The 288,358-nt window shown below is 43.0% G+C and overlaps 4 protein-coding genes and 1 long non-coding RNA gene across 6 annotated transcripts; 4 read left to right on the top strand and 1 right to left on the bottom strand.

The window, feature by feature from the left end:
• The first annotated feature begins 90,770 nt into the window (after positions 1-90,770).
• Positions 90,771-165,544, top strand: dab1a (DAB adaptor protein 1a). The gene is made up of 16 exons (XM_053430651.1): positions 90,771-91,046; positions 120,202-120,456; positions 136,603-136,742; positions 139,361-139,459; positions 144,087-144,218; positions 146,859-146,978; positions 147,847-147,885; positions 148,366-148,428; positions 149,844-149,897; positions 153,877-154,020; positions 155,784-155,846; positions 155,971-156,067; positions 156,821-157,227; positions 157,724-157,919; positions 158,016-158,164; positions 163,465-165,544. The coding sequence occupies exons 2-16, from the start codon at positions 120,387-120,389 to the stop codon at positions 163,510-163,512; spliced, it is 1,821 nt and encodes a 606-aa protein (XP_053286626.1). The 5' UTR covers positions 90,771-91,046; positions 120,202-120,386; the 3' UTR covers positions 163,513-165,544.
• A 3,636-nt stretch (positions 165,545-169,180) lies between these two features.
• On the top strand, positions 169,181-181,144 carry LOC128447861 (FYN-binding protein 1). Its single transcript, XM_053430241.1, has 23 exons — positions 169,181-169,467; positions 169,902-171,004; positions 171,113-171,282; positions 172,251-172,448; positions 172,533-172,788; positions 172,876-173,000; positions 173,474-173,502; positions 173,613-173,647; positions 173,836-174,004; positions 174,860-175,019; positions 175,300-175,429; positions 175,553-175,587; positions 175,673-175,757; positions 175,863-175,897; positions 176,617-176,686; positions 176,772-176,843; positions 176,978-176,997; positions 178,249-178,318; positions 178,405-178,476; positions 178,577-178,596; positions 178,944-178,977; positions 179,336-179,441; positions 179,526-181,144. Exons 1-22 carry the CDS (start codon positions 169,459-169,461, stop codon positions 179,427-179,429), a joined length of 2,991 nt encoding a protein of 996 aa, XP_053286216.1. The 5' UTR covers positions 169,181-169,458; the 3' UTR covers positions 179,430-179,441; positions 179,526-181,144.
• prkaa2 (protein kinase, AMP-activated, alpha 2 catalytic subunit) lies at positions 181,081-194,085 on the bottom strand. Its single transcript, XM_053430243.1, has 10 exons — positions 193,947-194,085; positions 192,536-192,677; positions 191,059-191,152; positions 190,438-190,582; positions 189,442-189,529; positions 188,145-188,369; positions 187,263-187,425; positions 186,180-186,518; positions 185,966-186,092; positions 181,081-185,029 (listed from the first exon to the last, which is right to left on the bottom strand). Exons 1-10 carry the CDS (start codon positions 194,044-194,046, stop codon positions 184,779-184,781), a joined length of 1,674 nt encoding a protein of 557 aa, XP_053286218.1. The 5' UTR covers positions 194,047-194,085; the 3' UTR covers positions 181,081-184,778.
• A 1,165-nt stretch (positions 194,086-195,250) lies between these two features.
• Positions 195,251-226,207, top strand: plpp3 (phospholipid phosphatase 3). Of its 2 annotated transcripts, none has more exons than XM_053430359.1 (7): positions 195,251-195,887; positions 209,906-210,060; positions 213,047-213,139; positions 213,537-213,724; positions 213,819-213,876; positions 217,965-218,141; positions 223,917-226,207. In XM_053430359.1, the coding sequence occupies exons 1-7, from the start codon at positions 195,749-195,751 to the stop codon at positions 224,043-224,045; spliced, it is 939 nt and encodes a 312-aa protein (XP_053286334.1). In that variant the 5' UTR covers positions 195,251-195,748; the 3' UTR covers positions 224,046-226,207. The 2 variants fall into 2 exon arrangements, with proteins under 2 accessions (XP_053286334.1, XP_053286331.1); XM_053430356.1 differs by lacking the exon at positions 209,906-210,060 and adding an exon at positions 210,493-210,650 and having other exon boundaries at positions 195,253-195,887.
• Positions 226,208-266,800: 40,593 nt separating this feature from the next.
• Positions 266,801-283,579, top strand: LOC128448383 (uncharacterized). The gene is made up of 3 exons (XR_008339736.1): positions 266,801-266,882; positions 280,395-280,493; positions 283,409-283,579. It is a non-coding gene; the product is annotated as an uncharacterized LOC128448383 (long non-coding RNA).
• The last annotated feature ends 4,779 nt before the right edge of the window (positions 283,580-288,358 follow it).

Genomic DNA, 288,358 nt, shown 5'->3' with positions numbered 1-288,358 from the left:
AGTTTTAATTTGCCACTGGCCACCCTTAGCAAAATGTATGCACTTGTGATGAATGGTGGGATCGTTGAACAGATTCCACAGAATTGGTGGGGAGTGGAGTAGTGGGAAGGGGCAACGGATGAGAAGAGAGGTGAGATAGTAATAATAAGATTGGATAAGAGAAGGGAGGGGAGAGATGGAGGGCAGCATGGGAGGAAAGAGGTTGTTCAGGGTTGAGCAGTGAAGCAGAGAGGCTGTTGCACATCGAGGCTTGGCATTGTGACGGTGTGTGTGTGTCCCGAGTGTGTGTGTCCCTGAGTGTGGTTGTGAGTAAGCGTCTGAGAGAGATGATGAGTTTTCAACTCTACAACTCAAGGAGCCAAGTGTCCTCTCACCGTCTCAAAGTCACTTTCCCTCTACCCATCTCCCCATCAGCCCAAAGTCACTCGCTCTCCTCCACTCCTCTGTGCCACACTCTCCCTCTCTTCTGGGGGTCCAGTCCACTTTGTCATTAGGATTCACCCCACAACTCCCACCCACTGAACAGAGGAGTGACAAGATCTTTCTTCTCTTCATCCTCAACACAGCTCTGTGCTCAGAGTATCCTCCCTCAGATCACTGTAAAACCGTGCTGAAATCCCTCATTTGTGTTTGTTGTATTACACCCGATGCAGCATTTCACGTGTCAGGAGTATGTTGAGACTGGTGGTGTCTGTGTGTGTGTGCATGTGATCAGACACACGTATGTTGTCTCTACTTTTCTCTTTTCTGGGCCGGCCTTGGGATTGCACCTCATTTCTAAATTTATCCTCAAAGTGTGCCACCTCTCCTGTGAGCTGCTGGATTCTGTAGTTTGAGAGGGGGGGGGGGGGGGGCGACAGAGGTGGAAGAGGGGTGTAGGAATTGGTGAGGGGGGGTAATCTTGGAGGAGAGGAGCAGTGAACGATAGAGGGGGTGTGTGCTGTATGTATGAATGTGGGACACAGCAGCTCGCATCCTTTTCTGTGCTTTCTTCCTCTTTTTCTTATCTCTTCTGCCATCACACCATCTCCGTCCCCAGGCTGCCGGGTTTATTTGGGAGGGGGGGATTATCATTTTGACTGTTTGCATTTGTGTGTGTGTGTGTGTGTGTTGAGTGTGTGTGTAGCATTTGCACTCAAGGTACTGCTCATATTTTCCTGTTTTCTTTTTGTGTCATAACGTACATGTCGTACTGAACAGATGCTGTTTTATGTTTTATAGGTGTGTGCATGTGCGTGTGTGTTAAGGCAGATGAAGCCGGCGGTCATAACTCACATGTTCATAAAGACAGGACCCTGGAGGTGCACAGCATTATGCAGTCCCTATACACCCTGTGTGTGTCTGTACTTCTATCATGATGAAGACCTCACAGAGTGAGGACAATTTGGCCTGCCTTCACGTTCTGAAACCGTTTTGCAGCGATTTAATATCTTGTAGATGTAGATAGAAATATGTATGTCCTATGCAGTATTAATAACTGGGCACAACAAATCCAAGAATTCTCACCTTGTACAATGTTACTAGTAGAATCTACAGTTCACGTCACGTCTTCATCGTTAAACAAAGGCTGTAAAAATAATTTGTGTGTGTGTGTGGATGTGTCTGTTTTGTACAATAGCTGCCACGTGTGTTAATCTCTCTCTGACAAGCTGAGCTGCCAGCTCTCAGGCCCACAGGCCTGGAGTAAAGCCTGGGGAGCGGGGTTGGAAGTCACCCAGCTAGGACTCTCGGGACTGGGCTGGACTGCCTCCAACTCTCCCTGTGTGGGGACTTTTGAGAGGGTTGCAAGGACACTGGTACTCTGCGAAGAGGACACCAAGACAGGAGACAGCGGGATAGGAAAGAACTGGAAGGACGGGGGAGCAGATGGAAATGAATAGGAAGTGCAGGCAATGAGCGGGAAAGAGGAAAGGCTGACATGTGGTTATGGCTTCGGAGAGCAGTGTTCCCTGTGGAGAAAATAAAAAAATCACCTTATGTTCGACTCTTTAGCAGAACTTTGTCAGACGTCCCCACAGTGAGCTTTGTTCAGAGGACTCATCGGACCTCGTATGTTGGGTTACGCCTGCTACTTATTGAAATGACTTGATTGATTGATTGAATGACTTATTCTAATAACTTGAAATTAGAAAAACTTTTGCTCCTGCAGTTTGTCTGTCCCAGAATGATTTCCTACAAGCAATACTATACTATACTTGCCACGGTAGTGCAAAGGTGTGTAAATTCAATAGCAACAAAACCTAATTTGTAAACGTATTCACCCAGTTTCAAATGGGCTTAATTGCCTCAATTAAATAACCCTCTTGACACCAACTGTAAAGATACAGATGGTGCAATTTCAGTGAGTTCCTTTTCTCTAATTTCCCTACTGACACAGTAATCTTAGAAAGAAAGAACACATTCAAAGTTCACCATCTGTATCTTTACGCACAGCGGTGAGAGAGTGATCATTTATATTTCTCTGAAACCTCAGAGACTGTGCTCTAATCCATTTAAAATGGATCACATTCAATTCATGTTCCCTGAAATTATAGAATTGAGTCCGTGCTTCTGTCTGAACTTCCAATAGACACTAATGAGAAAGAACTTATCTTTGCAAGCAGGAAGTACAGATTTAGAAACATTTTAATAGAAAACAGAGTCGTCATCATCTTATGTGTAATGGAGACGTGATGCCATTGACACGACACTATACAGACACTCTAACTGATTTGAATGTTGTCATGCACCTGGTTATCTGAATGTAACATGCTTGTTTTGTTACCCCTGTAAGTAAATAGTAAATAACTCAAAAATGCATTAATGGATGTGAGTGAATATTATTTGGCAGTTTGTCTCTAACGAATTAACTGTGGAAATTGATAGTTTAAAAGTCAAGGTGCAATCAATGCATGCAGCATTTCTTCAATGCTCTCATTGTAAACTGTAATTTATTCTTGGTGGTTTATTGTCAGTTTGGTCTGAAGATCAAACCAGTGTTCCTAGTTTAAAATTGAGTGTAATCTCCTCTCATTTTGTGTAGAGATGTATAAACTGCTTGATTAAAGACTTCTTCACTTCTCTACTGTTTTTGTTGCCCCTCTTTTTTTTGGGGGGGGGGGGGGGGGGCAGTTTACAGAACAGGATTAGATCCTTCCAGTTTTGAGGGACCAAGTTCAGACTAAATACTGCATGAGGCAAAAGATGTAGGTGAATTCACAGTCTGCGAGTGTGTGTCTCGTTTTCATATAAATAAACGAGGAGCCAAATCTAGTCTGACTGCACCCGACTCCACGCACTTTAAAGCATAGCTCCACCCAATCAGAGGTCTAATCAACCACACTGACTGAAAACACATTCTCACAATGTGCCATTTGCCGCATCTGCCCCATAAACCAACACTGTGTTACACAGAATTCCTTTTAACTTGATGTCATTTGATGAAGTCTACTTACCAAATCTTTTCAGTATTGAGGGCATGTTGGCTCTCCCCAGACAGATTGTTACAAATAAACAACACAACATGTTTATTTTTACCGTTGTAAAAAGAAAATAAAACTTGTTTCTGTTTTACAAAGCAGCGTTGTTGGATCTGAACATACACGCACACACTGCAGAGAGAGGATCCTTGTGAGAAATGTATTTCCAATACGACCAGGAGCTTAGTGTATTCTGCGTTAAGAGGAGAGCAAAATGAGCAGTTTTTCTCCAAGGAAATATCTAGAAAGAGATTGGACAGCAGCTACAGCAGTATTACAGATAGTATGTGGTAAATGAGCTTACACCCTGTTCGTCAACAGGGAGATAACTCTCTCTCTCTATCGCTCTCTCTCTCTCATGCTCGCTCTCTCTCTTCACTTTTTTTCTCAGCTCTCATTCATTCCATCTTTCAATATATTCACTGCTGTTACGAATCTATTTTGTCATTATTTCTTCTTTAGAGAACTGTGTGTGTGAGAGAGAGAGAGAGAGACAGGGAGATGCAGTATTCCTGTGTAGTTAAGCTGTGAGAGCATGTGTGTGGATCAGTGTGTGTTTGTGTCTGCCACGTTTATGCATGCCTTCCTCCGAGGCTGGGTATAAATCATCATTAGAGGTGGCAGGTGTGTGTGTGATTGTGTGCGTATGTCTACAATCAGACTGACTGCAACAACTGTAGCCATCCATGCTCAACAGGCTGTCTTATTGTTTCAGTCCGTTTCAGAGACCAGGGACTGCTGTAAAACACACACACACACACACACACACACACACACACACACACACACACACACACACACACACACACACACACACACACACACACACACACACACACACACACACACTGCACTGCACTGTCATTGAGAATGGGTGACCTTGCACAGTGATGAGAGACGGGTTGATAAACTCTGCTGAGTGTGTGTACACCACCAACATTAAATGGTTCTCACAAGACTCACAGGGAAGTCGGTGTAGTGGTGGATCTGAGCTTGTGGCCGCTGCAGAGCAGCCATTTTACCATCTGACAGCACAGGAGGCAGAAGCAATAATTCACACTGACTCTGTGCCTTCAAGCCTACATAGAAAAACATGGGTTAGGCCATAACTATATTTCACATTGTAGTCATGTCAGAGTTTCCTATGGTCACAGTTCTCTGCTAGCTTGGGGGAGCAATGTTCCTTTTGGGTTGAATACATTTTGTGCCATACACATTATTATTACACCATTGGAATCCATTGTAACCTTGTGAGTCCAACCTGATCATAACCTTATAGCCCCAGTCCTTTTAATTATTCAATTGCACATGAGATGCAGTGTGTGTTCTACTTTACTTACAAGACAGGTTTTGGGGAGGTCCAGAAACAATTCAGAATACAGACGTAAATGTAACGTATGGCTCAGTTCTTGCGTAGGTACCAGTTGCTCAGGCATTTCATGGTAACGGACGGCTACATGTGTCATTGAAATATTATCCAAGCATTTCATTAACTAACAACCACACCAGCATCATACACTATAGCAGGGGTGTCCAAACTACGGCCCGCGGGCCATCTGCGGCCCGCCATCCATTTTAAATTGGCCCGCCTCAAAAAAAATAAAATAAAAAAAATAAAAATAAATAATTTTTTTTTTTTTTTTTTTAAACTAACAATTTAGTAGCACTGAAATGGCAGTTACTTATAGCACTATGTAGTTTTGCTCTATTTTTGAAGAAATTGTACTTTCTTGATTCTTGTTGTTCTGGGTTTGTACCCTCGAGTAGGGGAGAGTGGTAGCCTGGATGCCAGACGAATTTAGCCCCGCCCACAACAATTTGGTCGGGCAGTTCGGTCTGGAGTCGCTCCATTGGGAAAAAATTATGGCCCGACCGGGCCAACCAGATTGTCAGGGCGGGCTTTATACGATGATTGACAGATGATCAACGGTAACGTAATCAACCACGTCATCAAAGTGCCCCTGGTTTGAATTCGTTTTCAACAAACATGCCTGCCGCTGGCGAGCTGAGATGTGTAGATGCTGCCATTGAGTCTGTTTTAGAAGACATCGACAGCGCATTCAGTTTGAAAGAGGAACACAGAACGTGGAGGCGACGCCAGAGCACCGCGCTAATCCCTATCGCCCCGGCGCTTGGCTGTTCACAACGGACACTGAAGCGACGCTGAACCGCCGGGCAGCGCTAATAATATCACCCGTTGATCCAGTAGATCGCTGCACGGCTTTGTGCCAGTCACACCGGAGGCTGAAGCACCGCGCTGCGCCAAGGCTGCCTCGCGGTGCTTCAGCCTCCGGTGTGACCGGCACAAAGTTTTAACATGGGAGTGGATGGGAGCCAGCTGTTATTTAAGGCTTGGCGCTGCGCTGAAGCGTCCGGTGTGAACCCAGTAAATAACTCACAATGCGTTGCTTAGCATACGTCACATACTACGTTGCTCTGATTGGTTGTAGGTCTATCCAATTGAGCGAAGAGGAATTTTACTTCCTGGTCAGTTGAAACACGCCCCATAATTTTTTCCCAATGGAGCGACTCCAGACCGAACTGCCCGACCAAAATGTTGTGGGCGGGGCTAAGTTCGTCTGGCATCCAGGCTAGGAGAGTGGGGTAATTTGGGACATTTTTTACATTTGCTCCCCTCTAGGCGAGCTAAAATCATATATCAGTAAAATGTACACATTTCCTATTAATTCAGGATGTTTCCTAGCAATGGAAATGATCAGGATGTCTGAAGGGAAAAGTGCAGTGAAAATATGATTGTTTGTAAAAAAGTGGTCTTGTGTCTCACTTTACCCCAGCTTAGGGGTAAAGTGAGACAGACCAGAGAAATCAAGGTGGTAAAGTGATCCACTATCATTTCCACTTTAAAACTACCATAACAACACATGTTGTAATAGGTCAATTAAGCACATTTATGATTATTATGATTCATTTAATCTCTTAAACAGCCTAGCTTACCTGAACATTGTTTCTATGTCCCATTGGCAGGGACAGGGATATTGATTTTCTCTGCGTATTCAAATGCCAGTTCACAGCACTTAACTGGAACAAGGCCATGGAACTGGTCAGCTAGTTGTTTCAAGTGTTTGGCAAGCTCCTCCTCCATCTCATCTGTGAATATTCTCTTTGCCTCAGCTACTCCCCCCCAGGCTACTGATTTTACTTCCCCGTCCTCTTTTTTCTTTATGAATCTTTTGAGGGTTGTCTTATCAATATTTCTATCCCTTCCAGCTTTTCTTAAGGACTTCTTTCCTTGCATGACCTCAGCGGCTGCACTCTCCATCTCTGCGAGGGGTGTTTGGCCCCAGGTTGTCTTCCTGGTGTAGTTTCTTTGCATGATGGCTTTTCTACAATGTTTAAGGCATTAAAAATAAAACATATGTGATGTAATATTACACTAAAATATGGTTAAGACGAAACTTAAATTGTGCTACATGTCTCACTTTACCCCACAGCCAACATTTTAGAAAAAACAACATCTCTTAGCAATTCAGGCTAATCTTCAGCTAGCATCAATCACATGGTTTTATATGTTGGAAGTTCACCAACATGTATGATATAAGTTTTTCTACCTGAATCAATTTGTTTTGACACAACAGTTGATGCAAGAAAATTTACTTTTACATGCAAAAATATTTTTTTTGTAAAAAAACATTCTAACCACAGCATCAGCACCAACTTCTCCTTCATGGCAAGGGTGGAATGGGAGGGGCTTGAAAACATAATAATCACATGACCACAAATGTGTTCCGTTGCCCAGATACAGTGGGTGTCTCACATTACCCCACTCTCCCCTTCCCTTGAATGCACTGATTGCAAATCGCTTTGGATAAAAGCGTCAGATAAATTAATTGTAATGTAATGGACTATGGCCCACTGTGTTGTACTACTCAGATTTGACACTAGGTGGCGCCGCGCCCCCCGCCCTAAGCTACGCGATTGAGGCACACTGTCAACAGTCCGCTCCAGGGCGGGGGGCGTGGCGGCGTGAGTGGCCCAGACCTTCAAATTATTTTCTGTATGTGGCCCTCAGGATAAAAAGTTTAGACACCCCTGCCCTATAGCTATCATAAAGCTTGTTATGCCCTAATTTGCTTTGTCTGACCTTAGTTTACCAGCACAAGGCCCAATCTGTTGTGGAGAGTTTTAAATTAAGAGGCTGACGGACTTAGAAAATGATTTATACTATAGTAAATGGAAATGCATATATCAAATGAAACAGCCTTTTAAATACATGCTTAAATCTTTATTCACGGGTCTTTCTTATATGAATCCAAATGATTATTTTCCTTGTTATTATTTAGTTGTGAATTATTCTATACGTTTTAAATAATCTACTTATTGATTGTTTTATTTGTGGAGCTCCCTCTTTAATTTGAGGTATCAATTGTTGGTTTCTTAATATTTTTATTTATTTATTTGTTTATTCATAGATTCATAGATTTACTTGTTAACAAACGCAATACTTTGTTACTATTGACATTTCCAGGGTATTGGTGGTCATTTGTGTTTCCTGATGCTTTCTTGCAATATGAAATTATGTGAAAATACCTGCCGGTGATTCGCAAGGCATTCTGGGTACCCCTAGGTTTGAATAATCTCCGTTTGGAGGGCTAAGCACTACCCCTCCATCCAATTGGGTATTGGGACAGCTTACCCCTACACGTGAACGCGCAAAAAGAAGGGGAAGGGCCAAGAGGTGAAATTGGATTGGGCCCCAGTGATAGATGATGCTGGAGACACAGCAGAAGAGGAGACATATGGTTAAGAGTTAGCGGGACATTATTAATGATAATTTCCTGCTGCCCTCTGGATACGGCAACAAGCTTTATTCTTCAGGAAGCTCACAGAGTGAGGGAGAGACGCAGGAACTGTCTCTGTCCTCCCAGTCTCTTTTCTTTTCATCCGATTTGTTTGTCAGTCAGTGTCAGCTGCTCCCCACTTGTCCTCTCAGATTTCTGGCTTAATATTAATCTGCGATCTGTATCAGATGGATATTTCACTGTATCAAGCACGCTGACAATCCCTTCGCTTCTGGCTTCATTCACCTGGCAGGCTTCCAAAACTTTGACAGTTTGCTTGTGTGCCTCTGCCAGTCCCTGTGGTGAGGGAAGTTTCACAACCGACACTTTTGGTGTGTGTGTTTTGAGTTTTAGTGAAGACCAGTATGAATTATGGACCTGATTGAGAACTGTGTCCTGGTTAAGGCTTTGTTCTGAGATTCAGATTAGAATTTTAGGGTTCAATTTTAGGGTTCAATTTTTTTCAGGGTTACGGTATTGGGAATCTAATTGTGATGGTCAAGGTAAGGGTAAGGGGCTAGAGAAGACATTATGGTAATGAGTGTTCTCACTAACTACTATTATATGAGTGTAAAGAGTCCTCAGTTTGATCCAGAGACCCACTATCATCTGCCTACCGTGTGTGTGTGTGTGTGTGTGCGTGTGCGTGTGCGTGTTGGACACCAGGCAAAAGAAAATCAATGGTATTAATTTGCGGAGGCAGTGGTGTGAGCTGAGGCAATCTGCTGCATACTGGGTGCCACGCTTTGCTCTGATTTACCATACACACACTGACACACACACAACCTCTCCAAATGGCACCTTTCCTCTTCTCTTCTCCACTTTGGTTTGCATTCAGAGACAGTATCAGTTTACAGCTTATGAGGCACACTGGAATGTCACGCTTCACCCGCTACCTGCCTCTCACTTTCAAACAAACACATACACATATACGTCTGTCTTTGTGAGTACCGGTTTGAGGTATAGATCTTACAGTTTTAACTCATTTTGGCCAGTCCTTACTTTCTGACCCACTTTCAAAGGGTTGTTTGAGGTTTAACACTTTGGTTTATGGTTAAGAGGTTGGTTTAGGTTATAGGAAGGAAAGGTAGTTTTTTTATATCTATGAAAAGTAGTGGTGATACATTCAAAATGAGAAAAATACTATATTTAAAATGATTATAAAAAGACAAGGTAACGGTTAAAGAAAGTGTTTAACGCAAGGGATTAAGGTAAAGGGGCTGGGAATGCATTATGTTGAGTGTCCTCACAAAGATAGAAGTGGAAATTCACACACACACACACACACACACACACACACACACATACGCTTCCTCTCTTTATCGTGGTTCAGGTAATTAAATGGCAGGTTGCTCCTCCATGGTGACTGGAGGGAGGAGAGCACTGGAGGGAAGGGCAGGGGAGAGTCACCACCACACACAAGCCACACACTCTGGCATCACACACACACACCATACACCCCCTTCATTACAATAGAAAACATGGGCCACATTGTGACAGATGGAGAGGGTTTAGTGGCTTTGCAGTACTGGTGGTAATAGACTAATCTGCACTAACTGGTCTGCAATTAGCAAAACCTTCCTTTTTTTTCTTTCAAAGTTACAGTTAAATAATGGCTTATAAAGGCTTTTTTTTTACGTCACAATAAATAAACGTTAGTAGATTTACCAGAATATCATTCCTTAATGAGAAAATGACTCAGACTTGACTAAATATACTTAGATACTATGATAACTGCACACAGTTGGGTAAAGAAGCATTGCAGCACACACTTGAGGTTGCAGATTTTATCTACACATTTCTGCATTCTGTTTGAGTTTAAAAGTCAAATGATATAAACAAAATTATAATCAGGGTTCACACGCATGCTGGAAACTCTTCCAGTTATGAAACACCCTAGATATGTATTAGAATGTCAATATATGTCCTGGAAATAATCTCACATTATTAATCTTAAATTTGAACCCCTGGCTTAGATCACATGTGTTAACATCAGTCTACATTTTGTTTGACATTTAACTCAGTGTTGGTAAAAAGCTGTGTTATATGACAGGTATGCCCTCCCCTGTAACTCCTGTAACTGTAGGTGCCTTTAACAATTACAATGTTATCATTTAGCTTTGACAGTAACTCACAGTTTACAGTGTACCTTATAGTTTGATGTCCTTTATTTCCAAACAATCATAAAGTAAACTCGAGGGCCATGTAAGCCAGTGTGTAGAGTAAACTGGCACATTTCAAGTACGTGTTCAAGTAATTCAAGTAACAGAACCATGTTTATGACTAACAGGAAGAGGTCATGGTCAAGAGGTTATTGTTCAGTGAGAAGTGATGGATGTAGGCATCACCAGTAATTGAGACACTTAACCATGAACCCTGCATCATTAAAAGAGGAGACATAAAAGATGGGGTTAAATGTGTGAATACGAGGCCTACCATAAAATGATATGACTATTTCTGACCGATTGCTGTCCAGAATTTTCCGGAAATGATCCCTGAAAAGTGTATCTGAGAAATAGTGGGAATACTGATACTGTTGTTGAAATGAACAATATGTTAAAATTGTAATAAATGTACATACATAAAGACGGCTGAAGTACATGTCTATGCTAGTTTTCTATAGTAACACATATAAACTCATTATAATGGGTTCAGCCTGTCAAAAGTTGAAGCTGTTTTGTCCTGTCTGTGTCAGGACTTATTACAATCTGTATTTAACACCGTCTCCCTCTCTGAGCTAATATTCAGACAGCCACCTCCCGTCAACTCCAAACTGAGTCAGTTATCATGTTTTATGAGTTATTAAAACCGCCATTGTGCACACATTTTTTTTGTTGCGACAACTAAAACTGCGTTTGATGAACTCAACAGGACATTTTTCATCTTTTTTATGATGGTTGATGATCTCAATGTTGTTTCCGATGAATATGTTTCTCATTTAACATGGGGGTACACATTAGGACAGCGATGGGCCTACATTACTTACAGCTATTTATTATGGCAGCTAGGATGCATTGCCATCATAGTGGGGAATATTTGGTACATTTACTAACTAAATGAGCTGCCAATCTCCATTACAGCATCAGTATTTATCCTGGGATTTCATTCACGCACACTGGCCGTGATAAAACCGCCTTTGTCGCCGTTACACGATTAAAGTCACACGCGTACGTACTGTTGTGAGATTTCAGTACACACACAAAGCGCATTGCTCTCCCATTCGCTCTCCTTGTGTCCGGCAGCACAACAGACATGACTAATCCACTGTAGAGTGTCTTAATCCAATCAAACCTGATGTCTGCTGAACCGAGGCGCACAGGGCCACTGCTCTGATATTGTTAAACATCTGCCTACAACATACACACATTTTCACACAGTACATAGTCTTGCATTGCTTCATGTGATCTTTAAAGAACTGATAATATTTTGTGCTCTAGAAATCTGCCATCAGCTCTTCGGTTATTTTAGTAATTCTCGACTCACCATGTCATTTTTTAGTAACTTGCTGTTGAATGGAGCAAAACACATGATCAAGTGAGTTATGATCAGCTAATGTTTTATCAGCCATAGGTTGATTGGGATTGGAACATTTTAATTTCCATAATTTTATAGATGAATAAACTGGACCATTGCAATTATTACATATCGAATATTGGGAATTTAATATTTTTTTTAATATTGTGATAAAATGATCAGCCATAATAGCCAATTCTGTCAACTTTTATCATGGTAGCTGGTAGCCTACTGCTGATCATGACTGACATGCATGGTTGCACACAGTTTAATTGACTTTGCTTCAATTTTAAATAGTATTAACACTGCAGAGCTGCCAGGTGGTGGTTGTGTGGTTGAATGATTGCACTCTACCATTTCTAAGTGTTCACACTCTTTAATTTTGTTCCTCTATAATCCTATACACTCTCAAATAGGGGCACAAAGCACAGTTCAAATCCCAGTGGGCTTTTCTGTGTGGGGTTTGCATGTTCTCCTCATGTCTGTATGGGTTTTCTCAGGATACTCCAACTTCCTCCCACAGTCCAAACACATTGGGGTTGAGGTTAGTTGACTCTAAATTGTCCGTAGGTGATTGTGTGTTTCTGTTTGTTGGCCCTGTGATCTGCTGTCAGCCTGTCCATGTTGTCTCCCGCCCCTCTCCCAATATCAACTGGGATCGGCTCCAGCATCCTCCCGTGGCCCTCAAAGGATAAGTGGTATAGATAATGGATAGATGGAAGGACTGATGGATAAATAGATACAATACCATTTTCCCCTTGACAATACAGATTCTGACACCTCGACTTCGTATTGGCAGAATCAGAGTACTGATTGGATAGCAGTTTCAGTTGTTAATTTTTGTTCTTAACTAATTGTTGTCTATTTGCTGTTGTTAGCGGTTATAGAGATTACAGAGGAAATGTTGTGTCAGTCCTTATGTCTGTCATCTCAGCTGGGGAGAAAAATAATCTTTAATCTCAGAGACCTTAGACTTCGCCTGTTATTGAATAGCTCAGGAGTCATTTTCTAGTCCTTGTGTCGGGAGGAAGAAACTCACACAAGACAAATGGTCCAATTCTACTTTAACAGGCCCATTCATATTGTAATAGAGGGCTGGAGCAGAGAAAGAGAGCCAGGACATTAGGAATGTCACAGTCAGCCTTACTCACAGAAATCGGAAAAAAAAACATAAGGAGAGAGAGAGCGAGAGACAGAGAGAGAGAGAGAGAGAGAGAGAGAGAAGAGAGAGAGAGAGAGAGAGAGAGAGAGAGAGAGAGAGAGAGAGAGAGAGAGAGAGAGAGAGAGAGAATTTTCGCTTTAATTTTCTCTGTTGTAGATGTACTACCTCAGGGATATTCTGCCATCTGATCCACTTTAGTACTGTGGCAAACAGCCAGGGCATCTTTTCAATTACAGAGAAATGGATAGTGTGTGTGTGTCTCTGTGTGTGTGTGTGTGTGTGTGTGTGTGTGTGTGTGTGTGTGTGTGTGTGTGTGTGTGTGTGTGTGTGTGTGTGTGTGTGTGTGTGTGTGTGTGTGTGTGTGTGTGTGCGTGCGCGCGCACATGGAAGGACAAAGACATGGAAAGGCAGAGGGGGAAAACAGTAATAAAGAGATTCTGAGGGAAAGCATAGTGCAAAACATCAGAGGTGTAAACCAAGAGGGGCCTGTATTTGTCCATTGCTGGCTCAGGACTTGTCAAGAAGGAAGAGACCAAGAGCCAGATGAGTAAAAAAGTGTGATGGAAGAGTGTGGGAGAATAAGAGGGATTTGCTAGGGGGAGAAAATACTGCTCCCCCTCTGTCTTTAAGCCGAGCAATAATTTAAAGCCTCGGCCCTCTGAAGCCTTGGATCCACATTGACTGGTCATCTTAAATCAAATCAGGGCACTGGGCTGCCTGAGTGTGTGTGTGTGCGAGCATGTTTGTGTGTTGGTTCATACACACATGCTCAGAGAGCCCCTGGTCTACTCTGAATTATTGACGGTGGAGAATAATTGATTGGTTCACCTTCAGGCCTATCAGCCCTCCGTCTGAGTGCACCACCTCATATCAGCATGCCTCCTCCTCTTTTACTCTCACTCCCTCACACACTGCCTTTGCCTTTTCATTCCCCTCTTTCTCCACCTACCTCTTTTTTTCTAAAGGCATTGAACCAGTCAAGATAGTTTTGGTTGTATAGGATTTGAAATACCTGAAACGGACAAAATTAAACTTCAGAACTCTGTTGCCCCAGTACAATGCATATTAAATCAGTTTGGGGTGCTCATTAAACCATCAATACAGCAGTGTGCATTTCCCCAAAATGTCCATATCACTTACGATATTCTGCAGACTGCACCGTCAACCCTGTTGAGCATACACACTATCATTTACTCTAAATGATAAAAATATAGGAGAGGTCTTATAGGTGAATATCTTATATCCTCAATACATCAACTGAAATAATCTGCATGGGTTAATCCCATTAATCAAATGTGTGTGTGTGTGGGGGATTTTGATGACGATGCCTCAGATTCGCAAACCATCTCTTACAGCTGCTTCTTTTCCCCTCATTTCTCATCACTTCCTCTGTCTGTCCTTGAAGGTGCCTTGACAGCCCTAGCCATGACACGCTGTGCAGTGTGTGATCAGTCATGACTAGCTATAGTGCACTGGGACATGCATCCAATCAATAACATGATTCTGCAAGCAGGAGACTGCCATGACATACAGCTGCTGCACTGACGTAAAGGCAAATACACAAATACCACACACACAAGCCGAGGTGCATCCGCATGCTGGGCTGACGTACAGCCCTGCTGCTTTGACAGGCTGGAGATGAGGTGGGGACGGATGGATAGATGGATGAATGGATGGATAGGGGAATTGAACAAAGGTAATGAAAAGAGGTGAATGGTGCAGATGCTGTTACTGAATCACTGTCTCTGACGATGGAGTCTTACACACACTCTCCTGCTGAGAGCTGTACTGTTTATGATAAGTCTCAGGGTATGGATTTTTACCAGCTCCATAACTCTGATGGCTATAGGACGGGGGGGGCACCTGGCGGGTCGCACAATTTAAAACCCAACAAAATATAGAGCCCAATTACCAGCTTACTGTACAAATCTTCCAGTCACAGACTGCTCATTGCATTTCTTGGGTTGTTTGGAGTCCTTTATCATTTCACCATCCCTTTCCCGCTTCTACAGCCAACATAGAAAACAATAGCTTCTTTCGGACATGCACAAACTCTGGATAACCTCCAGAGAGGCTATATGGGAGAACTCAAATGTCCACGTCAGAGACCCCGGACATTCTCCCGAGTTTCTTTTGCCAGCACCTTAGGTAAAAACAAAAATAATACAAATATCTCAGGATGAAAAAGCAGGGCCACACACGTAGTTGACACCACCGAGGATGTCATGCGGGCTTTCGGTGACGAGGCCGAACGCCATTGTCGATTATGTTGGAAACGGAAACGCATAATCCTTGGAGCAGAATTCATACATTACGTCCTGCCTCTGCCTGCTCACCTCAAAGTTTCGTATATTTCTTTTTGCATGTTTAGCAAAGAATACCTGCTGCATTGTTCGTATGTGAAAGGCAAAGCCCATAGAATGTTGTTCAGACTTTAACCGGAGTTTGTGTCTGAAACAACAGTCACTATTGAGAGTATGATTTCACGTAACACAGTATGTATTTTATATATATATATATATATATTATAATAATAACTTGTACAGCACTTATCTAAACAAGGTAACAAAGTGCTTCACAAAAAAATCCATGGCAAAAAGAAAAATGAATTGTTATTCAGTATTCAATTCAAATATATACAGAATGTATCAACAACTGCAAAGAATTTCTTACAAAAGATAATACAATAATCTTCTCATAGTCGGAGCATAATTCAAATACTATTTATGTTTATTGCGTTGGACCCTGTTCTCTTTATAGTTCCATTTCAAAATGCTGGAACTCCCTAAGCACACTGGTGATAGTATAACAGAGCGCAAACTGCACACTCTGATTCAGCATTATTTTAGCTACAGTGGCGGTGCTGCAAATCCCCCACTGGCAATTCTCAATTCTTTTATGTTTTCGTAAACAGTCTGCACCAACCGCTTGTCGTATCCATATCAGTGTTGTGCTGGTGGGAAGCATGCAGTACCTCAGGTGTGTTATGCAAATACATGAACCTGGATTAGACAAATGGGAGAGTTAGGATAATGTAATCCTCTCTCCTGTACACTTCATTATAACATTCACACCACAGCTGCAGAGGCCTTGTCCTGTCCATTAATCCCTCTGACTCCACCCATCTCCAAGAGGGAGACAGTGGGAGACAGAAGCATCCTTCTAGTGTCTCCTCACCCACTGCTTTCGCCTCTGAATGTGCTGACTCCACCGGAATACCTCACTGCAATAAGACAAGTCAATTAACCTGCATGCATCTCTGCTCGCTCCCTCGTGTGTAGGTGTGGGCCTATCCGTGAGTTTGTGTGCATCCCAGCCGGGTGATATGTGTGCGTGCATTTAAATGACAGACAGGCCCTCGCTAATCTTCCCGCCTTAGGTTGCCCCCACAGTGTGCTCACACAAATGCGGCACACACAGTGACAGACACACAAAGTCCATCCTGTCTTAGCCAAGATAATTAATCATTAAAATGTATTTCTACAGAGTGTTTGTTTTATGGGCCTCTGTCACACTGAGTCCCGCTGCATGCATGCTTCTTTTTTACTATCACACACTGGCAGAGGAACACGACTCCTCCACGAGACAGCATGATTAGATGGTCCTCAGGCTCAGCTGGGTGTCTGTCTTAACGGTGACAATATTGAGAGGAAGAGAGGGAGAAAGAGAATGGGTAATTGAGACCGACAGAGTGAGAGAGAGAGAGAGCGACTACAGTACATGCCACCAGAGGTAATTAGCAGAGCAGCTGTGTGAGAGGGGGAAACTATGGTGTGACACTGCAGGAAGGAGCTGGGGGAATAATTAAACGGTAACACCCGTCATGCTTTCACAAAGTGGAGATGTGTTATTCTACTTGTGCTCTCCACTGACGAACCATGCATGGTCCAACACCTACTGACTTACTCAAATCCTCATAGAGTAGTTAGATGGGAGAGGCGGTCACGTGACGAGCGGGTGCATCATGTATCCGCACGACTGGTCAAATTCACGGCATGTACATTAGGTATTGATTCTCATTCTGTCAGTGATGATGTCGAATTTCAGGTCTGTTGGTCTACTACGTGCTCTGTATGGATCTCTCTTCACAGTCACGTTAGAGTAGTTTTCCTGCAGAAAATAATACATTAATATTTTGTTAGGGAAGGTTATCTTTAGTTTGAGGTTAGGGGTTCAAAATCACTCATTATGTACTCAACCGTATGTCGATGGGTGGGTGGGTGAAGTGTTTGAGTCCACGAAACACTTGTGGAGTCTCAGGGGTCAACTGTGTTAGAGCAAAATCCAATAAACAACAGCAAAAACCATAACATGCCTCCATACTGCTCATGTGGTGTCATCCAAGTGTCCGGAAGCCCCGGCGTTCATGTTCGACTAGAAACAACGTCATTTACACCAATTTTTTTGTTTAAATGTTTGCTGATATATTCCGACGAGGTGTATTCAGGGACTCTTGAACTGTTAACCTCTGCTAGCTTAGCCTTTTCCTTTGGACTTTTAGATTTAAAACTTGTTGTGAAAGACCTTGTTTAGTGTCAAATTTGAATGTCGGGTCTTGGATGACTCCACATGAGCAGTATGGAGGCATTTTGTGTTTTTTTTCTGTTGTTTTATTACGTCTGAAGACAGGTCACCAATCAGCTACACTGTTTACCCCTGAAACTCCGAAAGTGGATTATAGGGGTGGCATAGGGGTGAGTAGATAATGAGTGAATTTTCCTTTCTGGGTGAACTATCTCATTAAGGTTAGAGTTACTCTCCATGAAATGCATCCACGTCAAAGTCATGTCCCCATCTGTCATTGTAATATATTCAATCAAACCTTCTCAGCTGAACACTCCTGTTCTCTCTTTGCCTCAATACACTCCAGCATAACCAGGCTACAATATACATTTTGAATACAACAAAGTAATAGGACTCAGGCTGTGACATTTTTCAATGATTTTCTCAACTTGTCTATTCACCCAGTAACTAAACACGACAGTATTGGTGTTGGAGCAGCAACGGAAAGAAAATTAGATTTATTAAAAAAATGTAAACATATATTTATATATATGTGATTTTATAGATATTAATGCTATGTATTTGATATGCATTCAGTGAAGCTAACAACATGTTTAGGAGCAGATCACTAACATATTGTAATTGTATGAAACAGATGGAATCGTTTTATAGCTGGTTCTGTCATTGTCACTACCATTGCTCAATATGTCATGGTCACACACCAGGCTACTCTGCATTCTTCCCCTTTTTGAAAATGAGATTGTTTAAATTAAATTCATCCATTTATATTTAGCATATATCATGACTTTTGTACAGTTTAATAACAGCGTATCTAGTGTATATATTGTAGTCCTCTGTGTGCAGCTGGATTGATGTTCTTTTACAGTCACTCTGCAGTTCAGGGTGTCATCCATGAAGACTCGACGGCACAGCAGCAAACAGGGTTACAGTAGCCATTGTCATCCGTCTCCATATATCCACTATTGTAGCAGTAACCCGGTTATGGTGCACCTAACCACAGCCATGTCATATCCCCAGTGTCACATCGCCTGGCTCGCAGGCACTCACTGTCTCTTCAGAAAACACTTTAGATCGCTCTTTTTCAGGAGCAACATCGGAGCAACTCGAATGATCAGATTAAGTCCTCCTTCACGGTGAATGAGGGAGAGGGATATTGGTAAATGCAGACTTTCAAATATAAAATGATAAGAACAACACTTCTGACTATCTGATATTGGATTGCTCTCTTTCTTACAAAATATGATGCCTATATTATTGTGTGTTTTTCTGGCAATTTTTAAAGTCTTTTCCAAAGACTCACACGCTGGTGTCAGCATGCTCTCAACTTTATTTCCGCTCAGACGTTTGAAGGGAAGTTTGAAGGGACACTGTAGTTGGGTGGGATAAATTCCCAAAGACTGTTTACTTGAACACAGATATTCTTGAATTAACCAGATTAAGCAAAGAGTCTGGATAAGACACTGCCTTGTAAACCGCAATTTGGGATTAGCTTTACCCGAAGAAAAGATAACTATATTAAGACGTGTCGATTCCGACCTTCATCGCATTTTGTAGACATGTATACGTCTTTATCCTGTTATAACATTCTGTTGGAGTTTTCACAGCAGTTCTTGACAGCGATGCAGGCCCTGGGTTTAAAAAAGATAGAAAAATAATAAAAGAGTTGAAGCTTTAACAAAGTATAATAAAACACCCAAAGATGCTATACAGTACATTTACTTAACAAGGTCAATAGTCTGAATATTGCTGTCCATGTAAGCACAGTCAATGATATATCTGTACATTTACACCTGTCCATTTAGTTCCTCCTAACTAAAGGTTGACAGTATACACAAAACAACAATTAAAACTGTCTGTTAAATGCCACTAAATTCTGTGCATCTGCCATGTTCTTTTAATGATACTCCAGTGGAGGAGGACAAACACAGGAACATGTCCCAGAGGGCACACACATAAGAATCACAAATAAACAGTCACATTTGTCAATAGCTGGTGTATTTAATTGCTCTGCTCCACGTATAACTTTTAAAAACTTGTGCCGTGGGCTGTGCACACTATGGCGAGTTATGTCAAACATGTTGCTTCCTCCTTGTAGAAAATCTCCTCTTTTGCCCGTGTGATTTTTCCAAATTCAGTTTCCTGCACAGTGCACTGTCACTGCGAAGATCCAAGTTCTGTCATAGCCCATCCACCCCCCTCCTCCTCCCCCTGCTCCGACTCCTTCCCCGTCTGCATCTCGGATACATTGGCCTCTTCTTTTCAGTGTCCTGTGCAATCATGAATAGACTCCATGGTGTGTTGACTCTGCAAGAAAGCCTGTCAAGTTAGTGTCCACTGCGAGTCCCTTTCTACTGCGCTGAAGCATTTAGCAGCTGCTCTCTTTGTCCCCTCGCACTCCTTGGTAGCGGGGCGAGGTTGTGTGCGTGTTTCCTGCGCCCTAAGCACTCTCTACCTAAAGATTACCCTTCATTTCGCAGTGAGCCACTGGAGCTGCTGACACAGCCATTTCCTTCAGAGAAACTTTGCATATGTATTGACTCTGTGTGTGTGGGGGGGGTGCGAGCGCCCATGTACGTGTGTCCCCATGTCTCTTTCCTGTTCCCTCCACAGTATAGTGCACACCACTGTAGGCTATATTGTAGATCATCCTTTGATACTGTCCCACCTTTTCATCTTATTCACTACTCTTCACATTCAGAAGAGGGATTTGTGGTTACTTTGCGTTTTACCTCATGGCTTTATCTGATCTGCTAATGTTGTTCACAAGTCCTTCAAAGCCCTGCTCTCCCATCGGTGTGTGTGTGTGAGACAGTGGACATAAGTGTGCGTGTGATTGTGTATGGATGATGCTATGGGACTGGTTTTATTCCCAGCGCTCTGAGACAGCAGTCAAATGGGTCATAAATATACAGGAGCATCTGTTTGAGGTTCACGCACACACACACGGACCGCCCTGGCAACCGGAAGGGTGTTGAATTCTTTCTCCCCTGACAAAGCTGACACCTCCTAGTGGGAGCCTGCATCATTATGGCAACAGGGACAGTTGGATTTGCATATTCATGAATACTAATGAATGTGCTGGAATGGAAATTGAATGTTGAAACTTTTTTATTCCTAAGGCCATATGGTGGACAGTGCTCAGGGAGGGACTCGAGTTCACTTGGAATTTGTTTATGCATGTTATTATAGAAAGGATGAAGGGGAGTGTTTCTAACAAGATTTGAGAAGCATCTGAAGTTTGAAACACTGTTACTGTTACTGAGAACATGGGTCTTTATTTTGGTACCATCCATCCAAACCAATTCAGTCCACCGGAGTGTACATCTATCCATCCACCCTAATACCACTTATCCTTTGAGGGCCGTAGGGGGGAGCTGGAGCCGATCCCAGCGGACATTGGGCAGTTGGGCTGGGGGCTGTTAAAATGTCTTTTGTAAAAATCAAAGGCCCTTAAAATTCTTAAAATGTCTCTACCTTACTGAAGAAGAAGAATTATTAGTTCTGGTATTGCTGGGTCTTTAGTGTGTCTCAGGCTTATGTTATTCCTTCAAACTAAGTGATTAAGGCCAGTACCTGGAAGGGCTTATGAAGCAGACTATACTGTGTGTCAAAAGTCTTTCAAACTTGAGACAATGGGGATCAAGGCGAAGGAGTCTAACGGCCTCAAACGTCCAAAATTTAGCTTGGCTATAGTCGTGCACACCATGCACTGGGCAACAAGTGGGCCGCACCCTGGACATGTCGCCAGCATATGGCATGGCCAATAAACCGACAACCAACCACACTCACATTCACAGTGTAATAACAATAGTTATTGTATGTGTTGTGCTCACTTTATCTGAGTCATTTCCGAACTGCTGATATATCTGCTGTTTTTGAAAAGCTTCAAACACAACTCTCACATTAAGAAAGAAGTCTGCAGGATGAGTCAGAGCAAATAGATGCTGCTGTCTGGCAAGTCTTACCCTCAAGATAAACTGTAATAAGGTGAAGAGGTCAAACATTTTAATAGGAAGCAAAGACTTGACTTTGGGAAGCTGCATAAATGAGCAGAAAAAAAAGAAAAGAAAAGCAATTTGATGCATTAAGAAATTCCTCCTCTCTGCCTCTTTGAATCTATTTTCAGCCCTTCTTGTATTTTATCACACTAACACTGAACTGTGCCAACAACAAACAACAGTGTCTCCGTCTTCCTGACTCTCTCGTCTCGCTGTCGCGTCTCCCCTCCCTCATTCCTCCCAGCATCCACCGATGCTTGTGCCCAACCGACATGACAAGCTCATCAGTGTCCCGGGGCCTGCTTTTAAGAATCCCACTGACTTTAGTTCACACAGTCGCTGAATAATTGCAAAATGTTGTCACCTCCACTAAAATTATAATTGCCACCTCTCCGAATTGAACAGAGTAGATGAAAGTGCTCCTACAAGCTTTCAGTGCCTTTAGTGCACAACACAGGCGTGCGCACATGCACACACATGCACACACATGCACACACATGCACACACAAAGAGAAGAGAGAGGATTCCCTGGAGATTGCTGCTCCTCAAACAGGAGACATTTACAAGTGTTCCATCGCAGCAGCCCCCCTCTCTCTCAGCTCTGCACCATCCTCCATAGAGGGAGGAATACAGGTTAAGTTGTGTGAAATCACCGTGACAGCACATGCAAATTCACCACAGCCCTCCCACAATGCAACCTGTCAATCTGGAAGACTCTCTCTCACTCTGTACCGGCGAGCCGACGTACTGTATGTCCCTAATCAAATTGAACCTTTTTTTCTTGATGCTATCAGGATGCTGAAGTGGCACTGCTCTAGGCGGTTTGCCTCCAGTCCAGCCAATCGTAGCCCCTGGGCCTTTTTGCTTGTTCATTTTGTCAGTTGTGTGACCGCATGAGTATGTATGAGTTGTGATTTGCATGTTTATGCAAACCCTCTTCTTTTGAACAACAACATATACATCCCCAAGAGCAGTTCTCACAACACAGTTTTACTCCTCACAACAAAGTATATGCTCTCTCTCTCTCTCTCTCTCTCTCTCTCTCTCTCTCTCTCTTGCTCTCTCTCTCTCTCTCATACTTACAGTTTCTGCTGGATTACTTGGACTCTCAAAGCTTTTCCTGAGAATTCTTTTTGGCATTTGGCAGGGAATACATGTTGTGTTCTCTGACTGTTTATGTTTTACCGCCCCCTGTTCTAATCACTGCTCAGTATAATTGTCTAATCAGATGTATTTACAGATGCACACATGGCTTTCTCCCTCATCATTATCATGTAATCATCTCCTTGTGTTCTACCACTTCTGACTAGGACTCCTCATTTACATGTAGTCCAGTTGCTTCACTTTTCTGGAATGGGTTCAAATATGGGTCTGTTCATGAAGTATAATTCATATGCAGTTTTTAATGTTAATATTTATAAACCATACATTGTATTTTGTGCACATACGCAAATTAATGTTGATGGTTATCTTATCGTTTGACAGCTGATGCTGTCAATGCTTTATGGTGGCCTGTTGGCGCATCGAATGAAGACGTACAACTCAGAGTTAACTTGTTTCTTTATCCAACTTGTACGATGAAAATTGATCAAGAAAATCCAGAAACAGCCAACCTTCAAAGTAATATGAGGAAGACCAGTGTTGTAGAAAAGGAGCTGCTGGGATTAATGCTTTTCCCTACAGAGAGGAAGTGTCAGATACAGCAGTGGAAGTTCGGACTCAAGTAGAGTGTGATGTTACACCTATTATCACATAGTGTCCCACAGCACAGCACAGTGAGTCACAGTGCGTCTCTGTACACAGGGATATACTGATTATACACATGAGCACACACTTTCTCACAAAAGAGGCAAACATGTGTGTGCACAAGGACATCCTGTGCCTTAGAGTGTGTGTGTGTGTGTGTGTGTGTGTGTGTGTGCGTGTGCGTGTGTGTGTATTATGGTATGACCAAGTCCCCAGCCTCTTTATTTGCCTGTTTGGTGTTTGTTGTCACAAGCACAATTTGCATGTTGATATCATCTCATTATGATCTTAAACTGAGTTAATGAATGCAGATTATGCATCTTGGTCCTCAGCTAGTTGCTGGAGTGCGTGCACATGTACATACACATGTTCATGCACACATATGCATGCAACACACACACACACACACACACTGGGGTCTTCTATGAATATGTATGTTCTGCAGAGTGACAGAGAATAAAGAGAGAACAGTCTTGTCTTACACACTGTTCCCCCGCTCTTCAGTCAATACAGAAAGGTAAGGGAGAGACAGATTGCAGAGAAGGACATGAGGAGGGTTATCTGTTCTGTGTTTTTGTTCTGCTTTTTACTTCCTCACCTCCTCTCAGTGGGACATGCTTCTCTCTTTTCATTTCTTTCCTCTCCTGTATCTCAGAAGGGATAATGAGCTAATGTGATGAAACCAAATGGAGCGGATGGCAGAAGAGACAAGGATGTCAGTATTTTTAAAAGTGGAATGACCAGGAGAGACAAAGATAAAAGCCTCCCACTATTTACAACAAACTTGTTGCAGTGTCTTTTCCTTTTAATGGCCCTTAGTAATTAGTGTTGAACCCACTTTCCACTTTCTGTTCCCTCTACCCCTCACTCTCCTTGCCCATCTTTTAATCACTGCGTGAGATGAAGTGATAAAAAGCTGAGCCGGTCTGAGCAGACTGAGCAGGGCAGACGAGGGGGAGAGAGGATGAGCAAGTGATGTCTGGATTTACACGGTGTTTTTAGGCCACTGTGCTCTGTTACCAAGCAACAAACAGAAAAAGTCCTGAGTCACCGGGTTTCCGTGGTGAAAGTGGCCGACCTCAACGTGGTCGAGGTGAAAGGTCAACACAGCCCTCTTTCCAAGAAAATATTGACTCAGAACTAGCTGCAGGAGAAAGTCGGGAAACAGAGAAGGGGAAGGGTCTGATGTCATCTTCTGTTCTCAATCGGGAAAGGATTGGAGGTTGTGTGTGTTTGTGTTTGCATTATTTTATACATGTACTTTATGGAGTATGTGCCTATGATTATGTATGTCTGTCATGGCCATAGTGGACCCAACTTGAATGCACATTTTTGTGTGTGTGTATATTTCTAGTGACCGAGTTAACCCGGTGGTGTGGGAATCTGAATAATTCATGTTGTGAAAGCCCATGAGACCCTCTCTCGTCAGTGTTACAAATGACTACCTTCCTACCTGCATGCGAACACTGACTTCATGTTTCAATATCTGGACGGCGACAGTAGTGGTTTCATGTTTATTTTATGTTTTTACATGTGTAAAAACTGCAAAAGTGACAGGAATTATGCACTGGGATATAAATTATAGATTTACTGTTGAAGTGACAACTTCTCCAGTACAATGGACAAAAAAGAGACTAAAGGCCAGAAAGTAGCAGATGATGGTTGAAATTGGATTGGGATCCAGCATGTTATTTAGAATGTATGAACTCAGGGACTAGCATCATTATTGCATGGATGTAAAGGATTGAAATCCTGCAGAAGTGAAACAATGACAAGGCTCTACAGCAATGTTCGATGCTCTTGGTCACATCAGTGCTTTGTCCTAAATGGTAACGTCAAGTGTAGTTTGTATGAGGCACACACACACACACACACACACACACACAAACAAAAAAAACTTTGATCACAAGTTGAGTGGCAGGCGCTCTCTCTTTCCCTCTATGTGCCATGTTAAATTTGGGCAATACCCGTCAATGATTACGTGGCCCTGAGGACTGAGTTAATGGTTGCAGGAAAAACTTATACACATGTACAGGTATGCCCAGAAACAAAAGTGTATATAAGTCGCAGCATATATTCCAACACAAGTATAAATGCCTGTACTCGTATGAACTGAAATACAAATGGCTGCCACTCGGCTCCTGTTCAGCAGTGGGAGTGAGGATGACTGCCAGGAACTGTGTATCAAAGGAGAAAAATGGGGAGAGCAATGGAAGAGAGGCAGTGAAAGATGGGACTGTAATGTGCTGTCTCTATCCAAACAGTAATTGTTTCGTGTCACAAGCTGGCATGTGCCTTGTTTAGTCTGTACTGTTCCAATAAACTGTTTGTGTTTATGTGTAAGGAGGACATTCAGCAGAGATAAGTGGGTCAGAGACCAGTCCCTTGTTTACATACAGCTGCCTCTAATCATCATGTCAGGACTGAGATCGGGATGGTAGAGAACAAGAGACCGACTGAGACTGTCGAACACAAAGCTGATCTGACCTCTGGACACAATTTCAGCAAAATTCGATTGAGTCCAGCAGTTTGAGCGTTTTCATGCCGTCAGAAACTGTTTCTGTGATGTCACAAACAGGTAATAATTCACATCAAAAGGAACTTGATAAGATATAAATTCCTGCATCTACTATAGGCTACAGCTTGGGACCTGATCCACATAAAGACGGCGCTGTGTAGATTCCATCACTGTGGTAAGATGAAGGCTTTGTCTCAACACACATGCAGATGTTATATTAAACTTCATTCATCAAATCAGGGCGATTGTAGTTTTGAGTTTTTCTAATTCATGTGGCTGATAAGCTTGTGCGTGTGTGTGTGTGTGTGTGTGTGTGTGTGTGTGTGTGTGTGTGTGTGTGTGCGCTCTAAATGAATGGACACAACTCTCGTAGCTCGGACATGGATATCAGGCTTGTAATCCAATCACAGGGCTGGTAAATTAAATTATAGAGTATCTAAGAGATGGGTGTGTCCATACAGATATAGAGATGGGCTCTTTGCCTAGAAACACTGTTATAAAGAGATGTCAATCAGCTTTTGTGTCCTTTTTTTTGTCAGTAATACCACATTTATAGTACATACGCAGGACATTTTTCTATATTTGCATAGTCGCAGGATACGTTACAATTAGTGATGACAGGAAAAAGAAACCGCTTCAGGTTTTTCAGTTGGGGTTTGGTAGAAGAAAATAAATGAACAAGTGGTAATACTGCATCTCAGAGGAGAACAAGAACGTTCTGATGAAAATGTCTACGAATTAATCAGGGGAAAACGACTCCCCCTCTGCTTCCTCACGTTTGATTCGCTTCTCTATGTAGACCAATGTACAGGTGTCACATGAAGGCTCCGTGTCTGCTGGTTTCTAACTATTTGTTACACCACACAAATGGCTGTGGGCAGCGTGTATAGGTTTGTAAGGATGAAATGGGCAATGATAGAGTAAAAAAGAGAGACAGGGGGGTTAGAGTAGCTTCTTGAGTTGAATTGAAAAAGCAATCATTTTGGTGTGATGCCAAATCATCTCAAGAGTAAAACATTTTTAGTGCGGAGGCACAGAGTGAAAAGGACTGAAAAGATAAGGGGTATGAAAAAGAAGGGACGCAAAATCAGGGGAAATTATTTAATGGTTGAAATCTAATATAGGGAGCTCATAAACTGCTTAAGGCACTTGAGTGTTATCACATTCTCTTATGTTTGTTGTATTGTTTGTCACTTTTCTTTCTTTCCATCTGAAACAAACAGGTGCAGACTCAGGAAGTGTTGCAGCTCTGTATGAGGCTTTGGAAATGGAAAACTGATCTCACTTGAGCAGGAAAAAAAAACATTGTCATAACATTGTCATCTAAAAAGCCCCTAAGTACAATTAGCTGCTATGCATGACTGCATAAAGAGTGTTATGAGATGCGAATTTCATTTTGAATAAGGTTAGCTGCTGCAGTGTTGCTGAATAAGGTTAGCGCCACTCTTATATGCCTAAATGTGCTTTGGTAATCATGACGTTTGTTCTCTGCTGAATGCTAACGTCGATGCTAACCCAGTTTCATCAGCGCTAACGCTGTGTTCCAAATTGAATTAATTCGCAGGAGGATGTCAACAATAACCCCCAGAGTGCGTATGAGAGGGAACAGCTGAATCCAGCTCGTCTTTGACTCTGATGCCTCGCCCCGCTTCGCAGTGTAGACGCTATTTAAATGTCTTTATAATGTATATCAGACGCAAATTCACTCCACCTGCTGCACAGATTTAAACTGATTTTAATCACTCATATGCATCAGAGATAATGTAGGGAGGAAGCAGATAGACCTATAAAAGTTGGTGTGTGTTCGCGCAGTAGAGTTAATGTTATACATTAGATAAATGTATTTTCCCATCACAAGAGACTTGGCTGTATAATCCAAGCCTGTGAGAAGTGCTGGTGTGTGCCTCTATGATGTGTCTGTCTACACAGTACATGCATGCACACTAACGCTCTAGTGTGTTCATGCACGTGCATGTGTACGCACACACTTGCCCAAATGGATTATTTGCTGTGTGCAAAAGATCCAACAGCCCCGGCCAATTCTAATGAACCAATTATACCAAAGTCTTTTCCTCCTCTTCTCTTCCATTTGATAGCGAGAGTCATACTGTGGACTAAGCAGCTTTACTTTATTGCATCTCATTAACTTAACCAAAACAATGTTTGAAGTCCAAAGCAGCTGTTTAAAAAGGACACGGTATCAAAATGAGGCCCAGACACAAAGTTAACCAAATAAACGTTGGTATTAGAATCGTCCTCTGATCGATAAACCAAAAAGATGCTTTGTAGCAAATTAAGCTTTGGGCTCATTTCCATTTGTCCACCCTTAACAGAAGATTTGGTACAGTTGTCTTTGGTTCAGATTGTTTTCACCAAATCAAAATAGCTACAAGCATCTTTTTCTGCAGTAACAGTATCAGAGCATTAGACATAGTGGTCATACAGAGTGGGATAGCTCATGAAAGTCTTATATCAGTCAAACTGGTGGATCTATCTGTTCACCTTACCTCGCATGTGATGCGGGGATTCATGCGATAGCTCTACTAGCAATTGATACTGGCTCTCATTCAGTCTGTCGGTCAATTAGTATAACAATTTAGACGAACATTTATTGGACTCTTGTCCTTACTTTCATAACACTAAGAGCACAAAATGGCTCTAGGAATTGACATGTCTTACAATATTGACTACTTTTTTGCATTGTTCCGACTTCCATTGCTATAATTTGATTGGATGCCTTGAGTGAGCATTGAAAACGTCCAAAAGACTCTCAGAGCTATGGTTGGTTATAAGCTCATAAGCAGGGTACACTTTGAAAATATGCAACCGATACATCCCACTCCTTCCCACTGGCCCTCTTGTCAAAGCTACATCCCCAAAACACGTGAACGCTCACCGCCTGGCAACTGCTAGAAGCCGCTGACTGTGGCTTCTGCCTCAGCAGTGTATGAATGACAGGGTCTACACAGGCAGGCCAGTCTGTTAGTGATACCGGACCTACCTAGATAGTAAGAGGTACTTGATAATAAATGAGTGTGTTCACTGTAGTCCTGTGAGGGCCACAGACACTGGCGTATTTTCTATTTCGTTCATTCCACTTTATTTAGTGATGGCTATGAGAACGTGCACAGACTTCAACAAAAATTTTGAAATGTGTATCAGATACAACATAAATTAATTTTCACATCTTCTTACAGCATGAGTCTTCTTTGCACTTGCTGTACCAAAGCTGTAATAGAAAGCTATGACAACAGTAATGTAGAATGACAGAAGCATTGGGACAGAGAGGATGATGAATTGCAGAAGATGTGATTTGTGTTAACATCAAATCTTTCATTTGTTGAGTACAAGTATTTTTTTTGGTTTCATAATATGGCTGCTGGCCTGTGCTCCTTGTTGCTATAGGAACCACAAAGGTCAATAGAATCTTTTGTGTGAGAATGTGAAGGCTCCGCATCGTAGAGCAATTTACTGAGCAGCAGAGACTCTATTGCTTCACCTCCTTTATCTTTTACATCTCTGCTCTCCATGTTTCTCTACTTCCTTCCCAATAATCTCCTCCCCCTCTCCCCCCATCCTTCTTCTCATCACTGGTTTATAGACACATCTCATCTCCTCACTTTCACCACAAATTGTACTTCTAGAGAGGTGCTCTCATCGACACTGACAGCTATCTAATTGCCCTTGCATCCTTATGAATAGATGTCGAGCCTGTTTGTTCACTTGTGTGTGTGGGGTGGTTGCTCCTGCCCCCCCAAGCTATTACCAGAGCTGTTTCCCTGCTACATTGTAGGGTATTGTGTGTCGTTCATTGTGCACTGGCTGTTGCGAGTAGAGCCTCATCAACTTACCGCTCAATAAAGTAGTTGAGAACGGAGAGTGTCCATCACTGATGGGAGGTGAGAGGAGGAGGAGGAGGGAGGACAATGAGCAGAGAGAACAGAGTGTGCCTCCTCTTATATATGTCCTGTATGGTTTCACTCATTTTAGCGTTTTTGTGTGTGCTGGCATGTTAGAGCATAAATACCTGGGTTACTCACTCTAACCCTAACCTTAACCTTTGACCCCAAAATCAGCTCACTGTTTTTAGCCTTCATCCACATTAATACATTCTTGTTTTAAAACGCATCACTTTCGCCTCGTTTACACCTGGTGTCCACACTACTCTGGAGTTTTTGTTAATGCTGCTGGGCTCATTTTAGTTTGAAAACACCAGGATTGGGTTTTAGTCTGGACGGTTGGAAATGGAGACTTGGAAACTAGTTTGTTGTCACGGACATTCACTTCCTGATTAGGTCTTATCAGTCATCATGACTCCACTAGCAGCAGTGAATGCAACATGGATAACAAATTACTAGGTTGGTAAAACTTACTTCAAATTACACTTCCACCTCCTCGTTCAGAGCAGAAGGAAATCCCTTTGTATCACTGATGCTCCTTGTTCATATCATTTTCTGCAATCAAGTTACCAACTGAGGAGTAGATAATGTGCACATGGCTTTTTTGTGAATGATCATGTGATTTGCATTTTCAGCTGTGTTATTAAGATTGGAGTTGGTCAAAATATATTAGTGTGGGTTTAGCTGTAGTCTGGAATTTGTCCCAAAGGTGGCCTATGACAGACTGAGAGACACACACACACTTTTGTGTTGCTCAGAAAAGAGTGTTTGCATTAATATGCAGTTTTTTATTAAAAAGTGGCATTAGTAAAACATTTCACTGAGCAATGAAACAAAACAAATTAAACAACAGTCTGCATGTGAACAAACACACACAGAAAGGAGCACATACTTGTATGTGTTCACACACACGCGTAGAGAGCTTGATGAGACAGATGGCAAACGGCTGGTGTATGAACCAAACTGTCCATGTTATCTTTATGTGTAATGGTGCGGTTAATGATTCTGCTGTGCTTGAACGCTATAAAATATTACATAAATTACAACGTATGCATTATCAGTTAGTGTGAGGGACAGAAGAGTTTATCTTAGTTTGAGTAGCTGTTCATTAGCTCTCTCTCTCTCTCTCTCTCTCTCTCTCTCTCTCTCTCTCTCTCTCTCTCTCTCTCTCTCTCTCTCTCTCTCCCTCTCCATCTCTCTCTCCCAGGTGTCGAGCAGCAATATTAGCATCTAAATCAGCCTCACAAGGCATCAAAGTCTTGCCCTGAGTCTTGCTCTGTTTTTAGCCTGACCCGCCTGGATTAGCTGGTTATTAGGATGCAGCGCTGAGCTTCAAGGCTACAGCATGTTTTATAACGTCCAAACCTCATAGTGGATGGATTCAGCTACATGTCCTTGGAGAGGGAGACGTTGAGAGAGGCAGAGAGACGTGTGTGTCTGTGTGTATGCTAGCATATGTGTGTTGTGTATCGTGTTGTACTTTGTGTCTGTTTGAGAAGGATCGGAACGACAAACCTCCTGAGTGTATTGATTCTGTACTCTCCTAGCTGACTCTAGGGACAATACCACACTACATCACTACTTTCTAGACCTTTGTGTATTTTTCTGTCTGTGTTTGTGTGTGTATTTGTTATAAGCCTACGTGAGCACTATCAGGGGATATCTTGTGTTGTTTGTTGCTACATCTGTGTGATCCCCTTGAGAATACAAAAGGCACTGGGATTATCTCAGCCAGTCTCACATCAGCTGAACCTAGTCATCAGTCACTTCTGTCTATGTGTGTGTGTCTGTGTGTATCGAAGCACATATAATATATGTCCTCCCTCTGTTGTGTCATAGGATTTGTGAACATGGCAAGACAATGCGTCTGTGGATGAATGCATGAATATTGCATGTATATTATTTACATGTGTGTCTATGGCCATCTGTGTCTGTGAAATGTATATTTTCATTTTTCTCTGTTCCTGTGGGAATATGTTTTTGTTGAGCTGCTTACATGCAGTATAGAAAACTTTGTGGATCACTTAAACATAGACGAGACCAATCTTGAAACAATGTCATTATTATTTTTAATATAGTCTTTTGAACTCTTGAGGATGAAACAAACCAAACCACCACATTGTTATTGAAGGTAAATCTCCGAAGACTTTAGTGGTCAACCTTGAATAAATGATCAAAATATTTTCAGAAGATAATTGCTTTTATGAGGTAATCTTGCAAAGAAACTCCCTGTAGTCCACGATTGAAACCCCCTTTTCAGACTTTGAAAACATATTTTTCTTACTTTTGTTTGTTCACATTTATATTATTTAAGCTCTCTCGCTATTTGCAGGTCTGCTTGTCATTTAAAAAAAGCTGTAAACAATGCAACAGCATATTACCCAGACTTCTTGTACTTTATTTTGCTGACTGCAGCGAATGCGTATATTTTCAGGAAGATAGTTTTGAAGACGACACCACAAAATATGGATGATAGAATTAAGTACAGAAAAGAAATAAGCCCATTATTTCTGGTGTAGGTACAGATCTGGAATAGTGTGAGAGAGCAGGAGCGTGCAATGTACCTTTAAACCGTTAGGGTACTCCAGGGGGGTTGGGTCTTTTTATGTCTGCATAATACAGCGAGTCAGGTCTGAGGTCAGAGGGCAGGGGTCAGGGCTGCAGTGACAGCACCAGACACTCAGACCTCCTCGGGCAGGTCTCATCTGAATGCTGCAGTGGGGTCAGGTCTGTGATTGTCGTGGTCTACCTGAGCTGATTTGTGATCAGACAGACAATACTGATATATTGAGGTCGGCTGAAGGGTTAAAAGGTGAGGTAATTGCTTGTAAACTGGGGATTTGAGGTTATAAGATCAATGAATTTAGGTTTTCCCAAAGGTTTTTTCTGCCCAACCGTAAATGCAGCCCAATATCACAGTAACTCAGTGATTAAACATTAGAAAAGACAAATTCATGTTTTAGAGAAGGACAATCCAACCTCTAAACATTGGTAGGGCCTATTTTTAATAGGCTTACTAAACAGAGTTTACTGAATAAATTAGGATCTCAATTTTGGTGCCCATAAAAGTTCAAGTCCAATTTGTTTTCATCCATAGGACTAAATTAAGAAGACCAAAATAGAAATCCTAGCCCTGGCAAATTTGTTGTATTTTTTGGGATCACTGCTTCATTATATATCTCATTTTCCCTGCAAATTGCCCAAAAGGATATATTTGTGTTATCAGGCTTCAGGCTGTGATTTGCACTGATACATTTGAAGGTCAGGCCTCATAGAGGAAATGGAAATAAAGAGTATAATTTAATCTCAAGTGCATTGTAATAAAAGTAGACACACAATCGTACGGTCTACGTTTTAAAAAGCTGTTCCACTAATTGTGTTTCAACAAGGAGCACTTTGAAACAAGGGATCACTTCCAGAGACACATAATGAAATAACAACTGAATGGATGGGGGGGAATGTGGCGGTGTGGTGGTGCTTTTTGTTTGTGTGCAGCAGAGAGACACACTCCCATGGTAATTCATTCATATGTGTGGACTAGAGATGTAATAGTATATGGATGTATGGGCCTTTCAGTTCGGCTTTGTGCCACTGGCAACTAGTGATACACTTTATTGGGTGGGGGGGGGAAGAAACTGGGGAAGCAGTAAAAGACCTGACTTAAACCACATCCAGTTAGCCAACTGTGTGTCTAATAACAAGGGCAGGAGAAGCCCTGGTTGTGAGCTCGTCCCCGATCACTTGCCGGCTGGTGAATCTGTAAATCAGGTTTTTCCGGACCAGTCTCCTTTATCCTCTTCTTTTCTTGTGAAAGGGTCAGCTGCGTCCGTGGCAAATAGACAACAACCAATTAAAGAGCAGCCTTAGGTCCCATGGTTGCCAAAGGTTTAAAGAGATGGTCGAAATGAAAATGCACTCATTATCTACTCACCACTATGCCAATAGAGGGGTGGGTGAAGTAGTTGAGTCCACAGAACCCTTTTAGCGTTTCAGGGGTAAAGAGCGTTGCAATCAAATCAATTCTGATTCTTCAAACCTAAAAAAAAATCGCTGTATTAAGAACATACCACAAACTCAAAACTGAGATACATACTAAACCTAGTCCGGACCCATGTCTGCTCTGTGTTTTGCCCAAGTGATGTGTGTGTGCTTTGAACTGTCCTCATATTCCCTCTGTACAACCAGAGTGATAATGACAAGAACTCTCTCAGGCTCACGTTGTCTCCCACACAGGCTAATAATCGCTAATGTGTTAGATGTTCTGCTGCTGTTTTCACAGAATGTGCCAGACTCTGAGAGGAAAAGTAACGCCGCTTCAATTTGCACCTTGTCTTGAGAAATGTGTGAGCAGCAGCCCAGACAGTGCGTGTGTGTTAACCAAACCCTGGGGGAATGGTCTTTAAACATGACTTGTATGAAGCAAGTAAAAAAATAAATAATGTGTGAGAGAAAAGACAGATAAGGGCATCATTAAAGAAAAAAATGCCTGATTCTCAGAAGGGCAATATACAATGTGCTGATGGTCTGCTCTTACTTTCAGTATTTTCGCCCTGCAGATGCAGCGCAGATTAAAATATGACAATGATTCATGTGTGCTTGAGCTGCAGGGACAGATGTGTGAAACAAATAGCTGAAGACAATTTGGTTCCTAATGTGGAGGATTGGGCCTGTGCGGCAGTCTCCATAAAGAGACTTAACGTCCCCCTCAGCGCCTCCCCTGTCCCTAAGCTCCACCGCCACCTCTTCATACATATACATGGCCACTAAAGAGATGGTTCATGTATACTATCACAGAATCACAGACCCAGTCGCTGATAGTATTGTCTGGGCTTCTACGTGAGCATGTTGGAGAATGAGTTTTTTTTTTTTTCAGTCTCCTTTTAAATGATTACTGGCTGTATGTGTTCAGCTGTTTTGCATGATCATCTCCACTCGCCTTGTCACCTGTGAGGAGGCTTTGTGTTTATCAGCCTCAGCACTTGTGTGTTTTTATAACCATCGCTGCCCGTAGAGGTACCTAACATCACACTGAGCTTTACTGGTAATACTTCCTCCCTAGTGAGGATGTGTGCTTAGGAAAGGCTTTGCAGGGTTAACCCTTTTGTGTGTGTGTGTTTGTGTGTGTTTGTGTACACGTGTGTGAAGGTTTTTTAATCTTTCTGTGCGTCCATGTGGGTGAAATCTTTTAATGCAACTGTTTATCAGAAGAAAAAGCCTGAGGGCAACAACCTCTTTCTCTGTCTCCGTTACGCACACACATGCCCTTTGATGAAATGTTAGCTGCCGTGGAGGTTTGTAGTAGCTTTGTGTTGTGTCTCGGGTGTGAGTCTGTACTAGAAGTGACTTCCTATTGTGTACATTCGGGGGGGGGAGAATTTGTTGTGTTATACTGCAGCTGCCAGCCTCCCCTTCATTACTCAGTGCTGTAACTGAGCCTGAGCTCTAGTCTCTCTCTCTTTCTCTGTGTGTGTTTGTGTGTGTGTGTTTTTTTGTGTGTGCAAGAGAGAGAGAGAGAGCTTGTGCGCACCTGTAGCAGCTGTCATGAGCAAGCTTGCTAATCATCTGATGTGTCACTCTTCACGGGGGAACAGACGGCGTATTCTGGTCGCAGTCACTCTACCTAATATTCAACACCTTTGTGTGTAGTCAATTAACACTTTAACTGCTCTCCATTGTGATTGTGTGTATGTTTGGGACACTGTACTTACACGTGAACAGTATGTTAGCCGGATATACGTTTACACTTGATTCCATCTTCACCTTTTTACACCGATCATCAACCCAGACAATAAAGGTAGCATCAACTGCTAAAAATGCTCATGCAATAAAACCCATGGGCTCCTCCGACAGCCAACAGTAAGTACCCGGCTTGCCTTTGCTTTAACTGCAGTAACTGAGAGAGGATTTTTGACAATGTGTCTTATTTTCTTTCCTCTTGAGTCCATCTCACAGAGAGAGGAAAAAAAGCAGATTGGCAGCTTTTCGTGTCAAAGAGTCGGAGCAGCATTTTTCAGATCACATTTAAGCTGCCTTTAGACGGACCTGTCAACGCAGCACTCCTCAGCATGTGAGAGGAGATCTTCAAACAACCAGCTTCCACATTTCCATTCTGCATAGTGTAGAATTACAACGATCAAAAACTGTCATAAATCATTGTAACATGTTGTTGTGGTCCGCATGTGTCAAATGTTTTCATGTGCTGACACAGTATCTGACACTGTAACGTTTATACATTTAACATCTACCAAACAAATTCAGAGGTCCGTCTGTCGGCCTGTCTGCAGAACACATATCTTGATTTTTATCTTGTCAGCTTTACACTTGGCATGTGCATGGTTAAGGGCCCAGGGAAGTGCATGGTTGATACATAAAAACTTATTCTCCAGTTTGGCTCTGTGTCGTCGAACTGCACCAAACAGGTGAACAGCTCTTTGTGCAGCAGCAGCGGTGGCGCAGCTTCAGGAATCTGTGGACTGTGTTCCATAGCTGGGTTTTTATCTGCAACTCAATACTGCAGCTCACTTTCACAGTTTCAGAAAGAAAGATCCAACCAGCATCATCTGCATTAGTGCACTCGTTCATACGAATAAAAATATTTCTATTCTTCATTTTTCCTGCCTCTTTATCCTAAATCTTAAAATAACTTTACTGCAAGACATATAACATCTACTGCTGTATTGACTATTGATTTAGATATCCAGCCGATTAGCGTTTAGAATATTGGTATGGTTAAAGGATGCCCGTTTAAATCGCAGCACGATGTGTCCAAATAAAATCTTTATGACTAAACTCATACGAGTTTGATTAATTGCCCTCTCGCTGGAGAAAGACATAGATAACGGCAGTGCCTGGATTCCTCGTGGGCCACCACTGTGACTGGAGCAGTGAGCTGGTTGGCAGGGTGTGACGACAGAGCTTCCTCAAACGCTGTCTAAAGTATATGACTCCAGGTGATGCACGGCGCTAATTAAAATTGATTACGGAGCACTGCCGGATCTGTGCCCCCCCGTTGCTCTCGTTCAGTCTTTCTTTCCATTTGAACAGCTTTTCCTGTTCCTCTTGGCCCTCCTCTTCTTTTTCTTTTAAGTTCTTCACTCCTCCCTTTGTGCCATGCCAGTTGTCCGTGCCTTTGACAAAGATGGCAAGAATATTGATGTTGATCAGTGTGATACATGATGCATGCACAATCACACATACACACACACAGGAACGCCCTCTTTCTCACACATACACACACACACACACACACACAGTCACAAGGGTCTCTCAGCATGACCTCAATAAAAGAGTCATCATCGTTTGGAGGAAAAGAATGAATTTGCGTGGAGAAAATGACACGGCTGCTAATGAGGACATTGCAGTGAATTCCTCTATGAGCATTAGAGGAGATGGGAAATGAGAGGCAGGCTAAAAGAACAACCAGAAAAGGGAGTACAGGTGGAATTGATTTGGTCACATAGTGAGACGAGGCAGCGGAGCCACAGAGATGCCCACTGTGATGCAGACGTTTCCAGACCCTGGCAATGAGAAACCGACCACACGCGTCCATACATCAGCTCCTCGTTCTCTTCTGCCACCTCGTTTTCTCTGTCAACGTCTCGACCGATAGATTGATGCGGGGAACATTTTCCCTCCAAACATTTCCCTTTATCTTTTCTCCGATTTATTTTTTCCCCTTCTAAGCCCTTCTTCCTCCGGCGGTTCAGTTTCCGTCTTCTCCTCGCTTTGCACGATCCAACGTGTTCACACAGTTCACAGGTTTATGTTCCGTTTTGATTTGTGTATCTGTATATGTGTATGCAAGCAGGTGATAGCATGTGTGTGTGCGTGTGCGTACGCTGCATGTGTGTGTCTCTCTACCTGCCCAGGCTTGGGATTAAATGTCAGTCTCATAGATTGATGCTCTGTCTGATAGAACGCCACAGCAGGAACGAATCCGTTGCAGCTTCCAGATGGGAATAGAAAGACACACTTAAAAAGAAACATATCAAATTTTCTGTATGCAAGTGAGTTGAAGCCACACACACACACACACACTCAAACACGGCCATTTTTATAGACACTGCCATATTCCTTCAGCAATTCCTTCCCAAGCAAAATAGAATGTTAACTGTTGATACTCCATATTCAACATAGGATGAGTCTCTTTGAGAGGGCACCAGCAGAAAATGGCAGGAGGTTAAATACTTCCGTTTTCAGCACATGCAGGGGTCACACACGGGTAATGTGCTGTGAGTGGCTGGCAGAGCGCCATGCCGAAAGGGCACACTTCTACATTTTCAGCGGAGTGGAGAAGCGGGGGAGGGCCTGTGGGGGTGTGTGTGTGTGTGTGGGTGTGTGTGCATGTGTGTGCATTTCTAAGTATATGAACTTGAGTGTGTGAGAAGATAGAAAGAGAGACTCTTGATGATATACCTCTGCTGCAGTTTTGGCGCTCATCCATGTTGGAGCACATTTTTATCAGACTCCATATCGATGACCTCACTAATGGACGTGGGTTAATGAGAGTGTCCGGTTTTACGCCACATGGGTGGAGGATAATAGTCAGTTGAAGGAAACTTAGCAATTTTGATGACTTATAAACATTTTAAGACTTTTAATCAAAAAGTCCAACACATTTGTTAATTATTAAGAGAAGTGTGGCTGCTTTTCTCTCAATCATCCATCCACCCATTATTCATATTGCTTATTCTTTTGAGTGTTTTTTGTCACTGAATATATTTCCCCCTCCCTGCCTGGAATAGTTTAGTACCGTCTTATCACTATTCAATCACCACATGTGCTCTTTTAGGTTGTGACTGATGCTAAACAGGCTCTGTTTATGTGGTGGAAGAGAGTCTGGAGAACTATTATCTGGCCTCTTCCGACCCTTTTTTCACTCGTATAAATTATGGTGAAAATCCAGAATGGCTCTCAATCCTTCTTGTAGGATTTTACGGTAGCAGACAATGGTGATAGTTTGTTTTCACTACACCCACAAGGGTCCCAAAGTAATACTAGATTTCTCATTTCTGGTCGGAAAAAGACCTGCACGCTACATTTACAGGCATTAAGTCAGAGCTAGTCATGCTGGAAAGTGTAATTCATTTCACAAAGTCCCCCATTGTCCGGCCTCTCGAGTTTATACGTGAGCCTTCCTGGCCTCTACAAATCCTCTAAAAGTGGAAACATTCTCAGCGAGCAGCCGCGGCGGCGGAGGAGCTTTCCTTGGTGCTGAACTCACAGGAGCTTTAAGAGCTGGAATTTAGTGTCTCTGCCTTTTCTGAAGTTATTTTTCTTTCTAGCTCATATATACCATCTCTTACAGTCTGTGTTCTGATCTTGTCACGGGGAATCCTTGCCAGTTCCGAATTTTTCGAAAACAATCATGGTTCACGATGATTTCAATGTTTGATTATTGCCTTATGTTCTCACACTAGGGAGATGTCTATCAAACACAAAGGCTGCATAAAATAAATATTAGGGCACATTTGGTCTGGTGCCGTTATGAATACTTAGGCAAAGCTACGGATCCAAGCTGGTGAGGATCGTTGGTTGATCTAACGCCAGCCGTGGATGTGTGGAAATCTGATTGATTTGGCTCAGTCCACAGGACGGCTGTGAATGTAGCAGCATTGCATCATGGAGCTCCTGTCAGACAGAAAGCTCATACCGTCAGGGCTGATGTTTTATCGTCTCTGACTGGAATTGAATTGTGCTTTTTGTGAGCGCTCTTGTTTTTTCATCACCAAAGGGCCCACAGGGACCTATTACAAATCCTTTGTGTAGTTTCAAAATGCCCAGGCATCAATTTTGTATATCTGACTAGATGTTACTGAGTTCCGCACAAAAACACACATTTCAACAGAGAAAGTCTTGAAATTGACAGCAGCAGCAGGTGTGAGTACTGTATGGGTGTGTGTGTGTGTGTGTGTGTGTGTGTGTGTGTGTGTGTGTGTGAGAGAGAATGTAAACAGGTGGAGAGGATATGGCAGAAGGCTCAGGACTGTCTTCAATTCCAGCTCGTCTCACTCCATGTACCAGAATGTTAGCTCACATCACACTGAGACTTGCCTCAAGCAACAACCTTCCTGCTGCTGTGCATTCTTCAGCACCGTCAAAGATACTGTTCACACACACGAACACACACACACACACACACACACACACACACACACACACACACACAAACACTTTCTCCTCACATTACATAAAATGTTAGATGTGTACCATATCTTTACCTTATATTGTTGTCTATCTACTATATCTTATTTTCCTTGGACATGCGTGTGTATGTATGTGCGCGTCCACGTGCAAATGTTTGTGTGCGGGTGCGCTTGTGCATTTTTCTCTGTTGTTATAGACACAATCCTAAAGCACACTAATTAACAGCCTTGTTAGGACTCGAGCATCTCTCCTGCTGTGAGTGTGGAACAGGCAGTCTGACACACATACACACACACACACACACACACACACACACATGGAAATAAGCATATACAGTACATAAGGAAGCATATGTGGAAGGAGAAACACAGAAACAATGACTTGCATGCATGCACTAAAAAGAGAGGACATAAATACAACTATTCATATTGATGCAAACAGACTAATACAAACACACTCTGGGTCCTAACACACACTTGCAAACAACAATGCTGAATTCACAGTTATAGTAATAAACGGAGTCATCTGTGACTACAGTCTGTACCTCTCACAGTCACATGGTACAGTGTCTGATTACCTACAAAAACATTCACATGGGAAACACAGCAGCCTGTGCAGTCCCCCCCCCCCCCCCCCCCCACCCAACCACACACACAGTCTTCCCACACACACGTTTTTTCAGCACTTACCTTTGTGGGTCAATATGCAAATTTGTTGCGAAAACGAAAAAGATAGTCAAAGCTTTTGTCTCACATTTTGTCTAAATAGTGTTTACTGGTATTAAAGTAATTTATTTTGAACTCACCACTCAGGTTTACCAATTTTTTGGTTTCAGGTATATACTCACTGCACCATGTAAGCTTCCACGGTGGCTCCTGTGTTGATGTGTTTGCAATGCTAATGTGATTCAGAATGACTTGTACTGGTTACTAGGTGTGAATGCTTGTACAATCTACAGGACATGTTTGCTTTATATGTCTCTTACTATGTCTAAATGCATCCTCCTTTGTATACATGATCGTAAAGGCTATGACAGAATGATTCATTTTAAATGGCTGACAGAGGTAATACTGCGGCTCTATATTCCGCCTGCAGATGTACATGAAATGTCATTGAAACACACACACAATGGTGCAAAGGCCATTTTAGTAACTGAAGCTTTCTATCTTCACGATGCCGCTCTCATCAGGCGACTTACAGATCCCACGATTTAGCCCTCGTCTGGCTGGTTGCTTTCTAAGAGAGTGTGTGTGTTTGTGTGTGGGTCTGACGGAGCCATTGCTGTGACTGTGGTGCAGGCACCAGTAAATCTGCACATTGTGTTTACCACCACCTTCATTCGCTCTATTGTCTGAGTCTTAAAAGCGTTTGGCATTTGCAGTCACTCTCTGCTACTTTGGCTAATTGCTGCATTTCATTGTGTAGGCGGTGCGCTGAAAAGAGAAAGTGCAGGCAGCATATTATAAAATGTAGGATGGTTTGTCAATCATCCAAAGTTAGTCACAGTTGAAATGGGAGAGTTTGAGTTCGGTAATTATTGATGCAGGAGAAAGTGGAGGTGGACGTTTAGAGGAGGTGGAGGTTTAGAGGAGGTGGGCTGTCTGGCCTTGAGCACACCCACGTCTACAGACGCCAGTAGCTGAGAACTGAGGTGGGATCAATGCTGCAGGTCTTATTTAGATTCCAATTACAGCCATTTCTGATCAATTGGCTCCTCTCCTCACCAGCAAACTGGGGCTCTGCGTTTGATCAATGGCCACACAAACACATACACACACACACACGGTCCCACACACTCCATAAATACAATCTCTCTCTTTCTCTCTGTCTGTTTGCTGCTTTCACGCATGCAGACACACACACACACTCGCTCACACATGCACGAGCACAGATGCAAAACCATCCAAATGTGTTTGATCAATGCTCACTCGGCCCGAGAGCAGGATCTGCATTATTTCATGCTCTGTAGTTTTAATTGATCGAGGGATAAAATGGTTAGTGAAGGAATCTTTCATGTGGTCGTTATTTTCCTTTTCCTTCTCACTGAGCCGCCTGGAATTCATTTGCAGCAGCGTTTGTCCTTGGATGTGTTTCTGTGATCTTCGTTTTGATCCTGAAAATCGAAACAGGTACATGTTGAAGGAGCCGATTCCTGCTGCATGTTACATTATCGTGCTTTGTGACTTGTTGCATCTCATCTAAATTCTTTTTCTAACTACGTCCTTGTGCTCTAGAGGCGTGTTCAACACCTTCATCACTGTGATAACACTGTGTTTTATTTTCTTCCAATGCTCATTTGTGCTCACAATACCCTTAACCATAGCTTATATTCTTGTAGCAAGTTAAAAAGTAAAACAGCATTAATATATCAACCTATCATCCGCTGCCTTTATACACGGTTCTTAGTAAAAAGAGTATCTGAACCAGACGGGGACAGTGTGAAAGGGACAGGAGAGGAAACCTTTGTTTTACGAGAAGAGGGCAACCTCCGTTGGCTCACTTTTATTTTTTTTATTTTTTTTTACTTTTTATTGAAGAGAAACACAAACATTCCTTGACAACATCACAAATTATATATCACAGCGCTAAAGAAAAAAACCCTTGGGGCCCAGAAAGTTGAGTAATACTGATTAGTGAAAAATAATAAATAAAAAAATAAATAAATGGACAGTTAAGACATTCCATCGTACCACAGGATTCCCCTCAGATAGAGAGGTATCCTGCAATAGGCAGCCACCTCCTCACAAAAACATCAGACCTTAATTGTAATTGAGCAGTTAAAGCCTCCATTCCATACACCTCCCTCAGCTTCTGTTTCCACTGTGCCACTGTAGGTGGCTGTGGATTCAACCATTTTATTTTCACCATTTTCCTAGCAGTCATCAAGAATATATGTCGTTGGCTCACTTTTAAACGCAGAGCATCTACAGTATTATGCTATAGAGAGCAGCTTGACTCACATTGTTCTCTCTGAGCCCATCCAAGTCAACTGAAAACAAAACTAGCCCGTTCCGAACTTGACTCGAGCTTAATGCCGTTAATATAAACTGCACTGAGTTTGTGATGCTCTGACAAGCCTTGTTATTGCTTGTTTTCCCTGATTATAGACATGTGCAGAGTAATAAATCCAGTAAATCCAGCCAACGCGACAGAGCCCGACCCAAACCTGACTATAATTTCAAAATTAATATCGGATCCTTGCTGTGATCTACCAATTAAAAACTTAATGTTTGCAAATATCTGGTGGCAGCCCACATCCGGGCCAGAAGCAGTGTGTGGACAAGAAGGAGCACATCCCAAAACCAGCCCAGTGTCACTCCAGGCTTTGTTTACTGCTGCTGCACCAGACAAGACTCGAAAGAGATGGAAAGAGATGGAAAGACCGGCAAGGCTTGTCCTCTCAGAACTTAAGAATAAAGTCACACTGTGAACCATCACCTTCCCAAAAGTGAAAAATACTGTGATGTTCATTTTAGGTCATTTCGCCAACATATATTATATATATTTTCTTTTTATATATAAAAATGAAACTATCTCTCGATGACCTCAACTGAATGCAGATGGCTTCACACACACGCCCATGTACACAGACGCACACACACACACACACACACTCACACACAGGGTCTCCCTCTCACACGGACGCAGTAGCCCAGACTCCTCCACTCTCCTCCAGCATCTGTGTCAATATGTTTGCTTTGTTTGGATGCGTCAATTCATTTTGTTGACTTATTTTCTGCATCAGAAACAATCGCTGTGGAGATTGCGACGGGGATTAATTTTATGCAAATTAATGCAAATAGCGGTGACACAGAACCCCATCCGCATCGGTTCTATGCAAATGATGTTTGCGAAACAGCCGTGTTGGAAGGGCCCCGTTCCCCAACCCCCTCACATCCCACCCACCCCTCAGCCCTCATCCCAATCCAACCACCTCGCCCTCCCCAGCCCCCAGAGCATCGCCCCCCCATGCCTCTCTATTTTTTCTTTTCCCCCCTAATCCCCACTCTGCACAGGCCTCTCTCTCTCTCTCTCTCTCGCTCTCTCTCTCTCTCTCTCTCTCTCTCTCTCTCTCCATTCTCACCCAGTACTCTCCCCTTACTCCTTTCTTTCTTTCTCTCTCCCGTCTCCTCTATAATCCTCCTCCTGATTCTCCCCCTCTCATCCCTCCGTGCGCTGCATGGCTGTTAGTGGTGTGAGGAGGCACTAATGGGGCTTGAGGAAAACATTGTCGTAGTGGATGGTAAAGGGCAGAGCCGGAAGCCATGCGGGAGGCAGGCGGGAAAACCTGACATTCGACTTGCTAATGGAAGGTTAACAGAACACAAAGACGAGATGGAGAAGGAAAACAAAACGACCGGAGAAGATAGAGAGGACAATGAGACTCCAGCGGCTGCATGAGGGTTGGGCAAAGAGCAGGAGAGATAGAAGGAGGCAGCGTGACACAGAAAAACAAGGGAGGGAGACAGACAGAGGCGCTTCCAGGGGAGATGGCAAACCGTTTCATCCTCTGTTGGCCCATCCTGCCAGCACTTGGGGGGGGAGAGAGAAAGAGGAGGGGTGTTTCTTTCCTCTGTCCATGCTCCAATCCTCTTTTCTGGTTTCCCGTTTCAGGAGCAGATTGTGGGATCATGCACGATGCTTCTCTTCAGACCAAGGGAAACTGTGCATATGTGTTTGAATGTAAGAGTGTTAATAAGAAAAACACCCGTCCGACCACCCGACTCCCCAGACAGTCCCTGACACACACCACTGTCTTCACAGCAGGAGAGAAATTCTTCGACAACTTTCCCATCCGTGGTTTTGTTCTCTTTTTTAATCGCACCAAGAAAAAGTGCCAGAGCTCAAAAAGAGTAGGCTTACAGAACTCACCCTTTTAAAGAGTTTGTCTCGCTGTGACAGAAGTGCCAAAACAGCTCCGTGGTGACTTGTGTGGCGACTGCAGTGTGCTGCACTGAAGCAGTTGGTCACACTTACGTGGACTGAGAGGGAAGCTATTTCCACCCAGTCTGTGAGGAGCAGCCAGTCACAGTCTCACACCCAAATAGCATTTGTGAGTAATATGCTTCCCTCTGCTGCAAGTGCAAGCAGTGCAATACAGCTAAGTAATATCTCTCTGCAGAGCAATACTGGCTGTCAGCATTATGTGGATGATTTGATGTCTGGGATGTGTGTGTGTGTGTGTGTGTGTGTGTGTGTGTGTGTGTGTGTGTGTGTTTGTGTGTGTATACGTGTCTGTGTGTGTCAGATCCATTTAGATTGCAGGTATAGCAGTTAGAATGAACTGTTTTGAGAGAAAGAGGCAGAGTGTCCTGTGTTAGCTCTGCGTCATTAACATTTGTGAGCAGTCGCGTGTTTGTCTGCGTCTCAGCCATCAGGGAGGGAAGAGTGGAATGAGAGAGGCAGAAAGTAAAAGACAGAATCACAAAGAACAATGGGTGCACTGTAATCTGTCTGAGTGCCCTTTCTAAATAAACATATTATTAACCTCCATACTAAAGTACAATCCCATTGTTTTACAACTAGAATCTTGTTTTTGCAGTTTCATGCTCAAACTCTACAAGTTAGTTCACCTTTGTACTCACTAATGCAACAATGCAACTTGGTTACAACAAAGTATGAAACATGCTCAGGCAGGTAACCTTTGTTTGGAGCCAGAATTGAAATGTCAGAAACTGTCGTATCAAGAATTTGTCTGTAAGCTGTGATGTGATGTTTACAACCAAGGTATGAATTGAATCTTTTGCTATGTTTAATATACCTCCGGCAAAGATGTTTTTGTTTTTGCCAACATTTCTTATTTCTTTTTCCGTTTGTCGGAGGAGGATTATAAACCTCAGAATGGATTTCTAGAAAATTGAACATGGACCAACCAACACAAACTTTTGGTGTGGATCTAGACAAAGGGTCTGGTTCAGGAATTTCACTTTCTTTAACCCCAATGAAAACAACCCCCTAAAACAGGGGGGTTTTCTTAGATGGTGACAATGTTCACAAAAACTTGCCTGTGAAGCAGAGGGCGATATAACCTTCTAAAAAATTGACAGCTAAATATTTCAATTTAGAGGTCATTTTAAGATGTTGTCTTTTCCCTAAACTGTGAAAAACATTAAAGCCGGAAAAGCAAGATCCATTCATCCTCCTCAAACACGCCTCTCACCGACTGAGCCTCGGTGTGGTTCCCCTTCGTTGTTATTTTCATTGTTGTTGTGTTTCATTGTTGAAAACAACAATTACATATAATCTGCTCCGATATCACTGGAGCAGCCTGTGGGAAGTGCTACTTTAAAAACTTGTTTGCAGGCACTAACAAACTAACATTTCCCATAATTCATTTCACATTACCTATTAGTATTTCAGTGAATCACGATGTATTTCATCAGTCTCATGTTCTAAATGACATTGAAGATAAGAGGCATCAGGCTCTAAAGAAAGACGCACAAAAATATTGTCCCTGGTCTTTAAGAAGTACACGTATAATATACGTGTTGCATTAGGTCTAAATGTGTACATATTGTGACAATATTTATTCAACATTTTCACAAATTTCCCAGAGAACAATTCATGGATTTCTTTGAACAAATCAGGCATGTTTCAGGGACTGATGTGATTGTTGCAGTTTTATTGAAGAGGACTGGTCGATGGAACCATGCGCTCTATGAAGGGCCGTTCTTGTTCAGAGATGTATTTACATTCCCTGCTCTCGTCATTCAACTTGGTTTAGTTATCTGAGCTCAGCAGGAGAGAGACACAAAACCATGAAAACAAGAACAACGTCGTAACAAAGTGGAATTATCCTTTGAGTCTCAGTGACAAAAAAATGTCAGTGAACAGGGACAGTGGAGGGCTTGTTAAACAGACAGAGCAAAAGAGAGAGACTGACAGGAAGGGACGCACACGGAGGGAACCACACAATACAGATTTATGTGGCAATACAATGGCATGGCAGTTGGTGACAGCCATTGCGGTGACATCCAGACTCCAGCAGGCCTGCGGCTCTGTTCCTTGTGTCTGTATGTACACACTCCAGTGTCTCAAGCAGCTCTCATCTGTCATGGCTACAGACGGCTGCTGTGCCACCACGAGACGCTGCTCTTTGGTTATGACAGACATTTTGCGGTGGATATGTGTTTGCTCATTGCTGTTTGTGTAGCTGATACGACAAGCCGGCTAAATGACTGAGCTGTATGCTCCTGCAGCTAACAGCCCAAACGAATACCAGTTAACTGTCAACAAAGATACACACCCGCGCACAGTTGTGACATGCACATGAGAACTGATATCCATTTTAGCTGTTTAGATGTTGTGATCCCATAAGGCCGGCGGTGTTGTTCTGTCACTCTCGATACTCTACAGCAAAGTTGTTTGAGTCACCGCGACTTTGCTGCTCCTGTTGCCTGCTTTCTAATTCACGCTCCGTCTTCATGCCGAGGCAGAGCAGAAGGTAACGAAGTGAGCGGAGATGGATGGGGGGGCTGGAGAGCGTGCTATGGCGACGCGGGGAGAGAGACAGGGAGTGAGAGCGAGGGAAGGATGATGGAGTGAGACGGTGCAGGGAGTTTGATTCCTCCAGTTGTCAGAGGCGCTGCATTATTGATGCGCCGAGGATCCCACTCTGTCGCCGAGATTCTCAGTCTGTCACGTCATGTCCTGTGTGCGTGTGGATGCCTGTGTGTGTGTGTGTGTGTGTGTTTGTAGGTGTGTGTGCAAGTGCCATAGTAGCTTGTTGTGGTCGCGTAAGTCCTGAAGGAGGGCTACCTGTCAACACCTCCATATTACAGGGAGCTTTGTCAGTGACAATACTGTCTCTGTTGTGCTGCTGACAACATGGGAAGGGCATTAACACACACACACACACACACACACACACAGACACAGTATTTCCTCACTGAATGTGTGTGTGACAGCCTTTGTGTTACACTGAGGATCCTCCTGAGTCTCTGATAGTCTCTAAGTTTCTACTCACTGCATCACTGTGATTTAGCATTGTCAGTCTCCATAATGAAGTTAGAAGTAAGCAAAAGTAGCTGTGTGTGTGTGTGTGTGTGTGCGTGTCTGTGTGTGTCTGTGTGTCTGTGTGTGTGTTAGGAGGAGGAATCTCTGACATTGAGGGATGGCCCTTCTGCTCTGAGCTTTGTCTCATGAATTCTTTAGAACGTCTCCTCAGCCGACAGAATACTTCTCCATTAGATACAAACACAGAAGTACATGATCCATATATTCATGTCACACTGCATATCCACTAGTGCCTTAACGGGACGGCAGCTATGCAACCTGGTCATCTCTTTTCAACAAGTCGGTGAAAGCTCCATAAAATGTCTAGATAAAAATACCCATCAGCTTTATTTATTTATTGTTGTAAATCATACTCTTATAATTTGATTGTGTCATTATATAAAGTGCTTCTTTCTGTTTTTAATCCATGTAAAGTTTCTCTGAGCACTGTTGATAGCAATACAAATTAAATGTATTATTAGTATTTCTATTATTAATAACTCAAGATGAAATCTTTAATGATGCATGTATAAAATATAAAACAGAGAAACTGATAAAGATTAAATATTTCCTTGATAGATGTCTTAAGCGATTATGTGATTAAAATCCTCGCTTTTTGTGTTCACTCGTTAATAATTTATTTATTTGAAACTGTTCCTTTGATCTGTTGGAGCTATTTTCCAGAAAGCTAAGCCTGTTCTCTAATCTCGTAATGTCATCTGGCTGACCTCTGTGAAAACGTGTTTTTGTTTAAACCACGTGCTGTACTTTAGTTTGAAATCTTTCTAATGTATTTGATTTGTGCTGATGCTAAAGGTGCAGTGCAAAGATGCAGATGCTGTGCTGTGCTGTAGCTATTATTGAATCAGTGTGTATCACTTTCAAGACTCGTTTATTGAACACCATCTTGTCTTTCCCGGTAAATAATAATATACTTATTTACTTTACCTAAATACTTTAGAGAGTGAAAAAACACCAAAAGCATGTCGTCTTTTTTCACTCCACAAAATGTAAGTATTCATTATGTACCAATCCAGTGCAGTGTTCTTATTTATTGCTGAATGGCTTGTTTCCAGTCCACTATATACTGCCGTTCTTTTCCCTCTGTCTATAATCCCAGAAGCACATTAAACGCAGAGAGATGTACTGTTGTTGAGATCCCCATGCTTAGCAAGTCCAATTAAATGCCAGTGGTAAGTTACAGCAAGTGAGGTAATAAATGTGTTTGACTCAAATCATATTTCATCAGTGCTTCTTTGGCTTTTATTGGCGTGACCTTAAAGCGTGTATAATCAGTCGCATGTGGGATCTGGGTGAACGCCACCATCACGATGACACACACCCTCACTCTGCAACTTGAAAAACTCCCTCTCGTATTTCGCCTTTATCACACGCCATGAATAGGACGCTCTGGATTCCATTTCACAGCGACTGTATTGTGGGAACTTATAACTTTTTATGGCGTCTGGTTCATTGTTGAAGGACTTCACTTCAAGAATTATCTCCAGTGAAAAGCAATTATCTGAAAACATAATAGAAATCAAATGACAGATGTACAGATATAAAAAAAAGGGGAAGAAAATAGAAAGGAATAGATTGATGGAGAGATAGAGCTTTGTGCTGGCCATCTTCCCAGAAGGTGGTGGTGGGGGGGGGATCGATCAGCCAAACGAAAGCGTCTCACTATTTTCTCTGTCGGTAGAATGAGCCGGGCTAATAATGGAAAGCACTCATCATCTCCCCTTCTTCTTCTCTTTCTTTGCCTTCGTTACATTTTTTTCTTTTTTTTCCGGGAAAACAATCATAGTCTAGTCAGAGGGCCGCCTCACTCTCCCACCACATCTGACATTTGAAAAGCAAACGCGTTTATACGGAGATGTGGGCGTTAAACAGCAATGAGTCTTTTGAAACACTGACTCGTGACACCCGAGGGAAGCCGACACACACACACACACACACACACACACACACACACACAAACACACACACCCACACATACAGACACACACTTAAGTGGTATGTCAAAATCCCTCCGTGTATCAGAACAATAGGGGAATCAAGACGGTTGGAACTCAATGGTCCAATCACAGCTGCCGTATCCTAACCGCCGCTACTTTCTAGTCATAACAAGCCAAACAACCTTTTCCACCGCACTTCTTTCTGCCACTCAAAGCCTGTCGGTCACTTAGCTCCTAAACACAATTACTGCCATTTAGGAAAAGAATGGCCAAATGTCGCCACTTGTCATTTATGCAAGTATTTTCTTTCGTGTGTTGTTTTTTTGCGTAGCATTGCTGTAACAGGCCAAACACTGCCATCTACTTCCAAAAGTGTGTCGCCTGTGGCTCTGATCAATGCACAACTCCCCTCTGATTGATGTTGATGTTAAAGTCCAAATACAAAATACCAATGAGCAGAAGTGAAGATTGTGTGAACTTTTTACTAACTTCTCCGCATCCTGTCATTTATATAAATAAATGTTTGTTTCTCTGTGATAAGCTTCAAAGATGATCTTTATCACTGTTGGAAGTTGCTGTGGTAAAAACATCTTACCAAGCATTCACATTCACAATGTTTGCAGAAATCTGGCCACAGCTGGCTGCAAATCTTATGTCCAATATTTACTGTACCTTTTTGTCCTGCTATCATCTCCACCAATTTCCAATTACAATATCTGGCTCTTTTCACCATGTAGTTGCTAACTTTGTCCATTTTCCATTTGCTGCAGGATCAGTTGCGTATAATAGATTCATCAATGTTTTCATTGTTGGTCGAGGTGGTGCTGCCGGGATCGTATATTTCTAAGTACACACAAGAGCCATCCATGTGTAACATTAGCCTCAAAGCGTGCACATACAACAACTCAGCGAGCATCTAAACAAGTAGTAGAGACTCATTCCATTAATTTGCTTATTTTTCTACCGCTTTTATTGCGAGTTAGTTTGGGATGCCCGCGGAACTTTAACTGGTAGAAACGCACAATTAAAGCATTTAAAGCACAGGAACATAAACACTGCTATAAAAACACAGGGGGAAAGTGTAAGGATTTTTTTTTTCACAGTCAAATCTTAACTATTTTGAACTATATTGAATCTAGCCCCCAGAAAAGTGCAGTTAAAGTGGGAAGAGCAAACATCTGACTGCCTCATTTAGCTTTCATCAATGACAACAGCAAATAGCCAACAATATGCAAAACCCAACCAAGATACTACGACGCACAATCGTGATCTACTGTCGACATCAACAACAATATTGTGAAAGTAAAAAGGGCAACCGGTGCACACAGGATTTCAGCTGCTGGACCTAAGGTGTTCTTTTTATTGAGTAGTGCTGAAGTGTGAAGCCCTTAGTAACCTTGTTAAGATAAGTGCCATACAAATAAAGTTATTATTATTTTTTATTGAGGATTGCTGCTTTAACTGGTACAGTTTTAACAAAAGGATGTTCCTCTTTGGGATCAGCAATCGTTAGATCCTGCTCTTGTTGTGGCACTGTTACTCAGCACTGTAGTGATGAAGGAACAACCTTGAGTTCCTTGTTGTGGAAGTTAAAGCCATTGAAGGGGGGGGCTCTCAGAATGAAAAAGGTCCATGATACCACTGCCATGAGCTCTATGTTGCACAAAGGCTGCACTGTGCTCAAACATAAGTGTGTGCGTGTTTATATTTATATGTGTGTTTGTGTGCGTGTGTGTGTTTGTGCATGTGTAAGTGCCTGTGTGTGTGTGCGTGCATCCTGCTGATGTGAAAGAGAACAAGCTGTCATTCAGACAATAAGATCACAGCGGGGATGTGGCATCTGAGTGTGACACATGTCAGCGTGACAGTAGCAACTGTGTCTGCTGTCTGACATCCTGGAAGCTAGAGAGACAGACGGAGAGCTGGTACCCGAGGACAGAAATACTGTAGGCTGAATAAACAGACAGATAGAAGGAGACTGGTCCTTTTAACCTGCCACCCTCTTCTTCCTCTCCTCCATCTGAAGTCTCCTCCGTGTAGCTCTCCTCATCCTGCTCAGTCGTCTCTCTTCAGATGGTTACAGCCACGTCATCCTTCCTCTTTTTCATCCCAACGGCAAAAATACTAACAGCCGCTCCAACTCTTCTCTTCTCTTAGCATTTATGTTTTTCCATTTCCTCTCTTTCTGCTCCTCTTTCGCTTTCTTATCCAATTTACTCATCTCCCTTTCCTCTCCTTTCCATTAACTTTGTACTTCTCGCCTCCTCCTGTATCTATGTTCACAACTAGATTGCTATCTGGAGCACAGCGAGGGGCCATTAAAATTCAATAACCTTGCACAATAACTTTAAAGGCTGCTTTTTAATAAAACACTAATGAGGAGAAGTTCCTCTGCTCAATAATCTGTTTGTTTCTCCTTCACTCGATTTCCAGAGGAACAGAAGGAAAGTTGGTAGAATTCAGTAGCTCCATATGTGGGATTTAAAATGGAATGCTCTTTACTTCTGAGACAACGGTATTTTCAGTGAATAACTGCAAACTAAAAGGCAACCAAATGAAATCAACTTACACTCACCTACTTGTATCACACAAGCGGGACATTCTCCGGAGTTTCTCCTGCCAGCTGCCTGGTAAAAACACTGCACAATGTCTGAAGGAGCCCATGTGAGAATACAGCAGGATATTATTCGGATGATCCACTGCGAGCGAGTGGACGTGTTGATGACGCTGCTAACATGTGACACAAAAAACAAAAAGGATAAGAAGGTGAAGAAGAGGGGCCATACACAAGATGCCAATGAAGATGTCAACTTTTGAAGCTGCCCAAGCCGGTTGTGATGTGCAGGAAATGAAAAGGTGTGATCTCTGGCGCCTCATGTCCTAACATCCACATTGTCACAGAAGGTTCAGAATTTACAGTTTCCCTTTGACATTCAAGATCACTGGCTTGTTATACCATGGTGCATGTTTTCTTGTGTTTATGCTTAGGTGTGACTTTGCTGTCGTTTATTCTCTAAGTGGTGTGAGCAGCGGATCAGGAGGGTCAGTGGTTTTACTAGAGCAGCAGCGCTCTCAGAGCACCACAGACCTCAGCTCACTGACTAATTCACTACACACTCTTTATCTGTTAGGCAAATAATCTTTTTTAATGCTCGGACTGGCCTCGTAAAAGCCTGATTAATGGTTTCAAATGCCGCTGCTTGTGTATTAATTACCACAGTGGAAACAAAATGTGGTAAATGGACACAGACAGAGCTTGCAGTTTATGGGCCCTACTTGTCAGCATTCTGTATAATATCCATCTGTTTTGCAGGTTCATGTGCTCACTCAGCACATACGTATGTTTGCAGCTATTGATTTAAGACTTACGTAGATGTAAAGAACATGTGGTTGTTTTGTACTGCTTTATTTGCAGAGCATCTCATTTGACAAAGTCCTGGTTAATTCCCCTCACCAGTTTCTCAAGTCTGTGATGTGCACCATACATTCTTCGGCTAGTTTGAAGCACCTCTTTGATCGTGGTGGCAGAGCTGCACAGTCGCCACAGAGTGGAAACAATATGTCCATCTCTGCTACATCTGATGGTTCCTCACCACCTGCAGTCAAACAGCATGGAGCAGTGTGTGCACTTGCATGTGTGCGTTTGTGTTAGCGAGTGTGTCATTATGGTAAGGTATGACATACTGCTGACAGTGTGGTTTTAACTTCAGTTGATATGGACTCGCTGCCTGGTCTAGACGTTTACTCCCACACCTCCCTCCTGGGTGTAGGACGGAGACTTTGATGTTGTCGACATTAAAGTCGACGGGAAGAGGCCGAGAGAAAGACGAGATGATCCACTCAACAGGGACTGAAAGGATTTTTCTTTGGAGATGCTTCAGGGCTGCCGTGGCAGGGAAGAGGAATTGGATGGATATGCAAACATTACAAACATGCATATGCATACATGCAGACTCGCAGCAAGCATGGGCGGATTGAACAGTGCAAATTGTCTAACAGGCTGCTAATCTGACGTGCGCCTGTGTGTGTGTGTGTGTATTTGTGTGTGTGGGTGCATGTTTGAGTATCCATGTGCAAGACAGTGTGTTGCTGCCGGGTTTTTGTGAGAACGGCGGGTTTGGGAATCACTTAACTTCTGTCACAAGCTGTTATGTCTCTCCCAGCTGGAGGGACAGAGGAGGAGATGAAGAACGACAGAGTAAGAGACTGAGATAAAAGCAGAGATGCAACCAGGGAGCAGCACAGGTTTTACCCAAACTGACGGGAATGATGTCAAATCTTATTTAAAGTTGTTTTTCATTTTTCATCATTTTACCTGTAATTTAATTAAAGGCTGAGCAGGGGATAGGTATTTCTCAGCTCTGCCTCTGGGACATTGCAGCCATGTCTTAATTTGAACGAACTGTAGCCTTTCACAAACATATTCATACAGTTCCTCGATACATGATGGTGTGTCGAGAAACACGTGCACAGACATATACATACAAAGGCCTCTGTCTTTCTCCTGTGCTTGTGTCACCCAGCCACCCCCACAGCAGTCCCGTCTCTACATCCTCCTCCTCTCATCCTTAAAGGTCAGGGCTCATCACCATGTCAGATGGAGTTTATTCATCCCTGCTCTACCACCAGCGTCATTCTCACAATGTCGGCTGTCAGTGTGGGTGAATGTCCTGCACTTGTCAAAATTGCATCTCCAGGATCTGTTTGCCTCTCCTGGTTCCTGAGCGCGGAGACTCTCCCGTGTCTCGCCCTGGATGCGTTTCACATGGATCCGTCTTTGTTAATCTGCCGCCTTGTGTTTCTGATTTGCTCGCAGGTGAGGAGAAGAAAGCATGTGATGAGATTTTCCTTGAATCCCGCCATTATCACGAAGCAGAGCTCATCCTTAAGGCTCCCCTGCATATTATCTGATTGCACATAGACATTTTCTTGATGTTGCCTGTGGAAATTGGTTTGCCAGACGCCATACTCAGAAAGGAGAAAAAAAAGGCGAGGGAGAGGAATCGGTGGCAATTAACATCACCTCTTTACACAGACCACTTAAAATCCTTTCACTCTCAGCATCAAACCACGCTCTCCTTTCTCCATCTCCCTCTCCTGGGTTCCCCACTGCATTTTATGTGCTCACCAAAATATGAGTCTTTGAACCCTCCTGTTGGAGGACAGAAGTGAGAACGGCCTGTTGGAGACATGCTGGTGTCGAGATGCATTAAACAGGTCAGACTGAGAGCAGCGTGATGTAGGCTAATTCAAAGCATTACAAAAAATGAACATTAATGTTTTTGCCAAATAGCCCAAAGCCATAGTCAAGACGGATTAGAGGTGGGGGCTGAGATCTTAAACTGAAACTCACTGTCAGACATGTGGCACTAAAAGCAGAAACATTGCACTCCAGAAGATGCAGCTTGCCGTGCTTGGCCCTTAATTGCTCGTCTTGTAAGAACCTGGTTTGAAATTAAAGGTTTGTGGTCGCTGGCGTCCATAATGGCTGTCATTAATTCTTGTCTGCTTTGCTGTTGTGGTCCTTCAGCTATACTGTTGTCCTTAAAGCTGAGGCTAGTGTGAGAGTTGGGTATTGGGCTTTGAGTCCCGCTCTGCACCCAATTAGAGCTAGAGCAGCTTGCCGCGGTGGTCCAGTGGAGCATGTCTCTGGTTCTGTCCAAACCGTGACCCCGCTGCTTCACCTTCACCTCTAGCTGAAAACCGTAGATCCATTGCGACCACTCTGTGCTTTACAAGGAGTCCACATCTGTGGGTGACTGTGTGAGGAGTGAGGAGTCCTCGGGGGGGCCCTCCTCGATGACCCACCACGCAGAAGATTTGTTCTGAGCTTTCGAAGGGAGCTGAACGGAGCGGCTGCAGTGTGTGTGAGTCCGTTGGGGGACATGCAGGGCACAACACGACTTTTCCATCCGTCGGACAGAGTGTGTCACCCAAAGTCAACAGAAGCTGCAAGGGGGGGGGTTATAAATCCCCTCGCTTTTAGAAAGGGAGCGGAGAGCGGCAAAGAAAGAAAGTGAGAGAATGATGGGTTTTTAAAACGCTACAATACCCATCATCCTTGTCGGCAAAGGAAACATGGCACAGGAAGAGAGGCGGCTGTAAAAGAGTTTTGAAATATCCACCGCAAAGTGAGCAAATGGTAAACTGAAGTACATTTAAGTCTGGTTTATTGATGCGGTGGATTTGAGGCGCTGGCAGATGTGAATTCCCTTTGAACCTGCAGCACTGCCGGATCACAGGCTCAGACTCCCCGGGGAGCTACACTTTTCCAAACACACCACCCAGCTATGGATCGAAATAGAAAATGAGGGATTTTTTTTTTAAATCCCATAACAAAACAGCTTTTTGAAATAAATGTCTCTGTGTGTGTGTCTCTCTTGTTGTATAGGTCAGCTCCTCCAGAGAAAGAAGTCCATGTTACTCCCGCTGTCAAATGCACCTTACATCAGACCGCCAGTCATTGCCTCAGCATTCATCCTGAATTATACATTATAGTTTGGAACAAAATGTACAAGTCTGAGTTCCAAACCGCACGTTTACCTTCTCTTAATCCTAAAGTCTTCAACCTGTGCATCTCATCTACTTGAAGCTGATAGGAGTACAGGAGGCCAGTCTGTAGGTGCACATGAGGATTTTTTACGGCTCTGTGCAAACGGTCGGCGCTGTGCTCCAGCTGTCAGGGAAAATAGGGAATCCATGAGGGAAGCTCACACCCACCCTCAATTACAGGCTCCCACTGACAAGCAGCCTCTCTGCTCATCAGCCAGCCCAGAGTCTCTGACTCCTACTCAAGACTTCCCCTACCGGCCCTGCGCTCTCACCAGCTCCTCCACAGTCTCCAGCTAACCTTTCTATCTGAAACAAGACTTCTTTTCTTTCTTGCTTCTTCCTTTCCTCTTTCTTTCTTGCTCCCTGTCTTTCTTGCTCTTTGCTTTGTTGCCTGCTCGCTTTCTCGCTAGTGTCCCTCCCTCCTTGACAAGAGATTCATCAAAATGAGTTTGACTTTTTGTAAAAAACTCTTCTTGTGATCTGTTTGTTGTTAAAGGTGTATACAACTTCATCCAAGCAACAGCTGAGTGTGACTTAACATTTGAATACTAAAATTACCTTAACATGTATCGTGTATAGCAAAGATCTACAATTTGAGTTAGTAGAACTTGCTTTTCCATTTTTGGACTCTTTTCATAGATCGATAGTCCCACAGTATAGTACAGCGTCTATCGACTGTAGAGAGATCAAGATCCTTTCAACTGAGTTGTGGATAAGTGGCATGTTTTATCAAAATGTTTTTATATTTGAATTGACATCTAATTTCATGAAAGACCTTAAGTTGAGTGCTTTATTGATAAAGACGTTGTTAGAAGGAAGCCTCAGTACATTGTTTGGCCTTGTGACCTGCACGTTCCACATACTTTTCAGTAATTACTTACTGCTGACACATTTTTCTGAGTGTTTGAAAAATGTAAATATTATTCATCTTTCAGATTACGATAAAAACTTCTACCAAAAAAACCTCCGGACTCAACTCACCATGAATCCACAGCAAACCACTGCCCTTTCAAGACCTTCCTTTCTCAGTGGAGCATGTACATCAACCGACCTCACTAATTTGTTTACTTTACATTTCCTGACAAAGATCCGAACAGTGTAAATGATTAACATCCATTAACAACAGAGTCAGCATTGAATCTTTAGAAGGACCTGGTTCATACAGTCATAACTCCAGACATTCTATGGGAGCAGCTTCCCACTGACTCTACCTGTGAACACAGCGCACGTATGTTAGTGAAAATATGATCAGGTTGAAATATTAACACCATTGCTGTTTTTAGAAAGTCTTGTAAGCTGAGTCACAACCTCTGTAAGATTTCATAAGCAGTATTCAGACCTGACCTACGAGTGAAATCGGGACAATTAGCTCTGGAGTTCACCGGTACTTTGCCTTTCACACACTCACAACGCAGCTGGAGGTTCTCTGCACAGACACGTTCACCACTCCATCAAATCCTCTGCATTATTCAGGTGAGAGGTGGAGCAGCCCGGGGCAGCCGACAGAGGCAGGAAGTGACTCTGCTGCGGAGATCACATGATCATGTTTACAGCACCGTCGTCAGCTCTTATCACCACAAACGTTCACAACCTCTTTGTCCGTGTCTTCTACGTGTGTGTCACAGCTTTTTCATTGGGATATATTTGTCTGTCTAGTTTTTTTAATTTTTTGTGTAAGAAATCAACCCCCTCAGTCGCTCGCCCGTGTCCACACGTCGACTTCTCCTGGATTTCTACGGACTATCTAGGTGATCAGGTGGATCAAATCTAGAGTCCAGTGCATGTCTGAAAGCAGCTTTACATACTGCACATAAAAAAGTGATCAATACCCCGGTCACCAAGAAGAAAGATCGACTGGCTCTCACTGTTTATAGATTGTCACATATTCTCTTCAAATATTTCTCATGAGAACTTGTCAGCCTGAAACAACAACCAAGTAGAATAGCCATATTACTTCATACTACTTAATATTTATTTAATAATTCTATAAATCTCTGTTTTTCTATATCTGGCTGACATATTCTGAGAGACGTTCATCTAATCATCTACCTTCTCCATCTAGTCCCATGTTGTTTGAGAGCATTTGCTTAACTTTCTTCGCTGTCCTTCGTCAATTGCTGTTAATTTAAACATTTGTCCTTCTGCACAGATTTTTGATAAACTTGGCTTGAATCCCATCACTTCCAGCTTAGAGTTCATTATGTTGCTTTCAAATTACTTTCTTGGTTTCACGTTCTCCCTGTTTTACCTTCCTCAGATTAATTATCGTTGAATTCCATCTGTACATATTTCATTATATCATCTAGTTATTTTGTTGTTTCCATCAATGATCAGTTGAATACATTTAACCAACTGGGAGAGTGCACTGGATATGTTTATGCCCTCTGCAGCCATCCCTGCTTTAGTCTTATACCTAATCATGTGTTACGATTAAAGACATGAAACTGTGATATATAGCAACTTCATTAATGTGTTTTTTTTATTGACGAAAAACATTCATTAACAGCAGTTTTTGATAATAACTGTATTATTCAAGTTATGTTTTGTGTACAAATGTCTGTTTAAGGTACTTTGCTGAGTAATAAGCTGTAAAACAGGCTGAACAGCTGTGTGACACTATTAATTTTTTTAATCTTTTATCAGGTGAAGGACGCCTCTTTTTGCGGCCTTTAAATGAGCAAACTCATGGGGATAACATATGGTATTGAATGATCAGGGTGCACAGCCTCACATACAGCTTTGTCCTCTACTTCTCCAATATGATTTATGAATTAAAGTGGCTTTTCAGCACCAATCGATTGGACAGCAACCTCTAAAGACGGTTTTATTGTCATTTAGTCACTGCTCTGTTGTGTGAAAGACAAAATGTGTCCCACAAACCCAGTGGGAGAAACAAATTCATGGCCAGGCTTTGATTTAACTTGACAACAACCTCACAACAGTCTGAGTCTTCTGTCAACAACATTTAGGACTATCTGCACTACAGCGTAAACACAGTCAGTGATGAATCATTTTTAAAACATTAAGTTGGAACAATGTCGGCCTTGTAGCTGCAGTTCCAACTATCTGATGCACTGACATCATGAATGCAACGGAACAGCCGTGTGAAGCATAACTACTATGACATGGGCTGCCCACGGTGGTGAAATCCTGTAATGTTGAAGGAGTTTAATCCGTCTCAGAACCTACTCACGTAAGAACACGTGCATTAGAGAGTCAATGAAATGTAAAAATGTACTAACCGGACTAGCTGGACCGCACTGTGACACGAGACATCGTGCTGGTCGTGATCAAACAGCCAGTTACTGTTCCTGCCCTAAATTTCTTAAAGCTTAAAAAGCGAGCACATGTTGAGCAGATGTGAGTCTGTAGGGAACCTCGAGCTGCTGTCTCTCATCACAGCTCCTTTCTCACGGGACATCAAGGAGCAGAAACACTCTCTGGAGAGGAAACCTTTCTGCTTGCTTGCTTTTTTTCTGCTCGTATTGTGAACAGGTGTGTGGATATATGAATCTAATATTTTCACCAAACAAGGAGCTACCTAAAATTGTTTATACTGAAAGACCTCAGGATTATGAAGCATTCCTGGCCATCACTCCCTGCAATGACTGGATATGCGCCTTTACTAATGCTATGAGCATGAATGCTATCTGCAGTAGTGTCCTCCTCCTCTCTGACCCAGCTGCAGGGTTTTTTGTTGAAACATCTGATATCCAAAAACCATTACATTTAGTCTAGTCCGAAACAATTTTCAGGGACTTGTTCAGAGCGAGGGTCAGGCCTGACTCAGAGAGGGTCCGGACCCACATGCCCATCCTTGCCATGAGGTGTGTGGTCCTACTCCAACTGCCATTCCTATTAGCAGATGCGTTTGTTCTTTACAGGTTTATTATTTCCTGAGTTGCATCCTCAAAACGAAGACTAATTAAATGGTAAACCTAATTTAGCAAAGATTACTCTAAAAACCCACCAGCAGTGATGATCCAGATCCAAGATATGCAGCATAAATAACACACCTGTTAACAAGTTAACTTCCCCTTCTGTCACACCTCTGTCTGACTTCTCTTCCTGTTGCAGTTATCTTGGCCCTAAAGAGAAGGTATATATTATATACAAATATAGAATCCCGCTGTGCCTATTTATACTTGGATCTTTGAAATATTTGAAATATGATTATTTTTCCCCTCTGATACTGCCTCTCATTCTCCTGCTCCTCTTTATTCTTTTATTTCTCTCTCTCTCTCTCTCTCTCTCTCTCTCTCTCTCTCTCCCTGTCACCGTGCTCTCTGTCTTCTGGTTCCCTGAAGTCCTAATCAAGGCTCTGGGAGGAGGCTCACACAGACAGGAGGAAGAGAGCAGAGGCTCCCACTATGTTCACTAATAGGGCAGGGGTTGGAGTCTGTCAGTTGTGGCCATAAAGACTTTAGTGCTGTGGCTCTGACAGCACGTGGCTTCCTCTGAGTAACCAGGAGACCCCAGTGTTAATGCAGACAGCGCTGCACGGTCACAGGCTAACTGCCGGCTGCAACGCTGTTTGGACACGTCAAGGGCCCCGAGATGAAGACCCTGAAACAAAAACACATAAATGGAAGCCCACTCTTCTCTCTGCTTTCTCTTTTTGCTGCAACTTTTCCTCCTATCACTTCCTTCATCTCCTCCCCCTCTTAGTGTAGGTGAAGCTCTGGTAATTTGAATATGTAGATGTGAAACATGAATGATTAATTAGGGTAATGTAGGGGGATTCAGAGTGCTACACCTCTTCCACGTGGACATGACTGAGCTCATTTGCATAGATCTTGAACTAAGTCCCTGTAGTGTAAAGTGAACCGCACGGTGCAATGTCCACTTTGACTAAAAGCTGATCCTAAAATAGGAATCTAAGAGAAAAAAATCATCAATAACAGGCGGACTTTTAATATGCTACTACATTACACAGGGTCAGGGTCGTCGTTCCCATTCTGCCAAACTATCTGTCTGCAGCCCAAATGTTCACAGTGGGATTGTTGGGAGGATGTCTAGGTCAACAAATGTGTTCGCTGATGTATTAGCCCAGCTTACAGGCTGACAAGTTGCATATATGTTACACACATGGGGTCAGCGTGATCGATCATTTTCCAAGCCCTGGCCAGTTTGATTTTCTTTCTCCTTTAATAGGACACAAGGGACACGAGCCGGGGAAAGAGCCTAAGATATAATCATGCTGCCCTTTTGCTCGGCAGCAAAACATACATCATACTCCTGTAACAAGTAATTATGAAAGTCTAAGAAATCTAGGACTGCTCAGTGTTTTTCTGCGATCTAGAAAGTATTAAAGAGACTGCAAGAGAAAATAATATTTTCAACTTTTACCGCTATTATATAATAATTTATGTCGGTAATAATTAAAAAGCGCCATGATCATTTGAACCATTTTAATAGTAATGTTATGTTTAATTGGTCTGTGTGCCACTGGATAATTATCCTTTATAGTCAATACTAACCCTGTGTTAGAGATCTAATCTAAGACCACTGGACGGAACCCCCTCCCCCTTCTATTTCAGTGGAGCTGGTGGAAATTGCAGGGAGGCTGTAATTGAAACAGATGAAGTCAGAATTTTTTTTCTTTCTGTTAAGTTGAATTTGATAGCCTCCAAACTGTGAACACATTTGCATATTTTTAATTAAATGTCTGGGCTTGTTTGTTTTTGCCTTTTCTTTTGGAGAATAAACTTGTCACTCTCTATATTGTGGCATCAACAAATGTTTGCTCCGACTTGTCAGTATAGTTTCGACTGTCGACTCATCAATCAGGTTACACTGATTTTGAACATGAAATCTCCAGAGTATTGCTGCACTGTGTGTGTGTGTGTGTGTGTGTGTCTGTGTGTGCGCGTGTGCGTGTGTGTGTAGTGAATTTACATACCTCCTCTCAGCAAATATTTCACTACACGTCCTTCCCTTGACCAATTACACCTTTGCAGAATGGTTGCCATGACAGCCTTATAGCCTTACCTCTGCAGGGTTGTGTCGGTTGTGTATGTATTTGTGTTACATATACACATTACCGGAGAAAGGAAGTCTCCTAAGCAGTGATAAGAGTTCAGTCTTGTCGGTGCTGGTGTTCATGTGTGTGTTGGGTAACAGCAGAATATTCATCCCACCAGCTCAGTCAATAGCTCACTGGTGAAGAAGCAGCAATAAGTTAACATTAGTCTCTGATCATTCTCAATCATTATCTCTTTTTGATTAGCTTAAATCAATATCGAGCTTTGTTCAGGTCTTATTGCCAGGGTAACCGGCCCTGCTGTTAACTGCTGATAGACATAATGAGCTTTGTGCACTTGCTTGGCTTGTGGTTACATGTTTACCTGTGTGCGTGTGTGTGTTTGAATTATGTGTATCTGAGTGCCAGAGGCTCAGTGTGAGACACATTATCTCTCATTCAGTTTATTTTTCTTACTGGGCCTCATAAATGTCAAGCATGGATTGAGGAAATTATGCCTGTTTTGATTATTTAGATTCATCCCATATTAATTCCCAGGGACCTGCGGTTTTCCCTGTTCCAATTTGCTTCCCAAATGGACGCACCAGGAGCTATGACTTCTGAGCACACACACACACACACACACACACACACACCAACCCTGATACAGGCTCACCCAAAGTCATACCCATAATGGATGTCAAAACGAATTGTTTGGTTTTCTCCCGAGGCCGGGAGGCAGGACAGCTGAGAGACGAATACTTAATCACACGGATACAAGCGGCGGAAAACACACCGACACGATGTACCGCTACCCACATGCACACGCACACGCACTTGTACAAACACACACACATACCCACAGACACACAGAAGATTAAGGGTAGGAGGGAATGAGAAGAATTCACAATGGCTTGCAGGTCCAGTGAGTGCTGCAGAGGGAAGGAAGAGCCCTGAAGTACCGGGGGAGGTGTGGGCGCAGGGGCAGTGTGGGGTCAATTAGTATTCATAAAAGACAAATGAATCCATAGCTGTGGCCTAATACCAATTACTTTTGATCACCTAATCAATTAGAGTTGGTTAGGGTTACTGTAGCTAAATAGAAAATTAACTCCGACATTCACCATTGGCATCGAGATGGCTTTTCATCAGCCACCACATCGGACATGTTAATTTCCTCATCAAGGTGGAGAATGGAGGGATAGTCACCCGCCTGGTTGGAAATGCACACTCCTGCACACTTGCATGCAGCCACACACAATTATTACAGGCCCTTTATTAAATATCCCTGTGGCCCCTTAATAGACAAATAGCATCTGATTCTATCAAGTGAAAGGGAGAGAGAGGGAGGGGAGCAAATTAACGGAGTCCTCGGTGGCAGGGAGAGAGTATGCGGCACTGAGAGACAGAGTAAATGAGTAATTCAGAACTGATTGATTGTACAAGAGAGATGGAGAAATGAAGAATGAGAGAGTGCAAAACTGGGAGAGAGATAGAGAGGGAGCGACAGATAAAAAAGGAACATAGATTGCAGAAGAACGGAAGTAAATGGAAGATAGACATGTGATAGATGGAAGGTGAGAGAGAGAAGGGGGATTCAGGGCGACAGAGGGGTAGTCACTCCCCCAACCTTTCCTGGGAGGTTATGAAGCTAACATTGTCGATGTGCCGCTTGTGTGGTGTTAACGCACCTTTTTCCTTTCCCACCCATAACCTAGTTTAACTTCAGCCATCGCCTCGGGCTTGTGGAAGAGGAGTGGCAGCAATACCAGGTCAAGCCCAGGGAGGGGACAAGCCCAGTGTTTAGTATTCCCTGAGTGTCGGACGCAGAGAGACAGTACGGAGATGGAGGAGAGAGAGAGTGTCTGGTGGAGGCAGGGCGGGGGTGTCTGGAGGATGAGACTTAAACCTAGGTAAAGCTGACGCTGGGCTCAACCCTGTATTCTAGAAAATATCTTTGTATGGCATAAACTATATAAAGATGGACAACTTGTCCTCCCTTCCTTCTACTTTATATATAAATTCTTCCACCGCTGTGTGTTTTATATTTTGTCTCTAATATCTTTCTGGTGTGGTATTTATTTCAGCCTTTACTGGTTTCTACCACAACCCACATGTTCATTTTCATTTCATTTGTGTATTTTTTACTTATGTTGTGTGAATGAAACTAAACAAGCACTATTCAAAAACGAAGCCAATTGCTGTAGTAGCCAGCCCCTAATGATACACTATCACGAGTCCGTGTCAGCAATTAATTACAAAGATGTTGTTTTAATTATTGTTTTTAAGGTACAAATCTTTCTAGGTTACGTAGCTGATATGCAAATTTGAGAAAGCATCACCAAGCTCAAATTTCTCACTAATATTTCAATGACAAACACCCAAAACTACAGATAACTATCAGAGGAAAAGGTGGAATAAAACATACAGGGCTCTAGGGATTGAATAAGTGAGTAGCAAAGTTTGAATCTCCTTTGGAGATGATCTATAGTCAGATGAAATGTCTGAGAATCAGCAAGTCGAATCAAAGGCACAACAGCCTCTTTGTGAATTACCAATTAAAAATTAAAATACTTGCGTAATACTTGCGTGCGCTCAGGGAGATAAAGGTCTGATGGAGGAGAGCTCCATGAGTTAGTGACGTGCTGAGGGATTTTCTTGGCTTTAGATTCCTGTTCTTTCTTTTTTGTCATTGCACCATTGCAGGAGCCTTTATTGAGTTCACATCTGACGGCTCCGAGAGTTCATCTTGGCCAATCGGAGAGATTGCATGACCACATTTCCGGGGTGTTCTTGTCTGTGACTCAGAGTCTTTGTCCTCTTTGTTGTTAGTGAACTTTCAATCTGCTTTCATGCTGAATTGCCTAGTGACCCACAGCTCTTAAGTTGCAAAAAGGGTTCACACTAAGATTAGAAGTTGGTGCCAACTGCTCTCTCTGGGTGACTTGCTCCTGCAGGTCAGTTAGGAGGGTGAGGAGGTGATGTTTATTCAATGTGTGCTAGTGGCCCACAATGGGAAGCAACCTGGACATTCAAGGCCGTTGGCTCCTGACTGCAAAGAAGCTTAAAGACTCGAAGGTGATAGGATCAATATTCTGGTTCAGTGGCCATGCAGAATACGAGCAGTCTGTTGACTTGCTGCCCGCTGGGTTTTAGAAAACTGTTGTGGAGAACTGGTTGGGTGCAAAGTTGTGTTGTTAGTCAGAACTCATGGTAGGGTTTGGGGAAAGTGTTGGTTCTGCTGGATTGTCTTTCCTCAAAACTTCCAGGGGCCTTCACCTGCAAAGTTGCTGTAGGGAAAGTAAATGTAATACATTGAATATTGCAATCTGACACTGTTCACTGTCTTGCTTCTTGCTTTTCACTTTTTACTTCAATTTTTATATCTTATATCTATTACATATATTTTATTTAGATATGTTTATGTCTATATAAATGTTACTTTGTATAAATATTAGAAAAGGGAGTAAATAAGAAGTAAATAGTGAGTAAATATATATTGTTTCTTTTTATTGCTTTTCTTATGTGTGTTGTATTTATTTTGTTTTATGTTTTTATTTTTCTATGTTCATTGTATGCACCGATAACCGGAGCAAATTCCTTGTAGGTGTAAACCTACTTGGCAATAAATACTTTCTGATTCTGATTCTGATTCTGAACAGTGGGCATTTTGCAGATCTGTTCAGAATGGCCATCTGCACTAGAAAAGGGATACTCTGCACAGTAGGCAGTTATACCTTTAGCGGTTTGTTAATGCTGTCTTTGCTCCTGTATATGGACCTATTTCTTTTAAGCTGCTTTTAGACATACTCTGAACTCCGGATATTCTCCTGAAGTTCTCCACAAGGACTTTATATGAGAACGTCAATGTCCAAGTCAGTTCCTTCGAACATCCTCTGCAGTTTCTCCTGCCAGCCCTCTATTAAAAACCTCAGATCATGTCTGAGTGAGCTCATATTAGATTAGATAGATTAGATTCAACTTTATTGTCATTGCACAGTACAAGCACATATACAACGAAATGCAGTTCAGCATCTAACCAGAAGTGCAAAAAAAGGCAGTAAAAGTGCAGAGTATTGTGCATAGTGAAATATGTAAATAAATAGGAAGTACAGTTAGAAATATAAATGGAATATGTATTAAGAGGTAAGGTATGATATAAGAGGGATGAATACACTATGAGCAAGATAAATATATAAATATGTGAATACACTATAGGTGGGATAGGTGGGATAATACAGTAGTAGACAAAATAACTCTAGTGCAAATGTACAAATGTTAAAATGTACAAATGTACAAATGTTCAAATGTGCAAATGTGCAAATGTGCAAATGTGAGGATTCAGCCGGAGATTATCCGCCACGATTCTCCGCGAGCGAGTGGCCGTGTTGCTGACACCTCAAACGCACGATGGATAGAAAAACTGCACTGACGTCAGTTTGGAAACACAATGACATTTGAGAGCTTTTGGCGATTAGGGCCGACGTCTTTGTTGATGTGATGTAAACAATAGGACATGATCTCCACAGTGGATATATGTAAGTCCTGCCTCCTGCCTCCTGCCTCCTGCCTCCTGCCTCCTGTGCCGCCACTTGTCTGAAGGCTACAGAGATTTCTGTGTTTGGTTTGAGTAGAGAATCTCTGACTGGGTTGTTCATACGTGGAAGTCAAACCCCAGAGTCCATGTCTGAAAAAGGCTGTTGTGACGTGTCCACCTGTCTACCAAATATCTGAGGGTTCTCCCACAACTCTGCATGTGTGTCAATGTGCACGTTTCTGAATTCCATTGCAGCGATGTGTGAACACATACTGTGTGTGAGTACAGCTGGTGGGTTGTGTGCAAAGAGGTGACATCTACGCTCACTCCAGGTGGCTGCTCAACATTTCCTTACACTGTGATATGTAGATTTTCTTATCTCCACTCGTACCACACATGTCACATCACACCCAGACAAGCGTTGGTGTGAATTCCTCTTCATTCACGTTCACTTTCTCTCTGCTCCTCCGTGTCTTGCCCTCTCTCTAATTTGTGTCTCTCCTCCTTTTCCTCTCCTCGGCCCCCTCCTCCCTCCGTGTCTCTGAGGCCAATGGCCAAGACAGGCCTGCAAGATGCGGTATTGATGTGGATGGATAGTTAGCTCTTCCTCCACATATAGTCCTTCCTGTCTAATTAGTGTTGAATGAGAAGAGCCTGTGTGTGTGTGTGTGTGTGTGTGTGTGTGTGTGTGTGTGTGTGTGTGTGTGTGTGTGTGTGTGTGTGTGTGTGTGTGTCCTAGCCTCTGCACTCTTATCTCAGAGCTCTCATTAACCAGGCTTTGTTTTCCTTAGCTTCATTAGCATTCCCATGACAGCGCCCGTTACCTTGGTTCTAGGCTAAATGCTCGGCTAAATAGTCAACATAGGAAGTCAGTCTGCCCCTTTTCATTAACATCAGCCTGTTTACATTGTCAAAGTGTTTGTTAGTGCTGTGACACAGATTCCCCTAATAGCTCTTTGGGTCTACATATCAAGTATTTGCTTTAGGTCTTCTCCTTTTAAATAGTGGGAGACAAATCCTCTCTCCTGCAGAATATGTTAGTCATGCTTCCACCTTTGGGTGTATCTGCTTGTCTGTGCCCACAAGGAGTCGAGGCTACTCTATTAACATGAAGGCAGCATCCTCACAGACATTGTTTCCTCCAGGTGCAGTTTCTAATATCACTCCCTGGCAAGAATGCAGAGAGAAAGCGCAGGAACGGAACAAACGGGGGAAAGCACCAGGAGGCTTGCTGATCCACAGACAGACGTGGGGGAGGTGGAGGCAGTAGAAGCGGAAAAATGGAAAATATATGAGTCCAGCAAGAGGGGGTGGAGAAGGTGGTTTTCTGGGGTCCCGGTATATGTTCCTCATTAAGATGAGGTCTTGACATGGGGAGAGTGTGGTGAATCAGGGGGGAATTATGTAAAGGAGACCCTGCTGTGACAGGCGAACACCTGCGCTAACATGTCACATAAGCAAGTCGGGCAACTATACCATCCATTTGTAATGATCGCCATGGAGACCATATAGCCAGGAGATGGGGAGAGTATATTCAGGAGTCCCAGAGGAGGGGTTCAAAGGCCACCCACTCTGCATATACCCCATCCATCCTCTCCTTCCCTCCGGCTCCCAGTGTAACACACCATCCACCACCACCACAAACAGCACTAATACACACAACACTGCTCCATGGTGGTGCTTCTGCCTATTTCTCAACAATGACTGTTTGTGCTCTTTTCTGCATAATGAAGCCCATCCTTTCACACAGCCAGACATTCATTCATTTACTCATTCAAGTATTTTCCAGTGTGGTATGAAAGTCACCTTATAGCTGCCATGGTGTAATTTGTTTTGAGATGTGGAATCAATGATAGTGAATGTTGAGTCAGTTTATCTACAGTCTGAAGTTGTGCCAGTGTCTCATGTTATACATTTGTGAACGAAGACAAGTTTTCTCTGTGGCCTTGTTCAGACCTGCTATTAACATCCGTCCTGAGAGATCCGATCACAAGTGGACAGCTGTTGGTTTGTTTGTTCACACCTGACATTACAATGCATCCTGAATGAGTCTCCTGTCATCAGATCTCATCTCCCCACTTTTTATGCAATAGTCACGTTTGGCATTTGTGTTTGTGACGAGCAAATTAAGTTTTTACCAAGTTTTTCAGGCTTTATCCACAGTACTACGTTATTGTTTTAAAATGCATCAACTCAGCTACGGCAACACCTGCCGTCCAAACTACTCAGTAGTTTCAGAGGCTTTAAAACTTACATGTTTGAAACACCTTTGGCCCCATTTCAGTTTGAAATCACCCTGTGTGCTCTAAATCTTGACAGAAACTGCGAAAGATGTCATAGACACAACCTCTTGCTAATTTGCTCTTTACTGTCACAATGTAGCCGTCGCTGATTCGTCTCCTATCACATGACCTTCTGCTGGCAGAAAACAAGCCTCAACTACCAGTGTATAATCAATTACAAGCATTGCTGTTCAATTCTGTATTTTACAATGATACAACTACTTAAATGTGTAGGAGACGCAATAAGTTATTATTCGAGTAATCTGCAGCTAACAACCAAATGGTCCCTGTGCACACCGCCACACGCAGCCAAAGCAACTCCTGTGAACAGAGACTGTTTTAGTTTAAAAACTTTTTTTTTTAAATAATGCGTATGTAGACTGAGTATACAAATGTTTCCGATGACAGTGTTTGTTAGTGTTGGTGAGTGGGCGTAAGTGAGAGAGAAAGAACAAGTGGAGTCAAGAGAAGCTGAATGAATAATGAGCTGCATGCAGATCTACAAGAAGAATGAATATTTTACCCTTATGAAAAGAGTATTAATCATAATGTGTTGGTAAGTGTTGATATTGTGGCGATGGTCACAAACAAATCATCGTATGGACACTGAGGAGTGTAATAAAGTACGGGTCAGAGGAGGTGGCTGAGTAGGTGAGCTTTGATATTCTGCATTGTCCCAGAACATCTCCCATTGAGATCTGACTGATCAGATCTCAGGATTGGTTGAGGATGCATTTGGGTGCAAGCAGACCTGAATCAGTCTCCATAAGTGATGGGATCAGTCAGGATCCACCAGGTCTGAACAGGGTCTGTTTCTCTGAATTTGTCTGAGAGGATGATACTTTATTTCACTTCCTCTCACTCAAGTGATGGAGTTGGAACCTTCTGTTGTTGGAAAGAAAGTCTCGAAATACCAAATAATTAGGAAAGCACAATCAGGAGGAGAAGAAAATGTCATTTTAAAACAGAGACATTTTAGTGTTCTCTGATCAAGATGGTCATTTTAACCTGACCAAAGTTACATGATTTCTTTAAACTCTTCAACAAATACACTGCCGATGTTTCAGTGATTTGTTTCTTGTACTTTTCTGGAAGTTTTACAGCGGAAGGTGCAGCTATGTTTAAAAAAAAAAACATTTGATCAATGTTGAACCCAAATTCCTGCCACACTGGAGCATTAACCCTCATCAAAGCTTTTGGTTTTCACTTTGCTAACACATCATTCACATTGTTATCAACATGCAGGCTATATTTGATTGATAGGTTGCTATTGTCGACCCAGCTGCATCGCTGCAACAAAGCTAAAGGAGCAAAAGGAGAGAAACTTTGGACAATCTGAAACCCTCTCCCAGGTCAGCATTACTGCATGTGTGCACATCAGAATCAAAGAGTGAAGCCTTCTCTATAGACTCACATTTTGTACCGGTGATTTTGTAACAGTGAGAAATCTGTCGTAGAAGAGACGGAGAACGTTCAGCAGACAGTGGACTCAATCATCCGCGATGTAATGCAGCCACAAGACATGTATTTTGAGTAAAGGCTTCTCCTATCTCTCTGTCTGCCCTGTCAGATGGATAATTCTCAAGGATTGAGAGCAGTGAGAAAGATGTGAGTAATTATGAAGAAAGCTGTCATACCTTCTTTCCATCCTTCCTCATCCTCCTCTTCCTCCATCCACCCCCTCTCCCCTCTCTCTCTTCATCACTCTTCACTCCCCTCTCTGTAAACCACCCACTAAACCCTGTCTGTCAGCAGCCGGCTGCTTATATCCTTGCCGAAGCTGAAGTGGTCATTATTCACAGCTTAGGCGATGGCTGTTTGCTGTGAAATGGCTCACAGTGTGCTAACATGCGTTCAGAAATGCAGTCGGCATAGTGATTAGCATAGCTATTTCACATGTTAACCCGTCGCCACCTCTCTCAGGACCCCTACAGTCAGACCCGACAATATACCCATAATGAAAAGATGCAAATTTCCATGTACTCATTTCACTCTGCGGCAGAAATCAGGCAAAGGGAATAGTGTGACTCAGATTGATTTCAGAAAATGAACTGGAAGGACTTTCACTTTTGCTTTTCTTTTCCCTTGTGTCCATCCCCCCCCCCTCTTCCGTCTGACCATCGTGTTTTCTTTATCTCAATATCACTTTGGCCTTTAGTCCACAAAACATCCCCAAGGATCAATTCAGTAAATGGACGAGCCCTCTTACACACACACAGAGATCACAAAGTGGTGTCATAGTAATGTTATTTCAACAGCATGGCCAGTGACCCCTCTAAAGATGATCCCGACAGTGGCTGTATACACATAACCTTAATAATTCACACGCACACACGCACACACACACACACACTGCACTCAAACACACATACAAACACAGACACACCAAGAGAACGTCTAAATAATTTACGGAGAGAGAGACGTCTAGCCCCCAGCATGAATAAGTAAGCGGCAGCCCACTGGCCAATTGCGCCCCTCTGTCTGCGTACACAGTTTAATCAACTCATAAATATTGCATCGCTTGCTTACTTGATAGTCTCACCAATTCTCTATTCAATTTTGTTTCCACTTAACGATTCGACAAATTGTGGTGTTAAGAGTCAGAGCAGAGTTGCCTCATCACATGCGATTAATCAATGGAGAAATCTTGATGTTTATTTTCATTGTTGTGTCATTTAACTCCATTATATCTGGCTCTGATCTGCTGATTAGTTTAGACCTTTAAGAGTAAAAAATGCTTGGTCCTTTCCCACCTACCTTGTTATTATGGCTTTAAAAAATCTTCAGAACTCTAACCAGTCCCAGTTTGACTGTTCTATTTCTAATATTCAGTCCCACACTATATTACACACACACTCGCTAGGGTTGTTATTGAATTTGTTTGATTGTTTTCCTTTTTCATTTGTGTGTGTGATTAAACTTGTAAATATCCACCTTTGGTTTCATTACAGTCTCACACGCATTATAGTAACTAATACAATTACCACAGTTACTTATTAACGATATCATTTTATTATATGGACAAAAATGGCCCGATTTTAACATCACCCTCTTTAAAAAATGATCACCATTAGTTTAATATAGAGAATACATGAATAAAATGTGTTCAAGCAGGAACAAGAAGTGAATACAGTTAATTTGATCTACAATTATTTCTCATTAATCTACAACCAAACATAATTGTGGTGGGATGCAGGAGGAAAGAGGACAGCACAATGCGGGTTCCACATCAAAGTGCATGATAATAAAAAGAATAGTGGCCTAATGATGATTAGATGAGTAATTGTAGGAGTGGGTGCTGAGCAGGATCAGGGGGGCAGTAGAAATGGTCCCGGTCACAGATCCACTCTCAGAAACACCTGCAGTAAGCGACAGGAGGAGAGAGGTGAGAAAACACAAATGGACAGGAGAGAAGAAGAAGAAGTCAAGTTAGTCACGTGCATTAATGGGATATAAATGTGTACAGATTAGTTTCCAGGTATTGATTTCCTCCAGGCATAGTGTTGGCTATTTAATTAGACTGTACATTTCCCAAATTAAATCTTTATTCGAAAGTGCTTCAGTACACACTGGAGACATTCTCCGCTCACACAACACATAAAACACCTACTTTCAATTGGAAAACAATTACAATAGCTATCGTGTAACTGCAGGATCCTGGGGTTACAGCAGGTCTGACTTGTGGAAAATACAGTGTCTCACAGAGAAACGGGTGTAGTGGCCGTCTGAAGAAGAAGCTGGCAGAGTGATGTAGACGTTTTCTGGGCTTCTGAGCTGTTTAATGTGGAATCGGAAGCTAATAGATTTGATTCTGCTTGTGAATTGTTTTTTAATCTCCTCGGTCATAAATGTTTCTAGCTTTTTTCTTCCAGTAGATGCTGTGTGTCTGAGCCCTGTGATGCAGTTCCTTTGTAAGGGAGGAGTTTTATTGTCTGGTGTCAGGGGTTGAGGGAAACAGTTTCCTTTTGCTGGGGTTTTTGGCTGATGTGTTTGTCTACCAGAAAATAAAATCCCCAACTGTAGCTCGGCTCCTGTGGTGCTCCAAGTCTGGGAGCATTGACTTCCTGTTACGGGGATGCCTCACATACCTTTGTTATTTTCTTCAGAGTGCAATATAAGTTTATTTTTAAAGAAAATATTCCGAGTCTACCTGGAGTTTGGAGAGGAGCTGTCACCTTGAGTTTGGTGAGACAAATAAAAAGCTTTAAAGTTTTCCTCACTAGTGTTAAATCAAGCCCCTTTTTCAGTGATCAAAATACCACTAACAGTCACTAACATCTGGCTGAAATGGGAATGGACACAATCCTCCATTACTCCAGGGTCAAATGACTCTGCTGTCGACGTGGGTTCTTATCTTTTTATCCGGTTACAATCTGCTCTGACGGAAACATAACACCCAAGTGATGGGGTAATTTCTTCTTCATTATTTGGACACACTTTTTAAAATGCTGATAAATGTTTGTGTAGTTTTACATCTTGGGAACGATGTGCAACAGTATTGTGCAAAATGCAACACTGGCAAGACAGCAAAGGTAGAGAGCTCCTAAATGTCTGGCTGGATCGAGATGCCGAATACGACGCCCTGAACCGAAAGGCAAACTCCTTTATTGACAATAAGAGAGACGTTAACTGCATGTTTTAGCGAGTTTACCTATGATTTAAAAAAAAATTGTACAACTGTGTATACCTGCTTATTTTGGTGTAAAAGAGGTGTAAGTGATCAAATAACTGAGCAAACAAGAAACGCTATCTTCATCACTTTGGGAGAAACAACTGTAAAGTTAAATTCATTTGTCTTTGGTATCGGATGAAACTATCTCTTCTCCCACCTGCTTGTTCCCTCACTCTGACTTGGCGGCCTCTGTTGTCAGAGCCCCTCATTTGTCTGACATCTTGGTGGCTTAATTGTCAGGGGGTCATGTTTGCTACGGCAGCACAGATCATGACAATTAGTACAGCCCGAGGAGAGAGGAGGAGGGAGAAGAGTGGCAGAATCAGTGGAGAATCGATACAGAGCAAGATTTCTGACTTACACACTCAAACACGCACACACACAAACACACACACAGTCAGGCACACACACACAGCGCGCGTGCACAAACACACACACACACACGTCTTCCTCTGGAACTTCATCTCTCTCAGCAGGAGGTTCTTCTGTCCTCCTGCAGTTATCTCCCTGGCTGAGAGGGTGTCATTTTGTTGGTAATTAAACTATCCATTAGATCAGTTCTGCAGGCGTTAAAGGAGCCGGACTCCTCACTTCATCCTCGGCTCCTTTTACAGCAGCTAAAAGGAAATGCTCCTAATTCTGACTGCAGGAAGGTTCTGCAGAGGAATCTCTGTTGTAAGAGTGTGCATGGTGCGTAAAGCAAGAGAAGTATTGAGAGAGATCGCTGCAAAATGGGATGAGGAGAGAGGAGTAGTCTGGATGAAGCAAAGAGATGTAATGCAACAGAGGAGAATAGAAAGAGAGAGAGAGAGAGAGAGAGAGGTAAAAGGAGACAGAAAGCGAAATGGCGTAAAACGCTGAGTGCAGGGTGCGCTGCATGTCGGCGGGTATCAGGGGGAGTATTTGGTGGCCGGGAGCCAGTATGAGTGAGATGAGGGGAGGCGAGTGTGCAGAGCCAATAAATTACAGACCTTCAAGCCCCACTTTACATTAATGGAATGTGCAGCGCTGCTCTCTCCAGTCGGCCGCTGAGATTAAAGAGTGCGGAAATGGCTGTGGACAGGCTCTCCCTGGCCTTGGCTCTCTGTGTGCTACGGGCCTTTAGAAACCCACAGAGTGGCCCTGTGGTGCATGGGCCCATGAAGCAGCGATGACTGTGCACGCAGATCCAGACTGAGCATTTTACTTATAATATCTGTCCCAGCAAAGCCCACGGGATGTGTTTGCTTTGTAATCGTGAGCAGTGAGCTCTGGCGCTGCAGAGCAAGAGGAGGTGGTTTTCAGAGCATCAGCAATAATGGTAGAAAATCCTCGCTTGGGTTGTTTATGTGAAATACTGTATTAAAGATCCGTTTCTTTGAGAGTGGATACACCGCGGTACACAGAAGATTTCTTACAGATTATGTGGGATAAAGTGAGCCTGTATGAGAGAATGGCTGAAGCATATCCACCTAAACCCCGCTGCCTTTCACAGCCTCTAAACCCATTACCCCAGCATTCATCTCTCAATTGAACTGTGCCACCGCTGTGTCTCCGCCTGTCTCCTGGTGGTTTTACACTTGTTTGATGGAATCAGATGCATCTGGGAAGATTCAATTAAATTGCTGTTGCCTCTCTTAACTACTTCTCATTGGCCGCATGTCTCCTGCCAGTCTTTTAAAGTGATTACACACAATTATTTCAATTAGATGTCAGGAAGTAGTGCCATGTTGATCAGACAGTTATCAGGTTGTGGTGGAGCAGTGGGAGACAGAAAGCGACAGTTCCTCTCGTTCTCTTTCATTAAAGATGGAAGAAAACAGCGCTGAGGGTCTTTCGCTTCGTTTTTGATTGTCCTCCTATTCTCACCACGTGGCTCACTTTTAGAAGTGCAGCATGAGACACGTTCGCACCCCCGTCAAGCTGTTCTCATCTCTGCTAATGAATGAAATCCATTTCTGGATCTCTTTCTGAAAGATGGGTGAAGATGAGGCATGGCGGGAGACTCAAAGGAAGACAATAGGCCTCCTGTTGTCTCCTGGACGGAGTCGAATAGATCAGCGAGAGAGACGGAGAGATTATGCAAACGACCTTCTGGCTATACTTTACAGTAGTGAGCAGTTATAATAACACGTGATTGGCTTCCTCTTTTTCCTCTTTTCATATGTCATTCCAATTAAGACATAGATATTTATATCAAATATCACTTCCCTGCTCCTTTTTGTTTTTGTAACTTTTGCTACCCCCACCCCTAAAATCCACCCATCTATTAGCTGTGTTCTTTGGGGGTTCACAGAGGCTGTTGGAGCCAATCCCAGCTGAGAGTGGGTGGGTTTATGGAATGGTTACACCCCCGACAGGTCACCAGTTGAACACAGGCTGACGTGACCCGTTTTCAGACATGAACTCCAGACTTTAGGTATGCAGCAGAAGATTCTCCGTGTCAGACATGTTCACGACAACGGGAACATATCTGGGACACCTAGGGGAGGGGTGGTGACTGGGTATATATGCAGGGGGCAGGACATGACATATATATTAAATCCCCCCCCCCCCCCCCCTGTTTTGCATCTCACTCTCTCTCGCTCACAGTGAATTCTCTACGCATTCTCTTTCTTTCTTTTTTATTCTTCCTACCTTTTGTCCACGAACAGCAGTGTACATACAAAGGAAAAAAAAAATAACAAAGACTTCTTTCTGCTTGCTTCTCTATGTTCTCCCATGTAGTTGAGCAGGAGATCATGAGGTGAGCTGGTCGGGATTGGTTACTGTGGTCTATGTTTCAAGGCCCTCGTGTGTATGTTGTCCTTGAGGAGCTGAATATCTCAAAGCAGCTCCCGTGGGACCCAGGTATGGTTACAGAGTGGGGCACTGTGTTGTGATAACAGAGGCTTTGCAGGAGGAGACACACACGGCATAATGAACAACCCACTGCCCACTGCAGCACGCGTGGGGCACACATACACGACTGTGGGTGTGTGTGTGTGTGTGTGTGTGCACATACATACAAACCCATATGCAAACACACACGCTTTCACATAAATTTGCTGTTTCTCCTCTAATCCCTTCTTTCCCGTATAGTATTATTTTCACACGTCATGGGGGAAAATACATGCAAACATGAAAGTGTGAACACACTATTCTGATGCAGCCCAGCACCCTGCAGCACATGCTTGGTTGCTTAGCTGAGGCCGCGCTGACTGCATGTCTTACAGCAGCATCAGTATGCTAGGGGCATGGTCCTGTGTCTGCACCACTCTACCCCCCCCCCCCCCCCCCCTTCGTCCACCTCTCCTTCATGCCTCCCTCTCCGTTCTGTCTTACCCCATCACTCTCTCACTCGCCTGATCTCTCTCCCTCCACTCCTGATCCCTCCCTCTGTCATCACACAGATTTGGTGCACACAGCCAGATTTGGGCTACTTAAGCTCCTGCGTATTCATCCCTTTGACTGTTTCTATCCTCCTTATCTAATCTTTGAATTGTCTGTGTTTTCCTGTAGTCCCTCTCCATTCCACTCCCCCCTCCACTTCATCACTCCCTGCGCTCCATCCTTCAGTGCGTCTTTGCGTCACTGCTGGCTGTGCTTTTGGGTTTCGGGTCCAACTGGGAGCTGCATGCTAGGCTAATTATACCATTATGATCCAGGCCTATTAGCTTATGTTGTTTTTCTGCCTCTTCTCTCTGTTGTATTGTAATCAGGGGAAGGGTCCATTAATTGCTCTGCTGATGGCTGTCATCATCCACTTTCCTGTATGTGTGACACAGAGGGGTGGTGTGTGTGTGTGTGTGTGTGTGTGTGTGTGTGTGTGTGTGTGTGTGTGTGTGTGTGTGTGTGTGTGTGTGTGTGTGTGCAGGTCTCAGCGGGTGTCTGATGGGAGGGTGCTCAAGTGTGGAGGACTCATCATGGGTTATTAGGAGAATGCAGGGGGGCCATCAAGCATGCGAGATGGAGAGATAGTGGCAGCAGAGAGAGAGAGCGAGAAGAGAGAGAGATGGGCAGGAGAGTTTCTGAAGAGTATTCTTAAGGCAAACTAGAGTTTGTTCTAAAGTGTGGCTTCAGGAGATGCTCCCCCTCTGCCTGCTCCTGTCCTCTTCTTTAGCGTCCCAATATAAATTCAGACTGATGAAGACAAATCTTCCCAGATGTCTGATGAATGATTGCTGGATTTCACAGTTGTGAATAAAAGGGTGAACTTGATGAGCCTGAGTTGTCTTAATTATATGAGTTTATAACAACATAGTTCTGTCGACTGAGCAGATTCTTGGAGAATGTCCGATGCCAATATGAGACGACAACAGCAATGTTTCTAACATGCAACACACAACACTTAAAATATATAAATATCTCAGGATGAAAAAGAGGAGCCATACATGTAGAAGACGAAGACGAAGCCCTGTGTTGATGTGTTGTGCACAAAAACATGTGATCAACCCCCGGGGACTTGATTGTTTAAATCCCCCCCCCCCTCACCTAAATGATCAGTAGATTTTTCTGTTGCTTTGAACTCGTTGGACTCGTACAGTCTCCTGCTGTGGTGTTCACCATTCAGCATGGTCATTCTCTCAGCCAATAGAAAGCTCAGTTTCTTTACACAATGGTTTTCACCTTTTCAGATAAACCCAGTCATGACCATTAAATTGACTGTGATATTATTTTTTTGTAATAGCAGAGTGCTCCTTTAAGTAAATGCTTTTCTGTCATAGAAATGTTTGTAGGTTGAATGAGTGGTGTTATATGGTATTTATAAGAGGCTTCAAATGGTCCGACCATTACACTTAATCACATTAAACTCATGCTGGCCTCTATGTCAATGGTCATTGCTCATTTCCTGCACAGCATCATCACAGCACATGACGGCAGATGAGGCTAAAGTACAAGATTCTAGACATCCTCATCGGCCTTGATTAATTCATTTCATATTCTGCTTGCCTAGAATGAATGTGCCGTTAATATTTAATATTCCTCCACTTTTTCACCAGATTGCAACATGACTTTAAGAGGGAACACGTAGTGGGGGTGCGTGTTTGGGAGGTGAGAGCGAGGGCAAGCGAGGAAGGCAGTGTGAAGGAGAGACGGTAAAATCACATGTTTTGTAAATTGCATTGTTAATACTGTTTGTGCTTACCAGTAATGCTGATGTGATGCTTAAGTAATAGAAATAGAAGAAAAGAAAATTAGATTTGAAAGAGTTGGGGAGAAAACAGGAGATGAGTCGAGTCCGGGAGGATTAGGAGGGAGGGAGGGAGGGAGGGAGGGAGGCAGCCTCTGTATTACCATATGTAGTTCAGTGGGGGGGGGGTGAAATGTGTGCTGACACAGTGTATTGTTGTGCATCTGAGCAGCACAAGAATAAACACAGAGGAACACCTCCAGCTTTATTTTCATGCCGTACGAAATGAGAATTCACCGTTTTCATTCATGCCCAGAGACTCCGTGGTGTTTGGAATACATCTTACACGTTAAACTCTCCAGATTTCATATCACTTAATACAATCATAGAAAAGTTATTATCATTCCTAATTGTAGCCTTTATTAAGTCTGCAGGAAGGTTGTGGGGTATTTATGGTGTGTATTACAATAATTTACCAGATTCACTGAGACACCATGATACATTACACTAAACCCCCCACACCAACACACACATTCTACCATCTCCCTTCGAGAGCTTATATATCCTAATAACACTTCTGTAAATACACAGAAGTGTCTGCAGATTTAAGTCTATGAAGAAGGTGCACGTGTGAACTCAAATGTCAGAGTGAGAGCCTTTGCAGTTTCTGCAACTTTCACCGCCTGGCCTCCTAGTATAAAGGACCGGATTCACCACAAGCGAGTGAGGGTGCTGATGACACTTCTAACACAAGTGTGTGGAACATTTGAGTTGGACGTTTGCATTGTCACAATCTCTGGATAACTTCAGGAGAAAGTCCGGAGTTCAGCGCTTGTCTGAGGGCAGCAAATGGTGGATCAATCAATACACCTTAAATTTCAATATCACAACTTTGTTTTTACTTTCTGCCTCACGTGATATGTGCTTTGTGATCATTGGATCTTCATGCACTTAAAAAAATGTACAGGCATTTCCCTGGGCTTATGTGAACTGTAAATCTTCTATCTTCTCACTTGGAGGAACAATGGGACTGAGCCCGGCTCTGTGTGCTCCAGCTGCACTACCCCTACAGTTGTTGCAGTAGTTGTATTGTGAAGGTGCATAATATGACGTCGGAGCCAAAAGGGCAGATGGAGAAGTTAATTAGAGTCCAGGTCAGCCATCCCCACCTTCTGACCCATTTCCACCCGCTCCCATCATCCCCCTCTCCTCATCTGTCATTCACGGTCCCACCACTGCTAACGAGCTTATTCTGAGCCATACATTATGTCTGCGGCTGTACCTTATTCTCCATACAGTGCGGCCACCCCCCCCCTTTTTTCCTTTAGCAGAAAGAGGGCGATGGCTATTCGTTCCCCCCCTGTCTCCAATTAGATGCCTCTGTGTTCATCCTCCTGTCAATCCTCCCTCTTCTCTCTGTCCTCATTTCTCTCGTCTGCCAGTGTTGGAAGCAGGTTGTAAAACAGGCCGCCTTACTCAAATGGAGACAAGCCCTGCGGTCACCGTAGTTTTGTCCCATTAGCTTCTTGATCAGCCTGTGTGTGGGTGTGCTTGTGTGTGTGAGACATTAGCCTCCAAGTCACAGGTAATGATCTCATCTCTCCGCTGGTGGCTGGAGCCCCCACCCCACACACACACTTGGAGTTGGACACACTGTCTTTGTGAGGACACTCATTGACAATATGCATCCCTGGTTCCTTGCCCTAACCTTTACACTACTCGTAACCTAAACCTTATTGGAATTGAGAGGTATGGTTGGTGAGAATTCGGTTCCCTAAAGGATGACCCGACCTCAAGAGTTTTCATCTGCATTTTTTTATTTTATATTTATATACAAAATATATTTCATATTTTTAAAACTACTCAACCAGTTTCCATGAAATTCTTGGGAGGGCTGGGACATGACCAAAGGAAGAATCCATTAAAGATGTATGGATCTTGATGAAAACGATCAGGCTTGTTTATGGGAATGATATTAAAGAGTATGTGCAATTTGGTGCAGACCCAAATACAAATCTGTATCTAGTAAATTTGAATGTAGAATCTTAAGGGGACTGTTGGTGGAGGTATGGGCTCTACCACGTCTTTTTTTAGTTGTTAATACTCTGCTGCCTCTTCTTTCCTCCAGGTCCATTTTCCTTCTTTGAGGAGAAGTGATATGGAAACCAGGTGTGGTGGCGTTCAGGTATGTTTAATATTTTGATAGCACACTGTCTTATGTTTCTCTGCTATTTGTTTTGTTAGTTGTGTTATCTTTTGTTCAAATGCTATAAACCTAAATATGGCTGTGTTTGAACTCACTATATGGTGCAATAATACCCTCTTACATATTATTAAAGTTGCAAATTGTGCCCTCTACGATTTCCATGATGTAATTGATAGTGTTATCCTCGACATGTACAATTTGGACGGAGGATAAATCAGTTCGCATTGCAAATGGCTGCAGAGTGAAAAGAAAAGTCAAATCTACATCGGTCCTGAACGCAAATGGAGAGAAAATAGAACCGAAACTCGCATTGAAGAGTGTTCTCCACAAATCACATAAATCACACAAAAACCTCGCTGAAACAACAGAGAAACAATGTCAAAACAAACCAGGGGGCACTGAGGCAATAACACACAGCAGCTAGAGAAGAGCGCTGCAAACAGCAGTGAAAAACAGAAGCACGGAGAAACAATTTGTTAAAACCAGCTGACTTTGAATCAGCCCTTGCTGTTAGAAATCAATTCTGCGTTGTGAGACTAAATGACATCTTCAAAGTTTTCATTTGGTGTTGTTTCATTTAGAGTTCAACAGCGTGTGATAGCACATTTGCTTAGCTTTGAATCATGCAGCTCATCCACCTGCGATCAGATCTGATGTTTTGTAGCTGTGAGCAGCCTCTCCAGCCCTCAGACACCTGACTGTGATGCTTTTATATTCCTGGCTCTCTATTTTTCTATTTATACCCACTGAGATGAGCAATGAGCCCCAGGCAGCCCTCACTCACCAGCCACGTAGACACAGGCGACACGGAAACACACTCCCACCAAACACACACACACACACACACACACACACACACACACACACACACACACACACACCACGAGTTAAGGCTGAGGTGGAGGTAAGAGTGTTTCATCAACAGTGTGTCTGACCATGTGAACCAAAGTAATACAGCGAGCTGAGTTGTCAAGCCTCAGAAAGCACATTGACGACAGGAGTTCCCGCTGCGTCCTTGCTGACAGCTGCATGGCGTCATAGGAAAAGTACATTTGCTGTGGCCGAGATCTTGCTCATTCTGTGTTTGCAAACATGGAAATGTGATAAAACAGGAGACTCGAGCGTCATGGCAGAGTCAACGTGAGACGCATAATGTGGCAGCACTGTGACAGTAATTGGGGTGATTTAATGAGGCTATGGCATTTTCCGTTGGTAGCTCTGATCAAAGCAACAACGTTAAATATTTTTTAACGTGACAACTCAAGTTTAATCTGAATTTGAAAGCTCATTTGACTTTTTCCCTAGTTCATTACCACAGAAGTAGCAGGAGAGAGTGAGTGTGCAGGTCAGACCTGACGCCGCATGAGAAATCTGTTTGGCATCGGATTTGTTTTAAAGCTGTAATTTACTCCAGCAATCAGAAAACAATTAGCAGTGAGCAATTAATCTGCATGGTTTTTGAGTTTTTTTTTACATTAAAAACATGCCTGCACTTGTATACTTGCACATACCGACACATACAGACCAGCAAGCACAGACAGACAAGAAATGGAGCTGGAGTACTACTGTGTAACTGAACCAGTTAAAAATGAATGAAGAAAACATCCACCAGAAACAGCCAATCCTGCATTATTTACAATGTTGAGAAAACACTGAAACTGTGTCAGTTTGACTGGTTCCACCTCCTTTGCCCTCTTTTGCTCATTCTCCGCCTCCCAGTACTAGCAACATCCCTCTCTTTTCCCGCCCAACACACACACACACACATAAGCGCATGCACACATACACGTATGTAAACAAACCTTGCCTGACCTCGACTCGAGTGATGCAGAGTTAAACAGAGGTCGAGCAGGGTCACCATACTAACTCCTCAGTCCATTGGAGCAGGAGTTATCCAGGAGGAGTATAATGTATTTGGTTTTACGTGTCATAATCATATATTTTTCACATCCATGAGATAAGGATGAATCAATGACTCATACATTGTCTATTTCAGTACTGTGGATATTTTCTTTACAGGTCTTTTCTCCTCTGTTTTAAAAAACAAAATCTCTGTCCACACAACCTTTGTCTTACAAAAGAACACAAAATGACTAGAAATGCTGATTCAATGAGGTAATATCTGCGTTTCTTCATCCATTCTTGCGTCCTCTGATGTGCCCCACAGGATATCTAACACCTTAAATAGAAACTGAAAGAACGGAGCACAGAGGAAGCTCAATGACCTAGATGTCTCGTAATTTTCTCTGTGGTGGATAGCAGCTTGGATTTAGAGAGAATGGCATTCAAGCTTCATCAAGGGAACAATACTTCCTGCCCCAACAAGACTACTGTCTAAAGTAGAGAAACTACTGAATCCACTGGGGGAAACTTATCTTAATTGATCTCACAACATCGTGTGCAGCCCATCTCGACCACAGAGATAGTGTCTGTGGTTGTGTTTGACAGGTTCTCTTTGAGGCAAGGGTCAACTTGATGTAGGAAAATGCCTCACTCTGTGAACATCAGACTAAAGTTAAGTCTTTACCACATGTTTTTGGGATAATTCTATGCTTATGATGTATGTGGAAGTCAGTTTGCAGTTTAGAAAGATGCTGAAACGCCACCAGCTTCAGAGAGAATACTCTGTTGCTGCTCTGTAATCGACATTTGGAAGGACAGAAAAGAAGAAAGCATATACTCTCACTTTATTTTTACATTGATGTATTGTGTTCTGACCACATGTCTCACGGAGTGTCTAATCCAAGTTTATGTTTTCACACCAGAGTAAGCGTATAAATAAAAGGCAACAAAGGGTAGGAGCAACACACTTCCTCATTCTATGGTTTTGTCATTTAAATGTATATTATGTGAAAGTGCAGATTGTAAATAGCGGATTTTGCAGAAGGAGTCTTATCATTTGGAACTGGTAGGTGGCCAGAGGGACCTACAGACAACTCGAAACGGTTCATCATTTTATCCTATTTTCTAAGAAACAGACCTTTAAAATGTTTCACTAAGTAATTTCCATTCCCTTCACTGTTTTAGATCTATTTTCCTCTTGTAGCTCTCATTTTGAGATGTAAATTAGTTTCAGTTAAAACTATTTTCTTGGAAAAGAAAATCAAGTTACTAATGTAGCTGCCACTGTCGTCACCACCTCGTGTTAATCTTTTCCCTGCTAATAACCTCATTTAATTACTTCTCACACACGCACAGTATATGTCTATTATGGTACATGCACACATTCAGAAAATACAAATTATGTTTATGATTAATGTATTTGTGTTTGTTTTGTCTAATCTTTTAAACCCACAACCATAATTGTCTTTCTAAACCCACTGGAGCCATATAGAGCCTGCTATAGGTACAGCTGGTGGCAAATGGCTGCTTTGTGTATGTTAAACCACTAAATCTACACAGCATCACATTACTATCAAGTTATCAGAATTAATCTTTTAAACACTTGGTGCAATACTGCTGCAGCTGCACCCTTTAACTCCCCTCCGTTCAAAAGGAAACTGATGTATGCACGTTCACATGTCCCACGTCTCTCGCATGTTCCCACACGTATGAAACGTGTTAATGAAATGTGAGGGATTCTCCCAGAGGCAAAAGCCCTCAGAGTTACACACACTGATAAAAACATAAACATGTGTGACGTTTCAACTGAGCACATCTTCACATCTAATCCCCTAGCGGTTTAACACACACAAACAAACACAAACTCACACACTAGCTCCGCTTCCCTTAAACCAACTGCGCACAAGTCAACCTGTCACCTAGATGTAAGTCCAGATCATCCTAAGTCATCTCTGCGACTCTGTCTTTTTCAGTTTAATCACATGAGAATGCAGGAGGAATGATCTGTGGCTTTGTCAAAACTCCATTCACAACTCCATCTGTTTGTGTGTTTTCAGATTCACTGTATTTTCTCTCACCTACATCATCTCCCCCCATGCTCTTTTACACTCCACACATCTGTCACACACCTAATATCCTGATGCATCTGAGTTATTGAAGAGCAGCATAGTAGCATTGATATATATGGTCCTGCTGTGATATTTCATGGGGGGGGGGGGGGGGGGCTGTTCCATCTGCCTCATGCCTTCACTTTCACTCACTCACTCACAAACGAAGCCCTAGTGTTTGCGGCTAAATAAGCAGTGTGGGATATAAGTAGGTGAGACGGGTCACTGTGCACTTGTCTGTGCATGTGGGTCAAAGTTAATCTCATTATGGTCTAGATGTATCACTCAAATTCACCTCCAGACATATTGATGCTTTTACAAAGGAGACTGTTCTTTACATACTGTCGTTAACAGGCGTCAACTCAGTTGGATCACAGCGTAGTGGGACTGTAGCGAGCCATACAACAGCTGAAGTTTGAAATGATGTACATTGTGAGCCATTGCCACAATTCTAAAAATACATCAAAACATAATTGAATAGAAAACAAAGTAATTTACTCACTTGATCAATACATGTCAATCATACACAGTATATAAAGATAGATGTCATTACAGCTCCTTAAAATTGAAGGCAAAGCATCTTGATTGCCACCTGGTGGCTGGCTGCACTATAGGTCAGAAATCCTGCCTCCTCCATGTCAGCAGATGGGACATGGAGCAAACCAAAATTAAAATGTCAAATCCATTTTTCATAAAGATGTTTACATCATTTTAGGTTGTTCTTATGGATGTATGTCCAAGTGTTCATTAGACGCGTAAATTTGTTTTGAATTATTGATTTGATGATAGAAAAAGGTTTGCTAATCTTAAGAGGAGCCGAGTCAATGAGATGCCAAGTAACTGGATATACATGCTGCAAATTAATAAATCATACGGACTGAATATAAAGGGGTGTGCACGCGCGCATGTGTGTGTGTGTGTGTGTGTGTGTGTGTGTGTGTGTGTGTGTGTGTGTGTGTGTGTGTGTGTGTGTGTGTGTGTGTGTGTGTGTGTCCGTATACAATTGGTTAGATGAAAGGCCAACACCCAAAACATATCAATCCTATCAGATGCTGCACAGACAATTGCAATGTCTTTCCTGCTTCAGAGGAGCTGCAGTTTGTTAAATCTTACAATTTCTGCACCTCATCAAAATCTTCAAATAGCGCTCCTGGTCTTATCCCTTAGTATCCAGTATTTTTTAACCTTTATTTATCCAGGATAGTTTACGGATAAGGCTTATTGTCCACTTTGTAGAGGGAAGGATTCGAGCTTTGGATTCTCTGGTGTTCATATTTGACCTTCTATCCTAATATGTTTGTTCTGTTTAAAGCATGGGTCATATTAAGTCATTAAACACATGTATAGCACTACCCTTGATGCAATGGTTGGAACGGCTTCTCTTTTGGGGGGAGGCGTCTGATGTCAGATGGTAGTGATGATGGTATAGCTGGTTTTCCAGGTTTTGGTCTCTCAGTTTTTAGTGGCATAGTCATCTTTAAAGACAGCTGCTTACTGGGACTCCCCTGCATGTCTCTGGACCTAGATGCAGTTTATAGAGCTGGAGCAGAGGCAGGTTGCAGCCTCTTGTTGCTTTACAGCTCAGTGATTTCCTGATTCAGGTTGTCAGGCACATCAGATGCTTCCACATTAAACAGCTTAAAAAAGATATTCAGTTCCTTTTGTTTACTTTTCATGTCCCGGAACCTCTCGCCAAATGCCTGAAGGAAAGCAAACTCACCAATGTATTCAGATGTCATACAAGGCTTTTGTTCTCTTGGAGTTGGAAAATGCACAAACAAAATCAAACAATCCTCACTTTTGATAGTGTCATGCATATCTTACAGGGACAGTTATTCACAGCGTATATTTAACTTGGCAGTGATCCCACGAACAAACTTATGTTTTTTGTCTTATCACAGGCCAGAGACAAAAACTAGAAAATTCTTGTGTTGTCCTTCAGTGATTTTTCAAAATGTTGCAACATATCAGTGAAACACTCTGAAATGTTTTTGCAAGACAAACTGGGACTTTTGGGTCATTTTTCACCTCGGCAGTATCAACAAAACTCCTTCACAAATTCTTCTTCTGAATGAGTTTTCAGCTTATTTGGTCTTTAGCTACCTCACCAGAAAAACTCGCCTGTGCTACAGTGTCTCCGTCCGAATGTGTGTTTCCATCTGTAATGGAGCTCGAGATTGGCCCTTTTCATCACTTCCTCACAGGTACACAGGTTTAGATATAACAGCAATGTATGGGTCTTGGTTTGCTGGCAGCCATGCAGCCAGAGGGGATCATCCTGAAGGACATATTATTAGATCCTTAAATATGCCAAGGAGGATTACTTTCAGGATTATGAAAATACTACTAGATGCATCATTACGAAAGTTGATGTGGTATGGGTCACAGGACAACCAATTACAATTTGGTGTGGATCCTGATCAGTAGGCAGATCCAGGATTTATTTTTTCACTTTCTTTTAACATTGCGAGTTTGTTTTTTCAACATTTCAGTTGATTTGTCTGAGAATGATTCATGGATTTTGATGAAAAAAAGTTGGTATATTGAGGGGATTGATATTTATGAGAGAATGCAATTTAGTGCATATCCAAATACAAATCACAACGCCATTCTAGTTATTTTATTTATTTCACTGCAGAAAAATAATTGCTGTCTTGATTTTTTTCTATTCCCGGAGCCGGAGGTTCCCCAGCCTTGCTTTAGAGATTGATGCTCGAAATGTTTCATGCTATGTGGCTTTAGGTTTTAACTAGGCCCACTTTATGTCAAATGATGATCGCACTGTCATATACTAGCCCACTGTACTGCCCCTACAGTAGCTCAGCAGTGCAGAGCTGTGCTCAGGCAATTAGAGTGCTGCCTTTGTTGCCTTTAACGAGTTTGACCCGTTTTGCTGATAATTTGCAGAAAATTCCATTCTGTCTCCTCTTGCCTGTTTTTCTCTATCTGTGTCTTGTCTCTCTGTCTGTCCCGTTCCTTTGCTTTTTTTTATCGTCTAGCTTCTCTCTGTCCCTTTCTCTGCATATGTGTGAATTAGAGGAATCCTAATCCTGTGAAACAATGTTCTCTGTGGTTAGTACGATGGGGCTGACCTTCACGTTCTCACTGGAGATAAGTTCCATCCGGACGTTCTCATGGATTACCCAAAAGAGCCATGTATTTGTATGTGTCTGTAAAATGAAAAAAAGTGCAGTATCAATGCGACTCATTCAGGTGTGTCTCTCTGTAACTGGCATGTTTGTGTGTGTGTGTGTGGCAGTTTGTGAGACGAAAGAGAGAGGGAGAGCTTCTGACGTGCAGACATGAGCATCCAGGAATTATCTGTTCAGCCAAGCTGAGACAGGCAGACAGAGAGCGTGTGAGAGGAGGAAGGTGAGTGAGAGAGAGATACCGAGAGAGGGAGATAGACAGGAGGCCTGTGCACAGATAGAGAGGGTAAACTACAGATACACAGGTCGGAAAACAGAGCAAGGTAGGAGAAGATGATGGGAAGAGAGGCTGGTGGGAGACTTGGGAGGAAGGACAGTGACCCTGCTGGGTTTGTCAGAGTGATGGAGGTGGTGTGATGGAGAAAGAAAAGAGGAACAAGGAGTTTATTGAGAAATTGAAAGTAGATCAGATAAGACATGAAAAGATGAACTTCATTAATTTGATTGGGGGAAAATGTTCATCCTTACAGCAGAAGCAGAACATAAAAAGTACGAGATGTAATATATTGTTGTGTACTTTTACTTTGAATTTAAATAAATAGGTTTCAGAGTACTTGCAGAACATATAAATAATATGTATGTGTTTCTTACAACTTTGAGGAAAGCAAACCAGAACATTTGTGCTTACAGCAAGAAGATTTTAACAGAATAAAGTCAGTTAACATCAACTTGTCACTGTTGCTCATAACTTAAGTGTTTCCTATAGCTCTGTGGATAACAAATCAAACCAGTGATGGAGACAAACTGAGTCAATAGACGTTCAGACTGTTGGTGGGGGCATATTGCTTGAGCTATAAGAGAGACATTGATCCACAAAGCCTGATAATTCATCTACTGGTTTCTATGCTGATCCGTTGCTTTAACACTTAAGTTATTACAACATCCATCTTTTTATTCTCAGCCTCAGTGATAGCCGTAAATATCCACTCACATTACAAAGTAATCTGCTTTGCATGTGAACTTTGTATTTGATTGGCCAATGCAGTGCCTTGTCAAAGCAGGACCAGCTCTTTAGTGGGATTAGTTATTTTCCTTTTTAACTTGTCGACTGGTGATTTTTTTCCAGGCAAATACTTTGACTGATCTGTCTCGAGAGCTGTTTATCTCAACTCTTTCACGCCTGGCATGTGCATTGGAATAGGTTCCAAGGAAGTGCACTTTCAAAGTGTGTGTGATTTGGGAACGTGATACATTCAATATTAATATACTTCTGAATAGACAGGCGATCAGTGCTCTGCAGCAGCGGCGGGTGGGGCTCATTAGCAGTGAAAAACCCTCACTTGACCCTTACCCTCATGACAGCAGTGCATTAATGACAACGGACACGATCATGACAACGGCAACAAATGAATCCCAGATCAGCGTTTCTGTGGATTAAGTCCCATACCCACTCTCTACCCCCTGCAGCTCAATTACTGCAGCTCACTTTCACAGTTTCAAAAAGAAAGCTGAAAGCAGCATCACCACAGGCAAAGCAAACAGCCCATTTAAAACAAGCAGCTTTAGAAAGTGGCCGTTCTGTATCATCCGATTCACCTGCCTCCTCGACAAACACTCCTGAATCTTGCATCTGGACCAACTTGGAATCTAAACCTACACCCCTGTTGGAACGTGGAAGAAGAGGAGTTGGAGTTAGATGACTGTTGTGTTTCTTCCAGTCTTTGCAGAGATCAGAAGAATTGTGTCCACACTGAGGATCCTTAAACCCCCCCCGACAGTAACACTCCGCATCCGGAGAAGAGGAAGATCTGAGGCGAGGAAGTGCAGGAAGAGGTGCACGGAGGGAAAAATGAAAGGAGGAAATGTGGATTGAAAGGGGGTTAGAAGAGGTTAAGGCATAAGGGGGAATGCGGGAAGTGCGTGAAACACAAAATTGTCATGATTCAGTCTCAAATCCAAATGTTATTTTTTCAGTTGTAGGTATGTAAAGCCTTTGAGAGTTGTTCCTGGTATTTTTTAAATATTGTTTCATAGTTGTGGAAAGTTCCGTCTGTTCCCACTCGCAGATCAAGCCGGTCAGACACCGTGGTGAGTTCCCCAAGTCTATGACTCACACATTGATGTGTAGGGGCTGCCCGACTTAACTGCAGGTGGTTAACCAATCGATAGTGTTAGCTGAATGACTTGGTGAAGGCTGCAGCATGACTACTGCTTATGTGCATTCATGACTCAGAGAGAGAGTGTGTCAGCATGACGGTGCAAGTGTGTTGATGCTGTCCAGCTGTGGACAGCACAGTCATCCTTTAACAGCCTTTAAACTACAACTTCCACACTCTCTGATTCAGACGTCTCCTCTACAACTTTGTTTTTCAAACTTAAATCCCTCCATCCATCCATCCACCCCTCCTTCTTCCACTCTCTCCTTCTTTCATCTCTTCTGGCTCATTATGGTTTTGTTAACATAGGCTACATCCTCTGTCTCCCTCCTCACCCCCCCACCCCCCTTGCACTCCCACTCCTTGAAAGCTGGAAATCAGGACAGTTCAGCGGAGGAGGGGTTAAGAGGAACCCGGGCTCGTGATTGGCTGCCGGCCGGCGGTCTGAGCCAGCCTACAGAAAAGAGGTAACCAGGCAACCTCAGAGAGGGAGAGAGAGAGGGTGAGGAAAGGAGTGGGGGCAGAGGAGGAGAGAGGAGGGGAGAGAGAAAAACGCGCTGAAAGAAGCCTGGCATAGTTTTGTGGGGACTGTGGAAGAAGATGTAACGGAGCTCAGAAGCGCTCTCCCCGGGATGGAAACCTGGATTAGTGTCCCTGCTGAGACCCACTGTGGATGTGCGAGCGAACCGGCAGGAGATGCGGGGCAACGGGTGGATTCTAAAGCCTTGTCACAAAATGGGAACTAACTGCTCGTTTTCGCTGTAGTGCAAAGGTGAGTGAACGGCCTGGGACGGATTGAGTCCCGTGCGCGCGGCGTGCACTTTGAGACGGGTGTGCGATAGTTGGAGCAGGTCGGTCTGAGCTGAGAGGAGCCTGTGGATTCACTGGCTGGTCACTGCAATGAATTATCCAGCGCTGCTGCTGCTGGTGCATCGGGATTTCTACTGTGTGTGAGCGCGCGTGTGTGGGGCGGTTGTGGGGGGAGTGACCCCCGCAATGAAGTGGTGGTCGGGGCTCTACGTGTGTGTGTGTGTGTGTGTGTGTGTGTGTGTGTGTGTGTGTGTGTGTGTGTGTGTGTGTGAGTGAGTGAGTGAGGGAGAGATGTTAGGCGGGAGGAAAGACAGTGGTTTGGTGCATTCTGCATCTGTCTCCTCAGTGCGTGTGCGTCTCAGGGCGTCCTTCCGCCGGAGAGCCACATGTATTCACGTCATGTCAGGAGAACCACGTCAAGTCTTTTTACCATTTTGCGTTTTCACAAGCAGTTCAGTGTACTTCCCTTGCCACTTGGTTGGTTGTGTGTGTGTGTGTGTGTGTGTGTGTGTGTGTGTGTTTGCCTGCCTGCCTGCCCCATCCTTTCCCTTTCTCTCCCGAGTAAACTGGATCTTTTCACACACACTTGTCAAAATGGCTTATTCTATTACAGCATTTTTTACAACCGTGCCACCTGACCCCTTTGGAAACTGTATTTCACGCGTCTTTACGCATGGAGCCGCATTGGTTTAGTCTAATGTCCCCGGTGTGTGTGGGGTTCAGTCCACTTCCGAGGTTCGGCTCTCAATGGGAAAGAGGTGAAGTGAAGTGCAACTCGCTACAGTGGAGGCTGTGAGGGCGCTGATGAAGTGTGAGTGGTGGAGTGTAGTCAATGGTGTGTGTAGGCTATAGCAGGTTCTCCGTCACTGGGTTTGGGTTGATGGAGAATGTGATTGTGTGTGTGTGAGAGAGAGAGAGAGAGGGACAGTTGAATGGTCGAACCGGTCAGTTTGCTTTGGGGGGCTCAGGCTTCTCTGCAGCTAAAAGCCGCATTAATCATGAGGCTGTGGTGCTCTGCAGACCCTCACTCTCTCCTCTCTCCTCTCTCCTCTCTCTCGCTCTGGCTGTCATGCACACAACCTGCATCAGTTCAGTTCATATGGCGTACGTGCTGTGTGCTTGTGGATGTGAATATGCATGTGTGCGTGTTCAAAATGTGCGGAAAATCCCCTATTCCTGATTCAGGTTTTTATCACCAATGCAAAATCTGTGCATCACTCACAAGCATGACAGGTGTAAACCAACCACCAGCATGTGTGTGTCTCAGTATCCTTACTCAGCAGCTGTTACTCTGAGGAAGGCTACTGTCAATAACTGGATATTCCTCACACTTTAGAGCTATTTCTTACTCCATGTCAAAGGGAGACATTGCTCTTCTTACGCCACCATATGTTAGATCTGTCAGTTGGCCACACAGAAGATTCAGAATGTACACATCAAAGAAATATTTACATCATGGAAATGCAACAATATGAGTATATTTCAGACTTTTTACAGCTTTACTATCTTCTTGTACAGTTCTTACTGTATTAATACATTTATTTTCAATTACTTGCAGTACATTTTACAACCGCTACTTATTTACATCCAGCTGTAGAAGTAGAAGTCGGGTGCAGGCTAATTTATTTGTAGTTGCTTTAATCTAGGAGAAGGATTTGAATAGTTTTTCCACTGCTGCCAAACAGACCTCTTACTTGTGCCTGTATGGGCCCAGCAGGCGACTGCAGGTCGTCATAGAAACCCACACAGTATTGTGTGGAAACTCTCAAAGAAAAAAGGCTCTTTCAATCCTCATCTCCGTCTGCTCCGTCCTCAGTCTCCTCTTTGCTTTTTTGCCTCCTCTGTCACTTTGCACGACCCGGCCCGCCTCTTGGAATTTATGTTTATCCAGCGGATCCGGTTTCTACTGTATAGCTGCAGACAATGCTCCTGAATGAACGTTGGACTAAGTCTTGAAACAGAAAAGATCTCTGTCAGGCTGCTTAGTTTTGACATCAAGAAATCCCTGCAAGCTGGAGTTCCCCGTTCATTCCTCCTTCGCCTTGTAACTCTGAATCTGTATCTCAGTTGGAGACATGTTGGACATCTGTAAGCAAGAAAGCCTTTCACACAAAGTAGTTTTATGCTCTGCAGAAACTCATCTGACGCCATGTAAATGTCTGCATAAAAATGACAAGCTGTAAAGAAGCCTTTTCTTGAGCTGTCAGCTGTGCACAAGTTGGACTAATGGCACGCCTACTTTAAAAGTAAGGGTGGCCATTGAGCATGTGTAGGTTTAGTGGGCTTTGGTTAAACGTGTCCCATTGAAAACCAGAGGATGAGATCACATCTAGGTTTTGGTTCAGGTTCTTGTGTGTGTAGACCAGAGGTTCTCATTTTTGTCTCAGCCACAAGCCCCCCTACAAGACAGAAGACATCCCATTATTTATTTGTACACTTCTATATGCGAGAGAACAATACGAATGAAATGTCTTGTATTAAAAGATATTTTCACCCTGTCAAAACAGAATACCCAGATTCATTTTAGTGGACTAATCTGTGAACGTTGTACGGACCCCCAGGCAGTGTGCCATGGATGCCCAGGGGTAATCAGACCCCCTTTGAGAACCGATGGCGTAGACCACAGGCTGTCATTGGGCCCAGCAGGACAGAGAGACACTGAACACTGTATTTTTAATCATCCAGCATGAATGTAAGAAATCACTGACGTAAAGCACGGTGGCCACCATCAAGTTTAAACAGCATATAATGGTCAGGTTTCTTCTCGTAACTGATTTCCACATTTGTTTTACTGAAGCCTGATCAGACATGTAGCTGCCGACTTTACTGTGGCACCCCGGTGACACTTGTTGCTATGGATACAATTCAACGCCACAGTAGATTGACAGCCTGTTGGAGTTACCTGCTCGGCTCGATGCTGGCTGCGTCTCACTGGCATGTCTTTAAATTAGCTGGGTACAAAACATTGAGCTGGCAGCTGCAGCCAAATACACGTGTGCCTGAAGATAACTAATATTCACCAAGTCCGCTGCCTTCCTACTGTCTCCTCCTGTTTGAACCATGATTCACCCGATCTGGAGTCGAGTTTTGTTCTGGTTCGTGTTTTAATGAAGAGTTTCTCAAGTTAGACCAGGCAATGGTTTCAGTCGGTTCCTTGGTGAACGTCCCAAATGCAGATTCCACTAAAATGGCATATTTGAATCAGAGATCAATTGTTGTATAAAATAAATTGATGTTAGACTTTCTCCTTCAGCAGTGTGCTCTTTTACAGTGGGCTCTACACACCTGTCCCTCCCATTAGCAGGGAAATTGTGTCCAAAATGAAAACATGCAGTCAGTGTTGTTTTCCTTCATCTGTAATTATAAGACTTCCTCTTCCTCAGGCCTCATTTGTGCTACCTTTTTCTCCCCTCTTATCTTTCACTCTGTTGTACTGGGGGTGTCTCCACACAGCTCTGATTCATGATTGGACCAGGGCCGACTTCTCATCACCTTGAGCCAAAGAAGCTGCAAAAGCCCTCGTCTTTACTGTAACCTCCTCTTTAATCTTCTTTAATGTGCGTCATCGTCAGAGATAGATCTATTTCAGAGAAGAGGAAATCACAGGGAAATCTATAACCATCTTGCGAGGTATTTTAAACATTTTCAAACATGTTAAATATCAGTATTTTTTCCTTGGGGGTGCCACCGTTACAGAAAGAGAGGAGAGAGGAGGAATTGACTGGCTCTTGGCTGGCTGCCCTTCCCATTGATCCATGTTCCTTGTGTGTGTGACATTCTCTCAGATATAATTGGCACTGAGAATATCTTTACAGTTCATTGGGTGGGTGGGTGTGTGTGTGTTTCGGTGTGTGTGTGTGTGTGTGTGTGTGTGTGTGTGTAGCCAAACTATATGTACCATATTTCTTGGCCTTTATTTATCCGCTGTGAGGGAAATGGGATGTGTCTTTGTGATACCGGCCAAATCAATATTCACACCTTAAGACATCGGATGTGTACAGGACTGTCATTACCCCCTCTCATGATTACCCCTTGAATAAAAACAAGCATACACACACACACACACACACACACACACACACATTTGCATACATGCACACACAGGGCAGTGCCTCTGCAGCCTATAATCTGGAATATTCTTAAAACACTCACAATCTGTCCACACCCCTGGCATTAGCATCTGCAGACACAACCACAACACAGCCCCAACATTTCACCACAGAAACACTGCTGTGTGTTCTGCTTTTGCACTTCATAAATACTCCTCTAAACAACACTGTGACTCTTACTTGGGACTTATACTTCTTTTACATCCAAATTAGTGGGTACACACTGTTTTAAAATGCGATAAACCTGCTAAGAAAACCCAGATGGACTCTTTTCCCTTTTCCAGGAGAGGAGCTCTCTCAGCTCGACGTCTTACGCTAAGATGTATAAATAAACAACAATTTGTGGCCATTGATGCGCTAATGCCTGGAACTCTATAAGCCCACATCATAAAGTCATGTTTAAATCATTGCAGATCGGAGCGGGAGCCGATACAAACCACTGCAGAGTCATTTGACCTGGGAGTGAATGCCCATTCTATCCATTCCCATTGCAGACAAAAGCCAGATGTGAGTTGGTGTTAGTAGGTTTTTTGGACCAGTGTAAAAGAGACTTGAGTTTAGCCATTGCAGAGGATATATTAATTATCAGGTAGGTAGTGTATCACTATCCATCACCAAGTAAGAGTGGGACATTTATGTGAGTACACTCATGCGTGTGAAGAAACAACAAAGACAAGAAATTACCACAATGGACAACTTCACCGAATTCACGAGTCATTTCTTAGTTACAGTCGGCCACAGAGTAACTGCTACATTTACCTCTGTAGTTTGAGGCCGAACCATAGTGATTTCTTTATTTTTGTAACTTCAAGCCTTTTTCTAGCTTAAATTTATTGTATTTTATCACCGTTCCATATCTATATCTATTTCCCAGCCTCTGTCTTTGGTTGTCCATCTCTGCCCAGTTTCTACAGCCTCTCCGTTTCTCTCTCTCTCTCTCTTTGCCCTTCTCTTCCTTCATCTCTCTCTGTCTAGTAGCTTCGGGGATCCTCTTGTTTCAAGAGAGATGTTGATTATGGAACCGAGACCCTTGAGTTCCTTTTTTTTCTTCTTCTCACATTCTCACTACGGTTGTTATTTCGCACCATCATTATTTTCTTCATCTTCTTTCTCTTTCCTCCTAAACATGTCTGGTCCTCCTGCTCTTTCCTTTCTCCTGTGAGCATCACTTTGGGCTGAAATCACAAAGGTGTTCACTTTGCTAATGAGTTTTCACAGCAAACAAAAGCACTTTAAAGCAGGCCTTTGCACACACACGCACACACGCATGCACACACATGCACACACGCATGCACAGACAAACGCTGGAGTCACAGCATAATAACACTTCAATTAATTTCACGCATTACATTCTCATTTCCCCAGAAGTCAAGATCCCTGACCACCCACCTCCCTAAAACCACACACACACACACACACACACTAACACACCCGAGCCACAACAGACCCCAGCAGTATTACGTGGTGCAAGTAACATTTGAGAGAAACCGAGAAACAAAGCTCCATAAACTACATTTTAATTTGTGTTAACTGCCTTTTATCTAGCCACGACAGGATATGTCTGGTTGTGTACAATTGTCTTTATTCAAGGGATACAATATATGAATGCATGTACAGCACACGTGGAGAGGGGGAGAGGGCTCTCAGTTTTGCTCGGGGGTTTGTTAGTTACACTTCCCTGTGGATCGGCTCCACTGACTTCCACACTCGCTGTGAGACTGCAACAAAGTAAGGGGAAGAAAAAGATGGAGACAGGAAAGGAAAGATGTTTTCCTTAGAGGATTTGCTCTTTATATTTCTCTTTCTATCTCTCCTTTTTTCTTTTGCTTTCTCTCCATCTGTGCTTTTCTGTAGCTGCTCGCTAATGAATTTTTAACCATCCCATGATTATCCTCTTTGTTCCTCCGTTCCTCTCTGCGTTTGTAAAGATTAGCTACTGTCTTCCCTGCACCTGCCCCACAGTGATGTTTCACAGTATGGTAACTTCTAACAGGGCCCGGGCAGTGCAGTAGTTTACTCAGTCATGTGGAAGTGACATAGCCTGTCTTACCCTTCTTGTTTCGAGAGACAAGGTGATGGTAACCTAATTCATTTGCGTGTAGCTGCTGGTAGTGCTGCCTTGTGTGCCAAACATCTGTTAACACAGATGACACAGGGAGGGAGAGGGGCTGAGTCTGGCAGCTGCGTCCAGCACAGAGGAGATGTCCATGGCCACATCATCACAAGCTGCCGCCCTGCAGCACCTGATGCTCACCTCGTACAGTGCTTGCTGAGCGGGTGGGTGCCCACATGCACCTGCACTCACGCCCCCTGACCTACCCTGTGACACTTACATACGCTCACACACACATCTAGGGGGGGGGTTACTCATTTATAAACACAATCGGATCACAGCCCTTTTCATCTAGCACTTTTGTGATCACTGAATGGAATTTTATGTGATTTCATGGGTCATGAAATCTGCTCATCCCATAAACCAAGTTAATTTTTAATTAAGGTAGAAACATAAAAATGAAATGAATGGGATCCATTTTTTTTTTTTCCTTCATCAGACAAAAAAAACCTGAGGATTTGGTTTTAGTGTTTTTTTGTGTGTTTTTTTCTTAGCCGTAACTTACATCTTTCCGGGTTGACCATTTTTGATATCATATTATTGAAAACCTTAATCCAGAATCAATCAAAATCAAATTATTTTTCTTTAGAAACAGACAAATGTTTATTTACAAAAAAGAAAATGAACTGAGGCATAAGAGAAAAGGAGCTCGATGCAGGTTAAGGCTGAGGTGAGCTTCTCAGTATCTGTGGTGAGTTGTGATTGGTAATTTCAGTTCACAGCCTTGGACATTACTACCATTATGGCTATTATGCTATTATCATTGGTCATCACGCAACCTCCCACTGTGGACATTAACGCCCACACTCTGTTCATTCCCACTCTTGTGTGCTTTTAGGGAAGGGAGGAGAGCAGACTGCAGGCAGCCTGTTTCCAGTCAGTGTCTCAATTGACCAGTCAATTTCCATTGATCATTGATGGAGATATGGAGTCATAACCAGGGATACACTAATGGACTTATCCTGATAGCTCAACATATCGTCTTTAGGAGAGCATTGATCATATATATTTAAATATTGTTATAACACATTACTCTTCTGGTGCTGTTGAATGAAAAAAATGTATCAGCTAAAAACAATAAGCTGTGGCACATCGGACTGGACCTTCATTTACAACAAGACCAGACAGAGAAACACATTTTTCTTAATGCATTTATTTATAATGTTAATGCCTTCCTACCCAAACACACATGACCCATGATTCATCCCTCTTCGGGGATTTTTTGTAGTTTTTTTTTTACTAAAAATGTTACTGGCCGACATATAAGAGGATTTGCCACACAGACATAAATACACATCAGGAATAAAGATAAACCAAATCAGTCCTCCCTCCACTGCTGGGAATTTGCAGCTTATATCATCCCAGTGGTAGTTATCATGGCTTTGTGCTTTAGATTGAGCTGTAAAGTGGAGCTTGAGCGCTGGTAAGCATGTGTTTATTAGATCAGTATTACTGGAAACAAAATAAAGCTGTACCATTCATTTTTATAAAAGCCTAAAGTAGCTCAAAGCTGTTTTATGCTATTTCTATCCACTAGTAGACTCCGAGGCTCTAAAATATCCCCAGAGTACATGATTCTTTGATACTTTATCATTTTATCATGTCCTTATGGCTAATCCTGCAGCTGTTGGCAAACAAATCCTGAATAATCCACATAAACATCCTATGAAAGTCTTACACCTGTTCAAGTTGCATATTTACTGCTGTTTCTTTACCTTCTCCACGGAGGTCATGTTCTAATTTACATTTGTCTGATTGTTAGCAGATTTACACAAAAAATAGTGAACTGATTTGATTGGAACTTGGTGGGGGGGTTGGGGTATGGGCCAAGAAAGAATCCTTTCAATTTTGGAGTGGATTTTTAGTTAAGGGGGCGAGTCTTTAAATGCTTTTTTCTTTCTTTTCATTTTTATGAATTCAAGGAGACTGTTGGACCTTGGTGGAGGTACGCGCTCTACTGAGTGTCATTCTAGTTCTTAATGTGACCCAACAACAAATAATCGATTTTCTTTGACTTACTATAGGTTTGAATCTGCAGCTAGTTCTGTCAGCACCCTTCCACTTCACACTAATCACATAATGAAAAGCTAGGGCCTGTGGTTTTATTTGAAGTGTCACCGTTTTATCATGTCAAACCAGCAAGTCAAACCAGTGAGGTGAAAGTGGCTGAAAGCTCTGTGGAGCTGCAGGGATCCTCTCATCCAGCAGGGAGTCGCACTGCAGTGTCAACATAAACAATACCGTTTAAAGTGCATAAGCAGGCACTGGACCTGATTAATGTAAAATGTAGCAGACAGTTAAATATAGATAGAAAGCATGTGACAGATTCAACAATCGTGAGTGTGTGTGTGTGTGTGTGTGTGTGTGTGTGTGTGTGTGTGTGTGTTTGTGTGCCTGTGTGTGTGGTCAGCCTCAGTCAGGGGTCTTCTTTATGGATGAATGAAGGATTCAATCACCTGCCATTTGTGCTTCTTGATTGAGTTCCACTGAGCATCTACTGGACTGACTCACTGCTCCTACTGGACTGACTCACTGCTCACTCACTCACACACACACACACACACACACACACACACACACACACACACACACACACACACACACACACACACACACGCACACACACGCACGCACACGCACGCACACCCACAGGCAAATGCACAGTTAAAAGATGAGAGGACATATAACTGACTGAAATTTCTCACGATAATAGTGCTTTAGATGGTTCCCTTACACATAGGTTATGACACACCCTATGGCTCTCTCTCTCTCTCTCTCTCTCTCTCTCTCTCTCTCTCTCTCTCTCTCTCTCTCTCTCTCTCACACACACACACACACACACCCTCTTACCCATTCTATTTTCGAGCATTAAGATAGGCAGCCTTCAATTAGCTGGATATGCCCCTAGATAATGACTCCTCTATCCATAGCACTATATGAGGGCTGATGAGTTTGATAAGTAATTTTTGGAGGCAGTGGTGTTAAAAGACCACCCATTTAGCTATGGGGCATTGCTCACTCAGTGTGTGTGTATGTGCGCGTAATTGTCTGTGTTTGTGTGTGTGTGTGCACATAAAGCTGGATTAATGGAATAGGCAAGATCCAAGAAGTGCAAGATTAAATGACTGTGAACTGATTTAATGGTTTCAATCACGCACACCCCCAATAGCCATCGCTGGAGCCGACAGAAGTATTTGATAATATGATGTGGATGACTGGACCACCATATTTGGTGTGTGTGAATGTGTGTTTCATCTAGGTTGGGTTTATGTTAAGGTTAGGTTAAACACATGACTGTAAACTAAACAGCCTGGAAGGTCTGGATCTGATACTTGGCTGTCTTTTCAAACTGCTTGCTCTGAAGATGTCAGTTTCATAACTCTGACTGATCTCATTGTATGAAACTATTAGTCTCTTCACTTCATCATGGAGAGCCTCGTATTTGCTCCTCTCAGCCTGCAGCTGCACCACCAACCTCTGCTGGCTGATAAGCTGAGCTTCCTGCGGCTCTGTGAAACATCTGTGGAGGTCGTCCTCCTGGTGCTGCTCTATGGTCAGAGTGATGATCTCTGTGGTGCCGAAAGTCTCAGGGTCGTTGTCCTCCTCCCAACTCTCAGGATGCACGTTTCTTCGTCGCTTTCGCTTTCTTCTGGGGCTTCCAGTTGGGCCAACGTTTCTTTGGTCTCATCCAGTTCTTGGCAAAGCTGGAGTTTCCTCTCTTGTTGGTGATAACAGGATCTCTCCCTGCCCAACTGATCTTTAAGATCCCTGACTTCTTGTCAAAGTGTCTGGCACTCCGTCAAGTTGTCCTGATCTCTGGCCTGTCCAATGGCCCTTCTGTTATAGGTTGTGGTGATCAGTTTGAATCAGGAGCAGTCTCTCTGTTTGACTGGTTGTTGCCGACTTTTCCTTCGTACAGTGGTGTGCCACGAGGTGATCAGTAATAAATGATGTGAGGAAGGAACTGCAGTGTGTGTAGAATGCATGTGTGAGTGTAATTTAAAAAAGCACACATGCTTTCTTTTGCACTTTGCCGCTTCACATCGAGTCACTCATCTATGGCAGCTGGTAATAGCAGCTGTACTGTCAAATAGATTGTGCTGGAGAGTGTTCTTCATTTATCTTCCCTTCCCATATTTTCCGGTGGGTGTTATGGATGTTTCCATGGGGAGCGTGTGCTTTAAGAAATCTGTTTATGCCTTGAAGTGCTACAGCAGCCATTACTACAGGTGCAAAACAAAGTTAATTTAGACAAAAAAGGTATGTGTTCAAAATGGAGAACTCAGAGAAAAACTACTTCACAGTGCCAGAAAGGCAGAGGAGGGAAGAAGGTGACAGAGGGAGGAATAAGGAAGGAAGTGAGCTGCAGAGAGAGAAATGGTTGTGTGCCTCAGTGAGTTCTGCTGTGTTGTTAGTCATACTACCTGCTGCTGTGAACTGCCCAGCTCAGCTCAACCTGCCACTTGCGTGTGCATGGGCCCTCGTGCGTGTGTAGGTGTCTAATGGGTCCTAGAAGCTGGCGATGAGTCCACTGTCTCACTCTCCTCTCTGGAGACTCGCTTACTCGCCTGGAGAAAACCCACTCTTACCTCGGCCTTTGCTGTAAATCGCCCCTCAAATGAGTTCTTGCTGTGATCCCGTTGTGCTGCCTCGGACCAGAGCTCTCATGAGAGAACGACTTAATGATTCCCCCGTCTGATAAACAGAGGCCCGAGGAATGGAAATCTGTGCTGACGGGAATATTTAAAGCCTACATTGTCCGTCGGGTGGCCTTCCCCGAGAGTGGACCTCTTCACCAGAGTGGATTGACCTCTGCAATTTATTACCGCTGACATCCGTCACATCTCAGCCCTCAGGGACACACACAGTAATCATATCACAGCAGCCGCATACAACAGACCATATGACCGTCTGGGCGCAGCTGGGGCTGCCTGTAAGGTTTATTAAATGACTGACATGTTAGTGCTATGGCTAGCCTTATTGTTTCTCTACAACATGCCACCTCATACTGTGACTAAAGGTGTTTGATTCATAATATGATTGGGTACCTGGTTCTGGTTGGTTTGGTGTATAAGTGAGAAAATACGGCTCGATGGCCATACCTCAGTACCCCCATCTTCATCAGCAGCCTAATGGATTTTTCAATGCTCTCTCCCACAACCACTTTCATTCAGTCTTCCCTTTCAGTGTTTATCCAGGGTGTTAGAAGTCTCTCTCAGAAATGTATTTCACCATGTTAATCTTGTGGTCATTTTGGCTACAGCAGCACATGTTAGGGCAGGGCAGCACGGAGCACAAGCAGTTTATTTAAAGAGACTATGATCAATATTTAACAGCAAAGACATTTCCTTCGTGGTTTAAGGAAGTTGCATAAAATGAAAATGTGTATAAACCTACTTCACTGCCCATTGTAAATATTCTAGCAGTAGGGGCTGATTGCTTGGCCTATTTTAATTCAGCTTGCCCTCTTTTTTTGAGCATCATCAAAAGAACTTCACACACAAATAACCCATTACACAAACATACCAATTGAACAGTGGTGCAGATCCCCTTTGAGGATAGTAAGGGTTGGGAAAATTGAGGTATAACTGTGTAGGCTCTGTGCTTGGAAATCTGTGTGTATGGTTTTTAAGCCCTTTAATTTTTTAATGCACATAACATTCATACAAACAACTTGAAGGTAGAACAAGACACGAAGAGAGCAGACCCTGGCATGTGTGTAATGTAAATTGGGTGGATGCTGCCCTGCCCCCATATACATTTGCATTATGTTTTTTCACATTAGCAGTAACATATATGAAGCTTTCTTGGGAACTATTTATTGAAAATGAAATGAGCTGTTGAGAATATACAAATACAGACCATTTGAAGTTCCTTCAGTTATAGTCAGATGAATAGGCCTGTACCTGTACTGTACATAACAAATCCCACTTTTTGATGCAACCTGTTCATGGCATTCTCTGACTCTGACATTTGAGCAGGTTGTCCAGTCACCCGAGGTTCGCTGGTTCAATACCTGGCTCCTCCAGTCAGCATGCCGAAGTGTCCTTGAGCAAGACATTGAACCCAAAATTGTCCCTGACGGCTGCTCTGCCAGTGTGTGAGTGGTGTTTGACAGATAAAACCCTGCGTAGAAGCACTGTGTGTGTGTGTGTGTGTGTGTGTGTGTGTGTGTGTGAATAAGTGGAGCCTTGTGTGTGCACAGATGCAGAGGGAGAGGGGAGAGATGTGCAGAGAGTGTGAGAGAGGAAAGATGCAAACACTGCCATGGCTTTATGGAAGAAATATTATGTAATGCAACATCAAACTATACCGATATAAATGGCATTGTCTCAACCTGCATGGCATTTGAAATGATATCAATAAAAGTCGATATACTGTCCGGCCCCAAGACAAAGGTAATTAAACAAGAAATACTGTGGATGAGCTAATTTTGGTTTTGAGAAGAGATTCTTTGCATTGCAGAAAAATCAGGGAACAAGTTACTATTTGCAAACCACAATAATCGTAAGGTGATGTCTTATTAACTTTGCTGATCTGGGTATGAATTGTAATTTTTTTTACATACAACATGTTAGGACAAATTCAGAGCCACAACCTGTCGGGTGCTGGCCTGCTGTAAGGGTGGGCTATATATCGAAAATAATATGTATCGTGGCTTGTTCCACATGCGATGTACAAAATGACTACATCGTGACCATCGAGTACAAATTGTCACTTGAATGTTTTAAGCCGTCACGCTGCTCACTTCCCCGCCCTATCCAGAAAAGTCTCCAGCCTGCATTTGTATTTTAGTAGTAGTAAGAGACTCAGAGAGCAGGTAGAGAGCGAAAGAAAGTGAACAATCCTAGCGACTTGACGAGAGTTCAGAGACGGTTATTGATAGTTTGCTCCAATTCTTTTTGAACGCTGAACCGAACAAATCAGTTTACAAATGATAAACTTAAACGTAAGTGGTGTTCACTCCAGTGAGAGTAGAAACTTGTGTGTGTGTGTGTGTGTGTGTGTGTGTGTGTGTGTGTGTGTGTGTGTGTGTGTGTGTGTGTGTGTGTGTGTGCTGGGAGCGAGTTGAAGTTTACACACACAGGCTCAGGCCACACTCACTTAGCTACACAGTGAGATCAGAGCTTGTTCACGTGAAGCAGCCGGTCAGTGGCTTTGTTGAAGATCAGTGGAAACATCAGTTTTCTCTATGATCCACACGTGCTCAATGATCAGAAGGAATGCCCCGACATTTATATTCGACTCGAAGCGAGATCATTCAAATCGTGTTTTAAGCCTAAATGTCCACTGATATCTTCCGATGAGGTGCTTGGACGGACCATTGGAAATGCTAACTTGTGCAAGCTTAGCCTCTTCCTGTAGACTTTTATACATTTTAATGTTTGTACAGAGATTTCAAAATATCAAGATATATATTGTGTATCGTGATATAGCCAAAATCTATCGCGATTAGTTGTTTTAGGCCATATCGCCCAGCTCTAGTCTGCTGGTTAAATCTGCACAAGGGATGCAGCTTAAAAAAGACGGGCAACCTCTAATTTTCACTTTAACTATTATTTTATAATTCATTTCATTTTACCCAGTTTCAAAAGGGCATGGGAATAAGAAACAACAAAAACGTGAGCTTTGTGTTTTGGACTCCCTGTTTTGTGGATACCTTACATATTTGATGCTCACTAAGATATATTTTAAAAAAGAACAGGGAACTCTATTTTTGTTATTTGTATTGATATGACACCACATACAGCATATATTTGAATATAACCATTACAGCAATTTACATCATGGGGACTTGTGTCTGAAAGCCCAAAAGCCTTTACACGACTAACAGATGGACCAGGCAATGTTCCAGACCCCGCGCCTGAAAATGGCTCCAGAGTAAGGTGTGGCTCACTAAGAGTGTGAAAGTGTGTGTGCGTGTGTGTAGCCATCCTGTGGAGTGTGTTGTGACTGGGCCAGGGGAGTTCTCAGGGGTGCAGCTATAAATTAAGATAAAAGCAGAAAAGGGAGGGATGGAGGATAGGAGGAACACTTCCAGGTGTTGCAGAGCATTTAATCACTCACCTGTGAGACGGATGAGAGGAGCCTGCAGACTGCGCTCACACACACGCACACAAACACACACACAAACACACACACACACACACACACACACACACACACACACATCTACTCAGACTGGTGGGACTAATTACCCAAACTCCACCAAGATGAACGCTCCACCTCAGCACGGCTGGTAAAAGTCTCACACACAAACCTCTGCCTCCCTAACTTATTACACCACTCATCACCTGTTCTTCTCATTCTGTCGCCATCTGAAGGAGACGCAGAGGAGGAGCAGGAGGAGCAGAGAGCAGGGTAGTAGCTTGTAGGTCAGGAGGCACATCGAGGCAGCTACCCTCCATGCAGGCTGTGGCTGCAGGCAGCGCTACAGGTAACAAACACATCACTCACCTACACAGCGCACCTGTTAGTGCACAGATGGCGAGCCCTGCGAGGGAGGCAGGCCGAGCAATGAAGAGAGATGAGCTATCAGACGGTGAGGGAAACGCAGAGGAGGAGAGACAAAGGGAAGGCAGGAAGGATATTTTTCATGGCCAGCCTGTTAAGGGAGACCGAGGAAGGGGAGACTGGGAGGACGGCAGTGTGGAGTCGGGGGGGCTGCACCTGTTTGTGTTCCACTGAGGAAGCAGAGGAAGAGGAGCTGAGGGGGGCAAGAGGAGAAGGATTTCCTCACCCTCTGCCCGGAGCACACCAAGGCCTGTGTAATCTAGTGAGTCTGTCTCTAGGCTTCCTGCATATTATTATACTACACACACACCTCACACACTGTTCTTACCACCTCATTTTTTTTTTTTTTTATCTTTCTCTCTTGTTCGTCCTCACATAAGAAATAATCCTCTTCATACCTGTGTCCTCATCAAAGAAACCAAAGCGCTCTCTGCTCGCGAAATCTACCATTATCATTTTATTCCCTATAAAAGGTTTTATTCTGTGTGTGTGTGTGTGAGGGCGTGCATATGAATGTGTGTGCACATCTGGCTGTGCCCCCAGCTACGTATCTTAATCTCCTGTCTATTAGTACATTCAGAATTCTCCTTAAGCTGGTGGAGGCATCTGATAGGCTAATTTCACAGCCCCGCTGGCCTTCATCCTGCTCCGGGAAGTGGAGAAGACGATGTCGTTGGAATAAGATAAGAGGAAAAAAGAGAAGCACTTCAGCCTTTTCAGGCTCAGTCACTCTCTGAACAGCTCGAGCTGAATTTCAAACGGGCGAATGGTATTCTGGAAACTACAAATTTGAATACAGAAAGATGAATGTGGCTAAATTAAACCTGGTAGCATTTAATTTCTCTTATTCCAGTAAAGGTTAATATTAATCACAGGGTTTGTGTGTTCTTGTTAAATTTACCCTTTGTATTGTCATCAAACTCCATGTTTTTGGCCCATAAAGAACCCTTTAAATATTCTGTACAGCTACATAATCATATAGTTTTATAGAGAACATTTGTTTTGCTTTGAGAAGCAAACTGCCATCAATCACTGCGATTTTATCCCAGTTTTTTCATGTATCACCGAATGAAAGGGGGTCATTGAGTGATTTTAATTCCCTCAAAGACTGACGTAACCTAGTTTTTGCGAACATTTAACATGACATTTCATTAGATGTTTATAAACATATTCAAAATTTGTTTTTGTTTTAGTCAGTGAGACATTAAAATAGCCGAATTTAGCAACAGAGTAAATGTTACGAATTGTTTCCATAAAGGCATAAAGAGAAGATATAGAACCATCTTGGAGGCACACACTGGTCTTATTCCTGAGAAATTAAGAGGTCATGTCAAACAAGGAGCATCCACTGGCCTTTAATATTAATCCACACCGATGCAATGGAGCTCGTACATTGGGCAGTGTGGAGTGTTTGTTTCTGTGTGTGCATGGGAGTAGAAAGGAGGGGGGGGGACTGGGAGATTCCGATTCCCTATTCCAGTCACACAGATCCTCTTTTCACTTCTGTGACAGCACATTTCCTTCCCTCTTCATGCTTGTTGCCTGCTCTCCTCCAGCTCTCTCTCCTGCCCCCCCCCTCCCCCTCCCTCTCAAATGGAAATTCAAATTCCATTTGCCTTAATTGGAATGACAAGGATTAACAAGTTGTATGTTACAAAACATAACATACAACAGTAAACATTAAAGTTCTTGTTGTTCTTTTAGTCCCAGCTGCCCCTCTCACTTTCCCCCCTGCTCTCTCAGGACAGTGTAAGAATCTCACTCGCGTTTGTGACAAAATATAGATAGCAAACTGCGTAAATAACTAAATTAAGCACAAGCAAATTCTACGTTTTATCTAATCTTATTCAAATAACACTCAGAACACAATGCAGATTCAAAAATATGTGTCAGTGCAGCGGGCTCTCTAGACTAACTTTTTTTTAATACTTATTCTGCCAAAAGTGACTGAGTATACTTTTTGGGTCTTCAGAATTAAAATGTAGTAATTTATGATCAAGTTGTTTTTCAATATATTTACTATTTAAAATGCTACAATCTTATTTCATTGTAGAGTTTAGCTTGTGTACGATTTAAATAGTCTTAGGTTTAGATAACACATAAAATGATGACTTTTTTGTACTCAGTTCCTGAATGTACCCTGTCGGAAGTTATAAACTGACATTTAGGCTAAAATCACGTTGGAAAAGACTAGTGGTGGGGACAAAATCGATTCTGTTCAGTATCGCGATATTTTGCGCATGAAATTATATCGATACAGTAGCACAAAGTTTTTTTTAATTCTTTATTTACAATTTTTGCAATATTTAATTATATATGTAACAGCCCCTGGCTGGCAAAGCATGACAAGGAGAGTTTCTGAGTTTAAAAGATACCTGAGCATTCCAGGCAATAGTGTGTCTGCTGAAAGGGTGTTCTCCACTGCAGGAGATATAGTAACGGCCTAGAGGAGCACTTTAACATCTGAGCATGTGGACCAACTCCTTTTTCTGAACAAAAATTCCAATATTCCTAAATGAATTTATCATTTTGGTTCATGACCTTGCAGCCAACTGGACTGGACTCTAGCTCTACTTTTCTCAATTTGATTGAAGCTCTAAGTTACTCTTATTTATATGATTATTCTCAGGTTTATGTTACTCTATTATTTTTGCTTTATGTTACTTTATTGTATTTAAATAATTTTAAGTTATGTGCCGTGAGCTCAGGGTTCATGTGAGAGGTATACTATTCAGAAAATAATTACAAAGGTCCTGTGTCCTGAATGTTCACGGACAAAGTTTTTCGCACCACCCTTTCTTAGTTTTACACTTAAGTTAATGTGTAGAAGACAATATTGTTCACAGAATTAGATGTGACATTTGAAGTGAGTTGAGCAGTCTTATTTTCCTCATTTTTTGTAATGCCTTTGAATAGTATTGGGGACATGAATCGCAATATATCGCAGAATTTCATGTTTTATTAGGTTCTATGCTTTGGTCACAATTTTATCAATTGTATTGGATTTGGCTGCAACACTGTTTACCCCTGAGACTCCTAAAGTGTTTTGAGGACTCAAACACTCAACCCACCCTTCCATTGGCATAGTGATGAGTAGACGATGAGTAATTTTCATTCCCAGGTGAACTATCCCTTAAAGACAAAAAAGAAAGCATCAAGCCCTTTATCATCAGCTCTGGGTGCCTCTCTCCTCCTCTCTGTCTGTCGCTCTGCCTGTTTACCCACTCCTCTGTCCAGCTTCCCCCCATGCTGTTGTATGTATTGGTATCATTAGCAGCTGCACAATGATGGATGATACTGAGAATCTGGGCCCTGACGGGGTGGGACTTAAGCACAGTATCATTACCTGCACTACATACACGCACTGTACATGTAGAGATACACTTGCATGCACACACGTACACGCACACAAAGACTGAGGCTGTGTGTGTACTTGTGTGTCCGCACCAAGTGACGTCATTCAGATGCCTTTGTATAGCTGGAAAAACATCACCTCTTTTCTGTCTCTCTCTCTCTCTCTCTCTCTCTCTCTCTCTCTCTCTCTCTCACAAACACAAATACAAAGCCACAAAGGCTTTTCTGAGTTTTAATAGGTTTGTATTGACTTGGAGTCCCACAGGGAGCTGAATGCCAATAGCCCCTCTACTCTCAGTGAGAGTTCACACAGTCCAACAGTCCAATAGACCATAGGGTGCTAAAAGGGTCTATTTCGAGCACTGGCAGAAAGTTTCACCTTCAGGGAATTGCACAGACTGCATATGCAGTTTTTAAACATTTTTACACATTCATGTGTTTGTGTGTGTGTGTGTTAGAGGGAGTGATTTGTGCTGGAAATGTTTGTGCAAAGTTCAAAGAGTTTGGAATTCACAAATGATAATTATGCAAATACTGTCCCTGAGTCTGACAATCACGCGTTGATTCACTCTGGGTCTGTTGATCAGAGGCTGCAATCTTTGTTGTGCTTGGTGTGTGTATGCTTGTGTGCATGTCTGCCTTTCTCAAAGAAAGATGGTTGGACAGCTGAATCAGTCAGACAACAAACAAAGTACAGTGTGAGATAAGAGTCGTAGTGTATGTGTGTGTGTGTGTTTGTGTGTGTATTAATATACTCAATTTTGTTACCTCTTTTGGACCATTTGCGGCATAAACACCGACCTAGTCAGGACCTGTAGACCTCATGAGGATCAAAGCCCATTTCTAATGAAGCAAAACGTCATTCCTGAACTCCTCGTGTGTGTCTGTGTGTGTGTGTGTGTGTGTGTGTATTTGTGTGTGTGGCCTGATCATGTTGCCAGATTGTCAGAGTCCATAAGAAACAACAGGGCCTTATTAAACACGGACACTCAGTAAAGATTGATTTTGTTTGGCTGTCTGTGTTTTAACTGGATGGGCAGGCGACTGTGACAGTGTGCTCGGGCCAATTAGACACACGGGCAGGAGGCAGGAACTGTGACTGACTGATGGCCACTAGTGGCAGGAGGCTGCTCAGGCTTAGGACTGGGGAGAAGTTGTACTCGTACCCCCTTGGGGATTTATTCCCAAAGGTTGAAGAGGGTAGGTTGAACCTAGACGTTCCCTCTGAACTCTGACTGGGCTCAGAGGACAGAAGTGGAGAACATGTTCCTCCCCCTGCAGCACAGATCGACACGCTGACAGAGCAAGAACACCATTGATTAAACTCACCCGTTGGCTTCTCCAAATGTGTGTTGTGGAACAAGTTGCTGGCAGCGAGCTGCTCATCTCGCCAGCGGCTTGCAAGTGAGGAGGTTTGGGGCTGTTTTTGTTGAAGGTTTAGCCTAAAGCATCCTTCCCTTCTTTTAGTCACTGCCTACTCCTCTTTTCTGCTATCCAGTTCTTCCTCTGCTCTGTGTCTGTGTCATGCTGTTCCTTGCTGAAATGTGTTCAGACTGGGAAAAACTGTGGTATTTTACTGTGCTGTTCCTAGAAGAAAGCAAACATTACCATGAGCCTCTCCAAATGAGCCCTGTGTGCTTATGCTCAGGTGTATGTTTGGATTCACACTTTCATGAGTGCGCAGATTTCAGAGAATTTTTTTTTTTTGTTGAGTCTAGAAACACTTTCTCGCCTGATATCTTTTCTGATACCTCATCTCAGGGTATCTACCAAAGCTGATACAGTTAATCTTGTTTTTTTCTCACTTGTATGAAAGGTAATAGGAGTCAGCTAGTTTTCTGGGGCCCAGCTATGAATAAATTGATTAAACTGATGAAGGGAACTGAATTGTACATAATGTTTTTGACAAAGAAACTTTATTTAATCTGGATTTGTCATATCATGGCTGACATGATTTGTTTTTAATTGACCTGGTTCAATTCAAAGCTCAGGGCTGGAGTGTTGGATATCTTTAATTCTGACAATGAGTAGAAATGTGATATATTGATTATCAGTGATTCCTCACAGCTCCAGTTCAAAGGTTTGAATCCACAGGCTGGCAGTGATCGTCCTGTGGGGGGGGGGGGGTTGTCCTAGTTGCCTGTTTCCATATCTGTGAATCAGACACAGAGCTAAAGGCATTTGGATCAGTTGGACAGACACCTCATAACTTTGTTGGCAGGATTGAGTATGTTACTCCTACATAGCTACATCTATTAAAATAGAAACTGTTAAATAGCAACACGCTTAATTAAGAGCATCTGATTATCATGAAAAACATAAGCAGCTCCCCTGAACCACAGCTTCCATGTTGAATAAAAATCATGTCAGTCGCTAATGATTGGTGAATAGGAATTAATTAACCGCACCTCTCCGCATTAAAAGGGTCAACAAGAACACAAGACCAGTGTAAATAGATAAAACAGGACAACTGCTCAGGCATAGGTTGTTGTCATGCGTTGTTTTCCCTTGGGTTAGGGTAAAGGGAAAGTCAGACTTCACTCTCCACTGGCACAGCACAGTTTAAGCAAATACAAATTCTTCTGATGACTGTGTCCGTGTGTTTCTCCTTCAGTGCGTATATCTGTGAGCCTTGATTATTCAATGTTCATTGCATCAGAATGAAATGATACAGACACAGTGAAGCAACAGTATACTCTCTGTATCTTTATTTCCCATTTCGTCCATCTGTCTGTATCTGTGTGGGTCTGCTTTTAAAGCACAGGTTGAAAAGTGGATTGTGTGTGTGTGTGTGTGTGTGTGTGTGTGTGTGTGTGTGTGTGTGTGTGTGTGTGTGTGTGTGTGTGTATCCAGTGTGCACATGTGTTTGGGCAACAGCATCGTGCAACACTATGATTAAGTGTTTTGAATAATTGATGATTTCACCGCTCATTAAGTCTCAGTCTTCTGCTCCGACAGGCTCAGGCTCTATTTCCCTGCTCCAGAATCCTCGTCTCTTCGGTTCCACTCCGCAGATGTAGCAGATCTATCACTCACTTTGGGCCCAGCTGATGGGGTCCAGAGGGCCTGCGGGGGATCTAAATCATTTTGAGTGGACACTTTTAACAGGCCAGCAGCACAATGAACTGTAGCCCAGTGATGATGGGTTTTCCAGTGCAAAGAGCAACCCCTGGCTTCAGAGCTGCTGGGGACACACCGGTTGCAACAGGTCAAATTGTAAAACAACTTGTGAAGCTGTAAAAAAATGTTTAACGTCTTTTATCAAAACCGCCAATCCCCCCCTGTACACAATGTATTCATTCACCAACTGGTGATGCATAGAATTAAAGATGCCATGAAAATAAATGGTATATGGTATCCGAAGAGCCGAGAGGTCTGTTGTGTGTTAGCGCCATACTCGGTTGATCATGAAAATGCTTTACCATATTGCTGACATTAGCAAACATAAATCACCAAGTCATTCTTGGGGAGGATGGAGCTTCTCCCACCTGCACACGAGTGCCGGGAATGAGGAAGAACATGCAGCAGGTCTGGATGTGCAAAGACATGAAGTTTTACATATTTAGAGATGAAAAGGAGAAAACGTGCAGTAAATGAATAAAAGCATGGATCTCACTTTAAATGCAATGCCTGAGCTGAGCAAAAGGAAGCGTGTCTCACATGTGTTAGACTGCTGTAGTGGAATAGTAGAGTGGGGTTGAAGCAGACAGCGAGGAGATCAGACTGACAGACAGACAGACAGACCGAAAAATGGAATCAGAGTGGCGGTTTGTTAATAAAGGTATAGTCTGTCAGCAAATAAGCCGCTTCCTCTCTGAATGAAGAAGACCGCCTTGCACACATTGTTGAGCAGGAGAAATTTACATTTTAGCACATTAACAGAGCAGAAGATACACACACACACACACACACACACACACACACACACACACACACACACACACACACACACACACACGGCGGAGGTGCAGGGAGAACGAGATTCATTTTCATCTACTTCCCCTTAAAACATGTGAAAGGAGGAATTCCCCAAAGAGAGTGCTGTGCTTTGATATCTACAGCCCTGTGTCTGTAAATAGGTAATGTGAAGATAATCTGAGGAGTAAGTGTGTGTTTGCGCGTGCACACGTTTTTTTGTGTTAATTTGCGATCTGCACGTGCGCGTGACTCTGTCATCTTGTGGGGTGTCCTATTTCTGGTGGGAGATTGTGGGTGGAAAAATCGAGTGTGTGTCTGTGTGCGATTGTGAGTGTGTTTACCTTTTCCTGATGAGGCCTCTGCTGAATGTTCCTTGTAGTCAGTCAGGCAGGCAGGGAGCCGTGTGGAGAACCTACAGCGGCTCAGAGCCCTGTGTTTCCATGTTTCCCTCCTGCAGCGTGCTGTTGTGCTGGCTGGTGGCCTGGCTTACTGCCTGCTGAATTAGCTGCACTGCTGTTCTTATAGGCCTCCAGGCCTGGTGCAATGGCGGGTGCTTTATCCACCCGACAGCTGCAGTAACAATCTCGAGTCGTTGTTTATATGTGGAACAGATATAACCACTGTTGAAATCCCAATTTTTGTTTTTCTTGCTTCAATCTCAAGAGGCTAATGTGGTGTTGGGGAATGCAATCTCTATTTAGATCAGTTTCAAATCCGTTCTTTATACCACGGGCCTTGTATATCATGCCTTAGCTGTACCATGGTGTGTCGAGCTGTGATCATATGTATTTCAAGAGATGCCCCTCAGCAGGTGATTACTGCATTGACCCAAATTGCTGCTGCTCTCCTGTCTCCATTCCCATTTTTATAATATACCCTTTCAAAAGTGATCCAACCTTTTTTACTTCAAGGAGTACTAGTGGCCAACGACTGTCAAGTAAATACCCAGTGAGGCTTCAGTCAGCTGTCAGGACATCGGATGGGTTATGTTAAGTTAAATTCTTTTCTGCAAATAGCTGGTGTCAGTTGCTTTCACAAAGCTTTTGGGTGTTTCAGGTGAAGCAGTCGTTTAATGTTCACTTAAAAGAGCTTTTATTGATTAATCAGTCGGTGATCTTTGACATGGTGGTCATTCGATTAAGGAAAATAACTTTCAGTTCCCTTTACAAATCAGCACCCATATCACACACAGCCCTGGATGGTTGCAGCAAATTTAAAGTGATACTACACTTAGATGTAATTGACATGACTGTTCTCTGGTGAAATACATAAAGGCCGTTTTTTATATACCACTTATAAAAATGTTTTTTTTAAATCAACCTTGCAGGACCAATGCTTACATAGCTTCAACCATTTGGGATATCTATATGTCATTACATTTATATACTGTATATTTGAAAAGATGGGATGCTCGTGAATTTGCACTCATTTTGTCACCTTTCAGGGATGATCCCCAACCTCGGCTGCCCGTCAGCTGTCTCGCGTGTGTGCATATGTGCCTCCCAGCACTGCATTGTCAATCATAATTACCATGTATAATATCTATCAGTAAATATTGAATGTTAATCTCTTGCTAAGTTTGAGATTTGGAAAGATGACACAACCCTTCAGTTATTGTTGGCTGAGTGTTGGACAAAGTGCAGCAGTATGAGGCAGTCATAAAGGTGTGATACTGAACTTTAACCCCAAGCGCGCTCTCTCTCTCTCTCTCTCCCTCTCTCTCTCTCTCTCTCTCTCTCTCTCTCTCTCTCTCACACAAACACGGACATACACAGTCTGCCAAGTCATCCACCCATAGTGGTGCGTCTGGTGCTCTGTTAGTTAATCTTATACTACTTTGTCACTTCTTTTCTGGCTCATTCTTCGTTGGTCACTGCTCTTGTTGAGTTGCTTCGGCTGCCAGAGTTGAGTGGACACTGTATTTGACCTACTGCACATGGTAAGCCGGTGGGTCTCAGTATTTCATCTGCATATTCATATTCCTAGTTTCTGCTGTTGGCGTAAACCTTTGTTTTTTCCAGATGAAATAGATGTTGATTGACATTTCTCTCATTTGCACTCATGTCTGTTGATGGTCTATTTAACACATATAGCTCCCTAAAACCACATTTCAATGTGTCTGATTGTGATTTTTTTTTAATTTACTCTTTAAACATTTGAACCAGGTCATAAAGTAACATGGAATAACCTTTGGTACATGCAGTCATGGTTATTTAACAACAAATCTGATAAGGTGTCAGGATTCAAAGGTGGGCACAGGAGAAGCGGGGAGGAGGCCGAAGACGGACGGAGCACAGGTAGCGAGAAAAGCAGCGTACAGGTGGACTGTATGATTATTCATTATTGAGATGGCAGGAGAGCTGAATGAGTGCAGCCGCTAATCTAACTCTGAGCCTGATGGACAGAACACAATTACCCTGAGAGAGCGGGAAGTGGGCGCGAGAGAGAGAGCACCCGGGGAGAGGGATAGAAAGCCAGCACCCACCCTTCTCCCTCCTGTTCTCGTTCCTTTCTTTCTTTCTTTCTTTTTCCATTTGCCTGGCAGACTCCACTGCAGATGATTTCTGGGCATTAAGCTCCTGTTGCCAGGATCCTGTTTTTTGGGTTTGTATATATAGAGTGAACACGAAAACACACACACATGCGCACACACACACACACACACACACATGTACATCCTCACATCACCCACCCGTGCCTGTTGGCAGCGCCCCATTTACGGACATCCAATTTGCTGCTCGTGCCCTTCTCCCAGACGGTCTCTCCTCTGGTGCGGCTTCAGATTTATGTCTAAATCCAGACACACTAAGCCATGTTCACATCGTACTCCGCTGCTACTTTTAGCTTACTTACTGATTCCAGGTCTGAACGCCACTACAGTGTTCACGATGGCGTCTCACGCTTCTTCCCTTCACATTATCTGTGTGTCTGTGTGTGTGTGTGTGTGTGTGTGGGAATATGAAGCAGGGAATTTATACAGCTAGACATGGACAGCTTTTTGGAGAAATTAGCCTGTTCTTCCCCCCCAGGGACTGTAGCTTAGATGTAGAACTTTTCCTGGAGTCTCCGGAGTACCAACCATATGTCTGGAGCGTTGGAGCCGTCTGGAGAGTGGTGCTGTAGCACATTTTTCATTTTCAGCCTCAGTTTCAGTTTATCTTTTGCTCCTTTTCACTGGTGAAGTGGTGGCTTTTCGTTTTTTGCCATGGCTGGCTGGGTTGGCTTCTACAACTATGTGAGTAGTGCTCGCAGAGCATGGAATCTAACCTCTGGAATAATTTCACAGTTTTTTCTTGCTATATTTTTGATTATCAACTCCACAGAAGTGAAATCTTTGAATCTGTGTTCTTGTAAGAAAGAAAAGCAGTTATTTTCTAGGTTAAGACGGGGAGGGGGGTTTCTCGCCTGCCTCTTCAAGGATTAACAGTCTGCCTTTCTTAAACACTCCAGATGCTGCCTGAAAGACGCTGCAGCTAGGAGGAGAAGAACAAATTCAGAGAACAAAGAGGACGGGGATAGAGGGGGACATGTTCAGGGTTACAGCTGAAGCAGCTCAAACTCCATCCTTTTTGTTCTGTTTTTACTTCCGTGGGCTTTTTTCCCTTTCCCCTTTTACCCCTTTCTCATTATTTTACCCACCCGCTCTATGTTCCCTCACCCCTCACTTTCTCTCCACCCTGTCCATTTCTCTTCCACCTAACCCCTCTCTCCTCACACTCACTCTCTCTCCATCCATTTGGTGGAACAGTGCTGCTGATAATGCCTGTAATTGGAGTGACTCACACTTTTCCAGTGTGTTTGGACCAGATAAAGAATATTGTCAGCATTTTGCCGACATGGCCTCTGCTGGCAGAATTAAATGGACTCTGTTCTTTTCTGTCTGCAGCAAATTAAAAGCCTCTCAATTCATCTGTTCTCGCCCGAGGCTTACAGGGGCCTCCTATTCACACAGAAACACCGTGTAGAGGGGGAGTAAGAGAAAAAGAGAGATTTCCCTCTTTCCCAAGAAGCACCAGTCTTTGGTTTTTGCTCGAGCCTTCACTCAGCCACGTTTAGATGAGGACGGAGAGGGAAAGAGGGGTCAGGACGAACAGTGGAAGGAGAGGTGAAGAGCAGCTCAGAAGCTAGTTGAATTCATTATGCAGCATGTCAACTTGCAGCTGTCTCCTGCTGTCTTTGTACTTCAGCAACTTGGAGTAAGAAAAGAGCTTGTCTGCACTTGTGTGTGCATGTTAATGTGTGTGTGTGTGTGTGTGTGTGTGTGTGTGTGTGTTCTCATGCATTTATGTGACAGGGTTAGAGAGCAGAACTGAGTGTTTGGCTGCAAGGTTATGGAAGTAACTGCCAGGCAACACTTCAGAATAAAGTAGCAGCAGATGGGCAAAGAAAGGACAGACTGCTGGGGCCAGAGGGGCCCATCAGGCCCTGGACAGGGGCCGGGAGGGGCAACAAGTGTGGCCAACCCCGTAGTGTTGAAGAGAAATCATAGTTAGTTATAACCTGGTTTTATAGAGCTGAGTCAATGAATCCACAGATTATTTAAAAAGTAAGATTGTAAGATTACTGGTGTTTATAACAGTTGTGGGGACAAAGTGCAGCAATATGAGGCAGGAATAAAGGTGTGATACTGAACTTTAACCCGAAGTGCGCTCTCTCTCTCTCTCTCTCTCTCTCTCTCTCTCTCTCTCTCTCTCACACACACAGACATACACAGTCTGCTAAGTCATCCACCCATAGTGGTGCATCTTGTGCTCTTATATCAGTTGTGGCGACTGCAGCCGCATGATTCAAAAACTAGTGTCAGACATTTCATACCCAAACCATGTCCATGAGCCAGCAGTAGATGTTCTTTAAAGGTGCAATGTGTAGAATTTAGTGATATCTAGTGGTTATGTTGGACGATGCAGCTGAATACCCCTCACCTCCCCCTCCCCTTCCACACATGAAAGAGAACCTGTGGCAGCCTCCGTAGAGAGGACCTGCTCCCGATGCACATATAAAGTATTCAAATATAAAGGGTGTGTTTCAGGGTAAAGAAAACAATAATTCGTACAATTTCGATGATTATACACTATTGAAAACATCACAGATTTTCTCAGATTGATTTCATTTAAAAATTTTGCACACTGAACCTTTGAGGTACAAGCTCCTTGATTTGACTGGTCTGATTCTTTCTCTTGTTTGGAATGACCTCGTCCTGTATCATGACCATAAAGCTTTCTCTCTCATCAACATTGTTCAACAATCTTCGTCATAATCGGATTCTACTATTGTCACCCAAGTGTTATGGCAGACAAATGCGGGAGACGCAGACATAAAACTACAGCCGGGAAAATGTAAATTAATATTTATTTACTATTGATCCTACTGTCGTGCCACGAGGGGACATAAAGAAGAGACTGAAACTACCACTTGTGAATTTGAATTTATTTATTGAATTTACATGTCAGTGCACACCCACACAAATTTGACACATTAATCAAGAAACAAGACAAATATTGTTTTAACATTGGTCTATTGCTGATCTTTCCATTGTCGCTCACAAAGCTCAATGTCTGTCAGTACGTAATTGTCAAACTATATATCATGTTATCACACATCCCAAGGCTCAGATTAGTTTTATTTTTTCTACTGGTAATAATAATGGAGCCACTAAGTTAATTGCTGAGTCGGGGGACAGGGATTCTTACTGCAGCCAAGATGGTCACACATGCAACCATTGTTTGAGAGTGGGAAAGTTACAATTTAACGTGGCTGAACGTATGAAAGTCGTCCGTTTTCTTCTTTACTGGTTCACTTGGTCTCAACCTGAACTCCCCCTGCATTAAATTACAGTGGATGAGTGCAAAGTGGTGTGTGTAGTTACAGTTTGGTGTTGCAGAATATAGACAGTCTGTCCATTAGAAGACCTGCTCCCTGCACTGTGTGCATGTGTGTGTTGAAAGAGAGAGAGAGAGAGTTGTGACAGAAAGAGAAAGTGAACGAGTATAGTCACAGCTGAGCCTAATGCTTTTTCACTTTTTGACTCCTGCTTGAACTTGTGATATTTTCTTGTAACCTCACCCAAACCTGCTGACCTGCAGGCTGACCTGCAGGATCCATAGGTTGTGGGTCTTTCCACATATCACCAGCTGACTAGCTTATTATTTTGAAAAACAAAATGAAGCTGGTGGAGAGGGAGAGAGCCAACAAGAGGTCTGGACTCAGACTCAACTGAGGATGAGAGTGCAGGTGCAGGGAGAGACAGACTGACCTGGTGAAAACAAAAACTACTTTCAGTCTAACACACTAATGCAGTACTTGTGTTGACAATACAAGGGGAATGCTATGCCTTATTTGTAGGTGTAAACCTACTTGGCAATAAAATACTTCTGATTCTGATTCTGATTGAATGCCATGTGGTCTTTCCATTGCAATTTTGTGCAGCAGTGAAACCATTAATAACACAAAATCTAAACAAAAGCAATGGCAATTAAATACGGCATGTCCACATTAATAGTTCTCTAATAGTAATCTAGTTTTGTATTTTGTAATAATTTTTCTTTTAAAATAGTATTAGTTTGAGAATAAAGTCTTAATATTATGAGACTTAAGTTTTGATTTAATGAAAAAAATCTTAATTTAATGAGAAACAATTCATAACATTCCAAGAATAGAGTCATTTGAATAGAGCACCACTACCAAGTATTTCCTCTCCCACAAATGAGGCACCTTCCTCCAAGACTTAGTGGTTCTTCCTTCAGAGTTGATAGTCCCTTGCACAACCTTTAATTAATGGTTTCACATAATCAGACTAAACATTTAGTGTGAAGTTGCTCAGTATCAGTGTTTTTAAACCTGTTTGAATATAGCCGTTTATTGAAGTAAACTGTAGTCTGGAGAAGTCAGGTTGTTCCTCAGGCTGTGTTCCTGTTGAAACAAATCACTGACAGGAAGTGCAGTGCAGGTCCCCCTCGTCTGTTACCACGGGCAACATCCACTCAAGGCTGCTGATCAGAAACCAGCTCATTTTCATGCCTGCTGAGAACTCCTGCTCGGTTTCGCCTGCCAACAGTAAACACAACCTAACTAAAGCAAACCCCTCTCTTCCTCTCTCTCTCTCTCTCCAGCTCACTGTGGGTGTGTGTGGGATGTTGTGTCAGGGCTAAAGCCCATCCCTCTCCCATGAGCCTGTGGGCCTCCACACACACACCCGGCGCCCACTCACACACAGCCGGCACTGACGCTGTGAACTGGACCCTCTGAGCCCAACGGATCCCAGCGGAGCGGTGTCTAGCCCAGTTGGAGCCTGAGGATGTCAACAGAGACAGAGCTACAGCCAGCGGTCAGGCCCAGCAGTGTCAGACGGGACTCCAAAAGGAAAGGTAAGAGCACAGCTACCTCTTATCCAGCAGGCCAGTTCAGAAGCTGTCTGAACATTATGTAGTTCTTACTCCATATAAGTGGAAATATAGTATTCAGGTCTTTATTGTTGTTTCATCACTTGAAACTATAGGAATCATTGAGTTAGCATAGAGTCGGGAGTCTACTTTGTTGGACCTTCAGGTTTCTGCTACAGCCCACGACAGATATTGGCTCCAGAAATTGTCATTTGCATTTTTGTGGTACCTAAAGGCCACCGTAGGTGTTTTACATGATTGGAAGGGGAGGGAGGGGAGGGGAGGATGAGGATGAGGAGAGGTGTCATCTGTTGGTTACAATCTACAACCTCACCCGTAAATAGGATGAACACAGTGAACACAAGTTGTACAGTTTGAAACATTTAAAGAGAAAAGTATCATGTTTTCATTACTTTGTATCACTTAAGATTTTCACAGCAGACTGTCTTATAGTGGAAAAGCACAGGTGTTCCTGTAAGCCGTGACACTGAAACTACAAAGTGGAATTCAGCCATCATTGATTTTATTATTACATCTCTGCTTTTCCTACTGTGACAGGTCAGAATGTCCTCAATGAAACAGCCTTATTAGTACCAGGTTCTTACCTGTCATTGGTATTCTGTTGAGTACTGTGAATTGATTCCCCATAAAACACAGGCAGCATTTTCAGTTTAAGTCTCGTTCACACTAGGGCTTCACCTATCGATTATGATTTTATCGATTAATCAAACAATTATTCTTTCGATGAATTGATCAATTAATTTAATGTATCCTTAAATCAATCAATTTAAGGATACATTTTTTTATTTAATCCAACGATTAATTCTTATTACTAATTACATACATCCTAAAGTCGGACATGCATTATGATACAGTGCCATATATTTTGAAGTAGCCTGGTAGTAGTTGTATGATACATGTATATAACATAGTGGCCGGGGTTTCTCCTGGTGAAAGATCATATTCTTCGGGACCACCTGTCTTCAGTCAGTCTTGTAGTGTGAGCTCACAACGAGTCAGGACTTTGAAAGTGGTATAGTCCGAGCTTGGCCTTAGAATTTTCTGTTCCATTATTCTATTTAGATTGTAATTGAAAGGCTGCAATCAAGTCAGTATAGGTAATGTTTTTATTAAAAAACAAAATGTAGTTTCCCTGTGGAGAGTACTGTCAATATTTCACTCTTGACTCATGTTGTACCCTGGTTAGATATGGTTCTTCACACACACAGCTCCATCAGCTGCCCTCCTCTCTTTGTTAAGTGTATCTCGATTGGCTGTTGATGATGGATTTAGGTTCAACGACAGAATGCAGGGCTGGTGTTGTTCGTAGCTAATTAACGGGTGTGGGGGTACTACGGTGCAGTGGGCTGCTACCAAACAGGTGCGGGGATGTTGCGGTTGGTGAGAAGCAAACAGATCCAGGTGTGAAAAGCTCCAGAGGCATATAGCTAGCAGGTGTATGAGAACAGGTCTGGGTGGTCTCAGAGCAGAGGTGCTGCCAGGGGCCAGGCTGGCAGCCATTACCCAGCTGCTCGGTGCCACCTGCCCAATAACAAGAGCGACGCCCAGCATTCACTGAATAAGCATCTGATTGATGTAGCAAAACCTCGGGACACCGGTGGGAGCGACACGTAAACGGATACACACAGTCACACTCTCAGTATCACCTGCAGCAGATGCCTCGATGCACACAGTGTCGTGCGACCCCTGCAAACAAGCGCTGGCTCACACAGACACACACACACACACACAGTGTCTAAGGCTTGAATGCCGCTCTCATGTCCTATTTAGAAACATTATTGTCTCTGCTGCAATGGAGATCATGTTCGTCATTCAGACTGCTCTCCCTATTTGGGTAGATGCAGACACACACGCACACACACACACACACGCATACACACACACACGCATACACACACACACACACACACACACACACACACACACACACACACACACACAGACTGGGATGAAAGCCCAGAAGAGCATATGAGAGGAAAGATGAATGGTCTGCCTTCAGCATTCAGACTTGAGGGTTTTGAGTTTCACTCCCCCCCTTTCCCCATCTTTCTCTCTCTCTCCATCCCTCCATCCCTCTCTCTTTTCTGTCTCTGACGCTCTTGAACACACACTCACTCACACACACACACCTCGTACCTATCTGCAACTCCTTTTTAAGAAATAATATCATGTAGAATTTGGAAAACCACAGACTCGTCAAGCTCTACTCACACACAGTAGTCATGTCTCTTCTGATCTGGGTCATTTCACACGCAGACACACACACGGACACACACACACAGCAGGGTGATGAAAGTCTAATGCAATCATACACCAAACACAAGCAATGACTGTGCTCTGAGAACAGAAAAACTTTGATAAGGCTCTTGTTTAGTGTTTCATGTGTTTGACCCGAAACCTTCATGTATGTACGGTACATGCACACGTTATCGTTTCTTTCCAACCCCCCCCCCCCCCCCCCGCTTTCGGTCTCTTTGGAGTTGCTGCATTTAAATAAAATAAAAAGATCCACCTAATAGCTTAACGTCATTGCTGATGTGAGAATCTCAGCAGGATAGTCTCTCATTCTTCCTCATCCTCTTCCTCCTCCCACTGCTTTGACTCCTACGACCTTGGCCCAGATGAATGGGACGCAGAGGAGAGACTGATCACGATGAGAGAGAGAGAGGGAATAAGAGAGACTAATGAGTCAATGTGAAGGAGAGCTGTTTAATCTCAGGCCTTTGTTTTGCTCCTCTGTGAAGAAGACTGTAATAAAAAGGGTGTGGGACTGCCGTGTGTCACGCATTAATCACACATGCAGTGTTCCTGGATCCATGCATCATGTTGTTGCTGCAGGTCTCAGTGCAGAGGGCAGGTATTTCTTCTTGTCCGTACAATTATGATTCGTCTGTGAGCTCAGAGGTCATTTTTTAAGAGCACCTTTTTTCTCTAACACAAGGTTTTTATTGAATTACCATGACAAGGTAGAGATAACCTTTGACTTTTAGCATTTAAATGACCTCAGCTGAATAACTGCGGCTTCCTGCTTCCTCTGGCAATAAATTAGCCATTCCGCTTTGGTCAGGCTCAATTCTTGAAGTATAGTGGTCTTTATTAATCCTCAATAAAGCCACAAAGATTACCTCTCCTCACCTCTCTATCCCTCTCTCATTCGCTCTCTCACCACCCTCCCTCCTTCTCCAGCCACATCCTCTACTCGTGTACCTGCAAATCATAATTTTCCATTAGGTTACAGTGCCTACAATGTTAATGTAGGTGGTTCAACCCAGGATTTGATCCATTTTGACCAGTTTTCATGTTCTGATTTTGAAATGCTCTCACTTTAGACCCTGCACTCACACTGAAATTCACCCTGTGCTTATATGTCCTGCGCCGCAGCTTCAGCTCCTCTCCTCGCGCTCACGTCGATTTGTGACCGTCTGACCTATCTGCTTCTTCAGTCCAAATTCCCCAACCAATAGAATTCTAGGTGTCGTGATGATGAATGAAGTCTGAGAGCTGACCTTTGTTGTGCACACAGACGCAGCGTGAGCGTGACGACAAGCGCTGAAGCTGGAGTGCAGGTAATCCAAACAGGATTTTGAGTTAGAGCATTTGAAAAACTGAGCATGAAATCAATAAATCCTGCTCTCATACTGAAAGACCACACTCTTGAATACATGTAGGAAAAAACCCATAGTTGAGCATTTATTAAAACTAGGGATGCACCGATTTATCGGCCGAACATCGGTAGCGGCCGATATTCGCCTCGTTTACTGATATCGGCTTATCGGTAATAAACTTGACTTTCACCGATATCATTGGCCGATGTTCATATTTGTGGTAAAACCGCTGGGCACGTGCCGCGGCTGGGGGAGCAGTCGCTCCGTCGCCCTCCTCTCCTCGTGGCCGGGGGGAACCCTCCGGCTGGCGCCTAGCAGCTGACTTAGAACTGGTGCGGACCAGGGGAATCCGACTGTTTAATTAAAACAAGCATCGCGAAGGGCCACGGTGGGTGTTGACGCGATGTGATTTCTGCCCGACACTAAAAACAGGTCAAACTGAGGAGGGCTTGTTAAGTTATCTTGACTCACGCAGTGTAACTTGGTGTAAAAAGTATGAGCGTAGCGTCTGTACTTATTTAAATACTTTATTCTCATGTGCATCGGCTCTATTCATCCTTCTCATTCACAGGTAACAAGGGAATTGACAACATACGTCATACACACAGAAGCCGTAACACATCTAATAAACGGGCAACACTGCTACCGTAAAAGAATGAGAAGAGCGTTCTCTATAATGATACTTTAACAGGGCTGTTTTAGACAGGGTAAAAAGGTGCTGTTTTAAATAATCCTTGTGGTATTTTTACCAAAATATGTTACAGTCATTTCATTAAGATCCCAAGGAACCATTTCAACTTGCGGTAAAATGGGCATAATATGTCTCTGTTAAATAAAGTTTAGTTAAATCAAAGATAGTTTCATAAATCTGATTCAATTTGTGCTCATTAAAAGATAAGAGTGATGAAGGGCTGAACATTTTTTAAATAGTGCTTTTTAAATAATGATTTAATTATTTTTCTGGCACAAAAGGGTGAATGAATAACAACAAAAAGAAAATAAACAAATATCGGTATCGGCCAGATCGTTATTTTAAATATCGGTATCGGTATCGGCCAAGAATTTCCATATCGGTGCATCCCTAATTAAAACCCTTGAGAGATCCCGCTCCCCAGGTTGGGAACCATCTATTTAGATTTTTTTTGGGGCTGTTGATTCCAGAAAGATGTCCTGAGTGCACATTTGTTAACTTGTTTTTTTAAAAGAAAGCACAATTGGATAATCTTTGTCATCAATAAAGCATGGGGATGACACTCTGCCAGTACAAACACTTTACTGTGGATGTCAAATTACAACATTGAGCCAATCTAACATTTGTGAAGAGCCCAGCGGCTGCAGACAGTTTTGTCTCCACCTAAAAACTTTTTCATCTCAACGCCTACCTTCCTAATGAAGTATGATGAACCGTGGATACCCGACTCTGGGGAATCTTAGAATCGCATCTCCGCTTTCGCTGTGCAAGAAAATCCGTCTGACGGTCCAATGTAAAGTAGTGCATGTAATGTAATTACAGCATGCTTTGTGAACATATGCTCTGCTGTTGCCTCCCTACAGAGGGTCTATAGTTTACGTGTCAAACTGGGCAGGTGGATTGTTCTGCTCTCTCAGGCTGAGAGACAGTGGATTTACATTCTAGTCTTTAATTTAGATCAGTTGTGTAACAGAACAAACTGATTGTTTACCGTGTTTATTCTCAGATGATGCAGTGAGACGTTCAGCCTCTACATCCTGACATAAGCTCAACAAAAAGCAGTTCATAATACTTAAATCCCACTTGGTGAATAGACTGTGCTGACTTTAGCATATCTCTGTGGATCTGGCGCTGTGCCTGCATTGTTACAGTTTGTATGGACAAAATCAGGGTTCTGAATACGTATATGAGGCTAAAAATGTCGCTAAAGTGCGACTGTGATTTAAAGCTTGTACTTGGCAGTTAACCAGTGATCATGCAGATCATTTGGATGATCCTCGCTTCTGAAACCCTACTCGTAAACAGCTTTTGTGGTCTAGAATTCGTCGTTTCCTCAGACAAACTGAAATGGCTTTATTTTTCTTTTCTATTTGCAGTATTGTATGCGCAACCTCATTAAATGCTCAAATCAACCGTTCACGGATGGCTGTCTGTCGCTCGTGATGTGACACCAAATATTATTACAAGTTCCAATAACTTCTGCTGCTGTCAACACACTCAGACAACTGTCATCACAACTCTGAAAAATGACGACTCTCCCTCAATGGGGCTTGGCGGAGGATGTGTGGGAGGGTGTTTCTACAGTGGAGCTGGCAGCCAGCGGCATGAAAAGAGTGGTTAAGGGTTATAGCTGTGCAGCTGTTAGCCTTTGTGTGTGTGTGTGTGTGTGTGTGTGTGTGTGTGTGTGTGTGTGTGTGTGTGTGTGTGTGTGTGTGTGTGTGTGTGTGAGAGAGAGAGAAAGTGTGTGAGGGTTTGTGTGCGTGTTGATATGGGTGGATACGTGTGGGTATGTGTTTCCTCGTCTCTGGTGTGTGATTAGCAAACACATTATCTTCTTCGTGTGGATATTATGCACACATCCAGTCTATCTGGCACAATCACAGCAGCCATTTACTCTGATATCTTTCCCTGGGGGATTTTAGAGCACAAACAACAGTATTGTGTGTGTGTGTGTGTGTGTGTGTGTGTGTGTGTGTGTGTGTTTGTGTATGTGTGTGTGTGTGTGTGTGTGTGTGCTGTCTATGAGAGGTAATCAGATCTGTTCCCTCCAATCAGACAGAGATTGAATTGAATTGGCTGTCTGTTGTTGTGGCTGTCAGTGAAAGCCAATAGTGGATTGGGGAGCAGAAGACAAAAATGACACTGAGAAGCAGATAGTGACACACACTTTCCAAACAGGGCCTTTCAGTCAGCATTAAAACTATATTTAGAGATAACTGCCTTCTCTCTGTCCATTCTGCTCTCTGTTGCCCTTCGCTCCCATCACTTTATTTCTGTAAAATTAGTGACATCCATCATTGCTGTCTTGCCTTTCAACAGTCTCTGCTACTTTTGTACCTACCTATTTATCCATCCACTTTTTGCCGCACTATAAGGTAAGGGTGGCGAGCGGTGATCAGTCCCATCCCCACATATCTCATTCCTTGGTGCAAACCCACATCCCACACACTCCTCAGTGTGGTTTCAAATATGACCACACTGAATTAGCATTCAAAACGCACTGACTCAGAGAGGAAAATACATATCTGTGAAAGCCTTTCTTTTATTTGCTTGTGTGTGTGGCAGCTGCAGTAGCCAGTGTACTGTGTGATCCTCTCAGTATGTTCAGCTTAGTCCTCTCCTCCACACTAGTTGGTGTGGCTTTGCCCACCGCATCACTAACTACAGTCTCCATAGCAACAGTTTGCTCCCTGCTTGTAATTTGCACAAAAGCCAAATGTCCCAATGTCACCTACAGGCTGTAGTAGAGGCCGATACTCTCACCCTGCAGGGCTGGTTGAAGGACTGTGCATTGAAGCGGCAGCTCTTATTTGTTAGATGTTGACAGGCTGCTGTTTTTCTATTTCAGTTTCCTCACAAAACTGACCTGTCTACACAGAGTTTTTCTGAGACACATCAGCACTACAACTGTTGATGACAATAATAAACAAAACAAGTCAAGCTATATTTTTCTTTGAAAGATAAACTGAAGCTCAATCGTTCTCTTGTAATGACCCCCATGCTAAGCAATAGGGGGCGATTGTACTGTAATCAGTAGCAGTCTGTCACAGCAATAAATCTGGCTATTTGAATCCTATCTAATAATTCAATCTAGTTTGGATTAAACTCTGCTTGTTGGTTGGGCGTAGAGTCAGTACCTGCATTATCTATTCTTTATTTCAAATTTGTCAAAGGTCAAGGTTACAGCATTGGAGGAGAGATTTATCAAAATGCTAATATACAGGCAATGTATGAAAGCACCAACACATACCTATATACTGTTAAAATGGTCTTCTGTTTAGTTACAGACTCTATTATTACATTTGAAAGAGTTTTGGTGACTTTTTTGCTTGTCTCATTCACTTCCCCTTCACTCCATCCCACTGATCCACAGGTGGTGGTAATGCACAAAGATATGTAGCCATGCAGATAAGGGTGTAATATGATAATGTGGGTTGTGTCTGTGGCTTTTTCTTTTTCCGTCAGTCATTTTCACTGTGGTACTATGACAGCTCTATGCAAATACAGCCTTAAATTGTATTATTTGATTGGCTTTATGCAAAATATGATGCACCAGTATTCTGGCATATTGGGTACTGTCATAACACATATTATCTGTGGGGCACCTGTTGATTAAGACCCATAGCGTATGTCTGCAGTTTCCTCCACTTAAAGCTGTGAATACTTTCTTTAGAGAGCAAATCCCTCCCTCCCATGTTTCCTTTCTGTGCTGTAACTTTATAAAGTTTTAGGCTAAACAGTGTTAAATATAATATAAAAGTGTAAACTACAAGACGTTTCATTTATTAAACCGAGACGTGTGTGCTGCCAACAGAGAGAAATCAGTGATTTGATTTCAGTTGGACTGTGGATGTGGAAGTGATGATGGTATGTACACAGTGAGGAGATAAGAGAGCCTTAGAGACAAATAGAGACTCTGGCAGATGGCAGAGTTTCCCTTTCATTTCCATGCTGTATGATGTCTTCAGTCTTCCATCCCTCTCTTCCAGGACCCTAGCTGAGTGAAACAAGGGAGAGGGTTCATTACGCAAGATGACACGCAGAGGGATAGAGGGGGGGGGGGGGACAACAACTTCAAGTGGCTCCATATTTTAGCAGAGATGAAGGCTTTGTTCATGAAGGCATGAAAGGTGGACCGCTGTGTTTTGAGGAGCTACCTGTGCTTCCTTATGCTTGTAAAGATGGGCCTTTTGTGTTTGACTGTCACATATTTGCATGGACGTGCAAACATCAGCACACACCAGTACTCCTCCTGTTCACACAGACTGCAGGATTTAGGAAACAAATACCTTTGACACTTTTCGGTCAGACGTGTCTTTGAGGGTTTGAAAAGGCACACTATAATGTGGGCTCGTGTACAGCTATCTTTGTGAGGACCAGTTTGAGCCTACAACCTATGGAGTGAGGACATTGTGGGAGAGTGAGGACCTTTTGGCTGGCCCTCATTTTAAGACTTGGGTTAGGGTTAGATTTAGGTTTGGGTTAGGTTAAGGGTTATGGTTAGGCATTTATTTGTGGTAGTTAAGGTTAAGGAATGCATTTTGCCAATGAGTGTCCTAATAAGATACACAATAAGTGTGTGTGTGTGTGAGAGTGACAGTCCTTGAGGGGAACTACTTAAGTGTAGTATGACAGGATTCTAGTGACTTGTTTACACAGCCCACTCTCTGATGTCCTGTCAGAGCCCAGAAAACACATAGTTGCACACACACACTTAAAACATTCCCCTTGTTAGTGAGACCAATTACCATGTAATTAAAGGCAGGGCGACAAATGAGCTTTACCACAATGAGTCCTGGATAGACAGAGGCATGCTGAAGAGGACTAAGAGAGAGAAGAATGGAGAGAGTCAACAGGATTGAGGACAGGAGAACCGCCTAATGCTAGCTGAGCTATTAAATAAGGAGAAGAAAAAAAATGAGATGATCTGAAAGAGTCGAGGAGATGATAAAAGCATCTTATTTCCCAACATGTGCTGTGTGTGTGTGTGTGTGTGTGTGATAGATGAGATTCATATCCACACATGTGATCAGGACCACCGATGTCCACCTCATCACAGTTCCATTAAGACTTTACTCTTGACCATCACGGCGTTGTACAAACAGCACATGTCACTTTGCTCGTAGCAGCTGGGTGCTTTTTGGTAATAAAAAGAATAAACCCAGGACTCGCTGTGATAACAACATTACAACTGTTAATGCAACAATGCTGACAAGTAACAGGCACAGAGCAGAGCAGTTGTGTTGTTTGCACTTTGCATTCACAAGCATCCCCTCAAGTTCAAATTCCACTTAGTGCACATGAAGATCACCAGTGGGTTTGTGGGTAAATGCAAAGATCAACGCACTGAAAAAATAACAAGCACACAACCCATCCAGGCCCCTCGGCAATGGCTCTGTTACAATACACACAAAATGGTCTGGTAGAGATTAGAGATGTAGTTAGAAAATAACAACTGACAATTTTCAAGCTTGACAAAAGGACATTTTATAAAGGCCTTCATATTTATTAGATTTTACCATTGAAATAGGAGGTCTTTTTCTATTTATTTTCATTTAACACATGTATGTTTTTTTCAAATCTTCATTCAAGAGCGTGGTCTTTCAGTTTGAGAGCAGGACTTTAACATTCACTTCAGTTCTTCTTGCGTTCACGCCGTTTTTGTGCAAATGAGAAACATCCTTTCCTGTGCTCTTTGATTCTTTCTGCTGCGCTCCAATATTTTGTGCCTCCGTCAAAATTTGCCAACCGATAGGATGCCAGGTATTATTTTGATGTTTCAAGCGAGTGCATTACAAAATCTGAAGGTGAAATTAATAACTCCTGCTCTCAAACTGAAAGACCACGGTGTTGAATACAGATTGGGACTGGATATTTATTTCATCAAAACGTCTACTGGACTGTAGTTCAGTGTGAGACCACTATTTTGCATATTCTGGTTCATAACTTATATTTGTGTTATTCCTTGAAAAGCTTTACATGCTGTAATGTTCAGGAAACACTTTGCTTTCCTCATGTTGTCGGTTTATGCGGCTCCTCTTTTCACCCTCTGTCTGAAATACTTGGCTTTGCTCCTCTCTCCCGATAAAGCCCTGGTCTGGTTGGCTAGCTGGCCTACTCTGTTGTGATTGGTCAACAGCTTCCACTGCGTGTAGGAAATGTCAGTCTCTGCTACTGCGTCTCATCCCAGACAAGCTACTCGGCGTACATTATGCAAATGTGGGGCATCATGAAGGCACACGACGTGACACTGGCCGGACTACTGACGAGAGCTTCAGCAGCAGTGTTTTCTGTGGGGGAGAGGAGCTCCCTTTACTGCTGACTGTGGGCTGTTACACTTTGCAGAACTTTTACATTCACAAAAAACATATACCCTTTAACATTGCGCCTCAGAGGTGTCCTCAGAGGTGTGTGTCTTCTCCAACTGTCACCATCTAGGTCAAATATTTTCTGTCTGCTTTTCCAAAGGGACCTTGTCAAAGAGTGTGGATGTTTCCACACACACACACACTCACACGCACACTTTAAAGCATACACAGCTGTGACTGTCATCCAGGTCATTGGGTGGTGGAACTGGGGAAAGGGGAGAATGTAATTGAGATCCAGACAAAGGCCAGAGGAAGAAAATAACAGCACTCAAGCTACTTCAGATTGGCCCAATGTCTCAATTCACTTAGTTCAACTCTAAAGCCTTGTTTCAAGACATTGAGTCACACAGCTTTTTTCTCGCATAGATGCCAAATAAGTCTTAATGATTAAGCTGAAAAATGGTATCAAAACCTACAGGCACAGTGTCATTTTTCCGTGTAATTTTAGAATAATTTAGTGGCAGACTTAGAGCTCAGGAGAAAGATCTTGGTTTCATGGACACAAGAGCAGTCATGTTGCAAATAAAACAGAAAAAACACACATCAGCAGAGGCCCAGCACTCATTTGTTTGATGAGTGGCAACGGTACTTTATCATCTCATTTGACACCCGGCGATTCCCTTCAGCAACGATGCTGATGCATTTGTAGCATGTGCGCATCCTCAGTCAAGTGAAAGCTCTTGTGTGCCAAATCAATCTGCCAAAATTAAACACAGAGCTGAAGGGAAAACTTGTTGTTTTGTTGGCACATGCTGTTTGTGGGTTTAAAAGAGTCTGTGAGAGCGTGAGTATGAGTGAGTGCCTCATCTGAACGTGTCTCTGATAGGTGCAGAAAACACAGAAGCAACCCGACACGTTCCCATTCACGAATAAACATTCGGCAGCGCGGTTTAGTAGCAGGATTAATTGGAGAGTAACTGGCGGGTTCCCTCATGTGCTGTTGAGTGTTTGCTGGGAACCATCCCAGCTGTAGTTAAGAGCCTCTGGGTGCTGCTTCATCTGGAGCACAGTGAAACAAGCTCCACACTTTATACCAGCCCCTGCACACACAGCACAGGTCTGCTGGATCTAAACAGATGAGTGAACACAGAGGTGCTGCTGTTTAGAGTCGCATCAGCGGTTGATCCACTAACATAATTTCTGAGCCATACACATATCAGGTCTACAACTTCCTGTCACGAATCAGAAATGAAACCAAAGCCACGATTCCACTTTTATTCTATTAAGTCTAATGAAATAAATGAACTAGACGTTATTAACTTACAAACGTCAAACCCCCTGCACCTGACTTCAATCTACAGCCTGGATGATGAACATGTGCTTGAATGCATCATTGATGATCACCTGGAAACTTCAGCAGCTCATTCATTTTGTGTAAGGACATATTATAACCTAAATCCATCAAAAAGCAGCACAAGTTAAATATGTTATACGATAACTGCATGAGTTAATCAATCTACTAATTCCAGACATCTTTATCTGTCTGTCGCGGTAATAATTTAAGATAAATTCTAATCCCGGAGACATTTATAAAATGGGTGGCAAAACGTTATTCTTCAGAACCCTTGAGAGGCAAGAAGACAGACAAAGCAACTGGATTGATCTATGATTAAAATAAAAATCCATCTTCATAGAACCTGGGTGTTATTTTTGTCGTTAGGACTTTTCCTACCTATCAGGTCCTATCTAATCTAGTTATTTGCTGTGACACCCTTATGAAAGCACATTTACCTTCAGTACATCAAAACAATCGAGATCTATATCCATGATTTATTCTCTGAAAATATATATATATATATATATCGCACTGTTAAAGAAAGATTAATAAATCCTGGATCTTATGTAGATTGTAATTATAATTCCGTCATTTGTCATCCAGTAGTTTTTAAATAATCCTGCTAACAAACCGACCAACAAACAGACGGGTGGAATCTTAACCTCCTTGGCTAAGAGGTGATAAAGTAAACTGGAACTTTCCTTGACAGCCAGTGTCCCACACGTTTGTAAGAGAAAAAAGGAGAAAGGGAAAAGGTGAGGTAGAAAGTAATTCCTATGTATGTGATCTAAGCCAGAATCATGCAGAGGTAAAGAAGCACTGGTGATATCGTGGAGGAGACGAGGTTATAGGGGGAATCAGCTGGTAGAGAGAGAGTGATGGAGGGGGGGCACGTGGGAGGCAGAAGGTTACATTTGCCCGGGGCGATGCCTAGGGCTTCCCTGAAGGGTTATACACACTGTACCAGCAGTCACCGGCCATCTATCACCTGTGGATGTGTGTGTGTACGAGTAGGACTCCAGTTTTCTGCCTGTCATAATGTTCTAATCCTGAGTGACATCTATCCAATGGAGACCTCGCTCATTCATCCATCCATCACATTCTATTCCTCCTTTCTATCCTGCGCTCTTCGCTTTATGTCCTTCCCTCCCTCTCTGCTTGTTGCTTCAGACAGACAGTCGAACCCCCCCCTGCATACCAAGTACTGTCACACACACATATACACACAACACACACACATAAACGAGTTGTAAGGTAGTATCTGCTTAACGGTATAGAAAGCAGAATTCAAGCTTTACAACTCTTTGTGTTGTGGGTTTGTACACATTAGTTTGTGCAGAATCTAAATAAGAATATGTGTAAAAAAAGAGATTGTTTGTGTTTGTTGTGTGTTCACATGAGAGGCAACCATGAAAGATGCACCAGAAGGTTCTTTCATTAGTGTTGGTAGGTGGGACATGCGTGAACATGTGTGTGTGGATAGTTGTTTCTCTGAAAGCGTAATAAAGGAACTCCTGAAGCTTGTGTGTATGTGTGTGCGCGTTTGTGCGTGTGTGTGCATGCTTGCGTGCGCGCCAGCAGTCACGACAGATGAAATGGGGGATTCTTTCATTAGTTGTGTTTGAGGCTCAGTGGGGTCACAGCAATAGCAGACATTTAATTACAGCGCACTGAATGCTTCCCCTGCTGACACACACACACACACACACACACACACACACACACACACACACACACACACACACACACACTTACACACACACAGGGAGGTATTTCATGGAACATGTCCCCAAAAGGTAGTAATATAAACCACTCAGGAGGAGAAGTAACTCCGGACCCCTCCACCTTTCCCTCCCTTTCGTCTCCTCTTGGCCTCTCTCGACTTCCCCTGCTCTCTGTGTTCTCCTCCTCGCTGTGCTAAGTATAGCAGCAGTAATGGTGATGGATGCAGATGGAGGGAGCAGGTCTTAAATGTCAGACTCAAATGAAAACCACTGTGCCAGTGAGCCAAAAGCAGTAGGACACCTTCAGCGTTATTTAACACTCACACATTAACATAAAGTACTGCAGACTATATAACATTTATGAAGGAATGAATGTGTACAAAGTCAGAATAAATAAAAAAGTTTATATTTTTGTCAAGTTGAACCCCTCAAACATTGAATCCATGTTTGTGCTGCACAGTTTAATCAAACATAACTGTTTAATTTGTCCCTGGACATGGGGATCGTAGCAGATTGTTGGAATAATAGGTTGCCCACATCCTGCCACCTGTTCCGTCCATCAGCAGATAATCGTAGCTATAAACAATTCATAGCTTAAAATAGAAAAACTTCACTTTGCTCAACAAACCTTGGTCTACAAGAGAACTCTTGAATGTTTGTCGTCGGCTTCACATGAAAGTGTCTTCATGGAGTTTACTGTATGACATTAAAGTCTCCTGCTTGACTTTCCACGGGCAGTCAAAGAGATTTACAGACACTGGGTTTCCTGACAGACAGCTGTTGTTTGCATGTGAATGAAATATGAATATGATCCTTTATACACAGCAGCCGTGGCACACTTCATGTTATTGAAGCAGTGGGAAAAGATTTGTGTGTGGGGGGGGGGTCTTTATAGCTGTTGACTGTTGCATGGTGCACGCTTGTTTCAAGTTTAATGAAGGCAATATTTAAATGTCTTTAAATCTCGACTGCTCATTGAACAGAACAGTCCTCTGGTGGTTTGATCACTTCGCTCTCATCTCATCCAAAATGAGACGTGACACAATAGAGAGAAAGAGCTGCACCACCGCTCTCTCTCTCTCACTCTCTCCGAAATAAAGACAGATGTTCCTCAGCTGGTTTGTCTCTGAAGACTCTGACGTCTACATGTCGTTGGTTTACTCAAAGCGGCGACACTGAGTGTGTGTGCGTTGACTCAAAGGAACAAGCTCATCCGCACCATATTGGTGTGCGTGTGTGTGAGGATTTCACAATGTGTGGCATGATACACAGTTAACTCTCTGATAATGAGGTGTTTTTTTTGTTGCCTTAAATACCCTTAAACATTGACCAACTGTTCCGGTGTAAAATGGACTTCATTCAGGTGATGCAAATGCATATTTACAAATGGGAATGTTTGTGTGGGCCAGCAGACAAAGCAGAGGGAGGTGGGAGATTAGTGTTGGACAGAGAGATGATTCAATAGCCTCATATAAAACGAGGCTCTCGCCTGTGGTTAAAGAGCTCATTTCTACTACACTGCAGTGCTGTGGGGACTCTGTGAATGGAGGGAGTGTGAAAGAACGAGCAGAGGAGGAGTGGGACCATTCCATCACTCAGACTATGACCTTCCAAGAGTCACGCTGTTATAGAGTACAGAACTAATGCCTCAATATATTATCTGAATATGCTGCATTATCATTACGCTTCTCCCTCTCACTATCGCTCTTGCAGTTTTTCGCTCGTGCACACACACTGAGAAACAAAGTGCAGAGACACACACGGGTGCATGGATGTTCCCTCTATACAATATTTGACGATGAAATGTTTGCGCACTGCAGGTCAGGGGAAGAGACAGAATGAGAGAACGATGGAGAGAGCACGGTGAAGAGAGAGTGAGTCTAACCTCACAAGTGGCCATCCTCTTCCTCTGCGTTGTGTCGTCTGTGAAGATGAGTGTTGTAGTCACATCAGGAGATAACATTGAGACTTCCTGGACAAGAGCAAGGTCAACATGCGCACACCGGCGCTCTCGAATGCATGAGCACAATACCAACAATCCACCACACAATGAAGGGTGAGGAGGGAGGGGGAGGACTGTGGGAGACGGGGGAGATAAGAGCAAAATGCTATTATTTTGCAGAAGAAAGGAGTCGGAGAGCAGCTGCAGCTCTAGTCCTTCCAAACTTCATTGATTTAAGCATCTGGATATATTGACCGGTGTCGTCCGTATGACACCCCAGTTCACCGCTCCAATCCGACTTGGTTGCACAATAATATGTTGCCAACATCAGAAGCCGTGACCTGTGGTACGGTTGTATTTTTTTGTCAGATTACTGTAGGGCTGTTCTGTGGTCTGTGTGATTGATGATCCTGAGGTAATAGCCTAAGTCTGAGGTGGATGGAGGTCCTTGACTGGAAGATGGACTGTACTCTACAGAGTGTGTGTCTCTGTGTGTGTCTGCAGGGCAGGATCGCAGTGAGGTGGCTCTCATCAGACGCTTTAAGGGCGATGGCGTCCGCTACAAGGCCAAGCTCATCGGCCTGGACGAAGTCACTGCGGCCCGTGGAGACAAACTCTGCCAGGACTCAATGATGAAGCTCAAGGTAAGGAAAAACGTCTCCTCTTCTCTTCTGTCTCTGTTGCTGGGTCTTCAATTAAGAACCGACTCCTAACTCACACCTAGGGTTCGATTCTGAAATCTGGTGTTAATCAGGCACCGCTTCCTACAGGGCCGGCACCGATCAGACCGACTCATGATGCAGATTTCGATGCCTCATTACGTTGCCTGTGCTCTGTACCGAAATGGTTACCCTGCTTACAGGCAACATTAACATCACAGCACGTGCCTAGTTAATATTACACTTAAGATTAAGATTATGATACATTTATTTGTCCCAAACACATGCACAGACATGCACAGGCACACTCATGCAGGTAGTGAAATTTAGCCTCTGCTTTGAACCCATCTGGTGCAGGACACACAGAGCAGTGAGCGACCATGTACGGCCCACGGGGAGCAGATGTTGGGGGAGTAAGGTGCCTTGCTCAGGGGCACTAGACAGGGTAGGGAGAATCCTCTTGGATTTTTGGACAGATCAATCCAGGTTCGTCTTTTTGTTGTTTCTCCATGGAGTCGAACCAGAGACCAACCAGAGACCTTTTCTGCCCCTAGTCCAAGTTTCTGCCACTAGTCCACCGCCTAACTGGTGGCAGCCCACTCTAACTGGCTCTGGCGGTGCGTAACGTTAGCCTACAGTTAGCTAGTAACCACTTCCAACTCAAGTCGACACAACAACAAAATGCCTAAAGGTAAATGGTTGAAAGTGTGGTTGTATTCCATGTGAAAGGATTCAGACACAGGGACATGCAGCAGATGTTTGAAAACAACTTTGTGTACAACTCTGTACTGTACCCCCAAACAATACCCAACCCTACTGACATGCGTCTGTGCATGTTCGTAGTGAGCCGTGACTGAATCTGGAGGATTAATAATTGAACATGACCCACAAAAGCCCCATCAACAGCCAACACAGCGTTCCACAAGTAGTTCAACAACATGCATATTTAAGTTCAAGCTTTAAATATGCATGTGTCGTACATCACAGCACAACTGTGTTTTTGTGTATTTGCGCGTGCATGTACAGTTAGTTGCAGTTTTACTATGCAAATTGCCAGAGTAGAGGTGTAAAATAAAAATGATAGTTAACATAAAAATAAGGACGTTGTATTTTATAGGGAAGACGACGATGATCGGCACGGGGGGGAAGTACGGAGGTTAGCCATATGGATGAGAGGGGTTCGGGGTAAATGTCTCATTTGCAAGGACAAAAAGAATTAGAGGGAGAGGTAGACAGATGGGGCAGTTAGCAGAGGAGAGAAGGTACATAGGCAGGGAATAATTTGGATGATAGGTGAGAGAGATGGGGGGGGATAAAGGTGAGGACAAACAGGACATTTTAAAATTAATTCATCAATAAAATCCCTAATGCGCAAGCTGGTTTTGTGAAATATTTTACTGCAGTATGTAAATAAAAAAACAGATGGGTAAATCATTTTAAAGTCAAAACTTTACACAGAGCCTAGATTTGCTTTATTTTCCAAAAATGTTTCCCTTCTTATTCATTATTAATTGACATGTAACACATGAGGTCCAAATACAGCCAGATACATTTATAATTTATGTCGGAATATATTTGAATCGAGGAAATCACATTTATGTTTTGTTTATGTGTAGTGAAAACTCCATGCAGCCGAGGCCTGGAAGGGTATGGAGAGGATAGACGGCTCATTGATCAAACAGCTCCCCTCCTCCTCATTTATTCAGACAGGAAATCCATCAACTCCTTTTCTCTGATCTCTCCACCTCCTCTCTCGTACTGCTCCTCCCTCTCATAGCCCGACTGCCTCCATTCTCTGAAACCTCGCTGCTCTCTTTTCTTCTTTTGTGCCCCACGCATAATGCACGTTACGGGAAAACTCCACCCTTAGACACACTTACTTAAAATCAGTATGTCATGATGCCTTCTGTGAATTCAAATGAGGTGCTCATGAGGAGTTGTGATTTCACTTTTTTACTGAACACTCCTTGTCTGCTTTTGTAGTTATGGATTCCCAACATTTCCCATAATGCCTTTCAACAGTTTAAGATATATATATAAAGCTTTTGCATTTGACTGATCAAAGCAAAGGTAGCTTGATACGCATTATATATTATTTAATGATATATTAAACAAACAATTGTTTTTCCGCCTTAAATATAGCTTTTTCTCAAATACTGGTGTTAATTTCAAACTAGTGATCTGGCTATAACTGTTCGGTTGTTCCTTTACCAGTAATCAAATACATTCTTAAGTGTAAGGCTGTTTTGTTATTTTGTTTATCAGATATTGTCTTTGAATAATGTAACATCTTCCAAATCTTCACTCTGTTTTGTCCAAGTCATTTTTGTAAATACCCATCTTGTGCAGTGGCTTTATCTCTGCGTGACTGATGGAAATTGACGCCACTGTGATGTTTATTACTGATGTTGTTGAGAGATTATTATTATTTTTATTGACATTTACTGACGACTGAAAGATAATCCAAGAGGAAAATTGTCTATTAGATCGAGAGACAGCCCAAAGGGAAGTTCTTTATGGAGTCATCCTCTTATTACACACTACATAAGTTTCAGTCCTGCTTCTAACATGGTTATTTGCTCCGTGTGTGTTTTTGTCCTCAGGGTATAGCTGCTGCAGCACGGTCCAAAGGAGATCACAAACAGAAGGTGTTTCTGACTGTTTCCTTTGGAGGGATCAAGATCTTTGATGAGAAGTCAGGGGTAAGTGTGTGTGTGGCTGCGTGCGTGTGGGAGTGTGCGCCTGAATGCAGCATTTCAGGCCTGTGTGTGTGTTTCCTCTGTTAATGAGGCATCTCCATGAGAGGGAGGGGCCCCCTGGGGAAATCAGGAGGCCCTAATTGAAACCCTGAGAACAAGACCTCAGTAGATGAGAGAACATGGCTATCCCATTGTTTGCCTCTTTGCAAACAGGGACAGCTCGGGTTTCATACTAGGCTCCAGATTATGCATATTCCATTTTACATGGCTGATTTTCTGTCTGCCCAAGTGTTGATCTATTCAGGCTCTGCTTTCCGACTGCTATCATTCCTCTTTCTTCATTTTTGCCGGGTAACTCTCAGTTTGTTAGCCATTTTCCCACTGTCCAATGAGATTTCAGAATTGCCAAAACCCCACCAGAGGAATCAAAGATTGTACTGGAGTTTGTCTTAATTTAGCTGACGATGACAACTCAAACATTTACGACTGCAGGACCACGAGAAACCCTATGGACAGACGAACAGTGAATTCAGTCATTAAATCCTGTTGCAGAATGAATGTGCCTGCAGCTCAAAGGAAAGTGACCAGTAGAGCACAGTGATTTCTTTTTTAATTTCTTACTCAAGGATTCTGTGACAGGTGTTATCGAGGCTCAGTCCCCCAACTGACCAAATCTGACACTGTTTCCTTGAACAAGAGATATGCTGCCTGCCGAGACTCCCCAGGATACTTGGTGCTCTGGATGGATGACAACCTCACTGAACAATTTGGCTTTCTTTTACTGTTAATGTCCAATGAATGCCTCATTTAATCCCAGAACCTTTTAAAGAAATCCAATTGAATGGGCCTGACACTGTAGCTTTCTAAATTTCCCTCTGCATGTTCGCTTTCTTTTATTTATATTAGCAGCTGGAGGAAAACAGCCTGGTTTTATAAGCATAATGCAGAATAAACATCTGCTGTTAGTGTCATCATGTAGAGCTGTCTGTTTCCCTCTGTTTCTTCTGGCTGTCAGTCGACTGATGTGAATGTAATCTGGTCCAGATTCAATGTGAAGCTCGCTGCTCTATACCTGGTGTTAGTGGCCGACATGCAAAGCCTGAGATTTACACCTCAGCAGGAGCTAGTTGTCAGCGACTCTGCGTGCGTGTGTGTGTGTGTGTGTGTGTGTGTGTGTGTGTGTGTGTGTGTGTGTGTGTGTGTGTGTGTGTGTGTGTGTGTGTGTCAGTGTGTAGCCGCTACACAGCAGTATAACTCAAAAGTCTGGGGTATTAGGCAGGACCCGTCGGCCTCCCACATGGCAGCCATATTGCTTACGGGGCCAAACTCATCCCTCACAGGTCCAGTCCTTCATCCCTCATTTTATAACCCTCATTTCTCTGTCTCATTCTCCGTCTCGCTGCCTGAAACTCTACGTACCAGAAGACAGAGAGGGATAAAGAGGGAAATAGAGATAGATACATAAAGGCATAGTAGAGAAGCAGTGGAAGAGAAGAAACAGAAACAAAGATAAGAGAGGGAGAAGGTGAAAAGTAACAACGATGTGTAAAAGACAGGAGGAGGATGAAAGCTATGGATGGAGACGGAGAGTTAAAGGAAAAGGTGCAGAATCAGTGAGCATATGTCAAGGTAAAGCTCTCCACAGGGAGACCTTGTCCTCTGTCTCTGCACATTAATATTAACTATAAAGATATGCCGTCCTTACTATCAGTCCTTCAACCACTCCTAAGGGCGAGGGAGGGAGGGAGGGAGGGAGAGAGAGAAAGAAAGAGAGAGAGAGAGACAGGCTGCTGAAGTTCAGGGATCTTGACAGTCTCATTCCCCTCCTGTGCATCAGTCAGCCAGATGGGTGGATGGATGTATGGGTGAACAAATGGATGGATGGCCTCTCTCTTGGAGGAGGGAAGGTCGTGCAGAGTGGATGGAGGTGGTGCTTGAGATGGAGGAGAAGAAGATGGGTGACATTAATCTAGCAGAGGGCAGGCCAGACTCTCTCTCTCCCTCTCTCTCTCTATCTCTCTCTCTCTCTCTCTCTCTATACACGCATGCATGCACGCATACACACACATATGCACACCCACCTTCCTCAACCCTTTTTGTCAGTCTTGTCAGGGCCGCCGCACCACGTCAGGTCAAGAACACACACGAGTGAAGGGCTGTGCCCTGCTGCTCCCTCAGAGAATCAAATCAGAAAGATTAAATTAGTCCTGTTCAGCCAAAAGAAAATACTTTATCAACCAAGTACACATGGAGAGAATCAGGTGCAACTGGAACTGGTACCGATGCCGGACTGTTCCATACATTGGAGTCTCATCTCATATATATTGATGTTGACTAACAGAGACCCGCCCACTTACAGTAGAGGGTCAAGCCTTAGGGCACAGATTGTACCATGTCCAATGGGAAGTTCAGCCTCAAAGCTAACTGTTAATGTCAGTCCTGACCTACTGACTGGAGACCGGACAGCCTCTGCGGGTCGTGATGATGTCTTCCCCCTGGAAAGAGATGTGAAACGCAGGGAGGAGAGAGACACGGTCTCCTGCTGCTTCTCCCTCCTCACTCCCAGCATAACGGGGGATATCTTGGTTCAGTGGCCAGCAACTGCTGAAGGGCATGCTGCCCACAGTCCCTCAGAGACACTGTGTGTGTGTGTGTGTGTGTGTGTGTGTGTGTGTGTGTGTGTGTGTGTGTGTGTGTGTGTGTGTGTGTGTGTGTGTGTGTGTGTGTGTGTGTGTGTGTGTGTGTGTGTGTGTGTGTGTGTGTGTGTGTGTGTGTGTGTGTGCGTGCGTGTGTGTGTGTGGTAGTGTGTGTGTGAGACAGACCGACCAGTAGTGCATATCAACAGTGCTGCAGAGAAGAGACGAGAGAGTACACAGTCAGTATCGACTTTCTGATACACCCACCTGTTTTTGCAAACACTTTGCCAGAGAGTGCATCTTTTTAAGCAAATTTGGACTCCATCTGAAAGGTGATGCTGCCAGATATGTCGCTCAGGCGATGAACAGACTCCTGAGGTTTAATCTTTCCGTTCATTCCAAACTTTACCAAGAATGATGCAACACGTTTAGATTTAGGTTGCAGTCTCGTTGACAGAAATGTCACATAGAGATATGAGAATAATAACATTTATCAAATCACAGTTCAGAACACCTGGTGTTTACAGCCCGTAAATGAAGGGAATACTTTAACAAAGCTTTATATCAGTTTATCCCACCTTATTTGTGATCATCAAAACCAAACAGTTGAAGGGTCCTAAATCGTGCCTGCTGAGAAATGTATGGATGTTTTAACAGGCCAATCTTCGTTTGAAAAACGTGGCACAACTTATACTTATACTTAAATGGTGACATCAGAAAATGACTGCTTGTATGTAAATTGTTTATACTCTCTGAGCTGGAGTTGCTTCCAAGACGAGACAGAACAATTGAATTTATGCAGTCATCTCATTCTCTGCTCTCTTTGAATCAGAGTCGGTCTTTGTCACCTCACCACCCACCCACAGATAATTCCACAACCTCTGCAAATGAGCTGTGTGTGTGTGTGTGTGTGTGTGTGTGTGTGTGTGTGTGTGTGTGTGTGTGTGTGTGTGTGTGTGTGTGTGTGTGTGTGTGTGCATGTGTATGTACTGGCTTAGCTGTCATTTCAGGTCAATCAGTGGTGATAATAATAATCATTCCTCTAATTATTAAATTTAGAAGACATGACTCATACAATAATTATCTATCTCTGCTGGGGCTCTCAGTGTGTGTTTGTGTATTTGCACATTTGTGTGTGCAAGCCAGTGCCCCTGTGTTAAATTGGTTTCACTATACTCTGCCATGTGTTACTTCTGGACTAGCTTCAGAGCCAGCAGATGTGTGAGTTTAGCCTCTGATGCATAGCGCTCCAACCCCTAGCATGCATTCAAAAGCTACAGGGTCAGTATGCTGACTGTGTGTCTCTGCTCCCAGCATGCAGCTGGCATACACAGTAACAACAAAGCAGACATTTAGTGTGACTTAACAGAGGGCCGTTGCATATTAAGTTGTGTGTGTGTTTGTGTGAATGGGTTTTGAGAGAGAGGGCACAGATGAAGTGATCAAGTCGACAGCTTGCCGAGCTGTGATTGTCACTGATCCCCCCCCCTCTGTCCTCAGGAAAAACAGTGCCATCTGCCACGGGCAATGCCAGCTTGGCACTCCCCACCCAGGCTAAACTAGAGAGGGCAGGGGAGCGAGGATACAAGGTCTCGGTGTGAGACGGTTTGTTTCCGCCTGTACCCTTGAGGGAGTTTGTGTCAGATTTATCTTTCAGCTTCCAACAGGTTTTTTTTGTGCAGGAATTTGGGGAATTCATCAGTCTGTTTGCGTGACAGAGTGTGTTCATACCTTGAACTTTTTGATACCAACTACCAATCTGTATCTACTTTAATCTTCTTTATTCATGAAGTGGCACATGCCAAACAACTTTTTCATTGAGTGCTTTACAGGGTGCAGAGAGAAGAAAATATACATAAAGCGCATTAAATTTGAAAAGGTCCTTTTAAAATCCTTATTTAATTTTCAACGAGTTTTTTATTTATTTTCTTATGTGAGACAAGGCCTGACTTTCTCTGTGTGAGTTATTAAACGGGCTGTGTCCCCTCCTTCAGGTCCTCCATCACCACCATGCGGTCCACGAGATCTCCTACATTGCCAAGGACATCACGGACCACCGAGCCTTCGGCTACGTCTGCGGGAAGGAAGGGAACCACCGCTTCATGGCCATCAAGACGTCACAGTCGGTCAGTGCCCGTGTGTGTGCTTGTTTGAGTAACGAGTGTGTTTGCGCACGTTTCGCCTTGTACCCTTTGTGTGCAGGTTAATGTGTGATTCATCAGGGTCTTTGCTCAATAGCAGGAACCTCTTGACATTTAGATAAGGACCCTCGAACACCAGCTCATGTCCCCTCTGCGCTGTTCATCAAACAAACAGTGCACTCTGTAGAGCTCTATAGGTTTGGTGTGTGTTTCTGAGTGTGTGTGTGGACAGATTCATGTTCAGTCCTGCAGCTACATTGTGTATATTATCTTGAGTCGCCTTTTGCACCTGATATGATTGTTGCTGCTTTTGTTAGGTGTATGTGTCTGGCTTGTTTAGTCTGGATCCAGCTGGCTCACTCTGTAGCCGTATTGATTCCCCATAGTGAGTCGATGAGGATTTGAGTGTGTGTCACCAGCTCTAATGGCATATCCATCCTCCTAGGGCCATGAAACGCTGCTCTTTGACTTAGACAGATAGGTACACAGACACACAGACACACACAACCACACACACACACACACACACACACACTCTGAGGGACTATGGGCAGAATCAGGCTTCAACATCACTACAACAGGCCGCACACAGAATAATGTTGCTCACCAACATAACCCTGCTGCCCCACAGTGTAACACAAGGCTAAATTCTCATCAGTCTTTTACCTGATGTGTGCCAGAGGAAAGGTCACAATTATATGTTTCTCCCATTTTCAGCATTTGAACCGTGCAGCCATCACCAGCACACAGTGATAGCTGTGGAGCAACGAGAGGGTGGGGGCAGAGAGTTTATGGCAGCGGCTGTAATTGGAAAGTAACCACTTTGATGTGAATTAACGGAGCATCTCTGTTCTGTCATGAAGACTGAGATTTAAAGTTGTTCCGAAAAGGCCAATTTGGGGGTAAACTTTAAAGTAATTGGCTTACCACTAAACTCTAAAAGTGTCAGCACAAGAGAGACATGTTTTATTTAGCAGTGGAAGTCCACTAATTATGTACAGGGAAGGATTTCATAGACACGTCGTTGTTGTAACCTTTGAGAAAAGCTACAGTTATAATTATTATAAATGGGTCTCTTTGTTAGAAAAGCAACCTTGGATCCCTTTTTTAGGGAGTATTTAGTGTCAAATATCTTTAAAGAAGTTATCACTGTTTTACTTATTGTATCTCTTATTGTGATATCTTTGAAACAAATCACTGTGGGCAAATCATTACAACAACACATTGAAAATAAATGAAGTCAAAGATTAAGGAGAGGTAAATTATTGCTTTCCTAGTCGACTGCTCAAAACTCGTTACACTTATACAGCACTTATATATTTATATATACATAATGCACTTATATATATCATATATTTCTTGACTTTTCTGTCACAAACCTTCTGATTAGGGGACGACCTGCTCTCCTATGGTAAAGTGCCTCAGCCGTCACTGGTCAGTCCATCTAAAATATCAGTGCTGTCAATCAAAGGTGTCAAACCCTCAGAGTTGAGGAGCAAAGACTTAATTATATATTTGGCTCCAGGGTTCAACTACTCCAAATTAAGGAGGAGAAGATATGAGATATCTATTTTCCCCTTGTACAGTACAATCAGGCACTTTCTCTGGAGGGTGTAGAAAATCACTAACGGATTTTGGCTGAAGAGGACCCGAGTTGAGGAAAATTCACTTTACCAAGAAATGAATTCAGGAACATCCTGTAACCCACCAATAACCAATGCTAGAATTAAATCTGGGTAAAGAAATTCTGATCAGTGTAGATTTAAATAGAACAGTGTGTCTTTCCACAGTAAAATTCTTTATCACTACCACTTATTATAAAATTACTCTTCGCTAAAGGCATAGGCTGCGGATCAGTCATCTAATTCAAGAGTGCTAAACTGAGGGTATCTCATCTCAGTGGTCCTATGAGCTGCTCTCCTCCTCTAGATCATCTTTAAAGTGTTCTACGTTTACAGCTGTAACATCCGCTGCCTGTCTCAGCTTTCCACGTCTCATGTTACCTAGAAGTTCTGATCGAGCAGCAGCAGAAAAGAAGAAAGATGCAGAGAACAGACAGAGATTAATATGTAGTGTCAAATTCACAGAGGGTCTCAGACTGACAGAGTGACTGCTTTACTGTTGGCTCAGCAGGAGCCACCGTTTACCCCAGAGTGCCTCTTATGAGCAGGAAGACAACACTGAAATACAAAGACTTTATTCAAGGCAGCGTTCATTCTGTGAACTCAAGGTGCACTCCACGTCGCTCCAGTCAATAATTAATTGGGTCTGAAACACCGTTGTAATATAGGACTCTCTGCTGTCGTGATGTGACAGTTGTTATAAGTTGTGAGTTGGGTGTGTTGTCGGCATGTTTGCTCCCCTGACAAAAGAAGCTTGTATCTGCTCTTGTCACTGTCTGATCCAGGCCGAGAGGAGGAGCAGAGTTGGCTGTGATTGTGCAGATGTGTGAGTGGAGAGTGAATGAGGACATGATGTTTTTTATGTCATGAGGCACGGCAGGTTCTGTCATCTTTATTAGGCCCGTTACTGGAATAACAAGGCATGGGTTCAGTACATGAGTTCTGATTAATGAGTGTGTGTATAGTGTCTGTGTGGGTGGATAATGTAGCCTTGTGGTCCTAGGCTGAGCCTGTGATTCTGGACCTGCGGGACTTGTTCCAGCTCATCTATGAGATCAAGCAGAGAGAAGAGATGGAGAAGAAGGCCCAGAAAGACAAGCAGTGTGAACAGGCCGTCTACCAGGTACACGTATATTTCCATCTTACCATATTTCTGTCCTCTTACCTTAACAATCTGCCCTAAGTGTGATGAACGTCATCCAAGAGACGAGTCAAGTTGGACTTAACCCATGAATAAACCTTAATATTTGCAAAAACTTGTATGTCCTCGGTCACAGATAGACATTGATCTTCATGACATCATCTTCTTCCTCCACCTCAAACACACCTCTATCTAACTGAGCCTTGGTTAGCCGGAACATTTTCTGGGTCTGAATTTTCATCAGTGTTATTTTCATTGTTGTTTTGGACAATCAAACTGTAATCTGTTTGGGTACCGCTCACCTTTAGATCGTCAACCATTGTCTGAAACGCTACTTTTTTCTATGGCTATACACTAATAACCAAACAAACTACATCTAATCACAATTTATTTCATTTGTCACATTGAAAATGAGATTGTGATTGAGACGCACAGGTCTGGAGAAGCAGTACCCAGTCTTAAAGGTACATACAAGGATATACAACTGGTCTAAATGGGATGAGAAAGAAGAGATCTACCTGAATGAGGAGCACCCACGGATAGGTGTCGTCAGGGGCATCATCTGCCCATGGTGCTCATTTCACCTCCCTCCGTCCTGACTTCTGCCCAGCTGCTGTTGAGTTTCTCTTTATCTCTCTGGCTGTGTCCCTTTCTCTGATGATTGCTCAAATGAATATGTGAATGCCAGGAAGCTGCTCCGTCTCGTCTGTGCTTACCGCCTACACTTTCTACTCCGCCAGCCTAACTCCCCGCCTCTTCCCTCTCCTGTGTCTTCTCCCCTCTGCTCCTCTCATCTCCTCCCTGTATGATCTCTCTCTCCCCCCTCCTTTCTGCCGCCGCTCACCTGCAGACAATACTGGAGGAGGATCTGGAGGACCCGGTGTACCAGGTAACTTTTCTGACCAATCACATTGCTTCTGTCAACTTGCTTCATTTCTTGTCCGTCAGCTTGCTCCTCTCTGTGTGCACTGTGGGGAGACAGCCCCTGTGTGGTTACAGTGTGGGGACAGCACAACAGGGGCAGATTGGCGGGTCAGACGTCCACAGATGTGTGTATGGAGTCACCGGGAGGATGGGATGGGACTGTAGCCGTGCGTCTGTGTGCATGTCTGCCAGTAGGGGGTGCATGATCAGCTGAAAGATGTGTTACTTCTCTCAGCCACTGTTGGAAGTTTTTTGCTGCTTAAATTTCCCTCCTTGTGTCACCAGGATCTAGTCTCCAGCTGCTTGTTAATGAGAACTTCTTCACACTGCTGTCTGATTAATGACCTTTTTACGATTACAACACTTTTCTCTTAATTTTCTCTATCTTCCAATCTCTCTCCTGCTTCTCGTTTTTCCTCTCATCCCTCCGCTGCTGACGTTGTAGTACATTGTGTTTGAGGCGGGACACGAGCCCATCCGTGACCAATCGGAAGAGGGCATTTATCAGGTATTCACAGGCTTGTCTCGTCTGCTTGTGTCTGAGTTGTGTCGTCCTCATCTTGTAGTCAGCGTTGGACTGCGGCTACTGACAGGAGCTCCTCTGAGCAGATTCAATCTTTCACCTGCTGATCAATAGATACCAGATACATCCGTCCTTAATGGGACAAACATATATACTGTGGCCTGCTCTCAAATATAATAGCGTCAGCTTTCACATGTAGAAAATAAGTACAAGAAATTAAAGACAGACAGAATGAGAGCTAACCAGCCAACACTCTCTGGAGGGAAACTAGAGCTATATGCCCCAGAGAGAAGAGCCTTTCTCTGGGTGCACTCCTCAGAGACGTGGGTATAGACCTCTGAGGGATGAAGAGGGGGAGGGTGCAAGTGGAGGGGATGTGGAGGTTATTCCCGTCCTGTTTGGAAGGCGGACCCCTCCTCTTTTTCTCGCCTCCCCTCCCTCTTTTCTCTCCCGAGGAGATGAAAGAAAGCAGGGGGGAAAGAAAGATTAATCACCAGCCTCTCGTTTGATCTTTAAATAAAATGGATTGAAAATAGAAAAAGAGGGCTGGCGCGTGCACAAACATACACAGAGAGATGCACACACCCACACACACACACATACAAACATCCCCCCCTACCACACACACATATCAGAAAGTAAGAAACGTGAGTCTCAGCCAGCCCCCAGCCACTGAGGAGCTAACGTATGAATAAAGATGGAGGCCTCTAGAAATAAACATGTGAAAGAAGTAAACAAGTCACTGAGAGGAGAGGAGGAGGAAGAATGGGACCGACTGTGCTCGGCAGATACCCACATTCTTCACCGGTGCCCTTTTTCATTTACCACACACTCTGATTAGGGCAATCCATCTAGGAGAGAATAAAACTTTATCTCACACATTGTGTCACTTAAGGAGAAACAAAACCTTGGGAGTCCCATGATTCATATTTATCAGCGTCCTGCCTTCGCTTCTCGCTGCCTCTTCTCATTGCACACACTGTCAAAATCTATCTGGCTGCGTGACATAGATATTACATGTCTCCGTGTGTGTGACTATCTGAGTTATTACATGTCTGTGGGTGTGATAAGCAGCCTTATCCATTCTTTATTAGGCAGAAAGCGAGGAAGAGGGACCATCTCTGCAGGCTGGTAGTTTACTGATCTGTCATGTAGATGAGTCTTTACTTTACAGATTTAATTCAGATTATTCCTTGCACACACACACACACACACACACACACACACACACACGCACACGCACAATCAGCCACACTCTGCTCATGATGGATTTGATTCCTGAAGAGCCCTGTTCCAGAGCCGCATCCAGTCTGTCACAGTGCCGTGCGTCTCACTGCTTGATTAATCCAGAGGTAACAGGCTTTTCTCGGCTGCCCTGACGTTATTGGACGATTGTTTAGGTTCCCACCAGTCAGCAGAAGGAAGGGGTCTATGACGTCCCAAAGCGACACCCAGTGAGTGACCGTGTGTTTGCCCGTGTGTCCCGACGTCCTCCTCAGCCTGCCTCCCCCTCTCAGATAAACCTCTCAGCTGCCCCACTCGAGTCTAAAGCATTCTCCCTTTCGGTGCCCTCTCTCCTCTTGAGAGCTGCGAGAAGCTCTAATTTTGCGGCGATTCCACTTCCTGTTAACGGATCTCCCACACAGTGATCCAGTGTGTTTGTAATGTTCCCCTGAGAGGTTTGCTGGGACCCAGTGCTCTTTGTGCAGTGTGCTGTGCTACTCCTCTGCTTGTGCTGTAGCTGTGGTGGCTGGTGCCTTTCTCCTCATGCTCCGTGGTGCCTGCTCCTTGCATAAAGTTAACTGGGATACTGTACGTGTGTTTGGACTTGTGTGTGTCGTGTCTGTTTACGCAGTGAAGCATGCCAGGCTGTGGTTTGCCCATGTCGAATCCAGTAAAAACCTGCATGACATTATCCCAGACTGCGTTAAGACACATTTTTTCACTGTCATATCTTCCTTTTAATGGATGTAAGTTATACGACTGACTATAAATGTGCATGGCCTCATGTTTTTGAATTTATACCTCCGGACGTTTAACAGGTTTTCACCCACGTTCATGCATATTTGTGAGTCTTTGCAGGGGAACTCTATGTGTGTTTGGTCCTTGTGCGTGTGTGTAGTTGTGTAGGGTCGTGTGTGTGTGTTTGTGTGTGTGTGTATCCTTAAGCTCCTGTTATTGGCTTGCACTGCCAGTGGTTATAATGAAAGATGACCTTGACCACTGTCAGGCTGCACTATAACTCAGCTGCTCTTTATCCGCCTATAAAGATGCTATTTATATTGCTGCCTGATTTAATCTGCTAAAATCTTCACACTCACAATACCCAGGCTGCCGTCGCGTGTTTCTGTGTCAACACTTCACCTCATGTTGCTGCTCTGTGGCTCTTCTCTCGGTCCAACCAGAGCCTGCCACCTCTGTGTGTGTTCAGCCAAAACCAGTATCCCCCCTTGTCTCCACTGGTAGTCAGAATCCTGCTCTATACAATTTGGTAGACTGAGAATCGGTCACACAGTTTCCTGGCTGTATATTATCCCCATCTTTGGTAAGAAGCTTACAGGCACCATAGTATTTTCTGTTCTCTCCTCACCCAGCCCACAACACATGCTGCTATTTGAATTGCTTTTGTGTTGGCCGGTGTCTGAACGTGAACAAATCCAATTTTTCTCTCTTGTTGTGCAACCAATTGGACCAGTCATCCATTCTGGTTTGAATACAGCCGATTCAAGTCTTTTCAGCCTCCCAGTCACTCAGTCAGAGGGAGTAAATATAACCCTGGATCAGAGAAACATAAATGGATAATAGACAGTGGCGATTATTTTTGTGTGTTGGATCAGCCTTTGTTGTAATTTGAAGATAATTTAATGTACTTTCAAGATAAATCCAGACTCACAGAGGACAGGAAGCTGCTGCTGTGCTGCTCTCTATGGGCTGAATCACGTCACACCAGCTCAAATGTCAAAATACTGCATCCACAGTAAATTGGAAATTTAAGTAGCCTCCTGATGTTCACATCAGCCTCAAGGAGAAACGGGGGAATTTATGATAACTGTAATATCTTCCATTTAGTGAAAACAACTACAGCACGGTGTTTCTGTTGCTGGCAATATACTTTTAAATAAACTCCAATAATATCTATTATTTTACTTTAATGATAAATGAGTCATGGAACTATATAATGAGTAGAATTAATATGATCCATTTCACAAATCTAAAGTCTGATATTACTGTATATTTAAAGTGACTGCAGGTTTCGCATTTGCATTCACTACCTTAAAATAATCTGAGAACACTTTGCAGTCTGTGGTTTCCTCATTCTTCCTATTCTGCCTACACAGTTTGGAGGCTGCAGGTGCACCTGCTCTGACCACAAGCTGCTTAGCTTTTCCTGCAATTGTTATTAGGTTGGATTTACTGTTTATTGCATTGGCAGGAGAGGTTAATTGTCCTGTCAGCAGAGGGATTGACAGTGGACAGTAGCTCAGATGAGATCACTGCTGCAAGCACAAACACACACACACACACACACACACACACATTATACCTCAGATGAAATGATACCACTGGCAAAACCTGACCTCCTGTCAGCAGCAATTTCTTCTCCTACTCTGTCACCTTCTTAAATGATGACAAATCTATAAAATAAACACACACACACACACAATTTCAATCTACTGCGTTCTTGACTCAGTAAGAACTGAGAGATTGTGTTGAATCAACAGACGCCCTCGCTTCCTTTACTCATGTAAAGGTCAGCATATTAGTAGCAGCCAGACAAACACATAGACTCTGCTCAAACACTGGTTTAGATATGATATGATGTGATGTCCAAATGTGTGTAAATTGGCCGAGCTTCTAGTATAAATAATGGTTGTGTAAAAACAGCCTTCTAAGAGTGTGTGTGTGGTTTTTCGTGTCTGAGTGGGTGAGAGAATGCAAGAGATTGACTGACATGTCACACAGTGTTGTGTCTTGTTCTGAGCTGCGAGTTTGTGTGTGTGTGTTTGCTTGTGACAGGTGGGCTTGGTGTGTTTTTGGCGTGTGCCTGCCTGATCAGTCACACGGCAGGAGGTCAGCGGGGTGGCGTTAATTAAAGGGGCTGCGTTAATTGTATGCAGAACACATGTGCACAGGTAATTACCGTTTCCCTGGAGATGGCTAATTGATAGGTGGCGGCGGCGCTGATAAAGATGAAGGGTCGGCCCGAAGAGATGGCGAGAGCATTTAATGGGCACACAGGGATAATTGGCAGGGCAAGAGAGAAAGGGGTGGACGGAGCGGTTGAGTGAAGGAAGGAAACCAGAGGAATGGGCTGCAGCAGAGTGGGGCCGTGAGCTGGTGGAAGTGTCGTGTGCTTCAATCCAACTGTCAGATAGATTTAAATACTCCAGAAATAATATCCAGATTGAAATAAACCATTATGAGTTCATATTTCCAGCAGAAGAACAACTCATCCTGTAGAAAAATGGCCAGTATGTCCAGAACTGATTAGTACTGGGCGAACTGTTATTGTTCTTCACTTTCCCCTAATGACGGCCATACGTCAGGCTTTCATCCTAAGAAAAGAATGTACTCAGCAATATTGCAGTGCACCAAACGCTCTTGCTTTGCCAGACCAACTTGCACATTATGTTTCCAGTGACACCACAGGAGAAAGCTCTGCCACAAACCATCATCATTCTGCTGTAGCTGAAAGAAGTTTTCTTTTCTCATACAGCTGATGAAGATTTATGCACACGTGTCAGGAATGGGTGAAAAATATGCCAGCATATTCAATTGAAATAATTGAATGGCACAAAGGCGTACGAAAACACATACTTTTGCTCGACTGACAATACTTGTTAGTAAGTTGAATTGTCTTTTTTTTATTTCAGAGATTCATTGGTAATAATAAAACTTATCAAGTCATTATTTAGTGTTAAAAGGATCAGGATCAAGCTTGTGAGGACTGACGATGGAGAACTTTTTCCTATATTACATATTCGTTACCTTCACTCCAACACTGGGTTAGATAATGCAGCTCTGCTTTCTGTATCTGCCTCTCCATTTGTCTCACACTGTGCTTCCTGACACAAGGGGAACAGGCTTTACAGAAACACAAAGGGGGTTTAAACCCCAGCTCAGTGCTGTAGTTTACGCTAAAGGTAGGGATGAGCTTTAAACCTATTTAAATCTTCACTTGGTCTCTTAGTCTGGAGACAAGAACCTTGCTCTGTGTCGGAGCGTGTGTGTCTGTGTGTGTCTGTGTGTGTGTGTGTGTGAGTGTCCTGACTTAGATCACCTGCAAACCTCTTCAATTAGCCTCACGTCATCTCACTCCCTTCTGCCGCCTCATTCCTCCTCTTGAGTGTGTGCAAACTGACTAACCTGTTTGTGTGTGTGTGAGCGCATTCTCATCCCACCTGCCATCTAACACTGGGGTTGCGATTGCAGAACGGACATCAAAACACCCCCCACCATCACCATCATCATCAGCACCATCATGTCCATGATCAGCCCCTCCAACAAGAACAAACTGAGCAGCAGCAGCAGCAGCAGGAGGCAGTGGAAGATCTGATAGACTTAGGCCTGGGGAAGGTAAGGAGCCATATACAGCAGAGCACTCTTCTATCTTTGTTTTCCTGTTTTTAGTGTTTTTTAATGAGGAACATATTGTCGTCAACGTTACCCATCAGCCCTCATAAGCTGGTCTATCCTCAGATGAGTGCCTGTCTCACGTCCTGGTCTGTCCCTGCACCACTTTTTTTGGTTCTTCTCTAGTTGTAAGTCATCCCCGAATCTTGACCCATAGCATTTATGAATAAAACATGCAACCTTGCTGTTGTCATGGTAACCAGGTTGAGCTAGGAGTTGAGTGTGGCCCTGTATGTGCGTGTCCACACCTGCCTGTGCGTGTGTTAGGTTGTACAATCGCGAGGGAGAAAAACAGTCCGCTAGCTCAGAGCGTAGGTCCTTTTAAAGTCAGACACAAAGGTCAGAGCGGCTGTCAGAGAAGTGTGGCGGTGGCTGGGGAGCAGACGGTGGTGGTCCTCTCACCTGCAGACCCGCTCGCTGAGGCCTTCCACGCACACAGCACATTAATAAAGCATTCATAACACTCTGGTAATCACAGCAACCTGACCCCCTCACCCCGCTACCACCCACGTGAAGAATATTGAGTCAAGTGAACAGAAAGTGGACAGAAAGTCTATAATCGTCCAGCTTCCTGTGCCGCTCGGACACGCGCTCCGGCGGCATTTGTCCTGTGCCGGGGATTTCTGTTTGAAGAACATAAGCAATGCCTCTGTGGAAGTGAGTCTTCAGTAACATTCAGTAACAATCTAGAGGGAATTCACTATGTGTTTGAGGTCAAGAAGAGTGTTTGTTAGAATGTGTTTCATGAATTCACTCCCATGGACTTCCTGTTATCAGTCCCTGTGGATGCACCGTTTTGCGTATCTTTAGTATCACGCTTATCGTCTTGTTGAGTTGATCTTATCTGTTACGCTAGACTCTGCAGCAGCAACAGTCCACATCACAGCCTCCTTCCCGTCCTCGCCCCCTCCTCTCTTAGCCCAGAATACCCATCCAGATCCATGATGGTAAAACACCATGCCCACTGATCCATTTTCTGATATATACAGAAAGTATTTTGTGGTCTATGTGTGACCTACGTGAGCGAACAAGAGGGACGATATTCGAAGAACATTCATTATCTCTAAAGAAATTATTCGCATCTGTGATTTATGCAAATCTCGGACCATGTATTCAAGGCTTAAATTCCTTTATCGACTAAAAATAGTTCCCTTCTCTTGCCCCTGGCCTAAAGATATTATTAATGTGTAAAAAGGGAGTGACACAAAGAGGAGGATCATGGAGAGACTGTGTAAGAAGGGGCAAAGAACGATACAGAACAAATTCAGATCAAATAGAATGGCTGCCGTCTTTGATAGCTATTCCCTCTGAGGCACAGCACACGTCTTCTACAAGAGGGAAACATTAATGACTTGTCCAGAAGAAGACAGCCCTACAGTAATGATGCGGGGGGGTATTTAGATGAGCTGCTGGAAAGCACCTTCATCTGGAGTAGATGACAAAGGCTGTGATAACTCTCGGTAGGTATGTCATCATTGTCAATCATTTCATCTCATTATTCCATCTCTCCTCACCCCCTCTGTAACCTCCCCTGTGTTGCTGCCACAGTGCTCAGGTAGGTGCCACAAACTTTACGAGCCTTTACGTGTTGCATGCAGTGTGTGATGCATGTTGCACTGGACTGGGATCTGCTTCAGATAATGTCTATACTCTCGCAGCATTGTCCCTGTACCTGACTGCTATTCTGTGCTTTCTCTGATTCTCAGAATATCAACCAGTTAGAGATTTTCGGAGACATGTCCACGCCTCCTGACATCACCTCTCCGTCGGTGAGCAGCTGTCACACACGCACACAGTTTGTGATTTACATCCCAGAAAAGCCCAACAGCATTTCCACTGAGCCGCCTCTGTTGTTTTTCCCTTAACCCCGACGTCCAATCACAACCCACACAGACTCCCGCCTCTCCAGCCAACACCCTTGACCATTCGCTGGGTCTGCAGCCTCCCACGGAACTGTTTTCTCCCTTCAATCCTGCATCTGTGCCCTCAGGTAAGATCTTGTTCACTTAATGCCATAATACACCACTGGTACCAGCAAAGAGAAACAAACACAGCGTGAAAGAGAGGAGAGGAGAGAAGAGGGGGATGAGATAAATAGAAGGAAATAGAGTAGAATTGAAATGCAGATGAGGGGAGGTGATAGAGGAGAAAAGGTGGTGTTGGTTCTGTGTTGAATATGAAATGCTTCATTAGCCGTCTCGGATGCTGCTGACTTACCGGTCGCTGCTGACGTGACATTGGTGGTCAGAAGGAAGTAAAACACAAGCTGAGACTATTAGAGTGAAGACTCCTTGGTATGCACATGGGATTCATCTGGTGTGTACTTTATACTTCTTACCACTATCTCCTCCGGTCCCTGCGTATGTCAGTGTAACAGGGAAGCTGACGTTGAATGTCCACTTCCTCTGCTGTAGGTAACAAGTGGAGACCAGAAACGGGAGAACAGCAAGTGTGTAATAGCATAAGCTTCTCCTGACGGTATTGGGTGATTTTAATGAGTGTGTGTTAAGCTCTGCCTTTTCCTAATAACTCTTCCTCATTCTGGAGGTGATTATGAAAGTTCACCATGACTATTAAGAGCCTCCCCAGTAGCTGCAGGCAGAAGTAGGGCAGCACTCTCTGGTGATGCATGATTATCTGTGTGTGCGTGTTTATGTGCTGAAGAAAAGCAGTGGTGAACATATGCACTGAGGGTGATTTAATCACTTCCTCTTCGTTCTGATCTCTAACCATTCACCATCAGGTTATGTGACGATGGGAGCGGTACCCCCCGGCCACTGGTCCCAGCAGGCATTCGCTGCCCAGACGCCGCTGGCCTTCGGGGTCCAGTCTCCGCTAGGCCCAATGGCCCAGGTCCTGCCAGGCGGCCAGCCTCTCATCTGGGGCCAGGCCAACATCTTCCCTGCCACCCAGCAGCAGTGGGCAGCCATGGCAGCCGGAGCCTTCTCCCCTACAGCCTACCTCCCTGGCCAGCCTGTGGGCACCCTGCCCGCCGCCATGTTCCAGACTCTCACCCCCGTCACGACTCTGACTCCAGCCGGCGAGTGCCATTCAGGAGCTGGAGCGAGCGCCTCAGCTGCTTCCCCTTCAGCGTCGTCGAGTCCGCAGCATGGAGAGAGGGGGAAGAAGATGGGCAAGGAAATGTTCAAGGTGGGGGGAGATGATGGATGAAGAACTCTGATGAGAGCAGATTTATGATGTCTACTGAGGATTTTACACCTTTATGATGCAAAAACATGCAAATTAGTAGCAAAATTGCAAATTGTAACATCAATCAGGGAAAATAGGTGCTGGGTTTAGCTTGTCTTTTTGTTACTTTGAACATTATATGCCTTTATTAGTCGGCCAACAGTAGAGAATGAGGGGAGATAGATGGGAAACCATATGTAGCACAGGTCCTCAAACGGTTGTGAACTGGTAACCTAGACGTGGTCAACACCTGAACTCTGCTGTCTTACTGGTTGGTTTACTTACTGATACTGTTGACACACACTGAGATAGAAAATATTGAGAAGTGATAAAGACAAGATGCACTTCAGTCCAGATTTTAATGATGATCATTTGATCACATATGTACCTGTGGGATCTAATAATTATAGCAGTGAGTGAAACAGTTGACCTGACCAACCTCTGCCTCTTCCTCCAGGACTTTCAGCTGGCGAAGCCTCCGGCCATGCCCTCAAAGAGGGGTGAACAGCCCAGCTTAGCAGGGACCACAGATGCATTCAGCAGTTACTTCAGCCGTGTGGGCACTGCCACGGACACGGACGACTGTGACGACTTTGACATTTCCCACATGAATCTGACACCAGTCACCTCCACAACACCATCCACCAACTCGCGTAAGCAAATCATGTCATGTCTGTCTTCAGTTCGTGTTCTCACAAATCACCATGCTCCGCGTTTCTACGTGTGACTCAACTTCTCCTCCCACACAGCGCCCACCCCAGCTCCCAGGCAGAGCCCTCCCTCCAAGTCCTCCGCCTCCCATGTCAGTGACCCCCCCACAGACGCCACGGACCCCCCCACAGACGACTCATTTGGGGAAGCAGAGGGCAGCCCTATTCGCAGTGGAGAGGAGGATGCTGTAAGTGTGTGTGTGCGTATGCGTGGAGAGTTAGTCAAGTGTGTGTCCCTTTAATAACTCACTCCTTATGCTGCTATAACCTGCAGAGCAAGTTGAGATTTCCTGATAAATAGCCTTTGTCGCGGTGTTGGCGGGCCAGGTAATCACTCTGGCTGATTAGGGGGCCGATGCCGCTGTATCCCTATGTGTGTGTGTGTGGTAGTGCATGTAGGAGTGTGCACAAGTGTGTTGTTGTGTGAACATATGAAGTTGAGTGCTAGCGGGAGTATGTGGTTGGGTGTGTTTTGTGTGCATGCATGGTCAACACAGCGTTAAATGAACTGGTGGAGTTGTCAGAGACATCATTAAGCTGTTATTAATACCAGCCAGGTAGGTTCCATACATCACTACTTCTATATGGACACACTCATCTCTGGTGAGATAAAGGAGGTCTGCCGCCCCCAATTCTTCTTCCAGCAGCGATTAATATTTATTTTACAAGCAGCAGCGTCTCAACCTGGGAGAAGGGATGAAAAATTAAGGAGAGATGAGGAGATTAAGAGAGATCTTTAGGCGTGGGAGGAGAAATTCCCGTTGCCTTTGACCAAAGTCCTTGTAGGATGGTTGACCTTCAACGAAACCAGACTTCTCCTACTTTTCCTTCCATCGTTCTTTCTGTCTCTCTCGCTCTCTCTTTTGTGTGTTCTTTTCATGCTTGTCTCTCTCTTCTCTTCTGCTCTCAGGCGTGAAACATTAGCTTTATGCCTCCAATCTCGCTGTTATTGAAAAAACAGAGAACTTTCACACTGCTGAAAATGTCACCAGGCCCGAATAACACACGGAGGCTTTACACAACCCAGAGTAATGTGCAGTGATGGCGGCGGAGTGTGTGTATGAGTGAGTGAGGCGAAAAGGTTGCAAAGAATGACAGAGAGACAGAGCGTGGGCAGCAAAAAGGCTTCCTGCTCTCTGCGGGACGAGCTGTAAAAAGCAAAAGGGTTTTAAGAAAAAGCAGCAGATCAATAGGACGAACTCCACTGGGACATTCATAATAGGACACTGTAAAGGACTGCATGCATATGTGTGAGTGTGTACCTTAGAGTATGCTTTTGTGTATCTGCAAATGTGTTTCTGAGAGGAGACGGGTTGGGTGTGGGATGTGGTCTGAAAACGTCCTTATTTCTCCTTCAGTGTATTGACTCTTTCCTGCTTCCTGCTCTTGTAGTCTTAACTGATCCTGCAATCCTTCTTTTAGATTTATTCTTCTCTTTTCTACTTTCTGCACCCTCCTTCCTTCCTTCTTTCTCTTACACTCCATCAACCTTCCCCTCCACCCTCTCCCTCTCCTCCTCCTCCTTCCTCCCCTCTCTAGGCATGTGGTTCTGGGTCGCCCTGCCCCAGTGAAACAGCAGATCCCAGCCAAGACCAGGCCAGTCCAGAGGCTGGGAGCTAGATAGAGGAAGGGCAGGGTAGGTATCAATGCTTCCTCCCCACTAACATCTCCTCCGTCACTTCCCTGCCTTTATCTGTTCTTCTAGTTGACTCCCACTTGTATCAACCTTGTCTGAAATCTCTGCATATTTGTTCATCTTTTCCGTCGTCTGCTGGTTTATCTGTTGCATCTCTGATCATATTTCACAGTTTCCAATTTCCCTCAGCTGTCACGTTTGCTCAAAGGTCAGCATGTTTTTTGCTGGCTTCAAATGGTTTGTCGAGTATGATCATGCATGTATGAGTATTTCATTCTGTGTGTTGGTAGTTTGTGTCACAGCATCACTTGGAGTTGTGTAAGTACCTATTTACTTTAAAGTGGCATTGCATTGTTGCTTCCTCTTTTTTTTACCCATAGTGCTCTGTGCCCTCATTGTGTCCCATCTTTGTGACATGTACCTAAATCACGCCCAGCTCCCCGAATAGCGCACATCTCACCAGGAACGCCAACAGAGTGTGACAGCCAATCAGAAGCTGTGTGCTTCAGTGAACAGGACATCTTCTGGGATTTGCCGGTGATGAGCGCAATATGCTGATCTCGAATGTGTAGCTTAATATAAAGAATGATGGGTGCTGTCATGTTATGCATTATGTATATTTCGTGATGTAATGTCACTTACAATGTGGCCATTATTGTAAGAGGATTGAACTGGTGGAGACAGGCGGCAGCTATCAGAACTGATGATGTGTGCGTTTTCACACTTTTGCCACATCGTCCGACAGGAAAACTTCCACACGACTTGCACTGGCTTTTAGAGACGTGTTAACAGTAATGCGGTTTTGCAGTTTGTCTTCTCGAGGAGACAGAAGGACTCACACACATGCACACACCAAAGAGGAGAGCCATTTTGATCCCTGCCTCCCCACCCGGCGTCCTCACCCACACAACTCCTGACTGTGGCTCCTTAATGATAGCCGCTGGCACTCACACAGGGAAAGATTCAACGGTTTTGTTTTCATCAGCTAATACTGAGGTGCCAAGATTAATGACTGCCCCGCCATAATTGGCATTAATTAAAGCCCAAGAAGCCTTCCCCACTCCAGGAGAGGAGGAGGGCTGGCTGAGCAGCCTCTCTCCCCTGTTGGCCGGCGTCCTCATATTCAGACTGTGTGAAAGCTGCGGGGCAGCAGGTGGATGCGGCCCTTAAGTGGGAGGATGGATTGTGGAGAAGTGAGCGGTGAATCTGGCTGCAGACTGACGGCGCCATGGCCAGAAGCAGAGTTTTCTCTCTGGAGTAGGTGGACTGCTTTGGTCCTGGTCCAATGAAGCTGCTCCCATATGGTGTTTACTTGCTCAATCACATCGGCTTTAGATATCTTCCCAAACACACACACACACACACTCATAAACACACACACACACACACACACACACACACACACACACACACACACACACACACACACACACACACACACACACACAAACACACACACACACACATACACACACACACACACACACACACACACACACACACACACATACACACACACACATACACACACACACACACACACACACACACACACACACACACACCCATACCCATACCCACACCTGTGCAATAGCTCCAGTTATTTCCCAAAAAAGCACACCTGTGATCGATAGTGTCACCACCTGTGCTCATATTGGAGCCAGAATGTGTGTGTTTCTTAATGTGTGTGTGTGTGTGTGTGTTTGTTGCTGGCCATGACTACCTGTCCTGTCCTCCTCCTCCTCCTCCTCCTCCCACTGTGCTGGTCCGACAGACATGTGTTCAGGCTACTGGGAGAGTAAGTGTTTTTTCTTGGGTGATCTCATCATGTCCAGCGAATGCTCCCGAGTCTCAGGCGTGAAATGGCCTCCTTCCACAGTTCACTGAGCAATCTCACACCGCTCCCCCTGCCCAGGGCGGACCACCACTCACACACACGGACATAAAAGTCCACGTGTACCCGCCAAGCCAGATATTTTGGCCTTTGGGCTGGTGCTGCACCAGCTCATCAGTCATACCTCCACCCATTTCCTCCCCTCTCCCCCAGCCGGGGTTGATGGAATCAAAGTGACCCTGTTTGGCAGCGCTGGTTAGCTGATGCAGGGTGAAACAGCCGAGCCGAGGGTCTGAGCAGTGTGTGGTTACTGTCACCGCTTGTCTCAGCCTCTCTGTCACCTTTTCTCTGGGCTGCTGGCAGCTACATTCTGCTGACTGTTTGGCCTTGACAAGCCCTACAGCTACGGCTCTGTATCCTGTGGCCCAAAGCCCCAGCAAGCATCTATCCCAACTTGAACCCCAGCTCTCTGCTCAGAAGAGACCAGGAGCAGATGATAGAGTGTAACAGCTGTGTATGAAAGTAGTTTTGTCTTATTTTTCATCCAAGATATGATTCTATCCCAGGAGAGAGTAGCACACAACATATGTTTACTTAATTGGTGCAAGAAAATGGAACTGCAGCTCTGCATTACTGTCTTAATTGCTAAATATCTTCCTCTGCTTATTTTTTCAATAAATCAATAAATCATTTTACCCATAAACTAGTAGAAAATTGTGAAAAATGCCTTTTACGATTTCCCAGAGAGGACCCAAAACATATTCATCATATAGAAGCTGGAACTACAGAATCTAAAGTGTTTTCTCTTGTCAATGATAAACTATTATCGCAATTGGTTTGTGTAATCTTCTGTTAAATGGCTAATTATTCATAGACAAACAATTGACATTTTTCTTAGCTCCAACCAACACGTTTTGATGTAACAGGACTGATACTTGGATGGTTTGTTTTCCTCACCTGTTCCTCTTAACTCCACCACAAGGCATTTTCATTTTCCTGCTGTATTCTCACATGGGCCCGCTGTCACCGGGCATTTTACGAGGGGGTTGGCAGGAAAAACTCCGGAGCAACTGACGCTGACATTTGCGTTCTCACACATCCGTTCAGCTGCAGATGCAATGATGTTCCCTTGAAATCTCCACTCATGTCATATATCTTAAGTGTGAAGTGTCACTCCGTGGCAGCAGGAATGAAGTGTGACATCACGTGACAGAATGTGACCTTGAGAGATTGTAGCATCTTTTCTCACCTCGGCAAAAATGTCTCACCATTATGTGAATAGTGGTCACGCATCCTCATGTGGAAGCTACTGGTTTACCCCAAACTCTGAACACACACCTCTGTGGATCAGCGAGCGAGAGAAGTCTTCCAGAATATAACGGCCCAGCCAGAAGCCTCCAATCGAGTTGTCTGCATGGCAGATTGAATGTCTGGCCGTAATTATGTGTACGATAATAACGGGGCCCATTGTGAGCGAGTGCAACAGCCTTGATTCTCTGACTGCAGGCTGCTCCATCATCCACTGCTGGTTTCCAGCGCCGTTGGAGAGAAGCGCAGACAATGATGACTCATAACTGGTCTTTCGAGATGCTAGATTATACTTCTGATTCATACTGGTCCAGGAGGGAGCCTGGAGTGGGAGAGGACATGCACGTGCTATCACACTTACACACTCAGAAACAATAACTCACACATGCACACAGAAAAGGTTTCCAGAGTGAGAGCTCTGAACGGGCTGAGAGGAGAAACGATAGGACTCCTCCAAAGCAGTGTGCTACTGCCACCCGGTGGTCATGTTAGGGACCGATACTGGCGTACGTTTGCAGATCTGGATCTTTGCTTGTCAGGGCTTGCAGAGTGGCGTTGCTCGCAGTTGAGTCAGTTGAGAGAATGAATCAGAGACTCCGATCCTCCCTTGTGGTTGTGTAACCCTGGGTTAGGAGCAGAGGCCATGTGGAGCTGATATAGACAGGATTCAACACAGGGACATGACGGTTGTTTTTCTCTCTCTTGCACAGGTGGGGAAGGACCCTCTCTACGCCCAGATCAACAAAGGGAAGAAATAATGAGACACACAGGAAGACGGACCTGACTAGCACTGAGAGAAAAGGAGGAGATCTATGTGTGCGGGTGTGTGTGTCTGTTTGTATGTATGTGTGTGTGAGTGTGAGTGTGTGTCCTTCTCCTCTGGCTATCAACCTCCCAGGAGGAGCCTCCACACTCCTCCTGTCCCCCTTCTCGTCGTCGTCGTCCTCCTCCTCCTCCTCCTCCTCCTCCTCCTCCTCTGTGCAGTCCTCTCTCCTCCTGAGAGGAAGGAGCCCTCTTCGTCACTCCAAGCAGGAGGGATGTCAATCAATCCACCTCTCCCTCCACGCTGTGTTGTCTTCTCCTCTTCTCTCCTCCTCCTCCCTGGGGCGAGTCACACCCAGCCTTACAGACATAACCTGATCCTCCCTTCTCTCTCTCTCTCTCTCTCTCTTCCCCACCTCTTCCTGTCTGTTCACCCTCACACTCCTCCCTCTGCCTCCTGTGTCTGGCCAGAGTCTGTGCTGCCAAGGAGGGACTGAATCAAGCAGTGCCTCTCTATCTCCGACCCCCACACACACAAGCACCCTCATTGGGATAAGAGTGATAAACTTTCCTCTCCAGTCTCCCTCTGTAGCAAGGACATCCCACAGGAGGAGGCAGACTCTTAACGGGCCTATCAGGGACGGCCCGTTCCTGGGATCACTGCTTCTGATTGGTTGGTTGGTGGCTGGTTCGGGCGTATTCTCCGCATTCTTGTGAGTGTCTGCTTGATCTCTATGCAGAAACGGACTCTCTGAGAGCAACTCACGCGCCAATACAGCTCACACAGCAATCGGCCTTCAACAGACACACACACACACACACACACACACACACACACGGTCATCCCTCACTCTCTAACATGCATACACGCAGTGATTTGCCAAACGTCTCAGCTCGCAGACAGACTCGTTCAGATGCCAGAGGACCAGACAAACCGAGGAAGGGACCCTGAGAGGAAAAGTGTCAAATGGATTCTGTGATCGAACTGTTCATTCTCTATAGCTTTTGTACAATACTGATTTAAAAAAATGAAAAAATGACTAATTGAAAAATTGAATTTTTATTTTATAAGTCAATCAAGCCGCTGGAGTCAGCTCTATAGGAGTTGTAGAGTCAACCTGGCTTTAAGGCATCTGATCTTTGGTTTGCCAAAACTCATTTTGTAAATAATGATAACAACAACAACAACAACCATTTGGTCCACCGGACGTCTGTGCCATAAAATAGGAAGGCTTCAGTTATGCAATCTCTTGACGTTAACCCAAGCAATACCAACATATGTTTTTCTTTTGGTTTGATTCCCCCTCAAATACTGTTTCTGTTCTCGTGCATGGATGTCGTAGGTCTTTCTCTTAGCCTCACTTACTAATCCACCTCTAAACCTTGTACCATGCCCGTTTGTCCCAAGTCCCATGGCCACAAGTTATTGTTGTGTCTCTATGGTTTACGTTAGCCGAACACGATGTACCACAATCCTATGTTGCAGGTGCCGGACATGGTCTCGCTCTCTGCAGCCCACACTGCTCCTGCCCGCCATCCCTTTCCCCCGGAACAGTCTTTACACAGCCCTGCTCTGCCCATTTGTCTGTCTGGTGTTCAGGTGCCAAAACCGCTGCTGTCCGAGCATCTGTTTCGATGTGTGTGTGTGTGTGTGTGTGGGCTGCAGCGTCCTCTGCTACAGCTACATCGACTATGATGCCAATGACTCCCTATTTTATGGCCAGAGTCCCCATGTCACTGGAGAACTCTTTTTGGACTATGACGTTGATTAACTTAAAAATGTGACAACTAGAAGACAAAGCGAAGACGCTGAATAAAAAGGGAAACGTTGCTGTTTGAGTACATAACATTTCTAGACCTATTTTAACTTTACCTCAGCTAACAGTTTCTTAATGTAAATTGACACATTATTTTTATCTTTATGAATATGACATTCTACAGTGAGTTTTTAGATGATTTTTTGGGTTCCTCTCTTGATTTACGTATTCCACCATGTATTACTGTTACAAATAAACACATCCCAAATGACTGATGTGTCTGCTTACGTGCCTTGGTTGTAATCTGTGTGTGTGTGTGTGTAAGAAGGAGTAGACCTAATGGTGTGTGTCTGGCAGAGGTGACCCCCAGTGTGTATTTAGTTAGTGTAGAGCTAGTGTCACAGTATTTAGTTGTAATTTAACACAGCTTTAATGGCCTGTCACATTCTGCTACACTAGCAGACTCTAATTCAAGCTGTCATAGACTTTATTAGAATGCGACCAAGAAACAAGAACTTCAGCCTTCTCCTGCTCCATGTGTTTCTCCTTCCTGCCTGTGGAAAAAACAAGGATTAAAAACGAGTCGAACACTTTTTAGATTTCATAAAAGTATTGATTTAAAGGATAATTTCACCTAAATTAAAAGAAAACACTTTATCCATTACCCATAGTGGTATTTGGCCGTGGAGACGATCAGATCTCTCAGGCATGACACATAATTTGTGTAATTTGTGATGTTAAATAGAAATAGAATGACTTGGTGTTCAGTGTCATGAATTATAATTACAATATAAATTGTGAGCCTCAGTTGTGCTGCTGATTCGGATTTAACTCATTAGTAGCTAACTTACGTAATTCATTGGTTCTTTGACACTGAGTAAAAAAAATCAGTCAGGAACACTTTGTCATGATTTACCCATTTATTGCACAAATTTAAATACAGTAATGCTTGGAACGGATGGCTCGATTCTTTGGATGTTCCCTGGGTTAGCCAAGCAGCATGCTAAGATAAAACAGGGAACATGTGTATCAGGAAAGATACATGTGTTCAACATGAATACCGTTGACCACAACCATGTTTGGACTCATTGATAAAAGGTGGAGGCTGGATAGGGGGAAGAAAGTTAGAGGCAGCAGGCCGTGAGTGGCAGCTGAGCTGAGCTGGGGTCAGTGAGGAGGAGGTCGTATTTGAAGGGACCGCTTTGGTAGAGGGCTGTGATTGGTGAGTGACTGACGAGCACCCATCAGGAGCTGACAGCTTATGACACCTGAGCACATGACTCTCTGTCTTGCATGAACGAGCGCGAGGCTTAATTTCCTGGATCTTGATAAAAGAAGCACACATTTGCGGGACTGGGGGGGGGGGGGGGGGGGGGTATGAGCTGCATTGTATTCAGTGAATTCACGATTTTTAATCCAGATTTTTGTCACGATTTCATTAAAGAAATTTTAGATGGAAATCTGGCATTCTGTGGTTCTCAACCGATAAATAATAATAAATATATCAACACCAGAGTTGACGATGCTTATTGGACATCATCTTCTTAACTATTCTTAACCAAGGTGTAGTCGGGAGAGATGTGTCCTTAACCTGATGTCAACAGGGAGCTCGTAGCATCGTTTGGGAGCCAGGACAGCAAACAAGGGAGAGAATGTGTCAGTGCACATTCTTCCTAAGAACGAGAACGTCACTATTCCAGACCAGCGGTTCAGCTTCATGTTTTCAGATGTGTCGGAGCATTTCAGTAAGAATGTGCTGGTGTGTCTTCAACTCATCTTAACAGTTACTGATCATCTTTATATACAGTCACTGATGGTCTCTATATACAGTCATTGATCATCTGATTGATCCACACAGTCAGACAGTTTTTGGATGTTTCTTAGCTGATAAATACAAACAAACAGAAACCGACAAGAAATAAATAATGTGTGTGTGTGCGCGCGAGTGAGTGAGAGAAACCACTGTTCCAGTTACTGAATAATCCACAAACCTCACTGTCAGCAGTTTCCTTCGGGACTATTCCCTGTGTGAAGACTGTCAACAGTGAGGTCTGTGGATTTTCCAGGACAAACAGCTAATTCTTTTTGGAAAGAGAAGCTGCGGTGGCATTTTTCTAAATGTGAAATCCAGTTCACCTCTCAGTGTATTGTCGCAGTGACGGAACATTTTAGACTGAAACTTCAGCAGGTAAAATGTAAAGTGTTTGAGTTGCTGGATCAAACCACTATGGAAAGTGTCAGGATTTCAATATTTTAGCTATAGTCTCTGTCTGACTCAACTCTAAATGAATAAAGATAGAAGCAGTTTGAGCCAGATAAGGCCTTCACGCAAATTATTAATAATAACCTTTTCCTTCCAAGTGTTTAATCTTGAAAATTAGATTGTGTCTGCGTCACAATTTTGTTTCGTTGTTTTGGTTAAATTGTTTTGAATGTCTGTAGAAACAGAACATTGTTTTGATATAGCAAGAACACAATAATCTTTTCTCCAATTATCAACACCATTGGCCCACATGCCATCCGCTGTTACAAGGCCTTGGGAGTGGCTCCTTGTCACTTCCATATTCCAATACCAAGAGGATGGCCTACGCCTGCAAAATTTCGAGGAGGAAGAACCAAGATCTACTGTTATAAAATAGACAGGCGCCGGCTGTTTGATGCGTTCTGATGGGTCTCGTGTTCTGATACGACTTGTTGGATGCCCATTGCTTTGCTGATTGTTACCTTTCATTGCTTTCTAAATAAATACTTGATTGAACAAACCGAGTTCGGCTCATCTTCTCATATTTAGGATAAACCAACACGCCTGACAAAAGCAATGTCTAATTGAATTTGGATTAGATGACCCTTTAATCTGAGTGTAGAGTTTACCTATACACTCAGACCTATGGCTATATGTTTAAGGTAAGATGAGAGCATTTACTTGTAGATAGAAAATGTCCAGTGCAAAACTATATAGTGTTAACAGTCCTGCAAATATCATTAATAATCAATCAATCAATGATGTAATATATCAAAGCTCCATTCAGTGGAGGTATATGTAATAAAGTACATTTTCCGTGTGTCTGTTATTTAATTTTGGGTACTTAACACTTTTATTCCACCCCATTTATCAGTGCATATCTCACAATTACAAATACCCTTTCAAATAATTGATATAACAATAGATTTTGTGTTTTCAGTCGCATCATCTGCTGCATTTTTTAATGATATGACACAGTCTGTAATAGTAAAAGTATTTACACATTGTGGAAGAGCTTACATTCTGCAAGTGGGTACATTTAAAAGTAAGTATTTCTTGCTTTTACAAAGGTACAAAGTTATGTGGTACTCTAATTTGAGTACATTTGTTTGTACTCCTACGTAAGACAAAGGTATTTCCGCCACCACCGGTTAGAATCCTGGATGGATGCCACCTGACCATGTGGCAGAGAAACCGAGGCCTGTAAAACGAGCAGCCCTCTCGGTGTGTGAGGCCTCAGCTCCTGACACACCTGATGTGTTGACAGCCACACAGAACAAATCCCTCAAATGAAGTGTGTACCTGCAGCTTGTGGTGAATTTGTGTCATATTGTAAAGAAAAGAGCTTAAAAAACGCTTTCAGTATTCTGCGTGTATACACCCGGAATGTTGACTGGGCTCTTTTTGTTTCCTCTCCTCGTTGTCTACTCAGATGTTTAAGTTCCTGATAATGAATCCAAACAGGAAATGATCGCTTCATCTCACTGTAGAAACAAACAGGTGAAAGAAAAACACGCTCCAGCTCCGAGGTGTCGTGACAGTGAGTCACCTGTTGGCGTCCACGAGGAGCCACTGTGTCACCTGTGCGCGTGCACGAGGGGCCAGCCGGGCCACATTCCTGCAGGATGCTTCAGTGACTGAGCTCAGACTCGTCTGACGGGCCGGACTGTTTTTAAAGATGAGTGAGACTTTTCCCACTCGACCTCATTCCTCCACTGAAACCGTCTGCTGTGCGCGCTCCCTTCCGATCAGAGGGCAGAGGACGTGCGCAGAGACTTGACACAGATCGATTAACGTGATGGTAGAAGGGGTTCTTCATTTAATGGAGTCATTTTCATCACACACACACAGAGTGATGAGAGGCTGAAGGAGAAACTCACTGGACTAAACTCACTTGACTAAACAGGCTGTTGTTGTCGTCTCGGTGGATATTTCAGCGCACGATGGATCAGGTATGTGCTCCTATAATAACCTCTAATCCTTCCGCAAAGTCTCACATGACGATCTGTGATGATATTTGATGATGTATTAACAGATAAATATATCAACCTACCCTTTGCCATATTGAAAATAACTTTTGAGTCATAAATATATTTAGTTTGAGTCCAATTTGTTCAGCGCATACACACATCTGATCCTGATGTGTCATGTGTGCTGGAATGTGTGTTGATGTGTGCGGGTGTAACTCTGTGACAAATACGACAAATTTGAAAGCAAATAGAATAAAAAGAGAACAAAATCACTACCTCACACCACTGAAGGCTGTTAAACATGTAAACAGATTGTTCATGATAAGTGAAATTCTAAGTTGCTCTGTTTTTTGTGAATCCAAACATATCAGGGGTCAGTGGTTAAATGTCATTTCATTGTGTGATCCTTCCACCAGGAGGACACTTTGGATTTTAAGGCTCTTAGGGCCAGGTTCCAGGATGAAGAACTCCTACTGACGCAGCCCAGAATCAAACCGACCCTCCCAGGGAAACCAAAGCAAATGCCCCCTCCTCAGAGCCCCCCTCATCACCTCCCTGCAGGAGCGCGCCCCTCCCTGCTCACCTCCATGAACCAGAGCCTTGATGGGAAGACACACATCGGCCCCAGGGTGGTCTTCAAGGACGAGAAGAAGGAGGGCAAAAAGTCTCTAATCAAGCTGAAAGTGGGTAAAGACAAGTCTAAAGGGAGCAAGGAGAAGCTTTACGATGACTTGTCGGAGCAGAAGCCGAAGAAAGACAACTCTAAAGAAAAAAGGCTCTCACTGAGGTTCTCTGCAGCACCGAAGGAGAGCACAGCAGAGCTGGTGTCTGCCACACCTCCACCTAAAGGCACAACACAGAAGAAGAAAGGTTTCCTTGGTTTCATGAAACCAGTAAAGAAGGACTCACTGGACATTACGACCGACCCCATCTTAGACAGCCCAAGTTCAGACATTCTTGGACCAGCCCCTCTCATACCTATGCCTTCTGAATTTGGTGGCACACCACCAGAGCCTGAATGCTATGCCCCGAAAGCCCTATTGCCAAATATCCCATCCTTACCTGACTCCAGTGCTACAATGGAAACAGCCCCACCCTTCATTATCCCTGCCTCTCCCGACTACAACCTATCTCCCGCCCATATTCCTGATTTCCCTGATCCTTCAGTCCCAACCTTGCAGAGTGAAACTCCACTGGAGATAGAAACTCCTGCCCTGTCAGTTCCACATATCACAAGGCCGACCCCTCCTACTCCACCTCAAGTGGTGTTTACTCCATCTCCATCACCCCCTGAGGCCGAGATCTCAGAGGCTGGCATAGAGGCTGTAAGTCTAGCTGCAGTAGAGAAGCCTCCTCTGATCACAGACCCTCCATCCATGCAGTCATCACCCCAACTTGAGCGTCCAATCTCAGCTCTCTCAGCCCTGGAGAGGGCGGCGGACATGAGCCCTGGGAAGCGGTCTCCAGCTGACCAGAGAATTCTCAACGCTCTGGAGAATGCACGCAAGAAGGCCACCAGGTAAACAACACAAACATCTGAAACACACTGTAGAATTTCAGAAGATGTGAAGAACTGTGATGAAAGCTGTTGAAGGCTAACATCTCACTCGTTCTTATTTGTTCTCAGCCCGCAGACAGACTACAACACATCTTACTCCATCACCCCTCCACCTGAAGAAAACTCCCCTCCTCAGAGTCCCAGCTTCTCTCTGCAATATCTCCCACCTATAGATTATGTAGACCGGGCAGGAAACGCCCTCCTACCGAAACCAGAGCAAGTCAATGGCATTGACCACGGTAAGTCTCAACTCAGCACCTCATAGAGGTCCTCTCTTCTCCTCCTCCCTGCTCTCCACCTTTCAGTCCAATTTCAGTCTATTTGGATTTTTTTATTCACTGTTCAATGTCAGGTAAGTGCTGCATACAGAACATCTGGTTGCCTCGGGTATTTGTTAGGAGAAGAAGCTTTTAAAGACCCACACACAAAACACACACACACACATAAAAAAAAAAAACACACACACACAAAATGAAGAGCAGTCCTGACATTCTTCTTCTGTGCCAGAAACAACTCGGCAGCAGGCAGGGCAGAGCCACAGAAGTATGTCAGCAATGACAGGAGCATGTCTGTCGTTCTGATACAGAGCTGCAGTGACAAACATGTTAATGTCTGTTAAACACAGTCAGTCGGCTCTTGTGTTGATAGTGACTTGACTTACACAGAGTTCATTAAAGTGTTATATGTTCACCCAGGTGTTCGTGCATTTGTATATTTTGAACAACCTTTCGTGATTCGTGTGTTTGTGATTCTGCAAGACATCATTTCAAAAGATTCTCTACTAAATGATTAGTAATGCTTCATAGGACAATTTAATTTGGAAGGAAGTTTAAAGACAAAACGAGCAAAACGCTTTCCTAGCACTTCAAATTAAAAAAGGACTTTAAAACGTAGAGCCACACAAAAACATGCATTGAGGTCTAATATATTTGTGTAGGAAGAACATCTGCACTTTTTCTTTATGCCGTCCATTTTTCACTTAACATTATCTCTGCTCTGCAAAGTTACGTCACGACAACTTTCACAGTGTGTCCGACTGGTTTGGTTTCCTCACAAATCAAACTCTTCACTCTGCTGGCTCTCTGTCTTTCTATGTTTGTGTGGTTTTTACCGTTCGCATCCATGTCCATAACATTTCACTTCGACCTGGTTGTAAAGTATCTGTACAGAGTCGTGTACTGAACTAATGTGATGTCATTCGTTACAGGACAAGCCTCTCCAGTGTTGGAGGGCGTCTCTGAGAAGGGGTCTGATGGTGTCCCGGAGCTGTTTGTGGTTCCCCCTCCTCCATCGAGGAAAGTCCTCCCAGACCCTGAGTCTCTGGGTCCAGCTCCAGAGAAGCCTGGCAGACCGCCCTACGTCCAACTGAGTGAATTCATCCCTCTTCCTCCTTTGGATGATAATGGTATGGGCCAAACACCATTGCTATCGACCAGCCCACTCAACGCCCTCCTAACACTGGTTTATTTGTACCTCACCTTACTTGCAGATGTCTCTGCTCCTTTGGAGTTCTCAGAGATGGGCACCACGGATATCCCAGAGTTCGACGATGTCTCCAAAGTCGGCCAATCTCCAGAGCTGCCGGTGTCAGAGTGGGAGAACGGGGGGTACACTGGTCCTGACAATCTTGATGGACAGAACCTCCCAGATTATTACAGTAATGGGATAACTGCTCCAGCAGCTGAGGTCCATGCTGCGCCGGCACTTGGAGACGAATACCAAGATAATGCACAACCAGCGGCAGGGTAAGACACATACATTTAACTTTAGCGTCTTTACTTTGAAGTGTTTCTTTCTCTCTGAGAACCGTCTCTGTCCTCTCTGCAAACCAGGCTCGATGCTTCTGAGGCTGCCAACGGGATCAGTGCAGAAAATACATACGAGGACATTACGACGTCTGCATTCAAAAAGAAAGGAAAGTCTGAGGGTGGCAAGAAACGCAAGGGACCACCAAAGAGTAAGGACGACATATCAGTCACGTCATATCAGAAATGTATAATCGATAAGATGACAAATTCAATTAAAATACTTAACTGCATTGTATGGTGCCTTAAGTGGGACATTAAACTAAAGCCTGCATTTCTAAAACTGGATTTGCTTGAATATTTTACTAATCATTTTTGGAGTCATTAGAGTAATTAGCCTCCTCTCAAGATGGTGATTAGGAGCAGCATTACTCTGTGTAGCAAAGCCCTCACACCCAGTCCTACTTCAGAAAGGTTAAAGTGTGTATAGATATGACATCCAAAGAGAGGATACATAACACACACTTCTCATTAGAGGCTCTCGTTGACAGAGACATGTTGTTATCTGGTGTGATTCTATCTTCTGTATCGTATCGCCACTGAAACGGCCTTGAAGCTTCTCATGGGTTTTAAGTTGATTTAAACAATTCTTCACTTCTTTTAATTGAATGTGTTTTTACCACAGATCCATATATGGAGGCGGCACAGGAAACAGTGAGTCGTTTTGTCAGTGTGTTGAGACAAAAGCCACATTTTTTTCTTATCTGTCTGAGATTTGGTGCAAGAGGAGTCAAACCTTATCTGTTTGTTGTTGTTGTCTACAGAATGGAGAGAAAGGCAGGATGAGCAGGTTCGGCAAGTAAGGCCTTATTTTTTGACCCACTTCTCTTTACATCGTGGTTTCTCTCGCTCACTGTTTGAGATGAGAGAATTCTGTCTGCCGTTGTTTACCCCATAATCTTCTCTGCCATTTACACAAATTGCAAGGAGCCCCCCCACCCTCTTTCAAACAAGACAATATAATATCTGTTGCTCTGTTTTCTGCAGGTCCGAGAAGAAAGCCTCCTTGGAAGGGCCAGAGGAGAAAGAGCTGAAAAAGAGGGAGAAGCAGCGTTTGGAGAAGGAGAAGAAAGAGTTGAAGGAAAAACAGGAGAGGGAGAAGAAGGAGCAGAAGGAGAGGGAGAAGAAGGAGAATGAGATGAAGAAGAAATTCAAAGTGAGTAGTGTTATTGTGAAAGAGAAGGGAGGTATGGAAAGTGAACGAGCTAGCGGGGGAGGGCGGGGGATATGTCTTAGCATACAAACCTGTCCGGATTCATTCCTCCCCGTGGAAGAGTTGAAGTGAGAAACATGTGCTGCCTCAAATGGAATCTGTGTAAACACTCGCCTCATTGTTGCTGATATTTCTGACAGGAGATTTATGAACTTTACTCTCGCCTCGGCAATATACTAAATACACGATTGCCACATTACAAGCAAAAGAGCATGTGTTTCTGCTTTGTAGAAAAAAAACACCACCTGCACATATGTCTCTGAGCAGAAAGAATGAAGCAGTCGTCAAACAGCTGACAACACACTCCTCAAATTTATAATAGAACTAAATGATAACATAAGCTTTGAGTAGGCCCCGGTACATTTTAGTTAATTCTGTACTTTTTCACGCAGTTTCTTCTGGTCTTTCCTGGACTTTTATTTTGGAAAGGGAAAAGGCAAAGAGGGTAATGCAAGTAAATTGAAGTGTGAATATAGTAAAGAGTAATAAAGAGCACTTAACCGAACAAGTGCTGCCAACTCTTTATTTTATAACTTAAAAATATACCGTTATGTGTTTATTTCCATTTGAATGAACTTTATTAATTAGTGTGTTATGCTTAAAGTCATTGTTTTGAGTTTGTAAACTTAAATTTTCCGTTTCTTCCGTGTCCCATCCACTAACATGGACGAGGCGAGGTCTATGATCTGTACTGCAGCCGGCCACTAAGAGGCAATCAAGATCATCTTGATGGCTTCCCTTTTGGGAGCTGTCATCTACAAACAGTCTATGGTTCTAACCGGTAACTCTGTTTGTCAGATCGCAGGACAGGAGGATGCCATGTACCAGGCAACAGTAACCGTGACAACAAAAGGACGCAAGGACGATTTACCGGTCAAGAGCGGTGACATCATCAGCATCATCCGGACCACCAACTGCCCTAAAGGGAAGTGGCTGGCCAGAGACAGCAGCAACACCTGTGAGTGTTCAAAGCCTCATGCCTTGTTATTTCCAGTGTGATCACCTCGAGGGTAAAGAGATACGTACATATGCAGACAGGCTGACAACACTGCAGCAGGAGTATGATGAAAACAACGGAAATCCCACGAGGAAGCTCACAGACACAACCAGTCGTATGAAGCCTGAGCCACACGAGACTGAAAACTGATGACTTGAGAAAATGTTGTTGGGAAAAGTCACCTGTGCACTTTTATCCCTGCCTCTGAGTCCATCAGTGAATGTGTGGGGGTGTTTTGCAGATGGGTACATCGCAGTGGATCATCTGGAGCTGGACATCAAGGAGATGCTGGAGCTGGGGAAGAGGGCTGCCATCACCCGCAATATCAGCACCAGCATCGTGGACGGAGAAGTCCCCAGCACGGAGAGCAGGTCAGTGGGCACAGTGGAAAATGAACAGATGGCACGATAAACTACAAACACGTCATCTCTTGCATTATTCATTACTGTGTTAATTTAAACGATGATTCATCTGTGTTTTATCTCTTTTCTCAGGGCCTCAAATCACTATCCGTTATCAGGAGGAAGCTGTAAGTTTTCTACATCCTCACTCACACCTATTACTGTATGTCTTTAACGTAGTCAGAAGTTTGATGATGATGATGATGTGTTCAGTCTCAGATGACAGTGAAGAGTGGACCGGTGATGAGGATGAAACTCTCTCCCCCGCTCACGAACCTGCAGATCCATTTGCTCCAGGGTAAGTCGATGTCGACCTCCGTCCACACAAGTGAATTCTTTTGCTCTTGACAGAGACCTTTAGGGATCTTTGATTGTTTTTAACATCTTGTCTTTTCCGCTGCAGGGGCCACACCAGGACACTGTCCATGCCAGACATGGGTATGCAATCACAAACCAGACTGTTGTAACACAACACTTCAGCTCTCTGACTTTATGACAAACATTTCATCAGCTAATTGCACTGAGGTTTAATGACAAAACAAAAGTAACAAAGCCAAAGTTTGTATGATGACTGTCTACACAGCCTATCGCCCTAAACTCCGTCATTACTGTCAGATTGAGGAGTTATAGTTTGTTCGGTCAGCTTGGCTCAGATATTATCACTGTCTGCAGCCGGAGCTGCGAGACTGTGCATGACACTCAGGAGGTAATTTAAAAACCTTCCTGCTACAAAAATCCCTTTCTCAGTTACATCGGAGCTCACAGACACGATGCACATATTTGTAGAATCAGAGTGACTGACATAAAAGACAGAAGCTGACGAACTGAACCACTGGGCCACATTACACTTTCCATTTACATCCCCACAACAACCACAGCACAGCATCAACTTAAAGCTACTGATGTTGTGATACTTCTCCATGCTAAGCTCTGCAGACCTTCTGTATAATTACTTAAAAACTGACTTATGACCATTAAACATGTTAGATGGACTGATTGGCTGTGTAAACAGGAAGATGTTAACGACCAGTGTTATGCTGAGGGTTGGTGACTTCAGCAAACAGTACCATGCACAAGTTTAGTGTCATTTATGTTCTAGTTGAATATTTTTAAGAAAGTTTCATATATTCATGTGTGTTGCTTATATCTTTTCATAGGAAACAAGGATCTTAATGTCGTCCACCAGCACAGTCAAAGTGACCTCAGTGCAGGAGGCTCTCATGTCCAGTGAGTCCCCGGTTTCCCTCTCACACTTACACATATACAACACGTGTAGATACACGGTTTACATGTGTATTTGTCTTTTTATCAGAGCAAGACAAGAAGCACTTCTGAAGTTAGCCACGTTTTTCCATTCACCCAAACCTGTGGAGCCTGCTTCCAGGTAGGTGTCATGCACTAACATGTACAGTACCTGCTGTGTGTGCACTGACTAATACACACCTGTGAATGCACACACACAAACGTGTACAAACACAAATGGGATTTTGATTCTTGTTTTTCCTTCTTTTTTCACAGTAACAATGAAGTGGATACAAGTAAGTGAATGTTTTTTTAATTAAAGTCACAAATTGTGTTAATATGTATTTTTTTATAAGTGAGTTAAACAAACGTACCATTGTTATTTGAATGTGAATAACTGGGCAAGATGATTATTCCTTTTAAAAAATGTATTGGGAATTCTTTATTGCATTAGTTCAGTCACTGAAAAAGTAATTTATCATTTCTAAAGCATGTGGCTACATATAACTTTCTGAGATTATTGTTATCTTTGATCGAAAACTACATATATCTACTTGGAATTTAAAGTCAGAAGCTGACTTACTGAACCACTGGGCAACACTACACTTTCCATTTACATCCCCACAACAACCACAGCACAGCATCAACTTAAAGCTACTGCCGTTGTGAGACTTTTCCATTCCAAGCTCTGCAGACCTTCTGTATAATTACTTTAAATACTGACTTATCACCATGAAACACTTAAGATGGACTGATTGGCTGTGTAAACAGGAAGATGTTAAAGGGGACATATTATGAAAATTCCACTTTTGTAGTGCTTCTACACGTTAATGTGGGTATCTGGCATGTCTACCGTCCCAAAAACTCTGGAAAAAAACAACTCCCGCGATTTGTTGTGGTTCCTCTATGTCAGAAACGATACGCTAGAGTGGGTCAAATGGGATTACGACCGAAATAAACGTCATAGTCACACCATGCCCATGAAGGGAGTCTCGCTACATGGCCTTGGACGAGCAAACTAACGCTAGCGGGCCGGTGGAGCGCGGCTAGCGTTAGCTCGCTGCTGCTACCCGTCAGACATTTAAGTGGCCGCATAAACAAGGAGCCCCCGGGACACCTCTAAACGTTGACTCAACAGTGTGGAAGGATGCTGCTGCTGTGCCAGCTCAAGCTCCCACTGCTCCCACTGCTCCCACTGCAGGGCTGCGCTGGGGAACTGGGGCTCTCGCAGCCAGGCTCACCGGGGATGAGGAGGGCGGGGCACTCAAAACAGGTCAATCTGAGGAGGGCTGTTTTAGACAGGGTAAAAAGGTGCTGTTTTAAATGATCCTTGTGGTATTTTGACCAAAATATGTTACAGACATTTCATTAAGACCACAAGGAGCCATATCAGCTATGGTAAAATGGGCATAATATGTCCCCTTTAACGGTCAATGTCAGCAGTATCTGGTTTAAGTGTCATTGATGTTTCTAGTTGAATATGAAAGTGTCTCATTTTAGAACTTATGATGTAATTTCCCGTGTGTGTTGCTTATTTATTTTCATAGGAAACAAGGATCTTAATGTCGGCCACCAGCACAGTCACAGTGACATCAGTGAAGAAGGCTCTCATGTCCAGTGAGTCCCCCTGTTTCCCTCTCACACTTACACATATACAACATGTGTAGATACACAGTTTACATCTGTATTTGTCTTTTTATCAGGGCAAGAGAAGAAGCACTTCAGAAGTTAGCCACGTTTTCCCATTCACCCAAACCTGTGGAGCCAGCTTCCAGGTAGGTGTCATGCACTAATACACACCTGTGGATGCACACACACAAACATGCACAAACACAAATGGGGTTTTGATTCTTGCTTTTCCTTCTTTTTTCACAGTAACAGTGAAGTGGATACAAGTAAGTGAAAAATTCTGCATGAACAAAAATACCCAGTCTAGGTTGGAAAAAAAGAAAGTTAATAATGGGGGGAAAAGCTAGATTGGTCAAATATAAATAAATTAAGGTTTTTAAATTAAAGTTACAAATTGTGTTAATATATTTTTCTAATAACTAAGTTGAACAAACCAATTGAAGTAATTTAATTTGGGGCCGACAGTCTTCTTTGAATATGAATAATTGTGGGCGAGATGATTATTCCTGTTAAATAATGTATTGTAAATTCTTTGTCGCATTAGTTCAGCCACGGAAAAAAGTAATTTACCATTTCTGAAGCATCTGACTCGAAAAAACACTTTCCATTTCAGGTCGTGTGCTCCTGAAGCAAGAAGCAGTGGAGCTGTAAGTAGAGCTGAAAACACCCAAACAGAGAAAAATGCTGAACATGTCGTGCAACCTGAAAACAACCAGGCCTCCTTCCTTTTTAAGACTGGAAGGGGTTGCTGAGCATGAAAAGCGAGAGTTGTTTTCTTCTTGTGTTTGAGAGAAGCAGACGGACAGGTGAAAGAATGCACATCCTGTACGACCAGGGGGTTACTCTGCAGAATGAGTCGGTCATCTTCAGTCATGTGCTTTAACTTTAAGATGGGGACATGAGGAGGTCACAGTTGGCACAATGTTTCACACACAGCACCAGAACACAGGAGAACAGAAGGTGAAAGAGGAAAAGATGGTTTATTTTCTTATCTGTTTTCCACAGGCCTGATGCCAGTGAAACAGCAGAAGTAGCTTTTGATCCTGAAGCTCTCATTTTACCTCCTCCTGACCTGTATGCTGATTTTACCAGGGAGTAATCGCCAGACACGGTAAGAGTCAATCCCCCAGACTCCTCTCTGTCCATCCCTGTGCGTTTCACATGTTGACATCGAGTTTATTTCTGTTTGTCACAGAACCACAAAGCAGACAGAAGAGCCAGGATTTGTCCATGATGCTTTTCTTCACGCTGCGACCCGTGTCAGTCTACTAATGCTGTGACAGGGACTTCATCATCTCGACTATATGACTTAATTTATCTGACGACCATGTGCACGGATCAGTGTGATGATTTACAAGAGGAACAGGAAGTGACTCTCAGCAGCTGGAACTCTTCCCATGCTGTTTCTGTTCTTTGAGGCACTTGGTGTGAAACCGCTGAGGGACAGTATGTGTGGCTGCGGCCTCGGAGTGACTCGAGGATCGAGCTGATCCCAAACAATGAGCTACAAACTGTTGCAGACACACACTCACACACACACACACACGCAGGTTTTCTGGATACTGTGACACTGGAGGCTCCTTGGGGGAAGATTAGAAACTTTTCCTATTATAACCTGAAAAGCCAAATCTATTTTTAGTGTTGTAACGATGGTAGGACAGTGGAAAAAGTAGAATTTTCTCACACAAGTGTATTTTTTTTATGTCAAGACACTGTTACATAGAGGTCTGCTGCAGTAAAAAAAACATGTTTAATAATCATTAGTCCTTCCTCTGCCAGGTTGTTCCTCGTGAAAGTAATAATCCACAGATTAGGGTCGAGCTCAGTCAAAAGAACCTAACACATTAGCATTGTCTGAATACTGATCTTAGTCTTGTTAGGTTTGGTCTTTAGCAATAATTCAACCCCGCGAGTGACAGGAACAGTTTTCATTAGTTACTTCCACCAAGGCAATGCTTTTATCAGCATGTCTTTGTGTGTTAGATTTTTTAGCAGGATGACACAATAACTTCAGAACCGATTTCCATGAAATTTTGTGGAGAGGTGGAGCATGACCCAAGAAAGAACCCATTTAATTTTAGGGCAGGTTCAGATGAATGGATACATCCAGCTTTTACCTTGGTGAAATGGAGCATTAGCCTCAGTGGAGGTGTGCGCTCTCCGAGTGCCCTCCTGGTTCAGTGCCCTCTTCTGTGTCTGCATGACTCAACAGAATCACACAGCTTTTAGGACCACATTCAATATTTAGTTTAAAGTGTTTATATGTTTCTGCTTTTTTTGTATCTTTGTAATTTTATTTACTCTCATTATTTGTCAATAAACTGTGGAGGATGGAAGTAACTTGTCATGTATTTAAGTAGTTCAACATGTCAGGTTCATATAAAAAGTATCTTGAATTATGCACCAATAAACAACACAGAGTATAATCTAATTTATACAACTAAAGAATTACTTTGTAGTGTTCGTAGTTGAACCTTCTGGAGGGAAACTTCACGTGTGACTTTATCGTCTTTTCTTTTTATGGAGCTGATGTCGGGCAGGTGCCACTTTTATGTGCCGACTATTTTTTAGGATTTTCAAGATGAAGAGTAAGTGTTACAGAGGAGGAAGTAAAGTACTGATGATCACCTGAGGTCATGTTCATGTAAGATATTGTTGTTGACATCTGTCTGTGGAAGAAACACAAAAATAACCATCTGTCAAGTGTTTAACTGTTTATCTGTGTGATTTCCAATTAGACAAAACCTCAAGAAATTATATGTTTGTTTATTGTTTTTCAATAAATACTCATTAAAGTGCAAATCATAACAGCAATATCATGCAGTGCATAACAAGAGAAATCCAAACCCCAATCAGACACAGAGACACATTCTCTCTCTCACACACACACGTGCAGACACACCCTTGTACACGTTCTTTCACAATAACCAGTGTGCCAACACACACACACACACACACACACAGACACACAGACAGACAGGGGTACTTATGGTTACACTAATCAGAACCCCCACCACAGATAGACAGAGACTGACAAACCTTCACTTTGGTACGACACAGAAATTGTGTATTTGATTAGGTCCTCTGGCATGTGTTTGCAGCTCTAAACACACAGTAGAGTTTATATGACGAACATGCCACTGATAGTTGCATACAGCTGAAATGGTGCAGTACTACAGTACTTTTTACTTTTTACTGACAGTGAATACTCGTTACATCAGAGTTTTTAAATCCGGACCACGACTTCTCCTGTATATTGCACTTCATGGATCAGTGTTGTCATGAGCAGCAGTGTCATCAGGAACGAATGCATTATGATCCTGATGTGACCAGAGTAGCTCGGGACAAGTCATTAAGACACAGTAATAAAGTGTAACAGAGAAGTTTCACTGAAGAACATGAATTAGTGTAAGTGTAATCTGTTTGTATGAGTGGGTCTGTTTTTATGTGTGTCTGTTTGCATGTATCTTTCTCCCTCTGACATCAAAGTGTACTCAGTGGTGTGTGTTTTTTGCACAGTGGACAACTCTACACACAACCACAGGATGTTGTAATAAAGGGTTTGAGCAGCGTAACACATAATGGGACTTTCACCGTTTCAACCCAAAATCTTCATGTTGATCTCATAAGGCAAAAATCGAAATGTGTTGACTGTTCGGTGGCTGATGTCAATTTCACTTATAACAAATATTAAGAAATAAATAATCATGAATAAATACACTAAATAAACATGAAATATTAAACACTAGAATAATTTAATAATGAAAAACTCAACCCATCATTAAGAAATGTTATTTCATCGCTATTCCTTATTAACTTCATAAAAGTAGAAATCCTGTGTTTTCCCTAGTCCTTGCTTCTTCAGTCACATCACATACATCCAGTCTGAAACTAACAGTGATTAATAACATTTCATAATAGTGAGCTGAGGTTAAGTAGGATCTTAAATGATTTCTAAATGTATTTACGTACAGTATTGTATTGTACAGTATTGTACTGGATTTATTCATGTTTTTATTTATTTCCTAACTTATCAACACCATTACATTTCCCTTTCATATTTTTAATCACACCAGTCTAAAGTCAATTAGATGCCAACTCTTCCTCCTCTGCGTTAAACTGAGACCAGTAGAAAGGCATCAGTCCAGAACTCTCCATCAAACACCACCAACCAAGAGAACACACTTTGCAGGGCTGTGCGACATGACAAGATATATCATGAGGTATGATTTATCATTTAGTTGTGATGCTCTTCATGGTTGGCAGGGCACTTACATGAGGACAACCCAAAAAGGAGGAAGAGAGTGACAGAGACACCCAACAGGGTAACAACAAACACGACAAAGGACTTTGACAATCAAAAACTAAAGGAGGAACTTGTATCTAAAAGAGGAGGCTACTCCTGTCACATAAATGTGGCTCTGGTAAGAGAAGTCTTGTACACACCACAAAACTGTACTTTGCTAATAATACAGCACCCCGTTCCACACAACAAACTCCAAACACCACAGGAGTAGTTGCATAGACCCACAGATAATATGGCAAAGGTGAAAAGAGGGAACAGCTCCTGGCAGCTTGACATTTGCAAATAAATAAACGCATGAGCTTTGTGAGTTGGTGCCAACACTCGTCCCAAAGTACACAATGCCAAGACGAGAAGTAATGTCATGAGAAATATGTTTTTACATTTGGCCACTTTACATAAACTTCTCAACCTATATATAGATAATTTTACGTAGTTTTGATATGTGTCATTATCTGTAAATGAAATGACCTACACTGAGAAATCACACAGCCCTGACAGATAGAGGATGTGTGAGCAGCCATCAGCTTCCATTTTACATTCTGTCAGAAAAGATCCAGTGACAACAACAGCAGACAACACTATTCTGGTATGACTGATAGGCAAATGCAGAACATTTATAAAAGTAATAACACTGTGACGTTTATCCATATGTAGAACCACAAAACAACATATACAGTAACGCACAAAGTATGTGATGCAAACGGCTAGCCTCGACAAATGAGTGTTTAAGGGCAGCCTGAAAAGACGACAACAGCTGAACACAACAAACACACACAGGACACAGCTCCCACAGCGTCAAAACACCGAATTATTGTGTTTCCTCTTCTCAGCTCTTTGTTCTCAGATTCACACTCCACCTGCTCCACTGAGCTCATAACCCACTGCGAGGGTCCTCCAAACTAACACACCAGGTCAGACAGAAAAAGGATAACTCAACCATCTGATCTGCATCCCACACACTGGCTCATACACACACTCTCTGTGTACATATGTAAAGAACCACTGTGTTGCGTTCTTTAAGGCAACTGGAGAAAAGGTTTCTGTGGCTTGAGCTGTCTTGCAGCAGACACACACATCTCACATGGATTTATCATCATGACCTTTTCCGCCCACTCTATCAACATCACCTCTGTACTTACTCATGTACAGTTTGGACTCAGAGGCGGGTAGTGATAGGAATCTTTGAAATGCAAAGAGAGTCCATTGGTGTTCGAAGATATAATTTAACTTTAGTAATATAATTCAGTGGTAGGGAAAACGTGTGTGAGATGGTGTGTGTCTGTCTTCAGCACAAAATGCAGCGCACAGTAAGTTCCATGTAACATATAATCTGCCGTCTCTCTAGGTTCATTATTCACCTACATCTATTAAAATCTGGATAAACCTCTATGTCAGCACAGTGCTTAAACAACAGAACTACAGTTGCTACAAACAATCTCTAAAAAATAAATATATGGATCTCGTAACTAAATAATACTCTTTTTTCTCATGTATAAAGTCAAGTTTTTGGTATATACTTTTAGCAACCTTTTCAGCTACGTAATATGATATAATATAAATATTATATACATGGAAAACAAAAGCTGTTTCTTTAAAAACCAAATATAATGTAAAACCGAAATTAACTGAAATCAACTTTTTACATTTGGTAACAATCTCCCAGACACATGTTTAGTGTCAATTTTAACCAGAGTCCATATCAAACGCAAAAACTGACCTGCTATCAGTTTCTGGTGGGTGAAGATATTTCAGCAGTTGATACTAGATTTATGGGATTTGTAAGAGGAGTGACAGTGAACTTGACCTTTGCTGACGCCAACACTGCTGTGAACTACGACCTCTCATCACTCGCTTTGTTGGCTTTCGGCAGTTCACAGTTCCCCTCCCCAGGATCAGCTGAAACCTTATGTTTAAACACCAAGATACTGACCCAAGAACTGTTTCAAAACCCCCCCAAAATTATAATAATCTGCCTTTCTGCTGACAGCCTACTCCTTCTTCTCTCTCTCTCTCTCTGTCAAACACAAGTGGAACAGAGGTTTAGAGGAGACAGAAAAGCTACACTCTCTACATCCCACATCTGCAAATGGCTTAAAACCCAACTGACATCCATATTACAGAAAGGTTAGGATTCACTGGGCCTCAGCGTGCAAGGGTGGTGATCAGACTGGCACACATTTCGAAGAAGTCCATGGTGTGTGATCCCTGACGTGGGGTGAGAAGAGTGGAGCTACCAGACAGGGATCCTGGGAGAGAGGAACTGAGCTGGGGCAGATCGATGGCAGGGCTGGCTGAGTCGATGCTCAGTCTGGGTCTGTGGAGACCAGCTGTGGAGCCCGACCTCTGTGGAGTGGATGAACCTGACCTGAAGCCCACCGCCTCGATGATGTCATCTGGGGGAAGTGGAGGGAACAGCATCAGCATTCGACAGAGGCTGGTTCATGAGTTGTATGTTTTAGTTAATAAATACACTTATTCATGAAGTATGGAGCCCAGAGTGAATTTGAATAATTAGTTCTGAATTTGTATTTTACCTGTGAAGATTACCTTCATGTGAGTGTAAGTAAATTTGTAATCTCAGTAACTGAATACAGTATTCAGTTACTGAGATTACAAATTTATTCACACTCAACATTGAAAACTATTTTCTTATAAAATCAGTTTTAATTTCAACAAAACGGTATCAAAGTCACTGTGATATTCATGAAAATGTTCACATTTTAAAATTCTCCCGTGGTGGTTCTCTGAGACTGTACTTATGCTCAGCTCTGTCTCGCTCTTCAAGCTAATTAATAATCTCTTCAGCTTGTGAAGAATGTTTGTACAGAGACTGGCACCATTAGGCTTACGGCCTAAGGTGTCACTGCTGAAATAAAAACAAAAAAACACCACAGGTAAAAGGCCAAGAAGAATAAACACATACAAAGTTTTTTTTGCATGTTTCCTGCAGGAGAACCCCAGGTTTGTGTGCGTTTCTGCCTAAATAAACCAACCGCAGAGGTTTTTTCAAAGTTCCCTGCTGAATGCCTTTTCTTTACCAACAGTCTCTGCAATCTCCCCCCAGCAGTCGTCTGGGAATTTCCATCTACCCTGTTCGAAGAGTCTTGCCTCCAGCATGTGTTGCTAACCACACACAATACCTGCTGATGCAGTTTGCAGCAGGGCTAAAAATGCTGCTAAATCCATTAGATTAGTCCTAGCAGTGTCTCTTTTGAAGCTAAGCAGCTTTGAAACTCATGCCTGCAAATTTCCATTTCAACTGCAGCGGTGTATGTATCAATTCTATATTCGGATTGAATACAAATACAAATAATCTGTCTGTCACTGACCATCTATGCTCTTGAAGTCGAGGAGGTAGGATCTGTTGTCCACCTGGTAGAGCTGCAGACTCATTTTCACCAGGTTGCCCGTCACTGGATTCTTCCTCCTCACTCGCAGATGATATGGGTTCACCACCTTCCGCACAAAGTCACAGAGCATCTAGTTTGTAAAGCGAAAAATTTGTGAACAGTGCACAACTGTGTGTGTGTAAGAACTGTTTACCTTCCAGTCAAAGTTAAGTTGTTTCATAGCCCTGTAAACTTCAGCCATGATGTCATACGGTCTACTCTGACTTCTGATACCGAGGTGCCACTTGGCCTTCTTGACTGCCAGAGGTTTGGGTCGGGTAGTGTTGAGAGCATCCAGAGGACAACGAGACTTAGGGCTGTCAGCCAGGAGCGGAGGCATCCTCTCTGGGTGGGGTTTCACACCAGGGGGCAACGGCATGCCCTCCTCTATAAAGGAACCCTGGGGAGGACTGGAGGCCAAGTAGAACTCGCTGGCCTGGGTCATGATGCGCCGGTTGTCTATGATGAGGTGATAGGCCACTGCTAGTTGATCCTGGGGGGAGAAAAGGAGGAGGGGAAGTAGAGTGAAGACTGAAGAGATAATTCACTGAAGCCAGGGACACATCATCAGATTAATGAAGCCTAAAAACTCTCTACACACGACAATCAGTAAAAGCACAAGGTGAGCTTGATCTCAGATGTGAACTCTCTGTCTTAACAGCAGTGGTTGTATCAATAAACAGAAGAGCCAGGTAGTTATGGGTAATAACTACCTGGCTAGTAATTTATGCTCAATGTTAGATGCATATATGGAAACAGCCTTTAGTCTGTATTCTGCATTAATGTCCTCTGAAAGCTTACAGATATGGACATAACAAAACAGTACCACCGGAAATGATGAGGGGGGGGGGGGAGTCTAGCTAATAGTGCAGGTGAGATGAACATAGCGCAAAAAGAAAAAATCTCAACAATGGCAGAACTTTTTGAGGGGAGGCTTTGCAATTTGCTTAGGCTGCAGCTCATTTGATGTCTCAAATGAGCTGCAGCCAAACTCTGGAGTGTATTTTTAAGCCGGAGAGCTGTCCACTATTCTCAACTATATAAGTACATACTGATATCGACTTGAAAATCTCCAAACGGATCCTTAAACACTGTTTTACTGGGAACCCAAGGCTCTCAATGAAGTTATATAAAAAACTACATTATATCTACAACTTCAAACTCTTGTAAATATTACAACATCATACCTGAAACAAAGAAAACATTCAGGATTTTGAATGTGTCTTAATAACTGTACCTGTGGATCTCCACTGTAAAGGCTGGACACAACCTCAGACTCAGTGCATTCAAACTTCTCACACACTTCTCTGACGGCCTCCTCATCCAGGACTGTGGAGTCATATGAGGGGTCTTCAGGGAACAGGTAGCCTGGCAGGTCCTGCTTAAACCATTCATCTTCCCTGTCAGAGGATAGGATCATCACTCAATGCAAAGTACAATAAGACAAAAGTACAAATGATCGTGCTTAACTATGAAACCAAACCAATTGCGATTTTATAATTCTAAATATCACAGTATGTGGCATTTAAACTTTGATTCAAACTTAGTTTAAACTAAACATCGCTTCAAACACAATAGTCTGTTTGTGTACCAACTGTTTGGATAAGGGACCATTAACACCAGTGAGATAAAAGAAGAAACTATTGCAAATAATTCAAATAAGTCATTCCTCAATCTAAATTATTTTGAAAGGATTAATGCCATTAGGGGTGTTAATCATTACCCTCTTAACCTTTAGGCAACAACAAGAATTTTGACAAATTAAATGTATTAATCAATCTGTTAAAATGTCTTTGGACAACTTGGAAATATGGATGTTTTGACAACCGCTAGGCCAACAAGGCCACATTTTAATCTTGTCGGTTAATGGTTAATAAACAGTAGTGTTGGTTATCGGTTAAAAAAATTATTGTACATGTACATCCCTAAATGTGATGTAAGCAAAGTAACACACATGATAGAAACGACAACCAATCATCTGACAGTGCTGACAGATTGTAGGCACTGCGGCATTGACGATAATAAATGAACCTGTCACAAATTATTAAAAAAGACTGTGAGCTCAAAAACATCCTGTGGAGGATAAAGGTCACTTGATCTGACAGAATGAAGTGATTACCTGATGTCTTTGATGGTGGCTCTCTTCAGGGGGTCAACCTGTAACATGTGCTTCAGCAGTGAAGCCACAGGGCGTGTCAGGTACTCTGGGATGTAGAAGACGCCTCCTCTGATCTTCTTAAACAGCGTGGGGACATGATCATCGTCAAAGGGCAGAGTGCCACAGAGTAGGGCGTACAGGATCACCCCCGAGCTCCAGATGTCCACCTCTGGGCCCGCATAGAGCCTGACGGACAGATGACAGGATGTGACAGGATATTTAGACATTGGTTATTCATATTTATAATGTAATAATATAATTTGTGATACATATGAGAATAAGATGCCGCTTGACCCGATGTTGCCATTCATGTATTTGTCAACAACCAAAACTCATCTAGTGAAACATTCATAACTAGTGTTTCTATAAAAACAGTCATTGTTTATATACCACGTATAAATGCTAAATAGCTGGCGCTAAAATGCAGTGTTACTCAGAAACACACACACCAACAGATCTAATGTAATGTCTTTATTCATGTAGAGATAAACTGCCTCACTATTATTATTATTATTACTTCATCTATTTATTTATTTTTGTTTAACTCAAGCTTAGAAAGACAATTTATACATTTGAGGTCAATTTTATCTGATCTTTTTGACCTGTAGCAGCTCGATGGAGCGAATTTTTTTCCCAAGAGGGTCTCAATCAATCAATCATCAATAATTGGTGAGAAGGCATTCCTTCCAAAGGTTGCACAGTATTCTGCTGATTGACAGGTGGTTGGTGGTTATGAGCCATGACACACAGCAATGCACAAACAAAGGAAGTAGAGAAGCTCATACATATAGAGATGTACACAACGCACAAAAATACAGAATAAATCATCTTTACAATTGTTTTATGTGGAAGGATCTTCAGACTTCAAGGAGTCACACCAGTTTGTTACAATTCAAGTAACACTTAATGTAAACATTACTTTAACGTGTATCCACGAAGGCATCGTTTATTGTGATTAGAGCAGAAAGAATTAGTTGATAAATCAATATAAATCAAATCATATTAAAATCAAATCAAAATAATAAGCAAACATAGTGAAACAAAGCCAAACATTTTAAATAGGTATTTCATAATTGTATTTGTTGACTGAATATTTTGTTTTTAGGACTGAGGCTCTTGGACAAAGTTACAATGGACATTTATTCATGTTTTTAATTTAATAAAGAAATTAATCATTAGCTGCAGTGTGATTATCATAGTGGTCTTGATCATATGTGTGATTACACATACACACATATACACGCACGCACACACACACCTTCCGGAGATGACCTCTGGAGCAGCATAGTTGGGTGACCCACAGCTTGTCCTTAAAAACTCTCCATCTGACATCATGTTTGACAGACCTGTTGGCCGACCATGAGATAAATACACATTAACACCTTTGTGACTTCCCTCTGACAGTAACACGCTCTAAAGAAACAATCCTCTATTATATTATTGCTATTGATCCTATGATACACACAGGTTAAATGGAGCAACAGGGGGGATAAGAGTTATAAACTGTGGACACAGCTGATATCTTTATCCTCCTTTGCGCCAAGACTGTAAGCTCTGAACACAAAGCTCATCTAATTGGATGAGCCTCTCTCTTCCTGCCAAATGATGAACGCCAGGCACTCTGTGATGTGCTGACCTTCTCTTTATCTTTCATCCCTGTTCCCTTAACACTCCCTCTCTCTGCTCACCAGTGTCTGCTGCTCTCAGCCAAAACACTTCTCCTGGTGTACACTCCCACCGCACCCCAACGATTCCCTCCCTATCAGATGACACTGGGCCTCAAGGCTTCTTGCCAGACTTGATATGAGACCTGGCCGTTGCTAGGGGAGCTCTCTCCACCCCACCGACACCGTGCTGAGCACAAGGACCCTTGTGTGTTTTTGAAAATATTGCTCTCTTTCATGAAGAGGCACGGTCTCTTAACCAATCAGCTAGAACAAACATACTGCAACCAATAGGAGATTAATTCTTATCTAAAAATGAGGTTAGCAGGTGCTTGATGGTAATTTCACACTATTTTCCAAGGGTATAAATAATTGTATAATTAGGATGTGTCACTTGGCTCCAATTAACTTGGTTAATTCCAATTATCTCTGCCACAAATCTCCCTTTCTGTTTCTTATTCCCCCCTGAACATATTCACTTATGTTCTGTTACGCTCTCTCTTTTATTAAATTCCCAAACAAATCCTCAGCTTCTGCCGAGCCAATTTTGTATCCCTCCCTCCAGCTATAAGTGTGTGATGGAATCTTACCAAAGTCTGCAATCTTGGCGTTCTTGCTGGCATCCAGCAGGACGTTCTCAGGTTTGAGGTCTCTGTGGACCACCATGTGCCTGTGGCAGTAGTCCACACCTGAGATAATCTGCTGGAAAAGACGACGAGCTTCTGTGTCTTCAACCTGAAAGATTCAATATGAACAGACATGACTGGACTGCTTTACTGGGAATGTATTAGACAAAGAAGTTCATGTGTCGCTACTTGTGTGAAAGATATAGTATAACAGAATGCAGAACCAAGCCTATGGCACAGATGTGGAAAGAATGGTGGATAATTAAGTCATGTGCTGTCCTGTTTGGAACTAGTTTATAATTTGTGGGCTTGGTCAGGAAGTTTCTAAGGCTCAGGGGCCAGGTAATGCTCAAGTTGGATTATTAATATGATATATCGACTAATTCCAGAAATCCCTGTCTGTTTGTGGCTCACATATCTTGAGAAATGTTCATCCTATCGGCTTCGTACTTGACATGTGTATTGTTAATGGCCCTAGGAAGTGCATTGTTGATGTTAATGAGATTTTCGAGCTAATAATTTCTGATGCGAGAGCAGACAGTACATGGGAACTCAAATGAGCCACATAATAATTAAATGTCCTACCCGTCCATGTTTGCAGATGTAGTCAAACAGCTCCCCTCCAGACACATACTCCATAACCATGAAGAAATCTGTGGGTGTACTTATTACCTGGTACCTGCAACACAAACATACAATAGTTTTGACATGGAATTAATGTACATTAAAGTGCCAAGTATGTATATATTAACCAAAAAGTAATGCTTGCAAAGCCTAAATGCACAGGAACAAATAAACAGAGAGGTGAGGCTGAGCTGTGATGTATGGCTGCAGAGTGTAAGTATAACTTTTATAAAGGTCAGATATATATTATAAAGCAGACATAATCTCATGAATGGTTGCTCGTGGGAGACTTTACTCTTCATCACAATCAACTTCATTCCTCAATTCATTTCATGGTTTTAGAAACAAGGCCAATACATCAAAAAGTGGACTTTTCTCAGTTCCGCCGTCATGCCTAAGGCTCCCTGAGGCACGATGTGTGTAGCTCAAATATATATAGTTGTGTTTATAAATGTGTATGTCTGTGGCAAAGTGGTCCGCAGCCCTCCAGCTCATGACCTGAGAGCTCACATATCTGCCATAACTTACAGTGTGACGGTGGACTAACCATAACCCTGGCCTAAAAATAACGCAGAGATTGTTGAGAGGAGACAGAGAGGTGGTCTGACAAGGAGAAAAAAGGCCAAGGAGACAGAAGGAGAAAGAAAGAAGGAAGACAAGCTAAAAGAAAAATGCACAATAGGCCTTAACACCTGGATGAGAGTGGGGATTTATCCATGCAGGAATTACCACAATTTACAGCAAATCACTGGAGATATGTACTGACCAGAACAGATTTCTTTGTCTACTTCCAGCCTGTGTGTGTGTCTATCGGTCTGTGTGTGTGGTTTACCTCCTGGGAGCCCAGTGGGCATGCTCAGTACAGTGCAGCTTTAGTAAACAAACAGCAACAAGCAAAGCATGCCACAACACAGAGGGAACACAACACAGCAAAAGGCCCACAAAACGACAGCCACTAATCTATCAGGTCTAAGCCATTACTTCCGCCAAGCAGGATTTGTTTCCATCTGCGTTTGTTTGTCTGTTAATTAGTTAGCAGGGTTATGAAAACACTAGTGGATGGATTACCATCAGTTTAAAGGAAAGATGTGTTATTACAAATACATGTTGGTGTAGATCCGGATTTGGAAGCGTATCCAGGATTTTTTTTTTGTTTGACTGTGCGAAATAGGACTTTTTCAACAAAACAAAATTGATTTCTCAGAGGCACCATTTTCCAATATTTTATAGAGATCAAGTCAGACATGTTAAGGAGACTGGTTTTAATGAGTAAGTGCAATTTGACGCAGATCCAAATAAAAATATGGATCTAGTAAATTTAAGTAGTTTCCTAAGGGGACTGTTGGGCCTTGGCAGTGGTATGCACTCTACTGAGTGACACTACTAGTACTGTGAATCATAACTCTGATAGAAGGACACGTTGTCTTTCTCCACTTACAGCTTGATGATGTGTGGGTGTCGGAACAGTTTGAGATTCTGGATCTCTCGTTTGATCTTCCCCACGACATCGAGACTGCGGATCCTCTGTCTGTTTAGGATCTTTACAGCCACTTTATGGCCTGTCAACTGGTGCTCTCCAACTAAAAACAATGAAAACACAGATATGAAGTAGATGTATTCACAGATGAAAAAGAAAACACAAACAACCTTATACAGGCAGATAGACACAATGCAAAGAGGCAGAGGGGTGTAGTAAACTGTAAAAGTTTAATTTAACACCCTGCTTGAGGAAATATGGCAGCTAAATGAAAGCTCAAAATGTACTTTATCGCAATGCGTTCTATGATTTCACCTTATTATACTTTATTATTATTGTAATGGGAGGTTAGGTTTAAATTTGTGTCACATGTTAAGTGTTTAAATACTTTTATGGCTGTATTTTCTTTGTTTTACGTTATCTCCCATGTTTTATTACTGTGTGTTTTGTTATTTGTGAACTGCTAATTTTTTTTAAACAGACTTGAGGCTTTGGCTCCATTGTAACCATGTCACTGTGCAGGGTGCTGTTGCTCTGTTGTTCAGTTGTTATTGGAGCAGCCAAACCCCAATCACAGCTTGACTAACATTAAATACATGTGTGCAACTAAGGCACAAACAGGAATTCCCCTAAAAACAAACATATTATCCCTGGTAACATCTGATACAATTCGGCCATAAAACAATACGAGTTTAGACTCTTTTATTCTGGTAGGCATAAAATAGTAGTGGTTTTGAACGTGGCCACGGTTTCAGGTGGGGTCACCTCCACACAGGGAGCGCGGGGTCAAATGGCACAAGGTCACGCAGAGTGGCCGCAAACTAGCCAGAGAAACTGGAATAACCTGCTGTCATCTGACCCTCCGGAGAAACCTGACGCCTGGGAAGAGCTCCACCGACTCACACTGCACGTACCAGCCGGGTCAGCAGCGAGATACCGAAGCTACGCCAGCTCCAGCGCCTCGAAATACCGAAAACATGAAGCTCACATGGAGCAATACGCGGAGGCTTCGCTGGTGCCCTTTACCGTGACACGGGGCCGGGGACCAGCGCGATGCCCTCCCGGTGTCACGTTACACGACACCAGTGCACACACGTCTGCTTCTCGCCGTTGTCCTTCAGGTGAACACACCTGCCATGGCTGATAACAGCAGCTACACACACGGGCTACGGTGGAAGAATTTGACTTTCAGGCGGCCGCATTCTCAGAGCGTATTTACGCTTTAAATCCCCTCCGCCGCTAACGTTAAGGGGGGATAGCTACGCAGAGTGCCCACTGACCGCCGGTAAGTTGAAGACAAGGAGGGGGGGGGCACCACTACTTCGCATTACTCAATAACACTGAGCCCGACATGACACACACGCGACTTAACTCTTCACTTTCCCGAACGTCCCCACTCCGAGCGTGTCGCCCAGGATGTAATGGCCGATCTTCACTCTGCCTTCGTGCTTCTGTTGTTGCCGCTCTGCCATCTTCTCCGCTCGCTCCGTGAGGTGCGTGTGCTGTGTGCCTGCGGAGCGCACGGAGGGGCGGGGCGCGCGGCTGAGGAGGAGATCGAGCTGCTAATGCTCCCTGACAGAGGAGGCGCTGAGGAGGGGGACATCTCAGTTACTGTCAGGGAGGACCCGGCGGCCCCCATCTGCCCGGCGTGCGGCTCCCACCACCCCCCGGTGTGGCGTCTAGTTTTGCACCCTGGTCATTACGAAGCGCCTATTTATACTTCACCCATAGCTCTGTTGACAGATTGGTACAAAATAAAAGAGACTAAACTTGCACATGATCAAAGACAGATAATCAGATCAGCTGCTGTGTTAGGTATTTCCATTGTTTACCCATGCACCAACATATTTACAAACGAATAATAATAATAATAATAATATGATAATAATATGTGTATTGATGAAGTCAATGGAAAGATGCGTTTCAAAAAAACTCGAGGTGAGTTGTTCACATTTGGCCACTAGATGGCAGTGTCCGTTTAACTTGCAAATACTGGTGCGCGTGTGACTCTTGAAGGGCTTCTGCTTCTGATCTGTTGCACAAGGTAGGAACTGGATGTCGTGTTCGACCTGCCTGGTTCTTCTGCGCTGAAGATGTTATAGTAACTTTGAAACGATAGAGGAGCTGGCGCATGGACCTATTGTTATCAAAATCAGAGAAGATGCACAAATCTTCCATCTTTTGCTTCGTGTTCAAACTGAACATCTTCTGATGAATTGTTTTTATATTAACTAAAACGTTATTCCGATTCAGCAAATTACTATATCACTCTTCCACAGAATACCAATACAAATATGAATTAGGCCTTAACCGCCTCATGTTCCTTGTATTTGTAGTGACAGTGGAGTTTATACAGGTAAAATAAAGGATTTAATGAAGGACTCGATATATATTTACTTCTAATATCAAGTGATCAAATAGTTTCGTTTTCTCACTGATTTTCGCAGAACTGTTAACTGAAACGAATAAACATGGTCTTACACATTTCCTGTAAAAGCACATATAATTGATTCAATTGTTTCAGTGTTCAAAATATGAAAAAGAGAAACATGATGTTGAAACCACCACCCAGAGACGCTGAGGACAAGTCACTCAAGTGCGCCTGTAGTGACGTAAGCCCGCCACTGGGGGCGCAGTACCCCCACGCTACCCATCTCCCCCCTACTCGTCCCCTTGCAAGCTGAGAAAGTTTTCCATGCTGGGATGGAGGTGATTACCCACCGCTAGCTGTGGGAAGAGGGCTGAGCCTTTCAAGCTGCTGGGGGAACTTGAAGAGAGCAAGGGGAGGAGGAGGAGGAGGAGGAGAGGAAGGATTGATATAACAAGAGCGTCTGTCTCTCTGCAATCCTCAGTCACTCCAAGTGTTTGAACCCGGAGCGAAACAGGGGAGCGGGCTTTCCATTCATCTGCAGCGCTGAGCAACTTTTCCTCTTTGAGTCTGTGGCGCGGGTCCGTTCACTTTATCTCACTTATTTACGTTATTCTAGATTTTTCATCACAGCTGAAATACGAGACAACGAAGACGCACCAGCACATCTGCTGCTTTTGAGTCCTCCGAGTTTGTTTTCCCGCACACTTGCGTGACATTCGCGTGAAGGACTCGAGAGCCTGCCAGAGTTTCTCCAGCTACACCGCGTGGTGCGGGACTTTTCAGCTGATCCGGGGAGTTCTCAAATGCAAAAGTACATGTATGAGAAAGCGATGGCTCAAGAGACAAGGAACGGTGGAACCTCTACATTAAATAACAACAACGGCGTTGACAACAGCAAGAAGAAGCTGTTGATAGCACTCGACATCTTCTGCCTTCTTCTCGGTAAGTTTAGGAATAAGTTTAGTCCTTATTTTATTCTGTGTTACCTAGTGAATTGTGTATTCTTTATGACACATGATCTGGTTGAGGACTACATGCAGAAGTGTCAGACACCTGCACACCATACAAACGTTTCACAACAAATACATTATAGCAAATTGTTGGTGACAAAAGCCTTATCTTTGTAAAACTTGAGTGTTATCTGTGACCACAACACAACTGATCCTGCAGCATGTCGTTATCAACCAGCTCAACACAACAGCCCATGCTGGAGGCGCGGAACCAAACAAACACACAGAGTTTCAGTGTTTAAAAATCCACTTTACAACTTGATATCTCACAATGAAACTACCAGACATGACAAGTGTACTGTCACATTCACAGGATAAAAACCTGCTGTATAGTTGAATGTTTACTACATCGATACAAGAAAAAACGTGATGTTTTGTCAGTTGAATAATTAATCACATTTTTCATATACATTAATGATTTCAAAGTCCACGGAGCATCCCTGGGTTTGTAGCTGCAGTATTAATGTGGTAACCTGCCCTTTTGACTGCCCTGGAAATAGCCTGTTACACCATCCTGTGCCCCTATACCCTCCCTCGTCTGACCCTAACCCTCCAGAGGTGCCATTCCAGCTAGATATGTCAATACATACAGTTGAGTTGCAACTTGGCTGAAGTGAAAATCGAAGTTTAATTAAGGTATAGATTCCCCACTGATGCAGTGGTGATGCCAGGGGGGCCTTGGCTGCTCCTATCTGCTCAAACAGACAACTTGTTAGGGCTGTTGTGTTACTTGTTATTCTGCGAGCGTCCCGTCCAGATGCATTGTGCTGTGTTTGTGTGTGTGTGTGTGTGTTGCTTTGATAACTGGTTTGTTTTTTGGCCGCTGTCACTCCAGGCCGGTCCTTTCCAGCTCCAGCGGCCCCCCTTTCTCTGCCTCTCTCTTTTCAATCCCTCTGTCTCCCCCTTCTCTCTTTTAGAAAAGGATTATGGGAGTTGCGCTTTAACTTCTACACATTCTCTCCCAGAACTCTGCAAATCCCTGGCCAGCTGCCCCCTGATCGCTCCACTTCAAATTGCTTTCTCCCTCTCTCCAGCTCCCTCTCCCCAGCCTCTTTCTCCCTCTCCGTCCGGGGGAATGCATGGAATAATTGCTTAAGCATGTGTTGTGGCAGGGGAATGCCTCTCCAGTATAACAGGGAGAGATGGAGAAGCAGGACCCGTGGCTGACCTGGCATTAGAGGAGCAGGTGGGAGCTGCATCAACAGCTCTATATAGAGAAACTGAAGCATCAAGGATAGTAAGGGGATATGTGACGCTGCCACACAGGAGCAGGAGTTTATTACCCGGGATGTTACCAATGGTGCAGATCAGCTCCACATCGCTCAAGTGCTGTTTAACAGAAGCTCATCTGCCTGACACACACAAAGTTTTCCAGTGGGTTTATATTGGTTCGCTCATTAAAGAGCCTCAGACAGAGAAACACTGTTTCATCAGCACTCATATAAATGTCATTGAGCTTTGATCGCATGTGGAGTGAATTTCCTGCACAAACCAACTTCCTCCGCTGGTAAAAGCTCTCAACTGTCGGCTCTGCTTCGCCACGGAACTACACACACATGTCACAGATATTCACAATGCATGTAAGCGCACGCACACACACAGACCCAACTGGTCGCATGGATTCTCCTTTGTCATGCTAAACACTATCTGGCTGCCCCATAGATGATTGGTTGGCCCACTTTACTGGTTTTGGGGAGGGGTCAAATGTGGGGGTTTTAGAGGATGGAGGGACAAAGGGGGGTTAAAGGGAGAGGGAGAAAGACCAGGAGAAAGCAGGGGGGGTTATGGGGGGGGGGGTGCTGAATGAAGAACAAGGAATGCGGGCGTGCAGATCTTTGTCCTGTGTGTGTGTGCATCTGACAGTAGTGTACACTGGGCAGCTTGTTAATGCATTAACATCTTAATACCTTTAATAAGGTCAGCTCTGCCAGCCGGTGCTGCACACACACATTTTGTATCACCTTTGTATTAGTTGTCAGTCCGGCAGCCATACACCCTCAGGCTTAACTAATGATTGTGTTTTCATAAAGGACATCTGAGGCCATCTATTATCACACACACGCACGCGGACACACCCAAGTGCGCAATCTGAAAAAAATGATTATTTGCTTTGGTAATTAAAGCGAATAATGTATACAGCCAGCTGGATCTGAATGGTGATGAATAAGTGATATGAACACACACTTGCACTCTCACCTAGCAGTCAACTGCGGGGACCAGAGTTAGAGCGTACGATGCCGGCAGCTGAGCACAAGCATCATCTTCTGATTTCACGTTGGCTCGGGTTCCACTCTTGCTGAGTGGCAGAGTTGATTTAGCGCTGCTATAAGCAGCACACGCACAACCACCATACACTCCCTATAAATACACAAACGTCACCGCAGACTGCAGAATATCATTCTTCTCTCCTTCACCGTCTCGTCTGGGCTCGTGAACATGGCTACACGCTGTCTGAAAGCCAGCTAGCATCCACCTTAAAGTGGATGTTTATTGTGAAAACACTTTTTGAACAATAGAGCTCTTAGGAAACCGTACCTCCAAAAGTAGCCTCACTTAAACCCTGATTAAGTTTTACACAATGCTGTGGAGATTAGGCATCACAAATTTACTTGTGTGCATAACATCGGTTTGTGGGCGGGTCATATTTTGGGATGCTGTTGCCTCTTTCTTGAGTATAAACATGGTTTGTGTTGCAGTGGCTCTCATGACTTTGGGTCATGTAGGTTCATTTTTGAAGGACCAGTGTGTTGGATTTTGTGATTGCTAATAAGTGAAGATTACCTTTCCCAAGCATGTAGGTGAATGTACAGTGGCCAGAATAATGTGAAAGCTCCTCCCTAGGGGCCTGTGTTTTGTTTGTATGTTCTTTTCGTCTGTAGAATGGTAATTCCACATAACAGATTCTGCTGAAGAGGACCCACCTTAGATATAGTGTCAGGTATCAGTTAATTGCACATGAACAAAAGCATAATCATGTACTTTATACTTAATTTCTGCCAGTAGATCCCCCTAAACCCAACACACTGGACCTTTAAAAGCACTACAAGGTCCCTCTGTCCACTGGTGACCAGCCACTCATAAATGTTATTATAGGTGTGCTATCTGTTCTGATCTGTGATACAGTCAGGTGTTCAGTGACGTGATTTTCCAAATGCGATAGACAAGAAGACTGGTATAAGCCCCAGAGAGGAGCGTGACCTTTTGGTCCAGGGGGAAGCAGCATCATAACCAGCCCTGGAGCTTTTACCCTATATGTCTCTATACCCAACTCTTGCCTCCCCATTAACTGCTATAGCATTACAGCCTTCAGTCACACAGCCGCTCATTAAAGCTGGAGAGGTTAAACCTCCACCTCAGCCACTTCAATCCTGAGTCGCTCTCCAAATATTTTCCAGAATTTCTCAAATTCTTCATCTGGCTGCACCACCGTGGTCAAAGACCCTTGATGTGACAAATGGTGCAATTTTAGGAGTGAGTGAACCAGGGGGCATGGAGTGTGTGTGTGTGTGTGTGTGTGTGTGTGTGTGTGTGTGTGTGTGTGTGTGTGTGTGTGTGTGTGTGTGTGTGTGTGTGTGTGTGTGTGTGTAGTGTGGTGCTCAGGAAAGGGTGGGAAACGGAAAGGTAGTGTCGGTCGGAGGTAGGTGTGGTTGTGAAATTAAATCCTGTCTATTTTTTTCTCTCCAGTCCATTTCCATTCTCCCCCCCTTCCTTCCCTCCTTGCTCCTTCTCCACTTGAGCAGGTCTTTCCTCCTCTTAACTGGTTCTGCACTAATGGAGAGAAATGGCTTGGGATAGCACTGGTGGCAAAAGACTGGCACATTTTAAAGTTAGTTTATTGTATGTGTGGTTTTAGCTAAAGTAGAGTAAAACACACATGAGGAAGCACACCACTTTTCAATGGACTGTGAAAGTACTTCCAAGGACATCATCTTTTTAACAACAGCAGATAAGATGTTTTTGCCAAGTGTCTAGTCATAACCTCTAATCAAACAGTAAGCAGGAGCCCCTCACAGACAAACCCAAACACAGGCTTCTACCCAAAGCCACTGACCTTAATCTAAGGGCAAATATACCCAGACATTCTGCATGAGTCTGTCTGTGTGGAGGCAGGAGCTGGGAAGAGAAGAAACAAAGTGCTCTAGACTCCTGGTTATATATATATATATATATATATATATAAAGAGAGGAAAGAATAAGGATGTAGGTAAAAAGTAGTTTATTTCCCCCTTGAAATCTGCCATGTCCTGCATGGTTCTTAACCGCCCTACTGAGACGTGTTAAGTTTTATGTCAGGGAGGTTCCACGTTCTTCTACTGTAGAGAAATATTGAAGGTGATCGTGTTTTCTTTGTCCCACTGTTGTTGCTCCTTGTCAGTCTATTCTTCTGTTTGGCAGATCAGGTCAAAGGTCAGGCAGAAAATAGACTCATATAGGACAAGTGCCTCTAGTTCTCTTTGTAAGACATTTCCTGCACTCGCACACAGCCGAGGGCTCGTTGCAGACATTCAATAGACATGAGCAGAGGAATAAGTAACAACTATCTCAATTGATATCAACAATTCATATGCGTTTGGTATTTACAATGTGTTTGCATGGGTGTGTGAGTACATGTTTGCATGTCTTTGTGCAGTCTGTGGCTGCAGGGGTATGTCTGTAGCGGGTGGTGCTGTCTGTGTGTTTATGTTGCGGCTGCAGGACAAGGCGAGGTTGGGGCTCTTCAGAAGGTGAGGAGCGTCCTCTGGCAGAATCGCGGAATCATTCTATTATGTCATAAGATATAAATCAGCAGATGTTCATGACAACACACGTGGCTACAGGGCTACTAGTCCCTCAAGAATGACTGTAACTCTAAGTGTACATTATGGTGAAGATGTATACTTAAACTATACTGGTCAGGCTCTGGGTGTGTGTGTGTGGCATTTCCAGCCCATCATTGTGACATGTGGCTGGTTCATGCTGGTGGAGTTAAATGACAAAGCCTGAGGGTTTGTGTGTGCGCAGGGCTGTGATTAAAGTTGTGTAGGTGTGAGCGTGTGCATGTGTGTGCGTCCTGCGGGGTTTTTACGAGGCAAAGGGAGCGCCCAGAGCTGTCGTTAGATGGACTCTGTGGCCTGAAGGGGGAAATAGTCTGTGGATGTCTGAAATGTGTGTGTCGGGGGGTAGCATGTGCAAGGCATCTGTGGCTTGATTTGGGTGCGCGTGCATTCGTGCCCCATGTGGTTCCCCTGGGTAGGCGGAAGGTTTCAGGTTGACTAATGTGACAGTGTCTCATTATGCTGGAACCAGACACACTCATCCCTTTGAACTATTTCTTTCACTGCCTCCATCCTGGCAAACAATTAATTTAAAGTTAAACAGTCAAACGGCAGCTTGTCGTTTATTCTACGACAACAAGAGTGTAATAAAGCATCCGTGTCTCCTGTGTCCCTTCAACTTCTATGATTATAACCCTCACAGATAAACACCCTCAACCTGCTCATTTAGATCATCTTAGATTACTGGGCAGGAACCTTCCATAAAGGTTTGTTGGTAGTATTTAAGCTTGTGTGTTGTAAATGAATATTTTGTGTAAATCCATGCGCAGGCAGCAAACTCATTCATAAACATTTAATTGTCCTTCACACCCATGATAATAATAACTTTACGATTTCTGCTTTTTACACTGTCGTCTTAGTTTCTTTATCCTCGTCTTTGTGGGCCCGGGAGACTCCTTAAACCAGCAGTCGTGTTAGTAATGATACCATGCGCTCTTTAATGTAAATGAGAGCAGAGGCAGCAGATGATCTTATACAGCTCAGCTTCATCAGGGCCAACAGACTGAGAGCTGCAGCCCTCATTACATCTCTCCGTTACACCACACTGTCCTCGCCGGGGCCTCCCTGCTGTTACACAGGCCCCTCTGTCTGTCACTTTCTCTTACTACATTGGCTACAGCAATCCCCTGTGTTTGTGTGTGTGTGTGTGTGTGTGTGTGTCCATAGATGGGGGGTTGGGGGTCAGAGAGATTTCACTGTTCCACTGAGAACAATACCCTTTTTGATGCATCTCAGCGCTCTTTGTTTCGTTAACGAGGACCAATAGGCCGGTGGGCAGACAGACAGAAGGAGGATGGAATGGAGGGGAGGGAAAAAATTGAATGAGAGAGATGATAGAGAAAGAGAGAGAGAGAGAGAGACTCCTGCACTCAAGTCCTGCTTGATGATCTGTCAGGGGTTTATGGCGGTTGCTGCTTCGAGCTGTATTGTTGACTGGATTGTGGGCCTTGGAGCTTATCTGCTCAGCTGGGGCTGGCACTGTGTAGTAATCAGCTCAGCATCATTATTGGCGCAGGCCTTATCTGTGCCGCAGCCACTGAGTCCTATCCTGTTTACATACAGAGAGGAGGCTCAGCTGACGCGGCTCCCGGCGACACTAGAGAACAACTTGCAGTGCGTTCACACTGTTGCTCCAATTTAACACCTATTGTCTCCAGATAATCACAGTCCAGAGTGTGTGCAGGAGTGAGGAGAATATTAAAGGGAGGGATTGCCAGAAAAGGGAGGAGGTTGGAGAGTGAAGATTAGGAGAGCATTGTCCAGACAGAGGCATCATGTTTCAAAGACTCCACAGACCTCCTCTCCACAGCCTGGCTTTTGTCCCATAGGGTAATAATGCCATTATGGCAACAACAGAGAAACGCCCTGCCGGCTACTCAACCAACCAGCCAAATAGCTCCATGTGGCCCCTGGGCACTGCTCAAGTTTCCCTCCATTGGAGCAGCTGTGTGTTCGTCCTCCTCCTTCAACTATCAGTGCGGCCAATCATCATTAGGAATGTCTAGTTGATTTGTAACAGACCTTTTAAAAATTACTTTAAAAACATCCCCTCGCCTCCTCTACGTGCTAAAGTAGACCACAGCTGGTTTACCACTGAACAGTGTTGGATCCAACAACACTCCAAATGTTGCTTGGAAAGGCAACAGCTACACAGGGCTGGCAGCATCACTTCAGAGGCTGCCCTCGCAGGTGCCTGCTGGTAAAAGTCCCCCAGAGAGTGTCCTGACATATGCCTGTGTGTAAAAGGCATTTATTCCTGTGAATAAAATCTCTCTGAGTAAGCACATGCTTCAGCCAGCGGCCCCCCAGTCGCTGTAGCATTCACACAGAAGGGGAAAAAAGCATGGGGATTCAGTCTGTACACCACTCTGCTGACCTCAGCCACCCCTGGGTGTGTGTCTGTGTGTGTGTGGTTCTGTCCATGTTTGTGTATTTGTGAGCTTTGTACATGTGTGAGACACATCAGCAGCTTGTGGAAACAAAGAACTGATATCTGGAGCCACACATCTGTGCCAGTGTACACATGTATGTGTCCATCCACATGCTCATGAATGTATGTTTCCTAAACAGTGATTATGCATATTTATAAAATCTGGGTGGTTTTTATTGGGCTGAGTTTGTTTGGATTGCGAGAGCATTTTTAAAGCCCTCCATGGTCCACAACTTAGGGGAAATGTTTGAGAAAGACTTTGCTGTAGTTGCCAGTGGAACCACAGTAATCCACTTTAACACCCACATAGCCACACACACAGGCACACACACAAATATATAATCAGCAGTGTAACAGTGACCGTTGTGCCCTGCTCTTGTGTTCTACAGTTTAATCCTAGAGCTATGTCACATCCCTGGCCTCTGACCCTTGGCCCTGGAGCTACTTCCAGGGTCTGTCATGAACCTCAGCTAACCTCTGCACTCTATTTCCAAATGCCCGGAAGGCCACACATATTCATGCTGCTGGCTTTTGTGACCTAAAGATATAGTTAAGTTTGTGGGATTGCAGTGCTGTGTAATGTTGGATATGTGACAAATGTAATCACATGCAAGGCGGCTGCTTGGTAGACTTCATTTGAAACCCCAGAGGTCACGGCACTCCTTTAGTTGAAAGCTGGGTTTGTGCCATTTATAAATGTTAAGATATCTATTCATATAAATTTAAACTGGGGCTGACGATGAAATTACAAGCTCATTTAAAGGAGTTACTATTGATGTAATTAATTAAGATGCAGCTTATAAACATATACCATATATTAATGATAATAGTAATAACTTTATTTGTATTGCATTTTTCAAGTAACAAAGTGCTTTACAACTAACAATATGAAACTTACAAACAGTAAGTAAAGTCACACACTTCACACATCAAATAACCACAACACAGGATGTATCCTTGTTGTTAGTGATGTAGGCCACTTTAGAGTGTCCACGAACACATGTTGTGTTGCAGGGTGTGTGTAGATGTGGAGATCTGAATGAGAGAAGTATGAGAAGCGTCGTCAAAAGACTGAGATGGGCCGGCCTAAAATAGACAAGAGTATGTAATGGATCTGTTCACGTTATCCATTTGTCTGTGTCATAAAAACACACACATATATATCAGGTTGTTGTCACGTGTGTGGCGGAGTCTGTTCTTTTTGGTGAAATGTTATATAAAGGGATTAAAAGGATTGATAACATTTTTATATTTGATATTTGACTTGGTACTACACCACAAGTCAAGCTGCAGCTAACTATATTTATATTAGAAAAATATACTGCAGGCATAGCGTTGTAATGTGTAGTAGATTTTGATATAATTTTTATTGTAATACTCAATTAATAATTATAGTTTATAAGATGTTTTAAAAATAGAGGAAACTGCCCATTTTAGTTTTCTTGGATTCAATGTTTTAGATCTGTTTCCAGTCCAAAACCCAAAGAAATGTAACTTACAACTTTATAAAACTGATAAATTAAGCACATCTGTACGAGTGGAAAACAAAATGTTCAGCCTTTTCAGCAATGATCAGAAAAATAACACAAATTTATAAAAAAAATCTCTAAACCAAAACCTTTTCAAATAATATTAATAATAATTAGTATTTTATACATAAGATTTATTTCATACATCTTTCAACATACCCACGGTCACTACAAAGTTAAGAAAATGTTTAAATAGTATAGTCATTATTAATTATAATTAATAAAATATATCCATTCTCGATGCTTTCGATCTGTTTGAGTTGGTATCGAAAAGCATACCTAAGCATAGCAGCTAGTTCCTAAACAGCCTATTGATCTGTTTTAGTGAGAGATATGAGAGAAGATAGTACAGACTTTGATTGGCCAGTCTACGGAGTCACGACCCCCCCCCCCCCACCCATCCTCTAACCCTCCTCTGAATCGCCCTCTGTCTCTGTCTCACTGCTTCTCAGAACGGGTCACATGGTGGGTTTGAGAGACAGGAGGAGGAAATCCTCCATTAGAGTCCACCACAATGCCTCTTCCTCTGGCCGGCTCCGCCTCCCATTCACCTCTCACACAGAGCACTGACACTCCGGCTCAATCACTATATCACAATATCATTCTAATTCTGCCGGTGAAAGCCAGTAAAGCCCATTAAAATGTCAATAGAGTTGTGAGAGTCATGAGAGCGGGAAGCTCTCCACTCTTGTCTCAGCAGACATGCAGGTGATGCTCTGCAGGGAAATTAGTCCCATGTCAAGGGGAATTAACCTTTTGCGTAGGGACGCAGAGCTTTAGCTGGAATAAGAATAGCGATTGTTTCCTGCTCTGGCCGGTACACTCTGTCTTAAGATGAGAGAAAATAAAAGAACGTAGCTGATCCTCACTACTCCGGGCCAATGAAATTTGGACTGCATACTAATAAGCACGATTTTAAAATGACCAAAATTTTAATCCTGACAAATTCCAACAGTATAATTCATTTTTTCCCTTTATGTCTGTAGGATATGTAAAGATAAGAGTTAGTCCTGTTAGTGCTGCTAATCTAACCGCTCACTTGCTATGCAGTACCAAATTTAACTCCAAAGCCAATCAAATGGGACGCAGTTGACTAATCCCTCTCACGTAAACGAATGCGTTTATACACACAGACATGTTGTGCATAGCAATGTGACATACCTGTACCATGTATAATCACACGTGGACATACTTTAGTGCAGTGATTTCTCACAGGCTGCAGAGCATGAACATGGGAGTGAATTTACAGATGGAAAATAAGTACAACACACGCAAGTCCACACACTGACGCACGCACACACACAAAGGCCTTGCCATGACCTCTGCACATAAACACTGATTCATCCAGTCAAAGAAATGCCCCCCCCCCCCCCCCTTCTCTCTCTCTGACCCGTGGTAAGTAGTCTTTAGTGGTGTGCAGCGGTTCTCCTTGTAGCCTGAAAGAGAGAGGTGCATGACAGGATCTGATAAGACAAATAGAACTGTTCCCCAACTCGCCAAGCCACCCACTTTGGGTGTGCTTTTTCCTCCTTCTACTCTGCCATACTTTCACAACCTTTTTTCCCTTCCACTTTCTTCACCCTTGATGTGTTTTTAGGCTCCAGTTATTCTCAGACGCCTGCTTGTGCTGTTTAAAAGCAGCTCAGTGGCTTGATACCTATTAGGGCTCATTGGCCGTAAAAGTACAGAACATTGCTCTATCCAGTTAGGCAAAAACTAGCCTCTGTGTCAGGGTTAAGGCCTTTGCAGAGGAAGTTCATTGTGTTCACAGCACGTGTATAAATAAATATGATCTTGTGTTGTGTCAATCACCCTTATACGCCAACTTTGATATTCTCCATCATTCAAGTTTTCGGAACAAGTTTGATTTGCTGCATTTCTTCACAGCTGTCAAAGACTTCCCGAGAGAAGTTTGAGCTGGTAGACCTCACAGAAATTTGATTTCTTCTTTTTAATATGCGGCCTCAGTGCTGTTACAAATCATACTGGACCACTGACATCCTAGAATAGACTTGGAAGCTTTGTTGTGCAGCTCCTTGATTGGAATGTTGAAACTCTCCTTCTCAGGATTGGATGAAGCCAGTGTTTTCTTGTGAGAAGACCACAAAATAATCTTCACTATTTCCAGAACAAATAGAATAACAACCCATTTTTATTGAAAGATGGACTTGTTGTGCATTGACCTTTAGAGTTAAGACAGTGCAGTTTGCTCTGAATCCTTGTTTTAGTACGGATTGGAGAATCACTGGCATCCCTGCATGTTACTGACTTCCCCGACAGACCTTGTAAAATAGTTGTTTTTTAATTCACTGGCCTTTTCCAACTGCCGAGCCCATCGCTTTCTTCCTCTCCCCTCTCTGTTCTTATCTGTCCCTCCTCTGACACTCCCCCACCTCTCTCTTCCTCTGTCTCAGGGTCAGCGGGCCCTGTGAAGGTCAAACTCTCTTTATCCCACCGCCGTAAAACAGGTCATATTTCTTAACACGTCTGTTTGCAGATGCGGCTCTGATGGGCTGCAGAAGTCGTGCTGGAGTGGGTTTTATTTTGCGCTGAGGGTTTCACAGACTGTCTGTGATATGAAGAGAATGCCCACATACCAGGCTGTTTTCAGGGGGTTGGCATTGGTGAATGAGGGGAAGCACAAAACAGCTTGGTATCGAAAAGCTGGACAGAGTGTGGACAAGGAAGTATTAAGTAATTCTCAATACTTAGTGTTTAGATGCTCAAATTGCTTGCTCTCACTTTAACTTTTTTTCATTCAGATGGTCAACTGTTGAGTTTCCTGTGGTGTTCTCTGATTGGTTTAGCCTTTAAGCATTGGTTTGCATGTGTGTGTCTGTCTGTGTGTGCATGTTTCCCATGGCTGTTAAGCCAATGACCTCCTTTCACTTCTGCTCATTAGCATATGAATCCCCCAGCCCCGACCCACAAGTAGGCCAGAGAGGAGGAATGTAGAAAGAGAGGGAAAGGGAAGGAGGAGAAAATAGAAAAGGAGATTTAAGATTTGAGACTGGCGTGAGAGAAAGCGTGTCTGAAGAAGTGTTTTTTACACAGCTGAGTGTTTACCCAACAGAACTCAGCTAGTGCATTCACTTAATGAGGTTTCTCACTTTTGGGTATCAAACTGTAGCCAAGTTCAGAGGGGCGTTAAGCCAAAAGACTCACAAGAACAGGAAACGCACCAGAATCCATCCATCTGAAGTCGTGTCTGAAGTCGACCGTCCTGCCCTGGCTCAAAGCCCTGAAGCTTACCCTGCGTGTTGTGTGGATAGTGCTCCTCAGACACCACCAAAGTCTGACCCAGCCCTGTGTGGGCCCTCCAGCAGCCTGTCGAGCCCTGGCTCTGCACCCTGTTTGTGCAGGTGTCTGCCTCGGTGACCATACCATCTGCTGCCCTTTGCTAACCACTGGAGAAAGAAGCAGAGGGGAGGGAGCTGGTTAGCAACAGTTGGAATCATCAGAACTACAGGAAAATGCCAATATTTGGGGCTTTCAGCTATTTAACCAAGAAAATAAGTGTGGCCAGAGGATTCTCAAGACTGAGGCTACATCCATGGAGTCTGTTCAGTTGCCACAGACATGGATTCCTTATTCATGCTCACTTGACAGTTGAATTAGAAAGTTTTCCTAAACTTAAAAATTCTCAATTATATTCTCAATGATATTCCAAAGCGCTTCGCATGCAGGAGACAAATTTGATAATGATAGTTTTCTGTGGTCACAAACCACCATGACCACTGCAATGAAAATAAAAAATGTAGTATATCAGTATATCTATAATAGTGTTGGCATGAGGGACCACTCAAGTGGGAGTATATGCTAAGGAGCTGTGAGTGTGTGCATAACAAAGAGAGTTTTGAGGTTTTTCTTAAAGAATGTAGTTTAGGCAACCAGCGAGTGTTGTGATTTTCATAACAGCAGAGTAACACAATCTCCCTCTCCCATCACTGGTTAGACGACAGCTGAGGTTCTCAGCCGCATTAGGAGCATTCATGTTTAGGTCTCTGACCCAAATGGCGAATATCCCTGTGATGTGAGCCAACCACACAAACCAAATCTGGAAATATATTCTGTGCAGTCTGACTTTGAATGCATATGTTAGTGTGTCTGCGTCTTCATGATACCTACATGTCTTGAGCTCATTCTATTTATGAGCTATGGTCATATACACACACACGCCATATATGCTCTCACGAAAAATGTTCCAGAGTTGGGTGGGCTTACTGTAGTCTCCCTCGGCACTGACACATTTTTAAAGCCCTCAAGAAAAAACCTTGAAAATCGTGGCCAGAGTTTACACGTCTGTGTGTCTGAAGATATGTATTTTCCATTTGTCACGACAGAACCTGGTTGTGCAAGAACATCAGCAAACGATTGAATCAGTATGAACAACTCAGTATCTATTACTGCTTTCAACTCTTTGTCCATTTTGTTGTTGAGGTGTTTGGACAAAGTTCTTATTGGTCATCATCTTCCTCACGATAAAGGTGTTTGGTATTTTGGGATACATGCTTATTTGCTTTCTTGTCAATAGTTGGATAAGAAGTCTGTAAAGCTGCATCTGTCACGTGCACTGCAACCCTGAACTTTACTGGACATATACCTCGAGGAGCTGTATGTAAACACAAATATCCCTATCACTTGATCCCCCCCTCAAAAAAAGAAGGACTTTACACTGCCAGCTCTCTACTACAAAGTCCACATTAACCAATTAAGCTGTTCATTGTCAGAGAAAGAGATTTTAATTATCTTATCTGGAATGGCACTCTCTTCCCTTGTAATCCGTCTCCACCAAACTCCGTACAATGTATTGACCTTGTCCCTATGTTGCTGTGTTTCATTTGTCTCCAATAATGGACCTGTATGGCTAAATGTCAATGTGTATTTGCTCTGCCAGGAGGGAGGAGGCCCTCATGTTAAAGAGTCTCAAATCTCTATAGCCTGGTGTCAGACCGTCAACAAGGACAGCAGGAGAGAGTTTGCTCAGTCAACAGAATCACACACACGCGCGAAAACACACAGACACAGACACACACATACCTGGGGATTTTTTTTATATGTTTGCTTTAATGTGATATTTCTTTCCTCAGCTTTCAGGTAAGTGTCGTTAGTAATTTGTATTGTATGTAAGTGTGTGTGGGCTCATCAATCCATCCGTGTGTGTGTGTGTGTGTAGCTATGCTCCCGAGCCTGGTTCTGCACCGCAACTCGGTTCGACCCTACCAGAGGGGTCTGTACTGCAGTGACTACAGCCTGAATTACCCCTACAAGAACAGCACTGTTTCCTCCTCAGTGCTAACCGCTGTTGGGTTGACACTGCCCGCGGTGTCCGTAAGTCCCCCCCCCCCCTCCCCAGGCACACAAGGAGTGTCGGCCATGGGGAACATGGGACGCAGAAACGGGGAGGGCCAGAGTCTCGTGGCAGTGGCGGTGAAGGAGTGACAACAGACCTGGAGCATTAATACAGCTAGTAAAGTTGATGTAGTATGATTTTGATGTCATAGTTTGATCCAACTTTAAAGAGTCACTCCTTTGCTCTAGGCTGCTCCGACATGACGCCCTTAAGCCCCACCCACTTCTGCAGTATCCCATGTTCCCCTGGTGCCATGATGCTCCTTGTGCTTGCCCTGTTCGCTCCTGTTTATGTCTGTGTCACTGACCTGGTGCTTTTATGCTTTCTTTCTTCTCTCTCCTCCTCCCCCTCCCCTCTTCCTCTCTTTCTTTCTCTCTCTCCGCTCCCTTCTTTCTTTGTGTCTTTTGTAGCTAGCCTGCCTTTCCTGATCATTGAGACTAGCACCATAAAGCCGTACCATCGCGGGTTTTACTGTTCGGACGAGTCCATCCGCTACCCCCGAAAAGAGGGAGACACCATTAGTGATGCTGTTCTTTGCGGTGTTGGCATTCTTATTGCCATCTTCTCTGTAAGTCAACCTTCACACCTCCCTTTTTTTGTTGAATTTACTCCAATTTAAACCCACCCTTCTTTTGTTTTAAACTTTTGGATAGCTCACATCCAAACACCCCAGTCTCTTGCTGTGAATGTGCTCTATGTGCTCCTCCATTCTATAATGTTCTCTGACATACTCATACTTTATTCTTCAGTAACTACTGAGTCATCCGGGCCATTTGTAATGGCCTGTTTTTTATTACTTCACCAAGCGAGTCAGTAGCAGTGAAACCCCCTCCTCCCCAAGCAGTATTAGGAAATACTTGTTTGTGGGTACGGTTGCTGACGCATGCACGCTGAAGACCAAAGAGGTTTTATGAGCCCCTGGTCCATTCTCATGCCTCCCACTCTAACCCCTGCCCCCTGGGCTCTGTGCCCTCTCTGCCCTGAGCATTACTCTGGGTGAACGTGTCTGTGCTCTCTCCCGTGCTGATGGCCGGAGGTGTCTCACCAGTTAGCCACAGCACGAAGCCGTCATTCCCTTGACTTGACACTTACTCCAGAGAGGGAATGGCTCAAATATTTTGCCAAGGAGATTAGCGGGGGTCAGTGGAAACATGTTTTAATGACATTTGGTGGGGTATGTGTCAATACGTGCCACGTGGTCAGGCCAGATGATCTTTACAGCCCCCAGAGGATCTGTGGCACAGCCCCCTCGTAATTTCCCATACCGAGACATCGCTTCACCGCCATCTCCTCACCATCAGCATGGTGGGCATACACACACACACACACACATAAACACACACACACACACACGCACACACTGTACCAGCTCAGCTCTTCTGCTTATTGAAACCAGGAGACGGCTTGTGTTGGTTAGTTCCCTCACATGTTCACGTGTGGGCAAAGCTGGCGTGTCTTACACAGCTGTGTTCCATTAGCGGCGTCTACTGCCATGCAGACACCATTCCTTTAAATCACACACACGCTCACTCATGCAAGCACATGAACACACCCACACACACACATATATATGTGCCAAGTACATGCACTGGCAGTAGATTCCAGTTGGGCCTCTTGTTTATCTCCACTACAAGGGAAATCCCACTCCTCAGTTTATCCATGTCCGAAAAAGCCATGTTTCCATTGTGAGAGCAACTGTGAGATAGTGTCCTGTAAGTGTTCACACTGATGATCCTAGTTTGGTTTCATTTAAATGAGCAAAGCCAGTATAATGGAGGATTCTCTTTGTGGCATTATGGTGGGATATCTGATTAAAGGGGGCTTATGTCAAAGTGTCTCAGTCCACACAGGAAGATAAGGAAGCGAGGGAGGAGAGATTTGAGTGCAAATACTGACAACTCAAATAAACCTCCCTGGCCTTTATCAGCCTCATGGGGCTCTAATCTTCTGCTGAGACCAGAAGAATTCATTCACAATAGCTCACACACACAAACTAACATCCCACCATGTTTGTTTCTTCTGGCTGTGAGCCTGCAAGCTGACCACCTAATAAGCGGAGTCAGTGTGTTTATCAAGCCTAACAATACACACAAGATACAGTAAACAGAAAGTTTCTGAATATGAAGTGTGGGAAACACCTGAACTTTCATATGTGCGACGTTAGTGCTGTTCTCGTTCACAGTACTGTCCACTGGCTCAGAGATGGGAAGGTCAATATTTTCCTGTGAGATTGGGAGAGAAGTCAGACTAAAGACTGAAGCCTTGTGTGGACAGAGGAAGGAAAAGGAGTTGTGGTTAGTGGTGGCGAGCCGCCAGTCTGTCAGTCACATACCCCATGTGGTAGAGATATGATTGACACCTCCCTGCCTGGAGCGTTGGATTGGCATAAGCCCCGTCCGTATAGATGAGGTCTTTTCATGGGGCCTAACACTACTTAAAACCACCTGGAATACCAGAGGAGTCAGCGTTAGTCCAGTTGACTTAAGCCCCATTCCTCTGATGTAAATACTCCTCATATCAAAGTCTAATCCATCATTATTAATATTGACCCAAACCATTTTTGTTTTTCATTTTTCCAATTACTGCTCTCCCTTAATATCCCTCATATTCCACAATAAAACCCATCATATCATCGAGCAGAGCATCACCTCCCTCAGTAACCTCACATCACATCCTCACTGCCTGACGGAAAGGCAGGCCACGCTCATCCTGTATGTCTGTCTGTCTCATTTCTTCTGTCTCTCATCTCTCATCTCTGTGCTTTCCATTCTTCTCCATCTCATCTGACTCCCGCCTGGCATTAAATCTGATTTTCTGCATGATACTCACTCAGACTCAGTTACTTTTGTACTGCATGGTTACCTGCATCTATAAGCACGTAAAACTGTGGGATTCAATAGCTATATTTTTTCATCTTACATTTGTGATCTGTGTTTATTTCTAAAAACAAATCTTCTCTTGTAGATTGTGATTGGGGAATGCTACAGGATTCACCAGCTACATGAGGGAACCAAGTCTTTCGTCGGGAATCCCTACGTGGCCGCTCTTTATAGACAGGTCAGTTTTCCTGAAATATATCAGAGGGGCTTTATGTGAGAACGCAAATGTTCTATGTTGTCAGTTGCCCTGGAAATTCTCTGTAACTTCTTCTGCCAGCACCCTAGTAAAATGTCTAATCGAGCCCATGTGAGAATATAGCAGGAAAATATGCAGAGAATTCACAGCGAGCAAGTGGGTGTGTTGATGATTTTTCTAACAAGCCCTGAGTGCGAAATAGGAAGAATACAAATATCTCAGGATGAAAAAGAGGTGTCATACGCACCAGACCGAGAAAATGCCCTGCTTTTTATAGAGCTCATGTCTGACATTGGCTAAAGTAAAGGGGCAGGGCTTAGCTAAAGGAAGACATCTACACTGATCTTATGTAATCATATGAATGTGTGTTGTCTTGCAGATGGGCGTGTTTCTCTTCGGTTGTGCGGTCAGTCAGTCATTCACAGACATCGCCAAGGTGTCGGTGGGTCGCATGAGACCCCACTTCATCAATGTGTGCAGGCCGGACTTCTCCACCATCGACTGTTCACTCGGATACATCACCAACTACACCTGCACTGGTGACGAGAGTGACGTTCAGGAGGCCAGGTTTGGACTAACACCAACACATCTGCCACACCTAAGAAAAGATAAACTACATGGTTTGAATAAAACTGACCAGAGATCATCTTTCTCTCCTCAGGAAATCCTTCTTCTCAGGTCATGCCTCTTTCTCAATGTTCACCATGCTCTACCTGGCTGTAAGTAACCATCCAACCCTCTCACACACACTTCAAAACAAACAAATGTTCATGCAAGCACAAACGCTGGGAGACACACAAACAATGGTTTACAGATTGCAGAGGGAGTCATAGAAAGAAGGCTGGGCTCTAATTTGGGGAATCACAGCCTGAAGAATAAACCAAACATTGTTCCTATTCACTTTATCTGCACCTCCTCCTCCTCTGCTCTTCCTCCTCTCTCAGTTTATGAAGAGTTCTATTCTCCTTTTTCACTCCTCGGAGAGATGGATGAATGCATTCCACTGGTTTTCTTCAGAGCAGCTGCACGTTCACTTCCTGTCCTCTCCTATTCCCTCCATCTCTCACTCCACCTGTTTTCTGGTGGGGCTTAGTGCCCTGGAGGCATTTCATGCTTCAAATGCTTTATTACACACACACATACACACACACACACACACACACACACACACACACACACTATTGCCAGCTCATAACTACCAAGCCTCCACCTCTCCCTCCTCCTCAGTTCACACCATAAGTTCCAACTTCACTTTGCATGCCCAACTCAGGCCCTGTTCATACCTGCCATTAACTTAACTGCTCCATATTTAAATCAACATATAAATTCCTTCTTTTTGCAAATACCAGATGTTTATTTTCATTATATGAACATCGCATTCTTAGTTTATTAGAAATTAAGGTGAAGCAGAAAACATAGCAATGCACACTAGGTCTATTCCATGATGTGTTCCAGACAAACCAACTGTCCCAAGATATGGGATTCATTCACAACATAGCTTTATGGGCTTTTGTCTTGGGTTCAGCTGAGTTTTGGTTTTGAGGTGTTATTGGTTCTCACACAGTGAAAGTCTTATTATAGTACATTGTTATGCAATGAGAGTTTGCTGTGGGTATTTCCCAGCCTCTGCTTGAACCTACAGCTGTTCTCTGGTCAGACCAGGGAAAGGAGATGAATAAAAAGCAGGGGGAAAAGTAAAGAGGGAACAGAGATGTGCTGGATCCAGACCACAGTGACACACACACACATACTAGTCAGAGAACAGTGTTCCAGCTGCGGCAAGCTCCGGACCATAGCCAGAGGAGGTTGGTGAAAACACGAGGAGCGAGGGAGCTGCAGTTAGAAGTTGATGTTTTGGAATACTGAACCAGCCTGACACAAAGTGCCACTGGCCACAGTGGCAGCATTCCTAGTGGAAAAGGGATTTTGCGGCTTGTTTTGTTTTTAGCTGCTGGAAAACGTCATGTGACGTAATGTTTTTACTCACGGATCCTCCCTCCACACTTACAACTTTTTCTTGTGTTTCTACTCGTGTCCCCCTGGTGTTACAAACATCTGAAATCTAAATTAAAATCAAAAAGAAAACATGAAGATGGATAAACTCTGCCAGTTTATTTTCTAGCTGGGGATGTATCACCAATGAAAATAAATGCAAAGATTGTATGTAGGCTTCCAGATAATCAACCGTTGTGGAAGAAGACCTCAACATTTTGCCTAAGTAAACGACAAATAAACAGACAAAATGAACAGATATATATTTTATTTCAAATATATAAAGTATTAAAAGTAAAAGTAACTTGCAGAGTGTAGCCGTTTCCCTAAAGCAGCAGTCTCAGCTTGCTCTGAATCCATTTCAGGAGTTTGATGATTTGATCAGTAAAACAATTCCCCTCATGTTATTGATTACGTTTAAAGATATGAAAAGCAATATGAGCACATTAAGTAGGTACAGTAAAGTACAGATACATTAAACATATTTGTATTTACAGTTATGAGGTACATGTACTTGAATTGACAAATGTAGCATCAACTTTATTTATTTATGTAAAATCAGATTATGGAATCAATGATTTTGACCTTTAGATACCTTTAACCTAAACATCGTATCAACAGTTCTGAAAGAATAAACAGGTTCTCAGGATGTTTGAGTTGTCCTCAATAAAACCACAAGCATAGACACATATTGGTCTTTTCCTTCTTCCCCTCAACCTGGCCTGTGTCGTCTGCTCCCTCGTTGCTCGCCAAATTTTCCAAACCTCCCATTTTCATAGTGTGGCTGTCCCCTTGTCCTCCCTCCCACGGCTCCCCCTCTTCAGCTAATTCTCCCCCTGTGATATGGAATCACTTTGTATCCTGCGGATCATGTCCGATCACCATGTGTAGCCCTGAGCTGAGAGTCAACAGTCGTCAGAGATGACCTGATACTTCTCCTCTTTGCTCTAATGGGCACAGAACAGGACACACTAGACAAGAGCTGTGATGTTATTGTGGTTGCTCCTCTGCAGAGCCTGATATCACATGTTGATGAGACATGCTGGATTTATAAAAACCAACATGTTTATGATATAAATGCTTGTAACCACAGCTATGCCTCGTTCTCACAGCATGGCGTGAACTGAAGCAGTTCTCGTTCTTTCTCACTTTGTTGTGTTTGTGCGACTTGTCTTTCATTTAACACTGACAGAGCAAGAGAGAGAGCAAGAGAGAGGAGATCACACTGAAATGAGCTGGATTCCTTCAGAAACCACCAGACTTTGTGTCGTCTCGTCTTCCTCTGTCATGGGAAATCTACTGGGACTCCTTTTGTTGTTGGGTTTTATTGTTCGTTCCCTCAGATCTAACTTTAAGACACATAGCTAAATTTGTGGGAAGATGGCTCAGGTCAGAAAAGGCAGATCCCAGAGTCTGTGTGGGAGGGAAACAGGAGTCGTTGAACTTTCCTCTCAATTTCTTACTGTGACTGCTGAATCAGGGTCAGACAGGTTATCTGAGTTTACCATTCGACATGGTCTATAATTCCTTGTTTGGACTAAGTTCAAGAGCAAATTTTAACTTTTGCATCGTCCATCAAAGCTTACTTTAAATTGAGAGGTTTAGGACGTTGCATTCGTGGCTGCAGGACGTCAGACTAAGACACTTATCAGGAGTCCATACCCACTACCTGAGAACCAGTGTAAAGGAAGCCTGAAGCCTAAACATCCCTGCTAGGGAGGAGCGACAATGACTGGAGGGATGGGAGGGAATACTTCCTTTGCTTCCGTAAGGAGAAGAACAATGATGGAGTGTCATAGAGGAAGTGTGACGGCACTTTACGCCAATACCTACGCCAGCTCGTGTAGTGAACGGGGGGGTTACTGGGAAGCGCTGTGGCTGTGTGTACGTATTGTTAGCCTAGCTGATTAAAAGACAGAATTCTGAAGGTTTGGGCTGGATAGACCTTGACAGAGGGCTGGTGCTCCCAGGCCCTCTGTCTCTGTGTGTGAGAGACAGGAAGTGTGTGAGTGGTGCAGAAACACAGGATGTCTGGGAAACCTGGACTGACTGAAAAAAAGAGAAACTGCATGTATGTGCACTTGTACCACAGTGACTTACAGTGGCCTTGGATTTAGTTGTTCCTGTTTTACTTCTCCTCAGTCTCCAATCTGACATTGAAAACATTGTTTTGCTGCAGGCAGAGCAGGGGGTGCATCCGCGATATCCTATTTACTCTAATAGAGGGTAGAGAGTTCATCCCGACAGTGTTGAAACATGCATTGCAGATTACATGTATATACGTGTGCGTATGTGTGTGTATGTATGTGTGTGTGTGTGTAATCCAGTGGCTCTCTGTGGTGGTGGTGCTGTTTTTACAGCTGGGATGTTGAACCTTGAATCAGTCATGTCCGGGTCTCAGGGACTCGAGTGTGTGTCTGTTTGTGGAAGAGATGTGTTTCACTCTGGGTCTGTCACGCCTGCCCACTTTGAGTCTAGACCTCTCATACAGTTATAATACACACACACACACACACACACACACACACACACACACACACACACACACACACGCTGCAGGTGCACAGTTGAAAGGGCAGCACGTGTTAGACGTAATGACTTTAATTCAAATCTCCAGGCAGGTGTGTGTGTGAGGGTTCAGGTCATTACTGACATCGACTTAGATACTCCCATCAACAGTATAATGTGGATTACATGTTTCAAATCATAGACACGCTAAGAACCTTGGAGCATTTACACAGTACATATGCATATTACTGTTGCATCGACAAATTAAATAACATTATCTGTCTGTTTCCTCCCTCCTTCTCTCCAGTTCTACCTCCAGTCCAGGTTTACATGGCGCGGTGCTCGTCTCCTCCGCCCGTTGCTCCAGTTCACCCTGTTGATGATGGCGTTTTACACTGGCCTATCACGCGTCTCCGACCACAAGCATCACCCGACTGATGTCCTGGCAGGCTTTGTGCAGGGAGCCCTGGTGGCCTACTGCATAGTGAGTGCACACATCACATGCACCAAGCACACAAGACACGCGAACTGTACAAATTTGACTGAAAGTGCAGCTTAAACCTTTTCCATTAACAGACCACTGGGATTCTACAGATGGACCACACTTCACATCAAGTTTGCCTCCACATTTTCTGTTCTGTTTTTTTGTAAAAGCAAAACTGGAGCAGGCGGTGAAGTGAGGAGAATCTGATTCCCTTTAATGAATAACACATTGCTTGGAGCTCTTGTTCAGGAGTGTGCGCGTGTTGATTTGTGTGTCTCTGCGTTAGTGTGAAGCCACACTCTCCAAACCTCCTCCACTACTTTGTGACACATTGTCCCAGCAGTTGCCAGATGATTTTAGTAACCCTCATCATTACACTAAGCTCGGTAGAGCCAAGGAAAATGGAAATCGGGGCTGGGAGGAAAAAAGCAGGAGTGTAAAAAGAGAGAGAGAGAGAAAGTGAGTAAGAGAAAGAGAGAGAGAGAGGATTAGCCTTTGAAACAGGAATGAGGCTGTTAATTATTTTGGTTTTTTTATTTGGCGGCTGTCGTTCTATCAGCACAGCAGGCCCTGGCTAAACTCTGCTGCCTCTGAGAAAAGTATGGAAAAACACACCATTGCACACTTGCGTGCATGTGCAGACCCACACACATAGACCTTTACCTTTCTATTGGATCCAAATCATCAACGTGGAAAGGATTAGATTCATAAAATTCTGCAAGACCTCAGTAGTGGCGCCTGGACAGATATTGGAACAGCTGAAATGCACATGCACACCCGCGCACACATTCACACTCCGCACCGCAGGGTCCTTGAATGCCAGGATTAATGAAGGATCCAAAGTGAGCCCTGAGCAGGAATCAGTAACAATAGACACTAACCCTGCTCCACCTGAGTGCGGATCCTGGACAACATCCGCTTTGACTAATAGAAAAATGTAGGTTTTCAACAACATGCTTGTTTGTGGGCCTGACCTCTAAAGGGGCAGATCTGGCGGGAGGTGTTAAAGGGAAGGAAGTGACAGGAGAGAGGAGCCTTGTCTCCATCTTGGCTCAAGACAAGTGTTGGTTAAATCCAACTCAACTATTCCACAACCCTCACAGAGAAAACCTAACACACACACATAGTCGCACTGTTCACATCCACATAGATACATACTGTAGTCAAACCCTGACAGATTGAGGCGGTGGGGTTAGTTTTACAATCCTTGACGCCTGGCTGATTGGCCCAGTCTCAGTAGAAACTCACATCTGTGAGTACTTTAGTTCGCCTTGTTCAGCCCCTCCACAAGCAGTGAAGCAGGGAGGACCTGACGGGGGATCAGCTGAGGCAAGATAGAGGAGGTACAAATCCTTTGTGATCAAAGTACGTAGTAATCAAAGTGTGAACATAACAGAGTTAAGAAGTGTACAAGTTCAGTCATTATATTTATAAATGTAAGAATAAAAGAATGAGTTCACACTTTGAAATCCTGTCAGAGTGAATATATTTTGCCACTCTGGGATGTTTGCAGCACTTTAGACAGCGTTTGAATATCTTAGTCTAGAGTTACTGGATGTACATAAATCCTATCCCATATTATATCAATGAGTATTAAAACTCCAACATAGCACATTTTGAGGACGCTGGCCACTGGGAGTCTCATAAGTAATTTAAGGAAGTGTTTGTTGATGTTTGAGAGCCTGATTGCAGTCTGGCTAATCTGGTCCATTGATCCTGCCTGAGTCTAGTACACACGAGAAAGTCTCCAAACACTGGAAGCACGCTTGTCATCGATTCAAAAAGTCTGATTGGAAGAACAATGGGACACATTAGAGGATTTGCGCATCAGTCCCAAGTGTGTAGTTGTGAACAGTTGCTCGGAATATCACATGATGAGTAATGTGGCCTTGTGGAAAAGTGTCTTCCTGTCCAAGCACATTTCAGCAATTGTCTGTAGAGAAGTGTGTCGTGCGATGACTTTATTGTGTCTGCTATTGTAGGGTCCTGCGGGCTACCGTTAATTCTTTAATCCTAATGTATCCCCCACTGAGTAAGGACACATTCATATATACAGGGGTGTTAGATGACAGATTTGTAGCCTTTGTTGTAAGTAGTTCATCGTAAGTTGCTGCATTAAATCCTGTCGCCTGTCCACATCTCAATCACTCTTCATTCTGCACCGTCTGAACAGCTACCTGTCAATCATCCATGACGTCTGTGTGTCAATCAAACCGACATGCCCACAAACCTACAGCTGTTTTACTCCTAACATGTTTTGACTTGATTTGAGAAGCCCCTGCTGGATCTCTGAGGTGTTGCACTTTTAAGCACTTCACATCAACTTCATCTTACATTGCTTGAAGCTACATCCACTTGTGTCAGAGTCTGACACATGCAGAGTTGAAGTCTATGTCGGTGAGCGTCTGTTTTGAGAGAAACCCTCTGGACCAAACGTACAAGACAGAGAATGGGGCTCACCACAAGAGGAAGTTGTCCATATGTCCTACCTGGCACTTCCTATCAGACCCAGTGACCTAGTTTTTAACACGTGTCGTAATAAAGGTTGAGAGGACGGAAAACCTGCTGGAAGGAGCTGTCAAAGAGAGAAAGCTGGTGCGGTGCTCATTTGTTTTTCCAGGGATCATTGTCACAATGAAGAGGAGTGGGGTCAGGCTTTAAAATGAGAGGGAGATGAGAAGATGCTGTCTCCCACCCACTTTGGTTCAAACACTTTAGGACACATAGTGCACATTGCAGCAGTGTCTGTGTGGTCTGTGAACTCGTCTGTAGTGACAGGAAGTCATCTTCATCAATCAACAGACAACTGGAGTCTCTAAATTTACTCACACAGTTGTTTTTATAACTTATGCACAAGCACAAATACATTCTGTGACACTTGTTAGCCAACTGTGTCCAAGAATCACACAGTGAAAGCATCAACATATTCAGAGCTGCATCTTTCCACTTACATTGATGCAAATTCGGAATATTGTGTGGTTAGACTGCATATATATTCATAGTTGGTTTCATGTGCGTGTAAGCAGATCCATTTTTTACTCTTTGACTTACAAAAGAGGTTCTGGTGAGTTATGTGGTGTTTTCTATAGACATTCTCTGCTCCTGCAAAGCGCCCACTTCCTGCGTGACTCAGCTACTTCATGTGCCAGACGTGTCATTTTAATTGTTACAAATACACATGCACGCACGCACACACCCACATTCTGCAGCATTTGAAAAAAAAGGAAGCCTTCCTATTTCACTAAATGAATGCAAATATTCCTACATTCATCCCAAATCCTTTTGATGACTTACAAAGTCAGTCTCAGCTGTGTTACATCCTCAAATGCATAATTAGGCAGCAGAAGGGACATATAGAGAATCAAATAAGAAATTATAATAATAATAATATAATATATATATAATAAAGTTAAACAAACATAATACACTTTGGCACAAAGACCACAACAGGAAGTAGAATACCATTGAAGCAGTCCTATGAACAAGATGAATCCCCCTGGAGCCTGGTGATGAGGGATGGTGTAGTTGTGTAGGTGTGTCACTTAGTGATCGCTGTAATGAACAATAACTACATAAATGATGAGGAGAGATTTCAAAGTTTGACACTTTGAAGGGGTTTGGCTCAATGTGAGCGTGTCAGGTTGTGATTTGATGAAGAGAACAAATCAGCAGGTGGAGCATAGAGATACTTGAACTGGACACAGTGACGGAGGCTCTCCTACATTGAGTCAATCATCAATACCGTAAAAAGAAGAGATTCAGATGGAGGCTTCACATGATGAAGAGCAGCTCAGTCTTCAGTCTTAAAGCTGAGCTGGTCTTTGATGAACTGGGCATGAGGTGAAAGCAAAGCTACCTGCAACACAAATACGGGAACTTTTGCAACAGTGTTGTATGTACATACAAGCCTTTGTGCTGTGTTTTTCTGCTGAGTTTGCATCACTCAACATAATAGGACAGGAGAGAGTATGTGTGTGTGTGTGTGTGTGTGTGTGTGTGTGTGAGTGTGTGTATTGTATGCAGGAAGTGGTGTGTCACGATAAGCGCTCCGCCGGGGCATTTAGCGGTTGGGTGACCTGACAAACAGGGCCCGTTGTGATTGGCGGCAGAGCATCCGCTTGGGAAATGAGCGCAGAATGTTTCCCATGACAACTTGGGTGACTCTCATAGATATGACTCCACCTCATATCTCTCCGCACTCCCATAATTATATCTTATACAATATACCAAATATGACGTAACAAACATGCTACACAAACTAATGACTGCACAAACAATGAGCCCATTGATAAGCATGAAGGCAGCTGTGTGCTATATGTACATGTGATGTCAGTTAGAGGTCAGCAATAAAGGTCATTTTATAGTCAGTAAATGTCAAGCTGTAATAGAAGAGATTGTGTTTGTGCTGAGCCCACCACTGGGAATGAGACAGTCTTTGTTATAGAAATAGATCACTGACTATCTGAGACGTTTTCCCAGAAAACCAAAGATGAACCCTGAACTGTGCAGTAGCAGCCTACATGATCTAATGGCAGCATCTTTCCTCTTTGTCTCGAAGGGCGAAGCTTTTCTGTTGAAGCCCCTACTGCTTAAGAGGGAACCCAGACCCCTGTAAGTGGAAACGGGGATTCCAATATTACAGTCGACAGTAGTTTCCATGGTCCCACTTCCTGTCTGCTCCTGCCCATTTTCCTGTTTGATGATGTCATCGGGATCTCAGCCTTTTCTTCGCTCCCTTTTGCGTCACTGACCGGCCGTGTGTTCTGACATCAGCGTTGATGTAGAAGGGGAATTCACCCATGGCATCATTTAATAAAGGATTAGAGAGGGTTCACTGGATGTGATTGTCATTTTAAAGTGAGCTACACTAAGACCACTACCTTCAGCCTGATTACTCAGTTTTACTAAATTAAAATTGCCCAATGTAGCTTGGAAGGATGTGGTCGAGAGTGTCTCACCACAGCATGTTGTCACCAGCTCACAGTTCATAAAAGAACTGTAGCAATGCCCTTCTGCCGGACCTGCCTTCATGGACATTAAAGCAGATGGTGACGGAGAATGTGCCGACGCGTCTGGTCTTGAATCAGCGTTAAAGGGGACATGTCTCTCCACTACTCATGGTCTCCCAATTCAAGGTCAAGTCACCTTACGCTTGCCCACAGTGCGACTTCAGGATCTGCAACAATCTATTTCATTTTAATGATACAAGCTTTATACTCCAGCTTGGCCAGTCTGCTCCTCCAAGGAACATTGTTAAGTTGGCCTATTTCCAGGCAACCACCGGCCATTCCTCTTTTGTGGTTCACTGATGGTTGAACGAGCTATCAAAGCAGGGTCGCCCCCCTCTAAGGCGATTGACTCCTTTCCCTTTACCAATAGAGGAGATCAGCTTTTAGTTTTTTCCTCTGTGCATCATTCCGGACATCACAATCACTTCTATCACTGCAGATACGAGCTGGAGCATATAAAAACCTGTCTACTGAGTCATTTGACCCGCGAGTGAATGCTGATTGTATCCATTCACATTGCAAAAGCCAAGTGGTTATTGGTGGGTTTGTTGACCAGTGGAAAAGGGTCTCTAGAAGACGATGAAACGAGAAAGTAGCAATTTACAACTGAGCCCTGGCTTTCTCCTGCTGTGGTTAATTTACATTAAGACTTGACTACAAATCAGACACATGCGTGACCAATTACCTGTCCTCAAATGCAGTTAAATACATCTTTATTGTTGTTTGTTCGTCTTCTGACCTTGCTGTTCCGCTGTGTCTCCACCAGGTGTTCTACGTGTCAGACCTGTTCAAGCACAGGGTAAAGCCGGCCACGCCCCAACCCTCGCCAATCAAGAAGGAGCTGCTGCCTTCGTCCGACATCATCGAAAGGAACAATCACCACAACATGGTGTGAGAGAGGCCGCACCTCTTTTCCTGTGACCGAGGAGCCAATAACAGCGCTGCTCGCCTCCCATCGGACAGTAGAATGTAGCGACGAGAGACTGTAGCTGCTTCTCAAATGGCACCCTCCTCCTCCACCCTTTTTTGTAGTGCCCGGCCAGGCACTTTGTGGACTAGGGTGTCAGATTTGAGAATTGCACAGCAGAGTCCACTCTCACTATCCAGACTTGTTATTTACTTTTACGTTAACTACTAAACAACATTTGAGCCCATTGTTTTTGAGCAAAAACTGAAAAGAATTGGAAGCTAGAAGACAAAATGTATTAAGAAATTGATGACTTGACAGACAGAGCTGAGGGTGTGGAGGTTTGATAGAAGTGTAACCACCTGAAGGTAAAAACACTTATGAAGAAAATGAAAAAAGAGACAAGATAAAAAGAAAAAGACAAACCCCCTGCCCAGGGAGGGAGGAGATTTCCGCGACGCCTCCTCTCTGAACTCTCTGTGGCCTCGGAACGCCGTTGGACAACAACTTCCTTAGCTACAGGAAGGATATTACTGCAATAACTAGCAGCATTGAAATATTAACATTATAGAAAAGTATAACTTATAGCACTGTTTTTAAGTCCATTGTCCATTATCACCACTTGCTGCCTAAGATGTCTGACTGAAAGAAGGTTTGACGATGCTGAATATCCACGAGACAGAAATACTGACTCCTTAAAGCCAACTGAGCCCAGTGTGGTCCTCTCACAAGACTTCACCTCAGGCTGGATGAAGAGGCTTTAATAACAATAACTCCTCTGCCCCTGCACAGATCACACACTGATCTCTTTAGGCCCATACAACATCTTTCAGAGGAGTTTCTTTTCAAAAGTGGAGCCCTCCAACCTCATGTCTCTGTCTCCTGATTCAGCACGTCAGGCTTTTTTAAGGATCGGACTGTCAGTGCAGCCTTAACCCGGGATGTTGCATTTCTTGAGGGTTAGATGTAGTAAAGCAGGGATATTTTCTGTGGAGGGAGGGAGACAGATCCCACAGCAGCCCCCCTCCAGCACCTGTACGAGAGCCGTGGCTGTGCCATGCCTCTCTCTGGTGCTGGGGCCGTCTGTTGAGCCTCCTGAACGGGAGAGAGAATGGGTGGGCACAGTGAAGAGGGAGGGAGGGGGGGGGGTGGGTGGGTGATCTGTCCCCGCAGAAAGAGGGTGATGATTTACAGCTAAGCTGGCACATTTTGGGTTGATTTGGGCTCTTCCCGCTGGCAGGGAGGGGCCTCTCACCCACCCAATCACTCGTTGGCAATGGATGTTCGTGTGTCAATGTGTGTGTGTGTGTGTGTGTTTGTGTGTGTGTGTGGGTGTGTCCTTTATAGTGCTTGTGTGGGTACACTTGTACTTGTACATGTACATCTTGTGTTTGTGTGTGTAAATATGTTTGAGCGCTTGTGCCCTGTGAAACCCTCTCTTGATAAACAGTGTGTCAAATGAAACACACACACACTGTCAGCTGTGCCAAGTCTGTGTGTTTATGTTTATGTGTGTGTGTCTTTGTGCGTGTGCCACTGTGTGTCAGAGAGCGAGAGAGCAGGTGGACGTTATCAAAAAAACCTGTGGATCTAATGTTTTTATTCTCATCTTTAACCGTGTATGTTTATAGCCTGTCTCGTATAATCACTAACAGTTGTACAGAACCAGAAACAGACACCCTTTTTATTTTCAGCCTACTCAGACATCCTCCTCCAACAACACACTCCGCCATGTTGCACATCTTTCTCATCGTATAGTCCGTCCTATCACTTCACAAAGCCGTTTCACTCTCTTTTTATAAATATATAAATAATGTATAGATGACTAAAATTAACTCTGTAAGATATTTGTTTAACATGTTTAGATATATCCACTATGATTACAGACCTGTGTTCTTTACAAAATGCTGCTTCAAAAGCATCAATTGACAGATTTTTGTATCTAAATAACTATTGTAGATTGTTATAGTTATGTTTGTAATATGCATTCAAAAAAATACATCCACAATTGTATTAAAATTCAATATTAGTATTTTTGTATTGTCTTGTTTTTTTGTACAAAAGAAATAGTAGCAATGCTGTTTTTTTCTGCAAAATGTACTTAGCTCTAATACATGTGCTTTTAAATAAAAAGCTCATTATGAACACAACTTTGGTTTGTTTTGACTTCATTTTGCATTTTGACTAAAGGTTTTCGAGACTAGTTTTGAATGGCTTTGTGGAGGATTTATACATTTCTCTTTTTAAATTGCTGGACAACATTTGCTTTCCGCATGCACAGTAATATATATATATATATATATTTAGGTTCAGGTTCACAGTAAGTGGAAGACTTCAAGTCAGTGATGGAATGTATTTAGGATTACTATAGATGATTTAAGTACTTTAAGATACTTTATAAAATCTCTGCTGTTTACCGCCTTACTTAAAACAGGGTTTCTCTAGTTTGCAACTAATTAAATTGAAGACTTTTAGATATTTTAAGGACTGTTTAAGACCAATATCCGAATGAAATTCAGGAATATCACACTCAGAAATACACATGCCCATAATTAAAGATTAGGTGAAGTAGCCTTGTAGAGAAAAAACCTTAAAACGACTTGTTATCTCCCAAACTACAGGCAGAGAAAGTAAAGGTATCCATTCTTTTTCCCACAGTCAACAAAGTGTACTGTGACAAATTTTCACCATGGATATCGATAGGTTATCAGTTTAGTTTGACATCATGCTAATATTTGTACGAGTTATCTGTACAGAGACATCACAAGTTATGCATGCCGCCAAAACATTCAAAACTAATTTTAAAGCACCACACAAGTAGATTATTTTATTCATCAACATAGTTAAGACATACCTAAATATATTTAACACCCATGTAATAGTTAACGCATTTCAGGCTTTAGTTTATTGAATTTTACACTCTATAGCCGTTTAAGACCCCATAGAAACACTGCAAAAATACATTGTTTGATCCAAAAGCTACATGGAAATCCCCACATAATAATGCGTAAAATATAATCTGAAACGTCACAGAGAAAAAAAGAAAGAAAGTAAGATAGTTCCTATAGCAGTGAACGACTGGTCCTTGCTGTGTGGAGTCATTGAGTAGAAGCAGTTTTTACAGTCATTATTTGACTGATTATCATTATAGTGGCATGCATGTTTCCCATCAGTATCCTGTAAAGTGCACTGTTATATTGACAGTGACAGTACAGCTGGTCTGAGGTCAGTTGTAAAGAATAAAAGAAAAAAAACACAGCACCAAACTGAGATTTACGGTGCCTGTGACCAGCTGGTGGGCCTGGGGTCAGCCATGCGTGGCTGTAATAGTAGAGGGCCTGCTGCTGAAGCAGAGAGAGGCCCATGTTGTGGTCTTGTTTGGCAGCAGCAGTGTGGAGCAGAGCTGGCACCAGGCCGTCACAGTCTGTACTGCTGCACCTCTCTTTCACTGTGTGTCCCTCAGCATCACATAGTGTCCATCACATTTATCACCTCACATGTTTCCTTGATCCCAGCGTCCAAACCCGGGCACAAGTTCAGACGCACTGTTCCCATGTGAACACCTTGTACCTGTGTTGGTGATGTCGACGTTTGGACACGAGTTGGTTGGAAAGAAGAAATTCCTCCACCCTTGTTCCCCCACATGACCCTTATTCCGGGGGTCATGTTAGAAACAAGGTTGTTTTTCACCACACCTATGACTCAAGGAATTATATTAGAAATTTATCACGATAATACACACGTGGAAATAGAAAATGAAGCATAACTGAGTAACAGCGAATTAGACAACATTTTGATACACTCCAAGCTAGGGTTGGTAATCCTGGAAAAGCTGCAAAAGCAGGCTATACTTTGAAAATATGAAACTGATACATCCCACCCCCTCCCACCAGTCCTCTCACCAAAGATACCCCGCAACACATGAACGTGCAATGACTGAAAACCTAGAAGCCGAATTTTCTGTGACCTGCTAACTTCTGACCAATGTCTCTGCTTCATTGGTGTATGTCTCTCTGGCTTGTAAAGACTCCAGTCATGCACAGTGATAACTCAGGCAGGTCGGTTAATGACAGACAGGTACGGGGAACAGTTTATTTGGTCCAAATGACCTTTGGTCGTGTTTATTACAGTCCTGCGAGGATCACAGACACCAACTTTTTTTTTAAACGTAATTTATTCACAGCACGTGAAGAGGATTTCAGATAATACGATGAAAAGTGTTTCAGAAGCAACTAACCAACTCCACCTTTGAATGTGAAAAATAAAGTAATTTGTCAGCGGGTAAGTGGCAACAGCACTGTTCCACTGGACTTTGTTAGAGATTCCTGTATAATTGCTGTGAAACAGCTTCCTTTCCGAGAAGAGACCCAAAAAAATTGATAACACATGTCCACATGCCATGATCTGAATGACTCAACAGGGACATGAAATCACACTCCTCTGAGAGTAGCAGGTTGCTCATATGTTATATGTACTGGAAGCAAATAAGAGTGAGAATATGAAAGTGTGAAGGAGTAGTTTCAGTTTATGTTTAACTTGACACTGGCTGTGAATTAGCATGTGTAAATGTGGTTAGTGGCTCTCAACTGGTGATTCACAACAAGGCTGACTAACAGAGTTCTTTTCTTACTATGTTTTAGCCTACTGGCACACATGATATAAAAAGCATCACTGCATAACAAGAGTGCTACTGTAGGTGGCTGTGTGTATGTACAGTATGTGTGTTAGAGAGAGAGTGAAGGAGCAGGAGCTGGGGCTGGGGCTGACTTGTGGTGTGGGTGGCACCTCCATGAGAGCTGTCAGGAGGGCTGGAGCTCTGAGGGCCTTTTCTCTGCATCACAGTCCAGGGAGCCACACAAGGCTGCATGGACCAGAGGAGAGCAAGAGGAGAGCCCGAGGAGAGCCGGAGGAGAGCCGGAGGAGAGCCGGAGGAGAGACGGAGGAGAGACGGAGGAGAGCCGGAGGAGAGCCGGAGGAGAGCCGGAGGAGAGCCGGAGGAGAGCCGGAGGAGAGCCGGAGGAGAGCAAAGGGAGAGCCAGAGTTGAGCCAGGGAAGAGGCCAGGGCTTTGCACTTCCCTCAAAATAGGAGCAGTGTCTCCCAGCAGTGAACTGTTTACAGTTTGTCAGTGTCTGTTTAGAAGGTTTTCAGCACACATGAGGTGTGTAGACATAATAAGATCCACCCACAGGACATGGGGTGGGAAAACAGGGAAACCTTTGTATACGTAATAAAGAAAGAAAAGGAACTAAGAAGTTTGTGTCTGAATTCTAATTTATGATTAAAATGTTTCCAGACATAAGCGAGAAAATTCAGAGAAAGGTGAAAATGAGAAATAAAAAATACTGACAGCTTCTTCGACCACCTAATACCCATGCCGTGAAAATGGAGCAGCATTTAAATGAATCAAAAAAATATATGTTTTAAGTATTAACCCAGTTTTCTAATAAATCTACGATATTATATGGGTATCAGTGATAAAAACAAGGACAAGTTGGCTGTTGGATGAATAGACACATGTGTAGGCAGCAGGAGGATTAATATCTGGGATTAATGTCATGTTTTCATGGTGATGATCGTGCATGAGAACACTGCGTCTTTGTCTCAGCGAGGGACATATCTGGGTGATTTTTGTTATGAATGAAGCCTCGATCTAGTGAGCCTGAAATATATACATGAATCTCATGTAATTGTGGCAGAGAATGGATTAACCTATTTTTTGCTCCAGTTTGAAAGTTTCATGTTTCTGTGTAGAATATATGCAGATAAGTAAGTGACAGCAATCGCAAGTATACCATGAGAATTTTTTTACCCATGACTCTGTTTAAATCTGTCGTTCAGCTTTGGTCCAGACTGAAATATCTCAACAACTACTGAATGGATTGCAATTCAAATTATTGCAGATATTCCTGGTTCCAATAGAATGAACCCTTACAACTTTGGTTATCCTAAAGTCAAAAATGTTATGACAAAAAGGTTATAATAGATTATGAGAATGAAGGAAAACAAATTTTGAGGGGAGATAAGCATCTCGGAAAACCTGTGCACGTCAGTTTCACTGTGTCTACATCCAAAATCTTGATAACCAGTCTTGTTGTTGAAACTATGAAACCTCTTTTAATATGATGCAGATGTAGCCAGCCATATCCTCACAGTCGACCGTACCAAACATTTCCTCCTCCACTAAAGAGGAATCTTCCTCCAAGTCTGTGTGGCGCTTTCTTCTGAACAGACAATTTTCTTGCACAATCTTGTCAAAGTCCTGATTTTTTCCTCTCTTATTGGCCCTAATTCATAATGTTGAACATAACACACTAACATCCTCTTAATACATGCTGATTGGTCAGTTGAAGCAAAAGTGCAGCCACACAAACCTGCTAGCTTGGCTGTAAACTCAAGGTCTAGATTTTTTAGTGTAGTTCTTTCACATGCATAATTTAATGCTGTAGAATCTTTATGTTTATACTTTAAAGTTTTAATAAAAAGTCTTTTTGAACATGCAGATTTATCGTCCAGTTTAAAGGTCTTCAAAGAAGCGAAGCAGCTGCAAATGTCCTCACTTACTGTACCATCCCATTCGAAGCCTAACAACTACTGAGTGCATCAATCTGAAAGCTTTTTGATGTGCAGCTCGAGAGTCTTGTTCTCTGCAATGTAACGACTTTATGAATATAAAAATTCATTGCACACTTCACACATAACTACATTATGCCTGTGTGACATACTGTCTGCGCACGGGTGGTGAGCTGTACGGAAAAAAGAGGGAAAGTAGAGTGAAGGATAGAAAGCTAATATATTTTGCAGATGTTGGCTGTTCTTGGGGGCAACAGGTGATTATGTCATCTCTACATAAATGGCCCCTGTGTCCACCCACTCTCTTGCTCCCCGTTTTACTTTCATCCAAATATTTCCCCCAGCATGTCTTTCACATTAAAACCTATTTACCAACCACTCTGGGCAGGTTTTTTTGCTCACGGCCTCAGCCTTATTCACTAACCTAAATCTTCTTCCATGTTTGAATGACATAAAAGGTTTACTACTCTGACTCCCTGTATGGAAAAGACATCTACCCCCTCCCACCAGTCCCCTCTTGGCCCATATGGAGAAACTGACAGGTCAAAAAAGGAGCACAGGGATCTGGTTGCTCTGAACTTTTTACTGGATGTGGTTTTGACCCATTCACAAAAAAAGTTGTTTTGGTTTGTTTTCTTTATTTAGCAAATAATTTGACACGAACTTACACTTACCATCTCCACTGAAGCAGTCAGAAGTGAAGTGAAAGGCGAGTGAGGACTCCTGGGAATCAGCTGTCTGGGTCCTGCAGAGCAGACGAAGCCTTGCAGAGAGGGAGAAGAAAAGGGGACAGAAGATGAAGGAGAGCAGTAAGATGTGGGGAGGAAATGGAGTTAGACGACTGAGACACACTCCTCTGTGATCCTCTGTTTGCACAAAATGGAGTTAGGCATGCGTCTCTCTCTTTCTTCTTTCTCTGGGGATTTTTTCTCTTCAGGGCTGCCAGAGGAAATTCTGTCACACAGCCAAAGTTGATTAAATGGTCCACATGCTCCACCTGCTCACGCAACACGGCACTCAAACCCATATAAACACATATTGGTCCCACATGCACACAGAAAACACACACACACACACACACATACACACACACACACACACACGCATGCACACACACACGCACACAAATCCTCCAACAGCCACAGGGTGATTTTTAGAAGTCAGAACTCAGCCTGGTCCAGGGCTCGCTGCCTGATTTACAGGTCATCCATGTGAACGTGTGTCTCTGCACATCGTTCATGTATCTGTTGTGTCATCCTGCTGGGAGCCAGCTCTGAGCTCAGCACTCAGGGACCATGCATCTGCCTTGCTGACAACGAGCTGAGAGCCTGCTCCAGACGTTTGGCCCATCCATCACACTCGTAAAGCTGTGATGTTACCTCTGAGGAATTTACTGGAATATGTGCGTTTTCAGGTCAAATGCTGTAATCTGACCATAAACAGTAAAGCAGGAATTATTGATTGTGAGGCTCATGATTCAGTGCTGGTATCAGTTTTTCTTTCTCTGTGGGAGACGTTCTGCAAGGTTTCATAAGTTGAGCAATGAAACTGGGTTGAGACAAAGTTACAAAAAGTGATTTAGGATCCAACAAATCTAATCAAAGCTCATTCATCTTCCACTAAGATCTGGTTCAGGTTTATGTATATATATATATATATATATATATATATATATATATATATATCACAAAGTACATGTATGTCTGTATGTGCACGTATCTTCAGGCCTAAGTAAAAAATTATCCCCTAATCACCCTAGAGGATGTTAAAACCTTTTTGTAATGAATGTCTGCACACATGTGATTATAAATTATTGATTGAAAGATAGATTTATAGATAGATAGATAGATAGATAGATAGATAGATAGATAAATAGAGGGTGAGGGACAAAAACAGATGAGGGAAACAGACAGGAATGAGGTGACAGACCTTCACGGCAGATTTCACACTTTCAGCTCAGTTAAACCTGCTCTGCGTTGGGTGTCCATTCCCACACTCTCACTCCCACAGTGTATGTATATGTGCGTGTGTGTGTGTGTGTGTGTGTGTGAATGTGAGTGTGAGTGTGCTTCTCTAGTCTGTGATCAACTACCAAAGCTATCTGACCACAAGTCTGACAGTTCTGAGTTACAGGAATTGGCTCTTGCCACAAACCTCTTACCTTTAGAACCCCCCCCCCTCCTGTCGATGTGTGCCAATGCTGCACAATGTGAAAGGAGGTGAGTCAAACACCCTGAGAATAGACCGACCCCATCTTCACTGGACATTTAACGTTCACTTGTCACAGCTAAAGAAGCAGAGGTGTGGCACAGTGCCGTAAACTGTCCTCAGCCAGATGGTGGTTTGTGGTATTTCTGAGGCCTGGAGAGCAACGAGATAATGTCCCTGCAGAGAGTCTGAACAATAACTGTCAATGAATGGTTTATGGCTTCTCTGAGACAATGTCCATAATGTCTTTATTGCCCCCACATGCTGAGGAGCCTCTTTCCTTAATGAGTGGGACACTCTGCTGCTCAGACAACATGGCCTCTGACGATTTGTTAAAACAACTATATTATTAGCTATTTATGGACACACGCTTTCCCAATGTAAGCTGTGTTTAACTGTTAATGTTTCAGATGCAACATGTATTGTTATTTTATCATCAAACATAATTGCTGTCAAAGTGATTGGCACCATTATATGCTAGTAATAACTGAAAACAAATGAGGCTATGCTTGCTGAAATTTACTCTCTTCAAGTAATTTAAACTAACAACAGACCATGTCTTTCTTTCATAAGAACAGGATGTTGCTAATTGTTCTGTTTGTGTTGGAACAATAGTATCTCTGTCTCTGTCTCTGTCTCTCTTTCTCTCTCTCTCTCTCTCTCTCTCTCTCTCTCTCTCTCTCTCTCTCTCTCTCTCTCTCTCTGTCTCTCTCTCTCTCTCTCTCCTTCTCTCGCGGTCGAAAGGCAGCTTCTCTCTTAGCATTGTGTTATTTTCAGTTATTCTCAATGAGCAGCTCATCACCTGACTGACCAGCTAATGCTTGTTTGTTCATAGCGACCCTGCATGAACATAGAAAGTAGAAGTTGTGGCTCCTGACCAAGAATAAATCCACCATGACGTCACCCATTGGTTTGTGAGATGCCATTTTGAAAAATCTAATTTTGAATCCTTTATTTAATTTGAAACCTGAAGTAACCATATTTGGAGTTCCAACTGCGCTTTATCGCCTTGATCATATTAATGGAAAACTAGCTTTTTTTTTATCTGTGCTTGGGCCTCTAATCCACATGTTAACTGTGTTATAAGCTGTTAACATTTTTATATTTTTGGAATTCCTCCTGTGGCCTGTTCTTCCTCTCTACTTGAGGTCACCAGCTCAGGGTCACCTATCCCACTGATATTCTCTTTTACTGGAACGACAGCACCGAATCCACATCCATGACATTTTATAGGAAAATTCCATGGTAAAATGTCTAATTCTTTTATTACCACAGTCATGCTTTATTTCCTCACAGGAAGACGCTCATAAGGTCTATTGTTCCGTGGAAATATAAATAAAATAAAGAGTCCCCACAGTCTGCTTCATCAGCCTGACTTGTATCATTGAATGAATCAGTGGCCTTACAGACTGAATAATGAAAAGAAGGTTAGAAGACAATAAAGTGTGGAATAGAAAAGGGAAGAGGAGCTGATGTAGAGGAAAGGTAAGAAGGAAGCAGGGCAGGAGGTAAAGTGATGGAGGCGAGGCATCACCCCTTCAAAGGATCTTAAGTTTCATGTTGTGCAACTTCAATGTTATTAAGGCAGGGAAATGTGCAGATTTACGAGGTGTGGCAGATTTGTCACCCCCCCCCCCCCCCCTCCTCAGGGCAAGATGTGAGTGGTATTCAAGTTCTAAAGCAGGGCACTCAGGGGTTACACATTGTTATTTTCCCTCCTACCCTTCATCTACCTTCAACACAGCTCCTCTGACTCCTCTTCCTCTTGCCTCCCTCTTTTGGTCATCCAAACATCTGGTTTCAATCCCAGCCAAGATTATGGACGTAAGCGCTGCATCAAGCGTGATCCCCTCTCTCAACCCCAGTCTTCTCGTCATGTTGTGTTGCTCATTTCCAGGCAATCCTGAATGATTGGGTTTAGCAATAATGTAGGCTTGGGACTCAATTTCTTGGAGTGTTAATTAAACTGACTCATAAACATGGACACTTCCATGTATCACCCCACTGAGCATCAAGGAAAGGTTAAAGAAACAGAGATCCTCGTTTGAAAAACTGAAGAACACTGACGATGACTTCCAGAGGTGAAAGGTCAGAGGTCGGGATGCAGGAGGTCATGAGTTGGAGGTCAGAGATCAACAGGTAGCACAGAGAGCTGAGGGAAGAAAGGTGGGAGGTTGTTTATGGCTGCTGCCGCTGCTGCAGAGGACACGGAGAGGGCAGTCCTTCTATCTGGCCGCGATGATCTGTCTGTCTCGGCTTCCTGCTGTGACCCAGTTCCTCCTCTCGGCTCTGTCTATTGTCCGCTGTCTGTCAGTTTGACTGTCATTGTTTCCTGAAAGATGTTTTCAGACGTGCTCTGAAGCCTGAAGACATTTTTCTTGATATTTTTCTGGAAGGGCTGCATGTGATATTTGAATCTGTTGCTTCAGACATTTTCCAGAAGTCTTCCTTCTAGCTCCCTAGTAAAATGCAGCCGAAAAGTTTCTAACATGAAAGAGACCTGAAAAAAAAAAAAAGAACTATACAAAGAACTCCGAATGAATAACCTTTGAAAGACAATAACATTTGAGAGGTTTTGTTACGGGAGGCCGAGCGAGCTCAACACAAACTAAGAAAACAAATTGAAATAAAAAAAAACACGTGCAAATTAAGCAAACAAGTTCACCAAATTGAGGACCCATGCGCTGTTAAAACTCACAACACATTCATATTCAGAAACACAATGCGAAATGTCCCAACACATGCCAATACAGAACACGACACTGGAAATGTTTTCAGGGGACCCCAAAAAGTGATGAACCTGGCTTTAGTTCAATGCATTGTGATGTTATTGAAGTCTGCTACTCGTCAGGGGTAATGGAACTTACCCACTTATGTTGGTGATACTGGCTCAAGCTGGTGTGGATGCGCTGTAAACAAAAACATGTGATTTCTGCAGTGGAATTTATCATCATTTCCTGCTGCCTGCACGCTCTTCCCATAGTGGCACACATCGTCTTAATGTTTTGGGGCATCTTCCTGTTGTTGTGACCACGTCTGACCCACGCAATGTCCTGCTGCATTCTTCATTAGTAATTTTGCCACTGTAAAATAAAGTAATAATAACGCAGTAATATTGACTTTAGTTTCCCAGTTACGAAGTTGCCCTGCAACTCACTCCAAAGAAACAGTTTAACGTTAAGTCTAAGATAAATACTACAGAGGGACTCAGGTGATGCAAGATAAAGGATATATTCAGGTTTGTAAAAAACACAGGACTCTTTAACAGAACTTAGGTAAATATCCATTCTGACTCATACTCCTGTCCAGTAGGTGGCGGTACTGCACTCATAAGTTGTTTTACAACCACCATTAAACGTCAGAAGAAGAAGATGTAGTTTCCCTACGTCCGGTCAACGCATCACCTGCAAACTATGGACAGGTGCTGCATAGCGGTAACACACAGTAACACACAGTATCACATAGTGACACACAGTAACACACAGGGGCTAAAACATACACAGATAAAGTAAATTTTGGAGAAGAACAAGAGTAACTAACAATATGAAGAAGTGTTGAAGTGGGACTGGTGCTGTTGCCTGAGGGAAGAGCTTTCCACTGCAGACTGGTGTAAGAGAGTTATAATGGGACCTCATGGGTTCTGCTGAATATCCAGGATCATCAGAGGATGCTCCAGGTGAGTTAGCTGCTCAACTTAGCTAAAACACATGAATCATGCATTTTAGTTCATTTCAGGAATTCATAAAGCAAAACAGGTCCGAATTTTGCGATGAGATATGAATATACAGACAATAAAGTTAGTTAAGGAGCGGTTTAGCTGCTCACCGCTGTCTGTTGAATTGCAGCCTAGAAGCTAAGCTAAGCGCTACATTCATAGCTGCTACTATCGCTGAGAACACAAGTTAATTTGTGTATATTTCATCTGAACTGAAAGAATTTGAACTTATACCAAGTTGGTGAACTCAACTGAATAGACTTCCCAATTCAGAGGATACATTTAATTTCATTCTATGGACCTGTCAATTATCAAAGCAATCGTTCGTTGCAGCCCTATATCCCTGGCACAGAGAAACTACTGTACGTGGGATATAGGGCTGTAACCAACAATTATTTTGATAATAGATTCGATATTTTTTTCGATTAATTGATTATTAATCGTATAAAAAGACAAAAGCTACATTGTATCCATTGCAGCAGTTATATTCGAAAAGCAACTTCATCTTCTTGTACAAAGCTTTTTCTACATGTAGTACCGACATCTGCAATTTAATTATGATGATAATTCCAGTTTGAATTTGACTACGACTAGTCATAATCCAAGTTCAAGATGTCTTCAATTAAGTAGGAACCAGTCAGTGTTGTATATATCATAACTAGTCAGAATTAAAGATATCTGAAACTGTAGTTAAAGCTTTTAATATAACATCATATAATAATTCAACTGAATTGTAGATATCTCCAATAACACACGGCACACACACAAGTATGAAAACTGAATCTTTCTCTGTTATTACAGATATTGAACATTATATATATGAGTTTCGAGGATTAAGTTAGAATGTTATATATATCATTCATAAAATCTCTTGAGAATGACGTTATTGATTTTGTAACGTTTATTCTGGATCGTCTGAAAAGTTCAAATGGCTTCTCCTGTTGAATGTGTCTGTGTGACTGGAGGTGAGTCTGTCACTGTTCTAAACTGTCCCAGTCCTTCTCAATCACAGCAGACAAGAGAGCCGCTGTAAAGCAGTTTTGTGTTCGATATCGTTGCTGCTCTCTCTCTCCTCGTTAAGTTGGGGAAGTGACAGTCGTTAAAAGTGTGTGAACATTTTAAGTTAAAAACCTCAAAGACAACCTGTGTAAAGCTGATTTCACATGACACAGCAGCACAACATCACAGCAGAATGAACCTCAAGGTGTTTACGATCCTCCAGTAAACCGAGAGAAGAAGAAGAAAGTCTCCAGCGTGGTTTAATGTTCACATCACAGTGATGTTGTGCTGCTGTCCCATGTGAAATCCCACAGCCCCGGATCTAGTCAACTCCTAGATCAGCTTTTTATATATTTTTATTAGAGACATTCCCTTCCCCACAAATGCCTTCCAAATCCCACGCCCCATATTTGTACAAAAATAAAGAGGAGTAAAGGCCAAGATGACTCTGATGTCAAAATCATGTTCCCTGGAGCTTTGTAAAGACTTAATACAACTGTTCACATGTTGAGTAGTGTCCCTCATGACGAGTCAATTGAGGTCACTTTGTAGTGTTTTCCACAAACTAATTTTAATGATTTTAGCTGTACTAGCTTCCAACACTATTATGTAATTGCAGAATTTGCCGGTGCATTGGTTTTTCATCCATCCCTTTGCCAAACAAGAACGATAAGAAGTTACACATATAAAAGATGCAGATGCAACTTTGTGAACTATTTATCTGGTCAAAAATATGAACAAATTAACACATGGTTGTATATAAAAAAAAAAGTCAGAGAGCCTGGGTCTCTGCATTTGGGTAAGGGGTGGAGTGAGGGTGTAACCAATGCCAGGGGTCCTAGGATTTCAGCTGAAGTCTGTGTCCAGGTTAGGGCTCAGGTCCAGCTGGGTAACGTCCGCTCCTTCCTCTCCCGACTGGCAGCAGCTGTGGTCCCATTCCCCACAATCCTTCATTCACACACAAACATCCAGTTTCTATGTGTCAGCCAGCGCTCCCATGTGTCTCCCCCAGAAGCAGAGAGGCAAGTAGAGAGGCCGAGGCCGCCACGGGGCTGGGAAATGTACCACTGACTTCGAGAGGCCCCCAAACTCTGGTAGAATGTAGGCCGAGCTCCCGGGAGAGGGAGCGTGTGTTTGAATTTTTTCATACTCGACGTTCACAGAAGCACCATTTATGCAGCGTGACTGCAGATGCGAAATATGAATGTGATCTGCAGTAAGCCTGTTGAGTCTCACGGCTCGGAGTGATTTATAAACATCTTGGTGTCACTGGCTTTTTGTTACAGCAGCTGCCATAAAACAAGATAGCAGCAGATTGTCTGAGCAGAATGCCTCTCTAGACGATTTCACTGGGCTCATGTCAAAGTGTGGTATAAATCTGTCTGTGCACGTTTGCGTGTTAGTGACACTGGCGTGTGAGAACAACATGTATTGTATAAAGGCCCATGCTAAGGCTTCATTCAAAATCGTTTAATATAATTGCAGATTTCTCTTCTGGTTTCTTCTTTTCAGCTGTGACAGAACGCAGAGGCCTCAGAGACATGCTCGCTGCCCACATGTATTGTACACAGAAGTAATGAGCTCTCATTCCATGTGGTTTAGCACATATTTTACATTTTATATAACATGTGGTTTGTTGTGATCTCAAGACAGCTATAGACAAAGCTACAGACGGCTTTATAAGTGATTCAATAGTTCATGTAAAATGTGACACCACACATTCATAATGTAATGAGAAGTCACTTTGTGGGCTAAAAAAACATTTAAAAATAGTTACTTAATTATACATTGACTTTATCATTTTTTATTACATATATGTAGATATATTTCTGTAAACTTAGTGGGATGATGTGGTATGGGTCAAGAAAGAACACGTAAAATGTTGGTGCCAATCCAGATCGAGGCAATGATCCAGAATTTTGTTTTCACTTTCTTCAACACTGCGAAATTGTTTCGGACAATTTTGACAAGAAATAACAAAAAGATCTTCAAGAAAATAAATCATGTGTTGATTGGTAATAGCTATGAACAGGTGGAATTTGGTGCGTATTATGATCTAGATCAGTGGTTCTCAAATGGGGGTATGCGTACCTCTGGGGGTACGTGAGATTTTTTTTAAATATATTTAAAATTAGCATCCATTCAAAAATCCTTTAAAATGTTTTATTTAATAAATATTCAATAAAATATAAGTGTAAGTTCATCAACTGAATCTTATATTCAGTAGGCTATTCAATTTCATTATCCTACATACCCAGAGTCTCCCCCATACCGATGGTTTGACCCAACCTGGCACACGCCACCTGTCATCACCTGTCATCACTGCCGCCTTGAAAACCCAAACAATGGAGTCATGGTTTAAATTACGGCAAAATTCCGTCAATATTCAGAAGAATATGTTTTAATGGGATTTACGTCCACGAGTTGCCTCCCACCCAAGGCTTTGTGTTTTTTCTGTAGGGAGAGATTAGCCAACAGTGGCATGAAGCCAGCACATCTTCAACGGCATCTCAAGACCAAACATGCAAGTCACGTTGGTAAGCCACCTGAGTTTTTAAGAGGAGACTTTGTGAATTCAGGTCATCTCAAGAGACGATGCGGAAAGCCTCCACGACGTCAGCCAAAGCCCTGGAGGCCTCTTATGCGGCGTCTTTGCTCATCGCTAAAGCAAAGAAACCGTTCACTATAGCCGAAGATCTGCTCCTTCCAGCCGCTGTCGAGCTGGCTGAGACCATGCTGGACACAAACGCAGCGGAGAAATTAAAGACTGTGCCTTTGTCAAATGACTCTGTGTGCCGCAGCGTAGATAGAATGGGAACAGACATTGTCGAGCAAGTTGTGGCAAAACTTAGCGACCCTTTTTCACTCCAGCTGGATGAATCCACAGATGTCAGTGGAAATGTAGAGCCCTATACAGACAGCTTTAGTTTGTCACATTACATCATGAGTGAAGTGAGGTCACCTGGCAGGTACTGTAGGTACTGAAGCGTATTTAAAATGGGCCTGAATGGAGCCATCCCTGCCTGGCCCTGACTTGAACACTAAATGGATTTGGTAAATGGTTTTGTATTTATATAGCGCTTTTCTAGTCTTGATGACCACTCAAAGCGCTTTACAGTACAGTTTTACATTCACCATTTCACACACACATTAATACAGTGCATCTATCCCAGCACTTTGTTATTCTATGGGGGGGCGATTCAGGGTTCAGCATCTTGCCCAAGGACACTTCGGCATGCAGATGGGTCAGACTGGGGATCGAACCGCCGACCTTCAGGTTGGAGGACGACCCATCTACCCCTCAGCCACAGCCGCCCACTACTCTACACTCTCAATTAATTTACCTTGAAAATATTGTTATTAGTTTTTGGTGATATATCAGCAGATACAGGTTGAGGGGCTGAGGAGACAGAGACAGACATGAAGGCAGTAAACACAGCATAGTTTGGGAGCGCTGGCAGGTAGAACTAACCCCAAACTGCCATTCTGACATACAGCCCCATCTTTCTCTCTGTGCTGTTGAGGAGGATAAATCCTGGGACCATATACAAGCTCAGTCAGCCTGACAGGCAGCACGTGAGTACAGTTTGTAAGCAATGACCCTGAGCTGTGGTTATCTTGGTGAATTCAGATTCAAATGAAGACGAACAATTCAGCAGACAATTAATGGCACTGCTTGTGCAGTTTGCAGACACACACACAGAAACACACACACAAACACAAACAGAGAACAAGTCAGGGACAGAGGATGGGAGGGGAAAAGGATTTAAGTCTGTGAAAGCTCTTTTATGCGTTTATCTTTTTAGTGTTTTATCATTTTAAGTGTTTTAGGGCAGGTGCAATATTCAACTCACTTTTAGTCCGCATTGTTATTCTGGGTCTTACAAAATATGTCCTTGTGTACTGTTTTTCGTTGTTTGTTACAAAATGTACTGTTCTGCAGCTGCCCTAGCCCTTTGGCCCAAGAAGATATTTCCCCATGGGGACGATAAAACATATCTGATTTGACTGTGCCTGAAAGCCAAAGATACACACACTGTACTGATCTCCTCACTTAGCCCTAGGAAAATGAAAAACTCATAAAGCAAAACATAAAAATAACGTGCCCAGAATATCATGAACCTGTGGGTTCCTATGGCACAATAAACATGTTTTTCACACAGCAGTGGGTGTTTTGAAAGTGAGCTCTTCTACAACGCACACACGCGCCCACTAGGTTGTAAGTTTACGTACAATAAGTGTTTCCTGTCTGAATGGCGGCCTGCCACAGAGCAGCTGGAGAATGTGCGGACAGAGACTGAGGTTTGCTCTTAATTTGGGTCTGGTAATCCTTCTGTTTATGGCCTTATTATAGTAGGAGAGCCTGTCAGTGCACATTCCTCTGAACTGTGTGAGGCTGTTGTGTAAGGCTGCCTGGCTGAGATCTTTAAACGAGGGTCTCAACGCAGCATCCCTGCAGTCTCGTAATTAGCCCATTAAGAGGTTACTTGATGGTTCCTGTTGATGTGTACGCTCAAGAGAACACACACAGGCATTTCTTATCTTTCACTCAGCAGGACGCCAACTCGGTTAGGCTTCAGACCAAAGTGTAATCCCTGTGTCCAGACCACATGAGTTCACCGCCCCAGTGACCAGAGCTGCTCCATATAAGGAGGCATCATCATTCTGATCCTCTGCAAAACATCAAGCGATATTTCAGCGTTTCAACACATTTATTTTAGTTCTCAGTTTGTTTTGCACTAACAGTTGTGTTCAAGCATTTATTTCAGCGTTCGCAAGCCTGTGTGTATGATGGAGACCAGAACATTGTTTCTTCTGGGACTCAGAGCCTGGGAAAAACTCTGTTTGTGTTCACCCCTCCGTGCTTCTCTGGCTTCACTTACTGAATGTCTTTTTGCATTATGCAAAGTATTCACCGTAATTGTCACACACTCTCCTCACTGCTCCCTCTCCGAGCATGTTAGTGGTAAATTACAGCTGGCAAAAACATGTTTTCCCGACACTGAAATCCTGATCCTGCAGCACAAGGTAGGCAGAGAGAGAATAGATGAGATGCCAGAAGAAAACACAAAGAGAGAGAGAGAGAGAGAGAGAGAGAGGGAGGGAGAGAGAGTTCTCCAGTTTCAGAGTGTCTGTTGTTATTAATGATGAAGAGAAGATGGGTTCCTCTGAGAGTTGTCCGAGGTCGAGGGGCAGAGCGGGGTTTCTGGTCGTGGTCCAACATACACACAGTCATACAGATGTCAGCTATTCCCCCAGTTCGGTTAAAGCCACTCTAGATTTGTCCAGGATACAACATTATAATGAACAGTACGGGCCAGAGCGAGTGCAACCTAATGAGGAGCAGACAGAGCAAATGAATACCCTGAGATGAACTCTGAGCTGCAACAACAGCAGTACTGGGCCGGTCATCCTGTCAACTCGATGTGTAACATCAGGAGGAAACGTGAGGCCAGAAAACTGAATTAGGTTATGACAATTCAAATACATAACAGAAATGTCATCCAAGAAACCGAGTCACGGTTATTATCAGGCATGTTTTCATCATCATCACCTGTATTCAGTGTTTCCAGCAAACGTCATCATGCTGACAGGTTTTGCTCTTCGCTGTGTAAGAACAGTTCAGTCTGAGCAGCTTTGACCAAGAAACGAATACGACGAGAAGAGCCGCCGACATTAAAGCTTTTCTGCACAAGCCTAATACCAGTTGCATGACTGGTACTTTTTAGGGGATTTTCAGGGAGTTGGCACTTGCAGAGTGACTCTGATGTTTTCTTCTTCATCCAGTTTGAAACTAGAAACACGATGTGCAGCACATTATCCAGGTCACACTCTTTCTCCGCCCATCTCAGTATATCTACTCTTTTTCAATTTCTGGAAAAGACTTCGTTCAACTCCAGTTTAGTTAACTGAGCAGTCTTTACTGATTAGTCCACTTGTTCCATTGAAATAATTACTGCGTGGCAATCTGTCTTATTTTATTTTATTTCAATATCAACACAATCTTCTCCAGAACATTTTTAAACTAAACATTGTAAAATATTTTTACTAAGCTCTGAAATAAGATCTTTGAGATTAAGTTGTTGACAGAAATACCTTGCATATTTTATGATTCAACACTATAAGAAGTGCAATAACCAGCTCCATGTTGACTGAATACAGCAAAAGGCAGTGACTTAGACCTTGCAATAAATAAATATATGAGATGGGCTGTTCTGCATTATGAGTGCTTCTACTTTTGTTAGTGTTATTTACTGCTTCACAACACTCACTCCAAGTGGTAGTCTCAAAGTTTTCATGATGCAGAATTAGAAGCTAGTAAGTGCTACTGTTGTTTCGTGAGTAATCATGTACAACCCCCTCTTATATTTTTATAACAACTGAATTCACTATGTGTAAATCAAAGTTGCCACAAATCATCTCTGGGCTCTCTACCATTCCTACTGTCACAACTCATGTCTCTGTTTGTCTCCTCCGCCAAGCAGGTTATGTTTTCACCCCTGTCTGTCGGTTAGTCATTAGGATTATGCAAAAACCACTAAACGCGTTTCCATGAAACGTAGTGTTAGGATGGAACATGGACGAAAAAAGAACCCATTATATTTGGATGCTGATCCAGGGATTTGTTATTCTTTAACGATGCATATTTTTGACATTTTCTCAGATCTTCCTGGGGAATAATTCTTAGATCTTGGTTAAAAAACAAACATAAAACATGTTTAATAGATCTATGAGTGTCATTTCTATTCTGAAATGGAAAATATGATTTCATGGTCCGTATTGTTTTGTAGGCTTAGCTTTATGACTTGATTAAACTTAAGAGGACTGTTTGGCCTTGAGGGAGCTATCAGCTCTGCAGTGTGCCATTCCAGTTGTATCATACATTTTATGTCATGAGTTTTAGCCAAAAGACATTTTGTACTTTGTATATGTAAACATTGGTACGGTTGAAATAGATTCTCTTGCTAGAAGGCCCCTCAGAGACTGCATACCTCCGCCAAGGCTAACGCCCCATTCCGCCATGTTGGAAAGTTCAGGATCCACCCATATATCCAGATCCTCTCCAAAATGTTATGGTTTCTCCTTGGTTCTTGTCCCTCTTTCCACAAAATGTCATGGAAAATGTTATAAAGGCTATATATTCTGTATAATGGTGTTGGTAGAGGCAGTAGTTGTACATGCCAGCAGTGTGGTGTTACAGAGGGAGGGGTTCAGGTTGTCCCCTTTCACGCTGGAGTTAATATTCCTGAGAGACTCCTCCTGGTTGTTCATCACTCAGCTGCATGTGGTGAGTGTTTAATCTGTTTGTAACTCTCTATTGTCACCAGTAGAAGTCACTGGGAAAGATCCCTGGTCGTCTTCCATCCGCCACCGCCACCAAAAACCTCACTTAGTAATGGATGTTGTGCTTCTAACGTTGCCTTGTTGTTGGGGTCGGTTGTTTTCTGGATCTGTGAATATGTTGAAATTTATCTCAATGCTTTTCTGATTAAGTTTGAGAGTAAACCTCAGAGCCATGATTCATGTGCATGAGTTGTTGCGTCCAGATCAGTTTGTGGTTTGTGGTCGGAGATGAGGAGGCTCAGAGATAAGATAAGACTGTTTTGGAATGAGTTGTGGTCAGCTCGCTGTCAAAGCTTGTCTTGTTTGTTCGGTCATTTGCCCTTTTATCTGTGTGACCTCTCACCTCCCTTGGGTCAAAGGTCACAGGCCTAGCGTTTAATGAGATTACATAAGCATCCTCTGTCCTCTTTTAACTTTTGCAAGTTTAAGGGGGGCTCTCCAGAATCGGTTGTGCAAATAAATATGTAATGATGGACTTTTACACTTTTTTTTTAAAGCAGGATCATATGAGAGGGAAAGAAGGAAGTGGAAATACAGTACCTCTAAAAACAAACCCTGTCTGCCCCTCACCGGAGAAGAAAATCTAAAACTGCTCTGTAGCTCCTGCTGGGACTTCATGAGCACAAACACACATATCAGACACCTTCACAGACCATCTCACTCTGTCCATGTATGGCGAAAATATGTGAGGTGTGTTTTGGAGGTGAGTGATAATTTTTCAAACACATGCTGTGCTCCTCATCTGCACACTTGGATCCACAGATCATTTACCCCTCTTTGCTCTCTCACTTCTATATCTGCACCGCTGCCAGTCCCTGCAGTTATTTCTCTTCCTTCTTCCGCCATCCCCCTCCTCTAGTTTCCCCTGTCAGTCTGGGGGTGCAAGGCCTGCATGGTAAGTCTGCTTCTACTTGCAGCACAGCTTTGATTTCCACTGGACCATTTGTAGGATCCTCAGGAGATCAGCTCACTCTTTTTTCTGTCCTTACCATGAGTAAGTCAATCGCCAGATCATTATGCAAAACTCACACGCATCACCTCAGCATTGTCCTCCTACTTATCCCTCTCTAAATCCTCTTTTCCTGGAGCTCTGTTCTTAGTCATCTTCCAATAAGTCAAAAACACACAATTTCTAACTTTTAAATTTATTTGGGTGATAAAACCTGTGCAGTAGAACACATTCTCAGAGGTTTGCATGGCCTCTGAAGGGGTTGTTCATGGTAAGAAAAAAAAAGAGTGATCATGTTTCCTGCCAGATATGTGCATGAGAAGTTGATGGCATGGAGGTTTAAGGCCATAAAGTGGGTTAGGTGTGTGATGGTCGTTGGATCAGGGGGAGGTAATAAAGGATATGTGAGTGGAAGTGGCAGCAGGGTTGTTTTTCACCACCTCTCCCTGAGTTGGCCTTCTCTCCGGAGCACAGCAGGAATATTACACACCCTGTCTGCTGATCCACATATCACACATTCCTGTGTGAAAAAGGAGAGGGGGGGGGGAAGATGGAACGGGAAGCGAAGACGAGGAGAGTTTTGATACAGACGGGTGGGCATCATTGACAGGGAAAGAATGAGGCTGGCATGCTGTGCATGAGAACACACAATTCAGCCAAAGGGCCACAAATTAAGCTCCAAACTGACATATGATGATAAAGATATATATATCTTTAGAGATGATGCATCATTCCAAGTGTATATGTGCTCATACAAATTCAGGATCCATATTTAGAGCTGTATGTGCAATCCAACTCTCTCTCTCTCTCTCTCTCTCTCTCTCTCTCTCTCTCTCTCTCTCTCTCTCTCTCTCTCTCTATGTTTATGTTTTAGTTGGCAGAGATCCCCATAGGCCCACCACTTTGGGGAAATGTGGTCTGGTAACTGGACATATCCCCCCCGCATATGAGGTCACAGATGCATAAGATTGAACATCACACACGTACGTCAGTGTGGACAGACTCACATTACACACCTCACAGGCCAAATTATTCAAGTACATGGTCATGTTTTAGCTTCATTGCCAGAAGCACTCATATCTCACTTCCAAGGAATAGTTTGATATTTTTAAAAGATATATTTAATCTGCTTTCTTAAGTTACATGAATGCTGAAAGTCAACTGTATAGGTTATTACCTAACGTTGGATGTGATCCATACCAGAGGTTTATGTACAACAAACATACAGTTATAGTTGAGGAAAGGTCATGACTTGGTTAGGTTTAGGCACCAAATATCTTGGTTATATTATAGTTTGGGTAAAACCATAATTCATTGAGGATAGATGACTGTCGTCATTATGGTTACAGTAATAAACAGGCAAAGTTAAGGTTCGGGAAAGTCATTGATATATTATGACTTTCATGAAAGTCATTGATATATTATAACAATCCTGACTTTTGGTTTGAAATGGGAAATAAACAGCAGTCCTGTCAAAGTTCATTATTTTGCAAACCAATCCATTCGCCCTGACCTGCGGATGTTCTCACTACATCACCCGACTTCCTAATTTCATGACATAGTTCATTGCTCTTGAAGTTGCGTATCACTATCGGTCGACCAGTGCGCATGTTTTTTTTTTAGGGTGCAGTCTCTTTTGTCTCTTTTGTAGCCTGTCTCTTTCCAAAGGTGATTAACTGCTCCTACTGTGAAACACACTAGTGGTACTTGTTGTTTTTAAACGGTATTAGCATAGACTGTAAAATTAGATGGACAACCCCTCCCCACTTCCTCCTACTATCCAGAAATGAAGGTCAAATATCAAAAAGCTGCTCCACGTCATGAGGAGCCATAGTCCACGCATTACTGATCATAATGTGAAGCTACGGTATCCCATCGATACACACACTCATTGATCAGGAGTCAGCCTAATTTGGTCCATGTCCCATCTATGAGCATGGGGGAGGCTGGGTGTATGACCTATGACACTTCTGCTGAGCCAAAATGTCGGCCATCTTTATATATACTCTATTGGTGTTATTTAAAGAAAGAGTCGGGGTAGCTGATTCCGTTTTGGCTGCGCTAGGCCATCAACATCTCATCAACCATTGAAATCCAATTATGTTTCAGCACTCGCCCATTTTTATCTTTTTAAATTATCTGCAAAGGTTCATCATGCCTTATGTCAAATATCACTTCCCTCCTTCAGTTTCACACCCATGACCACTGAACGGGGAGGGAAATTCCACTCTAGTTGGTATCATATATGAATAAATAACTTTTTGGTCAGACAGGAAAATTGCCTCTGATATTTCATATGGAAAATTTGATGGACGATGAAGAGAGTGGGGGAGGCCAGATGGTTGAGATGAGTGATGAAGGGAGGATTTAGAGGAGAGAGCGTTAAACTCAGAGAGTGAAGAGGGTCAGTAAGAGGTGTGGTAATATCATCCCCCCTGAACCGGATGTCCATCTGAGATCAGAAGGGTATCAGTGGGAGTGATGGAGAGAGTGCGGCCTATCTGCTCGTCTCCAGTCATTAAGACACTTCATTTGAGAGGCTGTTGACTTTATCGGAGGCAGAGAGAAAGACAACACAGACAGACAGGAGGATAAATGAAAAGAATTGCTCAGTCTGACCTGTGACCCCTCGTCTCGCTGTGTGCAGGGGCAGGAAGAGGAGCTTTCTGTGTGCGTCAGACCTTACACAAAAACTCACTCAACCTGTCCACTGCGCTTATCAGCCCATTTACTAAATGATCCCATTTCCACAGGAAAAGAGGGAGTCAGAGGGAGATGTGGGGTGTGGTGAGGCCGGCGAACTAACAAAACTTCAAACCTCAGGTTTTTCACATTGGGGAAATAATAGAGTGAAAAAGAGTTTAAATAATCCAAATCTATACTCAGAAATGGGATAGGGATATATCCTTCAGGAAACAAACTGTTGGGCTGTATAGAAGAGTGGAGGGAGTTTTCCAATTTGGTGAAATGAGAAAATTTGTGGGGTTTAAGCAGATTAAACGAGTTTCGTTTTCTGTTCAGTACAGGAGTGGGTAGATGCTACTGTCATGGAGTAAAGGATCATACATTTGTGTGTGTGTGGAGGTGGAATAATGAATAATTTACTCAGAACTATTGATAATCCTCTCCTGAGGGGGTGCAATGCAAATGGCATTTTATTTTTACTTATATATAAATTCACAATTAAATCCCAGTAAAAACCATTGCAACTACTAGATTAGAAAGAAATGGAATTTGTATTTCAAGTCATTGCAGCATTTGAGATGTTTACAAACATGACAAATAATGAGAAAGAAACAGATACGCTCACAACATCCAACATTTTTAATATTTGAAAAGGGACTGTAAGAGAAATCAAGGCCACCATAGTCTCATCCAATCTCAAATTTCCCATTTCCTGTGTTCTGTTGTGTTCTTTTATTAATCCATTAGAAAACATCTAGGGTAAATATGGATTTAATTTAATGTGTGTAATCCTGATCATGGCTCAGGCTAATAGCTGGACAATACATGAACTGGTTTCAGACAGGATGTAACTACACCCATGACTCACAGATCTGTAAACGTGACTCCTCCAGACTAAGAAGTTTATGAGTAAGAGCGACAATTTCTATATTTTAACATGTCACACCTACACCCACTATAATTCACCACACACACACACACACACACACACACACACACACACACACACACACACACACACACACACACACACACACACACACACACAGCACACTGTTAAAGCTCACTCTGAAATATGACATGTAGGTTTATTGATAAGATGCCGTAAACCCTCACACATTTTATCCATCTAGTTTGTAGCTTGTATCTGCTGATCTCATGATCACATGTAAATAGATGGACCAGTATCACATTATGTTACCAAACACATCATTGAATTTTCAATGGAAGATGTGTTTTGCACTGGGGACAAACTAGGTCAGCTCATAAACATGTATCTTCCCATTAGCACTGCATAGTTTAACAACAGAGGATCCTCCAAAGTCAATCCATCCATTGCCACTTATGCCTTGAGTCGTAGGGGAGCTGGAGCCAATCCCAGCTGAGATTAGGTAGGACGTACAGCCTGGAAAGATTGTCTGCGTATCACAGGGTCAATATACAGAAACCTATCTTCAATTTAGAGTCTCCACTTTACCTAATGCGTTTGGACTGTGCAAGGAAAATGGAGTACCCAGTATAAAATATGCAAACTCCACTCATAAAGAACCTAGCCGATCCAGGAATCATCTTGCTGTGAGACTGTTGTTTTTTGTCTTATTTCATTGTGCACATGTAGGATCATAAAAAAATCACTTTTATTCTCTGTTGCTGCATCTAAAGTTAAATCCTAGCTTAAGTACAGTATTTCAGAGAACTGTAAATCATTTCTGACACTTGACTCATTTGATGTAACTGTTCTCATGATTCAGGGTACGCTATGTTCTATGCTCCCAAATTGGGGTCCCAGAAGGGAGGGGAAGAGGGTTTTTGAGGGATGGACTCAGATCAAAGTCTTCACAGAATACTGGGTTAGAGATGAGTTAGGATCCTCAGTTTGATTGCTGTGACCAACATGACTCCAAATCAATTAAAAAACCTCTAATGGAGAAAACAGGAGCCGCATGCTGTAAACACAACAAATCCAGAGCAGTAGTTAGGCTTTACATGCAGTCCTGCCTTAGGACACTCATACACACTGTTACTCACAAATACCTGCACACACAATATACATGCTGCAGGCACCTATACAGTACATATACATATATACGGACACATTCTTCCACTGAGTGTTCTGTAGGAGAAGTTGTTGGCAGGATCCTGGTTCCCACAAGCACCGCTCCCCGAAGCCAACCCTGTCCCGGCCTTTATCCGCTCACCGTGAGGAGTCAAGAGGAGAAAGGCTGAAGCTCTTAAGTTTGTTTGAGAACCTCTAAGGCCCCAGACTCTGGTCTGACCGGGTCTCCAATCCTCCTCCAAAACACAAACAACAACACCAGTGGATCTGAGCAGATAAGCGTTAGATTATGAGACAGGGTTCAATCGCAGTTCTCATGAACTTCACTCACAGAGACAGAGGAAAAGGGGGGGAGTGGTCGGGTTGGTGGAATTACAATAAATGTGGGAATAATTTAGATTCCTCATGATGTTGTCAGATGCACCACAAAACACTTCCAGCTTCAGAGAAAATGCTCCTCACTAGAATCAGATATTGTCGGTGTCTGGGTTTGTGAGCATTGAGTAGGGGAACCTCTCTCACGGACTTGTTATCACTATTAATGATTAGTATCACATCACTGCTCGTGTTTGATGCTGGATGTTGGGGTTAATTTACCACCATAACCCTTTTACATCAAATCCATTGAGGTACTGGGCACAGTACACGGAGTCTGCCAGTGCCGCAACACCCCATCTAGTGGACGTCATTATAATTACACCCAACCACAAGTACTGCTCTGGAGCTATTAGCGCTGTATGGATTAGTACTCGGGGAGACTTGGTGTTCAGTAAGGTTTCCGGTTTAGTCTCTCTAAAGAACCCTGAACAAACTTAATGGAAGCCTTGTTGTTCCGTGCTTGCCATTAAGACTAATGGGAGAACACAGTCTGCTAACTCAGCAGTCATTGATGAGAAACTATATTCAGGCTGCATACTGTTGGTGTGGAGCAGAGAGAGATTGAGCTGTGTTTTGTAAAAAGCTGAAGGAGTTCCGGTAGAGCTTTTGTTATGACAGCCATCATTTGAACTGCATGCTGTGAGACCATCCACTTGACCCCTGCTGCCAGCATCCTGTCAGGCTCACCCTGTCCCTGCTCCTGACTCACACCACCCGAACTTCACTCTAGACACACTCCCAGGCTCCCACCTGCAGGGCAGACACACTGTCGCTCCCAGTGCACCAACACCCAGCCAATCAATGAGGTGAAAGTGTGGTCTTCCCTTCATGGGGGTGGGGGGGACATGGGAAGGTCCTTCCAGGAACAATAGACTCATAGAGAGGGTTATATATAGAGAGGAGGGACATGGCAACGAGATGACCAGTGAAGGCTATCACATAGTTCCTGGCACTGCGAGCGGGTTTGATGGCCGTGCCAGGTGACTGGCGGGGGTCTCTGATAACATCCTCTTCCTCCTCTCCCTCGATGGTCGACGCAGCTTCCTCTGCACATCTACTTTAGTTTTTCCTGCCATACAGTTTAGTGAGTCATGCTGGATGTGTGGTTTGGGGATATCTGTAGCTGCCACACAAATCAGTTTGTTGTCTGGGAATCATATACATGTAGTTGCTTCCATGTTTGTGTGTTCAGCAGTGAGGTCCTTCACAGTGTACATTCTGTCAGGGTTGGAATGCATTTCCAAACCCAGAATTGATCTGTTCTGAAGTCATTTCAAAGACAAAGAAGGAAAATAAACTGACTTTAACCCCCACACCAATTAATACCTTTTGCGTTATTCGTCCTCCTTGGCAGAAGAGATGCTGGGTGTCTGTCAATGGGACCTTTCTGGTAAATAATGAAAATAAATCAAACTTGAAAATCTTGTTTTGAACCAAACAGCTGTCTTTTAAACTGGTTGAGAGTAGCTAGTCTGGGTTTTACACACACAAAACATTTTCAATGTTGTAGACTTCAGACCCAAACAAAGGACATCAGGTAAAGTACGTATGTAAGTTAAATATGGAATAGCTCCCTCTGGAAACACGTTTTCACATGTGCAGGAGAGTAGACCTGCTCTGTAGATTATTCTTAAATGCTATTGTTAGATATCTGATGTATATGGGGCCAACCACTTTTATTAAAGTCCTTTTCGGACCGGTCAAAGTCTAAACGCAAGTCATCATAAAAATACAATTACAATGAATTTGAACATTAGCACTGCTGGAGCTGTCTCCATTGTTCATTCTTCTGGGATTTCGCCAATTAAAACATTAGGACTTCAATTTTTTGGCATTTATATCTCAAGGAGGCTAATTTAAGTCATCAGTAATCAAATACAAGCTCAGACTCAAGAGATACGTTAAATTCAATTTTATTAATAATAGCCAAATCATAACAGATTATTATTATTTGAAGGTACTTTATATCAGAAGGTCATGTCCTTACAATATTACAGAGAGAAACCCAACAGTTCCATCATGACCAATTGCAGTATCCTACAAAAATGTATATAACTTCAGTCCAAGTTTAAATTATGCAGCTTAGAAAAAAACAGTGGCAAATGGTCAAACCTGGATATTTATAGAGGTTAATTAATGTCTTTTGTTTGTATGAAACTAGAGAAAACCTTCATATTCTCTTTCCGTTAACTGTGTGCAACTGCCAGGTTGTTGAATCTGAATCAACACTGTATCATTTGACACCAGACCAGTGAGAGTGGAAAGAAAGTTGAAAATAACGAAGCAGGGAGAAAGAAATTCATCCCCACTGAGTCAGGTGGCTCCATGGCCTGCCAGCAACCAGACCAACACAGTTTCCATTTCTCTCTGACAGACAGACAGATGGACGGACAGACAGACAGACAGACATATAGATTCATGATTTCTGTCTTAGTGCCCCATGGGGAGAGTTACACTGTGGTCACCTGTTGTAGTTCACTCAGCACTTCTTTCTGACAAGGCTGATACAGTCGTACAAAGTGTGTGCACCAGAAAGGAACGAGTTCGATAAGGTGTACGACACAATCAGGTTGTCGGAGTAGTTCACATGTTTGTGTCCTGACCGCGGACACAGAGGTGGGTGGTCAGTATATGGGTGTGTGGTATGTCCCTCTGTTTACGAGCAAGAACATATCTCCGCTTGGGATAAACCACAGTGTCTGGCTACAACAACAGTGACTAAGACTATTCAAACCACATTCCAGCTGCTCTATATCAACATTTGTATAGTTACAATATTAATGCAAATGCTTGTGCGTAGGTGTGTATACTATGGAAGTGCATTATGTACTTATCTTAATGTGGATATTGTTCTTCAGGATTCCTCTGCAGCCACTTGCATTACTCCTCTCTCATCTGCTTGCTGTAATTGTCTGCAGACTGTCCCCTGCAGATGTCCCAGATCATTCTCTCCTCACTCTCTGTGCTGTGGATTGTTCCCAGCACAGATGCTGGTTGTTTTCTCTGGTGTCCTGGCCTCGGTGGGTTCTGGATCTGGGAGGCCGGAGGCTATTTCAGTGTTTTGGTAATATTTCTGCACCCCAGAGCGCAGACCATTTGGACAACACCTGATACGGCCGTATCAGTCTCCAAGTCTTGCTTTCCGTAACCCTGCGTTGCGCAAATCTGCAAATGATGTTAGATGATTGGACAGCGTTGACAAGGACACTTCCAAGTAGAAAATGCATCCAAGGTTCCCCTTGTAGGATATTTACAGTCTGCTGTGGTTTAACACTCATGCTATCTTTCATCCAAATAATTTTTAAGGCAAGGAAAAGTTTCTTTGAATCTGACCTGACTGCCCCCTCTGATCATAAATAACATTGTGTCTGACCAGCCAACATCCTGAATCCTCAGGGAGGCCTGGCATGCTTAACCATGTGTGTTGGTTATCTGTGTGTGTGTATATGTGCTGTCCCGCTTTCTGTTTTTGTGGTGTCTTTTAGCTGGGTCCAGAGGGGTTTTCCTAGAAGTGCAGACCTCCCTAAAGAAGTCAAAGATCAAGTCCTGAGAGAGAAGACGAGAGGTGAACGAGGGACAGCGAGGGGTTCTGAGAGCAGGAAGGAGATTAAATAAACAGAGGTGGTGATGGCCGACTGTCATAACCAACAGTCCATTGGGCAAAGTTGTGGCGAGCACCAAGGCCCGCAACTGATAGTGCAGCGTGTTAATGGATGAGTTTGAAAAGATGGCGTCTAAGTAGATTGGAAGGTGAGTGACGCGGTTTGTATGAGTGGCTGATTAAAGTTACTGGTGCAAAGCGAAGCTGCTAATGATGTCCACTTTGACAGAATAGCTGAAGTTATGCATGCCACAGGACTGTCTCTGAGAGGAACCTCATCCCACAAACAGCTTGTAGAGATTATCCACACAGTGTCAGGCATAGATTATATAGACACCTTGTGATGAATGGGTTCTACATACTTTTCCTCACAGCAGCGTGCCCCGTAAATCTGTGTCAGCCAGTCAGCCCAGACCTCCTGAAAAAGTCCAATGGGAGCGAAGGGAGAGAGCGCTCGTAATATTTCCTTTTTATGGCCATAAAATCTTAATCAGGCTGTTATCACAGATAGCAAACACACAGCTGACTTCACCTGCCTCCTGCAGTCTCTGTTGTTCACTGTGGGTTCATTTGTAGACCTGATATTTAGGACATCAGATTTGCCTTTAAAAGAAAGTCAATTATCTGGGTAAAGATTAAAAATCACATGAAAATGGAGTCTTAGTCCAGCCTCTGTTGGGTATGAAAAATTGTGCACCAACAGCTGGGACAGATACAGTAACGCTCTAGTGAGTCAGCATTACGAGAACGCATTTTTCTTGGATGAAACGGTCAACGCTATAAAGAAAGGCTACTACAGAACAGTACGTGCATAGTTGGGTTGACTAATCAGATTTTTCCCACTGCGAAATACACTCTTGGGTCTACTGAAGCTTGCTGACTGTTAAATATGGTGCCTCAGAGGAAACAGGTTAAAAGTTTACTGGAAGATGAAGTTTTATCCACAGATGTTAAGAGAGCAGCCTGGCTCTGTGAAGCACAGCTGACAGATAATGTTAGAATACAAACACGCTAATATCACTCAAATATGTTAATGATTACATCTTAGTTTAAAAAGCATGCAAGATAAAGTAAAGTTCAACTAGGGGTAATGTTATAAATTGATTTTACGGATATTTTACAGCTCTCCAGATGTGTGCTGCAAACCGTTTTCTAATAGCTGTGCTGTACACAGACTTTTGATGGTATATATATATATATATATATAAAAAAAGTAAAGCCAAAGTGCCTTGATCGCCACCTGCTGGCTGGCTGCGATACAGCTCATAAATTTTCCCTCCTCAATGGTGAAAGATGGGATATCGACCAAACTTAAAATTATTGATGTTTGTCCAAGTGTTAATTTAAGAGTGTGTGTGTGTGTGTGTGTGTGTGTGTGTGTGTGTGTGTGTGTGTTGTTCAAAGTGATATGATACACACTTTGGGGTTGCAGCGATATATTGTTTCAATTGTGTCGGGAAGTCTTTAATTCAAACCAGCCTCTAAAACAAGCCACACACACATACTGGAAATGTACAAATAACTGTAGTGGCGAGTAACACAGCGTTCTCACATTATCATCGACTCATTCTGCGTGATTCACAGCTTATAGTTAATGCGATTACTCATTTTTCTGTTGTTCAAAGGACATGGAATCATTCAGATCATGGGGAGCTGCTGATTTAAATAAAGAACATTATTCTTCTGATGCTGGTAAAAATCTGCTGTGGTAAGTGAAGGGGGGTGACAGTGGGTGAGCTGTTGGGGGTAATGGAGGCCTCTTGGGTGATTCAATATATTATCTAAAATATTATATAATCACTTGTATGTCTGATGTTGTTTCTGATCTTTGAGCCATTGCAGCTCTCAAAGTACTGTCTGGGTTTCAGAGGTTCCTAAGACTGCTTTCTTTTGATACAAACTGAATGTACTGAATTATATATATATATATATATAATAAAGATATCTTTGTATATATTTATATACTATGTAGGATTTCTGGTGCAAATGGATCAAAGTAAAACATTTTGGGTTACTGATTAACCTCTTTGTTGGATCATGACATTCTTTGATTGACAGCTTGAGTATGGCATGTCTTGTACAACAACGAATACAAGTCTACATAGTAATGGTTATGAACCAGTGTGATGCTAACAAATTACGCTGCCTAATTTCTACTCCAAATGTGTTGTGATTCCCACAACGTTACTGTTGGTCCATGGCATTACCTGTTACAGCTCCTGAGACATTAGCTGCGTTTAAAAGTCACGCTCCGTCCGAAGTACTACAGCCACTAGCTGCATTACAATAAAAGGTGACTGTGGTTAAGTTACTTGAAAAGACAGGATTCCCCAATTATCCAATCTGCATGTTTAAGGACTATGGGAGGAAGCCGGAGTATCCAGAGAAAACCTACACTGACACGGGGAAAGACCAGGAAGGTTATTGGTTTGAATTCTTGTTTGTACCAGGATTCAAACCAGTAATTTCCTTTGCTTTGGGAACATTACTGATAAGGAACATGAACCCAATATTAACTTTTTTCTTTCTAACTGTATACTGATGTTGTCATTTTAATAAAGTGTTCATATATGAAACTCAGCAGTTTCATACCAGTGGAGTCACATGAAAACTCTCCTACAGAGTCTGCGATGGCTCATACTGAGCAGTTTGCGTCACACCCAGGCCTCCAGCATCCTCTGTCACAGCCAGAGTTGAAACAAATTCATCTTCTGTAACTCAAGCCTGTAACTGGATTGTTTTCCCTCCTTTGGTCTCAGCAAATGAGCACATGCAATTAGCTTGACATGAGGTCAACGCTTTAAATATGAAAAACATTTGATTCAAATTGCAGATTGGTATTTATCTTTTGTGTTTGGTGGAATACAACGCTGGAGGGGTGTGAAGACGGAGGGAGGTTCTTCTCAGGTGTGGAGAGAGGAAGACTTGGTTTAACGATTGGCTGTGGATGGTGAAACATAAAAAAAGATGACGTGAAAAGTCTGCGGGTTATGTTGGCCTGGTGCCATATGGATGTAAGTGCGGACTGGTGGGAGTTGCCGAGGTTACTGAGCCCAGAGAGGGCCTGCATGTATCTGAGCCAGAGGTACTGGAGCCAGACATGTTGTCGGATCCCTCTCTGAAACATATGGTGGCAATCTTTACAGAAAGGAAAGAGAGGGGGGAAATGGAAGTGTAAGGACATGAGGCAGGAGGAGAAGGAGGTTCACGGGGTAAAGGGATTCAGAGGGGATGTAGAAGGTAAGATTGAAGAGGGAAAAAAGGGGAGAAGGGGGTAGGAGGTAATTCACTTCCAAGAAGACGTCTGTTTTACATCCAGATAACTGTTCTGAATTTACAAGAAAGTTAAAGAGGAGCTCCATGAAACATTTTACTCCACAAATCATACAATAAATGATGTGTGTGTCTATACAAACCACTTCTGCAGCGAAAGATGTGTAGTATGTAAATATTCTCTGTTTTTTTATTTCATTTTTTATTTATATTCTATTGCCTTTTTATATTCCTATTCTCTTGTCTAGCTCATTCTGACATGCCTGCGGCTGTAACAACAGAATTCCCCCGGTGTGTGAATCAATTAAGTCTTATCATATCGAATCTTAAACATCCCCCAGATCAGTGTCCAAACTCCTGATCTTTATTGGGTTAGGATCCTCTGTCTTTTTATTACATGTTTAAATTGTCCTGTACACTTGAGCAGATCTCCAATGTGAATAATAGCATTAGTACCATTTTGGGTTACATGACACTGTATACAAGTACATTTTTGCAATGAGGGTCTCTTGATTCAGCTCGAGCCGGTCGACACACCACACCCAGCTCAGCTTGGCTCTCACACATGAAAACAGTCATCAAACTGTCACATTAGCGAGCGCGCAGCATAGCTTAGCCCACATTAATTAGGTGATGTAATGTACAGTATAGGAACCTCAAGCCTGCAGCCATTAAGCTGCACTTAAACTATTCAGACTATATAATTTGACGTCATTCATCTTGCTCCATTAGACTCGTATTCGTCCTTCATGAGGCTGAAGTAAAAAATAATCAATGTGTGCCAGTTAATCGCTGATTTGTCTCGGGTTTAATCAATAAAACGGGATAAAAGCGAATGAACACGATAAGTCTGAAGGCATAAAAGTGAAATGAGTAAAGTATGACGCAGCGGTGTTATATGCAGTCATGTAGGTTCTTTATATGTGAGGTTTTCTCACTTAACTGGAATTCAGTTTGGTGTTACACACACATACAGTATGCTTTTTAGCGGTATTAGGCAGAGCCTGCAGACTGATGTCGTAAGCTCTCGCAGGGTTGTAAAAACACGAAGCAGAACGCTGCTCTGGGTTGTGTCGGCGTGTTGTCCGAGCGCTGCGACAACGGGCACATCAAAGAGCAACACTCCTGGGAGGAAGATCTGTTGCTGTGCTGCGGTTTGGCTGTTTCCTTTGAAGTTGGAGAATCAGGTAGAAAGCCTGTGGGTGTGTGTGGAGAGGGAGGAAATTTGGCAGAATAAACTTGGGTGACAAAAGTTCACAACTTGAGTTAATGTAGTAAAATCACTGCTGATTTTTCACGTGTGCTGTAAATGTTCACCATCATGTTAAGACTGCACTGATCTGGACAACTTACAGAGGAAGAGGGAAGTTATCGTTTGGTTGTTTTTATATTGACTTTTATTGACATTTAATAAACATAAAATACACAATAAGTTATTCATGTGTAATTCATTTGTCAGTGGAAATTAGCTTTTTCAAAAAAGCTATACTTGATAATTATACTGTATATCAACAGAAAATAACATGACTTTCGTTATGTGAATAAATGAAACAATCACCTCTTTGACACCAAAATCAACGGGTATACAGTTTTTTTTATAAACAAGTTCCCATTGCCTCCAGAGGACTTTGCATTTCTGTTTTTCTATCATGTTCAACGTCATGAATTCCCCCGAAAAACTGAGGCGCTCTCACGTAGTCATTTGACTTCATGTATCCATTCCCATTGCAGACAAAAGCCAGAGGGGCATTTTGACCAGTGGAAAGGAACTTAATAGTGATGAACCTTAACAATAATCATCACCTCTGTCGTTTCCTTCCTCTTTTCAGTATCTTCCAGCTCATTGTTCTGATTTTCAGACCCACATCTTTATTGTGTTGGTTCACTCACTGTGCTCATCACTGTCTCTTCCACTACGCAGCTGTTTTCAGTTAAAATGCTGATACACTGACTGTGCTGTAATAGTTTTATTTACATAGGATGGATGTTTTTCCAATCTCAAAAGGAAACCATCTATATTTTCTCAATTAACAATGTATCAAATATCAGTGAAAAGGGGTCGATAGTAGCGATGAACACATGTCAAATTATCACCTGAGTCTGCAGCTCATTGGTTAGCTGTAGGAATTACAGCTTATTTGGTTCACTCTCTCTGCTTCATACTGTTATTTACAACTGCAACAGGAAGCTGTTTTCTGAAACAATCCTCCGCACACAACCTGCTTAGCACCAAACAGCCGACAGACATAGTGAGAGACTAGCATGTAAACAAAGTGGAGCATTAAACAGAGACAGATCTTTCTCTTCAGTAACTGATGGAGACCAAAGACAGAGCCACAGGGAAGCATGTAAAATAGATTAACATCATTTGGCAAGTGGACAAAAACCTGAGTCCAAGTGAATTGTAATGCTCCTCTAAATACCGGATGTGTACAAAAAACTGCTGTTTGCTAACAAAACACCAATTTAAAAGCAATGATATGTCATGGTGATGCTCACAGCTTGTTTCCATTCCCCCAGGGGCCAAAGAATTGTCATTGCAGGTATATTGTTCTTGCATTTGTGTGTTTTGTTTTTCAACTTTTTCAAATTTAACATCGCTTTTGATTTAAGTTCTCATTATCATGACCAGTACCAGATAGGTTTTCTTTCCATGACAGTGCTGATCGAAATAAACCAGCTGGCCTCTCTACATGATGGATATCATGTAGATAATAACAATAATAACAATGATGAACCTGTCATACGAAAGGCTGCACCAGTTGAATCTTTCATTATAAAAAACGCATGTGGAGACCAGTGCGGTGGTTAACCACAAACACACTCTCACTCACAACCCGAGGAGAGATCCTGCTCCTTTATCCACCTCTGAGCTCCTGTGTAATCAGGCCTCCCAGGAAGAGGCTTTCTGGACAAGAGGAAGACGAAAGCTGGCTAGAGATCTGGAATCAGAAAGAAGCTTCCAAGAGCCGTCCTGAGGGCTCGGGGCTGGGGGTCCTCAGTGGGGGTGTGCACCTGTACATGTGTCAGAGGCAATCCACCATTGTCCCAGAGTAATAAAGTGATTTCTGAGAACCACATGAGGAGACTGCCTTCGGGATCCAGCAAAATTTTACTTTTTGGGGGGTAAGGGGCACTGATTCCATGCAGAAGGAATGTGTGACTCAGATGCTCTGACACACACACATGTGTACAAAATAGACAAAATTGCAACTGCATGCCTGCACACTTCACTGGATGAGGGCAAACTTGCACACACTTTCACACAGCTGTCTCTGGAGGTAGGATATCTGGTAACAGCAGGTGGCCACGTCGCTGACAAACTTGGGTGCGCTAATGTTTGTGAAAATTGGACCACGTCATGGTTCTTAGAAAAGCAAGTGTAACCAAGCTGGTTTAACCTTTCGAATGTAGCCTCGGGGGCTTGGTTCACACCTAAGGGAAGGTTTGGGAGTCCGCAGCTCATTGAATGTGCGATTGGGAGGAAATCGGAGCGCCCGGAGGTGACACAAGCCGACACGTGAAGAGCATGCAAACTCCACGCAGGAAGATCTGAGCCACTTTCGAGAAAAGGTTCATCCATGAGTTAATCCTGTGCTAGGATTGGCACCACCACCCCTATTGACCCTGAACTGGATAAGGGACTGTTAAACAATGGATGGACTCAACACAGACACTGTGACAGCTGTGATGCCAGAAGTGAAATCTGACCATATGCTGGATTCAGACTTTGCCGTTTCATGCCAGTGGAATTCGGACACGCCTTTGCTTCGCTCGAGTCAAATTGTTGGCTTCTTTGTCCTTTCCTTTCTGATTGTGGAAAACTGAGTCATAGACCTCTCACCTTTCATGTTTTTTTGGTAAAGCTTACATATGGAATTTTATTTTTCCTTTGTTTATCCATGCACCAATTTTCTCTACAGATTATTCTTTAAGCATCACAAAGGGGCTGGAACCAATCACAGCTGATATTGGGAGAGAGCTGGGTTACACCCTGGAGAGGAGGCCAGCCTGGGCCATTTAGAGTTGCATAAATGTCTGTCTACGTAAATGGATGAGGCTGGAGACCCAATATCCATGCAGACATGGGGACCACCGTACCACTGTACATTGAGTTAATATAATGAGTTTAAAAAAGACCTAAATTATGGATTAGGTGGGAGCTTTTCTTCCCATGGGTTCCTGGTGTAGTGAACAAATAATTGAGTTGATTTTGACCCAGTGATCTTTTTGTGTACTTAATTCTCCCCAATATCAAAATATGCTTCAGAAATAAATCTATTCTTGCACCAAACCCATATCGTAGGATGGAGAAGACTGTTTTTAAATATGAATAATGTATGGAGTTTATGTTTCGCCTATATGAAGCAGGAGATTGTCTGTGTCCATCATGTTCACAACAACAGCAAAATGCAGAAGACAGGGTTAGTTCCGCTGCGGATATCACATGTTTTTGTTTACAGCACATCTACACCGGCTTCAGTTCTTATTTCCAAAAACTCTTGAATCTCATTGACGTTTTCGTCTTTTACCTCTTTTTGATCCTGGGATAATTGTACGTTAGGGTTAGAGTTATGAGTGCCAAAATGAAAAAGTAGCCGAGTTGCCCTTAAATTTTCTCAAAACGTCTACAGTAGAATTGTTCTGTGCATGTCTCAAAGCAGGTATAAAGTATTCATGTGGGTCTACTATCCCCCTTACAGTATCTCTAACTGAAAATTCAAACCTCTCCTGTAAAAATAGATCCTACCAAGTTTGGCCCTTCGGTGGTAAACGACACTGCAGCGCACATTATCCTCTTTCAGTCAATGAGCAGAGGGACAGGTGTGTAGTGATACTGTACCATAGTTGTACCTGCTAACGCTGGCGGTTGGCAGGGTTTGGAGAACTCGTCACTATCATTTATAGCGACCGTTTTCGAGCATCAAAGCATTGCCGGCATTATTGAACCTGGGCCCAGCAGCAAGAGGAGAAGGCCTGCATGCCACACATGACACCATGCCTTCCTGGAGCTGAACTGTCTGTTTACTGCCGTCCGAATCAATCCACCTGGATCCAATAGCACACAAGCGACACCGGATTTAAAATCAGCCCCCGAATTCCAGCCACTGATCTGCTGATGAATTTGTGACGTGCACAGATGCTTTTATCATGAATTAATACAAAACAGTCTTCTTTTCCTCTTTTTTCATGGGATGACTCACAAAGGAGTTATGAGAGCTCTGTTCCTGTGCCTCACCCCTAGTCGAGCGCCCCTCCCCTCATTCAGACTCTTATGGTTCCCATTACACTCATGACACACACACGGAGCAGATGAGGGACATGGGTGTGTCTGACGCTCTTCATTACGCAGGCATGGACCCTGGATTCCCCTCAGTGATGTGGGATTCGTGATTATTGATTGACCCACTTCCAGCCGGGTCAGAGTGGGGTTTGGTGGGCCGAGCTGACTAAAGCCCCAGAGGAGGCCGATCCAAGAGTGACTTGGAGGATTAGAATGCCTTCACCGAATCTGTCCGCCTGCAGACTGTGTTGACTGGCATCCCACTGCCTTAGAGCGTCTGCAACAGCTGAGCTTGTTGCGGTAGTGAAGCGTGAGTGTGTCTCTGCATCTGTTAGTGAGCACAGGAACGCTGGTGTGTGAGTCGGAGCGGGGTATGCTGAAAATCAAAGCAGTTTGCCTTGCATCATCATTAAACCTCATAAACATATAGCAGGCCTTTAAACAGTAATTCATACCGTTAGTCTTTTCAGACTTTTAGACTTTCACATATGAACAATGCAAAAATCTCCAGAGCATTCAGGTTGGGGTGGCAGGCAGAGGCAATATGTAACATATTTTGGTCACAATTTTGTTTTCACTAGCATTGGCACATCCACTCTCTCGTGGTGAATCCTCCGGAGGATCTCCTGCTGTGTTCTCACACCGGCTCATTTGGACAATCTCCTGAGCTTTTACTCTTTGGCTGATAGGAGAAACTCCCTAGAAAGTCCAGAGCCTGTGACTCTGACATTTGCATTCTCACATACAGCCCATCCTGAGAATGACAGAAGATTATTTAGAAGCAGCTTTGGTGTGGGATCTTCACATTGTCTGCAATAATAATAATAATATACGTTAATGAATCGGGCATGGCTGCTTCTGTTACGAGTTTGTAACATAGTTCAGAGATGAGTGCCTCGATATTTAAATGATCTGTGACTCCTTTTGCCCACAGAGACGTTCAAATACTCAGCTCACATCTGACATCGATGTATCATAGTTTGAGGAAGAGTAACATGTTTGAGAAAGTTTCTGAATCATCACAAGAAAGTCATAAATGTTTGACAAATAGGAACAATATACAGGAACATCTGAAAAGATGGTTGGACAAGATTTCTTTTTTATCTCTCTGGCATCTGTGACTGATCACTTTCAAAATAAGAGCGGTTCATTTAGGGTAACATTGTCAGAGGAAAAATGTCCCTACAGAGTGTGTTCACTACAGTGTGCATATAGACATCTATTTGAGCTTGTCATCTATATCGCCCCTTTTTAATTCCAGAGAATTTCTTTTGTTTTTTTTGTTTATTACGCCTCGGTTAATGTAAATGGAAGGAGCATTCCTAATACATGACATGTGTGTTTTTGGTGTGGGAGGAAATGTGAACACATGGAGATTGTGCAGATTCACATCAACAAGGCCCCATTTGGCCCCGATAGAGTTCAAACAAGGATTTCAATGTGAGGCAACAGCACGAAACAGAGATGCAGTTTTACGATCAAGTCAGGACTAATTTGGCTCTGTTTGTCTTTCTTTTTTTTGTTTTATCTAGAGACTTTTGTGACCACCCTATGTTCAGATTTTTTCCCAGTTTCACATTACTCTACTTTCTAAACAGTCTTGTGGAAGCATATGCAGCAACAGCTATTGGTGTGGAACGCCATCACTGCTGTTGGAAAACGTCTCATTTGGTGATGGCGGCACAGTGGAAGGAGAATGTGCAACTAAACATCCTACTCTGGAATGTCTCATTTGTTTCCTAAGACTTCCTCACTGAGGTTTTATGTTTGTTTTTTCTTTTTTCCCTGTGACTCACACTAAAACAACAAATATTCTTCTCAATTTCCCGATACAAAAACACTGAGGACATAAACCAAAATCAAAGCAGGGGAACTCGAATGCTTGCTTATTGTAGGTTCAGGTCAAATGTGATGACAGGATGGAGATCTGCTCACTGTCAGCTTTACTCAGGGCTGCAGCTAAGTGCCATTTGTAGTTCTCTCAGTGTTGTAATTGTGCAGCTTATGTTGACACAAACTGGAACTGGTTGTGTTAATGCAGATAGTTCACACATCCAGCCATAATCCTCAGTTTCAGCCACAAAGCAAGTGTGTCACCATTTGTGATTTTATAAACTCTCCCCTTACAACCACTCCAGGCCTGTGAGTTATAATGAGAATCATTTCAGAATCAGAATCAGAATCAGAATTATTTTTATTGCCATGTATATTTGAACATACAGGAAATTGCCTTGGTGTGGTTGGTGCACTGTACAAACAACAATATACAAACAACAATTTAGAAACAACAATATAAAAACAACAACAATATTGAACAACAATACATACAGTAAGAGTTTCGTGCGGTTCTAGGGTTCTAAGGTGATGTGAACCGTTAAAAATCATGACTGTATTGAGCAGCCCTATCGATTCTGAATCAGCACATTGACAGCTCTTCACATTCCTGCTTTAGGGTAAACACTGACAAAGCCGGAGCAAAGCGTGTCTGTGCTCCCTGACCTGATGACGGGGAAGGCTGCTTACAAACACAAGCATGTGAACACACACACACACACACACAAACACTCACACACACACACACACACACACACACACACACACACCAAGTCTTCCATGGGGTACAGGAATAGAAATACAGTTTGAATGCCTGTACACAACAACTGCGATGCAAATTAACAGCACAAATTGCAATAATTTCACTAACTAAATACAGGTTTAAAAACATTATTAAAATGCAAACTCATCACATGAAAAAATGTGTCTAGTGTGTAAAGACAACAAAAAACAAACGAAGTGCACCAGGACATGCTCGTATGCAGAAATGCAGTTCAACATCAGTTTTGAAAAACATCTTTCTAAATGTGCTTTTCAAGTGTCCAACTGAAGCCTGCAAGTGCCCCCTGCAGGGACACAGAGCTAAAGCTGCACATATAAACTTATTGTGAGGCGCTCCCTATAGAAGTCTCTATAGAGGTCTCTATAAGAGGGAGTAAGGGTTAGTGAATGAGTGGGTGATCTAGGACACAGCCTTTTCATCAGACTGGATAGAGGAGGAAGTTGTTCTTCTTTAACCCCTATGGCTTCAACTCGTAGAAATTACATTCAACGAAATGTAGATACAAATTTGCACGATAAATCGCATCTAAATTCATTTCTGGAAAATGTCATTCCAAATCTGCTTGTCAAGTATCCAAGTGACGCCTGTAAGTGCCTGCAAACAACACACTGAAACCATTAGACTGAAAAACACTCATTCCGAACTAGACTGCAAGTGAATAATAGATTTATTGGCAGTGAAGGGTATGACAGTGACAGATGGTTGAGCCAGGCTCCTTTTTCTGCTGCAGCAAATTCATTTGTGGGCGGGTCAAAGCAGACTCAAGACGCATATATTGTAAGTCTCAAAATAGAGACATACAGACCTGGGAGTCAACGCACGTTGGTTGATCCAGCTCCTGTCAGTAACAGAAAAATAAGTGCTTCAGAAATGATATCTGTTATGTCTTTTTAGAAACTCACAAGCAAACAGGAAGTCACTCTGCATGTGTGCTTCTTCAGTTTCCATGGAAAGGAGTGGCTAACCAGGAGGCATGGGAAGATTCCCTGGGGACCAATCTGCTTGTTGACAGGTTTGGTAAACACAGTAACTTTATAAATAGAGGATCACGCAGCAGCTTTCATAGTAATACAACTTAACCATGACCACCATGTGACCCGTGAACTCTGAAGCATGATGACGTAGAAGGGATCATTTTACTTAATGTGAGTAGATTCGAGAGATTCAATTAAGGGATTAAGGATATTTTCACAGCTGAAAGTCTGGATTATGGTTTGAACCAAGTTTTATTTCTTTATTTCATTGTTTACATTTGATCTGGTTAGTTTTGGTGTAACATTGTAATTTAGGGAGAGCACAAAGACTTTTGTATGACACATAGGTCATGTCATTTTAACCTTATTGGGCTGCATCTATCAATACTTGAGATTGATTAGTTTGTAGATAGGCGTACTATCAGAGTGTTGTAAATTCAGCTTTCGTAGTCATTAACTTTTTTGAATAAAGTTCTTAGAAAAAAAAGTAGTATTTCTGTTTGAATTGAGAATAATGAACAGGTTACCTTTAATAATTCCATTGCCACTGAAATAGTATTATGGTTTTACTAGCAGCAAAATGAACATCCAAGTCGATTATACATTATGTCCTTGGAGGCGTGATCAGAGACATCTTTCACAATCTATTATTTTGGTATGGACTAAACTCAAAAGTCCAACGTTTTGGACCAAACAAAGCAGATTTGAAAGTGCCCTAAAAAGGGAAGATGGAGATTGAAATGGACTCGAAAAGATAAGAGTTAAAAGTGAAAAGTGGATGGAACAAGGTGAGTAGACAAGTATGCTCGTTACAGTCTCTCATAATGTATATGATACTAATGCTTTGTAAACTATTCCTCAGCCAATAGACTATTGTGGTGCTGGTGGTTGTGAACTAAAGTGATTTGGGGTGAGACATCAAACTCACGAGCTGAAACGGAATCTCAGTCCAGCCCTGCCCCCATGGCTCAGGTTGTGACCTCATCACCTTTGACCTCTGCCCTTTCAACTAGTGGAGACCATTAGGATGTGAAGTTTGTATAAGAGTAGCATATATCATCCTATTTGTAAAGCAGCACATGGTAAAGTAATGACAGGGTGTTTTATTTCCCTCAGAAGCTGAGAGGTGGTGAGTATATCATCATCAGTGCCTGGAGATTTAATTAGAGAAATATAATAAGCAAACACAACTCAATTACCTGTCAACACATCAGCACGGGGAAATTAGGGGACTCGTTTTCATACTTGGCAAGAAAAATAAAGAGTCACGTAGACACCAAACAAACACCTGAAATAATTCCCAGGAGAGAGGAGGGGTGGACGGCACTGCTTTGGTCAACGTCCAGAGACATTGAGCAAAAGTCTGACCTGATTTTAAATTGAACACAGCTTTTGTTTCATGTCACAAAGCAGCCACTGTGCTATCTCCACACTCTCAACCTCCGAGCTCCGGCCTAACAGAGGTTCCAGGCTGCCCATAAAGCCAGAGGTCACTGGTTAATGGCTCAATAATGTGAGGATTGTTGTTGTGGTGGTGGCTGGGGGATCAGCATGGGGCCTGAGCCAGCGAGTGATGCAGTGATCACTCTCTGATTAGGAGATACAAAATGGGTCAGGAGAGGAGGAGATCATGCCTAATGTGTTTTTTATCAGCCCTGGCCCTCTTCTATTGTTCCATTTCTTGAGTGGAAAGGATGTTCTACAGATGTCAGGGTATTGAATGCCATCATGCAACTCACCACCACACAGAAGAAAGTCTCTTTTCTTATTCTGGACCTCAGGACTGTTGTCTTTTCCATTACCCAGACATGTGTGTGCGTTTGTGTGTGTGTGTGTGTGTGTGTGTAGAATGTGGTCTCAGACCACACTGTACATACATAATAACAAGTGCAGGTCAGTCAATGTCTAATGCTCCTTCCTGCACATCGCTCATAAACGAGGGTCAGGATGAGGGTGTGGGAGTGAAATTGGGAAGACTGCTGAGTAAGAAGTTTTCCCTACACCCTGAAGCTGTATATCCCCTTCTGTGTTTATCCTCTGACTGTTCACACACACACACACACACACGCACACACACACACACACACACACACACACAAACACACACACACAGCTGACGACCAAAACCCTGACTGCAATCTTCAAAGGTCATAAAGATGTGAGACTTTCCTCTGCAGGGCTCACACAGGCATCTCTTCAAAGGGTTCTAAGTGCTTGTGTGTGTGTGTGTGTGTGTGTGTGTGTGTGTGTGTGTCAGAAAGGCAGAGGTGCTGATATCCCCTCTCAGGGCCTGACCTCACACAATGACCACTAGCCACACATAATGACTTCACTCCTCTGTAGCCCGTTAGGAAATGGCTCATTACAGTAACTTGGACAACAAAAGTCTTCCTCGGCCCGTAGGTGGGAACTGTACAGTGTAGCACATCCACACGCACACACATACGCACATTCGCAGACTACTTAGTGCATGAACACTTACGTCTGATTCCTTTGAAAATATTTTGCCAAGCTCTGACTGTGTGCTGGATACCGAAAGAAAAAGAGAGGAGGGAGGAAGGGAGAGAGGGGGAGAAGAAAAAGAGACAAAGCGAACAAGTCGGACTTCCCCTGCCTGCTTCTGAAAAGCCACGACACTCCGCTCCATGTGATTTTTCTACTTATAACCACGTTTGACTCATTGCATCGCACATTCATAGGACATTTTGGCATGTCCCATGATACACATTAACCATTAACTCTAAATCACATTTCCTTAGGTATGTCTAAGCAGAGATATAAGTGCTCCTCTGTGACTGTGACCAGGGTGGTCATGAGTTATGATTTTACATACCTCTCGCTCTTCTCCAGCACTGGACATTAAGTTCACCGCTTTCGAAACAGAGAGGGGATTCTCTTCTAAATTGTTCGGTGTGACTCTTGGATGACTAGATGGGTATTCATCCTTGGGGACGCCAAGCTGTTTTGTGGGTGCTCATTTGTGTAATTGTGTTAGTTTTAGATTCAGCTAATTAAGAGTGCTATGTGGCGTCGTCATTAAAGCAGTGAATTTGGCAAATTAACAGAGCGCCAGTATATATTGGTCAGAAGACGGCCCGGCTCCGACCTCAGACATCCAGAAATTGTAAAATCAAGCCAAGAGTGTTGTTTACTCCGTGAACCGACATTAGGCCCGAACACATTTGCTCCCAGCTCGAGGAACAGAAGAGGAATTGAAGAGAAAAAATTGTGAAAGTAACAGAAGATTGCATGTGTTGATTTAACACAGAGACTGTGTGGGAAAGATATTCTCAGCGTTAACCTGCTTGGAGGAAATGTGTCGAGTGTCAATGTGAAAGTTGAATATGGTTTAAAGTGCAGACCCCACAGAGAGAAATTGGGAAATAGAAAGAAAAAGCAAAGCAGGGGGTTTTAGTTTTTCTGTGAAATCCTGTAGGAGCTGGGAATGGTGGAAGAAAAATAAAAAGAAAAGAAATGTCTTGATAAATGAGGATAGGTGTCAAAGGCCTGTTGTGGGGTTGGAGCATTATTTATGATGAGAACACTCGTCTTAAATATGACTGCTTCTCCAGGAACACTTTTACTGCCATGATTGAAACAAGAACTATTAAAGCTATAATTGGACATTTTGGGAATATCATAGTGACAGCAAGTCTGAAATGGTCCAACACCTCAGGAGTATTGATTGTTTTGATCCACTTTCAATTCTTTACTGATGCAAAAAAAAAAAAAAAACTGATACAGTATGAATCAGTGTTGGAGGGAGGTTGGAATGTTTCTTTTTACTTTTGGACAGTTAGTGTAAAGTGCCTGCAAGTGCCCCAAGTATTGCAGATCCCTAACCACAAGAGTGGGACATTTCTAGGCATTTTGCCTCAATGATAAATGCCTATAAGTGTCCGGCTCATTCTGATTGGTATAACACTATAGCAAAAACGCCTAGAAATGTCCCGACCAATCAGAATGAGCCAGACACTTCTAGGCACTTATATTGAGGCAAAATGCCTAGAAGTTTCCCAACCAATCAGAATGAGCCGGACACTTCTAGGCACTTATATTGAGGCAAAATGCCTAGAAGTGTCTGGCTCATTCTGATTGGTCGGGACATTTCTAGGCGTTTTTGCTATAGTGTTAAGTGCCTACAAGTGTCCCACGTATTGTACTTCCCTAACACTAAGTGGGACATTTCTAGGCATTTTCCCTCGATATAAGTGCCTAGAAGTGTCCGGCTCATTCTGATTGGTCGGGACATTTCTAGGCATTTTTGCTATAATGTTAAGTGCCTACAAGTGTCCCATGTATTGTATTTCCCTAACCAAAAGTGTGGGACATTTCTAGGCATTTTGCCTTAATGATAAGTGCCTAGAAGTGTCCGACTGATTCTGATTGGTCGGGACATTTCTAGGCATTTTTGCCATAATGTTAAGTTTCTACAAGTGTCCCATGTAAGCTGCATCCCTAACCACAAGTGTGGGACAATTCAAGGCATTTTGCTTTACTGTAAAGTGCCTACTTAAGGGTCCCACATATTGTACTTCCTCAACACAAAGAGTGGGACATTTCTAGGCATTTTGTCTCAATGATATGCCTGGACCTCAAGCATTCCATTGCCAGCCACTGCTTAATGTTATTGTTGTGCATTTGATAATAAACTCTTGAATCTTGAATCTAGAAGTGTCCCATGTATTGCACTTCCATAACCACTAGTCAGGGACATTTCTTGGCATTTTGCTTTTGCATGAAAGGTTTCATAAGTGTTTCCACTGGAATGTAGATCGAAGGAAGATACAGAGACTGAGTTTGGAGATCAACTTCCAGATACAATTGATAATCAATTATTCCCAATGTATATTTACCATTTATTAATTTATTATTTTAATTCATAATGCTGAATTGTATTGTTGTTTGTAGACACTTTTATCACTTGCATGCTTAACTGCATTATTGGTTTAGCATTTAGAAATTACAGGAAATGTGCCAGCTAACTGTAAGATTTAATTGCCAATTATTTATTTCTGTTTCAGAAAACTCATTAGATATTTTTATTTTTATTTTTATTAAATTATTTCAAATTAATTAGGATTGAATGGACCTGTTAACTGAATCATTACCATGTATTCCCCAAAACAGTGCCTTTAATAATATAGCACATAGCTTGAAATGATGACAGCTGTGCGTGTTATAATATAACTGAAGCCTCACAGTTTTATTTGATGACAAAAAGAAAGAATAATAGTGACTTTCTGATTTTTAAATTAGCCCTTTTAGAAAATCGAGCTCTGATCCAGAATCTTGAGTCAAACATGATCTCTTCCAATGGTAGTAATAATGTAAAATAATACAGTGAGTTCTGGTCATGTTTGGCAAGAAATAGACCAGCCAGGTTTAACCAGCAGCAGGTGGTCTTCTCATTCAGAGAACTCGGTGGTTTGATTACCAAACTGCTAATTCAGGATCTCGGCCACATTGCCCTTAGACTGAGTAAGACACAAACACTTGCCAGGATAATTATGGGCATCCAAAGAATCTGCAGCTACAGTGTGTGTAGTGTGCAGCAGGCATGGAGTCAGGGGCTGCAGTGACATGGAGTCAACTGTTTGCCGTCAGTTATTTCTATGAGGGTCACAGGGTTTTGAATCAGGCCATCCAGGAGACATGCAGAGCTGGATCGGTCCGGAGCTGCACGGAAAGGAAAATACCTGCAACTCTGTCCACAACAAAAAAAAACTTTTTCCCACTTTAGACTGGCTTAAAACTGTGTGTGTGTGTGTGTGTGTGTGTGTGTGTGTGTGTGTGTGTGTCTTGTGTGTGTGTGTGTGTGTGTGTGTCTTGTGTGCGTTTGGTGAGAGAGCACCATATACCAAGAAACAATAATACACATGAACTACCACGTTGAAAAACACAACTGATGGATTTACCATGTCCCTGTGAGGTTCTCCAAACTCATCCCTTAACGCACATTTATCTTTCTTTGTGTGCGTTAGGGTGCGCATGTGTCTGTGTGTGTGACTATTAGTGTGTCTGTGTGTGTGTATGTGTACCTGCGATGATGGAAAGAATGTAGCAAACAATGCCCTTAAATAGCAATGACTGCATACATAGAAATACTGATTTTTTCCCCCCAGTGAACCAGAGTGTCTGAGTGTCTGTGCATTTTGGAAAAGGAACACGGCTCCCAGTTCAGTCATATAGAAGCAGGTGTGAGGCTCTGAGCTCTCCAGAGAGAGCAGGCGCACTGGGGTATAAAGCACCAGTGGAGGAACTGGTGGAATGATGACTTGGAGGAGTTTGCTGTCATTAAAACGCATATCGACTGTAACAAGTCATGATCAAAGTCTGAAAACTTGCCAATTTCAATGTGTAGGATAAGATCGTTGTTAAAAAATTATGTTGCAAAAAAGTCTAAATGGATTTATGTTTTGTTGGTGACATTATTTATTGTGATTCTTCCAATGCTTTGAAACAAAAACAATTATGGTTCATCAATCAACCAATGAGAAAAAGTCTTAGCATTTTTACCAAATAGTTTGACATTTGAGGAAACAGTAATGTTTGCAAGAACATCAGTACCACTCCAGAGTGTCTGCCCTATGACTTTGGAGCCACAAACCAATGTATCAACACTGTCAAAGCTTATTCATAAACATATGTCAACACCATCTGTAAAATCTACCACACTTGACAGAAGGAAGCTGCTATATATTCCTTTCGCTGTGAGCAGTAATACCATAACGTTTCCTTTGGTTGTGTCACAGTGAGAACAAGAAATTGAGGAACAGAACAGCATATAACCTTCACAACTTGTTATTTTTACTAGTGCTTAAACCCACTGAACTTAAGGTGTTAATTGGTGAGCTAGTTGTGCTGGCGGCTGGATTTTGTCGCCTTCTGACCATTTCCCAGGGTTTATGTAGGCTAAGATAACTGGTTGCTACCCAAAGGCCATTGCTGTTATGAACACACATCACAACCTTTTGGAGCTTTCTTTAGCTAAAGCAAAATCTACGTGAAGCTTTCCATCATGCTTCCATACATTGCTGTGTTTGTACATTGTTTCTATGGAGTCACAATAATGTGATCAGTGTTTAATTGTATGATTTCACCTCAAAACGCAGTTGGAACGTCGTTGTGTGAGAGACCTCGGGGACTTTCAGGAAGCCAGCAGTGACTCCTTACATGGAACGACTAAAAAGCTGGTCATCATTACAAAGCTGACATTGATTTAGCCCCTTGGACCTGGAGCAGTAAAGAGAATGGCACACAATAGTGTGTGGGTGTGTGTTGGTGTGTGTGTGTGTCGCCTGACGCCTATTTTGCGGAATAGATCAAATTAGATGCAGTTTTTTTTTTGTTTAATTCCCAGTTTGACTCAGCAGGATCATGTTGCCCTTTGTCTGTCTACACCCAGAATGGCATCACCTCCCACAACGTCCACCCAACACACTCTGACAGCTCTTGATATAATGGCATTTCGTGCTGTTAGTGTTTTGCTCAATTCAAGCTTGCAAAATACTGTCTACTGTCCAGTTCTCACAGTGGAGAGTTATGGGAATTATACACGATTTGGTAACTTTGGCCCCTTTCACCTTATTTCTTTCTGAGGTTGGGTTAGCTGTGTCATACTAAGAGTGTTTTTTGCCAAGTTGCTGTTGGCCGAGGAGTTGTATGTCCATGTGTGGGACAAGTCCAAGACAAGACTCAAGTCAGGCATAGGTCTATATCAAGCCTGATAGAAAAAACTTCAGAATAGGAAATTGCTGTTACACACTCCGAGTTATCGTTTTTGTTCTAAGGATGACTTTACTTTAGATCGATCACCAAAACACATCCCATAAGTACAGGGATACTGTCTTTATCGAGCTTCCCTCCTGGTAGATGGGTTTAATGCAACATTTTAATGTGGTTTCATAAGGGGGCTGGAGATATGGACTCTACGCTGGTCTGTGCCTTTCTAGCAACAATTTATTCTTATTGTAAGTCTTGGATGATGTTTTTGTGAATGAAACCTCAGAAACTGAGCTGAACCCTCAAACTTGTTGTGACTGCATCAACTGTCTCCACGGCCAGTATAAGCTTCAAGGGCACCAACTGCACATACTCTATCCTCAAGGCAGGACAACCTGGATGTTAGGATCCCCCTGGTTCCCTCAACAAAGATAGTCTTCACCAATGAACACAACTTATAAGAGTCCTAAATACAATTGGCAAAAATAAGAGATGAAGGTCTGGTTATTTATATCAGTTTCATGGCAGCCACTTACTTGTTATGAGATTTACAAGTGTGCATATATGTATTTTCTTTGTTGTTTGGTTAAATGGTTTTTGTGGGGAATTTTGCGTAACAGTGCACGTTTTGGGATGCAAGACAAATTCGAGAAGAGCAAGCTGCTAATAAAGTGTAACGTAATTTCATTTTATCTCTTATCTTAGCGAACCACAACACTGTCACATGTCACCACCGCTAAGTTTCAGCCGCTTCCAACTTGTAATTCGATTTGGTCCGCTAACCTCTTCAGCAAAAGCTTCTTTCTTAGAAAGTTAAACTCACATGACAGTAGATCAGTCCGAGTTCAGCATGATGATGTTCAATGCACCCAACAACCTCTCTCGTCTAATTTAATATAAGTAACTCTAGTCCTAACTTATTCCTGAGTTTTAATGACTCATTCCTGTAGCTCTCTACTATAGGAACAGACACATCTGCATTGGTGCACAATTGAGGCTTTGTTTACTGGTCCAGGCCAAATTTTTATCTGAAATTGTAAGTCTGCTGCTTTGTTCTTTGGAATTCACTTTCGTTGTATTGAAAAATGAGTGTCCACTTTATCAGGTTCCCCTTTAAAATCATATGCATTTCAGTAAAACTGATAGAGCATATTTTATGAAGAATATAATGTTCTTTGTTAGGCGTTATACTCGACGGCCTTTCCGTCAGAAAAGTTCCTAATCTGATGTATGTATGACAGGCTATAAATAAAGTATAAAGATGGGAGACTCTACAGTGTGTTGTTACACTGGGAGCACTGGTGTGATGGTTTGTTCTGTGAGTGTTCTGCCCACAGGAAGTTCCCACTGCTCTGGCTATCAGGGCGGAAAATGAGTGTTTGTCACCCGCTTTAGTCACAACTCTCTCTCTCTTTCTCTCTCCCACACACCACACTGGTAGACACATGCACACACTCACAGACACTCACCCACGCACACACTCACAGACACTCACACACGCACACACACAGACATGGGTCATTAGCTCTCATCCCTGTTCCCACATAGCAACAGCAGACTGACAGGGATCTATCTGTTAAATTGAGCCTGAGGTGTTGGATTATTCTGGCTGTAGGTTTAGGAAGTCGGCTCAAATACGCAAATTCTTGCATGAGAAAGTTTTTCTTGTCACCATTTTGACATCTGAGTCATTTGGTTGTTGACTTTAATCTAAACTTTTTTCAAAAGCATTTAAATGTTTGGCTGAAATGTTGTGAGAGTCGAAGATTATTGTTCTTGACTTCTCATGCTGTGTGCTCACGGTTGCACCTAATTTTTGATACAGGTGAATGAATCATCTTTTTTTTATCTCCTTGAAATTTAAGATAATGAAAAATAAAAGCAATCAGCAAAGTAATTACAGTGAAATGATAAAATATTCTTGATGAAACAGTGGCTGTTTTCTGACATGGAATGGGGGTCGGGGCTTTCTCTGGACTTTCTCTTTTTTCCTCTCTGTCTTCTAAGTGTGGCTCCTTGTTTTGGCTTAGGATCTTTTTTTTCAATTTTTTTGTCTGTTGTGTTAGAAACATCATCACCCACTCAGCTTTTAATCCTGCGGAGGATCTCTTGCTGTAGTCTTACTAGGGATCACTCACACATTATCTGGAGAATGTACTAGAGGGCTGGCAGTCCGAAGAAAGTGTGGAGCCTCTCACTTGAACATTTGTATTCTCACATACAGCCCCTCTTGATAATCTCCTGATATTATCCAGAGTTTAGTGGATGTCTGAGGACAGCTAATGTCTCTTTTATGGGATACTTGAGGTCGGAAATGAGTCGGAAACAAGTGTGATAGTGGATCTGCACACATGTTTATATGACCCCAGTGAGTGTGAGGAGCACTTACACACTCAATATAAATTCAGCCCGTTTTACAGGCGTTGTTTTATTTTTCCAGTGGAGATTGTTCTTTGTGTTGAGGGTAAAAAAAAGAAACAAGAGGAAAAGAGAATGGATGGGTTTCGAAGGGATTGAGTGTGTCATGTGTAAAGCCAGATTTGATCAGCAGAGGAGGAAATGTAAATGCATGTGATGACAGGGCGCCTATGGGGATGACCTAATATCAGCCCTGAGTGAAGAGGTAAAAGGTGGAAGGTGCTTTGAATCATGGAAAGTTTAGAAAAATGATTCTGCTGAGGTTCCTCTGGGGGCAAGAGAATACAAAAGAAAAGAAAATATGATCAACTCACAATAATACCATGAAAACTGGACCCTGGATTCTGACATGGAACTCCAAATTGAATTGAAGTGACGTCCTTTGTCTTTGTTTTGCCAAGGAAGTGAGAACATTTTTAAATAAAACTGAACTGAACTCTGGGAAAGACAAAAGAAAAGTAAAGTCACGGTTTTTAATACGTGCTCAAAACTCATAAATCACTCCCGACCTGACACAATTACAGCACCGTCCGAGACTAAGCAGCTCAATCAGGACACAGGGTGGAGGTGATCATGATCACATCTGAGGTCGGGAGACAAATATCGGCCTCGATTAACTTAACTGTGTCATGGCGTGTGGGTGGAAGAGCATTACTTCTTTTGTTAGCGCTCAGATTCTTTTTCTGTAATCTGTTACAAATTTATAAGTTGAAACTTTATGTATTCCCCCCGATTGTCTTCTTTCAATTCAAGCGTGCTTTATTTAAATTAGATCTGTTTAAGAGACAAAGCAATATGCTTTCATAGCATTTGAAAGAATGACATCTCGACCAGGCTGCACAAAGCATTCACTGCAGCGTTTCTAAATAAAGGGCACATAGAAAAAAAGAGCATCATGTTTCATCCTTTTTTTTGCCATGTTTTTCATTGATTTCTCAAATATTTACACATGAGTGTGGTTATTGTCCCCTGCAGGCGTGTGTGATTCATGGGAGACTGAGAATGGGACGTTTTCCAGTGCGATCACTGTGAGGCGAGCTTTGATCAGACAACAGTCCTGCAGCCCGGAGCTACACAAACTGTTGACACAGCCAGGGAGAAGACGAAAAAGTTAACCCTATGCAAACTGCTATAACAACAACAAACAAAACTGTAAATGCTGTACAAAGTGTAGAATCTAGAGATGACAATCTTTACCCATAAGATCTGCTGACTCCCAGATAGAACGGCCTGAAAAGTAGCCCATGTTATTTCATTAATAGAAGCTTTATTACTCCCCAGACGCACAGCCCTTGTCCTCTCCCCGTCTCTTTCCACTCTGTCTGGAGGTCTTGTGCTCCCAGAGCTGCTATGTTTTATTGCCCTCCCTACTTTACCTCTCAACATAATTATTTTTCATTACTGGGTTACAGTCACTCGGAGCCTGAAGACTGTGTGATCCAACAGTTTAATCTAAAACTGGGAGAGACAAAAACCAAGGGGTGTTTCTGGGGGAACTGTGATGAGTCCCTGAGTCTCTGAGGTTTGTCACCAACAAAACATCAAATACTGGTCAGCGCAGGGCTCTGTCATCTCTTGTAGTTTTGTGTTTTGAGGATACAGAGATGAAGCTTGCGCAACTCAGGAAATACACTATTGCCCCCCGGCCACCCAGCAGAGCCTCTTCATTCAGACCCAAGCAAAGGCACTAAATTTGATTTAACCTTGAACATTTACCAAACTGACTGATTAGGAGCTCATAAACGCTGCTCAAGTTTCTTACTCAACCTCAAGGGCAAAATATGTCCCATATTTCTAGTCCCTGTGGACCTACCTTTTGCTATTTATATTAAATAAAATTAAATATTTCTATTTTGTTGGAATTTTAGAGGACAGAGAAAGTAATTTCTTTACATTGATCCTTTGCTTCAGACAACAAATAGCTGTGATATTAATGAAAGTGTTTGGGTTCACCTGCACACAGTGTCACTGTGATGGTGTCCATACTTTAGCCTGGTTTCCAGGAAAGACACACAATCTTGGTGTAAAAGTACCAAATAGGTGGGATAAGCAGCAAATGAAAATCTGTCTAATAATTCCAAAAACATCTGTCTGTCTCTCTGTGAAATGTATATCTTGCTAACCATACAAATGATCAGCTTTACACTTGGCATGTATATTCTTAGTCGTCCAGGGAAGTGTAGTGTTGAATTTTTTGCAATTTGGACACACGATGCATTGAATATGAATACAAATTGAATTAACAGGCAGCCAGTGCTTTGCGGGGTTGTGTGCCTTTAGACTGTTGATTGAGTAGAAGATAAACTTCGTCAACAGCGTGTCAAACTCGCCGCAAGATCATTTTCATACTTTTTATTTCACCATTTCGAACTTTCGCTGACATTCATGGGTATACTGGGTGCTGATCTCCATCATGGGAACAATATTCAAAGACACCAGTTAAGTAAATCATTCAAATGTATATATATATGAACCACACACAAACTGCAGTATTAAAGCAAATTCATTTTCACATTATGAAAGATATTGACTATTAAATCTTCTCTGCAGATGAACCAGATAGGATGAAAGCAGAGTTTCCTTTCCTTCACTCTGCACCTTAGACTGTTTATAAAAAGCTCAGCACACAACATCCAGAACACAAACAATAAACAGTGGCCATATCAAACATTCTAGCACATTTAGTAAAGTACAAGTTGCTATGATTAACCACTGGCTCCGGAACATACTTGGCTCAGAGCCGTGCACCGCATTGATTTATACACGCTAAAGAAGTGGCCAAGAAAGAATTGGACAATGTTTCTGGAAGCAGCTCTAGCCAGTTTAGGACTGTGTAACCCTCATTCACTCATGCACTCATGCAGAGATCAAAATATAGCCACCCCAGTAGGGAAAAAAAGCTTATTTGAATACAAGCCTGCATACAGTAAAGTACACACACAGACTCACAAATCAGCATAGAGAGGCGTGAGGCTCATCCGAGAACTGGCAGGAAGATCAGGGATGTTCTGTCCTGTTACTGTTTAGATCAAATTCCCTTGTCCACGCTGCCAATGTGATGAGTGCAGAGCAGAACAAAGAGGGTTACATGCAGAGAAAAGAGCCTGCATGATTGAAAGCAGAGCAATAACTGATGAGGTGGAGGCCACAGCATCTTCTGAACTTTGCTTTGCAATCACCATTAAAGATTTCCAAAGCTTCCAAACGAGAGTCACAGTTTGAGCTCGATTTTTGGTCCATTTGCAAAGCATACATATGTGCCACATTAAATACCAACATCACAGAGCCGCTAAATACATCTGTGAAGGATAGATTGTATAAAGGGTTTATTTTCTTTCTTTTTTAACACACTGCTTCTTTGGTGCTCCTGCTGATTGGCTGTAGGCAGAAGATAATGTAAGTCATGCAATGACAATAAAGCCTTGGTATAGTGAAAAGAACAGAAACCAGAACTTCATATGTACTTCAATATTTCAGCCTTATTTGTCATTCTGTGCACATGAATTCATATAAAGAATTGACACGATTCATTTTGTGCAGAAATATTGGAAAGTTCAGACCTGTGGTGCAAGCAGAAAAACATCTTGTTATATCCTTACCCTGCCAGTAGGAGGTTCAAGAATGGCACTGCAGAAAAAGGTAAGATTACGTATTTACAAGATTGCTAATCAAATCTCAAATGGTAAAAAACGAAATTGTTTTTTTCTATCTACACTACTCCCAAGGAGCCTGAAAGGTCTTGTTTGCGTTCCTGCCCTGATCAAGTGATACATACACGTACAGTTATTACAGTGACATAGAGAGATTAAACAATTCTAATATGACATATAAAATATAGGAGAGCGACAAAACTAAAACTTAACACTAAGAAACATCCTGCTCCAGCCTCCAGTCTTGTTGGCGATGATAGTTTGAGTCGATCATCTGGTTCATCCCGACTTTCAACATCCGATTCTGGAGCCATCACAGCAGACTGGACTTTTTGCAAGGCGGGCCAAGGAAACAAAGAGATTCAGACTGGTGAAAAGAGGCCCCCACAGCAAAAGACAGTATGAGATAAATAATATATGTATTGATTATTACAGCAGGTAAACCCTCTCTGACAGGCCAATGGTTTTAAGATTACCAACCTGTATATGAACAAAATATTGGCTCTTTAATCATTTCTCCTGCATGTCCACTTTATGTTCAAATTGAAAAACAGGTGGATGGAAAACCGCTGAGTCTGACCTACAGGTGACAGATTTGTTGTTACAGATTGAAACAGGGATTTAATAATCGACTCTGTAGCAGGTACACTGGCCCACACCTCTCTTTGGCTATAACAGCATATTCACATTATTTTGGAAAACCAGATTTTATGCCCTGCAGTATTTGTGAATGTGGTGTGTTGCAACAGCTCTTTGCTGATCCTCCACCGTGTGTCCAGTGGAGCAGGGGTGAGCCAGAAGTTTTGTTGTCTTTCTCGGAGTCGAGATCTGGCTGAACTGAAAGAGGGATGAAAAACAAATTACAACTAAATCTGAATTTCCACAACTGAAAAAGAGAAAATTTGTCAAATCTATAAACGCTTCTGAATCTAGTTCAGGTGGTTTAAATGTATCATAGCCTCAGATGCTCTAGCTGGTGTGCACATTTAAACGCATGGATCAAAGAGCCATTTAACCATTTACTGTGGTCCCAATATGTGAATGGATGGATGGATGGGACATTTCTGGATAATGAATAAGACAAATCATCTAAAAAACAAAAATTGAGTTGGATGCAAAATTGATTGATTTATAGATTGATAGAATTCTCAAACAATTGGCTAAATAAACTGAAACAATCTGGTGCACGAACAAACAGACAAAGAGATACATCTGGACACACTCAGGTCAGGGTGAGGGGACTTTAAATTGTGAATCCTTGCGCTGGAGCTTTTTCATGTGTGATCTCTATAAAGACCAATTAATTGAACACTTGCGCCTCAGCATTAGCATTCATGACATAGACTTAATAGCTGAAAATGTGTATTACGTTGAATGGGGTAATGCTTAAAGGTTATATGATATTCACTGCCACTCGATATCACACTAACACTGGCATCTTAGACAAAACCTCACTCTTTGTCAGCCACATCTCCCTCACTCTTTGTTTTGTCAGTAAAGTATTGCCTACAGTCAACGGGGGCTGAAAGCAGCCGCTCAGCACACAACCAGAAATACAACAGCATAAAGTTATTCTGCACAGGAGAGCCAAAAACAATGAGGCCAGCTGCTGTGCAGACTGGTGACATAGATCCGTCACGCCTCATTCAGGGGCTGGAGTCTTCTGTGAGACGCTTCAGTCGGTAAATACTGTTTTTGTAAACTTACTCTGGGGTAGCAGGAGATTCCTGTGCCTGCTAGTGCCGCCCCATCTCAGCACACTCCTAGTGGGCACGCTGGCATTGTTAACATAGCCGTGTAGTGTGTGTAGCCCATAGAGTGTATTCAAATAAATTGTAGTCTTGGATTCTGGATTAACAGCACCATGATTGGCAGGTGACAGCAGTGTTTACAGTGTCTGATCGACATCTGCAGGTCCCTGATATTGGCTCAGGACGCTATTACTCCACTATATCAGTACAAAGAAAATTGTTATTAGACTTTTGACCTTAAACAGAACATTTTAATAACGTGATCTATTTAGAAATAACTAACGCTGTTTATAAAATATAGAAATGTTGTATCAAGGGTTCGTCCTCACCATTTTAATGCATGATTGTCAACATGTAAATACATATAACAGAGTCCTATTTTACAGTTGTTGTACGTGTTTTGATATGTTCAGAATCCAACTCTTGTTCATTTGAAAATCAAGAGAAAATCAATCCATCTTCCATCTGATTGATTATTAATTGACTTACTTGTGTTTCCAAAGTCTGTGCAGTCTGTGTTGCGTTTGTCGAGCGCCATTCTTTTTTGGGATAAAGATTTCCAAACGCTGCCAAGAAAATACAGTAAATAGATACAGTGGGGGCTGATGGTGTGCGTTTTTTTTTAATGTCGATAAGTTCTCACGAAGTAGACCACCACCATTAGCAGAGTGTGCTCACCCCTTCCCCTTTTCTTCCCTCTCCACACTCACTCGCTCTCAATTTGACTTTTGATTCAGTAATGACTGTGCATCTAATTCAACACAGGCTGAGCAACGTGACAGACTTAACTCTGTGTGTGTGTGTGTGTGTGTGTGTGTGTGTGTGTGTGTGTGTGTCGTTGGGACCCAGGGGCTGCCTGTTTGACTTCACTCAATCATGACTCTGAACCGAAACGTAATTTAATTCAAAACATTCAATCATTTCAGGGCAAAAATATGGCTCCAATGAAACCTAATTCTGTAATCCCTAAGGTAACGATCCAGTAGAGCCCAACTCTCAGTACACACACACATACACACACAGGCGTAGGGGCAAGGGAAATAAGTGCAGACTTAGCGGAGCATTTTTGTCTTATTGTGTAGCTGTCAAATCAACACAGACTTTAATGTCAAACTGCACTGTTGTGCAATTATGGATCCCACTGTGGTTACAGGCTGAAGTGCAGTGATTGGCCCGTCAAAGCCTGCGTCTTTGTAACTGCAGCACAGACTCATTAGTTGGTTGGCGAGGATCCACAGGATGAGATGAATCTGGAGGGCATAGAGTGACCCCACAGTCAAATGATGGTCCGCTGGTGAAAGGATACAGCTGGCAACTGGTTGTGTATTGGCAACGGTAAGGGGCTTAGAATCTATCAACCCTAATTTGTTTGGACAGAGCCCGGTCAGCGATGAGTTGGTGAAAAAGTTAAATGCCTTGAGATAATGTACACTGTGATTTGGCATTATACAAATACAATTGCATTGAATTGAATTGGGATTTTTTTGCAGGCATTTTCACCTTGGTTTGATTTTTCTACAAAAAGAAAAGTAAATAAAGTACAACAAAATGCTTAAGGGTTTTGGTAATGTTGTTTTGGTCCCCATTCAAGTGCAATTACTGTGGTCAGGTCTGCACAAATGAATCAGACTAATCAGAGAAAATAACCATAAACAAATTAAACCAGAATTAACTTTGAAAGTTTGAAAACAAGAGTCTACTCAAGCCTTTGTAGACAAGCTGGCCTGACTGTGAGACTGTACTGTAGTGTGTACTGTGACCATGGCAACCTGCTATAATATCTGTAAAAAAAACAATCACTTGTTATTGGAATCTTTTTTGTGGGCATGAACGTCTGCACAGAATTTAATTGCAATACTTTAACATTACATTTATCAAAGCGACTTACAATTAGTGCCTTCAACCATAAGGCTTTAATAGTCTTAAGGATATTTAAGTATGTAAATATGTTAAAAAAATGTAAGACTGCAAATTGGAAGTTTAAATTTATCATATGAATATATAACAGTTTAAATATATAAGTATAGGTAAGGTACAAAATACTCCAGCTCCAAACTCACCATCCATTGTCTCCCCACTGCAGGGGTCAGTAACGCCCACACTGCGGCTGATCAGCTGGACCTGGGGTCACGGCAGCAGTCCAACACGGTGCATCCCTCAGGTTTCCACAGTATCCGTGGATCACCAGGTGCTTTGTTTGTCAAAAACGTGCTGCACATCCCGGTGTCGAAATCCTTCCACGAGAAATACAGCCGCACTTTCTACCTTTTACTTTAACATTACATTATATACACCTTTAGGCATTTCATTGTTGAGTCGACTTGAGGTTGAGGTAGCTTCTAGCTAACTGCCGACTGACGTTACGTGCTGCCAGAGCCATCTAGAGTCTTTGTTGCCAGCAGAGTTATTTGTAGAGTTAATTAGGATCGTTTGGTGATGTGAATGTTGCCTGGAAGCAGGGCAACAATTTCAGAACAAAGCTCAGACACTGAAATGAGGCAAAGAAATCTGCGTTGTGATTCAGTCGTGTCGGAACCAGTGCCTGATTGTAACCAGATTCACTACAAAACCCAAACGGTGGATTGACCAACTGATAAGTGACAATCCAATTTACCAACTAGTCAATGGAGCCTGAAATCTAAACGTCTGAAAACAATTGTAGAAATGTGGGAGCTCTCACATCAGTGAGAATGCTGCTGTACCATGGAAATGCCCATGTGCTGTCATAATGACGTAAACCATTTAACCCAATTTCCCCGCAGAACCAAATTTCTCCACCTCCCACATGTTACGTGTATGCATACATGTCCCCATGTGGGCTTGTGTTTAGATGTTTGTCTCTAAGTGTGCATGTCGGTCTGAAACAGGAAACTGAAAGGGGAAATAAATCCCACTTCGGTTGATTCTGTGTGAGGAGACCACTGACCACAGACAGACCGCAGAGTGAGAGGCGTGCACCGCAGCCTGCCTGGTGAAACAGGAGAGGTTGGAGCTGTCTGGGCGCCCAGCAGTCACCAGCACTGTGGCAAAAAGATCTGTGCAACAAGACTGATGGCATGAGCAATGCATAAACACTCTCTTGCATGTCTCATGTGGCTCACAGATGCCTTCTTGTTTGCACACAACCAAACACAGCAGCCCGTGCAGATACAAGCCACTCTATCTAACTGGATGCAAAGTCTTTAATATATGCACTTTTTATTCTGAGTTTCATTAGCTTTCATACAGACAAAAGCAGGATTAATATGCACCAGAGGCCAGGACGCACCTCTGCTCTCCCAGAGAGCAAACAATGGTGCACAGAGGCCATTCAGTGATCATTCAACTTTTTCCTGTTCTATTAATCTTCAACAATAAAACATGATGCACTTCTGTGAGTCATTTATTACTTTATCAGCTCCAATCAGCAGGGGTCCGTAGTTGAGTAAGAGAAGAAAATTGAGTGTTATTGTGAAAGTGAGGGATAAGAGGGATAGCGAGGTTCCCAGGAAATGAAGATACAGGCAATAGTGGCCTGTGGAGAGGGAGAAAGGAGGATGATGGAGCGAGGGGATTGAGCATCGGAGGAGGAGGGAGCGCTTAATCAAAACCATATGCAGGCTGAATCTCCAGTATTGTTCCCAACTCAAACCAGCTGGCCGCTCTTGGCTGATCCATCAAAATAAACATTTTCTTGATGGCCACGAGCAACACGGGCCTGTTAGTCATTAAAAGAGCTTACTTACACCCTGCAGCCTCACACTGACTCCATCACAGCAGCACAGGAATACGTTTGGAGGTACAGGGATGCAGAAAATAAAAAATGCACATGTATAAAGAGACTACTTTGTCAAATGCAACAGCCTGTACCGCTGTTGCATTTATTTCTGTAAGACATATGTTTGCTTATTCAACAGAGACCTTGCCTCTTCTCTAGCTCTTCAACCTGAGCTTCACAGGCTGGGGGACAAAGCATTCTGAAACAATCACTTCGGAGCCCTTGAAGATGAGTCACACATTTGTTTTGCTCTTTTCCTGGCTTTGTTGCTGCCATTAAGGTTTTCATCAATTTATAAACCACAGCAGTGCTTCAAAGGCATCCTTCAGCTGAATGTCTGTGTGTTGTGGACTTGTGTTCAGTCTGGAGGCCAAGGAACCTGCTGCCAGTGAAGTCAGTGCTCTTCAGAGCTCAGTCAGTGAGCTGTCTGTGGCTTCTGATCTTCACGGGCAGATACGGTGGAGGAAGTGAATTATGAGTTGTGGAAGGTGCTCTCATGTCCTGTTACATTTCTTTAAATCGCATCGCTGTTGTTACACAAAACACTTGTTAACACACACCCGCACTTTGACAGGGGAATGTGCAAGTTAGAAGCAGACATGGGTACATGTGTGTTCCTCATGGTTTAATGAGCACGTACGAGACAGGATGGGTTATATTCACTTCATGCTATTCACTAAAGGACTGTATTAAAAAACTGGAGGGTACATCATGTTGCTTCCAGATGTTAACAAAACTAATACAGACAATAGTTTGGGCTCTGGAACAAAGTACATTTACTTAGGGTTTTTTGTGTGTATCCGTACTTTCCTTAAAGTGATAGTTCGTAAAAAAAATTGCAATGTATACATTATCTACTAACCACTATGCGGATGGAGGCATGGGTGAAGTGTTTGAGTCCACAAAACACTTCTGGAGTTTCAGGGGTAAACAGTGTTGCAGCAGTATCCAATCCGATTTCAATCAATTGTGACCCTTTCTTAGGACGTGATTAAACAACAGAAAATACATAACGTTCCTCCATACTGCTCGTGTCGCTTCAAATTCAACTCCAGACGACGTAATTTACACCAAGTTTTAGGCCTAAATGTCCTCTGATAGCCTCCAACTCAATGTTTTACCAGAGTCAGAGTCATCATCCATCCATTATCTAAACCAGAGGTCTTCAACAAGGGGTCTGCGACCCCTAGGGGGTCCGCGGAGGTACTGCAGGGGGGTCGCAAAATCTTTGATTGATTAGAGAATTTCTTAAATTTTTTATAATTTTTTTTTTTTTTTCTTCCGAAAAACCAATTTTTTTCCCACATCTAAAATGTCTTTAAATACACATTTACATTCATCCAACATATTGTGAGGCTGATATGACCCTCTGCCTTACAACCTCCATCCGTCCAAGATTAGATAAGTTGTGTGCTACCCATCAGGGTCCGACATCTCACTAATGGGGGCGTATGTGTGCCATCCACAGATGGCTTGAGGATTCACTGTCTCTTCTACATTTATGTTTAAAATAAAACATGAATCTGTGAATTACTTTAATAGATCAGTGTTGTATGCAAGTTGTATGTTTATAAATGGCAGTGGCATGGCCAACCTGTACCTTGCACATGTTTAAATTAAAAACATGAATAAATGAACCCTTGTAATATTTGATAAGCTTAGTATTGATTGCACAATAACAGGGTACCTATGTTTATACAAGGCACTAGGCCCAGTTTAATATAAAACACAATTTTATAGGGGAGAGCGGGGTAATGTGGGACATCAGGTAATGTGAGAAACCCCCTGTATCTAGGCAACGGAACACATTTGTGGTCATTTGACCAATATGTTTTCAAGCCCCTCCCATTCCCCCCTTGCCACGAAGGAGAAGTTTGTGCTGGTGCTGTGGAGAGTATGTTTTTTTCACGTATGTTTTTTCAGTGGGACACTGTCTCACTTTACCCCACCATGAAGCACAACTTAAGTTTAGTCTTAAACATATTCTAGTGTTATATTACATTATATATGTTTTATTTTTAATGTCATAAACATTGTAGAAAAGCCATCATGCCAAGAAACTATACACCAGGAAGACAACCTGGGGCCCAACACCTCTCGCAGAGATGGAGAGTGCAGCCGCTGAGGTCATGCAAGGAAAGAAGTCCTTAAGAAAAGCTGGAAGGGATAGAAAAGACAACCCTCAAAAGATTCATAAAGAAAAAAGAGAAAGGGAAAGTAAAATCAGTAGCCTGGGGTGCAGTAGCTGAGGTAAAGAGAATATTCACAGGTGAGATGGAGGAGGAGCTTGCCAAACACTTGAAACAACTAGCTGACCATTTCCATGGCCTTGTTCCAGTTAAGTGC

This window comes from Pleuronectes platessa, chromosome 9 (genome assembly GCF_947347685.1).
Source record: "Pleuronectes platessa chromosome 9, fPlePla1.1, whole genome shotgun sequence".
Classification (NCBI taxonomy): Eukaryota; Metazoa; Chordata; class Actinopteri; order Pleuronectiformes; family Pleuronectidae; genus Pleuronectes; species Pleuronectes platessa.
Note: the sequence above shows the minus strand (reverse complement) of the source record. Positions and strands in the feature narration are given on the sequence as shown.

Excerpts from the sequence above, each read along its gene's own strand:
- plpp3 (XM_053430356.1), top strand. The coding sequence starts at position 195,749 with ATGCAAAAGTACATGTATGAGAAAGCGATGGCTCAAGAGACAAGGAAC. Across the intron at positions 213,140-213,536 it reads TGGCCGCTCTTTATAGACAG|ATGGGCGTGTTTCTCTTCGG; the intron begins GTCAGTTTTCCT and ends GTTGTCTTGCAG. Across the intron at positions 218,142-223,916 it reads CCCTGGTGGCCTACTGCATA|GTGTTCTACGTGTCAGACCT; the intron begins GTGAGTGCACAC and ends TGTCTCCACCAG.
- LOC128447861 (XM_053430241.1), top strand. Across the intron at positions 174,005-174,859 it reads AGATGAAGAAGAAATTCAAA|ATCGCAGGACAGGAGGATGC; the intron begins GTGAGTAGTGTT and ends TCTGTTTGTCAG. Across the intron at positions 175,898-176,616 it reads ACTGTCCATGCCAGACATGG|GAAACAAGGATCTTAATGTC; the intron begins GTATGCAATCAC and ends ATCTTTTCATAG.
- dab1a (XM_053430651.1), top strand. The coding sequence starts at position 120,387 with ATGTCAACAGAGACAGAGCTACAGCCAGCGGTCAGGCCCAGCAGTGTC. Across the intron at positions 148,429-149,843 it reads CGGAAGAGGGCATTTATCAG|GTTCCCACCAGTCAGCAGAA; the intron begins GTATTCACAGGC and ends ACGATTGTTTAG. Across the intron at positions 157,920-158,015 it reads AACACCATCCACCAACTCGC|CGCCCACCCCAGCTCCCAGG; the intron begins GTAAGCAAATCA and ends CCTCCCACACAG.
- prkaa2 (XM_053430243.1), bottom strand. The coding sequence starts at position 194,046 with ATGGCAGAGCGGCAACAACAGAAGCACGAAGGCAGAGTGAAGATCGGC. Across the intron at positions 190,583-191,058 it reads ACATCTGCAAACATGGACGG|GTTGAAGACACAGAAGCTCG; the intron begins GTAGGACATTTA and ends TGAATCTTTCAG. Across the intron at positions 187,426-188,144 it reads GCCACCATCAAAGACATCAG|GGAAGATGAATGGTTTAAGC; the intron begins GTAATCACTTCA and ends ATCCTCTGACAG.